The sequence below is a fragment of the Taudactylus pleione genome, unplaced genomic scaffold, assembly GCF_031769625.1.
Source record: "Taudactylus pleione unplaced genomic scaffold, aTauple2 ptg000114l, whole genome shotgun sequence".
NCBI lineage: Eukaryota > Metazoa > Chordata > Amphibia > Anura > Myobatrachidae > Taudactylus > Taudactylus pleione.
In genome coordinates, this window is record NW_028284516.1 from 14716208 (window position 1) to 15004565 (window position 288358).

Sequence of the window (288358 nt, forward strand, 5' to 3'; positions counted from 1 at the left end):
GCTGAAGTGGTATGTGAGTGCCATCCACAACCCTTATGATGTGTGGGAAGCCTGCTATTTGATAAAAATTAGCCTTCGCCACATTAAGGGAACCCATATCTAATGGCATTTTAATAAAATGATGGAGGTGTTTGAAAAGGGCCTCCATCACTGCCCTCGGGATCCTTGAAAAGGAGGATTGGGAAATTCCAGCAACTATTCCCACAGTGGTTTGAAAGGATCCTGAGGCACAAAAATGTAACACCGACATTAATTGCGTAAGTGGTGTTATTGCTGTAGGACTGTCAATTTGCCGTTCAAGATCACTCTCTATTATTGAGAGAGTGTCTATGATGAGTTGTGGCGGAAGACGGTAGCACCTTAACACCTCATCATCTGGCATTCCAAAAAGGGTGACATGTGTTCTATATATCTGGGCCCTTGCACGCCTACGAGGCCTACGCCTGGGACGCAGTTGAGGTTGGTCGGGTTCTGGAACCATGGCCAATATAATACGACCAACATCAACCTGAAATGTTAAGCAAGGTAGTTATAGGTTTAGACAAATGTGTTAAGAAAAATATACTTATCTTTTCCAAGAAAACCAAAGATGCTTACAGGCCTGGGACGTGTCATGGGAAAATCAACCTACATTTCAAAATTAGAAATTTTTGCAGATATTAATTTTCTAAAACTAGGATTTTAAAAAAAATTCGTATTCTAAAAAAAGGGAGCACACATTAGTTCTCAAAATAGTATGCTACATTTAGTGGGAAGACATGATTTTACACAGAAAAATTGAAAACACATTAGTTCGCTAAATAGTACGCTAATTTTACAGATGAATAAGGATACATTAGTTCGCTAAATAGTACGCTAATTTTACAGTTGAATAAGGATACATTAGTTCGCTAAATAGTACGCTAATTTTCCAGATGAATAAGGATACATTAGGTCGCTAAATAGTACGCTAATTTTACAGATGAATAAGGATACATTAGTTCGCAAAATAGTACGCTACATTTAGTGGTAAGACATGATTGTTCACAGAAAAAAAAACCTTACTTAGCGAAACATATGCTAAGACCAACAAATCGAATTTGTAAAATCATGAAACCAAAAACACTTACCAAAAACAGACAAATATCCCAAAGTTCAAAAACTTCACTCGGACACTGCCAAAATAACTGTAAAAAAAAAAATTAGAAACCAATGTAAACTATTTCCTTTTTTTTTTACGGTGGTTTTGTTAAATACTTACTCAAAAATGCAAATCAAAAAAGCCGAAAAAGATAATAAAATGCTAACGGAAAATAACGAAGAAAAAAAGCTAAAATATCAAAAGAAACCAGTCCTCCTTCTTCAAACCAATCGCAAAAAATCAACCACCACTAATCCTCCAACACTCCAAACATGCCACCTCGACTCAAGTCACACCAAGCCATAAATAGGCTTTATTTTCCCGCTCAAATTAAGGACAGACAATAGGAGCACACAAGGAATGATGCGGCCGAATAATGCTGACGCATGTATAAAAACATCACTGAAGGCCAAAATCATTCTGCTACATTGACCAAAAAAATTAGTACAGAGCAGCAAAGTACTAGCCAACAGGCATCATGTAAGTGTTTTTTATTTTTATGGGAAAATGAGTATGTTTAACATTACATTTTAAAACATTTTACTAAAAATCTTTTTAAACATTTAAAAAAAAAGGTGTGGAGGATGCCATGGAAGAGGCTGCTGGCCCTAGTAGGCAAACTAGGGCCAAAAAAAAAAGGCAGCCACAATTCACAAGGAAGGAGATGGAGGTTTTGGTGCAAATGTGCAATGACATAGCCAGTGGTGTCAATGGTGTGGTGAGTTTGAACATTCAACCCGGGAGGTCAAACGCCGGTACGTAAAAACTACATTTTATTAAAAAGTGTTTACAGGTCAAAATACTGCAGGAATAATGCCAAAATTTAAACCAACAGATGGAGCGACTTCAAATATCGGTTTAAACAAAAACTGGCTGATAGGGCTAGGCATGCAGGGGGGACAGGTGGGGGTCCCACCCCTGTGTCACTTGGGCTCACAGATTTGGAGGAGCTGGCCCAGGGGTGTGTGCAGGATGAGGAGGTGTTTGGCGTGTCGAACACGGATACCGACATGCCAGACTTTGCGGCTCCTCATGTTGCCCCAGGTAAATGTTGTAAGGTTACCAACTCCGAAATGTTTTTTTAACAATATCTAGATTATAATTTTACTCTTTTCTCTTTTTTCTCACAGAGACACAGGCGGATGAGTCTGCTCCAGAGGTGAGCTTTGGCCGCAGATTTTCTTCTGGCTCTGCAGGGGAGGAAGCAGTAGATCCGGCTGGGGACCCTGTGGCAGACGGTCCAGGGCATTCCCCCTCGCAGGCAGTGGCCTACCTCACTGTTCTCAATGGTAAAACGGATCAGCAGACCGAGATTCTGCTGAGGATGGACGCCAATCTGCTACGGGTGGCGGACGCCCTGGAGCAAAGTGCTGCGGCCAACGTGACCATTGCTAAGGCCCTTGCGGAAAATACTGGGGCCAAAGTGCGAATAGCAAATGCCCTGGAGCAGCTCGTTCGCCAGCACATGTTGGAGCCGGCCTCCCTGCCTGCCAGAACATCAGGACACTCCACCTCTGGCACAACAACAGCCATCCCTCCAAATGTGCCTAGCCCTATGCCTAGTCCAGAGGCCACAACATCTGCCTCTGGCCAGGCCAGCCGAAGGACTTCCCGGACCCGTTCAGGCTCCCTCCAACCCACGGCCAAACGGACTAAAAGGTGATGACAGCACTGGCTAATTTGCCCACAATCCATCTCTGTGTTTGCCCCATATTCCTGCATGGCAAAAACCTCCCTCTCCTTTCTTGTGAATTGTATTTATTTGTTTTAATTCTGTACAAATGCCACTTATTTTGTGGATGTGTGTGCAAAATTATTTTTAGATTTTGTCCCATGAAAAAAATTCTGTTTACTTTTAAAAAAACTTGACACAAAAATAAACAAAAAATTTTTACACTTTGGAAAAAAAATTGCAAAAATCTATTGTTGATTTATTCACAAACTGGTTAAAAGGTAATCCCTCTAACAAACTTACCAACAGTACAACGGAAATAGAAACATTTCATATTTTGCCTAAAAAATAAGGGTTTAAATCAATTTATGAGTGTTAATTAACAATTATCCCCAAAAAAAGGACGATTGGTTTCTTGGTCCCAAAAAAAAACAAAACATGCGTACAATATTGTTTGTCTACAAAATTAAAAAGCACTCAAAAAACCAAACATTTGTTAACTAATTGATTGTATGCCCCAGAAATTAGCAGCTGAGTAGTTCACCTACGTTCGGTTTTTAACTACTAAAAAAGGTCTATTTGCGAAACCCCTTAGAAGCTGTATAGCAATTAAAAGTTAATTGTTTTTGTTGCCTCACTTGATTAATTGCAATACCATCGATGAGTCCGGGGAAGGACGAGGAGACCATCGTCATTGTGGTAGACTATACCAGACCCAAAGCTGAGCGAGCAGTCTTAATGGAAATTGGATCACACAGTGACGTGTGCAAAATAGCGTCCACATTGGACGTTCGCACAAGATAATACATGTACGCCCAAAAAACGCCTTGCCACGCCTGCGTTTTCTCATCTCCAGCCCCGTTACCACCCATAAACGGAACATTCTGTCAATCAAATGACATAGGTCACTTCCTGTTCGCTGTGTATACGAGCGAACGAAAAATGACCGCAATGATCCGGCCGCACATGCGCAATGAGAACCGGACGCATGCGTGGTTTAAAACAATCGAATGCGTACGAGCGAACGGCTGATAGCGTCCGGCTCTGAATGAGGACCACAGTTCGCTGAGACCGCCCTTGCTTCTAGTAATTAACAATAGATGTAGCATCACCCTAACAGATTAATACGCTCTTTAAAGACTAGATTTCGGAGCAGATATGATATTAATGAAGAATTCTTTATTTACAAAAGGAGTACAATGCTTAAAAAAGAATGTTACAAAGAAAATAATGGTTACAAGGTACATACAAATTGTGATAGAAGCACTAGAGAAGTTTGGTATGGCTACTATGTGTGTCCTGGATTCCTGTCCTATGTGTTTTAAAACCCCCAGGAGAAGTCTGTTTGGGAAAAACAGTCTAGTATTGTCGGCTTTGGTGGAAAGCCGGAATGGGTCCTGGGGGTGTGGATGTGAGGAGAGGGAGGGCTCTTTCAGGTGTTGGGCCTTTCAGCCTGGTAGCAGGCTCATTAGGGCTTGCACCTGGAAATGGCTGTTATAAGCTGGGTTTTAGTTGTGGCTGAGTGTCTCACACCTGGAAGAGCAGAACTTATTAGTCTTCTGATAGTGAGGGAACCTACTGTCTAGTTAGAGCCCAGATGGGCTAGGATTTTGTTTATGTTTTGTTTTTTATATGTCCTGTACAATAAAGACTGTAGGCTGCTTCTACACTGCTGTTATACCTGTTATATCCCTGTGTCTTATGCTACTCATTGTTTTACCTGGTTCATTAAACATGAGAACTAGTTAAGTTGTACCATGTGTGCAGGGCTGCCGTCAGAAATGGTGGGGCCCGGGACTGACAAAATAGGCAGGGCCCCCGCCCCCCCCTTTAAAAAAACCTGCAATTATATGTGGTATTAGTATTTTAAATAGGGTATTAATAATTATACTGTGTATGTCCTTGATAATTGAGCAATAATTGGCTTACTTATACATTTTGACACCTCTGGCCCCCTTCAGTCTCTCCAGGCCAGCCCTGCTGTCCAACACTTGTCTCCAGTCCAGCCCCACAGCAAGTCCCAGCCCAAGACAATGAGCCCCAGCCCCAGACAGTGAGCCCCAGCTCAAGACAGTGAGCCCCAGCCAGTGAGCCCCAGCCCCAGGCAGTCAGCTTCAGCCCCAGACAGTGAGCCCAAGCCCCAGGCAGTCAGTCCCACAGCAAGTGTCAGCCCCAAGCAGTCAGACCCACAACAAGTGCCAGCCCCAGAAAGCCAGTGTCAGCCCAGCCCCAGAAAGCCAGCCAGCCAGTCAGTCCCAGCCCAGCCCCAGCTGCCCCACACTTACCTTCTACAGACAAGCAGTAATTCCTCTGTCCACTTCACTCTCTCTATCAGCGGTGCGGCACAGCGTAACGTCATGACGTCACGCACACTGGCCGCCGGGTCATCGCCCCACTTTTGCAGGCTAGGAAACAAAGTGGGCAGTGGCAGCAGCGGGTAGCAGGCAAGCAGTCACCCCTGATGGCAGTCCCAGCAGTTCCCCTGCTGATGGTGGCCCTAAGTGTGGTGGCAGGTTGGTAGGTGCAGGCGGGCCCCCTGTGTATCCGGGCCCGGGACTCCAGTCCCGGCAGTCCCCCCCGATGTCAGCCCTGCATGTGTGGACTAACTGCCCCTAAGTGTGGTGGCAGGTTGGTAGGTGCAGGCGGGCCCCCTGTGTATCCGGGCCCGGGACTCCAGTCCCGGCAGTCCCCCCCGATGGCAGCCCTGCATGTGTGGACTAACTGCCCCTAACACCACACAATTCCCAAACACATACTTTGGCCAAGTGTATTTCATCCTGGTTGAAAATCTGTCTGGATAATAAATATATCTAGCTTTACACCGTTACCCTCCACATTGCTAGGCTACTCTGCCAATAGGTTATGGTTCCTATACATCAACTATGGTCCCCATACATCGACTCTGCTAACAAAAACAACAAAGCCAATAATGGAAACAATGTAAATCTTGATTGAAAGAATCAATCTCATGAAAGGATGATCTCATATAAGAAACATTGTAGACCCAGGGTTTCATTCTGTCACGATCCCACGATGTGTGCGATTTCCCCTGAACACTCCCCCAGCAGCTCCTCGGCAGTCTTACACACGGTTTGGAGTAAAAAATGTCCAATCTGACTTAAGATCTATCGTGCATCCAGTGCATTGTGTCCAAGATTGGCAAATCTGCCCTACAGCACAGCAGATCTGAAGATGCGATGTACGACGAGCGGGGATGTGCATTGGCATCGTGATCATGAGTGGACACTCACAATTTGGGCATATTTTACACGATTTGTCATCACGATTCGTCGAAATCGGCCAAATGAGGTAAAATATCGCTATGTGTGTGGGCAGCTTAAGGGTATTTAGGGCCTGATTCAGACCCGGTCGCAAGCGCTGAGCGCTTGCGACCGGGTGGCCCAGAGCGCATGCGCACGACGGAGCCGGCTCCTTCGTGCGCATGTGCGAGACCCGGATAGCGATGGGCAATCCATCGCTCCGGGTCTCATACCAAAGGGGGCGTGCTGTCGATGTTGAGTGAGAGCACGCCCCCTTTGGTGGGTAGGCCAGGGGAGTGGCTGCCCAAACTGAGGCGTTCCCATGTGAATGCCTCCGTTTGGGGGCGGCCCCACTGACATCACGAGTGACGTCAGTGGGAGAGATTTCGACTCTGTTAGAGCCAAAATCCACCTGGGGCTTGCGGCAACGAGACCCTACCACAAGGGTCTCGTCGCAAGCCCGATGGTCGCGATGTACTTGACCGGCTCTGTCAGAGCGTCCGCCTCTGAATCAGGGCCTTAGTCAGTAAATCCAACTACATTCCAATATTAACAACTGTTTACATCTATAGCTGCCACTATGCATAGCTGGCACATGATCTATAATTTATACCTCAATGTAGCCAGACTATGCACAGTTTGGGCAAAGTGCTCACAAGGGCAAGAGATGAGATATGTAACAAATCATGTAGTACATGTCAGGTAATGATTGATTTAAATATTTTTCCTCAAAATGGGTGGCTAACAGTGTTACATGTGTTGAGGTACCTACAATTTGGGCACTTAAAACAACCATGAATTTTGCCTCCCCAAAAAATGTGTGGCTCAGGGTATAATAGTGCACAGGTCAGGACTGGCCATCTGGCGCACGTCAGAACTCAGAAGGGCTGATGGCTTAGTGGGACAATTGGGCCAGACAGTCCCTGACAGGGCATGAATTCAATATTTTTTATGTCTGTTAATTTACACTCAGGGCCTGATTTTGCAAGGATCGTAATTGCAAAGCTGCACGCAGGCTATAGATATATGATGTATGCATGCAGGTTATAGATATATGATGTATGCACGCAGGCTATAGATATATGATGTATGCACACAGGCAGATTTGCAATTGTTACCCTTGCAGATATGGTAATCCTATCCAGAAAGAAAAGAAAAAAAGATTCCTGATATGGGGCACTCATGGACTGATATTGATAAGAATGATATCATATAGTGACCCAATTAAGAGGCCGGGGCCGACCCGCCGGGAACCCCCGGATTGGTCTGTACTGATAAATGCACGTATCCCTGGGGGTCAGCGCTCCCCCAGGCATGCGTTCATTTATTAGTGCAAGACCAATCCGGAGATTCCCGGTGGGTCGGCCCCGGCCTCTTAATTTCTGACATTTGGTGAACTTACTTAGACAGGGCCTGTTTCAGAGATGTATGGAAAACCCAATGGTTAGTGTACATCTCCGTTGATTAGAGGTCAGCATTGGTGCAAGGACTGTTCTGTGCATGTGCATAAGGGGTCCTATGATCTCGCTCACAATCTCCCCTGACTACAACATGATTGACATGCTGCGTTTGGTGGGCGGAACGGGAGCATGGCTGGCCACCATTCCCGGAAACAGGGGGGTGTCGCCTTCGTTTTCCGAGGCGACGAGGCCAGGGTCTGTGCCAATGAATGCAGATTTCCTGGCCTTGCATGTGACCAGGCACCGGCCAGGCTAAGGTAAACTTCAGCTTAGGCAGCCTGGCCAATGGAAACCATCTTGACGGCGATCCGAAGCAGCATCTATGGACGCTGCACTCAGATCGCAAATGCAGCAAGAAGGTGTCTATTGCATACAGACACCTCCTGCTGCATTTACATTTTGGATGATATTGCACAGCTGCTTCTGTGCGGCTGTGCAATACTGTCCATCTCTAAAATATCCAGACTACGCCTGGTAAGTACCCTAACCCTCCCCCTCTCCCCCCTAACCTCCCTGGGGGGTGCCTAACCCTACCCCCCCCCCTCCCCGCAGCCTAACCCTAACCCTCCCGGGAGGTGCCTAACCCTAATTTCCCCCCCAGAGGCTGCCTGAACCTAACCCACCCATCTCCAGGCTAACACTACAGGTAAGCCGGATACCTACCTTCGGGGTGCCGGCGGCCTGTTCGGGATTCAGGTGTCGGGATATCGGTGAGCTGCACAGGGATAACGTGGCTCTCCAGACCACTTTTATCCCAACTTAGTTATCTTGTTTAATACTCTACTTACTGATGCTAACATTGCAGAGTGAGCATAATACTGATTCGCATAGGATCATTATTGTGCATTGGTGTCATTTTTGAGAAATACATGTTACATTATTGGGCTAATTGTTGTGGTGTTAACAGTAATGTAACAGCATGTATGGCCTGCACTACAAATATGGAAAGTTTATTACAGAAACACACACAATATTTGTATATCAAATATTTACTTTTGAAAAAAAAATATTTCCACACAAACATTTTCTTAGCAGCAGCAGAGATGATGCAATGTGTGTTTACTGCTCTACAGATTTGTGAGTGACCCTTAAAGTTTAAAAATAAATGTGTTATATGCAGTTAGAGTATGCTTCCCAAGAAAGTATCCTGCATTATTATGTTTTACACTTCAGTTAGTGCCTGTATAATAAGAGCAAGGCAGCAGTGACACTTCAGTTAGTGCCTGTATAATAAGAAGAAGGCTGCAGTGACACTTCAGTTAGTGCCTGTATAATAAGAACAAGGCAGCAGTGACACTTCAGTTAGTGCCTGTATAATAAGAACAAGGCAGAAGTGACACTTCAGTTAGTGCCTGTATAATAAGAGCAAGGCTGCAGTGACACTTCAGTTAGTGCCTGTATAATAAGAGCAAGGCTGCAGTGACACTTCAGTTAGTGCCTGTATAATAAGAACAAGGCAGAAGTTACACTTCAGTTAGTGCCTGTATAATAAGAACAAGGCAGCAGTGACACTTCAGTTAGTGCCTGTATAATAAGAGCAAGGAAGCAGTGACACTTCAGTTAGTGCCTGTATAATAAGAGCAAGGCAGCAGTGACACTTCAGTTAGTGCCTGTATAATAAGAGCAAGGCAGCAGTGACACTTCAGTTAGTGCCTGTATAATAAGAGCAAGGCTGCAGTGACACTTCAGTTAGTGCCTGTATAATAAGAGCAAGGAAGCAGTGACACTTCAGTTAGTGCCTGTATAATAAGAACAAGGCAGCAGTGACACTTCAGTTAGTGCCTGTATAATAAGAACAAGGCAGCAGTGACACTTCAGTTAGTGCCTGTATAATAAGAGCAAGGCTGCAGTGACACTTCAGTTAGTGCCTGTATAATAAGAGCAAGGCAGCAGTGACACTTCAGTTAGTGCCTGTATAATAAGAGCAAGGCTGCAGTGACACTTCAGTTAGTACCTGTATAATAAGAACAAGGCAGCAGTGACACTTCAGTTAGTGCCTGTATAATAAGAACAAGGCAGCAGTGACACTTCAGTTAGTGCCTGTATAATAAGAGCAAGGCTGCAGTGACACTTCAGTTAGTGCCTGTATAATAAGAGCAAGGCTGCAGTGACACTTCAGTTAGTGCCTGTATAATAAGAGCAAGGCTGCAGTGACACTTCAGTTAGTGCCTGTATAATAAGAACAAGGAAGCAGTGACACTTCAGTTACTGCCTGTATAATAAGAGCAAGGCAGCAGTGACACTTCAGTTAGTGCCTGTATAATAAGAGCAAGGCAGCAGTGACACTTCAGTTAGTGCCTGTATAATAAGAACAAGGCAGCAGTGACACTTCAGTTAGTGCCTGTATAATAAGAGCAAGGCAGCAGTGACACTTCAGTTAGTGCCTGTATAATAAGAACAAGGCTGCAGTGACACTTCAGTTAGTGCCTGTATAATAAGAACAAGGCAGCAGTGACACTTCAGTTAGTGCCTGTATAATAAGAGCAAGGCAACAGTGACACTTCAGTCAGTGCCTGTATAATAAGAGCAAGGCAGCAGTGACACTTCAGTTAGTGCCTGTATAATAACAATAAAGCAGCAGTGACACTTCAGTTAGTGCCTGTATAATAACAATAAAGCAGCAGTGTCAGTTCACCATCGTCTGCGCAGATGCAAGATATCTGAAAGATATATCTTTCACATCTGCTTGTGTGTACACAGAACCGACTGACCAACCGATATTTTGCAAAGTTTTGTAAACAAAATAGAAATACAATTAACCTCCATTGTGTGGGGCCCATCATCATGCTGATAGGCCTATGTTTATGTGGAGCCCTGGAGCTTTAGCTCCATCCGCCCCATTGTTAATCTGGTCCTGCCAGGCATTCTAGTCAGTTCTGTTACTGCCTGTGTAATAACAATAAGGCTCTGATAACAAATCAGTTAGTGCCTATGGGGCCTATTCATCAACTGATAAATCGCCCGGTAACCATGTAGCACATGTCATTTGGCCCCACCCCTGCCACAACAAAATGCCACAAGTCACGGGTCCATGGGGCAGGGCTAAAACAACGAGATTCACATTATTTTAGACCAGCCCCCTCCCATGCTTACCTCAGGGCTGTAACTAGGGTGGTGCGACCAGTGCCATGGCACAGGGCACAGCAGGGCAGGGTGCACTGTTTGAGCCTGTCAATTTTCCTGTTTATCATCATTCTCACTTCCTCTTCTTTTATCCGCAGGATCTCCTGCCCTCCCCTATCTCTTTCCTGGCCCTTCCACATGAGGCCATGGCCCCTCCCCACCCACAAATGGCAGCAGACTGTCAATCAGGTGCACTATCTTATGTCCCTATTTAAAAATGGGGGGGTGCGTAAATGCTCTCTCTGTCACAGGGCACCAAAAAGTCTATTTACGGCTCTGACTTGCCTACTTTTGAAAAAGCATTTCAGGGAGATTGTGAAAGCAACACCTATGAGCGCGCATTAAAGTGGGCGTGTACTGCTACATCTGAGAGGCGTGTCATAAAATTGACTATGTAAATGACACAAAAGCAGTTAGTAAGATCTACCTGTTGATGAAATCACACTAATACTTTTTAGAAAATGCATGTAGCCATAGGGATCATTGTGCCTTATAACCAATTCAGGGAAATTATACTAATGATCCCATTTGAATGTATATATACAGTATATCTGTTTTTTTAATATAACAACTTCATAATGGGGATAAGGTGCAATCAGGGAGATTGCTGGACTCTTCAGGGAGACAGGGAGATTACTGCTATTTCAGGGAGTCTCCCTGACAATGATAGAGAGTTGGCAAATATGCCCCCTCCCTACCTTTCTCGATTCCCTGTATTCCCTGTGGGGGGCTGCCCGAGTAAGGAAGTATGCAGCTATGTAAAAACACCAAGACTGATGACTCTTAAGTTAGTCCCCATATAATAAAACATATAATATAAAATGATACATATAATAAAACATGAAATCAGTTGTGATAGCTCCATTACCATTTAGCACTAGATCATAACAATGCAGTGATTACACTTATAGTCAACCACCATTTTATAAAGCACCATTCATTCATTGGACCACGTTGCTGACAATCTGCATATAACATAAAAGAGAGGTCAAAAGGTGATTGCTTAAAACAAGCTTCCACGCCTGTAGTGCACATATACATTAGCTACTTGAGGTAGATCTTGAACCAGGGGCGTATCTATGAAGAACTGGGGGGACCGGTGAGCAGCAAGCCCCCCCCCATTCTGCATGGCATGCGCTGGCTCCCTATACTTATCCCACTGCGACTTCTTTTAGGTGATAAATTCTAAAAGATGGCGCGTGCACAGAAGAGGGCAAAGTCTCTAGCACACCGTGAGGCTTTGCTAGCTCCTGTGTGGCGTCATCTCTCTCAATACATCATTAACAAGATGGTGCCACGCGAGAAGCATGGGAAACAGATGAACCGCAGGAGAGGCACTTCACACCCTGCACCCATGACAGACACATCACTGTCTAGGATGGCCTTATTATAGACCTATACTTCAAATGGGGGATGTACACCTATCAGCCATAACATTAAAACCACTGACAGGTGAAGTAAATAGTGTGTTACAATGGCACCTGCTATGGGGAGGGATATATTAGGCAGCAAGTGAAGAGTCAGTTTTTGAGGTTGATGTGTTGGAAGTAGGAAAAATGGGCAAGTGTAAGGATCTGAGCGACTTCAACAAGGGCAAAATCGCGCCGGCTAGATGACTTGGTCAGAGCTTCTCCAAAACGGCAAGGGTTCCCGGTAAGCAGTAGTTAGTTCCTACCGAAAGTGGTCCAAGGAAAGTCAACCAGTGAACCGGCTATAGGGTCATGGATACCCCTAGAGCCAGAATAAAATAAGGGGGGGCACAGTGGACAAGTACACCCAGGCCCCCTCTCTTAGTGGACTCCTCCCATCCATAGCTGTTCTGACCCAGCTCTGGCGCTGCTATCCAGGGACGATTCTGCTTTTCTCTAGCCCCTGCCATCAGCCACAGCTCTCCCAGCAGCAATGCAGCAGTTACCTCACTGCTGCTAGTGTCGAAGGCTGTAGACAGGGCCGGCCGGCCTACTACGCGAGGTACGCAGCCGCGTACGGTGCCAAGTTGTAAGGGCGTCATCTCTCCCGCTGCTGTCCCACACAGCCGCTGGAGTTACATTGACTCACACTGACTCGCATGCCGCTGCGCAGCGGCAGCCAGCCACAGCTGCTGCCTGAACACCGGCCCATACCTTGTTGATTGACAGCAGGCCAGGCACGGCTGGAGGGGGAGGAGTGGCCGCTCTCTTCTCCTCCCCTCTCCTGAGCTCCTCCCCCCCAGAGTGACACAGTCACCTTCCACCCGAGTCTGTGCCCGAGTGGAAGGGCCATGCTCTCCCCGCTCCTCCCCTCCAACCCCAGCTTCCTCTGGCTGTGCTGCTGCTTAGTCGCCGGGGATCTGACATCACAAACTCGTGACCATCCCCGGCGTTAAGTCCAAGGTTAGGAGGAACCATCCACGTGCTGCAGCCCCAGGTAAGACAATTTAATTACTTTGTATTTATCATGCACTGGCCGTCACCCTCTCCCTGTCATCACTGTCACCCACTGCTGTCACCGTCTCCTGGCGTCACCCTCTCCCTGTCACCTAGTGCTGTGAACCCTCTCCCTGTCGTCACCCTCTGTCACCCTCCCCGTCACCTAGTGCTGTCATCCTCTCCTTGTCGTCACCCTCTGTCACCTAGTGCTGTCACCCTCTCCCTGTTGTCACCTTGTCACCTAGTGCTGTCACCCTCTCCCTGTCGTCACCCTCCCCGTCACCTAGTGCTGTCACCCTCTCTCTGTCATCACCCTCCCCCTGTCACTTAGTGCTGTCGCCCTCACCCTCTCCCTGTCACCCACTGCTGTCACCCTCACCCTGTCATTACCCTCTGCTGTCACCCTCTCTCTGTCACCCACTGGCTGTCGCCCTTTTCCTATCACCCACTGGCTGTCTCCCTCTCCCTGAATATGTATCTTAGGGTGAATTTGTAACTTAACACCCAGGGTGGTCCTGCTGTATAGGGGCCCTATAACATTTTTATGTGGCGGTCTGTGTGTGTGTTTAATTATTTTCATGTAGGGGCCTATGTGTGTGTTTTTTTTCATGCAAATCCTATATGTTTTATTACTTTTATGTGGATGCTAATGTGTGTGTTTTTTTCTCATGTGGGGATCTATGTGCGTTTTTTATTCTCCAATGCGCTTTATGTTTTATTTTTACGTGGGGGCAGAATGTGTTTTGATTTTTTTTATGCGGAGCCTATGTGCTTTATTATTTTCATGTGGGGGCCTATGTATGTGTTTTTTTCATGCAAAGCCTATGTGTTTTTTTTTTCATGTTGTGGCCTATGTATGTGTTTTTTATTTATCACGTGGGGCCCCACACAGTGGAGGTTAATGTGTATGTTTTTTTTCCCTCTTTTGGGTCCATTGTATATTATTACTAAGGATTCTGTATTGTCTGATCCAGGAGAAGGTCCATGTGGGGTGACACCATTAGTTACTGCACTTGGTTACACCAATCCTAGTGACGCCACTGAGTATAGTATTAAATTATAACCATGTGTATATAAAGCTGGTATTTTGATCTACAGATTTCATTTTGTCATTGTTACATTATTACATGCACTCCGGATATTTCACACACCGAAATATGAGGCTTTATTTCAACAAGGGGCGCCAAAATCTATATCCGCTTAACAAAAATATTTGGCTTGGGCCGGCCCTGGCTGTAGATGAGCAGAATTGGTCCCCACGCTACCTGAGAGCAGGCTCCGGAGTCTGCCCCTGCTGCAGGAGTGCAGGTGGGAGGTAAGCACGCATGGCAGATGACTTAACCTGATACAGGTAGGATTTCCCAGTTGCAGCCAGGAGCTTTAGGATTATGCTGGACATTATGGTGCGCCAATGTAGTAACCTGTATATGCTGGCTTAGCTGCGATGACACAGTGTAGTTAGGGTCTCAGTGGGGCTTCTCGTTATATGGGATACTTAGGGGCACGTCCATTCATACAGGACGCCGAGGAGGAAAGCTGGAGCGGGGAATCTCACATGTGCATTACTGTATGTCGTAAATTGTTACTCTGGGAAGAGCTGCTGGGTCCCAGTACACGGCGGAGATTGTCGGCAACAGAGGCAACGCAGGGCTCGTCTCCAACTTTGACACGTACCACCTACCTAAACATTGTTGCAGACCAAGTACATCCCTTCATGGCAACGGTATTTCCTGATGACAGTGGCCTCTTTCATCAGGATACTGCGCCCTGCCACACTGCAAACATTGTCCAGGAATGGTTTGAGTAACATGACAAAGAGTTCAAGGTTTTGACTTGACCTCTAAATTCAATCCGATCGAGCATCTGTGGGATGTGCTGGAAAAACAAGTCTGAGCCATGGAGAACCCACCTCGCAGCTTACAGGAATTTAAGGATCTTCTGCTAACGTTTTGGTGCCAGATACCACAGGACACTTCCAGAGGTCTTGTGGAGTCCATGCCTTGACGGGTCAGAGCTGTTTTGGTGGCATGAGGGGAACCTGCACAATATTAGGCAGGTGGTTTTAATGTTATGGCTGATTGAGTGGATTGCTTCTGTATATGTGGCAAAGTGGGGAATTCATTTAGGTGAGATTATTATGCAAGGGGGGCGGATTGCCGCTGCGACGGTGTGTAAATGCTGGAATCAGCATCGGAACTCGCCGCCTTAGAAGCTTCTGTCTGGCTGCGAACAAAAATCTGAGGGCCTGATTCAGACCCGTTCGCTATCTGCGTAAGCTAAGTAGATGCGTATGCAAATTTGTGAAAGTGAAGCTACGGGAAGCGATCACTCGCCAAGGCATAAGCACGCCCAACATGTCTTAGCGAGCGGCCACTTTGTGCTTGCGTACGCCCAATCGCACAGGCAGAGCCGCCCACCGGCAACACGTCATCTCCAGGAAGTGTATTAAAACATTGGTACCTCGGACACCATCGGATTTTACCCTACCGCAAGCATTGCGAGGAAATCAGTGTAAAAAAATGGCAAGTGACATGTACTATGATGCTGCCTGTTATTTATGCACGCCTCTAAAGCAGTGTTGAAACACCCAGGCACGCCTGCGTTCGCATCTCCAACCCCCCGTTATTAGTGTCCTCCCCGTTACCACCCACAAATGGCCTCTCCTGTCACTCATTACCCTGGTCTGCCTTTGCTGGGCAAGCGAGAGGGTTGCGATCACAGTGTGTAGTTTGTGCACGCGCAGAACGAAGCGTGCGCATGCGCGTACGCAGAACATCGGGCAACTTGTGAACGCACAGCGCGAGCGAGCGGCTCTGAATCAGGCCCTGAGTCCGGAGGTACTGTAAGTGCGGCATATAGCCACACTTAATCGTGGGTGTGAGATAATCACACCTGAGTTTTCGCACTATATGTCAGTACTCTCATTAGGTAACATTATCAACAATGGAGCCATGAAATATATACTGTATCTGCTTTTATAATTATTTTTATAGCAGGTATCATATAACATGGCAGTGGTAAACATTTCGTTAGTCCCTATATAACTATAAAATTGTTCACATTAGTTAGTCCCTGACTACCTGTATAACATTGACACTTGATGAGCCACAGGTCAGCTGGTCCTATATAATAATTATCCATTAGTGACACTAAAGTAAGTCTTTCTATAAGTCAGTGATAACTCCTTTATTAGATGGCCACAAGCCCTCTCTGCCACATTTCTTGGGAGCTCTACTCCAGGACCCCATCTCCCCCCTGCCCAGCCCCATTGCATGGTTCCCCCTCCACCCGTCCTGCAGTTCCACTCCAAGTACCCCCCAATCCCCCCCCCCCCCCCCTACCATGTGCAGCACCAGTCCAGGGTCCGTTCGTCCCTGACCTGTGTGTGCAACACCACTCTACGGTCCCCTTCTGCCCTGTGCAACACCACTCCAGGAAACCCCCCACCCCCTGCCCTATTGATGAAAATATGGGGGCTTTGTGAGAAGGAGTTGTGTGGCGGGGGGAGATGGGTGTACACGGGGAGGTGCTGAAAATGACAGCTCCCAGGACCTGAGGGGGAGGAGACACAGGACAGTCCCGGGGAAGAACATGCAGCCTCGCCGCCTCAGCAGCAAGCGCTCCGTCCTTGGCAGCAAGGTTGGCACAGCAGCAGAGATTGCCCCGAAGTGTGGTATGCAATGGGCACGGGCAGCAGGACTGGGCATTGGGTCAGTGACTGCTGACGGACGTGGCGAAGAGGAGGAGGAGGAGGAAGAAGAGGAGGTAGAGGTGGTGGAGGAAGATACACAGAGGCTCCCATGTCCCAGATCTGTGAGGTGCCCCTCCAAGGTGGGTGCCAGCCTGGGGAATGCATGCCGGGGTGCAGCAGCTCGGAGTGGGCGTGCACGGGGTAGCCATGTGCTGCAGCATCCAGCTTGTTTCTCTCTGTACCATGGTGTAACAAAGGAAACTAGTTCACATGACACTGCTGCTCTCACTCCTCTTTCCAGTGTTTATATGTGTGCTCTCCAGCTAATGACTCTTTGTGCTGCTGGTGCCCATTCATCAGTGGGGCAACATAATAAGCTGTATATATAATACCTCTGATACCCAGCCATCCATGCATGCAGCAGAGAAACACTGGCACAATGCTCGCACACACCCCCTTCTGTGGATAGAATAACATGTGCCCCTCACTCCTGTCACTGGGGTTTTTATTCCACCTTCTGCCTCTATCCCCCTCTCTAAATATAGCATTTGGGGTCAGAGTGCCCATTCATTGTATGTGTACCCCCAATTTGTTGATCTTTGTGTGACAGCAGCACCCTTGGGAGCCACCTCTCTGGCATGGTGTTGCTGTAACAAAGGCTTGCAGCTCAGCTTGGATTCTATGGGAAATACTTTTTTTGTGCAATCTGATCATAGAAAGAGAAACAAGATGACACCAACCTCCCTCATTTCTCACATGCACTTCATGATCCTTATATATTCTTCCCCCCAGTGTGAAGAGATGTAATAATAGCAATAAGATGTGTACTGTGTGCACCGTAGCTGGGTATATACGGTGGGAGTGACACACTCATAGGAAAACAGCTTGTGTTACTGTTCTGTCAGTTACAGACCACATTGTTGGATGTGGTCGGTGCTTAAACAAAGAAATGGTGCAACATGTTTTTCTCTCTGCCACACAGTTTACTCAAAGGGACAGAGAGTCATAAACTGAGCTGAGGAATCACCCAGTGGGCAATTGTCCCAGTAACTTAAGACCCCTTGGGGACACTGTCTGGGTTGATAATGTTGGCTATCCACATACACTACAAAAACACCATTATATTACAGTATGCCCTGGCTGCACAGGTAGGTGATTTGTGATTCATTCCCCTGAGCTTGACATCAAAAAATAAATCTTTAATTCCTTTAATTTTTGTTAGTGTTAGATCATTTTACTTTGGAACCATTGTTTAGTGAGCTTTCACCGGATATGTGGTAGATCAGTGTTTGGGAATGATAAGTATGATGCAATGTTTTTTGTGCTAGCTGGAATTTCATTTCATTACTTGGACTACCCAGGTGCTTTTTACAGTTTTATTTATCTGTAATGGAGACATAATTCCTATCACAAACAGAGTGAAAACAAAGATAATACGCAGGATTTACATGAGCAGTTGAATTTTGGGGTTTAAAGTGTGTGAATATGTATGTTTTACACAATAATAGGGACCATAAGTAAAGGTTTATTCCTTTTCACATGTTATAGAAAGTATAGTGTAAATTTTAACTAATAGTGTTATAGGTTCTGATAGTGCTGCACCAGGTTGTTCCTGCTTTATTGTCTTCAGATGGAGATATCCATGGTGATGTCATTATTGAAAGCCTTTATGTTATGGATATGGTTCCTGGCCACAACTATGGACCTCCTAAATCTAAGGGTTTTCTTACAACCCGAGACTTCCGCGCGTGTTTATGCCCGATATTTAAAGGGACAGTGCTTTTACTATCAAGACACGGCTAGTAAAAGCGCTGCCCTTTTAAATATCGGGCATGAACACGAACAAAAGTGTTGGACTTATTAAATAAATCCCCCTATGTTCTAAAATACTGACCACGCGTTTTACAACACATAACTCTGACATATAGTAAATGTGCCTACAAGTTAATAGCGAAGATACAATGGACAGGCTTTATGTGATAGGTAGGATGAACTGGATGCAGAATATTTGGCAGTACGTCAGGTTATTTATCAATACTGCTCTAGTAAAATAAAGAATCTGCTCTTGATTTCATGCAATGTGGCAATACTTCATTACATTCTAGAATGGAATATCTTGATTAAATGGGCCGCATATTTGAGCCATCAAAGTACACCTGATCTGCCCATAAAATTCCAACGTTATGAGGTCACATACGTTTTGTGAGGTCAATCCCATTTACTAGTACATCCACCAGAAATTGACTTACAGTTAGGATCATTACTTCATTCCTGCTAATAATCTTCATTTTCATAGGACACTTTCAATTTCCAGATGGAAAAATGAGACCTCATCCTGGAACACTGCACATCACGTCATCAGGTCGGAGGTCATACCTCCAGGTGATTCCGGGTCTTAGTGCCCGGATGTATGCAGTAGACTGTGTCGGAGCGCACTGCACTCTAAAGCTGGGTACACACACTAAACGATGTGTACCCAGTACGATTTCATTCGCGATGGGACCCAGCGGGTGTGCTGGCATCGGTAAGTGTGTATGCCGGCAGCGATGGAGCAATAGCAGGGGCCATGCCCCCGCTGGTGATATCACCCGTTGGACTTGCATGCAGATCTGACGGGCGATGTCACTGACGACGAGCAGGAGCGCGTATCGGGCTGATGTGCCCGATGTGTCATCTGTTTCGGCAGATCGGACAACATATTGTCTATTGTGTACCCAGCATAACACTGTGGAAGGTAGCTCAATCTACATAGTATTAGAAGTAAACATCAGCAATAAAAATGCAGTGCAAATATGCAGTCTCGCACCGTGGCAGATGTAAATATAATAGTGAATTTATTCACATAATACACAATAAAAAATGGGTCTCATGCTGAAGAAACCATGATTAGAATAAAAAAAATAGTATACAATAGAAGAAAAAAAGGAACAAAATCCCGACAATAAAAAATAATAATAAAAAAATGGGTATTTCATTAATCAATTAGTCCAAGCGATAAAATATAAGGTGTACATGTATCCTGGGATTTGGTTGAATTGAAAAAAACACACTGGTTGCCGTATCCAATATGCTGCAGAGCCCTTTTCACAAGTGATATCCCTTTGTCATCATATCAGCAATATTATCCTCACGTGCAACAAAGATTACGCTGACAGACTTCTCCACCAGCTCGCGGATGAAGTGATGTCTAATACCTATAGCGGTCTATTCATCATCACTTAATTTTGACAAAAGCAGGTGAAAAAGCACATTGCTACTTAATTGTTAAAATTAAGTATTCAGGCCATTCATTAAGAAGGTGAAGCAGGAGATATCACAGATATCTCCTACTTACCTTCTGTTTTCGGAATGGCCTGCTGTCCCCATACACTAGTATGGGGACAGAATTCATCAAGCTCCGAAAATATTATATTTTCGGAGCTGGACTGCGGGGGCATTCGCCATCTTCAGATGGCTTGTTCTTCGCCGCCCGCTCTTCCCTATGGGAAGAGGGTCTGGCTTGCTAGAAGGGATCCTTACGGATCCCTCCGCCCCTGTCCGGCTCCTTCCGCCGGACGTCGGGGCCCTTGTGCGCATGCGTGACCCGTAGGTCACGCATGCGCACCGCGAGCAGTGAAAAGATTCACTGCTCCGAAAAGGAGCAGTGAAGCCGCCCGCGGGGGCAGCTGATTTCACATCGGCTGCCACTGTGCCGGAGCAATGATGAATTGATCCAGTGGCCGCGGCGAATTAGGGTGTTAATTATCGGGGGTCCGTTCGGACCCCGATAATTAACATCATGAATAGGCCCCATAGACCATTCATGGTGCTTTGTGCTGTAGGACAAGTCTATTGCACCTCTGTTGTCACACGCTATGGGCGTGATTTAGAGTGGAGCACTATTGCTGCCAAAGCTGGGGATGTGCAAAAATATGCTAATGGAATAGCCACCGGAACTTGTACCGAGGCGCCCACTGGAGCCATCACAGCATTCCACAATTGAGTACACATACACAGCATCAAACACAGCGAGTCTGTGGTCACTGAGATCGGCCATCGCAACTGAGACGCTGGAGCCATATTATCTGCCTACTGGATTGCAGACACAGCCAGAAACACATCCCAAAAAAGTTACGCAACATGCCTCCGTTCTCGCTGTCACTTTGCACTACCTTGCACTGTCACTGGGGTACCGCTGAGGCCGATTGCCTAAAGAGGCCGGCCAGTGTATTATTATTTTTTTGCATGGGTGGGTGGGGTTGTCGGCGGGGGTGGGGTTGTCACTGGCAAGCAATAGGCAGGGAATCCTGAGGCTGCTTGTTGCTGAATGGAGTCCTACAACGCAGTGCGTTGTGGGAGATCAGACAGGAAGTGTCTTAGCTGATCTGAGGAGCGATGCTGCAGAATGGCGTTGACAATTACAACTATGGGGACACATGGAGGGGGCAAAGGGAGAGACCTAGAGGGGGCAAAGGGAGAGACCTGGAGGGGCAAAGGGAGAGACCTGGGGGGGGGGCAAAGGGAGAGACCTGGAGAGGGCAAAGGGAGAAACACGGAGATGGCAAAGGGAGATGGACGAAGGGGCCAATGGGAGAGAGATGGAGGGGGCAAAGGGAGAATTTCTTGAGGTATTCCTTTTGAAACAGTCTCAATAATAAAAGAACATACAAGATTCCATAAGATGTTTTCTTTACTGTAAACCAGCCAATGTACAATTGTTGGAGTTTTGTAAAATGCATGAATCCAGGGTCATGCTTGTTAGCTTTAACAACATATGAGTGAGATGAAATACACTAATGGAAAGTTTTCAAGATCAGTTTCACTAGAACAATATGAAAAATTGAGTGAACTGTCATGGAAACTGAGAGCTCAGGTTGAAAAGCAAGTGGGCAGTCCTGTGCTGCGGTCCTATGAAGTTTTGACCCTCTTAGAAATAGGCATGTTTACTTTCAGATTTTGAGTACAGAGCAAAACTTAATTGGCAATCATCTTGCAAATGGCCTTGACAAACCTTGCAGCGGGTCAAAATGCGTTGGTGCTTGTTATGTTTGAAGAAGGTTGACTCTTTGTTCCAGAAATGTTCCGCTTGGGGACAGCATGTTTCTGGGTTCCTGGGACCCAAAAGACTGCATTTCACAAAGCCTGTTTACCATCATTATCTAGTAGCGTTATCCAACCTTCCCCATTTTGGGATTTTTACTTTGTACATTTTAGTGTTTTACTGGGTATACCTTGTACTATGTGTGTTCATCAATAAATGTGTTTTAGGATAATACACTGATACAAGGGTAGGCAACCTGTGGCACTCCAGCTGCTGTGGAACTAAACATCCCAGCATGCCCTGCCACAGATTTAGCATGCCCTCATAGCAAAAATGTGGAAATGCATGCTGCAGTATGTAGCTCCACAGCAGCTGAATGCAATGGGTTGCCTATCCTATAACCACTTGCCTGGCATGGTCACATCAGATGCGACCACAGCAGGCTGGGCTTTCCCTGACATGGTCGCTTCTGATGCGATCAGTCAGAAACGCCCTGTGGGTGGCTATTGGAAGAGAATCTTCATATAGCCAACAGTCTCAGAGGGACCTGCTGGCCTCTCTGCACCTTCCGATCCTCCCCCAGTGTCTGCTGATCACTGCTGGGCACAGTGATCAGCCAGCCCGGCGTCCCGACCCCTCCCTGCGACTGCAGGGAGATTCAGTCACCAGGGACTGTCAGCGTCCGACCCCTCGTTCTGTGATCACCCGGCGGCTGCAGAGAAAAGCGGCCACTGGGACCTTCAGTGCCGGTTCCCTTCCTATGTGTGATTACCCGGCGGCAGCTTCTCTCTGCAGCCGCCAGGACCTCAAGCACTGCCCTCCCCCTCCCTCCCCTGTGTGATGACCCGGTGGCTGCTCCTTTTCTCTGCAGCCGCTGGGACTGTCAGTGCCGCCCCCCCCCCCCCTGTTTAATTACCCAGCGGTCAGGACTATCAGCACCCACCACCACTCTAGGGATGGCCATCGATAGTTAAACATCGATAGTTTACTACCGCTGGTCAATGGTTTTGCCATCGATGGCAGATAACCCAATGTTTTTCGTTTTTACTGCTCCCGGTCCGCTAAGCTCCGCCCACTGTTTTTTATTGACCCACGGGCAGTGGTGACCATTGAGTGGTGCAAACCATCGATGCTTCACCGTAGATGGTTTTTGTGCCATCAGTGGTGACCTTTGATGGACACCCTAGCCAATGGCCATCCCAAGTCCCTCTTTCCCCCAGTCAGTCCCGATCATTGTTACTACCGATTTTCCCAATACATCAGAAAAATCGTCTTTATGTGGAACTCAACCATCGATGGTTTAAAGCAATCAGCCATTGATGGTCATCACTACAGTATTCCATAGAAATTACTATTTTTATGGTATACTCTGTTTTTAAAAAATATATATATATATATATTTTTTTTATTAAGAAGTATTTTATACGTTTTAAATAGATCTCCTTGACCTAATTCAGTCATAAAAAAACCCCGTCAATTTCTGAGCGGTTTTTGGAAAACATATTAGCCAGTTAAGTGGTTAACTACAGATATGTCCAGATACATCTTACCTCTGTGTGCTACAAGTCGCGTTAAACATAACACGTGAGCGCTATGCGACTCGGTAGCTGGACTTTGTTTCTCCTCCACACGCCGGAGTTATCAGCCGCTGGAGCGGCGCAACTTTGGGGCTCACACCAGTGCGGTGCACTACACCAGCAATCGGACTCTGGTTATCCCCACACGCCGAAGTCGGCAGCCGCTGGAGCGGCGCTACATTGGGGTCCAGAATACACAAAAACCCTTTCCATCTCAGTGGGGAGCCGCTGGAGTGGCGTTTAATTAGGGTTTCACGAGGATCCCTTTGCCAGGAGGGAAACAGGGGATCACGGATCACAGTAGGAGATCTCCTGTTACTCACTTTACATCAAGTGCTGTGTACATCATCAGCTTGGATATCGGGGACATCAGCCTATGAATTAGGGGTCTACATTGGTGACTATGCATTTCCCAGAAACCTATATACTACACATCTTCACCCTTCCAAGTTTTAGAGGGTTATACCATTTATTATATTTGGTTTAGGATGATATTTATAATTTATCATATTTAGTTATCAGATAGGTATACCCCAGAGATATATATTTTTATATGTGATGACACAATATGTTTTTATACTGAACTGCAGTTCATTTATATGTGTAATACATTTATTTGATTAATTATTCCAAAGCCTTGGTATTTGTGTATAGACCACTGCGCAAACACCTTTTCTCTTTTTATGCACACGTCAGTGAGGCTATTGGCAGAATACCCTCTGGTGTCAGCAGCAATTGTCTGTACTCAACAGTAGTTGAGCGGTCTTAGCGCACCCACTTCCTTTTTTATTTAGATTTGAGGACTCCATTTCCTTCCATATTGATGAGTCTGTTATATTTATATATATATATATATATAAATATATAATATATATATATATATATCTATATCACGTAAGTACGTCCGCTGTGGGGATGTCTCTCACAATCATTCTCCTTATATATGATTTGTAAGATAATGCACTAATTTTCCTTTTTCCTTCCCATTTATATGAGCATTTGGTAAGGTTTTAGGTCTAACACACAACTCACAACATAGAGGGTTTCCCAATTGTTGATATTCCTTTTGTCGAAGCTGGATAATTGGCTGAGACAGAATCAGTTTAAAATTACGTTGGATCTTAAAAAATTAGATCTGCACGACGCCATTTTGCGAATGGCCGCTCAGCGCCTTTTTAGAGAAACTCACACTTAAGTACATACGGCGATGCTATTATTAGCATCATGCGATCTCATATTTCACCATACCTCATACACACATTAAAAATACGCACATTAGTGAATGCATAATACCCCGCGTACGGACGCTGTTTATTAGCTTCATGCGTACGCATCTTCCCTAAGTTAAAAGTGCTCGCTACATAATTCTAACTAGCGTCTTTTCCCAAACCCCTAATACTTACACACTGCACACTCACATAAAAGGTTCCATAGCTTCAAAGTGTAATATTCAAGGTTTATTCATTTATTACTAATGTTGTGAAATAAAGACTATTTGATATCTAAGGTTTAGTACATAATAAGCAAACCGTGTTTGGTGTTGTACTGATCTACTCTGTCTCAACAGCTTTCCGGTGGCATTGGTGAGAAGATCGCAACATGCGTTCTCAACTTATGGACTGTAGAGAGTTAAAACACTAAAATGTACTATGTAATGTTAGCAGCTTAGATTTGCATGCGGTGGAAAAAAGGAGACAAAAGGCTGTTGGAGGCTGACCTCTGTCCATTTGAATTGACCTGTTAAATGTCCTGTAACAGAAGAACCGTGACGGAGAACCAATGGAATCATGCCAAACTTGCCTATTGTTTTGCCTATCCCTGTAAGAGTATATATGTGCGTTCTGCGTTCAGACCCCAATCTGGAGTCTTCTTGCTGATGCTGTTGACGGAGGTTTCTTGTTGATGCCGGTAACTGGTCCCAAAGCGTGTGCGTATGTAACTGTACCTTGGGTCTGAATGATTTCTTTGCGCTAAATTGTCTTTAGATCACAGCGTGTAACCTACTGTTTTTATGTTGAATAATAACCTTTGTGCGTTGGAAACACATTTCAAAGTCTGAAGGCATTTATTTACTGTATGACTGATTGCGCTAATAGCAACAATTTTAGAAGGTATAGGCAGGATTTAGAAGGTATAGACAGGAGCGTATAGAGGTTTAAATCCAGTATCGTTACTTTCTGTAACTATCCATAGTGAAATTTGATGAACATTTTAGGCGCCATTCAGGAGTTTGTACCCATCTAGTGCTTACCAATCACACTTCATTTTTGCATTGATGTTGAGATTTACACACTTTATTTTAAAATGTTAGATGCAAGTCTAGCTGGGGTTCAGGAAAGTTCTATCCATCCCATAATCTATTATGATGTCAGACAGTAATTTACAGTATTTGGGGCCTGTTCATCAACACTAAAATAATGTTTTTAAGGACATTTTCCTTAATTACCGTTTTTGTAGTATTCATTAACACACTTAGCACAGGAGATATCACTGATATCTCCTGGCTAAGTTTGTCTGCGTTAATTTCCACACTCCCCATACTTTAGCACTCTCAGGTGGCATACAGCGGGTTATACTTACCTGCTTTCACCGTGAGCAGGTCCTCCTCGGCTCCCTCCGTTGCTCCATGGTCCCTCCTCCGGCTCCGGCTGCGGCTCTGACTGTGTTTTCCCGGCAGAACAAAGTAAAGTTAAAAAAATAAATAAATCTTCAGACAGGAGGTCGGGATCCGCAGCTGCCAGGTAGGTGGAAGGGTGGGGGGGATTGGGGGGGACACAGAATTGCCGCAGCTGTAATAAGTTTTTGCGAATGTAACAGCGCATGCGCAGCACTGATTACAGCTGCGGTAAGTTAGAGCAAAATGACAGCTTTTCGGAATAGATACTTATGGAGAGGAGGAATGATGAATTCCTCCGGTATTTAGGTAGAACTCCATTACCTCCATTGATGTTTTTTGCGTAGATGAATAGGCCCCTTTGTCTTTAACAGGACTGTACATACTAAATCAACATGGAATCTGTGAGAACACTGCAATGCTTTGTCCCCACTCCATGCATGCTACCGTAATGGCTACAATCTTTGTTTTTCACATCACAATTTTATTCTGCAGTAGTCACTTGACAGGAAAAAATCATATGTGTGCAATGAATTCTTCTCTCCCATTTGGTAAATCTGTTCATTCATAGCTGACTGTTCATAGCTGACTGTTCATAGCTGACTGTTCATAGCTCACTGTTTATAGCTCACTGTTCATAACTTACTGCTCATAGCTCACTGTTCATAACTTACTGCTCATAGCTCCGTGTTCACTGTTCATAGCTGATTGTTCATAGCTCTCTGTTCATAGCTGACTGCTCATAGCTCCGTGTTCACTGTTCATAGCTGATTGTTCATAGCTCTCTGTTCATAGCTGACTGCTCTTAGCTCTCTGTTCATAGCTGACTGCTCATAGCTCCGTGTTCACTGTTCATAGCTGATTGTTCATAGCTCAATGTTCATAACTTACTGCTCATAGCTCCGTGTTCACTGTTCATAGCTGATTGTTCATAGCTCTCTGTTCATAGCTCTCTGTTCATAGCTCTCTGTTCATAGCTCACTGTTCATAGCTTACTGTTCATAGCTGACTGCTCTTAGCTCTCTGTTCATAGCTCACGGTTCATAGCTCACGGTTCATAGCTCTCGGTTCATAGCTCTGTTCATAGCTCTCTGTTCATAGCTCACTGTTTATAGCTTACTGTTCATAGCTCACTGTTTATAGCTTACTGTTCATAGCGCCGTGTTCACTGTTCATAGCTGATTGTTCATAGCTCACTGTTCATAGCTCACTGAATTCGGAATGAGTAGGAAAGTGTGATTCATTGGTTGTAAAGCAGAATTTCCTGCTCCTTAAGATTCCACTTGTTTTAACTTTTAGATATGTTTTTTTCATCTTGTTGAATACCATTAAAATGATCTCCCACCATGGGATCCCAATTTACTAAGGGCTCTTGAAATGACAGGAGAGAAAATTTGCTATCTACATGTTATCTTATTGGGCTGTTTTGTATAGCCCAGTTTTTTTCCTTGATTTTATACAAGAATTGCCCCATTACCTCAATCTACATGACTGCTCTGGAAAACAGTCATACCATCTTTGTCTAAAGCACCATATTCCATGTAGTATCCTGTGTTAATATGTACACAGGATAAAAAATATAAAACATTTTATGATTATGTAGATACACCATGCCAACCCCATAGTTAGACTTGGTGGACTGTTGGGGTAAGTGCAGCTTTGGACATCTGGGCAGTGCAATTTTTGTCAGTTCTTGTTTGAAATATTGCCCTCATTCCATCAGGAATGGTGACCTATTCCAAACCATACCACAGAATCTGGCATTTCAGTTCCTTCACTTAGGTTTTGTTTGCTTTAGGTGTTAGTAGTGCTGTTTTAGGTGTTTCTCTTGGCCACCCTCCCATAAAGTGCAGATTTCTTTAATGATATTAAGAAGGTATAGAACCATGCGCTCACTATGGTATTTATCAACGGTAGCTGCAGATGGAGCAGAAAGATCCCACTCGATTAGGGCAAAACAAAGGGGTCAATCTGCACTCATGTAAGTATAAGTTCTCTGGTAACACACAAAAAAACTGTGGCAGTAGTGCAAATGTTTTAACAATAAGAGAAACAATGCTCTTGTTTCAAATTTGAGAGTATTGTAAAGCAATGATGGGAAGGGGAAATAAAGAGTTGTAATCCCCATCAGCTGTGGGGTATGTCTTGCAGAGGAATGTTTTATAGGGGTCTAATCATCATCCTTTCATTTCTAAAATAAAATTTTTAACGTACTTTTGTAGAAATTAAGTTACAGACCCATTCATCATTCATGTAATGCAGGGAAGATTTCTCCTGGTTACAATTCTCCCCCGATAATATCCACAGTCCCCATACTTTAGCATGGCATTCATCAAGTTCTGAACTTGGTAGTGTTACTGTACGCCATCCTGAGATGGCATATAGCCCCTGAATATGTGACACAAGCTGCTGATATATAGATGGATGCAGAGCCGTAACTAGACTTTTTGGTGCCCTGTGCCAGAAAAAGCATTGGTGGCCCCCTTATTCTTCAAAGGGACATAATGCACCCAAAAAAGGGCCATGGTTTCATGGGGAAGGACCAGGGAAGAGATGGAGGAGGCCAGGGGATGCTGGGGATGAAATAAGAGGAAGCTACAAGTGAGAATGATAATAAACAGAAATTTGACAGGCCCAAACAGCGCCCCCTGACCTGTGGTGCCCTGTGCGATGGCACCGGCCGCACTACCCTAGCTACGGCCCTGGATGGATGCATTTATAAGGAAAGTATCATTTTAGATATATTGTAATACAAATTCCATAATTCATTATATGTTTGTATTGTGAAACACATAATGATTTCTGACACTGCTAACTATTATGCAGGCAAATGAGCTGTCATGGTTTTTACGCGCATGCTGAGCAACTGACACCCTCACAGATGCACAGCACATAGACGTGCGGCTTTTCAAAGCTGCTTCATTATACCGTGCGGCTTTTCTTTTTGTTTGTTCCAACGTGCTAGACACTTGTGATAAGAGGATGTACTGCTGGTGCCACGATCCTTCTAGTACTGTAATAACAGTATACAGGTGATCCATATTTCATGCCCAGCTTAATACATTTAAAATAAAAGTTGATAGAATATAATGAAATATTTTGTTACATTCACAAACCTATATGTAAGAGCTGAGTATCCTAGTGTTTTAGTGGTTGGTAAAGTTTCGGTTTCCAAGGAAAATATACAGAGACCATGTTAATTTGGCTGTAAGCGTCAACAAGTTTGTGATGCCAGGACAGTAATGGGCAACAGCTGGTCCTCCAAATCCTCACCTCAGGGCCCCAGCGCCTTCCTACTTTGTCATTTTGGAGGAGATGTCCTAAGCCTTGGAGAGCAATAATGTACCAACCAATCAGCTCCTAACTGTCACTTTACAGGCTATATTGATAAAATGACAGAAGCGTATTGGTTGGTTCTTTATCTCTCTCCATGGCTGAGTACATCTCCTCCTTTGTTTGTTATATCTTTTTAAGATTGTTTAAAAGACCCGCTGATATGTTATTACTGAGAGGTGTCTCTTTCATTAATTAAATATATTAATTTCACTTACTTTTGAGACTAAAAGTAATGTGTGGCCCTTTTGAAGCTTAGAGGGCCGCCCTAACCTCTCTAGAGGCTGTAAGCACCAAACTCTTGGTACCCTAACACCCACCTACTAAGTGACCACCCCTGCTGTGTTGTCATATACCGGCACATACTGTAAGATTAAAAAATCCTTCACATGAAGACGGTTCTATCGCACCTCTCTCAGGGCATCTCACAATCTCCAAATGTAATGCTGAAACTATGGGCCTGATTCACATGTGGACGCAATGGTGATATTTACGCAGATTGAGTGATTGTTAGCCATTGCGCCTGCATGTAAGCCGCACATCGCATGCGCAGCGATTGAATTGTGATTACGCTCACATAGAGAATTCATTCACAAGTCCATACAATATGTAGCGTTCTCATTAGGGACTGTTGTTTGCTTTATATTTTTATTGTTATCTGGCCTTTTATGATGTATGTGGAATGTAACCAAGTGGATCTAGTGGACATTTCCTGTTTAAACGGACCCTTGGGAGACCAAACTGAGTGTAATACGTGACCTGATCAGGGATGGAAACAAACTAATTTATTTTTTTTGCATTAATGTTTTTAATGCAGTTTATAATTAATGTTTTAATGCAGTGGTTCTCAAACTCTGTCCTCAGGACCCCACACAGTTCACGTTTTCCAGGTCACCCAGCAGGTGCACAGGTGTAGTCATTACTCATTGACACATTTTAAAAGATCCACAGGTGGAGCTAATTATCACTTGTGATTCTGTGATGACAGCTGGAAAACATGCACTGTTTGGGGTCCTGAGGACCGAATTTGAGAACCTATGCTCTAAGGAAACAAAATTTACTGCTTATTGTATTAAAGGTAGAGATGAACGGGTCCGGTTCTCAGAGAACCAGACCCACCTGAACTTTGGGGATCCGAGTACAGATCCGTGTTGGCTCGGGTTTTCCTGCCTGACTCGGATCTGAAAACGAGGCAAAACGTCATAATCCCGCTCTCGGATTCTCGCGGGTTTTGGATTCTAGAAAACTTCCGGCTGTGAAGAGGAAGGGAGCTGGGGTCTGTAGCTGACGCTTATGCTGGCCATAGGGGCTGGCTGGCTACTCTTGTCCATATAGGGGCTGGCTGGCATCTGTTGTCCATATAGGGGCTGGCTGTTATCCTGTCCATAAGGGTTGGCTGTTGTATATAAAGGGGCTGGCTGTTGTTGTCCTGTCCATAGGGGCTGGCTGGCTGTAGTGCTGTGTTGTCCAGGGGGTGCTCTGTCCTTCAGGGGTGCTCTTCACCCACCCCCAGTGTAAAGAAAAAAAAAATATGTTTTTTCTGTGTGCGTGTTAGCCACACCTGTCATCAGCGTAGGTGCGCAGGGGTGCTGTGTTGCTGTCTGTCAAGGGGCTGCTGGGCAAAAAATAAATAATTTTTTTTTTTGTGTGCGCGTTAGCCACACCTGTCAACAGCGTAGCTGCGCAGGGGTGCTGTGCTACTGCTGTCTGTCAAGGGGCTCCTGGACAAAAAATAAATAAACAATTTTTTTTGTGTGCGTGTTAGCCACACCTGTCATCGGCGTAGCTGCACAGGAGTTCTGTGTTCCTGTCTGTCAAGGGGCTGCTGCCCAAAAAATAAACAAATAAATAAACAACCTGTCATCTACCTGTCATCGGCGTAGCTGAGCAGGGGTGCTGTGCTCCTGTCTGTCAAGGGGCTGCTGCCCAAAAAATAAATAAATAAACACATTTTTTTGTGTGCTTATTAGCCACACCTGTCATCAGCGTAGGTGCGCAGGGGTGCTGTGCTGCCTGTGTCGTTTATCAAGAAGCTGCTGCCTCTTTCGGGTGCTCTCCCAAGTGCCCCCTAAAAAATTATTAATTAATCAATCAATGTGTTTATTTTTCTGTGTGTGTGTGCGTTAACCATGTCATCACAAACGCCTCTGCTGAGATTTGCATAAACATTTTCAAAGGTGAAAATAGAGAATATGGTTTAAAAAATTGAATAAAGCAGCTAAATCTGCGTTCTCTGATTATAGTGTCCCTACTCCCTACCCATGGCCCCTCTACCGGAATTTCAGTGAGTCAGAGGGCCAACTCCATGCAACCGGATTCCAGAGTGCAGCTGCTTCTCCTATAGCCCAGGTCAGAAGATGTGTAGGGGGTGAAGTGATGATATGGTCTAAAATGGAGCTCACATCCACTAAAGTGGACAATGAATGCCCAATCTAACTGGAAGCGCAGCTGTAATTTATACACAATACAGGATGGGATGACGATATAGGCTTGGGGGAGGGTATAATCTGGGGTGATGTATACATCATCTTCTTCACACAATATTATTTTCTACATCAGGGTCCATAGGGTATCCACAGGATACCTTGGGGTATAGATGATGACGTCAGGCACCGGGCACCATAGAGTTAAGTTTCAGCCTCCCAGGATGCACTAGGGTCCCCCTCCTATACCCCGCCCCCGAGCCAAGGCATCTCAGTTTCGTTTGGTGCCCGGCCGGAGTCGGATGCACCTGTTAGAGGGGGGCTAAGAATAGCCCCTGAAGTTTCTTCAATGCAGCTGTGGCTGCACATCTGGAAGTACAGCATGGACAGTCAGTGCTGACGTCCATGCTGTCTTCCCTACAACCCGCCGGTACCAGAACGCCGGTACCGATCCGGGGATGCTGGTAAGCATCTGGAGTCACAGCTAGCGGTGACCCCAGATGTTTGGGACCATGGCCGGATCTAATGGGGCAGCAGGTAAGCAGCGGGGTCCCGCGGTGGGACCCTGCTGAAACATGGTCCAGAGTCCCCAGGCAGGGGGCTCCCTGGGGACTGGCTGCAGCGTGGAGCCAGGTACCTAACCTGCGCTTCCACTACCCCCCTGGGCCAGCGGACCACGGCTGAGCGGTAGCACTGTGGCGTCCCAGGGGTTAATTGCATGCCAGGGGAGCGCGCCTTCCCTGTACACAGCCGGCGCGTCTCCCGCTGCACACAGCCCTCTCTGCACTGTGCTGACTGGTCCTGTGGCAGCGCTCCTCCCCCAGGCCGGCCTCCTCTATGCTCCTCGGTGGCCATCTTTACAAGACGCATGGTGAACGCTGCTGGAAGCTTGGAAGCGGTGGCATCGCGGTCTGGGTCACCCGGCATACCTCTCCTCCGTTTGGTTCAGGTCTGTGTATGCAGCGCTGTGTCCTACCAGGCCCTGTGTCTGCGTAGTTGATTATCAGCGCTGTTAGTGCAGGAATTGATTTTCTTTGCATTGTATGTGACTTCTGCTAGCGCTGCTGCCTGTACTTTCATTTTCTACTGTCAGCCTTTTCACTGTCCCTGATCTTTTTCTGCTAAAGCCCTTGCGGTGCGGTGATTGCAGGGTGGTCTGACACTATACTTCGAGTATCAGTGAGAGGGGTCACATACTTACCATCATGTCTGAGAGTGACTTTCCTCTCCAGCTTTTGTGTACTACGTGCAAGGTACCTATAGCGGAGGGGGAAGGTAGCGCGGAGGGGCTATGTTGGCAGTGTTATTTATTGGCGCGGCCAATTACTGTCACGGCCCCGGTACAGGAGCCGCCCTGGGCTTGTTTCGCCAAAGCGCTTACAACCCTCATGGGCCAGTTAGCTCCGCAGCCTGCGTTCTCACAGATGGGTTTGTCCCAGCAGTCGGTGGTGTCGTCACCCATGCAGGGTTTCCCGAGACAATTGATGGTACCACACAGTCTCCCTATTTCCCCTCCCCAAGTCTCAGGAGCCTGCGTGGGTTAATTCTCTGACAAGTTCTGTACAGCACTTGTCGGACGTGTTACAAAGGGAGTCTGTGTTGAGGCCGCATAAGCGGTCGGTGGCGTCTCTGTCCGCTCCTTATGAGGATGACGACGTGACGTCTGATTATGGGGAGATTCTGGATCTTTCGGACCAGGAACCTCTCCGTACTAAAGAGTCGGACGCTAGGTCCAAGGTTTATATTCCTGGACTTATTCGGGCAGTCCGCACAGCTTTAGTGATTGAGGATGAAAATCCTCCGGTGTCAAAATCTAAATATGCCTTTTTTAGGGATATTAAGGGTGACGCCACAGTGTTTCCTCTTTCGGGTCAGTTAGTGGACCATTTAGAGGAGGCGTGGAAACATCCGGGCAAACGGTATCAGCCTCAGAGGCGCTTGGAGGTGGCTTATCCGTTTGCGGATAATTATTTTTCTAAGTGGGAATCCCCTCCACAGGTGGATTCCCATGTGACACGCCTAGTCCGCAGTGCCACATTGCCCATGCCCTCCATGTCTTCCTTGAAGGATGCTGCGGACCGTAAGGTAGAGATTTGCCTAAAGTCTGTTTATTCCCTTGCAGGGGGGGGCAGCTAGGCCGGCTATGGCCAGTTGTTGGGTAGCCAGAGCTATGGAGCGCTGGGCTGATAATTTGGAGGCGTCTTTCGATTCTGACTGTTCGGCTGAACAGACCGAGTTGATAGGCAATCTCCGGGACTCGGCCACTTAATCAATGAGGCGGCCTTGGATATCAGTACCCTGGCGTCTTGGATTTCTTCGGCGGCTGTCGCTGCTCGTCGCACCTTATGGTTGCGATCTTGGAAGGCGGACGCTGATTCCAAGAAGGGCTTGGAAGCTTTGCCTTTCAATGGAGAAGTCCTCTTTGGTCCGTATCTGGACAAAATCGTAGCCACGCTGGCGGCAGCCAAATCGGCATGTCTTCCGTCTGCTGCGGTTTCTTCCGGTTCAGGTACGTCGGCCTTACAGGGCCCAGGGTAGGCCTAAGACGCAGTCTTTTCCCAGACAGGCTGGCCCCAAAAAATCGGCCAAGCCCCGGAAACAGGCCTGGAGTACCAGACGTCCGGCCCCTAAGCCCGATGACAAGCCTGCAGCCTGACAGTCCGGGCCTCCCTTTGGGGGATCCCAAAAGTGGGAGGCCGCCTGCTGCAGTTCGCCCAGTGTTGGTCGGTTACCACGACAGACACTTGGGTTCTCGAGGTGGTTTCTCACCGGTACGCCCTCTCCTTTCGGCACAGGCCCCCATCTCGATTCTTCACCACGGGTCTTCCATCAGACCGGAACAAAGCCGTGGAACTGCGGAAGGTTTTGCACACTATGCTCCAGGCTGGAGTTATAGTGCCTGTTCCTTTCTCCCAGAGGGGCCAAGGTTTCTATTCCAATCTGTTTTTGGTGCAGAAACCCAATGCGTCGTATCGTCCGATCCTCAACCTCAAAGCACTCAACAAGTCTTTGCGGGTGCCGAGGTTTCGGATGGAGACCCTACGGTCCATCATTCTGGCGCTGGAACCTGGGGATTACATGGTATCGTTGGACATACAGGACGCTTACCTGCATGTCCCTATTATTTTACACCATCAACAGTTCCTCAAGTTTGTAATCCGCAACGACCACTTTCAGTTCCGGGCGTTACCTTTTGGGCTGGCGACAGCACCACGTGTATTCACCAAGGTGATGGCGGTCATGGCGGCTTCCCTGCGGCAGCAGGGAGTCCGCATGTTACCGTACTTGGACGACCTTCTGTTGGTGGCAGGATCTCCAGAGCTCCTTCTACGCCACTTGGACCTGACCATTGCGGTACTGCAACGGCACGGCTGGTTGATAAACTGGCAGAAGTCCACCCTGATCCCGTCTCAGAGGATTCTGCACCTCGGAGCCTTATTGGACTCCGGACAGCAAAGGATCTTTGTGATGGGGGAAAAGATCTCTGCCTTGCAGTTGAGGGTGCGCAGTTGTCTGCAGAATCGCCGTGTGTCTCTGCACTCGGCGATGAGGTTACTGGGCTCCATGGTGTCGGTATTCGACATGGTGGAATATGCCCAGTTTCACTCCAGACTTCTGCAGCAATTGATCCTTTCCAAATGGAATGGACTGCCTCAGAGTCTAAAATCCCAGACGATGGTGCTCACTCCGGAGGTTCGCCTGTCCCTAGCCTGGTGGTTGCAGACGACCCGTTCTGGGTGGCGAATTGGGTCCTGTTGACAACGGACGCCAGTCTGCGAGGCTGGGGAGCAGTCATGGGTCCACACTTGTTCCAGGGCAGGTGGACTCGGGCGGAAACAGAGCTTCCAATAAACATCTTGGAGCTCCGTGCAGTATTCAATTCTCTCCAGCAGGCACATTGGGTTCTCCAAGGTCACCCAGTGCAAGTCCAGTCGGACAACGCTACCACCGTGGCCTACATAAATCGGCAAGGAGGAACCCGAAGTCGGGCGGCTCTCGTAGAGGTGTCCCGAATCCTTGCTTGGACGGAGCGCAATCTCCCGGCCATATCAGCAGTCTTCATCCCGGGAGCCCTAAACTGGGAGGCGGACTTTCTCAGTCGCCAGGACGTTCATCCGGGGGAATGGTCTCTGCACCAGGACGTCTTTCAACTTCTGGTGGACAGGTGGGGTCTTCCAGAGATCGACCTCATGGTGTCACGGCACAACAACAAGTTGCCGGTGTACGGGTCTCGCACAAGAGACGAAAAGGCGTCTCTGGTGGATGCTCTGTCCGTCCGGTGGACGTTCCGTTTGCTTATCTGTTTCCTCCGTTTTCCCTTCTTCCACGGGTATTCCGGAAATTCAAACAGGAAGGAGGGACGCTCCTGTTGATAGCTCCCGTGTGGCCCCGGAGGCACTGGTTCTCAGACCTCCAGGGACTGTCCGTGGACATTCATCTGTGGTTGACGTTACGTCCGGACCTCCTGTCACAGGGTCCTTGTCTTCACCCGGACCTGACTCGGCTGTCTTTGACGGCGTGGCTGTTGAGACGGCCATGTTAAGGTCCAGGGGGTTTTCCAGCTCTGTAGTGCAAACAATGCTAAGGGCTCAGAAACCATCCTCTGCAAGGATATACCATCGTGTGTGGCATACGTTCTTCCAGTGGTGTCGGCCGAGAGGTTATGCTCCTCGGGAGTTCTGTCTGTCTAGAGTATCAGCTTTCCTACAGGCGGGACTGGACCATGGGCTTCGCCTTGCTTCTCTGAAGGTGCAGGTGTCTGCCCTGTCCATCTGGTTCCATCGTAGGATTGCTGCAATCCCTGATGTGCGCACTTTTATGCAAGGTGTTCTCAGAATTCAGCCACCTTTTGTTCCACTGGTAGCGCCTTGGGATTTAGCTGTGGTCCTGAGGGCTCTCCAGGGACTGCCGTTTGAACCACTGGGCTCAGTGGACCTCAAATGGCTGACAGCTAAAACTATTTTCCTTCTGGCCATTGCTTCGGTCAGACGTGTTTCTGACTTAGGGGCTCTGTCTTGTAGACCCCCTTTTCTGATTTTTCATAGGAACAGGGCGGTGCTGCGCACTCGTCCTGGTTTCCTTCCTAAAGTTGTTTCCAGTTTTCACATCAATGAGGAAATCGTTGTGCCGGCTTTTAACTCGCCTGATCTTTCAGTGGGTGAGGCCACTTTGGATGTTGTGCGGGCCTTAAGGATTTATGTTGACCGCACTTCTTCATTTAGGAAGTCGGACACCTTGTTTGTCCTCTATGGCTTCCGTAAAATGGGTTGTCCTGCTTCAGAGCAGACTTTGGCAGGCTGGATTCGTATGGCCATTTCAGAAGCTTATCTTCATGAAGGCCTTCCGGTTCCTTCCTCTGTGAGGGCTCATTCCACTAGGTCTGTGGGTCCTTAGTGGGCTGCTCGACGTGGTGCTTCTGCTGTCCAGATCTGCAAGGCTGCCACATGGTCCTCGGTCCATACCTTTGTGAGGTATTACGCGTTTGACACCTTTGCCTCTCAGGATGCTTCCTTCGGGCGGCGGATTCTCCTTTCAGCACAGGAGCGTCCCCACCCTTAAAGGATACTGCTTTGGGACATCCCCAAGGTATCCTGTGGATACCCTATGGACCCTGATGTAGAAAATAGGAGATATGGCAAGAACTTACCTTTGTTATCTCTATTTCTACGAAGTCCATAGGGTTCCACAGGACTCCCGCCCTGTCGCACCTGTGCTGCAGATGGGCTTTACTCTGGTCACCAGTTTTTCCGTCTCCCTCTGGTGAGAATGTGATTCTTTTGTGTGTCCAGATCTTAACTCTATGGTGCCCGATGCCTGACGTCATCACCTATACCTCAAGGTATCCTGTGGAACCCTATGGACTTCGTAGAAATAGAGATAACAAAGGTAAGTTCTTACCATATCTCCTATTTTGTCCCCGCTGAAATCCACCATTGCAGGTGCCTGTGTAATTTTTTAACGTAATTGACAGTAAAGGTCTTTCTCATAGAGCTTGTAGTTCATTTTGATGGACATCATCTTTTCCACATTTTGGGGAAGTAGTCTCAGGCTGATCACTGACAAGGTTCCCGGGTGTGCTGAAAACTCTTTCTGAGCGAGTACACTGGAAGGTGGGTGGGCAGCTCAGGTAAAGCAAAGACAGTGAATGTTCTTCATGTTGCCCATAGCAAGTAGCAACATGAACACTTTTCATTTTTAGTTAGAACCTTAAATATATCCCCAAATTGCCTCTTTTTCCTGCCAGTAGTTATTTACATGTATCTCTTTCTCTTCAGATCTGTGGGCCTGATTCAGACCCGCTCGCGAGCGCAGGACGCTCGCAAGCAGGTCGATGGTGCCCTACTGCGCATGCGCACGACGGAGGGAGCTCCGTCGTGCGCATGCGCGAGGCCCGGCTAGCGATGGGGTAGCCGTCGCTCCGGGTCTCGCACCACAGGGGGCGTGCTGTCGATGTTGATTGACAGCACGCCCCCTTTGGTTCCCATGGGAACGCCTACCGTCTGAAGCCGGCCCCACTGACATCAGTAGTGATGTCAGTGGGAGTGATTTTGGCTCTGATAGAGCCTAAATCACTCCAGGGCTTGCGGCAGCAAGACCCTACCGCAGGGTCTCCGTCTCCGTCACCCACAGTTATGCGAGCGTCCAAGAGGCCGCTCCATTTTCATGTAGGAGGGCCCTGATTCAGAGCGAGCGCTCTGGTCAGAGCATCCGGCTCTGAATCAGGCCCTGTGTCCGTTGGGAAGAAAAAATAATCTCTTCATCCCTTCTGAGATGAAAATCCACTCCCAGCAAGCAGGCATGGCGCTCAAGAATTCCCAAGAAAGACACAACGTAAGACTTATGGTGCATATACACGGTCAGATTTTTCTTCAGATCTGAACGATAACGATTTAAAAAATCGTTCAATCGTTCACAACTGAAGGAAAATCTGACATATGTGACATGTCTGAACGATGAACGATGCGCGTTCCCGATGGTCAGATATCTGACATCTGATGTGTTTGCAGTCAGTTTTGGACGATTTCAGTCATTTTAATGTAGTCAAAAATCGTTCGTAGTTCAAATCGTTTGCAAAATCGTTCAAATTGTTGGTCAAATCGTTCATCTGACACATCTGACCGTGTGTATGCTCCATAAAACCTTAAATCTGAGATGTTGCATTTAATGCTCTGTTCCGCTTGTTCACATATCTGATCTGGTTAAGTGGACAGTGGGAACAACGGCAGTTTGAAGCCCACTAGGTGCATACACACGGTACGATCTGTACCACCAACGACTTGAAAGATATCTTTCAAAGATATCTTTCAGTGATTCATCCTGCCACATCTCTGAACAGGGAAAATTGATGATATCGTCCAAGTTGGCCTGCTTGCTGGACGATGAAAGATATCTTTATCGTCCATGTGGGAACGCGCATCGTTGGTCGATGGACGACCGTTCACTGCCTAAAAATGGACAATATATCGTTCAACGATATCATTATTGTTCATTTCGTTCAGGAAAATCGTCCCATGTGTATGCAGCATTACTCTGTTTTTTTTTAATGTCCCTGTACAGGTTGGGAAATGCCTTTACAGAAGGTTTGCAAAGGATTATTTAAGTCAATTGTTTTTGGAAAGCACTCTTCCTGGTCTCCTTCTGGAATGAAAATCCACTCCTAGCCACAGAAGCAGGCACAGGATTCTCAAGAAAGATACAACGTAAGGCCTTAAATCAGGGGTAGCCAACCTCGGTCCTCAAGAGCTAGTAACAGTTCACGTTTTCCAGACCACCTAGCAGGTGCACACGTGTATTCATTACTCAGTGCCACATTTGAAAAGATCCACAAGTGGAGTTAATTATATATTACAGTTGTGATTCTGTGAGGAGACCTGGAAAACATGCACTGTTGGTAGATCTTGAGGCCCAGGGTTGGCTAAGATATATGATTTTAGGCAGGGGACCTTAAATCATAGATCTTACGCTTGTCCACATATCTGTGCTGTTAAGTGGCACTTTGAGGCCACTAACTATGTTTTTTTTTATATCCCTGTACAGGTTGGGAAATGCCTTTACAGAAGGTTTGCAAAGGATTTTTTGAGTCAATTGTTTATTTGTTTTTGGAAAGCACTCTTCCTGGTCCCCTTCTGGGATAAAAATCCACTCCTAGCCGCAGAAGTAGGCGCAGGAATCTCAAGAAAGACACAACGTAAGGCCTTAAATCAGGGGTAGCCAACCTCGATCCTCGAGATCTCACGTTTTCCAGACGACCTAGCTGGTGCACAGGTGTATTCATAACTCGCGAACACATTTAGAAAGATCCACTGGTGGAGTTAATTATTACATTTGTGATTTTGTGAGGAGACCTGGAAAACATGCAGTGTTGGTAGCTCTCGAGAAACAGGGTTGACTACCCCTGCCTTAAATCATAGATCTTACGCTTGAGGCCACTAACTAAATATGTTTTTTTTAATGTCCCTGTACAGGTTGGGAAATGCTATTTCATGTGGAAAGCAGTACTAGAAGTTTTCCTGGTCCCCTTCTGGGATGAGAAAGTCAACTCCCAGCAGCAGCAGCAGCCATGCTCAAGGATTCTTCTGTGGCAAGGACTGATGTGAATGTATCACATTTTTTTTGTAAATGCCTCCTCCCCTCCCCTCCTCCCTCATAAATTTTTTTCGGTATCAAAAAACGAAATTACATTTACTACCAATCAACCTTTCCGGTCCCTGCCCTGCCTTCAACTACATACATACTCCAACTCCCTCAGGCCTCTCTTGAATAGTAAAAGTATTTCCTGATGTGCCATGTTTGAAGTTGAACTGCCATGTGTTTGTGCCACCCACTGCTGCAGCTTAGCTTAGTCAGCCAGCTAGCTTGGTGCATAGTTTGGGCCTAAACTGGATGAAAACAATATATTGAGCTGTGGGGTGGTCAAAATTAACTGGAAACGAGTGGAAATAAATGTTATTGAGGTTAATAATACTGTAGGAACAAAAAAGGCCCATTTTATGTGATCTTAGCTGTTTTTATGATTTTTTAAGAAAATATCCAGATCTAATCAAATGTAGACGCCTGTTATTTTACCGATGCTGGGAGACCGGCGCCCGGCATCCTGACCGAGCGGATGCCGGGCACCGCAGTGGACAGCCGCGGGGGGGAGGGTTAGGTTTAGGGCTCCCAGGGGGGACTTAGGGTTAGGCATCCCCCCGGGAGGTTAGGGTTAGGCTAGGGGGAGGGGGAGGGTTAGTCACCCCCGGGGGGAGGTTAGGGTTAGGCACCCCCCGGGGGATTTAGGTTTAGGCGGCGGGGAAGGGGGGGTTAGGTTTAGGCACTTAGAGGGGGGATTAGGGTTAGGCACAGGGGGGGAGGTTAGGGTTAGGCACCCTACAAGAGGGTTAGGGGGAAAAATAGGTTAGTTTATACCTACCTAGGGACGATCGGGATTTCCTCCTCTGTCGGCCAGCCGCTGTCGGGATTTGAACCGCCGGCCAGGGGTCCAGCGGTAATTCATACCGATTCCGTTTTGCAGATCTCCTTACATAATTACTAGTGAAATAGTTAGCTGCACCTGTAGATCTTTTAAAATGTGTCAGTGAGTAATGAATACACCTGTACACATGCTGGGTGACCTGCAAAAAGTGAACTGTATGGGGTCTTGAGGACAGAGTTTGAGAACCACTGCTTAGGCGATATACCGATGAAAGATATATCATTCAGTCCTTCTGGTAGTGTGTACACACAATATGTCTGTGAAAGACATCTTTCACAGATATACTACATTGGCCATACTACACGGAAGATGAAATTTATATGAAAGATATATCTTATATATTTATTCCATGGACTCCACTATCACAAGATGTAAACATCATTAAACCTCCTCTAAAAGCTTTATTCCATTGTATATTGTCTGATATCTACCTGTTCACAGTAGATTACAAATAAATAAAGTTGATCAGAATGCAAAGAGCAATTCATCTCATTGATGACTTCACAGCATAGCAGGGACGGACTGGGCCTGGCAGTCCCCCTGTGCATGTGCCTGCAAAAGGGGCGTGGCCTCACATCAAAAGGGGTGTGGCCTCGCTTCACGGGGCATGTCGTGAGTCACGGATTACCTACATAAAAATTATGCTCTACCAGGAAGAGGCAGCATGCACAAAGGGGGATTGGCTACACCATTTTGGGAGGCGGGACTATGTCACCCTGGTAATCTTGACCCCCAAAGAGAGGGCTGAGCCTGGGAACTTTGTACATGCCCACTCCCGTGTCAGCACCCCTTGTGATATCAACCCCCGCCCCCTTTATGTGAACTGTCATCATGAGTTCTGACTTTTACATCAAATTATATATATTATATACCATCAGTCTCAATGGCCTTATTTTTGGTGTGAATATTGCCTAACATTTTAGTACCTTTCAATGTGTGTTCTCGTATATGTATATTTTTTTATTGTTACTTTGTTATTTTATACTGATAATGAATTGTGAAACAGCCATTTAAGTGATATTCTTCTTGATTTGTTTATAATTGGAAATATTTACCCATTTCCCAGTTTAGTGCTACAGGTATGTTTTCTACTAGCTCTCAGTTTAAAAACACATGAATATATGACTCAGTAATGGGATTCTCATTGTTTAGAGTTAGGACCAGTCTTAGCACAAGCACCGTAAAGTGGTGAGCGGCTTATGTTATATTTGCAACTGTTTATAACTAATGGTGCATACACACGGTCAGATTTCTTATTAGATATGAACGATAACGATTGTAAAAATCGTTCAATCGTTGAAATCTTTGACATGTAGGGCATGCATCGACGAACGATGAGCGTTCCCACATGTCAGATAACGATCTCTGACATCGGCTGTGTTTGCAGTCAGATTTTGACGATTTAATTCATTTTAATAATGTCAGAAATAGTTTATCGTTGATTAAATCGTTCAAATTGTTGTAAAAATCGTTCGATCGTTCATCAAATCTGACCGTGTGTATGCTCCATAAGACTTCTGCATATTGCTCACCTATAGTGTGACAGCTTTTCTACTGGCTTACAGCAGTCTGTTGTGGGAATATTTTGTGCTTTCTAGATAACTCCTATCCTAGCACTTGTTTCCTCTTAGAAGTTTTAAATGGATTTGAGCAGCCTCCATTTTGGGAATCGTATTGTGTACTAGGATCACAGGGCCTGATTCAGCACGGAATTGCAATTATGGTAATGCCGCAGGAGGCATCATCCCTGCTACATGCATTACTTTCCCGAGCTCATCGGATAATCTGCAATAACATCAGCTGGCTAAGTGACCCATGGGGTGACGCAAGCCGGCTGCCGCAGAAACAACATAGAGGCCAGGAAATCTCCGTCAGCCAACGGCCTCTTCCCTCCCCCCAACGCCGGCGTCACTCTCTCCCGCCCACAAATGGCAGCAGAATGTTAATCACTGACATTCTGCTGCCGGACTGCGTGCGATTACACACATGCGCTGCACATGCGCAGTATGGGTCCAGCGCCTGCGCAGATTCCCAACCATCGGGAATCTGCGTTCAGCAGTGAACTAGCTGAATAAGGCCCTTTATCTCCGTTCACTTTATCTCCTTCCAGGGCTTAGTAAATAGTCCCCATAGTACTCTATTCATCTCTTTCCTTCACTTCCAGTCTTCTGGAGCTACAGTAACTTCTGCTCCTGAACATATGTATCATCTTGTAAACCTATGTGGGTTGTTGGGAATCTAGATACACCTGAGTAAATTGAGACTAATAGCCCATACAAGGCTGCTTTCCCACTGCGAAGCGCATCTGCTGGCACTTGTAGTTCCACAAGTGCCAAAGAGCAGGCATTCTTGCACCTGTAGTCCCATTATAAGATACAATAGTTTACTTAAATTTCCCACTTTATTACCCCCGTACCCAACGCTCCAGGGGTGCGGGGAAGAGCTCCAGGCTTCAGTCCAAGCCTGGGGTTAAGGGAGAGGGGGGACCAATTTTTTGGGGGGTCCCCACCTCCCCTGAGATCCCTGGCTTGGCCTGATTGGCTTGGACTGATAAAGCTTTGGCCCTGGAGACCTGGTAATAGGGTCTCCGGGCAATGGCAATACAGCCCGGGTGTTTTGGGTCCAGTGCTGGTTTTAAATATAGGGGGTACCCTACGCATTTTTTTTCCCCCTATATTTAAAACCAGGACTAGCCCCGCAGCCTGGTGTTGGTTTCTAATTTAAGGTGGAATCCTACACATTTTGTTCCCCGTAATTTTAGAAACCAGGACTGTCTGGCAAATTTGGGGCTGGTTAAGCTTTAGGGGGGAGCATATGTCGTTTTTTTTTTTACTTGTAACCTTTTTTTCTATTTACAGGCAGAAACATACATAGATCACAGTGATATGTGTATGTTTCTGCCAAACTCGCAGATCACAGGCAGGTGAATTTTTTTCACGAGTTTTTACAGGAGAGTTCTCCCTTCTCATGAAAGTTTTGAAACTCTCTGCTTGGTAAATTCCCGAATCCTATCTTCACTAGTGAAAAGGTTCTCGAGTTTTGCAGATGGTTAATTGATGAAAGTTTGCTAACTCTCCAGTATTTTCCCGTAGCAAAGGAGATCTCTCTACCGAGTTTTACATTAGTAAATTTGAGAGTGGGAAAAAATGACCATAAAGTAATGTGACAAGAATCTATGAGTGCATTCATCCCTTAATGGTTATATTAGATAAATACAAAAGTTAAAAAAATACATTGTTGAAGTCCCTATAAAATCTTGACCCTAGTTACAGGATCGGAGCCATTTACCACAGCCCAAAGTTATCACATCCCCCTGAGGTGTCAGTAATCCATGTGGGCTTCATACACATATTATATGTAATTCAGCATTTTATGAGCGCAAATAGATCATATTCCTAAATCTGTAGCAGCAGATCTACTTATCAGGAGTTTATCACCTGTACATGATGTTATTATTCACTTGCAATGATCTCTTACATACATACAAATATAATGTTTTCCTACCAATTCTTGATCACATACATTAGAAGCATCCATTTATTCTCATCATTTCTCCATAATCCCTCCTCATATGTATTATTATCTTCATCTCTAGGTTCTCAGGTTACAGAACTCTCAGATTTTCTTATGCTTTATCTAAGCTGAGCTTTCATCCTATCAGCCTCCCCACTTACTCCTGTCTCTTCACCTTTACAGGGAATTAATTAAGAAATAATGGCAACGACAAACAAAATATATTTAAAAAATACATTTATTTATAGTTTTTATTACAAGTAAAATGCAACTTTCTTTCTCTGTATTATAAAATAGGGAATTCTTACAAACTTGTCCTATAAGAGAAACAAGATGGTGGAAGCCTCATGACTCACAAAGAATCATCCTTCAGCACTCAGGAGAGGAAAAACCCCCTGTGGAGGAAACCTCTGGGGACCCATGGCTGAAGGACTGCCCATCCCTCTGGGCATTAGGAGACTGTATAGAGTTTGCCCAGGCCCCCCACTTAGTGTCCATCCATATCGTGGGGTAACATTGTCTGGTGCTCATTATTGATCCCCAGTGTGATTACCAGACATTAGCGTTTAGATGGGTAACCCCATCTGTCTACGTTATATAGTGGAGGAGATAAAGTTCGTCCCTTTACCATTTTCATTCATTTTTTTCCCAATAGAGCTGCTGGTGTGCATGTATGTGGTGCCGGAACTTCCAGATCCAGCATTGGCAGGGGGCATTATACCCAGCACTGAATAGGAGTGGGGCTAATCCTCCACATGGTGGCTGCATATGATAAGATGAGCCCCACTCCTCCACAACGAAGGGGTTAAATGGAGCCCAAAGTATGAGATATAGTTGTAACATTTATTAATGTAACTTTCCGGATCTTGGACCCTTTGGGCAATGTCATCTACAGATGGCCAATAAAAGCCTATGAACTTTTCAATCAGGTTCTCCCAGTGTCCCCTGTGGCTCGCGCACCATATGCTGTATGCATAGAAAGACTCCCAGGTCATAAACCTGAAAGTCCGATCATCGCAAAGGACAGATCTTTTCAAAAGAGCTTTTCTTTGTGATTTTGATTACATTCTAGGTAGAAACCGCATTACTAACACCGGTATGTACCCGATAAGTGGCGGGATGTACCGCATGCAATACAGCAGCTGTGTCTTTGGATGCAGCTGCTATGTGTAAATGTTAATGCTGTAGAAGGCGTCTTGTGTAAATACTTTGTCAATGAACGCAGCATTGGATCATCTACAAAAACATCGGCCATCTGAATAATCCTCAGGTTACATAGGATGGTCAGCGTTTTCACTTTGCCGGGGCCAGTGAAGTTACATTGGAAGATGCAGCCACTGGCCTCGACAAACCTTGAAAATGGGGCTGACACACCCTCGTGTTCAAGAACGCTGGCCATCACCACCCCGTCCCCAAACGACTGCAGCTTGTCACTCACGAAGCGGCTTAGTGGGGAGTGACTGCCGTTGCAATCAGTGATCGGCACATACAGATCCTGTGCATGCACCGATTGTTAAACCATCTGATTTATGTACAACTCTAAATAAGGACCTAAATTAGGAACATAGAGTCCCCTCAAAACAGCACTTACCAAAGCTTCCCAGTCAGAGTACCCAGGGCCTGATTCAGAGCCGAACTCTCTGACCATAGCGCTTGCTCTGAATCAGGGCCCTCCTCCCTCAACTTGGAGCGGCCTCATAGACGCTCGCATAGCTGTGGGTTACCACCCAGAGCTATAGCGAGCGTCCATGATGATGGTCGCGATGGTCAAGACCATCGCGACCATCGGGCTTGCGACGAGACCCTGCGGTAGGGTCTCAGTGACCGCAAGCCCTGGAGTGATTTTGGCTCTGTCAGAGCCAAAATCACTCCCACTGACATCACTACTGATGTCAGTGGGGCCGGACTCAGACGGTAGGCCTGGTAGCCATGCCCCCGGCACGCCCACCAAAGGGGGCGTGCTGTCACTCACCATCGACAGCACGACCCCTTTGGTGTGAGACCCATAACGACGGCTTGGCGGCGGCAGGGGGGGAGTGTCAGTGGTGGTTAGTGCAGTGTCAGCGGTGGTTGGGGAAGTGTTGACGGTGGGGGTACTGTCGGCTGGGTGGCAGCAGCAGGTGATGAGGGTAGCAGAACCGGGCAGCAGCAGGGGGTCTAGGGCAGGTAGTAGGGACAGGAGAGGAGGCAGACGGCTGCAGTGACAGGAGAGTCGGGGAAGATAGGCACCAGCTTCTGAAGCGTGCGGAGGAGATTCATATTCAGAGAGAGCTTTATTGCAAGCTCTGTGAGAATATAAATTATCACTATGCGATAATGATCTTTGTTTTCACTTGAAATCTGCAATTAAATTTTTTTGCAATTTTTTTCCTTTCTCAATTTAAACTCTTAGGAGTAATATGGTAGCCCAACAAGGCATACCATTTTTAAAAATACACAATCTACTGTACCACAGTAGGGGCGATGCAATGCATTCTACCAATCATATGCATGCTGGCGTTGTTAACGCCGGAATGCATGATGATCCTTGCAAAGGACCGCTCTGTCAGTAAGAGCGGCCCTTTGCGGCGGAGGGACTTCCGGATCTATGACCCAGGAGCTCCTCTGCGCATGCACAGAAGGACGCTTGTGCCGCAGTGGGTGGTGGGGGGATCTGATTGGATCCATCTCCGGGCTGCTTCTCGAGAGGTGTTTTCAAAAGTGGTAAGTATGAGTTTACCCCAATGTGTGTGTGGCCAGTATGGGTGAGATAGGGCACAATGTGCCCTTCACTCATTCATAGTGCTGGGTGATATTATCTGATGATTACAAGTGATCACCAGGCAATAGCTGCTAAGGGGGACACATAATTTGATAGAGTAACTCCCCTCTTTCATGTGTGGGGGGCTCCACATGTACAAAAAACTGAAAATTGCTATTTTCTGTACCGCAGAGTATTGTTGGCTGGTGATCACCAGCCTATAGGTACTAGTGGGCCACAGAGTTTGAAAGAGGGGACTCATCTCTTTCAAATATAGGTGCCCCATACAGTGCCCTACCCCCATATATGGAAAATGTTTATTTTCCATATTGTGGGGTAATATTGTCTGGTGGATCACAAGTGATACCCAGACAATAAGTAAAAAGGGGCCCAAATATTTGAAAGAACGGATCCTCTTCTTTCTAAAATAGGTGCCCTTTATTTATAGCCAGTGCATAATTAAGCCCTTGCGGCGGTGGACACACCCTGAGGTCTAGTTGCACACAGGAAGTCTCGCTATGTCTGCGGGAGGGTCAGGTCAACCACTATTGTGCGTATGGGTCAGATGGTTCTCGATGTTACCAATGTTTCCGCTGTCTTGCCAGGTATAGAGGACGCAAGTAAAGGGGAGTGGGTGGTATTGTGTAGTGCTGGGCGTCTGCTTATTCTGGTGCAACTATTCATTAGCATATTCTTGCAGCGGCCGATTGCGTGCGTCCGCATCCGTGCGTTCCTTGCTGAATCAGGCCCACTGTCCTGTCCTCAACGTCATAATGGTCATACATTATAGTTGTCATGCTCCAAGCCTGCAGAGGTGTCTAAGAGCGCTGTCCTTAGGGTATATTTATTCATTATCAGGTTTTAGACCCAATGAGTATAATTTCTTATTACAGCTTTTCGCATTAATAAGAAATTATGTTCTGCCCGGATGTATTAAGAAGCGCATCCAGGGACAGGGACTCTGATAGGAGCCCATCCTGGCAATGTGCAAAGTACAGTGATTGCTGATGTGATCACTTTACTTTCTGCTATGAACCCCCAGGGCGCTCTACTGTATATGTGCGGTCATCAATCTGCGCTTGTGTGAGCGGCTATTACCGGGGACAGACCCTACAGATCCCTCTCGTGGTAAATTGTGGGATATGTAGCCTATATGCTACAATGGCCATATGAAGATAGCGATAGCGACCAGGGTCAAACTATTCTCGAGCTTGATACATTTCACAATACAGCAGCCCAATGAAACCTTATGGGACCTCCTATTGCGATTGGAAACAGAGAAACCACTGCAGATACCTCTGACCGAGGGGCATATGTATCAAAGCTTGCTGTGAGATAAAATTGTGAAATATATATCACCAATCAATCAGCTCCAAACTATCATTTCTTAAAGACAGCCTGCAAAATGTAAGTTAGAAGCTGATTGGTTGGTGATATATATCTCACAATTTTATCTCACATCAAGCTTTGATACATACGCCCCTTAGTCTGAGGATACTTACATTTTGCTGGTAATGTCCGTTTTCAGGGGATTTCCTGCAAAATTTGTTTAATAAATACGCCCCCATGTCTTTGTGGCGTTACTAACCTTATGCCAGTATCTCTATCAGTGAGCTGTGCATTGTCAGTGTCCTGGGTGCGTATGAGAGAGGCAGCAACAGCAAAGCTCTGATACAGGCAGTTACCATTATGACATCACAGTACGGCCTCACTCACCTCACCAGACTGACCAAGACTGGTTATTTCTGGTCTGAAGTTGGTCATCTGCATGACTGACATAAGGGAAAAGTTGGAGCTATTTCAAATTATGTTCCACCCGAATGTATTAAGAAGCACATCCTGGGACAGGGGCTCTGATAAGTGCCCTCCCTGCAATGTGCAAAGTAAAGTGATCGCTGATGAAATCACTTTACTTTCAGCTACAGGACCCTCCGGCGAACTACTAAGCATGATCGGTCATCAGACTGCGCTTGTGCGAGTGTCTATTATTGGAGAAGGACCCTACAGATCCTTCTCCTGGTAAAGGGGCCCTGATGGAGTACCTCAGCTGGCAGGCTCTTTAGCAGCTACTAATCTTGTAGGAATACCCCTGTAACAAACTAACTTATCCAGCATAAAAAACCTACCATGAGGTTTATATAGGATTTTATATTATTAATATACATCAATAGTAAAGATTTAGCAAATATATTGATGTAAGTTACCAATGAAACTGGGGCAGCTGAGGAATGTTCAGCAGATGAAACCAACGATTACTAATGTGGAGAAATGCGTCAAAAATAAGCATGATTCTTTCTTTGGCTACTGTTTGCTGTATCAACAGGGGACTTCTGAAGTACTGTACTTGTAGGATCCTGGGGTGATCTCTATGTTTATTACACAAGAAATCTACAGTTTTCGGCTGCAACTAGAATGAATCTACATACGTTTATATAGGCCTATTACGCTGTCGTACTCTGCTGTATGGGGGCTGTGGGAGTTCCGTGCGGTGCTGTGCAGCCTATTGCTATAAAGCACAGCCCCTCCCTGCCTGCGGCCAGCGCTTAGGTAAAAGTGAGAGAGGGGAGGGGGGTGGCCGCTGGAACGATTTTAAGTTGCTCCCCCAACATAAAATCGTTCTGACACCCCTGTTTGTCAGCCACCCAGGTCGACACCCAAAGCTGCTTAGCACTATGAACATGCAGCAAAGGAAGACTTAATGTGCTCGATACATTCAGCAAAGCCATATAGAAATGTACTCTTCAGCTATAATAGATAGCACGGCACGAATGGCGCCATCCGTCCTGTCTACTCACAGTGAAATGCCAGCTTCAGGTACCACCAGGCCCCGCGGGGAGACTGAAGACTATTTACTACAAAAGGTTTAAAAGGGCAGATGAGAGAGATTGGTCGAATGTACAAACCACCATCACCTCCACATAAAAGCACTTTTGGAGCTACAAGTTCAATTTCTGTGTTAGACTGAACTGTGCAGCAATAGAGCCATATAAAAAAGAAATGCTGGCATGTTACTGACCAGGTCCTTACTGACCAGGCCTCGGGTGCCCCTGCAACCTGTGCACATCCCCCTTATCCTGCTCTGATTGTGTAATAACTTTGTACTGTCATTTTTGCGTTTGCTACATCTCGTTTAAACCAGGCGCACATACAAATGTGTCATTATACATCAAGCCTCAATACGCCACATGGCGCAAGTCATCTGGTGGAAGTGAACCGCCAGGTCCTGTGCGACTCTGCTAGCACCGGGCATCTTTTTCGAGTCTTGTTTTCGCCTGAAAATGCGCTTTAGTCTCAATGTGATGCGACTAGAATGCACCAGGAGACTGTGCTGATTAATCTAATATGTGATACTTGTATATTTGCGTGCGACCGAGTCTGTATATGAAGCAAAACTGAATTTGGAGTGGAAAAAAGACGTGGCTGTTGCATCGTATATAGATTCAGGGGTCTATTTACTAAGCAGTGTTAGGAGGCAGAGTGAAAAGTGATAAGAAAGTGATAAGGTGTCAGCCAATCAGCTCCCAACTGTCATCTCACAGGCTGTGTTTGAAAAATGACAGTTGGGAGCTGATTGGCTGGTACCTTATCACTTTTCACTCTGTTTCCTAACACTGCTTAGTAAATAGACCCCTCAGACTCTGTCGCACACTGATATACAAGTGTCGCATATCACACCAGCACAGTCTCCTGGTGCATCAGATTGTGACTAAGATGCATTTTCAGGTGAATAGCTGCGATAAGAGATGCTATTTAACAGGCCATACTTGTGATATATATTCAAATGTTAATATAAGTCTTGTTCAGCACCAATTATACTGTACATACATGGGGCGGGATGCATCAATGTTAAAAATGCCGTCAAACCTCCGCAAATGCAGTTTTTCAGGTTTGACCGCATTTTCCATATGCAGCATGCAGTTTGGACCCGATAGACAATGTCATATTTACATGGCGTTGACTAATAGAAGCCTATGATTTATCTTCAGGAGGCTTTCCTGAGAGAGTGATCCAATAAGATCCCTCCCAGGGTACCCAGAGGCTCATGCATGCGCTTGCGGACAGGCACGCATGTGCAGAGGGACTCCCGGGTCGTAAACCCATAAGTCCCCACACCGCAAAGGACAACTGTTAACGGAAGAGCTGGCCTTTGCTTAAATATTCATGCATATGGCGTTACTAAACGCCGGTAGGCATGCAACGATTGGCGGGATTCATCGCATCCAAAATGCGATGCTTGATGCATTCTGCCCATAATAATAATTATTCTAATTATCAAATCACAAATAAAACCACTTGACCTGTAGCAAAACCCACAACAGAATGTACCTGCACTTACTGTACATATAATCGCACTTAAGGGCTGACCAGCATTGTATGTAGTGTATGTGCAATGCTGAACGCAGAGTCCCGATTATCGGGAATCTGCGCATGTGCAGGACCCGTTCTGTGAATGTGCAGGACGGGTCCTGAGCGATCGAATGCAGCCAGGGCTGGATTATAGGGGAGGGCGACAGGGGCAGTCATCCCGGGGCCCCCACACCTCAGGGGTCCCCACACAACAGCAGCAGCTGCACAAAAGCAGGCACCGTTGTTAAGCCCCGCCCACCTCGTGCTGGAGGTGGAGCCAGCATGATTCAATTTCATTACAATTGTGTCATTTGGCTCCGCCCTTTTCCGATTGACCCACAAATTTGCCCGCGAGGGGGGCGGAGCTTAATACGGTGCCGTCCTGCCAGGTCCCCTCCGGAATGAGATAGATACCCTTCCGCCCTCCCCATCCACAACATGCAGTGCAGATGGTGCAAGATAAGTGTGTGTGTGACTTGTGTGTGTGAAATGTGTGTATATGTATGTTTGTGTGTAATGTATGTGACACATGCATGTGTGGTGTATATATGTGATTTTCTGTGTGAATGTATGTATGTGTGTGTAAGTATATAAATATGTGTGTAGTGTATGTGCATGTATATGTGTATATATAAATATATACAATTATATTGATAGTGGCCCCCACAAAGTAGTTGCCCCAGGGCCCCCACAAACCTTAACCCGTCCCTGCACGCAGCCCCTTCTATGTTTCTGCCTGATTGAGAGGCATTTAAGGGGTGGTGTGGGGACGGCCAGCGTTCCCGGAAACGGGGGGGCCAGCTGAGGCTTCGTCCACCACCGCAACCGTTGGTCTCGATGGTGATCCCAGCCTCGGTCGCAGTGCTGGAATCGCAAAAGCAGAAGAGGGTGTCATACATTTGCATATTACCAATGACGAAATTGCAGCTTTGCAATTCCTTCCTAAGCTGAATGAGGCCCATAGACAAGATAGCACATCTCTGCAGTACTGCTCACATACTTCACAGATATTCTGCAAATAAGCTTTTGTGAAAATGAACACTTGAGGATTGTGTAAAGCTGCACATCACCCCCTCAAATAATCATTTTACTTTGTTGCAAACACAGGTTATCTGGCAATAGAATTCAAGCAAAATTGCTTTAAAGTGCACTTAAATCCGATAGCACTTAAGGTGCATACACACATAACGATATTTTGAACGTTTTAACTATAACAACGTCGTTATCGTTCAGTTCCTGAGTTATAACTATGAACGGTTATCATTCATGCGCGTTCCCGTTTGTAGTTCATTCTGACTGACCAACTGAACGATTTTCATTAACGGAAGTTACAAAAATCGTTTGTAGTTCCAAAAAATCGTTCATTACACTTTAACAAATCTGACAGATAATCTGACACAAAATCGTTCATAAAATCATTGGTAACAAAATCGTTACGTGTGTATATGCACCTTGTGAAATACTAGCACTTCTGTATTTCTTGCCCACCTCACAGAGGTTACAATTAGGTAGTGAGCTTTGTGAAGCAACTGCACTTAAAACCTGAGTTTAAAAAGCCAACAAAACAGACCTTTCGCAAATAACTTTATTCCTCTTGACTCGGTTACAACCACAGTATAAGCCACACATTAACAATACCTGTAATTCAGACCAAAATTGCTTTAAACTGCACTTATGCCCAGTAGCACTTAGAAATGATTGCATGCTTCTAGCACTTGCCCACCTTGCACAAAGTTTGCAAACAAGTAATGGGCTTTGTGAAGATAATGATATCTGGCCACAAATGGAAACGATACTAATCCAGCCTTTCAGGCATTTGAGTGTAAAGGGGCCTATCCATTAGCAGATAAATTTGAACGATGAACAACATATCGTTCAGTCGTTCAATTTATCTGTCATGGATAGGCCCTGAACGATGATAGATGCGCACTCCCGCGGCCGACAAATTGTGTCTTTCGTCTCTCCAACATGTTGGTCAATTATCGCTTTTCGCTGACAGATATTAGAAATATTTGTCAGTTTATAAGCGGTAAACGACGAACAATATTTTTAATGAAAATTAATAGAAACATAAAAAAAAATGAACACCCTGAATGATGTCATGCAATATCGGTCGTCGTTTGCAAAAATCTGTCATGTACATGACAGATATCTGTCACCGCAGCCCCAGGAATTTTCAAGGGATAAATCTTTTGTCTTTCATTGTAGAGAAAGATCTGCTAATGGATAGGCCCCTTAAGACTCAGTTAATTACAGAAGCCCTTTCTTTGTCTTACAGTTGTACGGCGTGCACTATTGGGAATCATCAGCAAGCCAAATTTTCCATTCTGATTAATCAAATCTTATAAAGTCAGACTTTCATTTTATCATTCATATCTGAAACCACTATAAGCTGCTTTAAGGCATACTCGCTGACTTCTGGTCTGACCCCTCCTGGAGGGGGCAGCCAGGTTGGCGAGACGAATGGCATGGCGCGGTTGTGATTACTGGCAGTGTAAAGCAGTGGTGGACCCAAGATAAACTGATACAGTACAAATTGCGTCATTGGATGCCCAGACCGCCAACTTCACTCTGGCAGTGTGCAGCTGCGGGTACCCTCCGGGAGACTTGAAGTGGGCAAGATGGGGAGATAATACCTGAATTGCGAGTACGTAGGTAGGGTGCGGGGACGAAATTACACAAGTTGCGTTATTTTGGCTCTGCTCCCTCCCCACAGACTTGCGATTCGTAGCATTTCATTGAATTGGGGGCGTGGCCTAATGACCCACCCCTGGAGTGGTCATCTTCATCGCCTCTCTGGGCTTCTCCCGAAAAGGAGAATGAAAAATACGGGAGGTATGCTACTCTTCCGGGCGTCTGGCAAAGCCGCCCAAGATTCGGGTGAGTAGGCAAGTCTAGTTTACATACTGGCAATTTTTCTGAGCTTGGAATGGCTGTGAAAGAACACACAGACAGAAATTGTCCAATATCTCTAACAACCTCCGGAAGTGCCTCCGGCTATCACAGGGCAGAGTGGAAATGGAAGAATGGTGCAAAATCATTTCCTAAAAATAAAATAAAAAATCCATACTGAGAAGAAATATATTTTCTCAACATTTTACATTCTATCAGTTTGGCTTGGTATAGCAAGTCTGGCATGCACTAATCACACAAAAACAAACTGCAAGTAAAATTGTACAAGGATAATTAAAAGACACAAATCATCTTCATGTTACCCATTTCCCCTTTCAATACTTGAACTAAATAACCAAGTTGAGGCAACACATATAATATTTAGGGGTACACTAGAATGGGATGTAGTCAGCATCCCGACAGTCAGGATGCAGATGGTCATAATACCGACAGCGGCATCCTGACAGAGTACTGACAGATTGCGGAGGTAAGTATTAGGGATAGGGGGAGACTTAGGGGGAGGGTTAGGGCTAGGCACTAAGGGGAGGTTTAGGGCTAGGCTGCGGGAGGTGGGGTTAGGGTTAGGGGGAGGATTAGGGTAAGGTTTATAATACTTAAAGAAATCTGTCAGGAGTCTGACTTTAGGGATGCCGCTGTCAGTATGCTGACCATTGGCATCCTGACCGTCGGATCCCGTACCCAATACCACTAGAATACCCCCATTTTTCAAGTTTTTATTGAAATTTAGGCAAGTCCAGTGAGTAACCTGAAATGGCACAAAGGTAAATGGTAAACTGCTAGAGATTAAAAAAACAACAATTATATTAATGCATAATTTAGAATAGACAATTGACCGCTGTGTGTTTGTGAATGGTGATAGAAAATGTACCCTTTAAAAGTAAATACATTGTTAAAATTGCCTTTAATTGTGGCAAACGAAAAAAGATAAATAAAAACTCATCTTTGATGATGAGTAGATGCAACACAGTGCCGTATTGCCGCTGATTGTCGGAGGTGCGTGTCCCTGTGCTAACCCTATCTTACACAGCACAGGGACACGCAGATGTGTTTTTATCTTTTTTTCGTTTACCTCAATTAAAGGCAATTTTAACAATGTATTTACTTTTAAAGGGTACATGTGCAGTGTGTAATTAATAGCAACATTTTATATCACCATTCACAAACACACAGCGCTCAATTGTCTATTCCAGTGGTTCCCAAACTTTTTTGGATCACAGCTCCCTAGAGTATCAGCATTGTTTTTACGGCACCCCTAAGCCAAAAGTTTGTTGTTGAGAAATTCAGAAAAAATGTAGTAAAGTGAAGTAAATTGCGCTTACTTGTTATCCTTAGGTTCAGTTATATGGTGGTGGACAAGTTTGCCCTTCTTTTTGTCCACATATTTACATGACATTGACCATAAAGAATTTGATTTGATGTTGGAACGCCAACCTGAGGCACCCCTGCAGAGTGTCCCGAGGCACCCCAGGGTGCCACGGCGCACAGTTTGGGAACCACTGGTCTATTCTAATCTATGGTATCTTTTTCAAATTGAGCTGCTCTTGACTCCACAGCGTGAATCTTTCCCTGTGTATTTCCTTTTAGCCTTACAAATAAATAATCTAGGTTATCACAAACTGAAAAATAATGTACATTTCAGAATTGTCTATAAAAAAGAACTTTTGCAGGGAACACGTAATGAGTTAAGAATTTGCAGATGTTCTGCAGCATTATCTGGGCCATGAAGCACTGTCCTTGGACTTCTGAAGACTGGAAGAAGGCCTTATGGACCAATGAATCAATATTTGAAATCTTTGGTTCATCACGCAGAGTTTTTGAACTCCGTTGAGTGGGCAAAAGGATTGCTCTTCAGTGTTTGGGGTTTATTTGCTAACCGATAGTTTGTAAAAGCCACCGCTTCCCGAAGTGTTTAAACCCACAATTTAAAAGGACAATGCTTTTATTACAAACTGTCTTTATTTGTTTATGTAACAGAGAGTTGACAAGTTACAGGTGCATATATACAGAAAAAAGGATATACAAAGCAGCATCCACTAGGTAGCATAAATATAGAACCAAATAATAGAAACAAATAATAGGGCAAAAATATAGAAACAAATAATAGGGCAAAACGCCCCATGTTAAAAGAATTGCCCTTTTAAATTTAAGGCTTAAACACGCCAGGAAGTGCCATTTAGCAAACAAACCCCTGTGAAACAAACTGTCAAACATGGAGGAGAAAGCATGATGGTTTAGGGTGCGGAAAGAGGGGGTTACGGTTAGGCACCCCCCGGGGAGGGTTAGGGTTAGGCAGCCCACTGGGAGGGTTAGGTTTAGGGTGTGGAAAAAGGGGATAAGGGTTAGGCACCACCGGGGGGAGGTTAGGGTTAGGCACCACTAAGAGAGGGTTAGGATAGGCGATAAGAGGGGAGGGTTAGGGTACTTACCAACCTCTGTCGGGATTCTTCACGACCGGGATGCTGGCGTCTGTGTTTTGACCTTCGGCATCTCATCCATCGGTTTATCATACCGATTCCCCGACAGTGGCTCCGTAAGTATGCTAACCCTCCCCCCTTCACACCCTAACCCTCTCCATTAGTGCCTAAACCTAACCCTCCCCCTTGGAGCCTGAACCTAACCCTTCCCTTTTAGTGCCTAACCTCCCCCCAGTGGTGCCTAACCCTCCCCTGTCTTCAGCCTAACTCTGACCTCCCCCCCCCCTGCAGCCTAACTCTAACCCCCCCTGGGTGCCTAAACCTAACCCTCCTCCCCCACGGCTAACAGCTAACCCGGCCTGCTATACTTACGTTCGGGATGCCGGCCATCGGGATTCCGGCGCAGGTCTTCTGTCCGCAGGTTGGGATTCCGGCACCGGGATTTCAACAGCCGGCATCCCGTGTGGAGGTATAATAACTACATCCCGGACTGCACACCCAGCTGCAGAGAGCAGCAGGGTGTGGGGGAAATGTAAATTAACCACTCCCCCTCCAGCCCGCAGTGTGTACCTGCCAGCTGCTCAGAGGAGCAGCTGCCGGGGAAAGCAAAATCACGATGGTTGCAATGTTACAAACATCGATGGTCCGATATATCGATGACCAATATATTAAAAGTCGATGTTAATGTTAAATGTTTCAAAAAAAATTATATATATTTTTTTTTTATCAAATTGTGTTGGATAAATATTAAATAGATGTTCTTGACCTAATTCGATCATAAAAAAAATGTAGTAGTTTTTGAAAAAAAAAAATGTTAGTTAAATGATTAATACACAGGGAGTTGACTGCTTTTGTTAATTATGGTAAAATAGTAAATTATGGTGGTAATTTTATGACTACTTAACAGGTGTACATCACACTGTATTGTCCAGTAGTTTATTCTCAAGGTGCCTCTCTTGCTATTCAGACTGCTGGGCATTTGTGGGTATTATGGGGAGTGCCGGGCATCCTATGAAGGGGAATTGGCAGATTTGGCAACAAATACATACCAATTAGGTAACTTTAGTATAAATTGTTGCATTAACTTGTACTACAGTATATGACTGAATCAGAAAAAGTGAATTCACGGGGAGAAATTTGCTATTTAATGCACCAATACAGTATTAGCAAAATGTGTTTGCAAAGTTTGAAATAAATTGTTTATTATAGTAACCAAGCATGTATCCTGTCACATTCATAAGGGAGACATTTATCTGGTCTAATATTTCAAATGTATTTATTTTTAATAAAATTATGACCTTAGCCCAATACATTTGTGGAGTTTTGTATTGTACAGGTTAATTAATTCAAACGTTAGTGGGACTAGACAAATATCTCACAGGCATCAGTGAGTCCAGGTAACACATCAGAGCTTGCATCGTAGGAATGACTACATCAGGAACATCAGAAGAATCTCTGTTTATCGTCAACAATCTTAGGATGGAGCTGGCCGGTAGCTAAGCCTTGGGCTACCCACTCCCTGGGGATTGAGATCTAGAACTTGAGACGCACCCTACATTTATAAAATTTGCTTCTGCTGTTTAATGTTGGCACAGTACAAATACAAGAATGATATAACAGCTGATCCCTTCACTTACTCTCTTTGTATTTTTGTTTTGTAACTTTACCCCTAGCTGAAAGCTTATGTGATAAACTAGAATAATTCTGGCTATTGTGCAAGATAGTGTATTTTCTTTATTGTGCATAATTATTTTTCACAAGGGGATCTTTTTTTGGTGATGGATTATTTTTGGAACTGCACATATAGGAGGCACCAATTAAACAATATGGAGTCTGTATGAGTAATGCTGGTACTCACACAGACCAGAAGAAGGAATGTCCTATGTCAGTGGCCAGTCAGTCTCCAGGAAGTAGTCAGAGTCTCATACAGGGACAGCGACCCAGAGAGTGGTCCAACTCCAATGCAGAGGTCATGACGGGCAGTGATCCAAATAGTAGTCAAAGTTCAAAGTAGTGGTCAGGACAGACAGAGATCCAGTGACAGTAGTCAGAGTCAAAAGCATGTCAGAACCAGAATCAGTGACAAGACAGAGGGCCTGATTCAGAGCCGGACGCTCTGACCAGAACGCTCGCTCTGAATCAGGGCCCTCCATGAAAATGGAGCGTCCGCCTGGACGCTCGCATAGCTGTGGGTGACCACCCACAGCTTATACGAGCGTCCATGATGATGGTCGCGATGGTCAAGACCATCGCGACCATCGGGCTTGCGACGGAGACCCTGCGGTAGGGTCTCGCTGCCGCAAACCCTGGAGTGCTTTTGGCTCTATCAGAGCCAAAATCACTCCCACTGACATCACTAGTGATGTCAGTGGGGCCGGCTTCAGACGGTAGGCGTTCCCATGGGAACGCCTCCGTCTGGCAGCCACGCTCCCGGCACGCCCACCAAAGGGGGCGTGCTGTCAATCAACATCGACAGCACGCCCCCTTTGGTGCGAGACCCGGAGCGACGGAGAGCCCGTCGCTATCTGGGTCTCGCGCATGCACACGACGGAGCTCCCTCCTTCGTGCGCATGCGCAGTGGGGCAACATCGACCCGCTTGCGAGCATCCTGCGCTCGCGAGCGGGTCTGAATGACCCCCAGAATTTGCAGGGGTCTTGAATCAACTGATACCTTTTCAAAGCTGTGTTATCATCTATAGATGATTTGGTCACTCTGCTCCTCTGGCCCAGGGGCTGCTCTATATGACAATTTTTCCTGACTCTGTGTTTAGTCTCCCAGCCCAGGCCAAAGAGCAGGGCTGTGTGCTGCTGTGGAGGAGGAGGGTTAGCGGGCGTTGCAATCAGAAGCATCATAATCTGTGAGCACTCCTCCCACAGGGCATGACTCAGTGTCGATGTTTGTGCAGTTGAACGATTTTTGGCGACTGCACATGTGCGAGAAGTTTACAAAACCCATACTGCGCAAGTGTGAACCTAATTGCACGATAGCGGTCGCAGTTAGGTACGGGATCGGTATTATTAGAAAAGGAGACTGTGAATTATGAGCGTTTATGGGCAGTGACTGGGAGGTGACCTGAAGTGAACCCCAAAAAAGGCTATGGGAGTATCATGGGGGTGTAATAGCATGCGGCTGCATTTTCTTTTGCAGCAACGCAGCCACGGAGGACTTTTTTTGAGGGATGTGAGCTGGTGGGGTGTGAGCGATGGTGCACCATTGGCAGAGTGTTCCTAACCACCAGCAGATTTGCACTGTGCTCAGATAGTGGAGTGGGCATCTCAGGGCTTACTCAGTCGTCACACGCTATTACAGAAGTTGAATGCTGAAACTGGCATCTGCATAATTCCACAGATGGAAATCCATAAGAAATTGCTGTTGTGCATGAATAGCGTCAATCTCTGAATCACGATCACTCTCCCAAAGCAGCCATTTTTATGGGTCAACAATTATTTATCTTTATGTAGATTGTAGCCAGCTTGGCCTGACTAACACCATTGCTTAATTACTGTAAAATGTACTAGGTTTTTGGCTCAATATTCTGCTTGAAAATGTGAACTTACAGTGCTTGTAAAAAATGTCATTTGTGCAGGTAACACGTGTAAAATCAGAGAGGAAGACTAAAAAGCAACAGGTGAACGTCAGAGAAGTTAGTCACATGACGTCAGAGCCACAAAAGGGTCACCAGGCCACAGAAGTGAACGAGGCTCAATACATGGTCATGAGGAATACTGGCAGACCCATTGAACCTGACCAGGAACTGAACCAGGAATGCACAAGATCCATCTGTCTGCTAGAGCAGAAACGGAAAGTGGTCTCATCCAATATCGATGTCCCTCAAGCCAGGTATGTTATTTGTCGAAAGTTTAATTTAAGAAAACTCTATCCAACTAATTTACAAATTATATAAAAATATAACTCTTGTGACATAACAATTGCTCGGCGTATGGTTACTACTTTATACGTACCTTTGGGTTGCAAATACAGAAATATTGTTATTAAAAGCTGACAGTAAGAATTCTGGGAAAATCATTTTAATATAGTGATACTCATACCAACAGTTCAGGATTTCATGGTGGAGTCACAGCTTTTACGATGCATTGATCACTTTTCACATGTCGCTTGTTAGTGTGTTTTCAGTTTTAATGAATGAGGTATAGAACAACATGCATCCAATCAGAGCATTGGAGTGTTCACATCAGAACAGAGAACTTCATGATATGAGTAATGCTGATCCGTGGGAACCAGAGGCCTATCCACTGGTGATGATATAAGTAAGGTCAGGTCCGTATGTGACAGTGTAATTTCAAACAAGCGCTTCATTTCTTTTTAGTATTGTGACAGGATGAGTCTGAATTTGAGCCACCATACTTTGATGGAGAGGGTAGAGCCGTAATTTATTTTGAATAACATTACAATATACTGAGATTAAATATGTTTCCATAATATCGGTATGCTTTGTTCTTGACATTTATAGAGAGGCCAAACTCCCCTCATTAATTAGGAACTGAACAGGTCTACAGACAGAGGGCCTGATTCAGCTTAGGACGGAATTGCAAAGCTGCACGCAAGCTTGTAATTAATGTAATGCAGCAGGAGGCATCACTTATGCGAGCTGCGTTGTAGAACACAGCATCGGATAATCTGTGAGAACATCAGCCGGCCAAGAGACCCATGGGGTCATGCAAGCCGGCCACCAGAGATGAGAGAAAGAGGGTACGAAATCTCCATCAGCTGACGTAGATCCTGGCCTCTTCCCTGCCCCCCAACGGCGGCAATGCGCCTCCGTTTCAGGAAATGGAGGCCATCGCCACCCTCTCCTGCCCACAAACGGCAGCAGACTGTCAATCACTGACAGTCTGCTTCCGCTTTGCGGGTGAAAACGCAGGACCCGTACTGCACATGCGCAGTACGTGTCAGGTGCCTGTGCAGATTCCCGAATTTGCATTCAGCAGCGTGCACTGCTGAATCAGGCCAAGATAGTCATTTAGGGACACTCACATCCACATACGTCCCAGAGTGCCGTTCGCATGGGTAAATGTAATGTCACTTACCCAACCCACCATGCTAATGACACTTATCCTACCCACCAGGCTAATACATTTACCAACCAGGCTATTGACACTTGCCCTACCCACCAGGCTAATGACACTTACCCTACCCTCCAGGCTAATGACACTTACCTAACCGGGCTAATACACTTACCTTACCCACCAGGCTAATGATACAACCCCCATCAGTCTAATGACACTTACTCTACTCAACACGCTAATCACATTTACCCTAGCCACCAAGCTAATGACAGTTACACCCTCCACTAGACTAATGTCACTCACTCTACCCACCAGGCTAATTACACTTATCCTACCCACCAGGCTAATGACACTTACCTTACCCACCAGGCTAATTACATTTACCCTACCCTCCAGGGTAATGACACTTACCCATCCACCAGGCTAATGACACTTACCCTACCCACCAGGCTAATGACACTTACCCTACTCACCAGGCTAACACCTCTTACCAGGCTAATCACACTTATCCTATCCATAAGGGTTATGATGCTTACCTTACCCAACAGGCTAATAACACTTACCCTAGCCACCAGGCTAATTACACTTACACCACCCACCAGGCTAATGACACTTACCCTAGCCACCAGGCTAATGACACTCGCCACCCACCAGGCTAATAACACTTACCCTACCCCCCAGGCTAATGACACTTACACCTCCCGCCAGGCTAATGACATTTACCAAATCCACAAGGCTAATGATACACTACCCATCAGTCTAATGACACTTACCGTACCCATCACGCAAATGACACCCTACTCACCAAGTTAATGATACTTACACCCCCACCATGCTAATGACACTTACCCTATCCACCAGGCTAACACCACTTTCCAGGCTAATGACACTTACCCTACCCACTAGGCTAATGACATACCACCCATCAGGCTAATGATACTTACCCTACCCACCAGGCTAATGATGCTTACCTTACCCACCAGGGTAATGAAACTTGCCCTACCCACCATGCTAATAATGTTAATGCTTACCTTAGCCACCAGTATAATGACACTTACCCTACGCACCAGGTTAATGATCCACCACCCAAAAGGCTAATGACATTTACACCACCTACCAGGCAAGTCACAAGTATATTTTTAAAATGTACCATGAAGATACATGGTAATGTTGATATAGCTGCTGCTAGAAATATAATAATTAAAAAAAACTATGTTTATAACAAAGTAAAATATCATTGAAAAGGTACAGTATTTTTGTTAGAAATATTTACAGCCTGCTTTCTAACTTTCCAACACTAAATATGTGTATATCTTTAAGGTACAGTGACAGGGTCTTAATTACCACTTTAGGTATATCTAAGGTACAAGCTTTAAATAATTTTCATGATATGAGAGAGAATCGTCCTCAGAAAGAGGCATCTAATACATTTACTGGCATCTTTACAAATTGAGATTAAGAGCTTTGCTATATTAGGCCAAAGAACATGACTATAAAAAAGGACCTCTAAATTATTTTGTCTTAAGTGTTATTTAAAGTGTAATTTTCATTAATTAACAGATATGTATGTGATTTAGTGATATACCGTTACTCTCTTCATGAGGCTATTATCTGTGGTTTCTGTATCCCTACATTTAATATGTAATCTTCTGTATGAAATGTATTGCTGTGCATTACTTTATGATAAATCCTGAAAGTACATATACAGTAGGGCTGATATCAAGGAAATGGTGGAGACCTGCGCTAGGATAATTATTTGGCTGTATATGTCGCAGTGCTTGCTGCGGACCTCTCTGGGGATACCCACCCCAAATTTTATAGGATAAACAATTGTGGATAGGAGGTCGGCGCTACACTTTGTGTAATACGTAAAACTGACACAGTAGATGAAAGTGTAAAAGGGATTATTTTATTAATTAAAAAGATAGGGGGTCACAATGCCCCTTGCATGTGTAACTTATTGCAGAGTGGTGAATCTCAGTGGGAGAACTGGATTCGGGGCAGGGTATATGCAAGATGGTGATGAATCTCAGTATAGGAACTGGAATTCGGGGCAGGATATATATATAGGATGGTGGGGGTATGTATCAACTGGGATACAGGGCAGTCAGTGATACTACCTAGGGTAGTATACCATGGAAGGTGTAGCTGTGAGTCAATTCGAAGTCCTAAATGCGGGGTATCAAAGTCTGTGTCTGGCGGTGCGGCGTCCCGTTCCCCCAGGTGCACAAAACTTACCCTCGACGTGCTTGTCTCTTCACCTCCGGGGTTAGTGAGATCCTCTTCTCCCGTCTGTGGTCCTCCGGTCCTTGGCTCCGCTGTGTAGAGCAGCGCGTGTCAGGACGCGCTGCTGGACGAGCTGTGTCCCCACCGGCGGTCTGCGAGACTTCCGGGTGTATGCACTCTCGCGAGATTGTGCAACTCCTGGGCTCAGCAGGCACTGCACGGCGGCTCGACTCGTCGCCGCGAGGAGACTAAGGAGTGGGACTCCGCTGTGATGATGAGTCTCTGATAGAATCGGAGTGATCGGTGTGTAGTTCCCAACGCGTATCGGCTTGTGCCTTCCTCAGGGGTTAATGATTGACCTCTTAGTTGTGGTTTATATAGTCTGTTGCGGCCGCCATCTTTGTTATGGTATAATTAGTCATGTATGGGCAGCGGCCATTTGTGGGCATATAGATATGTATGGCATCAACTTTAGTTGTCCCATACATACACAGACCTCAGACCTAAATCTAAGTTCTATCCTCAACACTCGAAGGGTCATCTCATAAGCAGTTTTGAATCCTTAGTCACGAAAGACATAGATCATATACAAAGTCACCATAAGGGTAGAACCATGAACCTCACAAAAGCAGAAAAAGATGCATTACAGGCACTTAGCGACAACCAAGATCTTGTAATAAAACCTGCCGACAAAGGTGGCAGTATAGTCATACTCAACATCTCAGACTATAACCAGGAATCTCAGAGAATACTGAGCGATAGGACTTCGAATTGACTCACAGCTACACCTTCCATGGTATACTACCCTAGGTAGTATCACTGACTGCCCTGTATCCCAGTTGATACATACCCCCACCATCCTATATATATATTCCGCCCCGAATTCCAGTTCCTATACTGAGATTCATCACCATCTTGCATATACCCTGCCCCGAATCCAGTTCTCCCACTGAGATTCACCACTCTGCAATAAGTTACACACGCAAGGGGCATTGTGACCCCCTATCTTTTTAATTAATAAAATAATCTCTTTTACACTTTCATCTACTGTGTCAGTTTTACGTATTACACCAAGTGTAGCGCCGACCTCCTATCCACAATTGTTTACATATACAGTAGAACAAATTGTATACTGAGGGGCTGGTGCAGAGTTGCATGTAAGTGTTTGCAATTCTTTACTGGCTCCAGTATATTAGTGATGTATAGAAGAAGTAAGATTCATAATAAAATGATAACATTTATTTGTTCTTATATATGGGGTCTTATTGTTTTTGCGATAAGAGGTTATTGCCATATACAGATGTGTCCACATAATCCATCCTCCATGCATCTTACTGCTTACCTTTGTACCATTTAAGGCTATTTATTGGACTTGAGTTACTTACATTTCTAATAAAACTGGAAAAATCAGTGTGTGCTCCATTTGCATCTCAAGCGTGGAAATATCTTTCTTTGTACATTCATTTTTTTTATTATTGTGAACATATGAGTACTTGGTGTCCATTTGTTTGGATTTTTTCGTTCACAAAGCACATAAAAAATCCTCATTGTGATAAGTGAGTGTTAAGTGGAGATTTGTGTTTGTGAAAAAAGGGAGTTAAATTATATCAGGGCTGGCAACAAGTCTTGGGGCTCAGCACATTAATGGTGTTGGGGCCCCACCATCCCTCCCCGGTAGGTATAGGCCGGTTGGCTACTAGCTGTGCCTCTCCTGCCTCATCCACCGTGTCTCCAACCTCATCCCCGCTTGTACCTTTTTGCCTTATCCCCACTGTGTCTCTCAGCCTCATTAACCACCTGTTTCTCTCCAGCCTCATCGTCACTTGTCTCTCCAGCCTCATCCCCCCTGTGTCTATCCAGCATAATTTTCTTCGTGTCTCATCAGCACCATCCCGCTGTGTCACTCCTTCCCCGTGTCTTCAGCACCATCCCTGCTATATTTCTCCAGCCTCACACCCTCTGTGTCTTTCTATCTCCAGCCATTAGCTCATCCCTGTCCATGTCCCTCAACTTTATTTCCACTTTCTCATACAGACTCATCCCTTTCTGTGTCTCTCAGCTTTATCAACCCCGTGTCTCTCAGCCTCACGCCCCTGTGTCACTCAGCCTCATCCACCCATATGCCTGTCATTCTTCCACCTGTGCCTCTCAGAAATATCCCATGTTTCTACAGCCTCACTCTTGCTTATGTTTTTCCATTATCCCACCTGTGTCTCTCCAGCCTCATTCTTTGTGTCTGTCAGCTTCTTCCCATCATGTGTCTCTAAATCTCATTAACTCTATGTGTCTCTCAGCTTTATACTCCCCCATGTCTCTCAGCCTCATCCTCCTGTGTCCCTCCAGCACACCCCCTCTGTTTTTTTCAGAAAATACCCCTGTGGCTCTCCAGCTCTGTGTCTTCAGCATCAACCCCCCTGTGTCTCTGCATCTCCTAAAAACAGATATCTAGTTTAGGATTTCACCATTTGTGTCTCCTATGCACTGAGCAGCAGCTCACTAATAGTATATCACTGTGACACTTATATGCATATTTATAGACAGCGTCGTAACTAGGGTGGTGCGTCCGGTAGGTGTTTGGGCTTGGCATTGATGAGTAAGTGAGTCAGTCAGGACATTTGATTTTATATATATATAGATAGGGCTTAAAGTGAGCCGGTATACAGTGGTATGCCATACCGCCACTTCAGCCAGCAACCACTGTGGCAGTCGGCGGTGGCACAGAGAGCAAAAGAGAAACTGCAGTATTATGTGGAGATGTGTCCCGCTGGGGACACATCTCTGAGCAGAGCTGGCTTGACCGAGGATCGGGTGATGGGTCCCAGTGGGCCGACACTAGGACATATGCGACGGCAGTACACAACCCCGGCACTGGTCGTGAACCAATCCCAGACCGACGGGCAATTAAAAAGAATCATCAGTGGTGGCCTTTTAAATTTGGCGCAGGGCGCTAGCCAATCACGGCTTGTGGACTGGCAGACAATCAGAAGCAGCCACGTAACTGCATCTGATTGGCTGCCGGTCCTTGCCATGATTGGTTCACAGGCGGCACCAGGTCCAAAACGCCACCACACCTGCCCCGGCACTCCAAGCATCCCAGCGCTAAACAAAGCAATAGCAGTGTCCCTGCTTGATGCTGAGCCCGCGAGAGCCCACTGACAGCCAAGGGACAGGGAAGAGGAGAAGCCGGACTCGGCCAGTGCCGATTCCGGACATAGAATTAGAGGTAGAGGCAGGGGATGTAGTGTGAGGTGCAGAGGGCGAGAGAGGGAAGCAGGTCGGGTTGAGATGGAAGCAGAGGCTTAGGGGTCTATTTACTAAGCAGTGTTAGGAGACAGAGTGAAAAGTGATAAGAAAGTGATAAAGTGCCAGCCAATCAGCTCCCAACTGTCAATTTTCAAACACAGCCTGTGAGATGACAGTTGGGAGCTGATTGGCTGGCACCTTATCACTTTCTTATCACTTTTCATTCTGTCTCCTAAAACTGCTTTTAGTAAATAGACCCCTTAATCTTATTATCAAAATCCCTAAAGCTTGGGGAGGGGGGTTCAATTATAATTTCCGTACCCCCACTTCAAAATTCCCACTTTGAGCAATGTATAGAGGTTGTGATTTGCAATCAGATTGCATTTACAGTTTAATATGCCTGTTGGTTTTTACTGTAGCCCTCCCTGACATATTTTGTGTGACCCAAATGGGAGATGAATAAGCAGGGAATACAAAATGTGCCGGTAGCATTAGATCTGCCTTAATTTACAGTCACAAACTTTTCTCTTCATGACAAATAGTAAGTTACATTAAACACACGGCTAGGCTACATTGTCCTGTAAAAGCTAATTTTGTAATAATTTGTTGATATAAATCAGATGAAAAAAGCTAAAAGGAATTTAAAAAAAATGTCGGAAAGTATTTTTTTCTTTTCTGCACTAGGTCTTAATAAACACAGATCTGTACTGTACAGACAATTATACATTTATTTCTAAATATTCCACTTTAGAGCCTTTGTATCACCTGTTTGTAAACCAGCCATATGAATGCACCCTGTTATATTGTCTTGCCTTAGATGTAACATCCTTGGCCCAGTCTATTCTTGAATGTACTCGTAACAACATAATAAACAATAAGCTATGGTATGGCTCTGGGTTAATTGGTACTTTTGCATTATATCACGTGCTTGTTGCTATGGGATTTTTAGAACGATGCATATTACAATTGAGTACTTGCACTTGTGTACAATGCTGGGGACATAAAAAGTGCAAAGCATTGTTTGTAATTTTTTTTTTTTAAAGGACTCTCACAGTCCGACACCAGAAAAGGATAAACCCTTTCTGTCTACCACCCGCTGTTACTTATAAATTGATTGGGTAACTTTGATTATTTTGTAACACTGTCTGGACGGGATGCACTATGGGCAAAACTGCGGTCAAACCCCCGAATATGCTATTTTTTAGATGGCGTTACCCAATAAAATCCTATGGGCTTCTATTTGCATTTCTGGGAGGGATCGAATCGGATCCCTCCCAGTGTGCTTCACAGCGGCTGGCGCCGTTCTGCTCAATTGCGGAGGGACTTCTGGGTAATAAACCCAGAAGTCCTTGTATTGTAAAGGACAGATCTTATCGGCAGAGCTGTCCTTTGTGTTTTTGATCGCATTTCTAGGTACATACCGGCGTAATTATACCGGCATGTACCCGATAAGTGGCGGGCTGTAACCGCCTTCTATGACGCAGTTATAGTAGTGGCATTTTTAAAGCTTTTGTGTTACTTCCTGATACAGCTCTCAACTGACAAACACACCAATATGTGGAATATAGGGACTATCTAATACCCCTTTTACACCGGAGCTAAAACCCGGGTTTTTGAAGGGTTAACCCGGGCAGCTCCCTGGTGTAAAAGGGGAGAGAGTTGGATCGCCAGGTCGAGTGACCCGGCAATCCAACCCAGGTAACTAGCAGGGTTTAACACGGGCGCAGCCCGTGAAACCCTGCTGTGAGAACAGCGCACTCCGGGTCACGATGACCTGGAGTGCGCTGCTAGCCGGCCGATTGGTCCGGCTTCAGTGGCGCTTGGAGATGACGTCATCTCCAAGCGACCACTTTCACTCCGCAAAAGCCGGGTCTATGCAGACCCGACTGCGGTGTGAGTGGCGCTGACTCGGGAATATCCCGAGTCGGCGCCGGCAACATTCCGGGTCTGATCCGGATAGGAACTTTGTTCCAACTCCGGGTCAGACCCGGAATTTAGGTGGAAAAGGGGTATTAGTTTAGTTTAGGGCTGCCCAGTAGCAGAAGTGGCGTGTAGCTTATCATATAAAAGAAGGCAGTTTTACTGATTGACCACAGTGTCCTGGGAAATGTTTGTGTCTGTGATAGCGATCTTACATAGAAGTTTATTTATTTCTTTATATAGCAAGTTAAGCACCTTTTAAGCATACATCTATTTTATTGCATCTGTCATATTTCTTAGCTATCCGGTCACAAATCATTATCTCTTTATCAGTACATCTCTGGAGAGCGCCAAATATGGCTTCCATAGCTTTTAGCATGTCATATGATGGGAGAAGGAGTAGAAGGATGTCACATTGCACCTGATGCAGAGTGAGCATCTTGCGTAAAATATCTCTGTGCATGCATGTTCTATAAGGACATATTCGTATAATTGCAAATACTTGTAGAACAGCCTCCAAACATATAAAGTATATGTCTTAGAAATCCTTATTAATTGCAGGTGGTCATGGACAGGTACAGTGGCACTGACGATGGTGATGATGGTCTCTATCACTTGAAAACCGATTGTGATTCGATACAGTAATTGCAAATTTGCTTTCTGGGCATGCATAAAGATTACCTCCTATTACCAGAGTGACAGCATCAGTGAACTGGGGCTTAGAACTTTATAGCAGGATGCGCAGTGGATGTGCGAGTGGCGGTTAGTCCACACATGAAGTAATTTGACCAGGTGGAAGGTTTATTAACCATGTATAAACAGGTGGTGTTAGACACAGGGTTATCTCAGGTACAGGTTGCAGATATGGCGCCATATACAGCCTGGAGTGTATAGGGTATAGTTGGCATTGAAGTGTGCTGGCTAGTATTAGCGTGTATGCCCTGGTGATGTGTAGTGGTATGCTCCCAATGGTAAGGCCAGGGCAGTAGAGAGCTCTGCCGGGCTCAGGTACAGAGGGGGCGTGGCCTAATTGCGGAAGGCGTGGCCATGCCCTCTTGAAAAAATAATTAAAATAAACACTTTTCCAGCGCCGGGGAGGGGGGCGCTGTGAGCCCCTCAGCCCGGCGCAAAGCCAGGGGGGGGCGCGATCAGTGTGATCTCCCCCCCCCCACAGACATAGAAGACTCATGCTGACACACATGCTGTGTGCTGGGCTGCTGTGAGGGAGAGAGAAGGGAGGGTGGGCGGCGCCGGACCCGGGCCCCTCAGGAACCCCGGGCCCGGGTAAACAGTATCCGCTCCCCTCCCTCTCTGCGCCCCTGGGTAAGACACAGGAGATTAGGGCACACCAGAGGGCATCTATGGTTCTGTGGAGAGTCTCAGGTGCGCCTCTATACAGCATGGATGCCATTGGAGAAAGACGCACGGCAAAGGTCAGACCTCCGGGAAAGAGCCTCGGCAGGTCCTAGGGCATGAACAGAGGTGGTGCTGACCGCTCCTCGTTTCAAGATGTGTGCTTTTACCTTAACTATCTTCCGACAAAATATTAGCCCCTTTTCAGAATCTCTCTAGAGGGAAAACAATTGCGGCCTATGTGCTGGGGCGTGGCAAGCGGAGGGAGGGCTGCTATACCCTTGCATTGTGTAGATAACCATAAGGTGTGGTCGTGGCATTATTGGGGGTACTTCAGAAGCCCAGACCTGGGTAATTTGTATACAATCTTCACTCTCTGCGATCCTGTTTGGTACTTATCATTTGATAATGAGAAGTGATTCTCTTTAGCCATTATACTGAATGTGATGGAAACTTTTGCACTGTTATGCCCCTGTTATTTCTTCTTTAGAAATTGTAAATGTTTTAACTATCCAACCACTGTGGAACGTTCCTCCCCTAGATCCTAATCCTTCTCACCTTCTGCTAAATTATGGCTTCACAAAGCTGGACCATGCAGAATTTGCTACAGCTGAGCATAATACTGGGCTAGGAATGGCCATTGGAGGGTTAACATTCGACCATCGGTGCTTAGCAGTGATAGCATGAAGCCATCGATGGGAAATTATTGATGATTTTACAGATCGATAGACATCCCTGCTTATGCTGAGCAGCCGGCAGCGGGTCAGTCAGGGAAGGGGGCAGGCTTAGTCATGCATCAAGGGTCGGACTGAGCTCTGTGCCCCTGTGCCAGATACATCGACAGAGAAGAACCACCAAATCTCCGCTAAGGATGGCAAAACTATTGATCATCGGTGGCAAACCATCGATGGCTGCTAACCATTGATAGCCATTCCCATGATGGGTCTTCCCACAAACACATTATATAACTGTAGTTTCAGTGCCGATAGTTACGGCGTGTCTAAGAAAGTACCCCACCCCCATCCCAAACACACATACACTCTACAGAAACAGGCAGTGAGTGATTAATTGGACTTGTATGTTTCAAACTGTAAACAATTCAAACCCTAATTAGAATATATGTTTACTTTATAAAAATAGTTTTTTTGTGTACTGGGTTAACGGTGTAAGGCACAATGCAGGCACTCGGTGCATGCCTAGGTTACAAATGTATCATAGCCAGGCTAGGTTTTCTTATCTAGAAATAACTTCAATGTTTATGGTCCTTATAATAAATATTAAACATTGCTCTGTGTTCATAGAACTCAAAAATTAACAGCTAGTATTTCTTCTATGCTTTGAAATATGCTCATGTCAGCTCTGGAGGATTCAATTTGCTTGATAAATAATTCATGAGGAGCATTATGTTTAGAAGAAGAGGTTAATAAAGCCGAAAGTTATTGGGATGGAAATGTGTATGCTAATGATCGATGGGGCGGCTTTGCCTCATTCTCACTAAGCACTTTCACAAGGGTTATTAATTGGTAATGCCTAATGCTCTGCTGGTCGCCACTTTCAAGGCAATCATTTAGGATCAGCCACCTAATCTGCCATCACTACAGCTGTTGGGAACATACTCACTGGTATTTTTTAAATAAGCTTTACATGCAGTTGTATGGCATGTAAAACCCATGTAAATGGTCATGACACCATTATTCCTGGTATTTCCATACACGTTGGTGTTTTACTTGTTTGTATTAATGGGAACTCTAAAGCAGGGGTCTTCAAACTTGGCCCTCCAGATGCTGTGAAACTACACATCCCAGCATGCACTGCCACCTTTTTGATATAACAGCATGCTAAAACTATGTGCAGTGCATGCTGGGATGTGTAGTTCCACAGCATCTGGAGGGCCAAGTTTGAAGACCCCTGCTCTAAAGTGAGCTGTAGAAAGCTAGGAATGCTGCCATTGGCTCGCGAGCAGTGCCATATTTAAAATGCCGCTGCTGTCTCTTCATCATGACAGCGGAGGTGATTCCAAACTTTATGGTGCATACACACTTACACACGGTCAGATATGAACGATTGAACGACTTTTAAAACCGTTATCGTTCAGATTTGAAGAAAAATCTGACCGTGTGTATGCACCATTAGTCTGCAGTCCCAGAGCAGTGGCAGGAGAACTGCAAGCAGCATAGGAGCTTCCATAAGGGCCGGGTAGGACACAGGAGCATTTGTGTGGTTGGAGGATAACATGAAAGTGCTTAATTAGTGGCACAGCTGCAGGAGTTCAAGCAGAGTGCTTTCCTTCCACTCCAGCTACCAGCCAGGCCACACCCCCGTAGAGCTCCCACCTTTATGCTCTGTGGCTTATTGGATCATTGCTGGGCTATTGTATATAGTTTAATCTCTTATGGTGCATACACACGGTCAGATTTTTGTCAGATATGAACAATAAAGATTTTAAAAATCGTTCATATCTGAAAGAAAATCTGACATGTGGGCCTGCAACAATGAACGATGCGCGTTCCCGCACGTCAGATAACGATATCTGACATCGTCTGTGTTTGCAGTCAAATTTTGATGATTTCATATATTTTAATATTGTCTAAAATCATTAAATCGTTAAAATCGTTGGTAAAATCATTCAATTGTTCATCTGACAGATCTGACCGTGTGTATGCACCATTAGTGGTGGATTAACAGATGTATTTTGTTACATACATGTGGTTATCAATTTGATATACCAGTAAACATATGCTCTAATATTTATATAGTCATGTTATTTTTATAAAATATTCTCTGTGATACTTATGAGATTAAAATTATTCATTTTTTTCCAAGCCCCTGTGTTTTCTTGTGTTCTATTTGGATTGGTTTTTGGGAGTTGCAGGCTCCTATCACGGCTGTTGTAAAGCTTGGAGACTCAGCGCCTCAGTGTATCTTTGATGTGACTTTCCCTATATATTTATTATGGATTCTGGTTTTCTGTTAATGTGTGGGAATTTACAGCATTTTTCTTTCCTTTATTTCTGTATTTGTAGGTGTATATATCTATATGATAGATTGACTAGTTATAATAACACCCACCCCCACAGCTCAAACACAGACAATTGTTTTTTTAAATTGCTTATGTACTAATGATGCCCCACCACCACTGAAGCTTCATCCACATTGCCCACAGCTCTGCCCACCTCTGATCCACCAAGGGTTCCTGAACCTATTTTTCTACAAAAAAAGCACTGCAGGAATTAATCAACAATGAGGATCTAATTATCCAACCGGCAGATAAGGTGAAACAAAACAAACTATATTAGAATGCAACAGAATTCTACGAGATAGGAAAACATACGAGACACTGGACAAAGACCCCACCAATTACCAATTGGAACTGAGACAATTACTTACTGAACAAATCAGAACACCATTTCATAGACAACTAGCATCCCGTAATACCGGTTTTCTACTATCTGCCTAAAATACATAGAGAAGCCACCAGGCAGACCAATAATCTCGGGCATCGACTCATTGATAGCAAATTTGTCACAATATATACACAGGTTTCTTCAGCCATATGTGAAGAAACAAAAATCATACCTGCAGGACACGACTGACATATTGAGAATATTGCAATCAACGGATTGGGAGGATGACCACTGGTTATGTACCAGTGACGTCACCTCCCTCTACACAATAATAAATCATGATCAGGGATTACAAGCCAGCAAAAACACACATCATTAGACAAAGAACTCAAGGAGGAACAGAATGAATTCCTGGTTGAGGGGGTTAGATTTATCCTCCAGCACAATTTTATTTGGTTCGGTAATCAGTTTTTCCTCCAGACAAAAGGCACAGTTATGGGGACCAGATTTGCACCGAGTTATGCATATTTGAGAATGTGGGAAGATAGTACCACAGCACGAGCTCGGTGCAATTCTGGTCCTATCGCGCTGGTACATAGATGATATCTTTTTCTGGAAGGGGGATGAGAAGTCATTAAACAAACTTATAAAAAACGTATTAACGATAATGATAGAAATCTGTTATTCACCACAGACTATAGCCAACAGCAAGTCAATTTCCTAGACCTCACTATCTTTATACAGGACAACATTATTCACACCAAAACTTATTATAAAATCTGTCGATGTCAACAGTTACATCGTATCAACTAAGCGGACACCACCCTAACTGGCTGAAAAGCATACCCACAGGCCAGTTTAGAGGTGAGATGCAATTGCACGCAAGATACAGATTATATACAGTGCCTTGCAAAAGTACTCACCCCTTTGCATTTTTCATGTTTTGTTGCCTCACAACCTGGAATTAAAATGGATTGTTTGAAGGTGTGCATCATTTCATTCACAGAACATGCCTAAATAACATTTAGGGCAACATAACAGAAAACTTCAGTGTGCATAACTATTCACCCCCCTAAAGTCAGTACTTTGTCGAGCTACCTTTTGCGGCAATTACAGCTTTGGATAAGTCCCTATGAGCTTGCCACATCATAACCCTGGGATGTTTGGCCATTCCTCAAGGCAAAACTGCTCCAGCTCCTTCATGTTGGATGGTTTCCGCTTGTGAACAGCAATCTTCAAGTCTGACCACAGATTCTCAATTGGATTGAGATCTGGGCTTTGACTACGCCATTCCAACACATTTAAATGTTTCCCCTTAAACCACTCGAGTGTTGCTTTAGCGGTATGCTTCGGTTCATTGTCCTGCTGGAAGGTGAACCTCCGTCCCAGTCTCAAATCACAGGCAGACTGAAACAGGTTTTGCTCAAGAATATCCCTGTATTTAGCACCATCCATCTTTCCCTCGACTCGAATCAGTTTCTCAGTCCTGCTGCTGAAAAACATCCCCACAGCATGATGCTGCCACCACCATGTTTCACTGTGGGTATGGTGTTCTTGGGGTGATGGGATGTGTTGGGTTTGCGCCAGACATAGCGTTTTCCTTGCTGGCCGAAAGGTTCAATTTTAGTCTTATCTGACTAGAGCACCTTCCGCCATACATTTGGGGAGTTGCCCACATGCCTTTTGGCAAACTCAAATTGTGTCTTCTTATTTTTATCACTAAGTAATGGCTTTTTTCTGCCCACTCTTCCATAAAGCCCAGCACTATGGAGTGTACGGCTTATTGTGGTCACATGCACAGATACACCAGTCTCTGCTGTGGAACTCTGCAGCTCCTTCAGGGTTACCTTTGGTCTCTGTGCTGCCTCTCTGATTAATTCCCTCCTTGCCCGGTCTGTGAGTTTTGGTGGGCGGCCCTCTCTTGGTAGGTTTGTCGTTGTACAATGTTCTTTCCATTTGATGATGATGGATTTGATGGTGCTCCGGGGGATCATCAAAAATTTGGATATTTTTTTACAACCCAACCCAGAATTGTACTTCTCAACAACTTTGTCCCTGACTTGTGTGGAGAGCTCCTTGGTCTTCGTGGTGTGATGCCTCTTGCTTAGTGGTGTTGCAGTCTCTGGGGCCTTTCAGAAAAGGTGTGTTTATACTGAGAGATCATGTGACACTTAGATTTCACACAGGTGGACTTCATTTCACTAATTATGTCACTTCTGAAAGTAATTGGTTGTACCAGAACATTTGAGGGGCTTCATAGCAAAGGGGGTGATTACATATGCACATGCCAATTTTCAGAATTTTATTTTAAATATTCTTTTTTCATATATATTTTATATATATTTTTCACATTTCACTTCACCAAATTAGACTATTTTGTGCAGATCCATCACATGGTGGTGAATACTTTTGCAAGGCACTGTACAATAAGGGCTGGAAACGTAAAAGCAGTTTACAGCAAGGAAATACAATCAGAGTGACATAGATGAAGCTTACCAGAAAGCATACGAATTAGATAGAGGCCCTTTACTGAATTATAAACAAAAACATCAAATTAGAAATGAGAAATACAAAACGTTTCATAACACAGTACAGTAAGGGTGCAAATACGTTCTGTAAAATCCTGAACAAACACTGGCACATCTTATTACAAGATGAAAAACTAGCAGTTCTTTACCAACAAGATCTCAAATCAGCTTCAAAAAAGCTCCAGATCGTAACAGAAAACTAAACAAAAATCACATCCCACCAATAAGGCACATACAAATATCACTGACAACACAGACCTACCACGATTTTATTTCACTGTGGAATGTGTTCCACATGCCAGACATGTGGGATTACGATGAAGAAAATTCAATCCTTCAAATCCAACCCTGAAGGAATACCACATTAGGGAACACATCACAATGAAAGCTCAGGGGTCATATACTTGGCCGAATGCCCTTGTGGACTACAAAATGTTGTCAGAACAGTGAGGAAACTGAAGACAAGATCTGCCGTGCACGTTAGAAACATTCGTACGGGTCTGAAAACCCACAGCCTATACCACCACTTCAAACAAAAACATAACAAATACCCTACAAATAATGAACAACTGGAGGGGAAAGAGAGGATTTCAACAAAAAAATGGAAAATGGTTGGACTTCACATGTGGATGTAGTGACATCATCAGCTTCCTCCAGAGATCCTGTTCTGTGATTAGACAGCAAGTTCCAGGAATCCTCTGTGGTGGAGCGTGACCCGGAGACGCTATACCTATTGGAGACCTGGACCCTGGTAGCCTCAAGCTGATTGTATTTTATCTCAATGTATGTAAGCATATATTTCAAGTAGGGTTGCATTTGGATATTACCTCACTATTGTGCACTTTCCATTTTTCTAGCAATATATACAGGATATATATGTACAGTATGTGTATGTGTATATATATATATATATACCTACATATATATCTATATATATATATATATACATATATACTGTACATAAATATCAACACACTTTATTATAAGTAACAAACAAACAAAAACACAAACAAACAGTCAGAGTGTATACTCAACTTTTGTCTATGTATTCAGCCAACACCGGTTACTCATCTTCATAAGATGTAGTTCATCCTGTTGGCCTTTGTTTCTCAGCACCCAGATCTTTCAATTTACAAGCAAGCACCATGTACTGTAGTTACCAGGTCTTGACACAAGCTGAGGGCTATTGTTTAGGGACCCTGCATATATACTAGAATCTGGGTGTTGGCTGCTGGACGTTAACACCATTTTAGTTAGATGCTGGGTACCAAGCACTGGCTGGCACTTCATAGCCTAGATTAGAATGTCTACAGTTACACTTTCTTCCAAAGCCCCTTTGACTAGAGAATATTGGACACCACTGTCAGTAACCCATAATGCTTAGCGTCTCTACATCATTTCCCATTCTTATGTAATCTGGCTGCTCACACCATATAAGGTTTTAGGGGCTCATTATACATATAATGCCAGGGTTCGGTATAAGCAGACGTTGTTCTTGTCTGACCCTAAAGGCTCAGCTGACCATACTCTGAAAATATGCATAGACTAGACTAGAACTGCATAAATACAATTTCTTTTCTAAACCTCAATGGGGCCTAACACAGGTTCTAATACTTGTATGTTATGTAGAAATTAAATCATTAACCCTATGATGACATATATATATATGAAACGCCTACCGTCTGGGGCCGGCCCCACTGACATCAAAAGTGATGTCAGTGGGAGTGCTTTCGGCTCTGTTTGAGCCGAAAGCACTCCAGGGTTTGCAGCAACGAGACCCTACCACAAGGGTCTCGTCGGAAGCTAGATGGTCTCGATGGTCTTGACCATCGCGACCATCTTCCTGGCCGCTCTCTATAGCTGTGGGTGGTCACCCACAGCTATACGAGCGGCCCGGAGGCGGCTCTAAAAATCAAGAAGGACGGCCCTGATTCAGAGCGAGTGCTCTGTCAGAGCGTCCGGCTCTGAATCAGGGCCTCTGTTCCAACTCCGGGTCAGACCCGGAATTTTGGTGGAAAAGGGGTATTACTGTAGGTGCGAGTTGCCGTTTTCTCAGCAAATTCACATTGCAATCCATTTAGAAACTCGCGTTATACCAGTCAGAGTAAACTCGCATTTTTCCCATTTGCACCTCCCTGAGGGGTAAATTTACTAAGATGGGAGTTCTATTAAGAAGTGATGTTGCTATGGGCAATATCACTTCTTAAATAGAACTCCCATCTTAGAAAATTTACCCGAGGGTAGGGAAAATCTTTATTTTAAGGTTAAAACATCGGGAAGCTGTGCAGAACCCCTTGGACACCACACACACACACACACACCAATGACTAATTAGGCAATTTGAAGTTTCCATTTAGCTTAATTAGTCTACTAATTTACAAGTAATTTTTTAGGGGTTAAAAAATGGCCTCAAATTACCACAAAATCAACTTTTTCATTGCTTTATTCACCCCAAATTTAGAGTATTTTTTTTTAAATGTAGCTGTTTATTTATTTTTTTCATATTTTTTTAATGTTACCTCAAAGTATCCCGAAAATATTTTTTTTCCTTCTTTTTTTAATTTAGTTTTTTTGTCATTTTTTTTACTTTTTTAAAATAAATACACAAATCAGCCATTTAACACCATTTATAAAGCTCCAGTACTTTCCTTATGCCCACTAACAGCTTTCTATATGATTCTGCAAACAAAATTGTCAGTTTTTTGGGGTCCAGGAAGCTCACCCCACTATTTCATGCACTTCTCTCACATCGCATTTGGCTGACAATTTGCAGCCCCTCGCTGCGAGTACCGTGAATTGGTATTTTTAATTGAATTGGAGAATTCTCGGGAGCACGGATTTGTGCGAAGTGTGCGAGTTTCATTAAACCAACTCGCACCTAATTGAACTGACCCCTTAGTGTTGGTTATATTTTTCGGTGTTTGCCTTGTCTGTCTTCTTTATGTTATTTGTTTAGATAGAGGGGGAGAGGAGAAGGAGCAGAGAGGACCACACACACAAACTCTGAGGACCCATCCCCAGCCTCACTTCCTAATAGGAAATGATAATGTGCAATTATTTGCTGACATTAAGTTCATATTTCAGCATACTTACCATTAAAAAGTTTAATTGTTTATTTATTGATTCTGTGAAAAAAATGTTAACTTGACACATATATTTTGTAGATCTACAGTACACAATGGGGGGAATTTAATTTCTGGGGTGTTCAAAATGTGCAGTCGAACAGGGGCACCACCCCACCCCATAGAGGGTGCACCCCTCCCCAACATCCCGATTTCAGCTGGATAGTACTGTCCCACTGTTCCACCTGTGGGCCGAAGTGGCCTGCGGGTGGTCAAATCGGCAGCTTGGGGACCTCCACTGCCGCAGCTGTACGGCGGTGCCAGATCCCGGAGTAGCTGAACAGGTGCTGCACGCATGCACGTGGCATCCATTCAGTGGCGGGAGAGGGCTGGGGAAAGCCCAGCTATTGACGGAGTGCTGTGCTTACCCCCAGCCTGACGTTATTTGGAGGCGTGTCATGCGGGCAGACCTCCAAATAACGTCACTTAGGGACGTGGTCTATGGTAATTAGGCCACGTCCCCATTTACGAGCGAGTATTGGGCGCTGTTAACTGAGCGGGCACAGGGTGCTCTGACCCCTGGAGTCGGCCCTGGAATAGACCGACTTGCACCTTTAGCCCGGCCGACTGAATGCCTGATTCATACAAAAGTGCTTGCTACCCTATAGGGTAGCGAACAATTTTGTGCAAGATCACGCCGCTGTAAAGCGCAACAGCTGCCACGCAGATTCGGCTGGGTGAACGTATTCACCCTTAATTGAATTCCTTCCCAAATGTGGGATCCTGGCTTTGTGCAATGTTTCACACAATATAATGTTTCAACAGGAAAAAGTATTGTATTGTGGGGCACACACAGCGACTGGCGATATAATTCAAATATGACTTTTATTATTTTATTAAAATCAAATTGTGATGTGAATGAATCCAATGGTCATTACAGAGTCAGGAAGGAATCCCTCACCTCATTGAGGTTAAATGGTCGGCTGTCTCAGGGGGTTTATGTTAAGCCTTTTCGGAATCAATATAAATAGAGTCAATATACATAGAATCAATATAAATAGAATTTAGAAAAGGCTGAAAGATGTGCTTGTGTCATTTCACCCTCATGATCTATGTGACTTTATTGTACTCAATATTTCTGGAATGTTAAGATTACTTTTGACATTGTGAGTTCTTGTTTTTAGAAAGTAAATCCTTTTTTCATTAATTGCCACAACATAAGAAGGATTGCAGGGTACTTTTTCCACAGGGATCCTTGTTAAATAAGCTTACCCATGGTTTGCATGTGGGGACGCTTCCACTGGCAGCAGCCATTTTCACAGGAGATAGAGCTTTTTGCCCTTTAATAAATAGAGTGCTATTTATGTGTCAGTTGATATTAATTTGTTACATCTCACACCTGTCTTTGGTTCATTCACCTATGTGTATTAGTAGGGAGTGCGTATTATTTAAGTAATTTGCCATGTTTCCTGACTATTATTTTCTCTAAAGACCATCAGGAATACATCCACAACTATTGGAAGGTCTGTCTTCATGTTGTTTGTCAGACCGTACACCGTGCTTGCCGACATTCTGGCTGTCCTGTCCGGGAGGGGCAGCCAGGTCGCCATAGCGGTGGGACGTGCAGCGGCATAAGGAGGAAGTGTGACAGGGACATGATGTTTTATTGGGGGTGGGGTGAGGTGTGACCACGCAATTACCTCATCATAACCCCGCCCCCCCGCTACACACCAAGTTTACTGGCATTAGAAGCATGGAGCAGGATCACAATGATGCAATTCAGTGCAGGACCACAATGATGCAATTCACCCTGCTGCGGGGGTGTTTGTGTGAAGATGCGGGGAGCGCCGGGGGCGCCACTTGACTCTTGGGAGCCTCGCAGCCATTCCGGGAGAGTAAGCGAGTTTGCTGTACTCACTGGGTCCTGATTCAGAGGCGCACGTTATTTGCACGCAGTGCCGATGTTCATGTGGCGGTGAGATTATTTGCTACTGCGTATGCACAAAATATTCTGAAAACCCTTATGACGTATGTGTTACCCAGAGTGTATGCACAAATGTGCTGCTGCGTAAGGCAGGGGTTCCCAAACTTTCTCAGTGTGAGGCACCCTTAGGGTCACCATAATTTTTTTAAGGCAGCTCTAAGCTAAAATAATAAGTATTTAAAAAATAGAATAAAGCTAGAGGAAACCTGTGCTATTCTTACCCATTGCCCCCTGTCTCTCTACTCTTGCCCCCTCTGTCTCTCTACTCTTGCCCCCTCCGTCTCTCTACTATTGCCCCCTCTGTCTCTTTACTATTGCCCCCTCTGTCTCTCTAATATTGCCCCCTCCATCTCTCTACTATTGCCCCCACCGTCTCTTTACTATTGCCCCATATTGCCCCCTCCGTCTCTCTACTATTGCTCCCTTCATGTTTCTTCATTTGCCCCCTCCATGTCTCTCCATTTACCCGTCTCCTTTTGCCCCTCTCGATGTCTCTCCCTTTGCCCCCTCCATATCTCTCAGTTTACCCCTCTACATGACCCTCCTTTACATACCTTTAGTTGTGATTGTCAGCGCCGTTCCGCAGCATCGCTCCTCAGATCAGACACGCACTGCGTTGTAGCAACAAGCAGCCTCATGATTCACTGCCTGTTGCTTTACAGTGATAGTTCTCGCCTCACTCTTTGCAACCCCCCATCTCCTCGATGTTGCCAACCCCTTTACCACCCATGCAACCTCTCTCCCAACCCAGGGAGCAGCGGCGCACAGTTTGGGAACCACTGGCATAAGGAAATGCTGGTATCAGAAATGGCAAGGACAGGCCATGGGTGTTCCAGGGTGGTGACTGGGAGGTGGCCTGAAATGAATGCAAAAAAATCAGGTGTATTACGAGAGCCCTAAACAACATCACCACTTCATATATCTCCAATCCCAGCCACACTTGCTCCTCTTGTTTCAGCTCTGCCCTCTTAATATTATAATGTAAGCACTGCAGGAGCATATTAAGAGAGAAGGGGGTTCTTATGCAGCCTCTCATCTCTCTTGTTGACTCATGCTCTGCGTAGACTCTGGCACTGAGTCTAATCTCCAGGAACATGGGGCCTGCCCCATTTTCCTGGTGATCGATCTACTGCTCATAACCAGATATCCGGGAATATGACACCAGCGCTATTTTCCCGGTGATCTCTGGAGCACTGACAGACAGGTGAATATTGTCTATGGGTGCAAGGTGTGTAGTGTGAGACCCTCCCGGACCCAGGGACCACTGTACCCATTATAGATCTGCTCAGCAGTATGCACAGCAGCTTGCTGTCTACACTTTGAATTCATGTCTGCATTTATTTTGTCTGCCATGTATGTTTGGTACTTCTCACGCTTTATCCTACACCAGTGGTGTCAAACTCGGGCCCTCCAGCTGTAGTGGAACTACACATCCCAGCATGCAGTGCCACAGGTTTACTATTAGGACATGCTAAAACTGTGGCAGGGCGTGCTGGGATATGTAGTCCCACAAAAGCCGAAGGGCCTGAGTTTGACACCACTGGCCTACACTGTTGAGACATGTAAGAAATAAATGATGATGATGATGATGATGATAATAATAATAAAAATTATACACCATGCAAATAATTCACATTCTGATGTATTCTAGGAAATATGAAGATGAATTGGACATGGATAAAGTAACAGCTGCCATGGTGCTAACTAGTCTGTCTACAAGTCCTTTGGTTCGCAGTCCTCCAGTTCGACTTACTGGTAAAAGTGTATTACTCTTTTGAAAAATTTATTGTTATTACACACTAACAATATGTCACTGTTCATACGCTTGGTTTCATAGCCATCATCAACATCAGTGCTTACTTGTACATACTGTATATACGCTTGTGCAAGGGATATGTCTGAAAACAGGCGGCCCCCGATAATTGAGTATCCTACTCGCTGCAAGTAGCATAGGTGGGTACATATTCACTGGATCAATTCAACATTGCTCCGGTGCAGAGACAGCTTATCCGAAAATCAGTTGTATCGCGATCTTTTTCATTGCTACCTCTGTAGCAGTGAAAGTCAGCACTGTCAAATCTGACTCGGCAGCGCTAGTGTGCCTGCTGGGCCTCATGCAGGCACTCAAAGCCCGGGGCCCAGCAGAAGGAGCCGGACAAGCGCGGAGGCAACCCGGATGATGCCCGATCAAACGCCTTCTGAAGATGATGAATGCCCCCAAAGTAAAGCTCCGAAAAGATTATATTTTCAGACCTTGGTGAATTTAGGTCCTCATACTAGTCCTACTAGTGTATGGGGACGGATCGGGACTGAAACGTAAGTAGGAGAAATCAGTGATATCTCATGCATTTCCTTTATAATAAATAGCCCCGACCCTTAGAGGCCCATTCATCAAAACATATTAATCACTTGTGATAATTATGGTTTGCACTTGCTGCGAGTTCATACAAAGTTTGGGAGGCATTCATCATGCCTCCTGCCCTAAACTATCACTTCTGAAATACTGTTGGTTCTATGAAGTCAGTTTTTCGGAAGTGAGACACTTTTCTCCTAAAAAGAGAGAGGGACCGGCTGATCGCTGACACCCAGCACCAGCATGAAGCCTCCTTTCATGCAGTGGTGAGTGCAGTGGAGCCGGGAGGAGGGACGGGAGGAGCTGGCAGGCACAGGCAGCCAGCACACAGCAGAGAAGGATCTGAAAAGATTCCTCTGCTGCAAAAGCTGCCATGTAAACAGCAGCTTTTGAATACTATCAGGAGCTGTACGCCATCTGAGGATGGCATACAGTTACATATGCAATTTCTGAAAATCTACCATTTTTGGATGTTGATGAATACACTCATTTTTACATGCCCATACTAAAGTATGGGAAGTGTGGAATTTAACACAGATGGATTGTTGTAACCAGGAGATATCAGTGAAATCGCATGTGTTACAGGTTAAATGAATAGTAGTGATACTTTAAATTGAGATAAATAAGTGAAAAGTGTGCTAAAAACCTAAGTTTAGTTATAACTTATCCAAAAGTAGGTGGAAATAGAGGACAGTGAACTTCATTGCCCTCCCCCATCCCCCCATAGAGGTACTTTTTCAGGAGATTACACAACTCTCAGATGGCAAAATTACAGAGACAAGACATTTCCGCTCTTCACTGATCAGTTTACCCCATATCAGTGTATGGGGAACAATAATTGCAGCACTACAGACAACTGCTGGGGAAATTGGAGATTTCTCAGTGATAAGCTTTATATTGATCAAAGCCATTAACAGCCCTTTTTACGCTGCTTTATTAATAGAGACCACAGGGAGATGGCCTTTCAATGATGGAAATAGCCATTTCCGCCAGAGATATAGCTTTTCTTATCTTAATAAACAGAGCCCCTAATCTTTTCCTATATAGTCTTTTCATCTTGCATCATGTTCATCCTTTGCATATTATACCCTTACTGAGAGCCTAAGTTGCCCGCACACATGCAGATGCTGTTATTTGGCATGATCAAAAATTGGATCTGCTCAGGTATCATAGAGTTGCATGGTAAATACATATAACGTTCCACTTTTGCTGACAGATGTAAATGGTTCTTGGAAAGAAGCCGGCTGTGTATCTTCTAGTGCCAGCAGCAGCGGTTGTTGGAGCTGGAACACAACCAGTGACTGCTCCAATCCATCAACTCCATCCCCACCCTTGTTTGTGGACAGTTTCAAGCACTTCCGATGCCCGGTACGTCCAGATGACAGCACCGATGATACAGACACTAGCAACATCTTATTCGAAGACCCTGTCCCAAGGAAAAGAAAGGTTTGTTAACATTATAATCTATAATATTTTTCAATTTTCCTACAGGATTATTTTTGTCATTCATGCCTCCTGCTCTTGCAGCGTAATCATTTATACTTAGGTTTAGGTGTTGCATGGTTTTACAGTACATGTGTGGGGGGAGGAAAGCTCAGGCTAGCATGCAAGCACCAAAGATCTCTAAAAAATTAAGGGGTCTATTATAAGGATTTTTGATATTTATCAAGGGTCTACATAGACGGCAGCTATGCCAAGTGTCGCTTATACAGTGCATCATCACTTTTGCTCCAGCACTGGTACCATGGGTGTAACTGCCATAGGTGCAAGGGGTGCAGCTGCTATAGGGTCCAGAGCCAGGGCCGTAGCTAGGGTAGTGCAGCCGGTGCCATCGCACAGGACACCACAGGTCAGGGGGCGCTGTTTGTGCCTGTCAAATTTCTGTTTATTATCATTCTCACTTGTAGCTTCCTCTAATTTCATCCCCAGCATCTCCTGGCCTCCTCCATCTCTTCCCTGGCCCTTCCCCATGAATCCATTGCCCTTTTATGGGTGCATTATGTCCCTTTGAAAAATGAGTGGGGCGCCAATGCTCTTTCTGGCACAGGGCACCAAAAAGTCTAGTTACGGCTCTGTCCAGAGCTGAGGGGAGCCCATCTTCCTTGTCAAAGTTATATATATTTTTCACCATTGGGTGGTACATAGAGGTCCTTACAAACTTTTGCTATGGGGCCTTCAGATACCTAGTTATGCCCCTGACTGGTACAGTTCCCACAATATAACTTGTATGCCATTTTAGTAAATTTACATGTAGAGTTAGTGGAATTGTATCTACCGAAGAATGTGATCTTTATAAAGTAGGCTGGGTGCATGGTCATTTATTTATGTGTGTGTTTCTTTGTATATAAATGACCTGTCGTCCAATCAAGTCCACCTGGTCTTTTCATAGGTTTCAGTTTACAAGCAGGTATTTCAAACATGCTATAACATTTCTAAAAGAAATCCATTTATCTTAATTGACCTATTTGTTACCATGAATAGACCTGTATACCCACCGGCTATGCAGTAAGACTCAAACCTATAACTGAGCCCATACAGCTGTCTAAGAAACAAAACCAGATTATATAATTTTATACTGCAGTCACGCTGATGTCTGTTTGATCCTTCATGCAAGGCTAGAGATAGCTGACTTATTGATAAAGTCTGTTGTGTATGGTTTTGTGCTGCCATGTCATCTAATGTTAGTCACATGCTAGACATGAATATAGTCCCTTGTGTCTGATGTCTCAGCTGGTTATGCCAACATAAAGTTCATTGTTGCTGCCCCACATTCGACCTAATGCAATTGTGAAGAGATCCCTAAAGGAAGACCCATGTTCGCCATATTCTGTAGATGGGTTATATTTAATTATTTTAGATTTATAGCAATATATGACAAAAATTCCACACAATACAATATTTGAATGTTGTAAACACAATTTCTTATAGCAGATAACATGCAGGTTAATAATTAATCATGATAATTACCAATAGAGGGCCTGATTCAGAGCCGGTCGCTATTTGCGCTCGCTCGTCCAGAAAATAGGGGTGGCTATTCAAATGAACCGTTCGCTGTTTGCGGTCTGTTCACGCCTCTAGGTCTGAATGAGCGAACAAAACTTGCGGTCGTTTTTTGGGAAACTACGCCCCCTGTCTGCTCGCATCCTACGTCATGTCCGCTATTTATTAGATTAATCGAGTACATCGAACAGGGTATGAGCTGCTCGCTATTCTTGTGGTTGGTTTTTGCTACCACAATTTTGCGAGCAGTTCTGGCTATAAAATAACCCAGTGACGTGGTCAATGACGCTGCTGTTTTAAATATGCACACCCATAAAACGCCCGTTTTGACCTTTAAGCACGCCTGCGATCGGATCTCCACTCCCCGTTTTCAAGCACCTTCCCCTGTTACCACCCACATACGCCTCATCCTGTCACTCAAATTAGCAGGCATTCGCTATTTTGCGAGCACATGAATTTCGGCAGCACTGACTGGTTCGCGCATGCGTATAACGATCCGTACGCTTGCGCAGTTGGGCAAACATCGCTCGGAGCGAACGAGCTGCCACTTACGAGTGGCTCTGAATCAGGCCCATAGTGCAGCAAGTAATGTTGATGAGTTAAAATTAAATAATGCTTAGAATGACAAAACCGAAATAATAATAACTTTTTAACTGTATTCACCTAATGCAGAGCTTTCTGCTTATACTGTAATTAGTATCTTTTTTCTGTTATACTACATTTAAATGATAAATGTAACTTATAGGGGGGAATCCAATTCAACGCGCTATTGAATAGCGACGGGAGGGACTCCCGAAGCTATTCAATACACCGCACTTTTTGGGCGCGCTAAGGATTTCTTCTCACACCCCCCTGGGGATGCGAAGAGAAATCCGACCAAAGTGCCGGGTGCGCTGCTGTTTTTCTGCATAGCGCGGCGCTAACAGCCGCGCGCCCGGCACTTTGGTCAGAGAATGCCGGTTACCGCGCCTTACCACCCTTTTTAAGGCGCGATGACCGTGATAACCGGCATTCTCCGACCACACAGCACACTGAATTGAATAGCTCCGTGAGGTGGGAGAGTCATCCCGTCTATCTGATTGTATTGTTTTCTGAGTTTGTGCACTATTTATCTCTAGAACTCCATGAAAGTAATGTTCAAATGTCTCTGGAAGAAATGTGGGAAAATTCTGAGCACTGCAGCAGGAATCAAGAAGCACATCAGGACAATTCACCTCGGGTAAGTCACTGTGACTTTCTCTTTAATTAGTAAAGTAAACAGTTTGGGGTATATTTACTAAAGTGCAGGTTTTTAGAAGTAGAGCTGTGGCCCATAACAGCCAATCAGATTCTACTTACCATTCATCTAGCAGCTTCTAGAAGATAATAGATAGAATCTGATAGGTTGCTATGGGCAACATCTCCACTTCTAAAAACCCGCACTTATACCCCTTGGAATTAAGATTTCAAATGACAAATACTAAAGATTAGTCAAATTATTTGGCTGAATCTTAACTTTGAACACATTTTTCAGATTTGTCACTAGTGGAAACATTTGAGTGAGCCAGGGGCGTATTTAGAGAGGAGGGGGCCAATGTTCACTCACCATCCGCGGCCCCCTCCTCTCTCTCCGGCGGCAGCGGCGTACTGACATATTCAGTAGATTCTGGGCACTAGTCTGTGCCCAGAGTCTACTGTGCATGCGCAGTACACCAGAAAAATGGCGCGGCAGCCATTTTCCCTGTGATTTTCCTACTGCAATGCGCACAACGCCGGGAAAGCAGCCGCTGCGCCAACTTTAAAAGAGTTCTGTGTAGCGCCTCTCCAGCCAACGTGGGACATCGGAGAGGTGGGTATTTGGAAGTATGGGTGAAGGGTGTGCGGTGTGGGCCCTCATGGACCTAGGGGCCCGTGTGCCGGGCACACCCTGCACCCATTATTTATATGCCCCTGGAGTGAGCCCTAATTTGTGCATAATGTTAAAACTGTATGTCATGAAATGTTGAGCTGTAAGAAAAGAAATGAAAGATGACCACTGCAGGGTGCAGCCAACAATGTAGATAGATAGATGACATTAGAAACCTCTCTTAAATCTCTTATTAGTCTTTTTTACTCTACAAAGCTTTACTTAAAATTCTATTTGTACAGTAATATTTTAATAGGTCTTTAATAAGTATATTGAGTAGTAATAGCTTTGAAGGTTCCATTGATCACAATTCTGTTCTGCAGTTCATACAGAATTTCAAGCATTTCCCTTACAAAATGCCACAGTAGGTCATTCAGACTAGTGTATATTTTATATCAGTTGTGACTGAAATTGCCACCCTGATAGAATCATAAAAACATTTTTTAAAGTCTAAATATTGCAATATGCTTAAAGCTAAATGTGGCCAAGTCTTAAGCTGGCCACACACTAGACCAACTTACATCCAACCAGCCAACTAGTTGATTGGTTGCAATGAAAACCTGGTAAGGGATGAAAGTAAATGACAATCAGCAATTTGCTCCCAAACACCGGAAAATGGACTAAAAACTGTTGTTTGAACAAATTGTTTTGCTCAAACATTTAACAAACTTGTCTGACCGACCATTTTCATCTGTTTTCTGGCATTTAGCAGCAAATATAATGATCATCATTTACTCCCATACGTTACCAGATTTTCATTCCAACCAATCAACTAGTTGGTTGGTTGGATGAAAATTGGTCTAGTGTGTGGCCAGCTTAACAAATCACTTCTTTTCAGGCTAATACCAAAGTATCTATAGGTGGTCCAAATTGTTGTAATATGCTCTAATGCTACAGAGATTGGGCTGTTGAGGAAGCTTTAAATGGCCTTCTTTCAGCTTATTACATGCAACAAAATGTGATTGTTGATTGTAATTTACATTCTACCATCTGTAATGCAAATGTATCTATTTTCCAGGACAGATATATATATATATATATATATATATATATATATATATATATATATATATATATATATATATATATATACACAGTGCATCCGGAAAGTATTCACAGCGCATCACTTTTTCCACATTTTGTTATGCTACAGCCTTATTCCAAAATGGAATAAATTAATTTTTCTCCTCAAAATTCTACACACAATACCCTATAATGACAACGTGTAAAAAGTTTCTTTGTGATTTTTGCAAATTTAATTAAAAAAAAAACCTAAGAAATCACATGTACATAAGTATTCTCAGTCTTTGCTCAATACTTTGTTGATGCACTTTTGGCAGCAATTACAGCCTCAATTCTTTTTGAATATGATGCCACAAGCTTGGCACACCTATCTTTTAGCAGTGTCGCCCATTCCTCTTTGCAGCTCCATCAGGTTGGATGGGAAGCATCGGTGCATAGCCATTTTCAGATCTCCCCAGAGATGTTCAATCGGATTCAAGTCTGGGCTCTGGCTGGGCCACTCAAGGACATTCACAGAGTTGTCCTGAAGCCACTCCTTTGATATCTTGGCTGTGTGCTTAGAGTCGTTGTCCTGCTGAAAGATTAACCGTTGCCCCATTCTGAGGTCAAGAGCGCTCTGGAGCAAGTTTTCATCCAGGATGTCTATATACATTGCTGCATTCATCTTTCCCTCTGTCCTGACTAGTCTCCCAGTTCCTGCTGCTGAAAAACATCCCCACAGCAAGATGCTGCCACCACCATGCTTCACTGTAGGGATGGTATTGGCCTGGTGATGAGCGCTGCCTGGTTTCCTCCAAACAGAACGCCTGACATTCACACCAAAGAGTTCAATCTTTGTCTCTCATGGTCTGAGAATCCTTCAGGTGCATTTTGGCAAACTCCAGGCGGGCTGTCATGTGCCAGGTTCTCATATCTCCACAGAGGAATGCTGTAGCTCTGACAGAGTGACCATCGGGTTCTCGGTCACCTCCGTGACTAGGGCCCTTCTCCCCCGATCACTCAGTTTAGAAGGACAGCGAACTCTAGGAAGAGTCCTGGTGGTTCTGAACTTCTTTCATTTACAGATGATGGAGGCCACTGTGCTCATTGGGACCTTCAAAGCAGCAGATATTTTTCTGTACCCTTCCCCAGATTTGTGCCTTGAGACAATCCTGTCTCGGAGGCCTACAGACAATTCCTTGGACTTCATGCTTGGTTTGTGCTCTGACATGCACTGTCAAGTGTGGGACCTTATATAGACAGGTGTAAGCCTTTCAAAATCATGTCCATTCAACTGAATTTACCACAGATGGAATCCAATTAAGCTGTAGCAACATCTCAAGGATAAGCTTCATGGTAAAGGCCATGAATACTTATTTACATGTGATTTCTTCATTGTTTTTTTTTTTTATTAAATTTGCAAAAATCTCAAAATAACTTCTTACACATTGTCATTATGGGTATTGTGTGTAGAATTTTGAGGACAAAAATGAATTTATTCTATTTTGAAATAAGGCTGTAACATAACAAAATGTGGAAAAAGTGATGCGCTGTGAATACTTTCTGGATGCACTATATATATATATACATATATATATGTATATATATATATATAAGTCTAGGGGGGTGTACTAAGTACTGGAAAGTAATAAATCGAAGAGTGATAAACTACCAGCCACTCAGCCCCTGTCATCTTACGTGCTGTGTTTGAAAAATGACAGTTAGGAGCTGATTGGTTGGTAGTTTATAACTCTCCACTTTAACACTTTACAGAGCTTAATTCATCTGCCCCTAATTAACAAGAATCATCACTGGCAGAAATTCTAACTGTCCTTGGACAACCATGGCACAGGAGATTTGTTAGCTTTGGGGTGTACTACATTTTGCGGAACATGTCCTTCATATGGTTTACATCCATATTGAGAAATGTTATACATCATGAGCAAGAACAAGATTTTAGATGCCGGATTCCAACTTTGCCCCACACAAAAATTTTCATATTCTCTCTATGAAGTCTACAAATGATAATATGCTTAAAATTTTACACTCATGTGCCATTAAGGCTGAGACAGTCGCTTCCATTCCCAGTACATGCCGCCACACACCTGCATTAATTGGTATCTTCTGCAATTGAAGTGCTATATCTATGCAGATATCGCTCCCTACCCGTTGTATAATTTGCTGTGAAGATGGCAGTGTATCGTGATTTAAGCGGCTTTGAATGAGGCTAGATAGTAGGTGCCAGAGAGATGGGTCACTCCACCTCCCAAATCAACATCTTATTTGGATTTTCTTGTACTACAATTTGACCGCGACTACACAACAACAGGGAAGACAACCAGTGTGTGATACAATGTTCCCTTTCTTCTACGGGGCATTGGAGCTGACAGTCCACCAGGGTCCCATTGCTGACTCCACTGCACAAGGCTATGTGCAAGTGTGCATTGCCTGGGCTCGTGAACAATGCTACTAAACCCAAGATAACTGGAAATATGTAACCTGGTCCGATGAGTCGAGGTTCAAACTGTTTCAGGCAGATGGACGATTATGTATGTGTTGAAAACTCCACAAAAATGCTGCATGACAACAAGGGACAGTCCAGGGCGGTGGTGACTCTGTTATGGTGTGGGCTGCTCTCAACTGGCACGTATTAGGACCCCTGATACATCTGCAGACATCACTGGCCAGCGACGCTAAGTAAACTATCCTTGCCGATCATTTTCACCCATTCATGTCAGGCACAACAATACGCCACCATACAGGTCCAAAGCCACCAGAGTTCAGCTGGAGGAGCATACCTCTGAGTTTGGCATCATCAGTTGGCCTTCTCGTTCGTCGGATCTGAACCCAATAGGACACATGTAGGATGCAATTCAATGTGCCATCAATGGCAGGGTTCCACGACCAGCCAACATCACAGAATTGTGGACCATTCCTCAGGAGGCTTGGTGCCCTCTTTCTACATGGTACTCTCAGAGCTCATGGAATCCACGATTGGTCATGTTGCTGCTGTAATCTTATAGAAGCTAAGACCTGTGCCTTACTAGGCAGGTGTCTTAGTATTTCTGGCACATGAGTGTATATAGGTACTGATGTGTAAAAGTCTGTAAATCACACTGCAGTGCAAATAGAATTGAGGGCTTGTACAGTGCTACACATAGCTGTTCTAGCTTATTCCTTCATAATTTACATAGTGCTGCTCATTTAGAGGGAGTATTCCTGACACCTATATTCTCACCTGCACTTGTATGTATCTGCCAGTCTTTTCATTGATTATTTAGCATCTGGTCAGCAGGCTGTTCTTTTATAGATGTCATTTTGACATTCACCTTTCTCTCCCAAGACGACCTGGAGAATCTGACGACTATGAGGGAGAAGAGGACTTCTACTATACTGAGATCAGGCTGAACAATGACTGTGGCACTGAAGGCTTATATAACCTCTCATCTGTATCTCCATCTTATGCATCAGTTCCCTCTACAATACTTCTTCCAAATGCTGGAAATTGTGAAACTGTATGTTGCAAGACAGAGAGCAAGCTGATTGGCCGTCTCAGCAGATCAGCCCCTAACTCCTTCTATCTCGTACAGTCTGACCATGCCTACCAGGTAAACCACAGCATTCACGCAATGTTATGTATGTTTACATGTAATAATCTGAAATCCAGCATTCAATTTGGGATTCTGTGGAATGCTAAGGATTTAAGGGGCCTATTTATTAACCCTATTTGCCGCACTATAATTACCATGAAACTCAGGGCCTGATTCACTACGGATTGCTATTGCGATTACGCATGCTGTTCTGCTGCGAAAATATTAATGTCTGCAATCGCAAAGCCAGCATAAAGACACCCACTACCGTTATCTCACATCCGTAAGACATCGCAGACCTGCGTATACATCGGTAACATTGAGTAACATCGGCCCCTCACGCACAATTACAGCAGCCCTGACCTGTCTCAGAAATTACAACTCTCATGGCGCGCAGTGAGTACACAAGCTGCGTATGCCATCGCAGTGGATAATTTAAGCACGCCAAAGTAACGGCGTTCAAACGGTCTGGCACGCCTGTGTTTCTCCAACCACTCCCAAGTCACCACTCTCAAACGCTGACGTCCCGTCACTCGCTCTGCGATGCCTTTCTTTCTGCGTGCGTGATCGCAGAGCGATCGCAATGCTAACTCACACACGCGCACTGCGACGCATAAGCATGCGCACTATCGACCGATCTACATACGCGGTTGCAATTGTGATCCATGCTGAATCAGGCCCTGAGTAAAGAGACTATTTTTTAGGCCACTAACAGAGCTCAGCACAGTTCCCATGCAATGTATGGGCATGTTATGGTTGTTCTATATACTATTCTTGACTGTGGGACGTAACACCATCCTCAGGTGGCGCTTGCCCACTACTAGCTATGGGGAGAGAGTCCAGAGAGGGATCCATTTGGATCTGTCCATCTCCTACGGCCCTCACAGTGAGCATATGCGGTAACACTGCCGGGACAGAGGTCTAAAGCCCAGAACACACTATACAATGTATCGTATGATATATTGTCCTGATGCAGATCGGAACAATTTATTGTACACATTGTTTAGTGTGCACGCCCGATCCGTGGTTCATCACATAGTCCCTCCTGCTGTTCTGCACGACGCAGCACGTAACGACACATCGTGCCATCCTACACCAGATCATGCAGTGCGTACGGCGCGTGCGATGAATCATTACATAATATCGCACTGATGCTGGGTCGTACCATCTCATGGTGTGTACTCAGCTTAAGTGTTAGGCTTAGCCAGGACAGCTGCTTCTAGGAGCAGCTGTCCCAGAATGGGGGCAATGATAAATAGCTCCAAAACCTGTTCCTGACTCACCATGAATATTAGGTTTCAGGACATTTATCACTATTTTGGTAAATACACCCCATAATGCGGTGCATGTTTGGTCAAATCTTCAGGTTTAGGTCAAGTGAATCCAATTTCTTCCATTGTTTAGCACCCAGAGTTATAATTTCCATGGACTAAAATTACAGCTAAAAATGTATCACTTAAGGCCCTCACATACAATTGTATTATTACAATAATAGGATTTTTATTCTGTATTTCACTGATTATTTTGTCAAAGGATTTGGTTGGATCTTAAAACTTAATTTATTGCCTCCCCATATATAACTTGTACACTACTTTATAGTATGTGTTACAGTGATACATAGAAGGATAGTCAATTTATTGGTCCCTCACAGGTGCATGTAACGAAGGAGTTAATATAGACTACAAACAAAAAACAAACCAATCACCCCCAGCACGCCATAATGGTGTATGTGTTTACAGAAATAAGGCATAATGTAAATATAAATATACAGTAACTTCTATTATATAACCACCATTTAGAGCAAATACGGGCGATTCAGAATCATACATATCTCTGATAAACTCCTCTTGTGACAAAGTGGGAGTGACTGTGCGGCAATGGGGCATTTGCATGTGGTATAAGTATACCTTGGGCTTGTTGCAGGCTCTTCAGAGGCTATCATCGAATGGTTCTCCTGCACCAAGGGTAGGGCTTGTGCAAATGGCTATTAAATGATGATGATGATTATGGCTGCTTTCACCAGCGCATAAATGGGGCAGCTCAGTCACAACTGACTCAGACTACAGGTGGAGATACACAATTATTTCCGAACATTAGGCTGTAGAAAACCCGCGGCACACCTCAAATTATAAGGGCTTGAGGGCCAGGTACCAACCAGATTGGCGTGTAGTGTAGCCTTTTCAGAGGTGTCCAATTTGTGTTAACCCTGAAATGGACGCCCCAAGAGCCCATTTTTTGGCAAAGCATTGCAGTGTAAGTAGCTTTGAAATTGTAAAAGTTACAGTACAAGATTAGATGTTCCAGCTGCTCCAAGTCCTCACACAGGACTGCCCAAGCTCTGCATCTAAGGCATCAGTAGGGAGGGAATCGGTATGAAATACTGACAGCTGAATAGCCGGCGGTTCTCATACTGACGACGAAAGCCCGATCAGCTACAATTCCGACTGGGGCTGGTAAGTAACTTAACCCTCCCCTGTCCCCCCCTTAACCCTAACCTTCCCTTGGTGGTGCCTAATCCTAAACCTCCCGGGGTGGTGCCTAACCCTAAGTCTCCCCTGGGGTGCATAAACCTAACCCCCCCTCCCCGCACCCTACCCCTTCTGGGGGGTGCCTAACCCTAACCTCCCCCCGAATGAAGGTAAGCGGGGACAGGTTAGCATTAGCCGGGGGAGGGAGGGTTAGATTTAGACACCCTCGGGGGGACTTAGGGATAGGGTTAGGCACCCCCCTACCCGCAGTCTAGCCCTAACACTTCCGGGTGGGTATCTAACCCTAAGTCCCCCCGGGGGTGCCTAAATTTAAATCAACCCCCCCCCCCAGTGGCAAACGCAGGATTTTGAAAGGGGGTTTCCAAACAATGACAAAAAAAATAGAAACACATACAGGTACCACTCCTTGGGTTCTAAATAATCCAAGATTGCTAATACATTACTGTGCAAAATTTCAGATGCATTTATTACATATTTCGTCAATGCCTTAATGAAGGAAAATGCATCTGAAATGTTTCACAGTAATGGATTAACGAGCCTGGATTATTGAGTACCTGAGGAGTGCTGCCTGTATCCGACTGTATATATATATATATATTTATATATATATTTATATATATTGTTGCATAGTCCCATAGTCCAGCACTCAGTATGAATTGAATAAAGTTTGGTTTAATTCAATTATAGAGAAAATCCCATGTGGAGCTTTTCAGCCCCTCCAAGAAATTAAAAGGCGACACCGAGTCCTCCATTGGAAACATAGACACGCTCACTGGCACAGACACACATACACACACCAACAAAGACTATACAGACACACACTTACACAGACACACTGACACACAGACAGACTACACAAACACACACACACTGACACAAACATTGACACACACACACACACTGACAGACTACACAGACACACACACTGACACAAACATTGACACACAGTCCACGCAGACACACACACTGACACAAAGATTGACACAGACACACACACTGACACAAACATTGACATACACACAAAGACAGACTACACAGACACACACTGACACAAACATTGACATAAACACACAGACTACACATACACACACACTGACACAAACATTGATTTACACAGACTACACAGACACACACACTGACACAAACATTGACACACAGTCCACGCAGACTCACACACTGACACACAGACTACACAGACACACACACTGACACAAACATTGACAAACTCACAGGGGCCCATTTATTAATGATCGCATTTTGCAATGCGATCAGGGCATGCAGTGCCGCCCCTGATCGCATTGCAAAATGCAATCCTATCTGCCGGATGTATTATCCGGGACATGCAGGGCATGCAGTACCGCCCCTGATCGCATTGCAAAATGCGATCCTATCTGCCGGATGTATTATCCGGGACATGCAGGGGGACTTCGCATTCCCGATATTGATACATTTGGCGGCATTGCATCCCCCATAGAAACCTCAAATTCACTTTGATAAATGGGCCCCATAGACAGACTACACAGACACACACACTGACACACACACACAGACTACACAGACACACACTCACTTCAAAACACAAATAAATACAGCTCTGGCTTCATTTATTAAAGAACACCTCCCACGCTGCCGATACACAGACCTGCGGTGCGGCTCCAGGAGAGAATGCCGGCAGCAACTCTCAGCCTCTCACAACGCTGGTGCTCTCATGTGAACTGCCTGGGAGGGCTGCGTACTGCCGATGCAGCTCCCCCTACAGCCAGCACAGTATAACAGCAGGCACAGTTGCCGGAGCTTCAGCAGGAGAGTGTGGAGACTCTCTTTATTAAAAAAAAAAAATGTTCAGCTGCACGGCGATGGAGCAGCTAGCAGGGGGGGTTTCTAGGTACTCAGTAACCCCCCCTGCATGCGCGTGTGCCCCCCGGCTAACACTAACCTGTCCCCGCTTACCTTAGATCGGGTTGCTGGCTGTTGATATTTCAGCGTGGGGCTAAAGATAGGCGTCGGATTTTGACGCCTATTTTTAGTCCCAGGTCGAGCTTCTCTTGTCGGGATTCCGACGGCCGGCATCCTGGCCGCCGGTAATCTAACTGCATCCCATTTGGAGACAGTCCAGGCCGGTGGTTTGGGGTGCTCTCAGCTGGCACGTATTAGGACCCCGATACATCTGTAGACAACACTGACCGGTGAAGCTACAAAAACCATCCTTGCCGATCATTTTCACCCATTCATGTCAGGCACATCAATATGCCACCGTACAGGTCCATAGCCACCATAGTTTGGCTGGAGTAGCATTCCTCTGAGTTCGGCATCATGAGTTGGCATGCTCATTTGCTGGATTTGAACCCAGTAGAACACATGTAGGATGCATTTCAATGTGTCATCAATGGCAGGGTTCCACCAACAGCCAATATTACGGAATTGCATACGATTCCTCAGGAGCCATGGTGTACTCTATCTACACGGTACTCTCAGAGCTTGTGGAGTCCTTGCTTGGTCATGTTGCTGCTCTAATCTGATGGAAGCTAAGACCTGTGCCTTACTAGACAGGTATTTCAGTATTTCTGGCACATGAGTGTATATACTTGCTGATGTGTAAAAGTCTGTAAATCACACTGCAGTGCAAATAGAATTGAGTGTGTGTACAGTGCTACAAATAACTGCCCAAGCTCTGCATTTAAGGCCTCAGTTTGGAGAAGTCTGGGAACCTCAGGGCAACACTTATAGGTATAGATCTCATGTAATAGCCAAACCCAAGATGACGCAAACCTCCTTTTTCACTTAAGACATAGAGGTGTCATTCCTCATTTGGGGAGATTTACTAAAGCTTCTAAAACAGACATGTGGTGATGTTACCCATATCCTACCTATCATTTCTCTATTGCATTCTAAAAAATGATATAAAAAATCTGATGTGGTCAGCCACAAGTGCTGCGTATGGGTTCGATATTACCGATTGTTGTATACACTTCCTGGAGATGACGTGTATTACTAAGGGAAAGTGTGCATCTTAAGACAGGCTGGTGGGCATCTAAATACACACCGCGATCGCACGCCAAGACATAGTGGGCGTGCTAATGTCTGGCCATGTGATCGCCAGATTTGCATACTTTGGCAGCTGACGGCTGCGAGCGAACGCATCTAGCGAGCGGGTCTGAATCGGGCCCCGAGCTTACAGGTTTTTAGCAAACTGAGCCTTGGTCGCTTCTCACTGGGTTTCTAAAGGGAAATTTTCATGTCTATATTTCCATAGAAACATTAGCAAATAGGTAATTGTAAAGCACTTTGAGTCCCTATATACAGCTATAAATCAGTTAAACTAGTATGATCATATATATAATTTTATAATCTTAAATGTTTATTTGTCTATTTAGCAGTTGCTCACTAGAGAGGTGAGTGAAAGTCGAAAGGAGAAATGTGTCCCCGTTCCCTCACAGCTCTCACTGGCTGCCTGACACACGGACAAAACCTCTCTTCTCCCAATGCTATATGGATGTACAGGGGACATATAAGAGATGAGAGAGACAGTAGAGTGTTTTTGTGGGGGGACGACATAGAGACAGTAATAACAGAGAAAGATAGAGGGTGGGGGACAGGAAGGAAAGAAATGAGAAACAGATGAGGGAAAGGGACACATTGATGAGAGACAGAGGAGGTTGCTAAATCAGAGAGAAAGAAAAGGTACAGGAACAGAAAAGAGAGACAGAAGGTTAAGGAGGGACAGTATGGACAGAGATGAGTGAGAGATAGACTTGGGATGGGGACAGAGATGAGAAAGAGACAGGGAGAGATGTATACATATGTATACATTTTGCATTCCGGAGCTTGGTAAATTCAGCAGTAAAGCAGCCATTAGTTTGTATTTGCCTTTTGATCATCACAAAGCAAGGTTACCTGGGATCTTCCATACTAGGTAATGGTTTAATATTTATCAAACATGATATATGGGAGAGGTGCAAATGGAAAGTTCAACACATCTCTATTAATGTCAGTCAATTCAACATTCTCATTAACATTTCACGGCCTTCTCAACTCTTAAACTTCACACAAGAGTACATTCAATCCCAGAGCAGAAAAAAAATCAGGATATGGCATAGTATAATGAGGGGAACCCTTGCAATGAGGTAAGACCAGACATCTCATATATGAACCTAATTAAAAAAAAAAGGTTTCTGGGAGAACCTTCTTGGCTAGCAGCAATCTATGTTGTTTCCCGCACCAGAGCCCTCTGACTACTTTTCTGTGGATCTGATCCAGCACCTGTAATAACGGTGGTAGGTCTACAGTACCTGTATGAAGACCTCCAAAGGGGAGCAGTCCATATGTGAGTAGCTCAATTCATAGTGTCCCTTTTTTCACATACTGAACATGTGTGGTGTCGATTCTGCTTTCTGCTGATGGAGGAGTAGCGCTGAGCTTGCGAGATTGTGGCACAAGGAAGCTCCCTGGGTTCCTGATTGGGAATCATGTCAGTCAGGTAAACTAGAGTGACCATGATGGGTCCTGTCTCAAGCAGATGCTTCTAGGCCTAGGTCACCAGCCGAATGGGGATACTACCATTGATTGGTTGGGCTCCTCATCTGCATCCATTTTGTTCTCCATGAGATGTAGAGCCGACATAATTGAATCAATGTGGTAAGGTCAGACCCATTGAATCAGATATGAAGGAAGTTAATTGACAATATGGGCCTGATTCTGAGTTAGTGCTCACTGCAAATGTTGGACACAGTGGAGTGTCATTTTTATACTGCATGTTAGTCACACCGTGCATATGGCAAGAAGGAGGTAGCTAATCAGACACATGCAGATGCTGTGTCTTGTGGTAATGTTATGGGAGTGTCGCTGAAGTGCAAAGACTCTTCATCGCTCACACGGAGGCCATAGTCAGTTGAAGAATCTGAACACAGTTTCAATGGTGTGACTGATGGTGGCATCTAAAGATGTATCAAGCGGTATTTGATCATCAAGTGGGCGTCTCAGTCCTTGCACATTCGGACACATGGCTGTACACCAGGAAAGGGCTTTGAAGCAGCAGTAGCATAAAGTCGCAGACGATGCAGTGGCAACAGACATAGACATGGCTGTGTCCGACTCAGAATCAACCCCTATGTGCCATGACTATAATTTTCATAATCTTGGTGTTAGTGTGTGCTCATGGCTGTTGCCAGCAGCTAAAGCTGGTACTCACAGAAATAACTAATGCCCAGCTGGTAGGGGTGCTGGTAGGCTTCTGAAGTCTGAGAAAGTCACTCTTAGGTAGTGACTTTCATCTTACTATAATTTCATCCTCAGCTGCCGAGAAAGATTCCCCCATTTACAGCTGTACCAGACGAATTGCAGGTGAAGCCACGGGCCAGGTCTGAACTCTTTCCAACATTGCGATAAAGTTATTTCCATCTTTTTTTTGGGAAGTCAGAGCAATGACAGGCACCTGGGAGAGCAAAGCACTATTTCTACTTTCTGATTTGGGCCCATCTCCTGATACCAGGTTCTATTCTACTGAGTGTGTTTGTAATATACTCTGTCTGGGTCTGCTTGAACTTTTTGGTCTGTGGAATGATAGTCTACATATTGCCACTCTGGCATCTCCTGGGTCAATCCCACTTCTTACACCAATGTGTAGAGGGTATTATGGACGAGCATGTGTTGTGAATGGGTCTTTATTAGTTCAAGTACAGGTAAAAAGCATCACTGCAAGCACTTAGCCTACCTTAGTATAGTACATATATTTACAAGCAGAACTCATTAAATATCACTAATGAGATAGCTGAACATTAGCCAAGTATGTGGATAGGTTTTATGTATCTATTTCATCCTCTTTTGAGAAATAAACATCTTCCTAACTTGTGACAGACCTTCACTTACTGAAGTCTCCTTCTCTAAACATAATGGACAAAATTATAATTAACTGTACTTCCCCTGCATTTTTATACATGACTCAAATATGATGGGACATTAAATTCTTAATTAACTCAGGATCCACAATTCATGGAAGCACCTGCACATTCCTATTTCATATCCTATTTGTTCTTAAGCCTTTCATTTATTTGGATAAGTACCTGTACCTGATTTAGGCCAAATGCAGTAGCAATGCTGACATGTGGATAATGCATATTTGGTGTGTCTCATATATGATTGCTATAATGTTCCTCTTTACTTTTGTGGCAGACAAGGTTTTGCATTACAGCAGCTTAATGCTCTAAAAATATCGGTAAAATGGATCATATTATAAAAACTTGTATGTTTAATGAAATGAGCTGCTGGATATATTAGTAACTTTTATTTTATCTATACTTCCTTATCAATAAGCATTCAAATGAATCCAGCAAACTTATTAATAGTTAACATGTTTTGGTAAGTAGGTGGCCTGGTTTACAGTTTTATGCATGTTTCCTTAATTGTCTTGTTATTGCTATTATATCTAGCTCATGCCTGTACATATTTGTCTATAATACATAAGTGGTGTGAATATTTGTATAAACAATTAGTATATTTATCATAGCAGTAGATGCTGTCACTCTTATGCTGAAATATAGCAGCTGCATCCGGTGCCCTCCTAATTACCTCTCACGAATAAGGGAAAATGCATATAGTTTGATAGGCGGCAAATGTGACGACTTGTCCACAAAAACACTCAAAATATATACAGTCAGGTGCATAAATATTGGGACATTGATAGAATTTTCATATTTTGGCCTCTATTCACCACCACAATGGCTTTGAAATGAAACAAACAAGATGTGCTTTAACTGCAGACTTTCAGATTTAATTTGAGGGTAATTACATCCAAATCAGGTGAACGGTGTAGGAATTACAACGGTTTCTATATGTGCCTCCCACTTTTTAAGGGGCTAAAAGTAATGGGACAAACTAAACAATCCTAAATCTAACTTTCACTTTTTAATACTTTGTTGCAAATCCTTTGCAGGCAATTACAGCCTGAAGTTTGGAACGCATAAACATCACCACACGCTGGGTTTCATCCCTGGTGATGCTCTGCCAGGCCTCTACTGCAAATGTCTTCAGTTCCTGCTTGTTCTTGGGCCATTTTCCCTTCAGTTTTGTCTTCATCAAGTGAAATGCATGCTCAATTGGATTCAGGTCAGGGGATTGACTTGGCCATTGCATAACATTCCACTTTTTAGCCTTGAAAAACTCTTTGGTTGCTTTTGCAGTATGCTTCGGGTCATTGTCCATCTGCACTGTGAAGCGCCGTCCAATGAGTTCTGAAGCATTTGACTGAATGTGAGCATATAATATTGCCCGAAACACTTCAGAATTCATTCTGCTGCTTTTGTCAGCAGTCACATCATCAATAAATACAAGGGAACCAGTTCCATTGGCAGCCATACATGCCCACGCCATGACACTACCACCACCATGCTTCACTGATGAGGTGGTATGTTTTGGATCATGAGCAGTTCCTTTTCTTCTCCATTCTCTTCTGTTCCCATCACTCTGGTACAAGTTGATCTTTGTCTCATCTGTCCATAGGATGTTGTTCAAGAACTGTAATGGCTTTTTTAGATGTTGTTTGGCAAACTCTAATCTGGTCTTCCTGTTTTTGTGGCTCACCAATGGTTTACATCTTGTGGTGAACCCTCTATATTCACTCTTGTGAAGTCTTCTCTTGATTGTTGACTTTGACACATATACACCTACCTCCTGGAGAGTGTTCTTGATTTGGCCAACTGTTGTGAAGGGGTTTTTCTTCACCAGGGAAATAATTCTTCTGTCATCCACCACAGTTGTTTTCCATGGTCTTCCGGGTCTTTTGGTGTTGCTGAGCTCTCCGGTGCGTTCTTTCTTTTTAAGAATGTTCCAAACAGTTGATTTGGCCACACCTAATGTTTTTGCTATCTCTCTGATGGGTTTGTTTTGATTTTTCAGCCTAATGATGGCTTGCTTCACTGATAGTGACAGCTCTTTGGATATCATATTGAGAGTCGACAGCAACTGATTCCAAATGCAAATGTCACACCTAGAATCAACTCGAGACCTGTTACCTGCTTAATTGATAATGAAATAACGAGGGAATAGCCCACACCTGTCCATGAAATAGCTTTTGAGTTGATAGTCCCATTACTTTTGGCCCCTTAAAAAGTGGGAGGCACATATAGAAACCCTTGTAATTCCTACACCGTTCACCTGATTTGGATGTAATTTAGATGTAATTAACCTCAAATTAAATCTGAAAGTCTGCAGTTAAAGCACATCTTGTTTGTTTCATTTCAAAGCCATTGTGGTGGGGAATAGAGGCCAAAATATGAAAATTCTGTCAATGTCCCAATATTTATGCACTGTATCTGTATATATATATATATATATATATATATATATATAATTATATATATATATATATATATATATATATAATTATATATATATATATATATATATATATAGGGTAATCTTTGGTGACTAGTGGTTGTCAGTTCATATATGGGGGAGCTATATCAAGCAGTGAAGAGAGTGTAGAAGTGACCCATTAGGGAGGTTGCCCAGGGCAACCAATGAGCTTCTATCTAGCTTGTGCTGCCTCAAAGCTGATTGGTTGCTATGGTCAACTTCTCCACAGGTCCACCTCTCTACCCTTTACACTGCTTGATATATATTCCCCTTGTTTCTTAGTGTTGGTTCAGAGTTCATGCAATAAGTGTATCAATTCACTTCTTCATTTCTCTATCCTGAAACAACAACACCACCACAAAATTCACCCATACTTGAGTACTATCCCAGAATGTCTAGAGAACTCCCAAATTTTGGGGCGCTCTCATTAACTCCCGAAACAATACCCAGCCTCCACTGGCTTGATAGCGTGACTTGTGGTGAATTGTGCCATCATGGCCACCATATTTCTCAATGGCACAAGTGTGCCATTCAGCAGCCAGGTGCAGGGCTGCAACTGACAGTGCCACACCTGCAGCATTTCCCACTCAGAATGTCGGCAAGTATGATTCACCCCTTCCTCAGCTCCATTCTTCATGTCACAGAGAGCCAAAAACCTTTCACAGCTTTTCTCAGTAAAATTAAATCCATAAACCAAAAGTATAGTATACCATTATTTTATAAAACAGGAAACATCATAATAAGGTGTAAGGGTATGAAGGAGTGGTGTATTTGGTGGTTATCCAGCTGCTGCACATCAACATCAATTCTCACCTCCAAACTGCCAGATGTGTTATCTTGTGGTTTCAATGGTCAAAACTCAAGTAGTTGGTTATGTTAAGTGGTTTTAAAATTCTTAAACCGCATACAGTTTCGCCTAAACCACCTGCAGTTTAGTTTAGAGAAAACAGCCATTAGTAATGTAAAACAAAACTCCCTGCCCTTCATTAATGGGTCATTGGTCCTCCAGGTCAGTGATTCTCAACTAGAGTCTTCAAGTACTCCAACAGGTCTAGGTTTATAGGATTTCACTCTGTGGAAACAGGTGGGATAATTACTGATCCAGCAAAATGGATAACCTCAACTGTGCATGATTAAATACATCCAAGACACATGATCTATTGGGGGTACTTGAGGATTTCAGTTGAGAACCACTGCTCAAGATGGTCCTCCCACCTAGGGATGCTGGAACCAATGAAAAAATAGGTTCCTCTGTATAAACCCAAAGTGAAACTTATAAAAGGTTGAGCATGACGGACTTGTGTCTGTTTATCAACCTTTTCAACTATGTAAATTATGATCTATTTTCTTAGTTATTTTTACTTTATACTCAGTAAACCATACTTGTACAAGGAATCAACAGAAACTTCATGTCATAAGAGGTACAACACCTCCAAATGATCCATGGCATAGTTATCTATTTTATGGATTTCAGATATATGATGTTGAACTTATGGTTGACCTTACCTAAATTTGAGCCAATATCGCATTCAAATTGCTTGTCAAGGCATCAATTTGGTAATGTTTATATTTACTAGCCCTGGGATGTCCACTGTCCATAATTCATTTTTAATCCCCAGTCTTGGAAGACAGGCTTAACCACTTTGCACTGAATTCGGGACAGGCAAGTTCATCATCACAAGGAAAGGGCCCATCTCTTCATAACAAGAAAAGGGCTTCAACGTCCAGGGGAGGACCCAGTGTCCTCTCTTCATTTTGACTTGAAGTCGAAGATCACTCTGGGAACTGGAATTCCATGGAGAAGCTCATCTGCTCAATCTGAAGGTCAGGAGTTGTGAGATAATTAGTAAGGGAAGGAAATTAGATCATCTTATAATATTTTCATAGCTGTCAGTCCGTTGCACATTGTGTAGATTTTTCATTTTTCAGAATTGGTCTGTAGTTTGGTTTTATTGGGTGGGACTAGCATGACACAGGACTACATATTTATGTAAGTAGAAGATACTGATCTACTGACTTGGAGGTAAGTTCTAGGCAATGGGTGCTTTCTGATAGTAAGATATAGCTGGTGCTCAAAAATGTTACTTTGGTCATGAAAACATTTTTACTATCCAGTAATTCTACATATTATTCCATATGGCTTCTAGCAGTAAGAACGTACTGACATTTTCACTGTTGTGGTCACAAATGAATGGTCTGATATTATTCTCCTTTTGTTGCTCAGTGTCCAAGCAAATCAAGAAGAGCATAGTGTTTGGTCATCATCAGTAATATTTCCATAGCTGACATGATGGCTCATCCACAACTCATTGGGCCTCACATTAGCAATACTGTTATACTAACAAACTTTTTAAGACACATATTTTCAACAATTAGAATGTGCCCTATTACCATAAGCATCATACGCATTCTTATAAACATCATGCTGAATATATGATATTACTGCAACTATTAGTACTTGTCTCCACCAATTATCTTATTACAATATATCAGTGTCGGACTGGAGCATGAAGGACCCACCAGGGAAATGCAGTGGTAGGGGCACATGCTAAAGGGCTGTGGCTAGCCACCAGATTGATAGCAGCAATGCACTATAGTGAATACACCATAGTCCTATAATGTATCATTTATGTAATAATTATGGACATGATGATACCATACTAATGCAATGTACATGTGATAGGGAACCCGATACTGACCAACTGATGTCTAAAACTTAATGAGAACTGCATTAGGTCTAGTAAAGGCAAAATATTTGCCACTGTAAACAAAATTAAATTATCTAAGCACTTACCACGGGGATGACTTAATTGTAGGTTAGTGAAGGAATTCAGAGCTACAGTCCCATTCCAATCACTATCAGGAGCTGTGTTCATTATGTTAAAGCCCACAGCCAACAAGAGGAGGGGACAGGATTGTGCCGTGACCACCCACTTTGATTGGCAGGAGGGCGAATGTTGGTGAAGTGTCTATGCAAGTGCTCCAGACACCCCATGTCTATCAGCACTTATTTGACCCTCTAATAACTTTACCAATAATTCTAGTTCACAGACTGTAACCTGACATCTAGAGGAGAAAGCGCGCCTTCAGGGAGTGAGGCCCACCAGGGATTTCTCCAATACCCCTGTGGGCCAGTCCAACCCTGGTATTAATACTAGTTTTTACTAAACCACCGTAAGAAGTATAACCAGGTAGTGCCCGTGGACGTAATTCTAGATTGTATTATTTATAATAGAAGCAAAATAACTGATTGGAGGGATGAGTTTGCAGTTTCTTCAATTGAAATACTTTTTTAGGTAGTGGAGCTTTCCCACTGTATGTATGGCAGAGGGATGGGATGGCATAACGGGTCTTACTTTTAGTCACTGATGGGTCAACAACTCCTCATTGCTATCATTATCAAAATACATTTAATATTTTAATTTAACATAACTATTAAAGTTGGAATTGAGTGCTCAGGTAATTCTCCCCCACCCATCCCGAAATTGCAAACAATGCTAAATTATTTTATTATTATTATTATTTAAATAGTATTAATGGTACAGGTACAATAAGATGAACATTTTTATTTGCATACAAATATACAAAAATTGTTTTTTTTGTCTTTTAGGCTACTGCTCCTGTAAACATTCCACGAAGACTTAATGTCAACAACTTCAGTGTCTCCCGGCTGCTGCCTCATACTACAATTAGTGGAGCTTCGGTGAGTGATGTAAATGCTCAAAATAAGAAAGGAGGCTACAATACGTTTTGTATCCCTAGATAAAATAAGCCACGTTTCTCTACATTTATTAGACAATGGTGTATGATGTCATGTGAAAGAATTCTGGGAAATTCTAGTAAGATTCTGGTAGATATACAACAGGTTGTTCCCCCTTTGCTTACACAGGGAAGTACAGAAAGGGTCTGAGTGCCTGACAATATTACATTAGTATTGTCATGATTAGGGTTTTTAGATCCGAGTCAGGACCCGTGGACTGGCTGATGGGCTGTAGCAGAATAATGGTGCTATAATCAGTGGGCTACTCATGGGTGAGACCCATGTGGTAAATCCCTGGAACCTTCAGAGAGGTCAGTGACACCTGCAAAACTCCCAGTCTGCCCCTGGAACCATTTCAGTGGAACTCAACCCCTTGCCCTGATTATAGGGATAAGGGTCTCTGTAACCAGTGTATGAGAACTCAGGGCAGAGCACAGTAATTCAGGTAATCAGTAGCCCATCTGGAATCTGATAACATATGCTCCAGACCATTTATCAGAACTGGGTCACTGGAGCCTAAGGGCCTGATTCAGACTTGGGAATAGAGAGAGATCTCTCTCAACTGATCATCTTGGTGAAACCATGCTGCACTGCAGGTGAGGCAGATTTAAAATGTGCAGAGAGATTTAGATATGGGAGGAGTGTTTCCAAACTGACATCTAAATTGTAGAGTAATAATAAAGCTGTGCAGTGTTTGTGGGCTACATGCAAAAGCAGCCAGTATTTACTCCACATGTAAATTTTTTTAAATGTATTTACACCCCTTGCATTGCAATATGGTTTGTTCAGGTTTACAGTTGAGAGACATATCTCACTCTATTTCCAAGTCTGAATCAGGCCCTAAATCCTCAAAGAGGAACTTAGGCCCTGATTCAGACCCACTCGCGAGCGGCTGTCCGCTCGCAAGTGGGTCGATGTTCTGCACTGAGCATGCGCACGACGGAGGGAGCTCCGTCGTGCGCATGCGCCAGACGCGACGAGCGAAGGACTTTCCTTCGCTCGTTGTGTCTGATCAAAGGGGGCGTGCTGTCGATGTTGATTGACAGCACGCCCCCTTTGGTGGGCGTGCCGGGGCGTGCCTCCCTGACGGGGGCGTTCCTAAGGGAACGCCTCCCGTCAGAAGCCGGCCCACTGACATCACTAGGCCGCAGGCTCCGGCTCGCAGTTTCGATGGTCGCGACCATCGCGGCCATCAAACTGCACGCTCGTATAGGCTGTGGGTTGTGACCCACAGCTATACGAGCATCCAGGAGGACGCTCCATAGTTATGGAGGCCGGCCCTCATTCAGAGCGTGCGCTCTGAATGAGGGCCTTAGATCCAATACCCAGTCGCCAACAACCGGAATGAATGTTTGTAGCAGAAACACAGCACTATCCCCAGAGGACCCACAGGTCAACAACCACCATCGATAGGAGTACCGATGGCATGGTGATTAGTGAGTCCCGGAGTAGGTCAGCAGCTGCAGTGCTGAGTAAAAGCACTATAATGCAGGTCAGAAGTAAACTAAAGTACAGTAAGGATAAAGTCCACTTGAACCTGCAATGAGCAGGAGAGATATATTTAGAGGACTTGCTAGTAGATGAGATCATTGTGCACCAGACTGGAACTGGAGGTAACAGTTTAGTAGCCAGAGTGGAAGATGCAGTAACTCAGAGGAAGCAGCTAGCAGGAGCCCAGCAGCGCAGTTTCAGGCAGTGGACCGAAGGCAGCGCTTATTCACTAGTGAGTGAGATCACTGGGAGGAAAAGAACCACATTGTTCCAACCAGGTGCTTGAGTCAGGTGCAGGCTTAAATAGGGTGTTAAATAGGGTGCTCTTGTCAGAGATAGGCTGAAGTGGTCATGTGAGCGCAGGTAACAGATACGGATACTAGATACTGGTGCTCACGTGATCAGAGACAACATGGCTGATCACGTGAAAATGGAATGACAGCGCTCTGGGACAGGATAGTCCACATTGGTAAACAAGGCCGGACAAGGTAAGGGTGACTTTTGTTAAAAGTATCTGTGACGTTAAAGTGGAAAAAATGCCATTGGCTGCTGTATAATTGGTTGTTTGATAATACTTCTCTCTTACTCCGCTCTTAATAATACTGTATGTTGGCCCTTTATAAATGAAGAATGATAATAAAAAATAGAAAAGTGAATATCAGAAACGGATGTTTGAAGACCTTTGAATTGGGCCAAGAGTTGTGCAGTTCTGACCATAGCAGCTGCTCCCATGTTTACGCAGCTGAGCAGTAATCAGCAATACGTGCATGCGTCTGAGTCACACGGCACATGCGTTAAGGTACGTTACCGTAGACACTCGCAGCTATTATTTATTCACTCGCAGTGTGAGTCACAATCAGGGAGCATTTATGGGAGGTAACGGGGAGTGGCAGAAAAAAACGCAGGCAAGTCAAGACCTTTTCGGGGGTATGTCACATTCTGTGTCTGCAATGAACGTTTGCGTAAAAGGAAAATCAAGAATATATATGACCTCGTGGGGAACAAATATATAATATAGCATATATGAATAAAAGCATAAAATAAAAACATAAATAAAATAGAGCAAGCAGCTGACAACACCTAAGGAAAGACCCACACATGTATACAGTGTCAGATTGGGGAATAATGGGCCCAATGATAGGGGCCCATACTTAGGGGTGTGGCCAGCCTCCAGAGGGGGTGTGGTCAGCCTCCACAGAGGCTTGGCTAACCATTAGAGAGTGCATGGTCTATGCCCCTTTAAATATATGTATATAACTATATATAGAAAATACTGCTAGTGCATGCATGCATGATAATGTACCAGATTAATAACAGCAATGCACTGTAGAAAATACACCATAGCCTTGTGTAGTATAATGTAACATATGTATAATGTATAATTGAAGTGCACAGTCTGGAACCTGATCCCTAGAGGAGGGGGTGGGCCCTCAGACAGTGGGGCCCACCAGGGTTTTCCCCTGTACCCCTGTGGGCCAGTCCGACCCTGCATGTATACACACTGTGGCCACAGGTTTAAATAATATATGTTAATGTAGTACAGCTACAAAACAGTCGTTTAGTTAGTTTGTAAATAAGCAGCAGCTATGGGTTAGTGGAAATAAAGTATCAATCCGTTGCAAAGTCAGCAGGCTCTCATAGATACAATGTTAATGTCATCCAAAAATAAAGTGAGACAATACCGAAGAATTGAATACAGTGTGGAATTGAATAACAGCGCTGGTGGTGTCTCACCACAATGAGCGTGCACGCTGTGGTGTACCTGTGCTCCAGTGGAGCTGGTAGACGGAACCGTGGTAGCTGGATCCTACTACTGACCGATGATCACAGTCAGGGTCCGTGTCAGATGGCACGCCGCTGTGAATGGAGAGGCCTCTCCTGTGTCCGGGTGGTGTTGCTTGTGCTCCCAATACGCCGTGGACACTCCAATATGGTTCCACTTGTTAGTGGCTGTAGCATAGAGCAGCAGCAGCAGCTTTCAACCAAACAGATGAGTGCACTGCCTTCCCGCTACCTATCGCGCCAGTGCCCCGCCCACCGGAACAATCCCTCCAGGCTGTTGGTTATTGGAAGAGTATAAAAGACCTTCAGTAGCTGTACCTGGAAGTGACGTGAGTGAGGGCGGAAGTGGATGTTTCTGCCCACACTTGCCAGGAAAATAAGAAAGTCGGCCCCTTGCAAGCTCGCTTCGCTCACCACGCTTCACTCGCCACACGAATATATTCCCCCTCTATGCCCATTTGGATGGTAGGGAATGATGTTGGACACTGGCTGATGACGTCACCGTACAGAAACTGAAGGGAATCTATCTCATTCCGTTGGGTTATTTCTGAGTCCTGCACTCCGGGTCAGTAATTGTCACTGTCTTTGGAAGAATGAGGCAGAAAAATATGTGAGCTGTGTAATATAGGATTAGAGATGTGTGGAGACATGGAGTGGTGGATTGGGTGGATGTGGTGCTAGGTCAGGGATATCTCTGTCATACTCTTCTCTCCCTGACCATCTGAAACATACATATGAATTTTAAAGTCAATCCTTAAACTAAAGCAAATCGTTTAGTGTCCAGCACATAGGGCCTGATTCTCAATAGCAATTACGCACGCAGTTCCATTGCGATAGTGTGCTAATAATTGCAATCACAATCTAGTTTCAGCATTACATAAGGACGCCCACTTCCCTTTACTCACATCTGTAATACTTAGCAAAACTGCAAAATCATCGGTAACATCGAGTACAGTCGCAGCCTCACGCACACTTGCACAAGGTCTGACCTTACTCAGGAATTGTTAACCTCATCGCACGCTGTGAGTACACAAGCTGCGTATGGCATCGCAGTGGCTAATTTATGCACTCCCCTGGTATCGGCGTTGAAATGCACTGGCACGCCTGCATTTCGCCGCCCACCCCCCAAACGGTACTTCCTGTCAATCACTCTGCGATGGGTCTGCGTAGTCACTGCAATCGCAGTCCCGATCACAGTGTAGTGTTCACGCACCCACACTGCGATGCATGCACAGTACACAACAATCGTCCGATTGCGTGCTTAATCGCAGTTGCGATCGGTAATGAATTGGGCCCATACTGCCTTATATAATCCAATGTTATGTAACATGGCTGATATATAGATTGAATTTTTAAATATTTACAAATGTAGAAAATACATTTGTATTAAAAATATTTCCTCAATAACATATTTTATGTGGCCCTGGTTTTTACCCAGATACAATGGTATTTGTGTCTTACTGGCAGTCTTAAGCTAAAAACAATGTCATTGTACCCGGTTCAAAAATTCAGTAGGACAATGAAAGCACATCTGCGATGCTACAGTGGTTATTAACTAGTCACATGGTTGAATCTGAATTGTTCATTGTTGCTGTTGATAGTTCATGAGTGTAATTGTTGTGGCACAGACAATGGAATAGCAGGAATTCCCTCTTCATTCTTCTGCATTTGTTGCTACAGTAGATATCGTCTGTGGAGACCTATGCTGAGAATGAGAGCAGCCTAAACAAAGGGTTTGACAATTGAAAAATGTATATGTGTAAAAGATTCAAATTCACTAGCTGGACCTATATTTTGAAACAATGCCCCGAAATAATTATGTTTACATGGATGTGCTCTTTATGTGTTGAGTGAATGTAAATGTACACTCCATTGTTAGTTTGTAATAAATCTTTTTCAGGTCTTCACACATTTATGCTCCTATAATGCATTTGATTGAAATATTAATTTAAATCTTTTAGTTAAAATAAAGAACTTCTAAATGTAATTCTTATGCTGGAATTCCAGCTGACTGTTATCCAGTGAATAAGGAAAGAAATATGTGGGAAAATATATATCACATTATCACATTGCTGAGATGGGTCATATTATTGGCTCTAGAACTATTATTGCTCAGTCTGCTCTAACGACATGTTGTACGGATACTTTGCATAGTACGGGCTATTGTTTTTTTTCCTAAGACTTGGATTGCCCAAAGAAGTATCTAACATGTTTAATTTTAATGCAAAATTCATATGGGATTCAACCATTCGTGCTAGTAATGTCAGCTGGTAATTATACAATGTATACAAGCAGTTGGTACTTTATCCGGTGACAATTCTAGTATTAAAGCAAACTAGTGCCTTTTTTCTCTAATTACATACTCTAGTCGGGACAATCACAATGTACTCTTCTGGAAGAAATGCAATTGAAGGTATTGTGCAGCAGGCCGTGCGCGCGCACGTGCGTGTGTGTGTTCGGGGGACGGGGTTGGGGCAGGACCGTGATGATGCAATTTGCATCACTGTTCCCTTCAACACTGGCCAACTACATTTCCCCTATTGGCTACTAACCGCAAAAGTTACTGTAATGGCCACTTGTGCGTGTATGATCTGCTGACCGCACATGTGCAGGAGGCCGCCAGGGTTCCGAGCAAGAAACTAAAGTGATGACATCAGCAAATAACTTTACTTTTACACATGGCAGGAATCGGCCTCCTTTTCAGAGACCCTGTCCCTGGATGCCTTTAAAGATACATTCGGATGATTGTTAATTTCCTATTGCCGTGATAAGCCATAATAAGAAATTACAGCTATCTGGTAACATCGGACCCATACGCACAGTTAAGGCAGGTCAGACCTCACTCAGGAACTGCTAACAGTGCACGCTATGAGGCCTCAGGCTGCATATGGTATTGCAGTAGATAATTTATGCACGCACCTACGCCATCCCAACGCACTGGCACGCCTGACCGCCCCACCGTCACCACCCACAAATTTCACTTCCTGTCAATCACTCTGCCATGGTTCTGCGTAGCCTGTGCAATATCAGTCCCAATCGCAGTGGCTAGTTCGCACACGCACATTGCGATGCATGCACAGTATGCAACAATCGGTCGATTGCGTGCGTATAAGCTACTGCGTTCCTTGCTGAGTCATGGCTTTGTACATTGGGGGCAGGGCCATGATGACACAATATGCAGCAAATATTATGATCATGTTCATTGTCCCAATTATTTCATTATTAAAACGGACGGGTTGCAGCAGGGATTCAGTCAGAAAGTTCTGGGCCCCATAGCAACATTTTTAAGGGGTTTCAGCCCCAATGCTGCTAGAGAGACACCTCTCTCTGCAGTGGTTGTTCAGTTTTATGCCCCATAGCAGTACCATAGTTAATTTTATGGCCATAATAGTGCCTTAGTTCACATTATACCACACAGTGCACCCAGTTCATATTATGTCACATTGTAGTGCTGTAAGTACACATTATGACACACAGTACTCTCATTTTACAATATGCCTTGCAGTGTCCTCAGTACATTTAATGCCACATAGTAGTGCCCCCAGTTCATATTATTCCAGATTGTAGTGCCCACAGTTCATATTATGCCACACTATAGTTCCCCCAGTTCATGCTGTGAAACATTACAGTGCCCAATGTCATGTTATGCTACATTACAGTGCCTCCCAGCTAATATTATGGCCCATTACAGTGCCCCCAGTTCATATTATGGCACACTATAATGCCTTAAATACATTATGTGCAATGTTACAATGTCCTCCATTTTTCATTATGCCGCATACAAATCTCCCTGTTCACATTGAATGCCTCCAGTTTGTATTGTGCCACTTTACAATGCCCCACTTCATATTATATAACATTACAGTGCCCTGAAGTTCATATTATGCCAAATTACAGTGCCCCAGTTCAATTTATGCAACATTACAGTGCCCCCAGTACATTATAACATCCACTATGCACAACCTAGATGTCAACTTCATAGGTCTTTCCCTCATGTGGGTTAGTATTTGATTCTCCCCCTATATGCAACACTCACATTAATTATCTCTTGCGTCAAGCACATAAAGGTATCTTTTCCGGCTGTGAATGAAAACAGATGACCTTCACAAATGAAGCCATCAATAACAACTTACATTAGTGAGACTTGTTTCATTCACATAACTGTATCTTTAAACTTCTTTCTAGCCTATTTATAAAGGTGTTCTCAAAAGAAGGAAAGGCACGCTTTAAGTTCCTGTTATTCTCCAGCTGTAACATTTCGATAGGTTTAAGTCACGTGCAATTATCCATATGTATTACACATGATTCATTTTAACAGCATCTGTTCTTTGATGTTTTATATTTTCCTGCCCGCAGGGAGACCCGGGAGAAGGTAGGTCCAGATAGCGTTTTCAACTATTGTACAGAGAGGGAGAGTAAATGAGAATTTCTACGCCACAAACTGCTCCGCACTCTATACGGACCTACCTTCTCCGGGGTCTCTCTGGGAGCTGCTCTTGTGCGCCAATATCCAGAGTCCTCCCATTGTTTTCAACTATGCCGACCCTGCTTACTAGTGTAACATCCACTATACACAAACCTTACTATTATAACATTCACTGCACTCACCACTCACTGAAAATGGAATGTCATTCATAGAAGTCTGGTAACAGATTACGGGGGGGATGTACGAAGGGGTGGTATAAGCAACACTATTTGACACTTGCTTTGAATAGACACATGTATGAAAGCATATAATGTAGAGAAAATCACTTTTCTCTACGACATCTGCAAACATGTAATGATACAACAGAAGCCATGCTGATGTTAGCGAAAAAAAAAAGTGCACTTTTATGACCTATAATTGTTAACATATCGTCAGCCTTACCTGCCCATATGTGTACTGTCCAACAGCGGAGGCTGTGGCAGTCCGTCTCCTGATGTCTGTGAGATCACGTACGGGTGCATTGGGGCGGCCATGAGGCAAGACACTGTGCATTATCACTATGCTGATGCACTGTGGGACTTGCAGGGATCACCAGAGGGGGAAGTTATCTCTCCCCTACTCTACATCTCAGCGCTATTGCTTCAATAAGAGGCAAAACAGCAAAAGCTACCGCAGCATGATAGGTGCCACAATAATACATCTCCCCCATATTTCTCATTGACCTCTTATCTTATCTCATCTTATTTGTTGAGGCTTCAAGTGCTCCAACCCTATTTGCAGCTTTTGAATCTTACATGGCAGTCCCATGTTTGCAGAGGCCTGAGGAGATTCCAGTGAGTGTAAAGATAGGGCAGAATTTGGCAGGGACCAACCAGCTCCTACCTGAAGGGGATACTTTCCAATGGAGGAAATTCCATTTTGGGCGGACATCTTCTTAATTTTGGCACACTGTACCTTATTGGGACAGTCCTATTATCAGAACTCAATGCCCACCATCCAGCTCACTGTAGAAAGGCTGTAGTCAATAGAAGTCTACTCTCTGACAATGCCGGACCTGAGAGGAAGAGACAGAGGCCGCCACGTATATGAGCGCTGACGAGCCTCCCTTTTCTTGCCTGGCAATTGGCCGGACCCATTTCTTGATGGGCAATTGTAGGCACTTGATAGACAGCTACAGTATATGACATGAGTCTTGGGCCCCAAAGTCCCTGGCCCCAAAGTAGCAGCATTCCCTGCACCTATTATTGCTATGCCCATGGATTGCAGCAGGGTCCCTTTCTCTTACAAGAAGTCCGGGAGACCTTCACAAAATTTTGGAGTCTCCCGGATGTTCCGGAATAATAGGCAAGTCAGGCATGGCCATACATTATCCTGACAACATCTCGTTTAAAAAGTCAAAAGTCATTTAACAAACCAATTTAAGCCCAATAACTGGCTTATTATGACAATACAGAGGCTTATTTTAGTGAAGCATTTTCAATCTTATTGCTTTGTGTTATGTTCCCTTATTGACGCTAGTATATAACTATAAATAATCATTACATCAAGAATCTATTATTATTTTTTTAAGCATTGGTTTTTATTGCGAGAGACAAAACATACACACAAGTATAAAGATACATGTCCAAAAAGCACCAAAATGAGATGAACAAAGGGATCGCAGTCCAGGGCATAAGAATATAGACATAGGCGCATGGAAAATGCATATAACACAATTTCAAATAAAAACCCTAAAACTATAGAAAGGAGTAAGACCAAAGGGGAAGAAAAAGATAAAACAAGAGGAAGGCAGACTGTAGAGGTGGGGAGACCATACCTCGGGGCGAGAGCACTGAAATTATATTCAATAAGAGAAAAAGGTTACACACCTCACATATAACTGAGAATATGATGAAGCTAAAAGCCCATATTATTAGTATAAATACACAGGCCAAAATGTAATAGACTGAGCTAAACAGACCCATAAAAGATAGAGGGCCTGATTCAGATCCGGTCGCAAGCGCTGAGCGCTCGCAACTGGGTCAATGGTGGCCCAGAGCGCATGCGCACGACGGAGCCTGCGCATGCGCGAGACCCGGATAGCGACTGGCAATCCGTCGCTCCGGGTCTCGCACCAAAGGGGGCGGCCCCACTGACATCACGAGTGATGTCAGTGGAGAGATTCCGGCTCTGTTAGAGCCGAAATCTCTCTGGGGCTTGCGGCCATGAGACCCTACCACAAGGGTCTCGTCGCAAGCCCGATGACCATCGCGACCATCATCCTGGCCGCTCGCAATAGCTGTGGGTGGTCACCCACAGCTATGCGAGCGGCTATGAGGCCGCACAAAGAAAACAAAAAACGCCCTGATTCAGAGCGAGCGCTCTTTCAGAGCGTCCGGCTCTGAATCAGAGCCAGAGAGAAAGAACCTTAAGAGATGGTAGTATTTCCAAATCTGATCAAACTTATCCACTTTATCACAGAGGGTGGAGGTAATCCTTCCCATATTAGCAATGAACCAAAGCTTAGATAATTCATCTGTTTTTTTCCTTTTTTTTCAGGTTCGCCTTCCCTGCATTACTAATTCTGAGGAATATAGACGATCAGATCACCCAGCGTTATCTTCCCCTTCCAGAGCCGGCTTGGTGTCAAGGTGAGGAACTTACTGCATTTCTTTATTACTCAGCGTTTATAGGTAATCAGACTACAACTGAACACAGAAATAGAAAATAACTTTGTAGTGGACTAGAAAAAAACCTATTTAACAGAAGAAATAGAAAAGCAGTGTCTCAGGTTTCATGAATAATATTGTAAAGTACTAGAGTGAAATTAGTAGGTGTTTGTGAATTGACACCCTAGATTCTCACAATCACTGGTTTAGCCCACAAAATGTCCGCCTTCATACTGCTCCAGGCCCAGATGCCACATCAGCTCGCCCTACTATGATGTTGATATTACTTGCCAAGGAAAGAGGAAATGAATGTTTATTGAAACATAAAGCAACTGATGTTTACCCGGTTGCATATATCTACCCAGCCTGCTGCCCTAACTTTTATGTTCCTGCTACCTGTCACAGCCTGCATCATGATCCATGAGATGTAGGGGGCGCGCAGGAGAGGACAGTGAATGTCCAGATGGCGGCTCTTCTCTTGCATTCATGTATGATGAGGGATCCAGTGAGGGCAGAAATGTACTGGAAAGGCTTCCATAGTACTTAAAGATGTGTCCTCATACACCAAGGGGTATATTTATTAAACTGCGGGTTTTTAGAAGTGGAGTTATTGCCCATAGCAACCAATCAGATTCTACTTATCACTTATCTAGCACCTTCTAGAAGAGAATAGCTGGAATCTGATTGGTTGCTATGGGCAACATCTCCACTTCTAAGAACCCGCACATTAGTAAATATATCCCCTAGTCTCAATGCACGAGACGCCTGGTGCGTATGAGCCGCCAGGTCCCGTGCGACTATGCTAGTGCTGAGTGTCTGTTTCACCCAAAAATGCATCTTAGTCGCAATGCGATGTGCCTAACACGCAACAGGAGACTGCACTGATTAGTTTTATATGTGACACTTATGTGTGTGACTGAGTCTGTATACGAAACGGAATTGGCGTGGAAAAAAGCTGCATCTTATCACTTTGTATACAAATGCAGACTCAGTCGCACACAGATATACAATTGTCACATATCAAATAAATCAGTGCAGTCTCGTGGCGTGGCGTGCAATGCGACTAAGACTCATTTTTGGACGAAAAAGACGCTGGTCAGTAGCACGTGGGACCTGGCATGCCGAGAGTGGGCTGTTTGGTGCAACTGCAGCAATAGTGTATGAGGACACATCTGTATGTTTCCACCTTAGCAGTGCGATCATAAATCAGTGCTAGAGACGGTGAGTGGTGATGCAACCATTCCCTGACCTGTTGCTGGAGCTCTCCAGGTGTAATGATCTGGGAGGTAAGCACTGTCAGCTGCAGGTCGATTCAAATGGACATGATCTGACGAGAAATGTAAGTTTTACTTCTTTAGTTTTTAATGAAAAAAAAAATTGGAAAAATGTCCCTGTCTTTTTTTTGCTTTATATCTTGGGCAGTTTGTGCCTTAATTTGTTTATTTTGTTTGTGTACCTATGTTCAACTACCTTAGGCCCTGATTTAGAGCCGGACGCTTTTTGTGAGCGCTCGCTCTGAATTTGGGCGGCCTGGTTTTTATTTTCAATCCGGCCTCCTGGCCGGTTGCTGAGGTGTGGGTGACCACCCACAGCTTTTGCGAACGGCCAGGTGATGGTCGCGATGGTCGCGACCATCGGGCTTGCGACGAGACCCTTGTGGTAGGGTCTCGTTCCCGCAAGCCCCAGTGAGCTTCCTGCTCAACTACTGTCATCACGAGTGATGTCAGTAGGGCCGCCCTCAAACTGCAGGCATTCCTTCGGGAATGCCTCCGTTTGGCCAGCCACCCCCCTCCCCGCCTGCAAAACGGGGCGAGCTGTCAATCAACATTGACAGCCGCCCCGTTTTGTTGCGAGCCCTGGAGTGAGTGATTACTCACTCGCTCCGGGGCTCGCGCACTGTCCGGCCATCGACCCGTTTGCGAGCGCCTGATTCAGACCCGGTCGCTATGAGCGTACGCTCGCTCGATTCGTATGCAAATATTTGAAAGTGGCGGGGAGCGATCGCTCGCCAAGGAATAAGCATGCCCATCTTACCTGTACGAGCGTTCGCTTTGTGTATGCAGACTCCCCTTAGCGTATGCAGAGACGCCCACTGCCCCACGTCATCTCCTGGAAGTTTGTGAAAACATTGGTACATCGACCACTATCGGATGTGAACGCAGTGCTTGTGGTAGCTTTTTTCTACCGCAAGCATTGCGAGGAAAACAGAGTAAAAAAAATGGCTGGTGACGTGTACTATGACGCTGCCTGTTAATTATGCACGCCTCTAAAACGGCGTTGAAACACTCAGGCACACCTGCGTTCGCACCTCCACTCCCCCGTTTTACTGGACTGCCCCTGTTACCACCCACAAACGGCCTCTCCTGTCACTCGCTCTGCTGGGCTGGTTTTGCTGGGCGAGCAAGGGATCTGCGAACGCACTGTGTAGTTTGCGCATGCGCACTGCGATGCAAGCGCATGCGCAGATTAGCAACCATCGACAATACCGAGCACACTGCGGATAGCGTCCGTGTCTGAATCAGGCCCTTAGTCCCATTTCACTATTTTCATTTAAATTATTTGTGGATGTGGAAAACTATTCTTCTTTGTGAATTTAAATGCATTCTTTCTTACTTCTCACACCTGTCCTTTGGGAAGAGAGGTATGAAAACAGGTGGCCGTTACATGAAGATGCGAATCGCAGGGTGCAATATATATTGCTGACTGTAAAATCATCCCACACCTGCCTTCTTACTGCTCATTGAAGTGGGTGTGGCTTGCTGACACAATTTGCATGAACCTGCCACGTCTCAGCCCACCTTGTGGGAAAATTGCCAACTCTTCCTGGAGGTCTCCCTCTAATTCTCGAGCCTCTTGGACACTTTTGCAAAAACAGAGGAATAACAAATATCCCGTCTTTTCTTTATCAGAAAGCCTCGCGGCGAAGGCAAAAAGTGCCGCAAAGTATATGGAATGGAGAACCGGGACAAGTGGTGCACCGCCTGCCGCTGGAAGAAAGCCTGCCAGAGGTTTCCTGACTGATTGAGCGCTGCCGCTCCTCCTGTATCAGACGCTGCCTGGGAGAGTGAACTGCACAAGACATGACGCTCACAGTCTTGTGGTCAAGTTCACCATACTCAGGATTTTCACTCTGTGAAGAAATGGGTTCTTACAGAAGTGACAACTTGATTAAGCTAAGGGGGTGTTCGGTCTATGTTTGCATGGTGACGTATGAGCACTACAATGCTCAGATTTTCTACGAATTTCCTTCACGTATTTCTAGACTTTTTAAGTGAACACCACTGACATTAACAAAAAGACTGAAAGCAGATGCACTTCTTTATATAAAGAAAAATCATTGCCTAAGTTCCCTTCTATAAGGGTAGATAGTACCTGGCCTATTTACTGTGCTGCTAGATGAGGGGCACTCTTAGTGCAGAGGATACCTGCAGACTTATCCTTGATATTTTCTCATTATATCCTGTTGAGCTGCAGGTATGCCGCACAGTGCTTCACAGAAATAAGTTTTGTATGATTTTAGTTTCTACAAATGGACCCTACACACAAGGAAGGCGGCCATGTTGACTGCTGGAGCAATTTCAGCCTATCAATTCACTTGGAACTCGTCTGTAGTGAATTGATTGGCTACATTCTAATGACTGTTAGTTCAGTCACAAAATGGCTGCCTCACCTGTGTGTAGGTGACATGCATACTCTCAGTTGTCTTTTTATACTGTAAATAAAATGTGAGTTGTTCAGGATGCACACAAACCAGAGCTGTGCACCTACAAATAAGGGGACAGTTAACCTTTCTTTTTATTTTGTACTTCAAAGATTCAACAGATAAACAGCACCTACAACACAACTGTGATTTGTCAAAAAATAACGTGGATTTCATACGAACGACATCCGGTACAATAAGCAATCAATGGATGTTCACTCTATTTATTGTTATTGGGCTTAAGTATAAAAAGTATTAGTGTTGTGTGTTGAACTGTGTAAATCACTTAACCAGTTTCATTAGGTGAAGTATTTGACGTGAAATAATTTTTAGGTTGTACAGGGGATTCCGAAAATGACATTATTCAATCACCCCTTTCACTTTGAATCTTTTTGCTGACCTATGCACAAATATACTGGTCTCACTCTTAATGCAAACTTGTTGCATCCCTGCAAGAGGACTGTTAACTATAAAAGAAAAAAAAAATTAGCATTTAATATTCTGAAAGGTTAGACATTTGCAATTGTAAATTAAAGATGTTTTAGACACCATGTGAAACCTGTTGGAGAAATACAGACTCTTGGCAAAGTCTTGTAATGTATCCTATAACATCTAAACATTCAGAGAATGGAGACATTGGATAGGCCTGGGTACTGGGATGGAACTGGGTACTGGAAGGGGTGCGGCTATGCAAACATCTTGTGTACATTCTTATGGTGCATACGGGGGGGTGCGTTTGTAGCATCACGTATGAGTTGGCGTTGTGGCGTAGTTACACCACCCCTTCACTCCAGCGGCTCGGGCATGGGTAATGTGTACCCGCCCCCTTTCACTGCACCTGACTGTCAGTTGCTCTTGTACTCACAAGTCATGTATTTAAATAAAAGAGCACCCTTCTCCCTATTAACCTGGAGCATCTCCTGCTGTTCGCTACAACAGCCTGGTGATCTGAGTTTCATGTTGTCCTGTTATATTATAATGATTCTGTGCAAATGTAATAAATGTATGCTCAATAGGGCTATACTCACTCCAATATAGATGCTTCTATCAGGAAATGTGCTGTATATATTGATGCTGGAGGTTCCATATAATCAGCAATACCCTGAATCATCTGATTGAAAGGATCGGTCAATTTCCAGATATATTAATAATCCTGCTAGTAGATGACCGAGCCGGTCAAGCTGTGTGAATGGTCATCTACGACCACACTTGCGCTCAGTATTTGAGCTAAGTAATAGGACCAGTCCATATGTGGCCGATGTTATTTAATAAAATGGGCAAGCAAAGTGCAAACCTGAAGTTTTGCTCATAGAAGCTGCCTCCATTCAATAACGGCCATTTTAGCTGCTACGTAAATTAATTAAATATACTTGAGCACTTGTGCTGTCTTTTCTATACCATTTTCAGGGGCATCACTGAACTGCGTATAACATTATCCAGATGGGTAATTTCTACTTTTTGCTGCTTTCACTAACAATGCAAGTCGCATTGGGGCTCATTCAGTTAGTTCTACGTTCAAATACCGCAATTACGGTAATGAAAACATCTAAGAGGTGTGGGCAAAGGTGAGAGGTTATTGCCTAGATCACTGTGCGGTAAAACAACTACAAGGTTTCTACAGAACCAAGAGGCTAATTGAAAGGGCCCCTATATAGCCAAAATGTAATTTTAGCACTTTAAAATATTTTATCCCTGTTCACATTTCAGCAATGTATGTCAGAAAGACCTTGCACACAAATTGTTCTTGTAGCCTGCAGTAATCAGACTTAATTGAATTATTCAAACTTGCACTAGACTGATCAACACTAATGTCTGGTTGCTATGGATAAGTGTGTGTAAGTGTTTCTGCCACTTGTAAGTATATTATTAAGTCCACGTATACCTTGGTCTTTAAATACAACAGCTCCAAATAAATAAAAAGTTAAAATTAATTGAATTTATCTATGCAAATGCAAATTTAGTCCCACAAGGACAAATTAAACTTTTGCTTGCCATAGATTGTTTACTTAAGACTTTATGGTCATGTATCATATTACCTTCTTAAGATCAGCAGTGTGTCTAAGGCCGGTTACACATCAGAACGATGCAATGGTCGTTCCAATTCCTCTACATCCCAGAACAAACGATATTAATCGTACACACTGTGCAATCCTTCAAGCGACAGAACGATTTACGGTGATGATCGTATACGATTTATCGTTGGTCCTGTATACACAAGAACAACCATCTTTTAAGAGGTGACGTCTTTAGAGGCCAAAATTGGAACGTCATATCGCCCGGTCATCCGGTTAGCCGTACACACTACACGATGTGCACCACATCGTTCACGATATCTTTTGATTGACCGTGTAGCACGGCCAACCAGAAGATATAGTAAACGACTCACGGGAGCAGGCAATTGAGCGTACACACTGTGCAATCCGCACGATATGTTGTTCCAATTTGCCTCAAAACCATATTGTGCCAATATCGCTCTAGTGTGTAACCGGCCTAACAGTTATTGGAATTTTAGTGTCTATTGTTATTTATCAAAAGACCATATTATAATTAGCTCTGAGGCATGAGATTGTGCACTATATAGATTTTTTTCCTTTAGAGGATAATCTAGATTAACTACCACTCAGCAACCCTGTGTATACTGCTATACTTTTTCATTGCAAGTCTTACTTAAGATAAACCTTTTGCTTTATAGAATTTAGAGTATTGTAACGTCTTACATGCCTGTTTGTAATGTAATTATCATTTCTCTGGATCATTTGTCACTGAGTAAGTACATTCATTATAACATCAAACAAACACCAGTAACAGTTACAAAGACACCCAGAGTAGTCATTAAAGGACCACTAAACATAAATACACGTTGGTTTATATGAACAGGCCACTAATATTCACAAATATATTTATATATGTGTCATATATATATATATATATATATATATATATATATATATACTGTGTGTATATATATATATATATATATATATATATATATATACACACACACACACACACACACGCAAACATAGTGTTGGAGACTGTATAGTATGGCTTCTGTTCTCTGGGCTTAATTCACTTGTTCAATGATCAGAATCTACATTGTATTCTGTTTTAGATTGCTAGGTTTGATATTACTGAGTGCCTTTTCAGCCGACGTGTTCTATATCTGACACCGATATTGAGCTTCCCTTCAACTTTCTTTGCTGTATCTCCCTACTCCTTGAAACAATGGACAACATCTCACTTACACAATAACCACATGGAAATACCAAGATGCATTCCAGTTTATAAGATTTACTTTCTATTGTATGAAAATATTCTACTAACCTACCTCTGTGTTGTGCACCGAGAAATAGATTTCATATACAATCAATTCAAAGTGTCAAAATGCCAAACACTGAAATGAATGTAAAGTAAACAAAATCTAAAATTACATTGACAAATATAGGACACATTTGCTTTAAAGTAATTGCTAGGTAAAGCTAGCAGTCCCTGCCACAATAATTCCACCACTAGGGGCAGTGTCCTACTAGAAACAAAAGTTTATATAATCTATGCAGAGAAAGATTAATAACCAACATGGAATCATGATGCCTATGAACTCAGATAGATAGAGAAATATAGTTGCATGTGCACAGTATACCTAGCACAGTCAATTTATATGTTGTATAGTAATGGAGAATCACATATGTTGTTTAAGCAAACAAAGACAGAACGGAATGAATACTTATAAACAGAACATATCAATACACCTTAAAAGCAAATACGTTTAATAGCCCTGAAATTGGGGAGACAATTGCTGCCGTTATATATATCACTTCGCTCAGGAAACCATGCTGACGTTTGAGTCACTGGTATACCAGTAATATAATCTGCCAGTCACAGGCTTCCACTGGCACTTCTCATGGGAGATGGAAATTGACTTTTGTCATTAATTATTTTAATTGAATTTTAAAATATCTATGGGAGTAGGGGAGCCTCATACTGTACATTCACTATCGTGTCACCCCAGAGACTCCTACATTTCCATAAATAAATTATTGTGGGTTTTTATTTGATAATTTTTTATTATTATTATTATTTATTTTTTTACATTTTGAAAATGCCATTGTGTGTATTTCTTTTAATTTTTTTTTTCAATTGATCTTTAAATAAACACATTTCAATTTTATTATTATTTGCTAAATAGTTTTCCCCCTAGAATTACAGAAGAACCGAGAAAAGATTGTACTGTCATTGTTAAATATTAATGTTTATGAATATATATTCAGGTTTATTTTCATCGCGCCACTACGTATATATATATCTCTCTTCCTTCGTCAATAAGAAAATGCAGCCTATCAGCATACTAGGATGTATTAGCGATGCACACAAAGGGCTTTGTTTTTACGAAGTAGCGGCTTTTTTCCCTGGCGTTCTTTACACTGACCGAGCGAGCCATTTAAAGTTTTCACTTGCATCCCGCTGGGAATCAGCGCCTTTTGCTTTGTAAATAAAGCCTTTAAGTGTTGCTCTCCACTCTGTGTAGAGAACAGGTCCAGTTCTAAGTATCGATAAGCTTCTTCCATGTTGGTTTATTCACTGTGAAAGATCATTTTTTTCCAAATTAGTCCCTGGTCAGCAGACTCCCTCTAAACTGCAGTGCTGGCAGCATAAGACACTTTCAATCACACTTTTCTGCAGATATCCACTTTCGTATTAGAACGCTACATTGAGCTCCATAAACAAAATGTACCCCTCTTCCCAAAGCCTGTGAGTGATCTATGTCAGAATACACGTGGTCTGCGAGATGCCACTGTCAGTGCCTTGGAACGGATCTGTTGTGATGGAAAGCTCTTTGGACAAGTTTCCAGGCAACAACTCTCCCACAGCTAATTATATATCAACTCAGGCTGTGAGCCTGGAGCATCATGGGAGCAGAAATGCCAGTATGCCCAAAACATGGTGGTCTGGGGCACTACTTGGGACCAAGGTAGGAATACATTTTTTTCATGGAGTACTCGTTAGTAAATACATGACATCAGAAAGCAACTATAAAATGTTTATGTGTGATACACTCTAGTATGAATTTATATGGGATTGATATGCCCACTTTAAAATTATAATATCATAGTATCCTGGTGGTAAATATATTTATATGCCATTATATATATTTATGTCTTTTCTTTTCTTGGGCGTTTTTCACTAAGTGTTTCACAGCCAAAACTATGTTCTTTATACTGTAAAAGTACATGTCTCTTGTTGCTGTTTTCCTTGAGGAAAAATGTTAGTCAACCAATTGTTGACATGTAATTTCTATGTATCTGTGGTTTTTAATAAACTTTAATGCGTTTATTACTTTAGTGTTATTCTTGTTCTGTCATCATTAACCGGAGTGTTGGCTGACATTAAAATTTGTACCTGACAACCTGAAAGAGGTACCAGCTAATATGTCATAAGTTTCAGGTGATGGGAGGTAGGCACAGTACTCGGCTGTATATTTGTCAGGGTTGAGTTGACATCAAAGGGATATTCCCGCTAAATTACAGCTTGCTAATATATGAAAGTGTGTTTAGTCAGCAATGATTCTGCAAAAGTGATTTTGTACCGAATGTGTACCTGTCACCTGGGTATGCAATCGGGAAGCCAGCGGACGTAAGCCCGACAGCCGGCTTCCCGACTGCTTTATCCCGGCGAGGGTTAAATGACAGGTCTCTAATTCTAGACGCCTGTCATTTTAACGATGCCGGGAGACCGGCGCCCGCATCCCAATCGAAGTGATGCCGGGCGCTGCTGTGGACAGCCGCGCAGGGGGGGGGGGGCTTAGTTTTAGAGCTCCCGGGGGTGACTTAGGGTTAGGCATCCCCCCAGGAGGTTAGGGTTAGGCTAGCGGGAGGGTTAGGGTTAGGCACCCCCGGGGGGATTTAGGGTTAGGCACCCCCCGGGGGGCTTAGGTTTCGGCGGTGGGGAATGGGGGATTAGGTTTAGGCACTTAGAGGAGGGATTAGGGTTAGGCACTGGGGGGGAAGGTTGGGGTTAGGGGGGTTAGGTTAGTTGATACTTACCTGGGGACGATCGGGATTTTCAGCCGTGTCGGCCTGCCGCTGTCGGGATTTGAACCGTCCGGTGGTAATTCGGATGTATTCTGTCACCTGCACACAGTGGGGTAGGCTTTATTCTAGTCATGAATATTCATGAGTACACAGCGAATTAATTCACTAGTAATCAGTGATATGACTGGGTACTGCCTGACCAATATGTACGAGGCCCTGAGTTCATTATACTTTCATTGCTTCATAATACTACCATCTGTTACACAAATATTGACACTGTATAGCAACTTTATTTTATATTCTATTTCCTTGATAAATTGCAAAAAGTAAAATAAAATGTAGAACAATAAATAATATTCTGGAAATGAGGTTTTGATAACCTGTGGGTATTGGCTTCTGTATGATTACTCGTACTTTAGTCTAATCAGGAGGCTGCTGTCAGTCTGATTGATGATGCACAACCCAAGTCCTGAGTATAGGCTGCTTATATCTTCTAAAACCCAATTACAAATGTTGGCCATGTAATATTGAGGCCTCTATGACAGCAAACTTCCTACATCCGTCAACTTTCTGCAGATTGAGTGATTACAAATGCAAGCACTGTTCCTTATTGAATTACAATGTGAGAGGACATGAAAACTCGTCTCTAAATATTTGATGCCTGCAGAATCTTGCATAGGTTTTAATAACCAGGGCTACTCACATATCAGTGTGACGGTGGATTAAGATGATCAGTGGCCCTGGTCTTTTTTGATCTTATTATTACCCAGTACAGAACATTGCAGGACATGGTCAAGGTTTATAAACATTGCTGCATCGGCAGTCGTAATAACCCAGTAAGCAGCAGTATGGCAGAACCCAAGGGTTAGGTGGTAAGCAGTGGGGAGAAGATGATGGTACAAGTCTGGGAAAGAAGAACACATGAGGGAAGGGTGCCCTGCTCATGAGAGCTTACAGCCAACAGAGAAGTAGCAGACAGATGGGGGGGACGCAGAGGGGAGAGACTGTGAGCTAGGAGCATGGAGAACTGGGTTAGGATGAGAGCTGGAAAGTTATGATAAAGAAGAGGGTTCTGAGTGCCTGTTTGAGGTTTTGTAGAGAGGTGGAGAGTCTGATAAGGAGAGGGAGAAAGTTCCTTTGGTAGGTTGCAGCCAGGGCAAAAGCTTAGAGGTAGGAGTGGGAGGAAGTAATCATTTGGTAGGAGAAGCGGCGATTCATTTGTGGAGTGAAGCTGGTGGGTGGGAGTGTGAAGGGAGATAAGGTCAGAGATATAAGAGAGGATTGGGAGAACTTTGTAAGTGATTGCGAGAAGTTTGAATTGGGTTCTGAAGGGAAAGTGAAGCCAGTGTAGAGCTTGTAGGAGTGGGGAGGCAGATGTAGTATGTTAGTATGTTAGGAGAGGAAGATGAGTGGAGTAAAAAGAGGTGGGAGACAGGGAAGCCAAATAGGGGGGAAGATGTATTATAGCGGCGAGGTTTACCGAGGCGAAGCAGGAGGCACTAACGATGAGATCTCATTGGCCGGAGCGTGGGAGTGATAACTCCCCCTCTGGTGATCCCTGCTAGAGACCACAGCGCATCAGTCTAGTGCTGAAGTGCTGTGTCTCAGTCCTGGCCCGCTCCACTGAGCATGAGCAAGATCTCACAAGGATAGTGATGGTATTACTACATTTATGGGGGCATCGAGGAAACCATGTGTAGAACTCAGTCACTATCCCTGCAATGTATGTCTATTAGTTAGATCAAAGAGGGATACAATGGGAAGATTTAAAGAAATAGGTTAGAGATAAAGCCAGGACTTACGGTAATTCACAAGAGCAGCAATCTTTCTTGGAGAGAGAAATATGGTGAATCTGGTTTGAAATATAAAAAAGAGACACTGCAGACATTAAAAGACAGTTAATAAATGAAATACCATGGTTCCATATGATGCCCATGGAGAAATGGTGTGACCTAATAAAGGGTCAGCAATATAGGGATGTAAGTAATGTGAATGTAGGAGGTTCTTAGCTTTAGAGGACTAGTGTGTGGTCAGTCACACACAAGTACACTTATCATCATGCTCATCTTTATACATATGGTGGAGTGCTGATTGGAGTGGCTTGGTGAGCGATTACTAAGGATGCTATATGCATTGTTGAGGTAACACCTGTGGTGGTGGGCAGCAGGTCTAAGGGGGAGAACCTGGTGTTAGCAGAAAAACAGTGGCCAGCAGTCATGGGTGCTGCAAAAGGCGGCCAAGGGAACACTCCCCCTCACATTGTAGATGAAGTACACAATACCTCCCTAATTGAGAGTCCTGATAAAGAAAAGGGCTGGTGAGATCTCTATGGCCAATGTGTTGGAGGTGGTAAGGAGCCATCAATGTTCCTGGTTATGGCTGGGGCTGGCATTTTGCTATACTGGTCTTTATCACCATTTCAAATTTCTAATCAAAATGTAATAAAAGCTGTGAACTTCTTCTTCCACATGTACGTTGAGTTGGATGCATCTCGAAATGGGTCCAGCTCAAAAACCAGTAGCATGCCAGATGTATGTCAGACATACTAGTGTGTATACTTATGCCCCATAGCATCCAGAGGCATCGTAATGATTTTATGTTGGGGGGGGGCATCATAAAGTCTTTCCGGTGCCCACCCCCCCCAACATCTCTCCTTCCCCCTCCCTTTTCCCCCTTCCCCTCTCTCCCTTTCTCTTACCTGTGCCGCTGAGCGGCGGCCACGGACGGTCAGACTCAGGCCGGGGCTGTGCTTTATAGTAATAGACTGCACAGCCCCTGCACCGCACAGTGTTTTAACTTAAAGAGCGCACATTACACCTCCTTCTCCATGCGGTGCAGGGGCCGTGCAGCCTATTGCTATACAGCAGAGCCCCTGACCGTCCCCGCGGCCGCTGCTCCTTTAACATGTTGCTCCTTTAAGGCTGCTCCCTTGCCCCCCCACCTCTTTTCTGGCGCCCATGATAGTAGCGTAGAGTTGGCTTGAAAGTTTTTGTAGTAATTGCTAACATCGGATTACTCTATTTGTACACAATATAATAATTGATGAAGTGTCATATAAACAAGATTACTATTGTCTTTACAGTTATTGATAAATGGAAAAGTCAGTTAAGGGGTTTATGTATCAAACAGTGAAAAACGTGGAGAAGTTGACCATAACAACCAATCAGCTTTGAGCATTTATTAAGTACAGTCTATAAAATAGTAGGTAGGAGCTGATTAGTTGCTAGGGGCAACTTCTCCACTGGTCCATCCCTCCACGCTTTCACTACTTGATACATAAACCCCATAATATGTAATTATATATTAACACTTCCACAGCTGTTGCTTTAAAAATGAAATGAGTCTTCTTTCCTGCAAGGAATGGGAAGAGATGGCAGTAACTTTATATACTATATCTGCCACACTATCAGTTGGACAGGTCACTACCCAATTAGAAGCAGCTTGGTGGTGCAGGTAATATTCATTATCATCATTGCATATCATTGCACCAGTCTACATCCCAAAAAGTGTATATGTGGTTACTTCACTATTACAGGAAGACATTCTTACTAGCACAACCCCATTCTCCATCTCCAGGTGTAAGGGGACGAAGTCAATGATATGCAAAACATACAAACAAATTAGTAGTAAAGAAATTAATATCTTGCACAAAATAAAATAATCAACAATTATCCACCTTTAAAATGAGTCCGATTGTGTTTTATTAAGCAGTTAGCTTCATGATATGTAATTGTCAAGACAGAAAATCACTCCTGTAACTGTGCCCTGAGGGTAACACTAAAACTAACCACAGTTACATTTTAAACTGGATAAAGTAAACTATATAGACGTAAAATCTTTAGTACCCTTTATGCAATTCAATTTAATGTCTATAGCTGAAAACTCCATTGCCCCCTTGTGGAATATATGTGTTTTGCAGACATCTCAAAGCACTAAAGATGTGATAGTGTGCAAAGCAGGTGAGAAGAGCTTTTCTGTTTGTATAAATAAACATAAATAGGTGCATACCCCCATTGCTGTGTTTGGAACCACCCTTAGACAATCAATCTGCCCATTTTTAGGAATTGCGGATGGTGGAATGAAAACATCATCAAGAGTCCATCGGACAGTCATCAGCCGTCATCAGAGTGTATTTTCACTTGCCCTATAGCACAAAATAGTTCTGCCTCCTAGCATGCATATGTGTGTGTTTCTGGATTGTTGTATATGAGAGACTCTCGTGCACAGGGAATACACAGGGGGTGCGAAATACAAAAAAAACATGGGGCATTCAAGTAACAAAAGCTAGCTTGAGGTGACCCCATAAAATAACCCTCGAAACTAAGGGCCTCATTTACTAACGAGTTTTATCACCAAAACGAGTGATAAATGTCACTGTGTATGATAAATGGTGCTCCAGCCAATCAGCTCCCAACTGTCAACTGTTAGAAAAATGACAGTTGGGAGCTGATTGGCTGGAGCATCATTTATCATACACAGTGACAATTATTATTCGTTTGGGTGATAAAACTCGTTAGTAAATGGGGGCCTAAGAGTGACTGACGGCTATCCCCTTCATTTTTCATTTTTTTATTTACCAATTTTCTTCTAGAACACTGCTTGTTGAAGCCTCCTTTATATTGATGCATCTTAATATTGTAATTATATTGTTACTTGTATACATAGATTTGCATTTTGGTGGAAGGGGTGTACCATTGACAACATTTCCCTGAGATGTTCCATATATGTATATTTATATATAGTTTGGTGCCAAATGACCATGGGCTTGTGTCACCTGACCACACAGGAGCATCCTACTCTTCCTGATTCTGCTCTCACAGGGCTCGATTCTATTCAGCGCGATGTAAATAGGTCCGGGAGTTAGCTCCCGGAGCTATTCAATACACCGCGCTGACAAGTCCGACTAATGATTTCTTCTCCGACAAAAGTCCCGGCGCGAGGCTGTTTTCTGCCCTTAGCGCCGGGAAAACAGCCTTGCGCCGGGAAGTTAGGTCGGGGAATGCCCGTTATTGCGCCTAAACACCCTGTTTAAGGCGCGATAACGAGCCTTCCCCGACCTAACAGCGCGATGAATTGAATAGCTCCGGGAGCTATCTCCCGGCGCTATTTACATCGCGCTGAATTGAATCGTGCCCACAGACAGCGGCCGAAATTCAAGGTAAAAGACCAAGGGCATGTACATCACCTTTTAGGTTTGAGACTTTTACAAGACTTGAGTGAAGGAACTGTCAAACTTGATCAACAGAGATATAGTGAAGCAGTACTTAATAAGTATGCAATATTAGATGCAAAACCAATTAGTACTCCTATTGACATAGGCACTAAACTCATAAAAGCCATGTCACCAATATGAAAAAGTTCCTATTCAGTGAGCTGTTGGAAGTTTAATGCATGTAAGTATAGGAACTTGTTCAGGCATCATACATTACTGTGAGCCTGGCAGTGTCGGGCTATAGCCCACCGGGAAAATGCAGAGATAGGGCCAATATTTAGGGGTGTGGTCAGCCTCTAGAGGGGGTGTGGCCAGCCTTCACAGATGCTTGGCTAACCATTAGAGAGTGCATGGTCTGGGCCCCTTTTAAAAAAAAAATACAGTATAGTAAATACTGCTAGTGCGTGCATGATAATGTACCAGAATAATGCAATGAATTGTAGAAAATGCACAATAGTCCTGCACAGTATAATGTAACATATGTATAATGTACAATTCAAGTGCTCAGTCTGGAATCTGATCCCTGGAGAAGGTGGAGGGCCCTAAGGCGGTGGGGCCCACCGGAGATTTCCCCTGTACCCCTGTGGCAGGCTTGCCTACCCTCCCGATTTGGCCGGGAGCCTCCCGATTTTCGGGTGCCGCTCCTGGCCCCCCGGAAAGGCAGGCAAGCCTCCCGGAAGTCTCTGACCCTCCCTACTTCCCCCCTGTAACAACTAGAAACCCCCGCAGCGGGGGTGCCGGTGACGCGATTCGTGCAGAATCGCGTCATCGTGGCCCCGCCCCCTGCTTCACAACACCGAAAATAACGGCATTGTGAAGAGGGGGCGGAGCCACGATGACGCAAAGGTGCGGTCCGCCCCCGGCTCCACCCCCAATGAGAAACAACCTGACTGGCCCCGCCCCTGGCTCCGCCCCCAATAGACGGCCCCGTCCCCTGCTGCTAGCCGACAATCAGCTCCCTCCCGGAAAGCTGGAGCTGATTGTCGGCAAGTATGCCCCTGTGGGCCAGTCCGACCCTGGAGTCGGTTGAGCCAGTTTGCCATTAATGCTGGGAGACAACACTGGAGTGAAGTTATAAGAATTCTAAAATATTTCAAGGTTTCATCTCCTAAAATTTAGAGTTTTCAAAGTTTGGGAATTCAGAACTGAAGTCTTTCTGTGATGCTGACTGGGGATCAGATGAGAATGACCGTCGGCGTGGATCATGAATGGGATACCTGTTTATACTGGCAGGTGCAGCCATCAGCTGGGCAAGCATAAAACAACCCACTGAAGTTCCATCAACCACTGAGGTGGATATGGCACTTACTGAAACTGCCAAGGAAGCTTAATATTTATTAGAGACTTTGGGGTTTATTGAAGTGTTGGGTTGTAAAGGCCAATGGTTATGCCCGATATTTAAAAGGGCAGTGCTTTTACTATCAAGAAATGGTTAGTAAATGAACTGCCTTTTTAAATATTGGGCATCAGCATGAACAGAAGTGTCGTGTTTTACAAACCAACACTTCGTAAATAAACTCCTTTGTGTGAGTTAAATCTTCTAAGTCAGGATGAGACTATCAACACTGAGTGTGACAACAGAGGTGCAACTGACTTGTCCTATAACACCAAGCACCATGGACAGTCTAAGCACATTGCTATTAGACATCATTTGTGAGCTAGTGGAGAAACCTGTCAATGTAACGTGTGTGGCACATGAAGTCTCTGATATGTTGATAAAGGGACTGACATCACAACTCTTACATTTGTTCCTAAAGAAATGCGGTCTGGAATATACAGTGCATCCGGAAAGTATTCACAGCGCTTCACTTTTTCCACATTTTGTTATGTTACAGCCTTATTCCAAAATGGAATAAATTCATTTTTGTCCTCAAAATTCTACACACAATACCCCATAATGACAACGTGTAAAAAGTTTTGAGATTTTTGCAAATTTAATTAAAAAAAACCCCAAAGAAATCACATGTACATAAGTATTCACAGCCTTTGCCATGAAGCACAAAATTGAGCTCAGGTGCATCCTGTTTCCACTGATCATCCTTTAGATGTACCTACAGCTTAATTGGAGTCCACCTGTGATAAATTCAGTTGATTGGACATGATTTTGAGAGGCATACACCTGTCTATATAATGTCCCACACTTGACAGTGCATGTCAGAGCACAAACCAAGCATGAAGTCCAAGGAATTGTCTGTAGACCTCCGAGACAGGATTGTCTTGAGGCACAAATCTGAGGAAGGGTACAGAAAATATCTGCTGCTTTGAAGGTCCCAATGAGCACAGTGGCCTCCATCATCCGTAAATGGAAGAAGTTTGGAACTACCAGGACTCTTCCTAGAGTTGGCAGGCCATCTAAACTGAGCGATCGGGGGAGAAGGTTCTAGTCAGGGAGGTGACCAAGAAACCGATGGTCACTCTGTCAGAGCTACAGCATTCCTCTGTGGAGAGAGGAGAACCTTCCAGAAGGACAATCATCTCTGCAAGAATCCACCAATCAGGCCTGTATGGTAGAATGGTCAGATGGAAGCCACTCCTTAGTAAAAAGTACATGACAGCCCGTCTGGAGTTTGCCAAAATGCACCTGAAGGACTCTCAGACCATGAGAAACAAAATTCTCTGGTCTGACGAGACAAAGATTGAACTCTCTGGCGTGAATGCCTGGTGTTATGTTTGGAGGTAACCAGGCACCGCTCATCACCAGGCCAATATCATCCCTACAGTGAAGCATGGTGGCGGCAGCATCATGCTGTGGGGATGTTTTCAGCAGCAGGAACTGAGAGACTAGTCAGGATAGAGGGAAAGATGAATGCATGCCATTATGGGGTATTGTGTGTAGAATTTTGAGGACAAAAATTAATTTATTTAATTTTTGAATAAGGCTGCAACATAACAAAATGTGGAAAAAGTGAAGAGCTGGGAATACTTTCCAGATGCACTGTATTTGATATGTTTTTGATGTTTGATTTATCATATAACATCATGTTTCTGGTTACAGGTGGACTGTGCGAAAATGTATTTGAGTGACCTGTAATGTGTTTTATTTAACCTGGGTGAGCCTAAAGGGTGTGTGTGGGGAGGGTGTGAAGTGGGTGTTTTAGAGTAATGTGCTCCAGCACTGTCTCTCTGCTGTACACTCTGGGAACTAGGAACCGATGATGACATGGCGCATGCACCACCTGACGTGCCACTGAGTAGGGTGCCATAGTGCTGTGTGGACACTTAGCTCCACGTGAGACCCTATACTGCTGTGATAGCCACTGCAGTGACTACTGTGTGTTTACCTGCTGTTACCATTAACCCTGCAAGCCTGATTAAGGACATTCTGTGTGACCTAACATCCACATACCCATTCCGCTGACACCTATTATCATGCAGGGGGGCTGTACATTCTAATTAAAACATAATAAGAGATGCTACCATGCTGAGATCTGTAGTTCTAACAGAAAATAGGGGGAAAATGCAGATGCACACTCTAAGCACTAAGAATACGCACCTGCTACACAGGAGTGTATTAAGAGAGGAGGGGGCCCGTGTTCACTACCCGTCCGGGGCCCCCTCTTCTCTCTCCAGTGGCCGCCGCGCACTGACAGCCAGGGCTGCCGACAGCTTTGCCGGCCCAGGTACAGGGAGGGGGAGCGGCCAACCTGTGGAGGTGTGGCCAGACTCCCTCCTTCAATATTTAAAAAAAAAAAGAAACATCACCGTGCCGCACGGGGGGAGGGGGACGACACCAATGACCGGGGGTGGGGGCATAATCGCTCCCATCCCCATGTATATCACCGGAAGAGAGAGGACTGACTGCTTCTGCAGCCTCTCTCCCTAGCCCAGCACACAGGCGTGCTATGTGAGCCATTGTGCACCGCACATCCTGCACCCGTTATAGATACACCCCTGCTGCACTATTAATTGGCACTGTGCATGCATGATCTGTAGCTCTCACATGCACACAATAATCACCAGATACTTTAGATGGCAGATCTCACAGTAAAATACATGACACCTTTCTGAAAATGGGTTATGTTTTTTTTGTACTTAAATGGCTATAAGATTATCTAATCACAAATTAATTCATTGGGTCCCCATCACGGTCCTCATAGCAGGCTGTGGGGCAATGATGCAATGCACAAATAGAGGGACCGCAGATCTTCCTCTTCTTAAATAGGGAGAGGCACTGATTATGATTACCCTTATTCAGAGTTGCCTACCTTTTCAGATCTCTTCTCGGGAGAAGCCCGGGTAAGAGAAGCAGGAGGGGGGTGATGGGGGCGGGGCCTGACGGTTCGCGTCATTAAGCCCCGCCCCCTCGTGGTAAAATTGCCACGTAGGCTAGAATTTGCATAGGGGGCTGGGCTAAATTACATGATTCATGTAGAATCATGTTTTAAACCCCGCCCCCTACACGGAGACCCGCGATTGCCGCGGGTATTCTCCTCATTCTGCCCACTTCACTAGGAAGTGGGCAGAATGTGGGAGAAATGCCTACCCTTCCGGGGGTGCGGGGGGTTACCCGAAAAATCGGGAGCCTCCCGCGAAAACCGGGAGGGTAGGCATGTATGCCCTTATTATATACAAACATGCCACCAATGCTTTATAAATAAAGTCTTTAATATCTGCTGCTGAAAAATTATAAAAGTTTAATGAGTTATTTTTTACATGAAACCCACCAATGAATGAAACGTTTGAAATAAAAATTTTACATTTCAAAACTTGTCCATCTAAAAGAAATATCCCCATTGTAAAGAAAATTATTAGACTGGTTTACAATTTTTAAACAGGGAAGAAAATAAATAAAACAAAAGAAAATAACACTAGAGTAGAGTGAAAGAAAATTATGCAGGACGGGTCCAGAACTAAAAAACAAAACAAAGCACTTGGAGTAGACTCCAGAAAAATGGCTCCTAGTCCTAACATGAAGACATATTAGAGCTACACGGGTCTCGTTGTGTTTTAACATGGTCACACACACCCTCACATTCCATAGTAAAACACTTGTATACTGTTGCTGTGGTGACGGCTGGGTCAGTGCTTTAACTATTGCCAGTTCTCACAGCTGACTGGGCTCTCGGAGGGGGAATGGCTGGTAAGTGAGGCTGCTGCTCAGACACTACATCCCCCAGGGCGATGAATAAAGGAAGGGAAAAGCTATTACTTTTGTATATGTACATTTGTGCAGCTTTGTTTGTTATTTCGCTTCTGTGAACAATCTGCAGTGGCACTTGCTATAGGCAGATGAATGTTATTGTGAAGTCTATTTGTAACATCTCAGAGCTTCTTGTAGCCATTCAAACTGCTCTTAGGGGGAGACTTAATAAAGCTTGGAGAGAGATAAAATTGGAGATAAATAGCACCAACCAATCAGCTCCTAACTGACACTTTACAGACTGTGGGGTCTATTTACTAAGCAGTGTTAGGAGACAGAGTGAAAAGTGATAAGAAAGTGATAAGGTGCCAGCCAATCAGCTCCCAACTGTCATCTCACAGGCTGTGTTTGAAAAATGACAGTTAAGAGCTGATTGGTTGTTGCTATTTATCTCCAATTTTATCTCTCTCCAAACTTTATTAAATCTCCCCCTTAGTACTTTCTGTAAGAAGCCATCTCAGAACATCAAACCTGTATCTCCCTAAAAAAACAAACAAAAAAACAAGGGTATTATGATTGAGTCATTTTTTATGGTGTCAGTTGGAGATTCTTGGATTCATTTCTTTACTTGATCTGTAAGCAGCGGCACACTGAATGCATCATTTATAGCTGGGGTTGATCACTTGTGGAACTACAGCTCCCAGCTGTGCTTAAAGTGGTGGAGCTCACCCCCCCCTGCACTTATTTAATAAAGGGACTGTGCGCGTGTCACAATAAAGGGGCGTGGACTCAAAAAGAAAGGGGCGTAGTCACACAGTATCCCCAATTCAAATTACGACACACAGTACCACAATCTTATTTACATTACACCGCACATTGTGCCCGATTCACATTACACCACATAGTACTGTCCCTTATTCATGTTATGAAACACAGTAGTGCCCATTTTACACAATGCCCACTTTAGTGCCCCTTATACGCAATGCACACAGTAGTAGTGCCCCTAATAAACATAATGTCTACAGTATTAGTGCCCCTTATACAATGCCCACAGCAGTAGTAGTGCCCATTACACAATACCCACAGCAGTAGAGCCCCTTATGCAATGTCCACTGTAGTGGTAGTGCCCCTTATGCAGAGTCCACAGTAGTGGTGCCCCTTATGCAGTGCCCCCAGTAGTAATGCCCCATGTAGTAATGCCCCCAGTGGTAGTGCCCCCTGTGGTAGTTCCCCTTACACAAAAAGAACCCACAATACTTACCTTAAGCCTCGCTCCTGTATCCGCTGCCGTCCGTCTGGGCGACCGCTCCTCGAAACTATGGGAGATACGTCATGACGTCTCTCCCATAGTGCACACTGCGGGTGCCGGAGCTCAGTAGTGATCTCCAGCCTCCTGCTGCCGCTGTGGAGAAGGAGTCGGGCGCCCGCTGGTAACAAAATCTCAGCGGACGCCCGGCATCTCCCTGTTGCGCCAGGATGACATCCTGGGTTAGTTGGGCCGGAAAAGGTGGAACTGGTTCTGTCTAAAAATTAAACTGACGAACCGCAGTTCTGCCTCTTTCCGGACCACTTTAACCCCTGCCTCCCAGCATGTCCAGCCACACATTTTGCATGGCCTAACAGCTAGACTGTGGCACAGGATGCTGGCATGTGTGGTACCACAGCTGCTGGAGTGCTATAGGTTTCCTACCCCTGTTGTTCAGCTTGTGGATTAGGTATAATTGGCAGTCATGGTTGACAGCAGCTGACTGTTTCTATTTTTATAGATTTCTATGACTAGTTCTTCTTTCATGTGTCCACCTTCCACACCACCGATAGTGGCACAAAAATTCCAGTCTTCAATGAAGACACAATGACTGCTATTTGTGTAGCTTCTATGGGTAATGGTCCATTTACTGTTTACTATGAGTATTTTGTGCTGCATTCACATGTGGTTGAACGCAGATTAGAGTAATGTCACATGGGGTGTGGGTTACGAGTTTGACATTCAGGATGTCGACACAAGAAAATCAACATGGTGTGAAGTCCAACGTTTAACTAACCCTAACTGTAATGCTCATATGTTCATAATCTAGACATGCCTAATGTCGACATTTTGAACATGGCAAAGTTTTGACAATATCGACTTTAGGAACATGGTAACATTCTAACCGAATATGTCGACATTACGACTCATTCTACATATCGCCACACAAACTCTTTTTCAGTCACAGAAATGCACAAGTCACATTTTATATTTTCTCATCGAGTTTGTAGCTCCGGAGGTGCTGTATCCGGAAACCCCTTCCCAACAGTACATGACTGTTGATTGATCAAATACAGATACTAGGTGGAAAGGAGCAAGCCATGGCATGTTTATTAATTGCCTGGCAAATGGAATGCTAGGAATGCAATGGATAACAAATAGAAAAAAAGGAACATGAGTTAATGGAAAGTGGCCAGGGATGATTGGCCTGGAGGCCACTGATGTCCCAGATTCCTGATGGCTGGCCTTCTACAGGCACAAGTCACCTTCTTTCTTTGTGCCCTGGATTCGCCTTTGGCTGATCCATCTCCCTCTTCCCCCACCCCGCTCCGCTGTACACTGGAGGGTCATGAAAAGGTGCTGGCCTTTCACTCCGGTTTCTCCATAGTGTAGCTTGGGCAGTACATGCACTTCACTGACCCTGTATTCACTGTGTTCTCTATGCTCCACCATTAGGGGCTTTATACACAACAGTGATGCATGAGGGAAGACGGAGAACAGAACAGGATATAGAATGATCAAAAAGAGTAAAGGTCCAGTCCAGAATAGAGAAGGTTGAAATAGGGAAAAGAAGGTGGAGGATAGAGATGGATGAAGAAGGGAAAAGAAGGAGGATAGAGACAAATGAGGGAGGAAAAAGGAGGAGAATAGAGATGGAAGGAGGAGCAGTATAGATAAGAATGAAGGAGGAGGCTAAAGAAGGATGAAGGAGAGAAGAGGGTATCTCTATTCCGCGGCTCTTGGTTCCCATTGTATGGTTGGACCTCAGTGACTGCCGTCCATGACACAAATTAATCAGCACAGTCTGACTTAGACATCTTTTGCATAAAAAAAAAGACAGGGAGAGTGGTCTAATGTAAGGAGACTAGTCCACGCCTCCTGCAAAAAAGAAATAAAAATGAAAGTATTATCTGCAGAGTCACATAGCGATGCTGTGCGGTCCACAGGGGGACGCCATCAGTACAATCGCTCTCCCCCCTCCTACCTGGTCCTTGCAGAGGAGGCTGCTGCTGTTGCTGAGCCCGCTGCATCCCAGTGCTGCTGCCACTGACAGTAGGGGGGAGCAGCGGATCCGGGCCCCTTCAGCAAGCCCTGCCGAACCGTACCCGCCCCACCACTCTTCCTCTCGGCACCCCTGATGATCAGGTACACAGCTCAGGGGGGCCTGGTGTGTACACCTTATGCAGGATAGAAGGGAATTAGGATTATGTTATGTTAGGGAGACATAAGAGCCTATCATAGGCGAAATGTACTAAATAGGAAAATGCTGAAAAACCCCCGAAAATGCTTTTCCCATATGTACAAAGCACTTCGTCCCGATGGGTAACACCACCTTCATGGGCTTCTTTTTGGGACGCTCCTCCTTGGACGAGATCCGATAGGATCCCTCACATGAGCGATCGCGGCCCGCCAGAGGGACTTCTGGGTGTTAAAACCGGAAGCCCCTCTGCCCGGCAGCATCGCAAAGGACATCCCTTATCGGGAGAGCTGTCCTTTGCGATATTCTTGGTACATACAGCGGTAATGAACCACGGGAAGTATTGCACCGCTGATGTGATGCTTAGTACATCCCGCCCCAAGATGAGTCTCCAGGGGCCTCCAGAGACACCAGGTAACAAATATTGCGGAATGCAGGAATAGGGAAAACCAGCCAGACAAAAACCTGTGGGAGATAACGTTAAACAAGAGAAAAACAACATGCAATTAATAACGATTAATAGTATTAGGTATTGTATAGAAATAGAATATGTATCATCTTTAAAAGTGATGCCATGAGTCCAACCTAGCAATTGCCAACAAGAGGACCAGCAGTAATTGGTAATAGTGTTCAAGAACAAGTATATCAGTCACACCGTAAAAGATAAGGATGAAGTCGTCTGCAAAACAGGGGTGGTGAGTTTCAGTGGGCATCGGCAGCTGGATGGGAAGAGAGTCCCAATTCTTCAAGACGGGTCAGGAGGTCCTTGCCCTCCCTGGGATCTCTAATGATGATAGTTTCCCCCTAACAATAGCGAAATCCACAGTCACGTAATGCTCTGGTCAAGTCCAGGATTTCTCTTTGCTTAACAAACTTGACAGGTCCAAGATCTTGCTAGAATTGAAGTTTAGTATTTTTGTAGAGTATGTGAGATTTGCCTCAGGTTGGGGCCAAGACAAGTTCATTATCATTATTGCTAAGAAACCGCATAATGACATCCCTTTGAGGTTCACCACCATCGCAAGATTTGGGTCTGAGGGCCCGATAGGTACGCTCCAAAGGTAGCTGACGAAAGCCCAGGTCAGGAAGAAGAAAAGAGAACACGTTGCATAGATAGGATTCCAGATTATCTGAAGTGATCGATTCCGGCACATTAGGAATACGAGGATTATTTGTCCTTAATTCTCAAGAACTTCGTTTTTTGTACGGAGATCTGAGAGTTCCTAAACTACTGTATGTGATCCAAGTCCCTATGGGTCTCGTTCTGGGCTTTTTGAACATTGTCCTGACGAGATTCGAGTTTAGAGGTTCTTGAAGCCAGGAAAGAGATGCCAGACTTGATAGAGGAGACAACTTTGTCAAGTTTGGTCTCTCTGCCCCAAGGTGGTCCCTTTAAAAATTAATCTGTTTTAAAATTGTGTTGTTTTATTTATTTTTTGCAGAAATGTTAAAAAAATCCCTTAGTTCAAAAGTAATGAAGTTGAATATGGAAACGACAAACTCCAGGTTAGTATGTACTAAACAAATCTCCAATATGTGTGTTTATAACGTTTCCCAAGAAGTACATTGCTGCAAACTAATTAAGCTTATTAAGATCATTATTGTGACCATTTTGACTATACATATTTTTTCCAGAAATTTGGAATCATTTTTACTAATTGAATCGGAGTACATAAAGAATCTTCAGAAACAAGTGTATCTCCTAGAACTGGAGATATCCTTCTTATATCCTTTCTGGCTGCCAGGTGCAAAATAATGGATGCTTTATATTAAGGGGTGTTGGTAATGAATATTTAATTACAAGTGACAAAATATTTAAATAAGAATTTTTTTTTTCACAAACAATTTTTATTGGTATCATATAGATCAGAAAAAAAACAGTTGATACAAATATACGTTTGTATAGCAAATTATAATCACTTCAATACAGTACAAATAAAAAACAAGAGTAACATAATACAATGCACATATAGATTGAAAAGGTTGATGGTAACTGTCTCAACTAGCAGTGCAACTACATAACTAATAAAGTAGAGATATCAAAATCAAATGTCAATACCAACATAAAAAGAAAAAGAGGGTAGAGAGCAAAGGAGAAAAAACATTTTGGGCAACCCCCTGAAATGTCATGGGAAATTGCATGTCTTTGAGTCTGCGACATATAGGGGTAAATTTACTAATATGGGAGTTCTATTAGGAAGTGATGTTGCCCACAGCAATCAATCAGATTCTACTTCTCATTTATCTAGCACCTTCTAGAAGATAATACCTGGAATCTGATTGGTTGCTATGGGCAACATCACTTCTTAATAGAACTCCCATCTTAGTAAATTTACCCCATAGGCTCAGTTCAGAAATTTAAAATGAACTTCTTGTAATTTGGCAGAGCCAAGTGAGCTCATAGTGTGTGGCATTGTGGAAAGTAAGGTGCCAATAGAATCAAAATCGGGAAAATCAATTGACCAAGCCTTCCACACATCCGCCCACAGACGGTCAATACTAGAGGACAATAGATCAGCATAGAGATAACGTAGTTTAATTTGGTTGAAGAAGAAATTGTAAGGAAGGAGCGAAATGTACAGTCTGTCAGAGGTAAACATTTGGAGCCAGGGGGTAATCTGCTAAAAATAAAATGCCTAACTGGTAAGTATAGAAAAAAATAATTGTATTTTTATCAAATAAAGGGCTCGATTCAATTCACCGCGAATTGAATAGCTCCAGGAATGATCTCCTGGAGCTATTCAATTCAGTCGCTGCTAAGCCCGACTAAGGATTTCTTCTCTCATCCATCCTGGCATGCGAGCAGAAATCCGACAAAAGTACAGACACGATGCTGTTTTCTGCCCTTAGCGCGGCGGAAACAGTATCACGCCGGGAAGTTTAGTCGGAGAATGCCCATTCTCGCAGCTAAACACCCTGTTTAAGGCGCGAGGGGCGGGAGAACGGGCATTCCCTGACCTGACAGCGCCCAGAATAGAATAGCTCCGGGAGCTCATTCCCAGCGTTATTCAATTCGCGTTGAATTGAATCGAGCCCAAAGACTCACTGTTAAGCTTCCTCACATCCCTCCCCATATCTCTCTTGTTCTACTCATTAGCACTAGGTGGCGCTAATGCTGTTATTTTCGTGTGAAACTGCATTGCAGGTCCCTTTAATATCAGTAAAGCAAACACGCCAGATCACATCACTTGTCCTGATGATATTTCTATAACAAATTATGGCGATAAGGATATTTGTTATCACTGCTCGTTGTAGTGATAAAAAGAATCTTACAACTCGCTCAAAGGGCCAAATGTAATAGGATGAGAGTTTTTGAGTCTGAAAAACATGCGAGTTTGCTCTGTTGCTTAGTTCTCGGACTCTATTACATTGGCCGAGTTTAAAAAGTGTGAGAAAACGCTCATATTTTCTAGACTCTCACCCTATTACATTAGCCCATAGGGTCTGTTCATGATCTATAAGCCCCACAGTCTGTTTGTTAAGGGACAGGATGTCCATCAGTTAATGTCACTGTTGCTTATAATGTGGAAATGGTAATACGTACATGGGGCCTGATTCAGCATGGATCGCAATTGCGATCGCAGCTCTGTAATCGCCTGCAATGCTAATGTCTGCCAGCATAGAGACCCCACTACTGCTTTCTCCGTAATATCTCACAGTCCTGCGTATACATCAGTAACATCAAAGCACATCGGCCCCTCTCACACAATTACAGCAGATTTTCTGGACTTCATTCCTAGTGCATTTATATGATAAAATGGTTTGTGGTCTGTTTTTGGTGCAACTGAATATTACCAGACTCCCTATGCACATACACTTTGCACACTTTAGATGTATTCAGTTATTATTTTTCTTCATATTCTTTTCGTATTTCTTTGTATACCTATGTATTTTATATTTCAACTCGTCGTCCAGTGATTCCTACATTTTAAATATATGAATTATAGGTTATGTTTTAAGGTTATTATAAGGTGTGCCCCATCAATTAGCAGTTCTGTTTGACTGTGTATCTGCTCCTAGGGTGCTTATTACGACATTTTGTTCTAATTATTACCAATTACCTGTTTTAGGAATCACTCTAGTCTTAGAACCCACTCAATATGCCAATTTGATTTTGCGTTATTACCATCATTTTTTTAACCTGTTTGCTACTTTGGTGCGATGTACCATTTTCCTGTCACCCCTACTCCTATCCCCGCGCACCCGTAGTATGTATCCGAAGAAATGAGGGATGCACCGCATCGCGGATGTGGCGCTTAGTACATTCCGCCCCAAAGGACCAACCAGTCAGCTCCTAACTGTCATTTTTCAAACACAGCCTGTAACATGACATTTGGGAGCTGATTGGTTGGTACTTTATCTCCACTTTATCTCTCTCCAAGGCTTAGTAGTACATCTCCCCCTTAGTGAATTACTGTTATTGGCTTGTGAAAAATTAATGAATTGAAGTTGTGGAGTGCGAGTCCAACATGACATTACAGGTTTCACTTCATCAGTGAGGGGTGCAGGTGGCTCCACTATTCGTGTATGGGGGTGGGTATGTAGTGTGCGTCCAACATTATAGGTCTTGCTTCATCAGTGAGGGGTGCAGGGAGCTCCACTATCCGCGTATGGGGGTGGGTATTCAGTGTGCGTCCAACATTACAGGCCTTACTTCATCAGTTAGGGGCGCAGGGAGCTCTACTATCCGAGTATGGGGGTGGGTATGTTGTGTGCGTCAAACATTACAGATCGTACTTCATCAGTTAGGGGCGCAGGGAGCTCTACTATACGAGTATGGGGGTGGGTATGCAGTGTGCGTCCACCATTACAGATCGTACTTCATCAGTTAGGGGCGCAGGGAGCTCTACTATCCGAGTATGGGGGTGGGTATGTATGTGCGTCCAACATCACAGATCTTACTTCATCAGTGAGGGACGCAGGGGGCTCCACTATCCGCGTATGGGAGTGGGTATGCAGTGTGCGTCCAACATTACAGATTTTACTTCATCAGTAAGGGGTGCAGGGAGCTCCTCTATCCGCGTATGGGGGTGGGTATGCAGTGTGCGTCCAACATTACAGATTTTACTTCATCAGTAAGGGGTGCAGGGAACTCCTCTATCCGAGTATGGGGGTGGGTATGCAGTGTGCGTCCAACATTACAGGTCTCACTTCATCAGTTAGGGGCGCAGGGAGCTCTACTATCCGAGTATGGGGGTGGGTATGTTGTGTGCGTCAAACATTACAGATCGTACTTCATCAGTTAGGGGCGCAGGGAGCTCTACTATACGAGTATGGGGGTGGGTATGCAGTGTGCGTCCACCATTACAGATCGTACTTCATCAGTTAGGGGCGCAGGGAGCTCTACTATCCGAGTATGGGGGTGGGTATGTAGTGTGCGTCCAACATCACAGATCTTACTTCATCAGTGAGGGGCGCGGGGAGCTCCACAATCCACATATGGGGGTGGGTATGCAGTGTGCGTCCAACATTACAGGTCTTACTTCATCAGTGAGGGGCGCAGGGAGCTCCACTATTCGTGTAGGGGGTGGGTTTGCAGTTTGTGTCCAACATTACAGGTCTCACTTCATCAGTGAGGGGCGTAGGAAGCTCCACTATCCGCGTATGGCGGTGGGTATGCAATTTTTTTAAAAAAAAATTCTTATTGAGGTATTGTTCTTTTTGTAACTGTGACATAAAGGGCCTGCTTCTAAGTTGGACGCAGCGGCGACTGTCTTTTACCACTTTCGCTTCTGCGACTTTCTACTAATGACGCTACAAAGCTGTTCCCTGGTGCAGTGTGCGCCCAAATGTGTAAGGACTGAGATGCCCACTTTCCGTAGATGCTCAAATATTGCATGGTGCATCCTTAGATGCACCAAGCAGAGAGCTGGCTATCAATGACTGACCAACTAGCCCACCCCCCCTCCGTGATGGGTCATTTATGAAAATGTAAATTGTGCTTTCTGTAATTCAGATGCCATCTGCACTTGCTTTGGTACAAAAATGCCAGATTTTATGCAGCGCGCATGAATTTTACAAATGAAAATGTGGACGTTGAGGTGCTGGGTTGACTGTGACTAGTTAGGTGCCCACATACGAAAACATTTTGTGAGAAAAGATTATTTCTTAATAAATATTTTATCAAGGGGTCACTAAGGTGCATGTGGGAGGGTTGGTTGTGGTTTAGTGAGAGAGCATTTTTATCCCTACTAAAGGACTGAGGGCCTGATTCAGAGCCGGACACACTGACAAGAGCGCTCGCTCTGAATCAGGGCCCTCCTACCTAAAATTGGAGCGGCCTCCTGGCCGCTCGCATAGCTGTGGGTGACCACCCACAGCTTATGCGAGCGGCCAAAAAGATGGTAGCGATGGTCAAGACCATCGCGACCATCGGGCTTGCGACGAGACCCTGCGGTAGGGTCTCGCTGCCGCAAGCCCAGGAGTGCTTTTGGCTTTATCAGAGCCAAAAGCACTCCCACTGACATCACTAGTGGCAAGTGGAAAGTGGCCTGGCAAGTGGAAATTGGCAGTCTGACAAAATTCTGTGTGAAAGCTACAAAAGGATCCTTTTAACCTCACAGTCTTTATGACTCATGCAAGTTCATATTAAATCCAGAGTAATGCTGGGAACACACTGAACATTGTGTGTACCCAGCGATGCGACATATGACCGCACGGGCGACGGGCTGAAATATTGAGCGGCCGGTACACATCCGGTGCCCGACCGCCCAATATGTCAGAACCAGTCGCATTCCGCAGCATGGGGTCATCAGCCGCATTGGCAGATTGAGCTACATGTAGGGCCAACCAGAAGATGCGACTGACGACCAAACAGGGCCGTGCATGGCCCAACATAGTGCGTGCACATTAGCTGATTTTGACAATATATCGGAATGATCTGTCGGACGAAATATCATCTAACGTGTACCCACCTTTAGTCCCTTTTTAAATTGACCATATATATTAGTCAGCCCTCTGTGTTTGCATGCAAGGGCGTAACTAGAACTTTGGAGGCCACATAGCAAGATTTTAAAAGGCCCCTCCCCAGAGGTAAAATAAAAAACCCACATACATATGCCCCCGCACAGAGCCCATTTGTGTTATGCCACACAGAACCCATTCAGGTTATGCCACACAGTAGTATCCCTTATACACATTATGCCACGTAGTAGTAGTGCCCCTTATACATTATGCCATACAGTAATGCCGCTTATACTACACAGTAATTCCCCTTACACATTATACCACACAGTAATGCCCTTTACAGATTATGGTACGCAACGCCGGGTACCCCAGCTAGTTGAGAATAATGAACGCTGATGATTGTAGTAATATTTGGCCTAATGCTGGAGATATATAATATATCTCCTGCATTAGGCTCTTCTTAAATAGTCCCGATACCTACATGCTAAATTTTAAGGTATAAAAATTGATGCATGATTTTAAGGTAAAAGTGATATGAATTAATTGGGTGGACGGACGGTGGACCTAAAGTTGTAGTGGATTAACCTTGTAGTGACCGGTAAAGCTATAGTACACAGCACAATGCCGAAAACCAGAATAAAAGGCTGCTGCGATCATGTTAGGGCAGTGGTTCCCAAACTGTGTGCCTAGGCACCCTGGGGTGCCTCGGGACACTTGCAGGGGTACCTCAGGTTGGTGGTCCAGCACCAAATCAAATTATTTATGGTCAATGTAATGTAAATATGTGGATAATCAGAAGTGCAAACCTGCCCTTCACAACATAACTGAACATAAGGATGACAGGTAACACAGTTTACTTCACTTTACTACTTTATTACATTGCGAGATGCCTGACGCAAATGAGACGATCCAAAAGGAGTAGCGTATTGTATTTTTCTTTAAACTTGGTGTGTTATATTAGCATCGCAGACACAGTGAAACACCACTCAAAGTAGACCAGAGATGCCGGCTGCGACTTTAACCGCACAGGAATTCATTTTGAATACGTAAAAGTCACAGATGAAGCACAATGGAACTTGTCAGGCGAAAAAGCCGTGGCCACGTCATCATTCAGACTCTGTCACACACAGTTGTACATATGTCGCGCATCAAATTGATCAGTGTAATCTAACAGAGTAGTTTTGTTGCTCCCATTTGTTTTATTTATACTAATAAGACGCACATTTTCAGAAAGAAAGACTCTCGGCATGGTCAAGTCGACCGGATCTGGCGTACTGAAAGGGGCTATTTGCCATGACTTCAGCAACAATGTACAAGGACACATATATGTAAATGAGAAAACACAGGTGTTACGTACACGTTGCACTAGTCACGGTATGTGAATATAAACTGGTAGTGCGGCCCTTATTTCAAAACATAGGAAAAGATTATTATTATTTGGAATCTATGCATATTTGCATTTGTAAATAAGAATGAGCAATGTCATATCTAATAAAAGGAGTGATTTCTAGCACCTTATGTAATAATAAGAGTTATATAATATTGGCTGTTATTATTCTGACATGGGTATTCCCACTGGAGAAATGTATTTTACTTTCACTGGAGAAATGTATTGAATAACAGAAATACAATCATATTACTTAACAAGATTGCACAAGGAACCAGGCAAGAAAAGCTACAAGCAACCAGCCAAGACTGACTGCTGAAGCTGCCCAGATGATTACAGAAATAAAAGTAGGTTTTCTCTTTGTTTGACCTGTTTTTTTTTGTTTGTTTTTTATTGAATGTTTTTTGAATTTTAGAAATATAACATGAATTCACATACAAAGACACAATACCAAAGAAACAACGATCAGTGGCGGCTCCAGAGGTGGGGTTGGTCCAAAATTCATAGAAGGGAGCCGCACCAACTGCCAGTGAGTCGCGGTTGGCGATGTTTGCCAACGTTTGAGGTGGCAGTTGGTGTAGCTCTCCTATTTGAATTTTGAACTGTGCTGCAGCCTCACCTCTGGAGCCACCACTGATGAGAATCAAATGTAGTATTACATAATCTCTGCTGTGTAAACTGGGAAGCCATGGAAAAGTATAATATTATAGGCAGAGATTAGAGACTCCTTATATTCTTCTTTACATACAGAGAGGTTCCAAGTGTGAATATAAGCATGTAGAAGCTGCTAGGTAGTTCTGCCGTAATCATCATCATTGCGTATGGTTGCACCATTACACACAACAGATACACCCCCTACCTTGTGTACCTATTTGAGTTGTAATTGACATGAAAACGCCATTACTATACCTGCTTCCCCCTGTTCCATCACTTCAATTGTTAGGCGTCTGAATTGTAAGTTATGCAAATATCTGCATACAAAGGAAGGAGTATACAAAGGAAGGAGTATACAAAGGAAGGAGTACCTTCTTTGGTAGGTGTGCGCAGCACAAAAAGGCATATCTGGCGCAGCTAAAACACCCGTACATCCAACAGCCCCATAAACTGCAGGTGGCTTGTGGACCATGTCATGCTGCCTACATGTATGATGTTACAAGTACATAGCACTAACAGGAACAGTAGAAAAGTATTTTGATTGAACTGTAGCCGGCAGTATTGCAGAAGCAATTTTATTGTGCTCTCAGCAGCCCAAATGAGTGGTGAAAATGGACCCTTGGAGCTTGCTCTGTGGTATTTGTCAGAATAAATTAAGAAGGAAGCATAAATATGCAATGTATTTCAATAGTAAAATACAATCTGTAGTAATGTACATTAAGGTTTCAGAATTCCCATGAGTAGAATATAATAGCTGCCGCCCGGGCAGTGGTTGTGGGTAAGTATATCACACACCTCCCATGCTCTCTGTGCCATGCAGCTACAGGTACAATCTGTAGCCTTTGGCAAACCACGTAGGTAAAACACTGAACTTTGCTAATTGTCTAACCATAGGCGTTTCGTCAATAGTGTGATTTCCTCAGGGGACTAGGTCTGCAGTCATACACAAGGATGGAGTCTGATGTTGTTACTTAATTGATCCATTAAGAGATCAATATTTGATCAGTATGAATTAGAAAGCATAATGGGCCTGTATGTCAGGGTGATTCTTTGTAACAGCCAAGTGTTTAAATCTAATAATATATAATAAGATGGATATTACGAAACATTGAAAGAAAGAGTAAAACATATGTAATAAAGAAATAAATAATATACGTGTAGGTCCAGCCTTGGATCTATTTATTTGATACTTAACAACATTTGTGTTCTAAAGCTTTATATAAAGTAGAGAGATATCAAGTAAATTATTTTGGTTAAATTAATACGGATATACGTTTAATACGCATATATCGTATATGTATAATGTGTATAGTTGTATTAATATAGCAATACAATAAAAATAATAATAAAAAATAGTTGTTGTTTTTTTTAGATAATAGGTGATTCAACAAAGAAAGACAAATTTAAAACGTCTTAAGGATAGACTATGTTTGATCTAGAGCAGTGAAACATTATTTAGTATAATTGGGTATGGCGAGGGCAGTTCTGAAGATGCTGGTGTGCATCCAATGGCAGCTGATAAATTTATTTTTTTTCAATAAATTTTTATTGAGACAATATGTATTCATAACATGAGACATATTTTGTACCATACAACATCCAACATAAAATCACATTGATCACATATAATACCAAAATAATTCAATTTGTATGATTTACAATTACATATTTTGAGATATATCTTTCAAATCTATAAACAAGTCTTCAATTTAATCCTTTACATTTATATTTCTATTTTGATAAACCATTGATAATTTTATTTAAAAAAAAAGTATTTCAAAGATGCTATTTAGTCACTTTGGTACTTACGTTTTTAGTTTACATATAGTATCTATTGGGACTTCTAGTTATTCATGTTTTCAATGTTACCACCTTGGCAGTTATTGTTGACTTCTTGTGTATCTAAAATTTGGAGACTGAGGGGATTGCAGTTGTTTTGCATCTTGTAATGGTTGCAAAGACTGTGTGGTTGTATTTCTAACCTGCTATCTCTGATAGATTCAGAGATGTGCGACTTTAATTTGAGAAAAAGTTCTGCCAATATACTGTAGTCAACAAGGTCAAGCAAATCGATAACATCAGTTGTATACAACTAATTATATTTTTCATATCAAAATGATCATCTGGTGGTGTTCATTGTGAATGTTGCTGTTAGTGTTGTGTTTGTGTGGGTGGTGGTGTCCAGCTTATGCAGTGACCGAGTCCACTGTGTTTTGTTACTTGCCAGATGGTATTTATTTATGTGGAAGGGAGAAAAAAACTACTATTTTGTGTTTCAAATTCAGTTTTGGGTTTTTTTTATATGGCTTTTAGTTACATTGGGGAGAAATGCGTTTTGTCTGTACTGAAGACATTCCAGTGTTTGTGAATTTTGGGCCTGATTCAGACCCGCTCGCGAGTGCACAACGCTCACATGCGAGTCGATGGTCCCCCACTGCGCATGCACACGCTGGAGCCGGCTCCAGTGTGTGCATGCGCGAGACCCGGCCTGCAACAGGCACTCCGTCGTTACGGGACTCGCACAAAAACGGGGCAGCTGTCGATTGTGATTTACAGCTCTCCCCGTTTTGGAGGCGGGCAGGGGGGATGGCTGGCCAAACTGAGGCGTTCCCGAAGGAACGCCTGCCGTTTGGTGGTGGCCTCAGTAGTGAGCTTTCGGCTCTATCACTGGGGCTTGCGATGGACGAGACCCTACCACAAGGGTCTCGTCGCAAGCCCGATGGTCGCGACCATCGCGACTATCACCTGGCCGCTCGCAAAAGCTGTGGGTGGTCACCCACAGCTTAGCGAGCCACCAGGAGGCCGGTTCTCAAAAAAAAAAAAAAATGCCGCCCTGATTCAGAGCGAGCGCTCTGAAAGAGCGTCCGGCTCTGAATCAGGCTCTTTGTCTTGATGACACAAAAATGTCTTGTGTTTTGATGTTACAATATTTGGTTGGAACAAGTATATAATTGGCTACCTGCTAGTGTATTGGTGTAAATTGACTGCTTGTTGGTGCGTTTTATTAGTTTTGTTTGTGGTTTTATAATCTAGGAGATATTCCCTGTTGATAATTTGATTTACAAGATTGAGGAGAAACTGCTCAAGCTTTAAATCAAATCCAAAGCATGTAGCCGCTCAGGGAAGCTGAAGTCTAGCACAGGTAAGCTGGAGAGGCAGGGGGCCAGGGCATAGCTAGACATATGGGGGCTCCATAGCAAAATTTATACAGGCCACAGCTTAGAATCAGTAAGGCATAGAGATCAAATTCTGGTTCCATGTATTCAGTTATATGATGTTTTTCATTTACCTATATAAATCTCGTTGATAAATGAGGCCCTATCACTCAAAACGAATGATAAAACTTGTTGCATATGATAATGGTGCTCCAGCCAATCAGCTCCCAGCTGTCATGTGTTTGAAAAATGACAGTTGGGAGCTGATTGGCTGGAGCACCATTTATTATACACAGTGAGTTTTGGGTGATAAAACTTGTTGATAAATGAGGCTGATAGTACTTACAGAGGGCAAACTTGTCATAACCCTGACAGCTCCTTGATGGACTCGGATGTACAGTGATATGCTGATGAAAGACACTGACACTGACAGCCATTGATTCCTATGTAACTTGTTATGGTTCCCAGCCATTATCTCACACCTACACAGCAGCATTCTATATAGGAAGCTATAATATGCAGTAGAATAAGGGCTTCCCTTCCTCCCTTCACAACTGCCAGGGGAGATCATAACTGGGGCCCCATAGAGGAGGGAGAGCTCCTGAGTCTAGTGAGTGTAAGAACCAGAGAAGCTCTCTGGACATTACCCTAGTGTTGGAGTATATGTTAAATGGATTAAAGCAATGACTTCCCATTGTAAATATTTACTATTAAACCACCCATCCTCTAGTAGCAGAATAGCAGGGGAACAGCGTCCAAGACGCCTGAGGTTAGGGAAGTACTGACAGCCCTCCGGTTCCTCTGTAAAAAGTAATTAATTTGCTGCAGGAAAATTTTGCATTTAAATGACTCCAACATATTACTGATGTCGCAGCTTATGTGGCTGAGGCAGCCCTCCAGTATCCTACACAGGAGGCTTCCATACCTTATGAATTGTGATTACAGAGAAGCCTCTTTCAGCACCACTAATATACTTAGCTGTTAGTTGGCTGTCTGTAGGCTGTATATCATTCTGCCCAAGTCTTATCTGTCTTTATCTGTGTCTTGCAGTCTTGCTCTGCATGATACACTCAAACCATGCGCCTGGAGCTCACTACTAAACGTAGCTCCCTTAAATCTTTGTCTTGTCTATTCTTACTCTCAAATACACATCCGCTATCCACTGGTGCCTGCTTATCTGCTTTAGATCGCATTGTCACATAAGATAGGGTTTGTACACGCTGCAGTGTGCATGTCTGGAGGATGCTGCGGGGGGGGGCACTGGAGCAGTGATTCTGGCTGCAGGGTGCAATTCCAGGCACCCTGCTAGTCAGATACAGGGACTGTGGGCAGTTACAGTACCACCTATAGGGCTCTGCGCGGCGGCACAACTCGCACACCCCTAGTTACAGCCCTGCTGTTGGTAGGTGTCAGCGGTGGAGGTCAGTCCACACGGCAGATAACTTAACCAGGCTTATTGATTTATTAACCAGCTAATAAAAGGAGGCAAGGTAACACTGGGTTAATGCAGGTATGCACATGCATCAGGTACAAACAAATCCAGCCAGAAACTTATGGGGTTAATGCAAGTAGTGTGCATATTGGAGTAGCACACCCCTATATATACAGTCAATGATGGATGTGGCCCTTTAGCGGTGAACGGTAGTGACATGGTGGTACTTGTGCCTCCGCTGTATTATCTAAGCTCCATCATAGTGAGATGCTCAGGGGCACATACTGTCTCAATGGAGGACGGAGAGAGAAAACGCACGGATAGGCAGTAGCGCATTAGGGTCAGAGGTTGCACTGTGACATCAGCGGACCTCTGTCTAAGGTACGGAGTCCTAGGTCTGGCAGTAGAAGAAGAGACAGCACAGAGTGCAGTTCCCTCTTAACAATATAAGGGCAAAATGGATAGTGACATCCGTAAGATACCAACAGTCGTAAGATGCCCAGTAATATGCCCTGTCGCGGTGCTAATGTGCCCATTTGTTATGTTCCTGTTGTGGCAGTAGTACAGAGCTATCTTGTTGTGCCCAGTTTTATGCAGCTCCCCTGCTGTGCTTGGTCAGTACCCAGTGGTACATAGCAACCACACCATTCCTTCTTTGTACCTACATCCCATGTTGCACCCACTAGTGCCCAGTTCCACTGTTGTACATAGCTTCCTTGTTGTGCCCAGAAGTATATTTCTCCCCTTTAGTACATAGCTTATGAGTGTATACACCTCATTGCTCACCTCTTCTGGCTACCGCAGGCAATGGCTGTGGTCACATTAGTCAATAGGAAGCAGACTGTAAATGATCAATATAGCTGGCTGATTTATATTGGATAAAGCAGCAATCTCACATGGGGCGGGATCGCATTTGGGATGTGATGCATCCCGCCGCTCTTCGCATGCATGCGTTGGTAACGCCGGTATGCATTACGAACAACGTAAAAGGACCGCTCTCTTGATAAGAGCGGCCTGATGGAGGGACTTCCGGGTCTATGACCCAGAAGCCCGTCTGGCTTCCAATTGGATCCCTCTCACAGCACTCTCCTGATAGAAGCCCATAGGCATAGACAGATGGCGTTACCCACCGCAATCAAGCCCCGGAGTGCATCTGAGAAGTATGGTCAAACCCGCATTTTCGGGATTTGACCGCATTTCTACCTTGCTGCATCCCCATGGCCTTTTTAAGGGAACTACTTCCTAAGTATGCATTTCACAATGTAATTTTCAGTGTAAATAATGACAGCAAATAAATTCTTCAGATGGTCCCTGAATATAGGTGATGTAGGCATTCGCCTAGTGCAGTGGTCGCTAACCTGTAGCTCGCGGAATTAATTTTGGTAGCTCACCTAGCTGCAGTACTGCAGAGTCAACTAGGAGAAAGTGACCTCTGACGTGTGCTCCCCCATGGCGTCGACGCCATGGGTGGAGCCACAGGGAAGCACATCAGGTGATTACCGCAGCCTCTACAGCAATCACCTGATGTGCTTCCGCGTGGTTCCACCCACGGCGTCTATGCTATGGCGGAACGAGTGACTCCCGCCCAGCCCTGCCGGAAAATCACACAGCAGCCCTGTCTACATATCTTTTGCTCCTCTACTGCACGTACCTCCTTAGAGCCGGTAAATAACAGTGAAATGTGCCTGTGCTTAAATTTTATTTACAAACTACAACAATATCACTGTAATAATTAATTGTATTGTTATTTTCTATGAAACATATTTTTTTTTCATTAAATGACCTTCAATTGTACTGTAATTATACTGTAAGCTGTAAAGCATGCAGAAATGTCAGACATTTTAAGAATTTATGATTTGTATGATATTATATATTATAGTCCTGTACAACAGATGCCATGAAGTTGTGTTTTACAACCGTGGCTCAATTTAGGCCATAAATAAAGAGCAGAACTGCACCAAGATAAATAAATCTTCTCAGTGCCACAAAAACATGTGACATTTGTTCTGTCTGTGCCATATATTATTCTCTTTTATAACTAGGATATACTATACCTTGTATACGATATCTCCATTTCGGATGTTGCTCTTTGGCCTGAAACCCAAGCTTGTCCCACACGACAACCAGTTTATGGTAATGTCTGGCTAATGGAGGGATGAATTCCTCTGTGTATACAACACTCATGGATGGAACTCCCAGCTGCATAGATTGCCTGTTCCCTTCCATGAGCAGATAAAACATCCTGCACTTAGTAGAAGGAGACCTGGATGGACTATGATTCTTATCTACCATATAATTCTGATTTTCTACAGTCAGTGTGTATGTGGTTTCTCACACTTATCTATGAGGCCAAATAACCTTTTGAGTACACGGGTCTGGTTAATTTTTTCTGGTTTTCTCTGTTTAATGTGGTATTTAGGTGCAAATTTGCACTAACCTATTGCAATTCCATAATAATGTGGACAGCACAGTAAAATAGTGGTTAGCATTGCTGCCTCACAATGATAAGACTGTGTGTTCAACTCCGACCAGGAACTAGTTCTCTCTGTGTTTGCATAGATTTCCTTCCCTAATTTAGTAACATATTAGTAAGCTAATTGGCTGTTGCCAAGCAACGGACTTAGGGCCTGATTTATAGCCGCACGCAAGCTGCATTCAGTGCTGATTTTTTGCAGCTGGGCAGATCTAAAAGCTCATATGGCACATGTGTTACAGAGTGTACGCACAAAGGCCCTGATTCAGAGCCGGACGCTCTGAAAGAGCGCTTGCTCTGAATAAGGGCGTTTTTTTTTTTTTGTGCGGCCTCCTGGCCGCTCGCATAGCTGTGGGTAACCACCCACAGCTATAGCGAGCGGCCAGGTTGATGGTTGCGATGGTCAAGACCATCGAGCATGCGACGAGACCCTTGTGGTAGGGTCTTGTGGCTGCAAGCCCCAGAGAGATTTCGGCTCTAACAGAGCCAGAATCTCTCCACTGACATCACGTCAGTGGGGCCGCCCCCAAACGGCAAGCGTTCTCATGGGAACGCCTCCATTTGGGCAGCCACCCCCCCGGCCCGCCCACCAAAGGGCACACAAAAATGGTCTATTCAGTGGGCGTTTTATGGGAGTGCCACGGGTTAGCAGCAGGCATAAGAGGCCGTGGTCAGATGGAGACACTGCAACTGCCATCAGTGGCGTAACTTCATCCCAGGTGCCCGGAGGCAAGATAAATGTTGGTGCCCCCCCCCCAAACTAAAATGTACCACCCCCCAGCACCTATGCCAGCCTCAGCTGCCGCCGCCCCCCTTATGCAGTTCCTTTTATATAATGCCCCCAGTAGTGGTCCGCCTATGTAGTGCTCCCCAGTAATGGTCCCCCCTATGCAGTACATCCAGTAGTGAGCCCCCGATAATTGCCCCCAGTAGTGAGGCCCCTTGTAGTTGCCCCCAGTAGTGAGCCCCTGGTAGTTGTCCCCAGTAGTGAGGCCCCTTGTAGTTGCCCCCAGTAGTGAGCTCCCTGTAGTTGCCCCCAGTAGTGAGGCCCCTGTAGTTGCCCCCAGTAGTGAGGCCCCTGTAGTTGCCCCCAGTAGTGAGTCCCCTGTAGTTACCCCCAGTAGTGAGGCCCCAGTAGTTTCCCCCAGTAGTGAGGCCCCAGTAGTTTCCCCCAGTAGTGAGGCCCCTGTAGTTGCCCCAGTAGTGAGCACCCTGTAGTTGCCCCCAGTAGTGAGGCCCCTGTAGTTACCCCCAGTAGTGAGGCCCCTGTAGTTACCCCCAGTAGTGAGCCCCTGTAGTGAGCCCCTGTAGTTGCCCCCAGTAGTGAGCCCCTGTAGTTGCCCCCAGTAGTAGGCCCCTGTAGTGAGCCCCTGTAGTTGCCCCCAGTAGTGAGCCCCTGTAGTTGCCCCCAGTAGTAGGCCCCTGTAGTTGCCCCCAGTAGTGAGCCCCTGTAGTTGCCCCCAGTAGACGGCCCCTGTAGTTGCCCCCAGTAGCAGGCCCCTGTAGTTGCCCCCAGTAGCAGGCCCCTGTAGTTGCCCCCAGTAGCAGGCCCCTGTAGTTGCCCCCAGCAGTAGGCCCCTGTAGTTGCCCCCAGTAGCAGGCCTCTGTAGTTGCCCCCAGTAGTAGGCCCCTGTAGTTGCCCCCAGTAGTAGGCCCCTGTAGTTGCCCCCAGTAGTGATGGCCCCCACCGCGCGCGCACACAAAAAAAAAAAACACTTACCTTTATCCATTGCTGCTGCCGTCCATCCCTGGTGTCTGCTCCTTGGCACTATGGGAGTGACGTCATTACGTCACTCCCATAGTGCACTGCGGGACCCGGAAGACGAGCTCACTCCTGAGCTCCGTCCCCGGCGTCCGCTCCTCGGCACTATGGGAGTGACGTTATGACGTCACTCCCATAGTACACTGCAGGACCCGGAAGACGGAGGGAGCTCCGTCCTCCGGCTACCGCCAGGAGGATAGGAGCCGGGCGCCCGCTGGAAACACACTCAGCGGGCGCCCGGCAAATGGAGGGTGCAGGGGGTGCGACCGCACCCCTTCCACCCTCCGTAGTTACGCCAATGGAGGTGGAGCGCCGATCAGCGGCGCTCCTTCTCCATGCAGCTCCCGGGGACAATGGAGCCAGGTGCCCCCTTCAGGGCTGACGCCCGGCGGCAAATGACTCCATTGTCTCCGGGAGTTCCGCCACTGACTGCCATAGGGCTGGTGCAAGTTTCAATAGTGCTACCAATGGTATCATATAATCGATGGCTACTGCATCTATGGACGCTGAAAGTGAGCGTCCCGGTTGTACAGAAGGGAAGGAGTTTATAGAGGCAGACGGACGACCGCCAATAGACGCTGCTGCGTGCGATTTAGAATCAGGCCCGCAGTGTGTTTGTATGGTAGAGAATTGTAGACTGGGACCTCCAGTGGGGCAGGGACTGATGTGAATGATTTCATGCTCACTGTAAAGCTTTATGTAATATATAATAAACAATTATAATAATAATAGACATGTCTAGTGCTCAGGTTATGTTGTGCAGACGTAGTGCCCATGTCTGTATAGTGAGTGAGTGTCATAAAACTGCATTACTTATGGTCATGTAGATGAGCAAGTACAGGTGTCAGTACACAGGCTGGGGGAGGGGGGCTGGGGTTTAAAAAAAATTGGTTTTGCATGAGATTAAAGCAAAAAAAGTTCCCGTTGTTATAAGCCAATCAGTGATTTTGTCTAGATAACCAGCATGTACATATTAGAACACATTCAGTATATTACATTTGTATCTGTAGTATTATAGTCTCACCAGGTGAAGATCATTTATGCATAGTTTGAATGCGAATACATACACCTACAGTACATTATACAGGCACGATAATCAGTAAAGCACTGACCCATCCTGCATTAAATAAATACACATTATTGATAGGTATTACACACAAGTACCTACACATACAGCAATATTTACATGCTCACACCATTTGATGTGAGAGGACAGCCGGTATCACTATAGATGACTCTAGGCCTGATTCACTACCGTACGCAACTGCGAATACGCACGCAATCGGCCGATTGTTTCGCACTGTGCATGCATACGCATCGCAGTGCGTGACCCAGCCGATGTGGTGGGGACTGCGATCGCAGTAACTACAAAGACCCATCGCTGAGTGATTGACAGGAAGCGTCATTTGTGGGTGGTGACGGGTGGGGTGGTTGGCCCAACGCAGGCGTGCCAGTGCATTCACACGCCATTGCAGGGGCGTGCATAAATTAGCCACTGCGATGCCATATGCAGTCTTAGGTCTCATAGCATGCGTGGTTGATAGCAATTTCTGAGTAAGGTCAGAGCTTGTGCAACTGAGCGTGAGGCTGCGATGGTACTCTATTGTACCGATGGTTTTGCTATTCTGCTAAGTATTATGGATTTGTGCAATGTAAAGTGGGCGTCCTTATGTAGTGCTGAGTTTGCATAGTGATCGCCATGGATTAGTATACTATCACAGTTGAACTGCGTGCATATGCAATATTGCCATCCGTAATGAATCAGGCCCTATGTCTATCCTCTTCTCTGTCCAAGTTAACAGGACACAAAGCTTTGTGCCCCCTTTTTCCTCTGATAAACTTTTGTACAGATGGAGCCAACTTGGTTATTATTACTATCTCCCATACTCCTTGTAGTGTTCACTATTCTGTATGGAACTCTGGACAAGTCTTTGCATGCTTATTTTATTCTTTGCTGAAATGATCTCACTGATTTATTGAAACTAGTTATAAGAATTAAAATGTATACCCCTTCCCCAAAGTGCTGCAACTATATGCCACTTCATTTTGCCTACTCTCCCGAAAGGTGCAGGAGACTCAAGTTTTCAGATAGTCCTCAGCACCCCCGTAAGAGTTGCCGGATCTCCTGCAGAATGGGGAGTTAATCAACAGTCCATAATGATCGAGTCATTTCAGATCTGCCACCTTTCCACAGACCCACGATTTGCAGCATAATGATGTGAGAGTCCACTCCGCCCCTTAAAGTGGTATGCTGCATCTCTTCTCCAGGGCTTCTACCAGAAAGGAGACTTTAAAAGTAACACGTATATACCATTGAGAACCATCAGAACAAAAGCACTAAATATAACTAAAATATCAAAGTATATATATATATAAAGTGTTCATTCTAGCACCCTGCACCTATCACAACCCGTTCAGTTCCTCTTTCCTGCCTGGGGTGTCGCTCTCTGCTCTGGTGCTTCTAGCACACTTAGCGGATGCAATAAACTGCTGCGATACAGCCCAGAGTGTGCTGGAAGCACCAGAGCAGAGCCTGACACCCCAGGCATGAAAGAGGAACTGCACACGTTGTGACAGGTACAGGGTGCTAGAATGAACACTAATATTGTGGCAGGGACAGCAGGATTTCACTGGTTTAAATGTGGAACAGCAGTTGAACATCGCTCCAGTCCAGGTTTCCTTTAAGGTCAGAGATGAACTGCAGCTAGGCTGATTAGTAGCACCTGTTAGCTAGCTTTATAAATGTTGTTTGTGCACAGGGATGATGATCCTGACGGTGAAGCAGTCGTCCAGGTTATAGGCCCGGGGATGACTAGTGCTAGAGATCCTGGACCTGTGAGTCCAGTGGTGGATCTAGACTTTTCTTTTAGGGGGGGATGGGGCAGTTTACCGTTTAGCATGACTCCTCTCCTCTCCAGTACTGACTCCTCCTCTCTCCAGTCCAGACTCCTCCCCTCTCCAATTCATTTAATTAACACCTTGCCTTGCCAGCCACGAAGGAGAGCTGGGAGGAGGAGGGACGGACCTGTGACTCTGTAAGTCTCTGCACTAAGCAGCAGGGATCTCAGGTCAGCAGGGGTACATATGGATGGAGGAGAAAGGGCCCGGGAAGTGGGAGCAGGACTGCCGGGAGTTGGACAGGGCGTGTGCGTTCCTGTCACAGTGAACACTCAAATTTTCTCTAAATATCCTAATTCTTTAGAGGCAAAGCTACCGTCTATGTATATATATATATATATATATATATATATATATATAAATATAATGTATGAGGACAGGTGTTATAGGAAGCACACACATATATGAAATATGACCATGTAGATGGCACCCTGAGAGCCTGTACTAACGCATGTCCTATGTCTCTCCGTGACCACTCCTCATGTGCTATTCCTACCTGCTATGCTGCTCTGCCCGATCACTGCCTGGAGTCTGCTCTCCTTGTGGGACACACATCTCACTGCCCCATCCAGCCTGATCATCCACAGGCAGCAGCATAGACTGAGCACAGCAGTGGCCCCATTAACTACTGTGACTGGTGATGCATCCGCCACCAGAATATCAGGGATCACACTGGGGAGCCCACCATGCTGCCATAGTACTTTCTAATGGGGTCTGGTCCTCGGGAAAATGGCCGCCGCTCCTCATCTCTTGCACACAGACACAGTCAGGGGACACCTGCTACTGCTATATGTCAACCTCTAGTGCACGGATCTCTACCCCTTGATGCCTGCAGCAGCGTGACATGACCGGCTGCTGGTTGCTTTGGGGACAGAGAGCGCTGTCCTGCGGCAGCCGGGTCTGTGCTGCTCTGTCTGCTAGGGAGGCGATCGCCTCAATCGCCCACCCCCCCCCCCCCCCCGGATCTGCCAGTGTGTGAGTCCACTAAAGAACTGTGTTGCTGTTTGGAAGATTCTGTGTACCAGCCTGTAACACCTTGCCTGTGAACATGTGGTGCAACAGTGGGCCCTACAGGTTAGAGGTGGTGACTGAACGGTACCTGACTCTTGGAAAGTTGAATAAAGCCAAGCAGAGGCTCCAGCCAGTATACCCAAGCCTAGAACCCAGGTCTCAGTTGTTAAAGCCAACAACCCACCACCAGCTGTGTATTTTGACTGGGGCGAGCCCGGTCATTTGCGCAGGGACTGCCCAATGCAAGGCCAGCTGATGGACTGTAGTGCTGGAAAAACAACTCGACCAATGGTCGGCATGGCTGCTGGAAGCACTTCTCCAGCTCAAACCGCCTTGTTTCGTTTGATTGTGCGAGTGGAAGGCCGGGAGATCTGGGCCTTAGTGGATACTGGCAGCGAATTAACCATCATCTCTGCCAACCTGGTTCCACCTGGGGCAGATCAGGTGCTACCCCCGGTAAAGATCATGGACCTCATTCAGACCTGCTTGCAAGCGCCTATGCGCTCGCAAGCGGGTCAATGGTGAGGCCCTGCGCCCGCGCAGCGGCCACAGTGCGCGAGCCGCGGAGCGAGTGACAAATTAACTCGCTCCGGGGTTCGCTACAAAAGGGGCGGCTGTCGATGTTGATTGACAGCTCGACCCGTTTTGTAGTCGGGGAGGGGGGTGGCCGGACAAACGGAGGCGCTCCTGAAGGAACGCCTGCCATTTGTAGGTGGCCCTACTGACATCAGCAGTGATGTCAGTAGGTAGCTTCCTGCTCTGTTAGAGTAGGAAGCTACCTGGTGCTTGCGGGAGACGAGACCTGACCCAAAGGGTGTCGTCGCAAGCCCCGATGTAGCGATGGTCTCGACCATCACCTGGTCACTCGCTAAAGCTGTGGATGGTCACCCACAGCTTAGCGAGCGGCCAGGAGGTTGGACTTTAAAGAAGAAGCGGCCTCCCTCATTCAGAGCGAGCGCTCGCATTTTGTGAGCGGCTCTGAATGAGGTCCTATATGTGTACATGGAGATATAGAAGAATGCCCCCGAGCGCACCTCCCGATAGTGATAAGAGGGCAATCACTGAAGGTAGTAGCCGCCAGACCACCCTACCCATTGATCCTAGGTCGGGACTTTCCATTATTACAAAAGGTGGTTATTTGACATGATGACAGCAGACGGGTCCACGTCAGAGGTGTCCCAAGAGCCAAACTCTGCTGTGTCCCAAAGTTTGGTGGCTATAACACCCTCCTTGGCCAGTGAGCAGCAGGAGAGGAGTGAGACAGAGGCACAGTGGGTTCCCATTGGCAAGGAATTGTCTTTGCAGGACTTTGGGCAAGACCAACAGAATGATGGGAACTTGATACATGCATTTTAAAATGTTGTAGAGATAAATGGTAGAGTACTCACGGCTTTATCAGCAGAAGGTGTACCATACTTTGCATTGAAATATGATTTGTTATATCGTGTAACATATTTGCAGGGTAAGAGAGTAGACCAATTGTTGGTTCCCCAGAAACACGAGCAGTTAGTGTTGAGGGCGGTTCATACACACCTGTGGGGTGGCCATTTGGGGGAGGAGAAAACTCTCCAGCGTATTCAGTTAAGATTCTTCTGGCCTGGCATTCATGCAGCAGTAAAAAAGTATTGTCAGGAATGTCCATTGTGTCAAGAAAGCACCAGTGCCAGATTAATGTCCACATGGGCCTGGAGCTGAAGTATATGAAGGGCCTATTCTGTGCCACTGCAGGGGGTGTGATTAGTGATGTGGGGGCGTGACCAGAATGGTGTGGTCTATGTAGGGGGTGTGTCCTGTGCCACAGACATGTCTATCTCCATGGAGGGCATAGCTAGCGCCTACCTTCAACCCCTTTATAGTGGAGCTATGGGTGTCATTCAGAGTTGTAAGCAATGCCAAGTTTTTGGCATTTGAGATTGTCAGTAAACCGTGTATGCATCTAAGTCACATCATGGTACATTACCGTAGACGCTTGCAGTGACTTTTTACCCACATTGTGATTAACAGTTGGGGAGTGCTTGGGGGAAGTGACGGAGTGGAGGCAAATAACACAGGAGCGCCGCAACCATTTTGGGGGCGTGTCAAGTCCTGCACTTGTGATCCCATACACAAGAAAACTGGCTCTTGCTTATAATTTCCCGCATCCATTCTGCATGACCAACACTCCAGCACATGTACTATATGCAATTCTAATATTTGTCACAGCATTTAGTGGTGCAAGTAAGGTGGTATGGCGCACAATTAAGAAATAAGCAGCCGGTACGTGGTACCCCTTACAACCTTACTGCCTGCACTATTAGCTGCGCTGCTGAGTGAGTCACATCACTCTGCGGGGAGGCAGACCCCAGGCAATCAGTGACAAGGAGCAGCCCACCAGCTGCCGGAGTGTTGGTCATGCCCCCAGAGTGACGAGTAAAAGGGGCATATTGAGCAGACTCCGTTTTGAGTGACTACACCACTCATGATGTGTAGCCTAGTCTATTTATCCATCCGTCTAAATATTGTTTATCCTATTTACAGTATTTATCTTTCCAAAAGTTCTGCATTCCCATCTCAGTTCTGGGACAAACGCTGGGGCTACCTCCAAGGTGTATTCAAAGATAACCCATACATATAGTAATAGTTCCAAAATGAGTATGGAAAGCCCTAACCAGACCTGAAATAAATCAGTATGTCAGCATTTATTAGACCCAATCCATAACATCTCTGGTCGTTGACGTTTCTGGCCTTCAAGAACCTTTGTCAAGACTCTGTAGGTGCAGTATGACAACAAATACACAGCATATCAGGCAGAGATTACATCACTATCTCCACGTGTCCCTTATTTATATACCCATGAAGATGTAGTCAAAAATAGAACCAAACAAATTGCGTTCTATCGTGAAACACATACCAGAAGTGACATCACAAGCTTTGTTTTATTCGTATAAAGTCTGCAAATAAGCTATCAAATATGACAGTGTGTTAACATATGAATGTATGCATAACACCATTAGATACTAAAGATGTGCACATGCCCGATGTGCATTTCACTGTGAGTGAGCAAGCCCAGCCTTGTATTACAAGATGGAACGCAAGGGCCTGTGCAGGTGCAGCCATTTGTGTAAATTTTGTCTATTGTGGCTTGTTGTTTGATCTATAGTGACCTTTAATAACTAATGGTATTATGCATACATTGACATGTTAGAATGCTGCTATGTTTGATAGTCTATTTGCAGACTATACTAAAAAAACGGAGGAATAAAACCTTACTTCTGCTATGCATTCTATGCTGGAACGAAACTTTGGTGCTCTATTTTTTAATACTTTCTTTTAAATATTTTTTTACTACTTCTTCATAGGTATAAATATGGTGCCATGGGATATAGTGATGTTTTCGTGCTGACATTGAAATATATATATATTAGGGATGTGCAGGCTCGGATAGGTTCGAGTTTGCACGTGGAGTTCGGATTTTTCCATCCAAAAAAACAGAACTCAGAAAGAGGCTAAACGTCATCTTACATGGACGAACATCATCATTCCTGGACTTTTGTCCAGGAATGATGATGTTCGTCCATGTCAGATGACGTTTTGCCTCTTTTTGAGTTCCGTTTTTTTGGAGGGAAAAATCCGAACTCAACGTGCAAACTCGAACCTATCCGAGCCTGCGCATCCCTAATATATATATATATATATATATATATATATATATATATATATACATATACAGTGTATGTGTGTGTATATATATGTATATATATATATATACATACACACACAGTATATACATATGTATGTACTGTATACACACAGGGACCAGACATGATTGACACCTACCTGTGGGAAAGTCCTCTGGTCATGCATGCTGGTTTCTCCTAACAACCAATGACAGCTCTTTTCCTAGGCTGTTCAGTCTCTGCACTCACAGCACTGGCTCGTCTTTGATTTCAGTGCCCACACTGATCGCGCTGAGCGAAAAAAAATTGGGGGTCCCAGGGACCCCTCACTTTAAAAAAGTGGGGTCCTACTCCACTTTTTCTGGGTCCCATCATATTATGAGAGCAGGCAGCAGTTGGGACAGTGCTGAAGGCAGGTAGAAGGTTGTGTAGAGGGTGCTAAAGGCAGAAAGAAGTTGGGGTAGAGGGGAGTAATGGCAGGCAGTGCTGAGGATAGGGGTAAGTGCTGACAGCAGTTGCAACAGTCCTGGTATTCTGCCAATGAAGTCCTAGTGGTCATGCATGGAATGGGATTGAAATGCCGGCGGCTAAATGCCAGTTCAGATCCGTTCAAATACCGACAGCGGATGCCCGACAGGATCAAGATCCCAACAGAGGCAGGTAAGTACCATAACCTCCCCTGTCCCCGCTTAACCCTTCCTAGTGGTGCCTAAACCTATCCTCCCCCCCTAGTGCCTAACCTTAACCTACCCCCGGGGGTGCCTAACCCTAACCACCCCTTACCGCTCCCTAAGCCTAACCCTCCCTGTGGGGTGCCTAACCCTAACTTCTCCCTGGGGTGCCCAACCTTAACCCTCCCCCCCTTAGGGCTGCCTAACCCTAATCCCCCCCCCACCCAAACCTAACCCTGCTGGACTCCCTAATCCCAACCATCCCCCCACTGCGGCTAACGCTAAGGGTGCCCCGGACTTACCTTTGTTTGGGATGGCGTCCTCAGCGCCGGGGTTATGATAGGCATCGGTATTTCGACGCCTATCATAAATACCTAGCCAGCATTCCGCTTTCGGGATTGTGACCGGAGGCATCCCGTCATGCATGTGGAACATCAAAAAGACAGTTGCATGCAAACCTAAAACTCGCATTCTACAGGTTCTAGGCCTAAACCGCTTCATACCCAAAATTTACAGCTCCATGACAGCAAAGCAATAATCCCAAAAATCAGGTACTATAGCAGATAATATATAGTACATAACATTGTATAATAGCAAATTTTAATCCCCACAGACATCTGTCAAGCAATATGCATACAATATACAAAAGAATAATATGCTAAGCAATACATAAACAGTGCAACTTGCCAAATAGTGTAACATGCCAATTAAAATGCCCAGTAAGATACCCCTGTGCTGTGCCCAGACAGATGCCTAGGATGTGCATAGCAGGATGCACCATGATATCCTTAGCTGTTACTAAGTTAGTAACTAACAGTACATAAAGCTTCTGTTGCTTCCTAAGACACAGACACTTATCCCATATACCCAGCAAGCAGCAGAACAAAAAAAAAACCAGAAAAACAAATGTTATACAAATAGTTATTTCCACACATGATCGTGGAAGCCCCACACAGAGGAAAAGAGAGGACTCACTAGAAGGATGTGTGGCACGAAGGATTGCGGCCATCCCATGGTAGGGCTGTCAGCTACCACTGCTTACTACCAGGGTCTAGGAGGGGTTTCCCCTCTGTGCAGAACGCTTTGGTGGAACTACAAGTCCCAATATGCCCTGCAGATTGCAAGTCACCGGCTGCCCACTGCCGAGTCCCCGCCATGCTCACCTCTCCTCCCTTCAGATCCCGGATCTGCAGCGCAGCAGATAATACTTCTTGCTGTCCTGTGATCACTGGCTCCGCTTTTGACTGCTCTCCCTGCATCTCGGTGGCGGCGCTGCCATTCCCCTTCTTGGGCGGCATCATGAGACCGGGTTGCTCAGTCTAATATCTGGCATCCCATTACTAAGCAGTGAGGAGGAGGCGGCTCCACTGACACCCACTGAACAGAACCGCGTAGTACATCTGGCCATGTTTGTTGTGTCTAGCGGGCGGCAAACTTGGGATGGGGCGGGCTTCCTCCTCACTGGTCGAGGAGACGCTGCCGCCCATGCTGATAGGTTGGGGAGATGCTGAGGAAGTTACTGGCCGGCTGCTGCTGCGAGCACACAGTGCGTCCTTCCGGACCCACTCGTTTTTAAAAATTGAGTCCCACTGTGCCTATAGCGCGTATTTTGCGAACACTGGCCCAGCAGCAAACTCAGTAGCTAAGAGCGGGATGATTAATTGGTGAATGTGCGTACTGCGTTGGCCAGGTCGGGGGGCTTCAGAGGATAACCCAGGAGGCAGAGCTTTGGATGACACAGGGACAGCTGTAGGTGATGATCCAGGGGGAGAGCTTAACAGGACCAGAGATGGAGCTTTGATCAGAATGTCGGCGGGGCTTCAGACCAGAGGGGCGGGTCTTCAGACGGGAGGGGGAGGGGCTTCCGCCGGCTCCGCGGTCGGCACCGTTTCAGCTATTCAGTTGGGGCTAGACATAGGGAGAGTGAAAGGAAGGACAATACTTCAGGGGATGAATGAGCTGGGCTGTTGTGATGGTATTTACAGGAAATAAATATATTTCCTGTCAACACTGCACTGCAATGGATCTATGGGCCTATTTTAATGGGTGGCCTGGAGCTGAAGCTCCATCCACCCCATTGTTAATCCAGCCCTGGAAAGCACCCCGGCCAGGGTTTTGGGCACCCTTGGTTCTCCTCCCTGTCATTTCTATACCTTTTGAGAGAATTGGTATGGATCTGATAGGGCCGGTGGAAAAATCTGCTTGTGGGCATCAATACATATTAGTGGTAGTAGATTATGCCACAAAGTACCCGGAGACCATTCCGCTACGTAACATGAAATATGCCTGGGAGTTATTGATGCTATATACCCATCTGGGAATACCAAAAGAGGTTTGTATCTAAATTGATTAAAGATTTGTGCCAACTGTTAAGGGTAGATAGGATTACCATCTCAGTTTATCACCCGCAAAAGGATGGCCTAGTGGAACGCTTTAACCAGACCCTTAAACAGATGATAAAGAGGGCGGTGTCACAAGAAAAGCGAGATTGGGATCTACTCCTGCCTTATTTGATGTTTGCAGTTCTTGAAGTGCCCCAATCCTCCACGGGGTTCAGTCCCTTCGAACTCCTCTATGGGAAGCAACCTAGAGGGATTTTGGTTGTGTTTAAAAGAAGGGTGGGAGCAACCAGGGCCGCCAGTTGGCATCATGGGGCCCAGTACAAATGGATCATACAGGGCCCCCCCTCCCTTCCAAAGCCTGGAGGGTGCAAAGGTGTAGTGTAGAGTGCTGAGTGAGAATTGTACTTACCTGTCATCCTTAGATTCAATTATGTGGCATTGAACTTGGTTGCGCTTCCCTTCATCCATGCGTCTTCTGATCGCCAGCCAACGGCCATGGTTCTATGTAGTATATTCAAAAGATCAGGATGGAAAGACAAAGAGTGGAGAAGTGGAAGATGAGGGGGTAGAAAGGTGTGGCATACGAGGAAAGTGAATAGTGAGGGAAGAAAGTAGGAGAACAGATGGGATGGGGAGAAAGATGGGATAATGCAGGCCTGAACAACCTGCGACTTTCCAGCTGTTGTGAAACTACAAGTCCCAGCATGCTTTGTCAGCTGATCAGTGGGAGGTTATGCTTGTAGTTTCACAACAGCTGGAGAGCCACAAATTGGCCAGGCCTGGAATGTGACACAGAGGAGAAAAACAAGTGACGGGGGTCAGTGGCACATAAGTGGAGTGGATGAGGGACAGAGGCACTTAAAAGGGATGGAAAGAGTGCATAGGCACACATGGGGAGGGGAGTGTAGTGTCCGGCAGAGCACATGGGGTAGAAGGGGCAGAGGCACATATGGGGATTGTAGTGTCAGGCAGAGACACACAGAGCCGTAACTAGACTTTTTGGTGCCCTGTGCCAGAAAGAGCAGTGGCGCCTCCCTCATTTTTCAAAGGGACAAAATGCACCCAAAATAGGGCCATGGCTTCATGGGGAAGGGCCAGTCAAGAGATAGGAGAGGCCAGGAGATGCTGGGGATGAAATAAGAGGAAGCTACAAGCAAGAATGATAATAAACAGAAAATTCACAGGCCCAAACAGCGCCCCCTGACCTGTGGTGCCCTGTGCGATGGCACCGGCCGCACTACCCTAGCTACGGCCCTGGAGACACATAGGGGTAGAAGGGGACAGAGGCACATATGGGGAGTGTAGTGTCAGGCAGAGACACATGGGGGTAGAAGGGGAAAAGGCACATATAGGAAGTGTGAAAGGGGCAATGGCACACATGGGATGTGGAATGTGAGGCATAAGCACTCATGGAGTGGGATGGGAATGGGAAGAGGGGACGGGCAGAAGCACACATACTAAGCTACATCGTGTAGAGAAAAATACTGAGTACAGACGTGAGAGAGACGGTCAGACAGACATCAAGGTGGTAGGGAGGGAACATAAAGCTACAAACACAAGAAATGAGAAGGGAGTACTTACCATGGTGTGTCTGCAACATTCTTCTTCCTGGGCTGTGTGTTCCTGACAAGACACCTGACCTCCAGGGAGTCCAGGCTCCAGCGTCGATCACAGGTCTGCAGTGCTGGGGAATCCATCACCTAACTAACAGCACTAGTTGGTGCGCTGCTAGCGCTGCCTGAGTTAATTAATGAATGACTCAGCTTAGCTCTGTGATGAGTCATTCATATAACTTCGGCCAGCACTACTAGCAGCTTGCTCTGCTTTGTATTAGTGCAAAGAATCAGTGGCGTAACTACTGCCCCCGCAGCCCCCGCGGTGGCTTGGAGGCGCTGGGTAGCTTGGGGGAGACGGGGGTAGTAGTTACGCCACTCGGTGGCGGAACTCCCATAACTACGGAGGGTGCAGGGGGCGAGGGAGCAACTACAGGGGGTTAACTACTGGGGCCAACTACAGGGGGCTCACTACTGGGGGCTCACTACTGGGGGCTCACTATTGGGATCAACTAGGTGCAACTACAGGGGGCTCACTACTGGGGGCAACTACAGGGGGCTCACTACTGGGGGCAACTACAGGGGGCTCACTACTGGGGGCAACCACAGGGGGCAACTACAGGGGGCTCACTACTGGGTGCAACTACAGGGGGCTCACTACTGAGGGCAACTACTGGGCACAACTACAGGGGGCACTACTAAAATGGGCACAACTACAGGGGGCACTACTAGAAGGGGCACAACTACAAAGGGCACTGCAAATGGGCACAACTACAGGGGGCACTACTTTAATGGGCACAATTACAAGAGGCATTGCATAAGGGGCACTAGTATAGGGGGCATTGCATATGGGGCACAACTACATGGGGCACTACTTTAATGGGCACAACTACAGGGGGCCCTGCATAATGGGCACTACTACAGGGGACATTACATAAGGGGCACTATTACAGGGGGCATTACATAAGGGGCACTAGTATAGGGGCATTGCATTTTGGGGCACAACTACAGGGGGCACTGTATAAGGGGCACTAACTTGATACACACAGTTTACAGGTTATAAACTGTTCCCAATAATCTGGTTCTACACGGACATAAAAACTGTGCAACCTGTCTTGAGCTGAGGTGACAGACTGGCAGGAGCAGAGAGGAGGGTTGGTGAAGTAGATCTGTCAGGGTGGGATGTAATGGGCATTACTGTTTGGCATAATGTGTATTTGGCATTACTGTGTGCACAATGTGCTTTTAGGGGCCTTACTGTGTGGCATAATGTGTAAGGGGCATTACTGTGTGACATAATGTGTTGTATGTGGCGTTACAGTGTGGCATAATGTGAAATAGGGGCATTACAGCATGGCATAAATTTGTTATAAGAGCTTTACTGTATGTCATTATGTGTTATACGTGGCATTATTGTGTGGCATGTGTAAGGGGCATTGCTGTGGCATAATGTGTTGTAAGGGGCATTCCGGTGTGGCATAATGTGTTGTAAGGGGCATTCCGGTGTGGCACACTGTGTTATAAGTGGCATTACTTAGTGTGTCATAATGTGTAAGGCACGTTGCTGTATCATGTAACCACACACCTTAAACGTCGTCTTTGGGTGTGTTTGATCTTTGGGGGGGGGGGGGCGCCTGAAACTTTTTTGGCATGGGGGAGCAAAATTTATAGTTACGCCACTGCAAAGAATTATACTGCTGCCGGGCCCCCTCAACAGTCGGACCCGGTACAGGAGTACTGGCTGTCCCCCCCCCTGATGTCAGCCCTGGGAGCAACAGCCATGTCAAGATCCTAATATCGTTCAGTTTGTGTTCTAATTGTATGGCCGGTTAAGGCAGATTGCGCCACTGCTGAACGAACATATGGACAGAGCTCAACAGCGTCAGAAATGCAATTATGACGTTACCACAGTCGACTGGTCTTTCAAACCGGGAGACAAGGTACTCGTGCTTGTGCCTACTACAGAAAACAAATTGTATGCTCAATGGCGAGGCCCTTATGAGATCATAGAGGCGGTGGGACCTGTAAACTTCAGGGTACGACAGGAAGGTAGAAGGAAGGAGGCACAAATTCAGACATGTAAATCTATTAAAGCCTTGGAAAGAAAGTGCCAGTCAATCCTCTTTAGTGGCAAAGAAAACCCCAGACTGTCAGGTACCCATGGAGGCCACCCTCAGTCTTAGCCAAAAAGAGGAAGTGATGAGCTAAGTAGCACAAAACCAAGATGTATTCTCTGCTATTCCCGGGAAAGACCCAAATCATACAGCATGATATTGTTACTTCTCCTGGGGTGATAATAAATCAGAGACCCTACCATATACCCGAGGCAAAACGGGCAGCAGTAAACCGAGAGGTGGAGGAGATGCTGCACTTAGGGGTCATAGAGAAGTCAAACAATGAATGGAATAACCCCATTGTCTTAGTGCCTAAGCCTTCGGAGGCTTTAAGATTCTGTAATGACTTTCACAAGGAAAATAAAGTTTCTCATTTTGATTCCTACCCTGTGCCCCGGGTTGACGAGCTGGTGGAGAATCTAGCAAATAGCCAGTATGTCACCACTCTCGATTTGACAAAAGGGTATTGGCAGTCTCCTTTGACTGAAGCTGCTAAGGTAAACACAGCCTTCTCTACCCCAGAGGGTTTGTTCCAGTACAAAATGCTGCCTTTTGGTTTGAATGGAGCCCCAGCAACTTTCCAGAGGGCTATGAATAAGTTGCTTGAGCCCCATAGGGAGTATGCAGCTGCATATTTAGATGACATCATCATCTTTAGCTCTGACTGGGAGTCACACCTTCCAAGGGTAGAGGCAGTGTTACAGTCTTTACGGGCGCATGGGTTTACCGATAACCCTGAGAAATGTGCTATTGGAATGGTGGAGGCAAAATACTTGGGATATATTGTAGGCAGAGGGCAGGTTAAAACTCAGCCCAGTAAGGTGGAAGCAGTCCTCACATGTAAATCACAACTCAGAACATTCCTTGGTCTGGTGGGTTATTACTGCAGATTCATATGTGATTTTGCCACTAGGGCGGCTCCACTGACTGAGTGCCTTAAGAAACAATCTCCAGATCAGATAATGTGGTCTAGAACAGCAGAGGCTGCTTGGCAGGATTTAAGACGAGCCTTGTGTGTAGAACCTGTTTTGCAAGCTCCTGACTTTAAGAAGCAGTTTGTGTTGCAGACTGATGCCTCTGGGACAGGCTTAGGAGCCGTCCATTCCCAGGAGCTAGACGGGGAGGAGAAACCCATACTCTATCTTAGCCGGAAATCACTGCCCAGAGAACACAAGTACTCAACTGTGGAACAGGAGTGCTTGGCGATTAAGTGGGCAGTGGAGTCGCTGAAATACTATCTGTTGGGGCGAGAATTTCGGCTAGTCACAGACCATGCACCCTTAAAATGGATGCACATGAACAAGGAAGTAAATGCTTGTGTGACCCGATGGTTTTTGGCTTTACAGCCATTTAAATTTGTTGTGCAGCATCACCCTGGGAAACAACACATAAACGCTGATGCTCTGTCCAGAAGGTTTGTGGGTCCCGAGCTTCCTCACAACCCTGTGGTGAAGCTTGAGGAGGAGGAAGAGGGGGAAGAAGGGGAACTCTGGAGGGTGGTGGAGGGGTGTTTTTCCGGGCGAATAGTAGTAGCCGAGGCAAGTAGCTCGCCTGGAAATTCTTAACTTCACCAAGGTGGTTGAAGCTAAGGGGAGAGGAGTTTTCCAGGGACAGCAGGATTTCACTGGTTTAAATGTGGAACAGCAATTGAACATCGATCCAGTCCAGGTTTTTCTTAAAGGTCAGAGATGAACTGCAGCTAGGCTGATTAGTAGCACCTGTTAGCTAGCTTTAAAAATATTGTTTGTGCACAGGGATGATGATCCTGACAGTGAAGTAGTCGCCCAGGTTATAGGCCCGGGGGTGACTAGTGTTAGGGATCCTGGACCTATGAGTCCACTAAAGAACTGTATTGCTGTTTGGAAGATTCTGTGTACCAGCCTGTAACATATTATTGCCTGTGAACATTGCACTGTCCTGTATTCCTGCCTGTGGTGAGAAAATAAACATCTGTTGGATTTTACCCGGTCTATGTGATTCCTGTCACATTATATATTACATTTATTCTTTTTTTCTATACTCAAACAACCTACAGACCCAAGACCAGTAGGACCAGTATGGAACCTCTGCATCTAACTTCATTTATGAAGTTCCTATTTCTTATAGATTGCAACCTTGCGACAAGGACCCTCTTACCTCTTTGCCTGTTTGTAAATGCCAAGTCTTGATTTATAACTGTGTGTGTTCCCTATTGCAAAGTCATTTATTCATTCTCTTCATTAACCTCCCCTCCTAATGCCCAGCCACAGCACTCCTCAATTTTGTTACCCTCACCCTGTTTGTCCACCCATAACCCTTCTAGATTGTAAGCGCTCACGAGCAGGACCCCTTCCCCTCTGTCATATCTACATAATTAGGTAATCTATGCACGCTAATCATGTATATATGTAAAGTTATGTTTTTGTCTGTATCACTGTGTACTCGTGCACTTCGTTGTATGTTTTACCATTATATACAGCATTATGTACCCTGTGTGATGTCATATAAATAAAATCTAAAAATAATAATAATAATCACTGCAGGTTATGGTTTGTGCTTTCCCTCTACAAATAATTGAAAATACATATTTAATTTATTCCTTATGAATATTAGTCAGGTAGTGTCTATGTGCTGTCACTGGTTCCTAGCATATATATATATGTTGCAATACTGTTTCTGCCCATAAAATGGACTGTGTGCAAGGGACAGGTGCACTTTCAAATAAACAAACCTAAGTTTTATATAGTATAGAGCAGTGGTTCCAACAATTTTTTGAATCACGGCACCCTAGAGTATCATCATTGTCTTCATGCCACCCCTAAGCCAAAAGTTTGTTATTGAGAAATTCAGAAAAAAATGTAGCAAAATAGTAAAGTGAAATGTGCTCCCCTGTCATCCTTAGGGTCAGTTATGTGGTGGTTGATAGGTTTGCATTTCTGTTTGTCCACATATTCACATTACATTGACCATAAATAATTTGATTTGGTGCTGGACCACTAACCTCAAGCACCCCTGCAAGTGTCCTGAGGCACCCCAGGGAGCCAAGGCGCACAGTTTGGAAACCACTGATACAGGGTATTCTAATTAACACTTTAATTAATATATATTTCAGAGCACAACGATTAAAACAATTATTTGACTTTATAACATTCATCCTGGAGCCAAAATAATTTCAGTTTGCCACAAACCATTACTGGCTGCTGATTGTTGAGAACCGATGTATTCAGCAAAATCTATTATTGAAACTCTTTGGTTTTCCTTCTTTTAATTGGCATAGTGTTTTTCTTATTTCAGCAGTTAAAGTTGGTATTATAGTGTAAAGTGTTTTCTCTGATACAGCTGTAAGAATATCTGTACTGCAGTACGCTTGTCTAATTATTTCAGTGCCATGGGGGAAAGCTATGGGAAATGCTGCTATCCATGGTACTTACACTAAATTGTTCTATGATATCTGGGTCATCACATTCAGTCTGTTTACCTCTCTAGGAAATGCCAAAATAAGCCAACATTATGGCAGCAATGACTATATTGTGTGTTTTTAGAACTAAAACATATATCCTGCACGTACCTGTAAACCTTTATTATGTTTACAAATAATTTCTTTATTAAAAGCAAGGGAAAGGTCTACATATATCCCAACATTTCAGATGGGATAAATATAGTATTCACAATGGAGCTCAAATATGTAAAAATAACCTTCCTATTATTAAGGACATACAAATATTATCCTCAACTATAAGAACTTCATGTATTACAAATAATGCTAGACTTCAGCTATCCAAACAATGCACAGATGATCAAATGGCATGCATAATTTTGCATAGATCAATAAATTGCATCTATTAGATATATACTTATATGCAGCATCCTACAAATGGCTATATAGGCAGTATTGTAATCACTCAGACATGGAAGTGATTCAAAATTCGAAAGTTCAGAGGTCATGTGAAGCCATCAATATCAAAATCTTTATCGGAGTACCAATGATATATGTTCCCCTTTTGGTGATTGCACTCACTTGTAATGTATAGGTGTTTTCATAAAACAATTCCTTTATTGTGGTGCCTCAAATTTTTCTAATCTCTCCTCCTCCTTACAGATGAGAATCCAAGACTGTTGACACAAGCATTGGTTCTCACAAAGTTTGCTGCTTCAGTGTTTTTAGACCTTTTTGTCAGATGTTACTATGGTATACTGAAGTAAAATTAAAAGGATTTCATAAGTATCAAAGGCTTTTATTGACAATTACATTAAGTTAATGCAAAGAGTCAAAATTTACGGTTTTGACCCTTCTTTTTCAAGACCTCTGCAGTTCGCCCTGGCATACTGTCAATCAACTTCTGGGCCACATACTGACTGATGGCTGCCCATTCTTGCCTAATCAATGCTTGGAGTTTGTCAGAATTTGTGGATTTTTGTTTGTCCACCCGCATCTTGACGATTGACCAGAACTTCTCAATGGGATTAAGGTCTGGGGAGTTTCCCGGCCATGGACTCAAAATGTAGATGTTTTGTTCTCCGATCCACTTAGTTATCACTTTTGCCTTATGGCAAGGTGCTCCATCATGCTGGAAAAGGCATTGTTCATCAACAAACTGTTCTTGAATGGTTGGGAGAAGTTGCTCTTGGAGGATGTTTTGGTACCATGTTTTGGTTATTCATGGCTGTGTTCTTAGGCAAAATTGTGAGTGAGCCAACTCTCTTAGCTGAGTAGCAACCCCACACATGAATGGTCTCAGGATGCTTTACTGTTGGCATGACACAGGACTGATGGTAGCCCTCACCTTTCCTTCTCCGGACAAGCGTTTTTCCAGATGCCCCAAACAGTCTTAAAGGGGATTCATCAAAGAAAATAACTTTACCCCAGTCCTCAGCAGTCCAATCCCTGCACCTTTTGCAGAATATCAGTCTGTCCCTGATGTTTTTCCTGGATTGTAGTGGCTTCTTTGCTGCCCTTCTTGACACCAGTCCATCCTACAAAAGTCTTCGCCTCACTGTGCCTGAAGATGCACTCACACCTGCCTGCTGCCATTCCTGAGCAAGCTCTGCACTGGTGGTGCCCCGATCCCACAGCTAAATCAACTTTAGGAGACGGTCCTTGCATTTGGCTGGACTTTCTTGGGCGCCCTGAAGCCTTCTTCACAACTATTGAACCTCTCTCCTTGAAGTTCTTGATGATCCGATAAATGGCTGATTTAGGTGCAATCTTACTAGCAGAAATATCCTTGCCTGTGAAGCCCTTTTTGTGCACAGCAATGATGACTGCACGTGTTTCCTTGCAGTTTTAATGTTGTCTTTGAGATTAAGGCCCTGATTCAGAGCCGGACGCTCTGACAAAGCGCTCGCTCTGAATCAGGGCCGTCCCTCCTACTTTTTGGAGCGGCCTCCTGGCCGCTCGCATAGCTGTGGGTGACCACCCACAGCTATAGCGAGCGGCCAAAATGATGGTCACGTTGGTCAAGACCATCGCGACCATCGGGCTTGCGATGAGACCCTTGCGGTAGGGTCTCACTGCTGCAAGCCCTGGAGTGCTTTTGGCTCTATCAGAGCCAATAGCACTCCCACTGACATCACTAGTGATGTCAGTGGGGCCGGCCCCAGACGGTAGGCATCCCCATGGGAACGCCTCCGTCTGGGCAGGCACGCCCACCAAAGGGGGCGTGCTGTCAATCACCATCGAGAGCACGCCCCCTTTGGTGCGAGACCCATAACGACGGCTTGGCAGTCGTTATTCGGGTCTTGCGCATGCACAGGACGGAGCCGCCTCCGTCGTGCGCATGCACACTTGGGCAACATCGACCTGCTTGCGAGCGCTCAGCGCTCGCGAGCGGGTCTGAATCAGGCCCTAAATTCATTGTCATGGCAAAGAGGGACTTTGCAAGTAATTGCAATTCATCTGATCACTCTTCAAGACATTCTGGAGTATATGCATATTTCCATCATAAAAACTGAAGCAGCAAACTTTGTGAAAACCACTACTTGTGTCATTCTCAAAACTTTTGGCCATGGCTGTACATGCCCCTCTCTTAATAATAGTTACTTCCAACCAAGAAAAGGACATAGATTCTGTCATTTTACCTTTTATTTGACAAATTCTAAAATATATAAACTCAGTTATAAAATGTTGAAAAATACACAACTAAAATATCCCCTTCAGAAGTTCTGCAAATAATCCTGCCAGACACTGCCAGAAATGTGTGCATCAAATACAATTATTGCCTCCAGTTAAGGTACCTACGTGTTTCAATTAAGACTCATTCTCAAGGAGGTAGGGACCACACAAGTAAAATCACATTTCTTATTGCCAAAAGGTAGATGACTTCTTCATTTGATTCATAAAAATAACAATATTGCATCAAAAAGGTATAAAAGGTATCTTATGTTTCAAAAGTAAAAACATATAAGGTAGATACACATTAATTATAATTCAAAGACTAATGGGCTAACTTGGATGCTGCTGTGATCGCGTTAGTATCTTTTGCATCTGTGACTTCAAGCTAATGCAATCATTGGAAGCACCAGTCCCATGCTAGGTGAAGAATCTCCACAAGAGTATGGCTAATGTACGCGACAAAGCATCGGAGTCCGAAACCACTTTCTCTCACGGCCATCTCCAAGACTAATCCTGCTCCGTCCCCTCCACTGGAACTAATTTCAGTGAGTCACCAGTTTCAAACATGCACCCAAAATACACCTTTTCAATGAACCCTACCTGCCCCCCTCTTAATCTCTACTTACGTCTCTGCCCTTGACCTGTTGTTCTACCCAGTTCACCCTCCCATTGTTCACCCTTCCTCTTAGTATGTAAACTCTTGCTGGCAGGGCCCTCTTTCCTTTTGTTTGCTCATTAGCACTATCTATGCATACCACTTGTGTTTCTTGTCTTACAGTATGTCTCAAGTCTGTTCAGCTACTCTTATGCTGTGTGCTTGCCCTTAACTTGTGTACAGGCTTGTTGAATCCCGAACTACCTTTCCTCCTTGTGACTCACTACTGCTTGTCCTACCCATGCTCAGAGTCCTGTGTCCTTGTGTAACACTAGGCATATACACTGATCAGCTATAATATTAAAACCACCAGCCTAATATTGTCTTAGTCCCCATTGTGCCACCAAAACAGCTCTGATTCATTGAGGCATGGACGCTACAACAGCTCTGTTGGTGTCCTGTGGTATCTGGCAACAAGACCTTAGCTGCATATCCATTAAGTCCTGTAAGTTGCGAGGTGGGTCCTCCATGGCTCGGCTCTGACCTGCTTTTTTAGATTCAGATTGAGATCTGGAGAATTTGGAGGCCGTCAACGCATTGAACTCTTTGACACGTTCCTCAAACCATTCCTGAACAATTTTTGCAGTGTGGCAGGGGACATTATCCTGCTGAAAGAGGCCACTGCCATCCAGGAAATACCATTACCATGAAGGGGTGTACTTGGTCTGCAACAATATATAGGTAGGTGATACATGTCAAAGTGTCATCCACAAGAATGGCAGAACCGAAGGTTTCCCAGCAGAACATTGCCCAAAGCCTAACATACGCCAGCTTGCCTTTTTCACATAGTGCATCCTGGTGCCATCTCTTCCCCATGTAAACGAGGCACACGTACCCGGCCCTCCACATGATGCAAAAAACAATGCGATTCATCAGACCAGGTCACCTTCTTCCTGTACTCCATGGTCCAGTTCTGATGCTCATGTGCCCATTGTAGGCACTTTTGGCGATGAACACAGGTCAGCATAGGCACTCTGACTGACCTGTGGCTGCGCAGCGCCATATTCTGCAAACTGCAATGCACTGTGTGTTCGAACACCTTTTTATCATAGCCAGCATTAACTTTTCAGCAGTTTATTCTGTGGGATAGGATCAGAGGGGCTAGCCTTCGCTCTCCACTCACATCAATGAGCTTTGGGCACCCATGACCCTGTCGCCAGTTCACCGGTTGTCCTTCCGTGGAATACTTTTGGTGGGTACTAACTAGAAATTAATGTTTTGGAATCCGAACACACCTGAACTTCCGGGATCAGAAGCAATCCGAGCCACAGCTCGCTACTCCCTGTCTGCCTTGGATCTCTACCCGAGCCAAAACCTTGAGATTCCGCTGTCGAATCTTGCGGTTTTGGCTTGGGCACCAATTCAAAAGTCCCATTGAAATCAATGGGCTGACCGCTGATTGGCTGAGAGAGCCATCTGTCACGGCTCTCAGCCAATCAGCGCTTCCCCTTAGGCTTCAATTGGGCAAATGGCCGCAAGATGGTGGCCTCCGCCGCACCGAGTACACCGCCATTTACAGTGCCCACACTGCCGCAACCCCCGCAGTGCCGACATCGATAGCAACCCTGCACTGACGACAACACCGGCATACCTGCACTGCTGGCACCCCCGCACTGAGAACACTGCCGGCACTCCTTCACTGCCAACACCGCCAGCACTCCTGCACTGAGGATGTCACCCCGCGCAGCCGACACTACTGGCACACCCACACTGCCAACACCCCCGCAGTGAGGACAACGCCGGCACTCTCTGTCACAGTAAGGGCACCATTGGTGTATCCGACCTGCACTGTATCCGACCCACACTGTGGGCCTGATTCAGAGCCGGACGCTATTTGCGCTCGCTTGTTCAGAAAAAGGGGCCGGCTATTTAAATTGAGCGCTTGCTCTTTGCAGTCTGTTGACGCCTGTATGTCTGAGCGAGCGAACGAAATATGCGCTCGCTATTTTGTAAAGACGCCCCCTGGCCGCTCGCATCCTATGTCATCTCCGCTATTTATTTGATTAATCGAGTACATCGAAAGGCATCTGAACTGCTCGCAGTGCTTGTGGTAGGATTTTCCTACCGCAATCATGCGAACAGTTCAGGCTAAGAAACAACCAAGTGACGTGGTCGATGATGCTGCTTTGTTAATTATGCACACCCTTAAAACGCCCGTTTTGACCTTTTGGCACGCCTGCGTTCGGATCACCACTCCCCGTTTTCAAGCACCTTCCCCTGTTACCACCCACAAACGCCTCATCCTGTCACTCAAATTAGCAGGCACTCGCTATTTTGCGAGCGCTCGATTTCCGACCGCAATGACTGGTTGGCGCATGCGCATTATGACCCATACGCATGCGCAGATGTGTGAACATCACTCGGAGCGAACGAGCGGCCGCTTGCGAGCGGCTCTGAATAAGGCCCTGTATCCATCCCACACAGTATTCCACACTGTATGCGACCAGGAATGCATTCGACCTGCGCTGTATGCAGCTCATGCTGTATCCGACCCGCACTGTGGACCTGATTCAAAGCCGTTCGCTAAGGCACGATCGCTCGCTGCCGGGCAATTGTTGCTCAGTGCGCATGCATATAATTTGCAGTGTGAGTGCGCAAGCCAGTCTTAGCGATGGGGAATCGTGTGCTCGTAGAGTGCCCGCTACTTTGAGTGACAGTGCCGTTTGTGGGTGGTAACAGGGGAAGGTGCTTGTAAACGGGGGAGTGGTATTGTGGACACAGGCGTGTTAGGCCGACAAAACGCCGTTTAAAGGGTGTGCATAATTAGCAAAGAAGCGTTCCAGCAGCACTTGGACCTCAAAGAAATCAGAATTAGAAACTTCCCATAGGGTTAAACAATTTATCATTTATTGCACATAGATGAACATATAAAACATAAAAATCGGTTCCACCAATAAGAATGACTGCGTACCAGAAAGGGCCTTAGTTAAGGCATGTAAAAAGCATGAAGGTAAATCCCGGGTTACAGTACCACCAAGCCTCAGATGGTTAACCTTCCAGGGTCCCCAATGGTCGCAGTCCTCCCGTTCCACCAACGCATTTATCAAGGTGTGAGAATTAATCGTGGAGAAACCTTATTTATTCCTCCTGTAGCCAATCAGAGGCTTCTAAGGGTGGATCCTTAATTTCATATGAAATACTATATATCACTTACAATAATACATCAATTTACATATATCCATATAGTTCAGAATTTATTTCCTTTACAGGTAGCGCTTCAATAAACGAACATAAATCAACAAAATAATAATAAGAGGTGACTCACATCACTTCCAGTTCCGGGTAGTCTGTCCACCAAACACCGTCCCCAGTGAGATTATAAAGTGATCTTCCGTTTCACTTTATACAAGCCTGAATCGGTCCCACTTTACCCTTAATGGGGAGTAGTTAATAGTGACCTTTCCGACTTTAGCAGTAAAACACCACCATACTTCTTAGCCGCTAAACCGGAAGTTGGAGTCCGTCCCTTCCGATTTCGGCACTCTGTACTCTGTGGAACGCAAATGCGTTCCAAGGTGAAACGCTAAATCCCACAACCGGAAGAGAAGATCAGTCACTTCCGGCTATGGCACATTGATCCGTGGAACGCATTCTGCATTCCAACTCACAGCTGAGTTTGGACAGAGCATGCTTCTAATAATAAATAAATGATGACCTCTTAGGATAACAATTCATAAGAATAAACAAATATATAATACAAAACACCATGTACTTCATATTAGGAGAATAATAATACAACCCTATTATAAATATATAAAATTCTAAGAGTAAAAAACCACATAAAATAAAATATCATAGACTTCATAAACATTACAATAATGGCTAATAATTGCACAAATTCACCCATCGGGACCGATTAACTGAATATAGTGTAAAACTACCCACTTCAATGTATTCGTAACTACTGTAAACAGAATTCAAAAAAAGGGGGGCTTAGAAAAAGCTTAAAAAGATTTAATAAATACATTAAAAATATCTATAAAAATCATTTCAATTCGAATTCATTATTAAGCCCCTTTGGTTCCAATGTTTGCATATCATAAATTAATTTAATTTTGGCTTTGGCTAAAAATACTTCAGTTCCCTTTGTGCACCAGTGCCCCTCCACTTTCTTAAGGCCCACCATCTGTTTAATATTCTTCGTATTACTATTCTGGTGTTCCAGAAAGTGCTTAGAGACTGAGGGCCTCATTCAGAGGCGGTCGTAGGATGCAAGCGGTCGTTCTGAAACAGGGCGGCCGCTTGCATCCTGAACGGCCTCCTCCATGTCGGTCGTTAGGCTGCGGGTTAACACCCACAGCTCTAGCAACCGCTAAGGGTGATGGTCGCGATGGTCTTGACCATCGGGGCTAACGACGAGACCCTAAGGTAGGGTCTTGTCAACCTTAAGCCCCAGGGAGCTTCCTGCTCTGTTTGAGCAAGAAGCTCCCCACTGACATCACTGATGATGTCAGTGGGGCCACCCCCAAATGGCAAGCGTTCCGCCCAGCAAACGGAGTGAGCTGTCACTCAACATCGACAGCTCACCCGGTCTGCTACAAGACCCCTAACGTCAGATCACCCGTCATTAGCCGCGTCTCGCGTATGCGCACGATGGAGCCGGCTCCATTGTGCGCATGCGCAGTGGAGCAACATCGACCCGGTTGCGAGCTCATAGAGCTAACGACCGGGTCTGAATAAGCTCCTGAGTGTTTATCAAACCCTTTCTTTATATTTCGTAAATGTTCTGCCCAGCATGTTTTTAAGGGTCTTGATGTTCGGCCGATATACTCTAATCCACAATCACGTTGTATTAATTATATGCAGTTATGACTATTACAGGTTATGTCTTTTATTTAATAAACCTCCTGTGCCTTAAACTTCACACTATTAATTGTAGATGTTTTGTTTAGGATGTGCTTTACATACACTGCATGTTCCACATTTATTCGTTTTTATTCGGTCAGATTTCTTTTCTGGAATCGCACTTTTAACTAATTTGAGTTTGATATTTGTTGCTTTTCTATATGTAAAGCGTGGTTTCTGTGGAATAATGTATTTTACAATTGGATCCTGTTTTAGCACGAACCAATGTTTGCGAACTATGGCCCTCATTCAGAGCCGTACGCTCTGAGCAGAGTGCACGCTCTGAATGAGGGCCGTGCTCCATTTTCATGGAGCGTCCTCCCGGACGCTCGTATAGCTGTGGGTCACCACCCACAGGCTATACGAGCGTGCTTTGTGATGGCCGCGATGGTCGAGACCATTGCGACCATCGAAATTGCGAGCCGGAGCCTGCGGTTGAGGTTTTCAACCGCAAGCTCCGGAGTGATTTTGGCTCTATCAGAGCCAAAATCACTCCCACTGACATCACTAGTGATGTCAGTGGGCCGGCTTCTGACGGGAGGCGTTCCCGTGGGAACGCCCCCGTCAGGGAGGCACGCCCCCGGCACGCCCACCAAAGGGGGCGTGCTGTCAATCAACATTGACAGCACGCCCCCTTTGATCGGACACAACGAGCGAAGGACTTTCCTTCGCTCGTCGCGTCTGGCGCATGCGCACGACGGAGCTCCCTCCGTCGTGCGCATGCTCAGTGCATAACATCGACCCACTTGCGAGCGGACAGCCACTCGCGAGTGGGTCTGAATCAGGCCCTATATCTTATATTTGTTTATATTGATAATTAAAAGTAGAGATGAATGGAAGTACCGGATGTTTATTCTCTTCCTTATTCTTATATTCTAGAAGATCCTCGTTTATATTTTTCCATCTCATTAATCATTACATTTATCTGCAGATCATTATAACCCTTTTCAACAAATCTGTTCTTTAAATCATTTGCTTGTAGTCTAAATATTCTGTCATCTGTGCAGTTCCTATGCATTCTCTGAAATTGACCTTTTGGAACATTAGATAACCACTTGGGGTGGGAATCGGTATGGAATCCCGGCTGCCGCATGGCCAGCAGTTCGATTCCCGGCAGCCCGACAGATCAGCAGAGCCCGTCAGCGTAAGCCCTACAGCGCTGGAAATCCCGATCGTCCCTAAGGTAAGTATAAACTAACCTAACCTAACCCCCTAACACTAACCTTCCTTAGGGGTGCCTAATCCTAACCTCCCCCCAAGTGCCTAACCCTGATCCCCCCTCTAAGTGCCTAACCCTAACCCCTCCCTTCCCCGTTGCCTAAACCTAAGTCCCCCGGGGGGTGCCTAACCCTAACCTCCCCCCGGGGGTGCCTAAACCCCCCTTCCCCTAGCCTAACCCTCCCGGGGGGGTGCCTAACCCTAAGTCCCCCCCGGGTGCCCTAAACCTAACCCTCCCCCCCGCAGCTGTCCGCTCGCAGCGCCCGGCATCCCTTCGATTGGGATGCCGGGAGCCGGTGTCGGGTAAATGACAGGCGTCTAGATATAGACGCCGGTCATTTATCCCACGCCGGGATAAAGCAGCTGGGAAGCCGGCTGTTGGTATTAAGGCAGCCGGTTTCCCGACTGCATACCCTTGGGGTGATGTGGCTATTAACATTTATATATGAATTGCTATCCGTAGGTTTAAAGTGGTTTCTCGTGGATAAATGTTCCCCATCTTTGTATATCCAGAGATCTAATGAATTGAATTCCTGTTTACTTTTATTAAACGTTAGTTGGATATTTAAATCATTCTTATTTAATATGTCACAGAAGGTTAGTAAATCTTCCTCTTCTCCCTTCCAAACAAATAAAATATCATCAATAAAACTTAAACATATTAAAATATTCTCCTTATATGCATTATTGTTCCACAATACCTTTTCTTCCCACCACACCATAAATAAGTTGGCATATGAGGGTACGAAACAGCTGTACCCTGTTTCTGGATGTAGAACTTCCTGTTAAACAAAAAAAAAATATTATTTTAATATAAAACTTATCCTCTCTTTAATAAAATAATTTTTTTCACAATTCGGTTCTACTTAAATTTTTAAAGAACTCCACTGCTTCAATCCCTGAAATATGTTTGATAATGGTGTACAGTGAGCCCACATCGGCTGTGACCAGGAAGCACTCTTAATCTATTGCCAATGGTTTCAACCTTTTAATCTCATCAATGGTGTCTTTAACGTATGGTTTAAGCATTTTTACTTCAGGTTGTAGAAAATAGTCTACAAAATGTGATAAATTTGCTGTTACTGGCTTTTCACTGTCTTTATGTATTTTTGGCAAAACATACATTACAGGTAGGACTGGATGGTCCTCTATAATATATTTTGCCTCCTATTCTGATATAACTCCCTTCTCTTTTTACTTGGTCACCAAACTTTTTAAATTATTTTCAATTTTATCGTTCGGATTATTCCTTGGAACGCTGTAGGTTTCTTTATCATTTAGCTGGTGCATAATTTCATTGTTGTAATCATCCATATTCATAATAACCACCCTGCCCCCCTTGTCCGCGGGTTTAATCATGATGTCAATATTCTTCTGTAATTTTTCTAATGCTAATTTCTCCTTTAGAGTCATATTCGGTTTCTTATCGTGTTTTAATGGTGATTTCTCAATTTCAGCACATACCAATTTATTAAAGCTGTCTCTAAAACAGCCGCTATTAAAAATGGGATTAAAAGTCGATTTAGGCCTGAAATAATTAGTTCCTTCTTTTGTGTCAATTCTCTATCCTATAAAATACTTTTTTAAGGAAAGATTTCAAATATATTTCTGTATGTCTATGTAGGTATCGAATTTATTTAGTCAATTCTTGGGAGCGAATTTTAGTCCCTTCTTGAGTACTTTTGTTTCATCTTCATTTATTTGCTACTTACTCAGATTGAAAATCTTTGTATTACAATAACTGTCATTCATCGGGGGGGGTTCTATTTTTTTTATTCAGTTTATGTTTTTTCTTACTTAAACATTTTCCTCTTTTCCTTCTTTGTTTTCTCTTATATTACCAGCTACCAATATCTCTTTTTCCATTTCCTGTCTGATCCAGGACATCGAACCTATTCTTGATGAAAGTCTCACTCTTATTATTCCTGGTAGTGAAGGGTGTTCTGTAGTGGTTGGGGGATTTCAGCGGGGCCTTTGAGGAGTATAGTATTCCTTTTGTCTCTCATTGAACCTCCAGTTGGTAGATCTCTCTCTCCTCCCTTCATAGGGCGTGATGTATTCTCTATTTTTAGGTTGTTTGTCATTGTACCAGTGTCTATGTTCTCTATTCGTATGAAAAGGTACAGTTCCATAGGGTTTGGAATTCCTATATGTATTTTTCTTTCGATGTATTATTACGATCATCATCAAACAATTTGTGCATAAAATCACTGTCTGGTGATCTGTGCACAGCTGTCATCTTTGGCACTACACTGCATACTGCCGCTGAGCCCCCTGGGAATCACCCGACCACCAGTTCCTTTATGCATGGCTGGTTGGGTGATTCCCAGGGGGCTCAGTGGCAGTATACAGGGGCGTGCGTGGTGGGCACTGAGGTACATAGACAAACATTTCAATGCTCAATAAAGTTTATTCAAAGCAAAACAAAAAAAACAGTATGGAGACTGCCAGCGCCGGCCCAGCCTGGCAAAATCGATAAAAGTATTTTTCCTTACGGTCTGTTCTAAAGAATGTTCATACATAGTTTCACCTATCTGCGCTTCTATCTGGTGTTAGAAGCACCGATAAACAGAGGAGCCCTTAGCGCCTCTGCTATGCCGCTCACACCTCGTCCTTCATACAACTGGGGATGCGGTGTCAGCGGCACATAATGTCTGCATTTACCGCATATCCCCTTAATGTCCTTTAATACATCTGCCCCAATATTTGTGAGCTGTGAGGTGGTCAAAATTGAGTGAAAGTGAATGGAAATGAATGTTATTGAGGTTAATAATACTCAAAGTATGTGATTTTAGCTTTTTTGTAAATTTTTAGAAAAAACTCCAAAACCAAAACCAATCACGGCGTTTTGGCAAAACCAAAACTGGATGATGAAATAAAATCATAACCAGGAAAAATGGCCCGGTGCACATCTCTTGTACTAACCACTCCATACTGGGGAAACCCCATAAAATCTGCTGTTTTGGAGACCCAGTCGATTATCCATCACAATTTGGCCCCTGTCACTCAGGGCCTGATTCAGCAAGGAATGCACAGATGCAGACGCACGCAATCGTCCAATGTTCGCAGTCTGCGAATGCGTCTGGGTCGCAGTGTGCATGCACAAACCGCTCACTGCGTCCGCAAAAGCGAGCCAGTGTGTTCGCACCCTGTTACTGGGGCGTGTATAAATTGGCCACTGAGATGACGGACGCAGCATGGCGTCCCTCTCTGTGCAAGAAGTCTCTCAACTCCTGCGGCAGGGTCAGGTCTACCTTTACTCTGCGTGCTACTCCAATGTTACTCGATGTTCCCAATGTTTTCTCAGCCTTGCGCATCAGTACGGATGAGAGCGGACGGTAAAGGAGGCGGCATTATATAGTGCTGGGCGTCTGCATGTTTGTGCTGCGATTGCCGTGCGTATGCATTCATTAGTATATTCTCGCAGCTGCCGGGTGCGTGTGTCTGCATCCGTTCCTTGCTTAATCAGGTCCTCAGATCCCTACACTTGCCCATTTTTACTGCTTCCAACACATATATATGTATGTGTGTGTGTGTGTGTATATATATATATATGTACCAGCATACAACAGCATTCCATGCAAGAAAAATAGACCATGCTCGCCCTACCGATGTGTCCTGGTGTAACACAGGCACATATACTACCGATGTGTTCTGGTGTATCACAGGCACACGTACTACCGATGTGTTCTGGTGTATCACAGGCACACGTACTACCGATGTGTTCTGGTGTATCACAGGCACACGTACTACCGATGTGTCCAGGTGTATCACAGGCACACGTACTACCGATGTGTCCAGGTGTATCACAGGCACACGTACTACCGATGTGTCCAGGTGTATCACAGGCACACGTACTACCGATGTGTCCTGGTGTATCACAGGCACATGTACTACCGATGTGTCCTGGTGTATCACAGGCACATGTACTACCGATGTGTCCTGGTGTATCACAGGCACATGTACTACCGATGTGTCCTGGTGTATCACAGGCACATGTACTACCGATGTGTCCTGGTGTATCACAGGCACATGTACTACCGATGTGTCCTGGTGTATCACAGGCACATGTACTACCGATGTGTCCTGGTGTATCACAGGCACATGTACTACCGATGTGTACTGGTGTATCACAGGCACATGTACTACCGATGTGTCCTGGTGTAACACAGGCACATGTACTGATGTTTCCTGGCGTATCACAGGCACATGTACTACCGGTGTGTCCTGGTGTAACACAGGCACATGTACTGATGTTTCCTGGCGTATCACAGGCACATGTACTACCGATGTGTCCTGGTGTAAGTAACACAGGCACATGTACTGATGTTTCCTAGTGTATCACAGGCACATATACTACCGGTGTGTCCTGGTGTATCACAGGCGCATGTACTGATGTTTCCTAGCGTGCGTATGCTACCCATGAAGAGCTGACTACGGCCCTGATTCAGACCCACTCGCGAGTGGCTGTCCGCTCGCAAGTGGGTCGATGTTCTGCACTGAGCATGCGCACGACGGAGGGAGCTCCGTCGTGCTCATGCGCCAGACGCGACGAGCGAAGGAAAGTCCTTCGCTCGTTGTGTCTGATCAAAGGGGGCGTGCTGTCGATGTTGATTGACAGCACGCCCCCTTTGGTGGGCGTGCCGGGGGCGTGCCTCCCTGACGGGGGCGTACCCACGGGAACGCCTCCCGTCAGAAGCCGGCCCACTGACATCACTAGTGATGTCAGTGGGAGTGATTTTGGCTCTGATAGAGCCAAAATCACTCCGGAGCTTGCGGTTGAAAACCTCAACCGCAGGCTCCGGCTCGCAGTTTCGATGGTCGCGATGGTCACGACCATTGCGGCCATCAAACTGCACGCTCGTATAGGCTGTGGGTGGTGACCCACAGCTATACGAGCGTCCAGGAGGACGCTCCATTTTTATGGAGGGCGGCCCTCATTCAGAGCGTACGGCTCTGAATGAGGGCCAACATCTTGTGATTTTGCCAACTCCTCATGGCTCGTAAATTGCTACATGAAACCCTATGGGAGTTATGTAAGGACTGCGATTTCAGAGGCAGCAGGATTCTGGTGATCTTGGCTGAAGACGTAAAGCGGCAATAATATAACTGGCAAAGCCATTCTGGTTTTAATTTTTAAATGATAGCCACTATAAATCTGCAGCCGATGTTGCTGGAATCCTGCTGCTTCTTAAAACTCAGGGCCTATTACATAAACCCTTATATGTCTATATCATACCACTCACTGAGAAATATGTCAAAACACTGTGACTAAGAATATGTTACAGTACAGCAACACAATAGCAGGATTATAAGGTTTTCTTGATTTTTTTGGTGTATGCTATGGCTTTATATATAGCATGCATTTCTGTGCTCTGTTCATTTGTACTCCACGCCATGTACAGTATTTCTGTCTTACAACTTAAACAGAGTTGTATAAACACTGGACGCTTCTCGTAGGAGTGTAAGGCTAATAACCAGCAACATGGAACACTAGTTACACAAGTGCAGCCTAACCATAAATGGGGTGTTTTATAGCTCCACACTGCTGAATAGTAAGTGCTACACACTCCTGGACAATGTTGCTAGTGGCACTGCCTTGTGTGAATAATAATGGAACATTGTCCATGTCACACAAACATGCTTTTTACCATTCAGAAATCCACCTCTTTAGAAGTGCAGTAAGTAAATGGGCATTGCACTCTTCTACAAACACGCAAAGCATATGCCAGTCGGGGCGGCCACAGTCGCTCACTGTTTATCCGTCGGCAACAGTCATCATTAGTGTCGACATTTACACCTACCCCATATGCTGGGTGTGCAAGAGATCTGTCTGAATAGGCATGCCTACGCCATATGCGCAACTCAAAGCAGGACGCAACACTGACTACATGACTATAACACACCCACAAACACCCAATTCTCAGATGGAGAGAGGCGGGTGAGATCCATTCAACTCAAAATCGCCCAGAGATACGCAAAGATGTATAAATTCACTACTGTGCTGTTTGCTAACATTCGCTAAGAGCGGCCATATACAAAACCGAGTGTGACTCGGGCCGCCTGTGTGCAGCTTTATAGTATTTCTATAAGCACCTTGCACCTTGCACAGTGCAGCCACATTATTTCCCCATCTTCCAGGCACTGAGGGTCTGAAGCTCCTGCATTGCATGTACAGAACAAAGTGATTGACAGGCAAGTACGGTTTCTGGGCCGTAACGGGGGTGAAGACTTAAATGCGGGTGTGCCGCCACCATTTCGGAGGCATGTCTCAGGCTGCAACTGCGATCCCGTACACAGTTGAGAGTGCTCCGGCATCTTACTTCTGATGGGCATTCTGCCTGGCCGTAGCGTTACTCAGGAGATAGATTATCTATTGATGGGCGTCCAAAGATTGCGCCTTTGTACACAAACGGCGAACTTGAGACTCCTCATGTGGGCAACTCAATACCAGGGCCATAATTAGGGATGTGCGACCACACAGAGCATAGGGTTCTGTGGGCAGTACCATTGCTTACCCATGGCCCTTGCTTCTGGCTAGCAGGGTGCCAGTATTTTTGTGGCAGTGCTGCCTGTAGCTTCCTTTAGACGCCATATGCAGACACCCTGCCGTAATTACAGCTGCACAGAGTGTCTTCGAGACTCTCAAAGCACTGCAGCAGTTCCAAACGCAATAAGCTCATAGCCCTCTTTATGGCTCTGCTCAACACAAATCCCGGTGGCTGAGACATTCGCAGATTTTCGCACTTCCTTACTGTGTATGGGAATGCAGCTGCGACAGCATTTGTAACCGTCGCTGAATCAGACCCTAAACGCGTATATTTGCCCACATGTTGAATTGTATGCATCTTTACAGTACATAGGCGCCTATCCGTACGCTTGGTTTTATTGTCGTCATATTCATCAGGGTGCACTTACATCAGAGTGAAGGGAGATTCAATTAGCCACACCGGCAGATTTAACTAGCAGGGCTTACCCCGCACGTAAAGACCCAGAGGTGGACTTTTCCTCACAACTCCTGAAGCTGAAAGTCTCTGTGATAAAAGGCACCCTGACTTTAACGTGCGGGGTAACCCATTGAGTACGCATCGTATACGGAATCAATGGGTTAGTGCGCACTAACCCAGTGTTTAGCGTGTGGGGAAAAGACTCACTTATTGAATAGCTATTGCCCTCGTGGTGCAATTAATTAACTCTGGGTCATATCCTGCAACAACTTGAATTTCCCCTTAGTGCAAACGATCCACTTGAAAACAGTTGTAATTACGCTTCCATCCAACTCTGCATAGCAGTTGCATCGGCATAGCCTACATATGGACGGGTGTGATATGTATGCGGCCGGCGGTTCAATTCCCGACAAAGGAGGAAATCCCAATCGTCCTAAAGGAAATCCCGATAGTTACTAACCTAACCTAACCCTCCTAACCCTAACCCTCACGTAGGGGTGCCTAACCCGAACCCTAATCCCCCCTCTAAGTGCCTAAACCTAACCCCCTTTCCCCGCTGCCTAAACCTGTCCCCCGGGGGGGTGACTAACCCTAACCCTCCCTCCCCCTAGCCTAACCCTGACCTCCCAGGGGGTGCCTAACCCTAAGTCCCCCCCGGGAGCCCTAAACCTAACCCTCCCCCCCGCGGCTGTCCACTGCGGCGCCCGGCATCCGCTCGATCGGGATGCCGGGCGCCGGTCTCCAGACGTCGGGGAAATGACAGGCGTCTAGATTTAGACGCCTGTCATAAAGCAGTCTGGAAGCCGGCGGTCGGCATTTAGACCGTCGGGTTCCAGACTACATCCCCATTAGAACACCCTGTTACAGACCAGTTACACCCCACAGTCACAAATGGAGATACAAATAGGATGCGTGTGACACTGCGTTGCCTGTACTTGGTTCCAGAGCAAGCGCAGTGCGCAAAACACGCACGATACACTCCACAAACAGCTGTGTGGTCAGAGTTGAGTTGCAGGTGTACATGGCATGTACGTGTCCACACAGAACTTTTGTACCATATACAGGGCTGGTGCTAGTACGCACTCACTGATGACAATGGCGGCCATGAAACAGGAAGGGGCTTTCCTATTACAGAGATACGTACAACTCTGCATAGAGGTGAATATATACATTTAGATCCATGCATTACAATGCAGGAGCAATTACAGCCCACTTGCGTTCAACTTTCCATCAGGCCCTAAGTTCATGTCATAAATGAGGTCCCCAGAGTGCCCTCATTCCCCCATGTCACTAGATACCCAGACTGTCCTCTGCAGCCATTGCACATGCACAGTGAACATGTACTGCACATCACGGAATATACAGCCACAGAGCTCCTGCAGTCACTGCCCCTGTACAAATAAAAAGGCCCCCTTCCACCTACACGCCACTGCACACAGTAACCTCTGTCACCTCCGGTCACAGAATGCTGGCCTCCCCCCAACCCCCACCACACCCAAGTGACTGAACACACAGCTTATCCCCTGGAATCATTGCTCACATATCCTCTCCCCCATGTATCACTGAGCACATTGCTTTACACATTTTTATAGCTTCAGCTTGTCTGGGCATGTCATGCTATAGAGAACAGCGCAGGTCATAGTGGGATTTGCAGTTCACCTGAAGAGCTAGGTGTTGCATAGGTGCTTCTTAGTAATGATATAAATATAATTGATCTGCTATGTCTGTCTTCTAGAGCTTGCAGCCTCAGATAAACATCATGCAGGTTGAACTGAGTATGAAAGAGACCAGTATCGCTGCTGTCAAGGGAGAGGTGGAGGCTCTGCACAGGCACCTGCAGGATGTCTCAGGTATTCTCATTATGCAGATGGAGCTTCCTTTGTTTATCCTCCTATGTCTTTCTCCTAAATGATGGGTGTGACCTGAACATAAAGGAATTAAAACACGGAATGTCTGGGGGGGAGGGGGGAAGGAGACACACGAACCACCTGCCCTGTCTCAGCTATTTATGTGATGTTCACAGACATTTAGCAAAATGCAATGTGATAAGGGCAGATCACTGCAGGGACTCACTAGAGTGTTTTCAGCTTTGTGATTATTATTATTATCATTTATTTATATGGTGCCACAAGTGTTCCGCAGCGCCTTACACAGTACATAAACAAATTGTAGACAAGCGACTTACAGAACAATACACTACAGGACCAGGACATGGATAAAATATATTGCAACATTAGTGACCATAACACCCAGATAAGCAGCAGAGGATAAGCAACCAAGTGTTAGGTGCCCTAGTGGTGAGTAAGAAGTAGATGAAACTAAAGTAGGGAGAAGCACAAGAGGGTAGAGGGCCCTGCTCGTAAGAGCTTATGAACTAACGACCATTTCAGTATGTTCACACATCATGGGCACAATCACCTTTTTATGGAGCATAGAACTCACACATTTTTTTTTATTGTTCTTGTTTATTTGAATAAGGAGTCGAAATATAAACTAGAGAAATAAAAGAAGTCATAAAATAGAGTATAAAAATGAAAAGAGATGTAGGGGTAAATTTCTTAAAGTGAGAGTTTTTATTAGTGAGTTTTAAAAGTGATGTTGCCCATAGCAACCTATCAGATTCTACTTAACTTTTAACTAGCACCTTCTAGAAGACAATAGCTAGAGTCTGATTGGTTGCTATGGGCAACATCACTTTTAAAACTCACTAATAAAAAATCTCACTTTAAGAAATTTACCCCGTAAAGTAAACACTAGAGAATACTGAAAATGTGGTGCTGATAAATGTGTGATTGTGGCCCTGCCCCACATGACATAACACCAGTGCCGTAGCTAGACGGCAGTGTGCCCAGTGCAGCACTGCCGCCCTCTCACTCCCTCTCCGCCCCCCCCCCCTGAGCGCTAACCCTACCTTCCAGCAGCAGGAGGGCGGGCGGGATCTTCCTGCCAATTTTTCAATGTCCGGCGCGCACCAGCCGGAGGTCTCTATCTGCAGACCTCCGGCACAGAAAATTGTGTGGCCGGTGCCGCTGCAGGATGGCGCCCGGTGCACATGACCCCTCAGCCCCCCCCTAGTTGCGGCCATGATAACACAGCGATCGCAGCACTAGGTGGCAGAGCCGTGATTACGCAATTCATAGGCAATTGCATTAGCAACGTCCTGTCCACTTCCTGGAAGATATCTGCTGCAGTCCCTCCTTCATACATTGTGGTGATACTTAATATCTGCAGTATGCCCCAAAAACGGTTGTTTTTGGGGTATATACTGCACATATTGTGCCCCATTGAACAATGATCCTAAATACCAGCAACATATTTTGTTTAGTACATCAGGGATACAAACGAATATGCCAATGGTATTCATCATATCTTACGGCAGGGTCCAGCGACGTCCTCCTCATCGGTGGGGTCCTCTGCTTACCAGTTGGCGGCTTATCGCTGGCAGCGACGGCCTACTCTGTCATGCACATGCGCGATGGTCAGTCTGCACATGTGCATGACTGATTAACCCGTCGCGGGAATGGGGAACGCATCGCTCTCGCCATCTAAAGATGCCACTAAAGATGGCAACAGCGATGCAGTTACAAACAGCAGTAATCTTAGATTACCACTGTTTGTTAAATACAGAAAGGATGACAGCACCCCTTTAGTTAGTGCTAAAGGGGTTATTATGATTGTTGTTAAATGGTGCCCTCAGAATGATAAATAGGCCCCTTGAACTGTTAAAAAGCATTGTTTCTGGAATCTTACAAAGTAAAAGAGGTTCTGTCTATTTGCAACCTGATAATGTTCTGAGTAAATGAATTAAAAAACGAGCATGGGGATTTGTAGACTCAGAAAATAATAAACATGTCAGGTAAATAAATGTTCGTATTCTTTTTAATGCTCAGATTCCAATATGCGTGAGAAGGTGGTCTTGGTGGAGGATGCGATACAGCTAAAGAAGTTGGCAGATGTTTCTACACAAGATCTCGCACATAAAGAGGAGGAACAGAAGAGCATTCTTCCTGAGCTGCACAGTACCATCCACAGTATAAAGGAGAAGGACCGAGACCTCCTCCGCCTGCAGCAAGAAGTAATAACGTCTGCCTCCTTACATTAGCACAGTGATTTGTTCTAGGTCAGGGAAGGACACTTCTAAGCTTGTTTGAGACTTATGGCCTATAGAGCTGTACGGCGATTCCTATTTTAGGCCCCAAAAAAAAAGGATTTGGGAAACCAGGACAACGCTTGTAATAAGTGCTCACATACGATTAATAGTATGTTTTGATCACTTTAGAGAAGGGGTGCACAACACTTGGAGGTGACAATATATTGGAGTGCCACATCACATGCTCTCCCCCATCTGACTTGTGTCCCCCCTCGTTCCTTTTCCTGATTCTGGGTGATATCCCCTATTGCCCCTATAACCTCTGTCATTGTAATTATATTGTGACACTCTAGATATGCAGCACGCCCTCGCTGGACATTATAAGAGTTGAACCCATTTAGGTGTACAGCATATAAGAACCAACTCCTTTGTAAATTAGCTGCCAGATTTAATATATAATGAAGCACTGTACATTGAGGGGATCATGATACAAGCAAATTATGTACATTGATTTGAAATGAAAGGTAAAGATGGATGAGTATTGGGGAACACAAATATAACATGAAGTAGCTAATAACTATTAGATTAGAGGGATAGCTGGGGGTGGAAAAACTGTGTGTGGCTAATGTAAGACACAGAAGCCTTGTCAGTCACCAATATTAAAGCGATTGGCATTTCTATACAGGTGATGTGGTATGGTTGGTATGTGGCAAGACTGTGGAAGGTTGATACAGGATAGTGCCGTAACTAGCCAGCACTATGCCAACTTCCGGCCACGCCCCCTGACCTGCTGGCATCAGGCGTAATTTCAGAGATTTACATGCTAGGTTTAAAGCTTTAAAGGCAAAACCAACCTGGTCTGCCATTTAACTATTGTCCACTTTAAATCTAGTGGCTAAATCGCCTAAATCACATAATACCCATGAATCTTCTTTAACACTGGTCACACCCAAACAGGCCAAGCCATACCTTTGGTCAGATGGGCAAGTAAGCTTGTTAGGTGCCTGAGTGATTATGGTGACAAACACCATTGTATAGTACACAGGTTGTCATACTCGTCCTCTGGACCCCAAACAGTGCATGTTTTTCAGGTCTCCTCACAGAATCACAAGGGAAATAATTAGCTCCACCTGTGTCAGTGAGTAATGACTACACCTGTGCACCTGCTGGGAGACCTGGAAAACGTGAACTGTGTGTTGTCCTGAGGACCGAGTTTGAGAACCATTGGTATAGAACATAAGCTGCAAAACCCTGCATTAGACACTCTCCGTAAACAATGCAAAGGTGGAGGAGTCCTTCAATGTGCCAGACATGACCCCTGAAGCCACCCTTCTGCTCTACAGAAGATGGACAGGCAAACTAGTTTGATCAACCTAGGGTGCACGCACACACCCAGCTGTCCAACTGACAATAATGGGCCCACTGTTTTTATGCAGAACCATTACGCCAGGTCTTATAATCTTAGCGCTCGCCTAGGTTTAAATCTTACTTTGCTGTATACTGAAGGCTTTATTTAAAATTACAGTTATTAAGAGATGAAAAAAATAAACATATATATTTATATATATATATATATATATATATTATTTTTTTTTAATCTGTATTTTGCAAGGGCGGAAATCCCGAAACAGTTTCGTATCTGCAATAAGTTACCGTCATCTATTTGCATCTTTTGGAAAGTTCTCTGAGTACCGCCTCTGTGAGTTATCTATGGTGGGGCTGCCGTTCCCTGTAGTGAGGGCATCGGAGCAAGGATTTGTGTATTTACACAGTGAGTGCCGGATCACTTGTGCATCGTATATATATATATATATATATATATATATATATATAGAGCTAGTTGATCGGCAGCACTCCGGTCAGTCAATAAATAGTCACAACAGCGTTGGTATTACTTCAACATTTCAGAATTTTACTGCTCCTTCGTCAGGAAACCGCATCATGATGCTGTTTCCTGAGTGCCGCCGATCAACTAGCTATATATTGTTTCAGCTGTATAGCTGTTTCTAAGGAGGGCACCTGGGGAAGTAATATATGGAAACCATTTGAGTGCCGGAACTTGTGTTGCTATATATATATATCTATATCTATGTTTATATATATATATATATATATATTGCCCAGGGACTGACTATATGCACTGTAATACTCAAACACAATTATAGGACGTGGGGGAATATTTGTTCTAATCAAAATTGTCGTGTAATTCTTGATCTGGAACTGACTAAAAAAAATCTCTGGAGAAGCGGTCTTAGGCCTGGAGTGATAGTCCTCCCTATGCTTGAGCACCGTTGCACCCTGGGGGGAAATGTTGGGTAGCTGCCATTCACAAGAATAAACATTGACAAGTCATGTAATATAGGTTTTGTGCCTGCATAGAAATAGAGTATGTATAATATTGTGTGGGCAATATTGTTCCTCAATCTGTATGTTTCATGGTTTAGCTCTGCAGGGCTCCACTTTCAAAGTGTTGTGCAATAACAGATTTGAAGATGTATATATTATATGCCAGTAGTACCCAGTTGTACTTTCCAGTTATGAGACAATACAGTAAACCATTAAGTATAAAGCTATGTTGAGCCTGTGGACCTTCTTTACTAATCACAGTGGATGCGCAGTGCAAAACGCCTTTGCGCCTAGATGGTTGCTAAAGATGCACTCTTACATATGGTCTCCTGCCTACAGAGATGCAGCTGCAAACTAGAAGGGTGTCTAGGTGTGTAGAGAGAGTCCAGGCAGGAATATGTAATATGTAAAGAGTCACTCTGTCCAGTACTCTGATTGTCACATCTGACCCTCTACCATTTTGCAGACACCTTTTAAATCAAATACACAATTCTCCTTTTCTGGTAAGAAGACAGCAGACTTGCCTTTATTACAAGTGACAGCTTTGTGCTTTTGACTTTTGCTTCATATTCGGCACAGGGAACCTAGAAATGTGCTAGAGAAACATTTGGGGTACACAAAATGTGACCCAAGAAATACACTTGATCTTCACTAGCTCAGAGCTGGTGCAAAATTCAAGTCCTACAGAGTAAAACTGGCTGTGCCCCTCTCTACGCACAGTAAGTAACGTTACTATAAATCCTCCTCTATACTTCCTTATCTCAAATTGCAATCTTATATTTTCACTGTTCTGCAAATCTTGCTGCACCGTTGTGTCTACTCTGTACTGTGCAAGAAATAATCTCACTACGTCCAACTCCTCCCATCACCACCATCTGGCTCCACAAACCCAGGCACTTTAAAAGAAGTCTAGGTGAATCCACATATATCAAGGCTAAGAGGAGCTTGTGCTGCCCCTCTGTCATTTTGTGTATTGTAAATAATATATATTTTTTAATTTGTTTACCCACTTAACTGGCTAAATTTTTTCCCAAAATTCGCTCAAAAATTGTTGATTTATTTAAGATTGAATTTGGTCAAGAACATATACATACATTAATATTGATTTTTAATATCGATCAGAAAATATAACATCGATGATCGGACCATCACAAGGTTGCCTTTCCCCGGCAGCTGCTTCTCTGAGGGCCTGATTCAGAGGTGGACGCTCTTCCGATGTTCCCTCAGTTGAGCGATCTTTTGCTGGTGCGCATGTGCAAAAAGTCCAGAAATCCCTTACTATGCATTCACGAACCCGTTTCCTATGCCATTAGCAATTGCGTACAGTATTGCTACTTTAGGCTGAGATTCGCATTTGCATATTCCCCTCTCATTTCCCTATTATCTCTGTCACCCCTTCAAATCCCTCTGTTTCTGATCTCTGTCCCCCCTCCGCCCATCGGCACTGACAGCGCCGGCTGGAGTAGAAGTGTCTAGCAGGCAGCCAGTGAGAGCTGTAAGTGGATGGAGGGAGTGGGGCCTTCCTGCAGTTCTCTACTGAGTCTATGCAAGACTGACAATAGCAGCATTATATAATAGATCCTCAGTCTATAGCCTGTAGACAAAATTAAGCAAAACCATTTTTAATTAACCTTTGTTAGTGGCCCTTTAATGTCATACTACTGAAGTCTGTGATACAATTATAATAAACAATAGCTGTGTTTAGATGTGTCAGTGTGCTCTGTATTTATAGTTCCTATTATTTTATGACCAGCTTCAGACACAAAAGAAGCAACATGAAGCTGTGGAGACACAACTGGCAGAGAAGCGGTCGGAATGCCTAATGATACAAACCGCGATACATCAGCTAGAGGAACAATATGTCGCCACTGCACAGTCTGTTCAGGAGCGGATTGTGACCGAGCTTCGGTATGTACATTGCAAATGGGACCTTATAATGATGCTAAATAGGCTCCGTCTTGATCCTGATACTGTGTATTATAGTGTGGCTGGAAGCACTAATGACCGAAATTGCAGCTACTGTCAAAGTACACACTTCAGATTGTGTACATGAATATACTGCCTTGTTTTTCACCTTTTTTTTTCTTTCTTTGTTTTTTTTGGCATCCCAGATAAGCAAGCCCCAGTTTTCACTGAGCGATAACCTCAATGTCCAATAAATGGCCAAACTGGATGAGTACCAGCTGTTCGCCACTTGGGCCAAGTAACTAAATATTTTCTGTCTACACTGAGGCTTGTTAGTGCGCACCAATAGGCCAATAGCGATCATCTTCTGTCCACATTTGCCAACATGATAAATAATGATCCTGTCTCTTTAGGTTGTATTATTAATTATCCAGCATAATGGTTGCTTTAAGGCCAAGCTATACTAGTTTTTAATAGATTTAATACAGTTAAATAAAAAATAATTAAAAAAAAAAAACCCTTAATGATGGTGTAAAAATTCCATAAAATTTCCCGATTGGGGGGGTCGTAGGTCATGACCATTAAGCATTTATATGTGCAGAATTGTGCCACATTTTATTGTGAACAATCATTGCAATAAATGTCACAACTTAGCACATTTGGCTCTACCCCTCTTACTACTAGTATATAGCTTATTTGGTCATTATTTATGTTCTTTTCTGACAGTATTAAGACATTTTTGGCTTTTTTTTCTCCAATTCCATACATGTGTTTATGAGCATTGATGTCTATATGTCCGTGTATTAGTACCATATATAGAGATGCAAAGGGACAGTTTAAAATATGAGGCAATGTAAGTTTCACCTTAATTTACTCAGCTATCAACCCTGTGGCCACCTGGAAAAACTGCCTGCAAAATGTGTTCAATATTATTGATATATAGTTTAAGTTTATAATTTTTTTAAAGATAAATGCTCACATTATTAATGGTATGGTGCATCATCTGTCTTATCCCTTAGATCCACTCAGTCTGCATAGTTTTCTCACTTGTCATTTTGGTGTGCGTAAATTAGAGATGAGCGGAACAGGGCAAAACATCCTCTTTCACGCACAAAGATGACGTTTTACCTCGAACCGCTCATCTTAGCGTAAATATAGTTGCACATTTCCGTAATTACAGGTCTGTAATTAATCTCTAGTTTTTTACTTTGTTGTCATTTTACTGTGTTGATGATGAAAAGCAAAGAGATCCCCAGAGATCCAGGCAGTGTGATTGAAAGGCTTTTGTGGGAGGTAACGGGAAGTGGCAGGAAAGAACGCAGAAGTGTCGCAACCGTTTTTGGGGGGCGTGTTACAGCCTGCATCTGCGATCCTGCATGCAGTGAAAATGGCTCTGGTGTCTCAGTTCCTGCGCCCATTTTGAGTAGCCATAGGGTTACTTAGAACTAGGGATGTGCAGGCTTGGATTATTTCGGATTTTCCCGCCAAATTCAGATTTTTTTCCCGCCAAAAATCGGGTCTCAGAAAGGGGCAAAACGTCATCTTTCATGGACAAACATCATAATTCCAGGACAAAAGTCCATGAAAGATGACGTTTTGCTTCTTTCTGAGACCCGATTGTTGGCGGGAAAAACTGAACTAATCCGAGCTTGCACATCCCTACTTAGAACGGCAATAATCAAATGACCTGCGACAGATGGTGCGTCTTTGTACGCATGGATTTGCAAAGCCGCAGTTGAGCATCTTTATACATTCCTCAGCATCTGCGACATTTGCATATTTGTGCACAGAAGCTGCGATGGCGTTAGCGTAATCTCTGAATTTACTACTATAGCTGCTTCACTTTTTTTTTTCTTTTGCTTATAGCAAAGAGGCAGAAAAGTTGAGATATCAACTGAAAGAAAAACAGCTGTCAGCAGATGAAGATAATTATATGAGGAACAAACTGGCGGAAGACAGTGGACGCCTCACCAAAGAAAATGGCCACTTGCAGAGCCATGTACTGGAAGCCACTAAACAGCTGGAAGAGGTGACAACAAAAGGCTTTCCTTTATATGGGTTCCATAAAAACACAAATTAACAAGGAAGTTTAAAAAAAAAAAAAAAAAAAAGCTAGCGTATTTTGGGATTGAAAAGCATAATACAACTTTTAAAGGCAGCTGGTTCTACAAAAAAAAAGGGCCTGATTTAGAGATAGACGGAATTACAGAGCCACACACAAGCGACCGAGGTCACAGCTGGGAACACCTTTGACCCTTTGACCAAGCTGCGGTAGCTTGCAAGGTCAGGAAATCTGCGTCCCCCGGCGCAGACCCTGGCCTCTTCCCTCCCACAAAACGGGAACGACACCCCCCGTTTTTTCGGGAACGCTGCCCAGGAACTCCCCCGCTCCACCACCCAAACGCCGCACATCTCTGAATCAGGCCCAATATCCTAGTTACTCTAAGCACCTCATGGACAGAACTGTCTCCGCACTACAGTCCAAATCATGTCAGGTTTATTGAATTTGTTTGTTACATACAATTTTTCTGCATTTTGAGACTTCTCTTCAATAATTATTAATTTACAAAGTAAGAAAATTAGAATGTAGATGTGTTTTCAGATGTTTTGTCATTAAATGTTTTGTGAATTTTTCCTTCCAGAAAAAAGTTGAACTCTAAACATAAAAGTTTGTTGCCAGCTAGAAAATAATGAATTGTTTACATGGTTTTGTGCCTTTCCTTTACAGTTGGTGGTTCACGTTTTGATGGCCGTGATTTACTTATCTTGTTTTGGGTGTTCCACTAATCAGGCTAGGTATCCTATACTATTGCTAATTAACTCCACCCTAGAGATTGTCCTTCACATTCCACTCACTACAACTACAAGACACGTCTATTTACATAAGAACCAGCTAGAGTCCACTCTGCCTCCCAGGGATGTGAAGATTGGACAATGCAGTTTTAAATCTATTAATGAAAATGTTAGTTTACAGCTTTTGTGTTAATTACTAAACAGAAGGAATCAGTGGTGATTGGTGAAAATTAATATATAAATGTACATAATCAATATAAATACATATGATAGCTGATGTCTTTTCTTTTTCACCTGTTTTATGTATCTTACACCAAAAGTGATCTGCATTCATAATGGTTCTTTAGACTGCAGGTAACTGCACCAACCTAAATAACAATTATATTTGTATTAAACAATTCCTATTTATCGTTGTTTTAGGCTTACCCACTTTGGCAAAAGTAACTATTGCCCGCTTCTGGTGTGCTCCAGATCCTCCCGAATTACACAAGTGGCGGGCCCTGGTCAATGATACCATTAACCATGAACGTTATGTTTATACTAGTCGTTAGGCCCTTTCTAAATTCCACAAGTTATGGGGATATGATATTTTGTAATTTAATTATGTAAATTTTTTTATTGGCAACACTTGTGTTTTTTTTTTTCTTTGCAAATTTATCTGTATTTATTTATTTTTTGTGTTTGTTTTTGTTTATAACATGTAAATGTTCAATCTAAAATGACGTGATTAAAAATAATTTTACAAATATATGATACAAGGGTATGCAGTCATAATGCAGACATTTAGAATGTAGACATGGACAAAATGATGACAGTAAAATTAGACATTGTGAACGTTGACAGGCACAGTGTTGACAGTTCATTTTAGTGTTAGGGCTAAGCTGAGTTAGGGCTCAAATCAGCTGAAGTGTTACCCCAAGTAGCGGGAGCTGTGTGCGTCATTAAAGGGTGTATTTAAGAGAAAATAAATCTATACTAAAAAACTAGATATTTGTGAAGTCACATTTTTGTACCAGGCTTCGTGAGCATTGCCTGTGGGTCGCTGCTTGGTCATCTATGCTCAAAACAGTACACCAGTGATTCCCAAGTAGTGTATCAAAGAAATATGTGTTTACTATAATAAATACTACTACTAATAATAATGATGATGTTAGTGATATAGCATCATTCTCCCAATAGGATTAAAAGGGGGGAATTCAATTAGCCCCAATAAATCAGGGGAGAAAGAGGGAGGTATCCTCGGGCTTAATTGCCTGAGGCTTTTCAATCAGGCTCCCTTTATCTCCCGAAACCTTCATTCCCTTTAAATGTACGGGTTAACGTTAAAAGTTCACAGATTCAGGCGTTAAGTGGCTGTTTAACAGCACACTTATTGGGGGTTTCCTTTCGGGTCTCATGAGAGACCCGAAAAGAGATCCCCGTTAAGTGGGGCTAATTAAATAGCCCCCGATGATCAATTAGCCGCCGTAAATTACCATGGCTAATTAAATCTCCCCCAAAGTGCTTTATATTTGCATTTAAAATACAAAATAATAAACCACTGGAAAAAGATTTTTATATATACTTATAATGGTGCATGACTCTAGTTTTTTATGGTGCTTGTGCATGACTCTGAATAACTAACTAATTCAGAGATGTATACAAACCACGATGGTTTCTGTACATCTCCGATGTTTGTCAATCTGTGCAAGTGCAGATCACTGTCTGCAATGACTGTTGCAGTGCCTTTCAAGCCACCTGGGGCTGGGAAGGGGCGGCGATAACCAGTGTCGCAAAAAATGGGGCTGTCTGCCCTGTTTTCTGGGCGTGGTTCGACCAGTGGCTGCATCCTTGGACACACATATTTACTGGCCCAGGCATGGGAAAACACCGGCCATCCCGAGTAACATAAACATAAGGGTCGCTCAAATTACTGATGGTCTCACGGATGATCCGATGCTGCATCTTCGGAAGCAACAGCAAATCAGATAAGCCAGCATTAGGCATCTATTTACACTAGACGCCTCTGGCAGCATTAGCATATTTTAGCACTGTAGCTACTGTGTCCTCTGAATCAGGCCCTAAAAGGTTCATTAAACGCTGTGTTACAACGCCGCAAAGTTTGGAGGCCATTACTGTATGGGATGCGGTTAATATCCCGATAATTGGGATGCCGACTGCCGGAATCCCGATGGCCGGGAGAACACCCGGCGCCGGAATCCCAACATAACTCTGGATGCCGACACCGGAATCCCGACAGCCGGCATCCCGATCGTAAGGAGACCAGGGCAAGGTAAATATTAGCCATGGGAGGGGGAGGGAAGGGGTATTGTATTGACCTCTGTAATTTTCAGATTTTGTTTTCCAACTGTCCTATTTGAACAAATTCATATAACGTGTACAAATATACACAGAAAAAAATAATAATTGAGTCTGTTATGTATCCAAAACAGTCTTTCTGTATAGATTTAATTCAATGTGTTTATATCTAGATTCCACCATTAAATTCAGGGGCAGTGTCATGATGTGATAAGGGGAATGGAGACAAGCAGAAAGTCATAGGGGTGTGATCCAATTAGCCGCGAAGGGTGCGAGTTGCCGTTGAAATGGCAGCAACGGACCGGCACCTCTCACCCTTTGCAGCCCGCTCTGAGCACTAATTTGTGGAATTTTGCTCGCAGCCCGAACAAAATTCTGCGAATCCAGGCTGCCGTAAAGTGCGGCCATTGCTACGATGACTCTCGCCGGCGAGCTTGCGGCTAATAGGATCGACCCCATAGACTGAGGGTTAGTCAGTAGAAGGAACAGGGTCCCCCAGCAGCAGAGAGTATATCAGGAGATGAGTGATGTGTTAGTGAGGAAAGGCCTGCATGTGACAGGGGCTGTGACATGATGTGATGAAGGCAATAGAGACAAGAAGAAAGTCATAGACTGAGGGTCAGTTAGTGGGAGGAGCAGGGTCCCCCAGCAGCACAGAGTATAACAGGAGATGACAGATGTGTGATTTAGTACAGGCCTGCATGTGACAGTGGCAGTGGTATGATGTAATAAAGGGAATGGAGACAAGTAGGAAGTCATAGACTGAGAGAAAAGTTGGCACGAGCAGTGTCCCCAGAGGTGCCTGTTAAATTGATGTGGGAAGATTATGGTGTCACACACCCTTATATGAAAAAAACTCTGACATCAAACTTGCTGTTGCATAACCAGCACAAGGACTGTGCATCCTAGGTATGAGAGTAACTTGCTATAGTTGTTTAACCCACAAAAACACACTTGTACATATACTGTAGATGCTGTACATACAACCAACATGGAACACATCTGAAAAAAATCTGGAAAACCCAAGTTAATAAGGAATGTATGTGAGAGATATATAGCTGCTGTATAGGGAAGTCTTTGCCAGAGAGACAAGACTATATCTAATACCAGCTGGGATTGGGGAAGCTTTAATAGTTAATAGTCTTCCTCCATTTAGTAAATAGAGCACTTTGTGTCTTATTACATGCTGTTATGTATACTCCTGCTTTGATAGACATTGTAACATTTACATTTGACATCCATGTGTATGTATTCCTACAGGAGCAGTGGCTGAGAGACAAGGAGAGCTTAAACCGAGCAAAAAGAGTTTCTGAGCTAACATCGGGGACAGAAAAGAAGAGACACCTAGAACTGACATTGTCGCACTGGAGACGGCTTGTGCAGGATGAGAAGGAGAAAGTTGCTGCAGCACAGGAAATGGTGGAGTTGTTCTACCTCCACTAAAATGCATAACTGTCAGCATTTTAAAATAGTTTCCAGGGCCACCAGCTGCCCATGATGCCATGTGTACTAAATTAGAGTATATCCAATTTATTTGCATTTTTATTTATCCTCTGCAATAAATATGAGCTTTTAAAGCCCAGAGAATAATGAATAAATTGTAACAGGGCAGTTTGTTAATACAGAAAAATAGAGACACTTCCAGGGACAAATCTTTTAAGACTCTGGGCCTGATTCAGAGTTGGGAATAGAGAGAGATCTCTCTCAACTGATCATCTTGGTGAAACCATGCTGCACTGCAGGTGGGGCAGATTTATAATGTGCAGGGAGATTTAGATTTGGGAGGGAGGTGTCCAAACTGACATCTAAATGGTAGAGTAATAATAAAGCTGTGCAGTATTTGTGGGCTACATGTAAAAGCAGTCAGAAAATTATCGATTTACACCCCTTGCATTGCAATATGGTTTGTCCAGGTATACAGCTAAGTGCTATTTCTCACTCTATTCCCAACTCTGTATCAGGCCCTGAGACTGTTCCTGGAAATTAGGGGCAGTTGGCAGCTATGAAAATGTTTATGTATTAGACTAAGGACTACAAAATACAGGACGAGAATTGCAGAGCACCCTAAAGAAACACTAGTGTGCAGGAATCTATGACCTGCAAATTCTCTTTGTTCTTGGGAATAGGATTGCCACCTAGCAACAGCTGGTGTGTTAGGTGCAAGCCTCCGGACGAGCGCAGAGAAGGTCAAGTGAAATAAATCTTTCACTTACCTTCTCCACAGCCGGTGGGGGAGCAGGGCTCAGGAGACCCGCGAGTCGGGGGTGATAGGCGCCGATGAGTGCGTTTCACGCGCGCTCAGTATAAAAGGCTGAGCCACGTCCCCCCTGCTAGATTTTACGAAAAGCTTACAGATGGCAATCCCGACTAGAACAAGAGAGAGGTAGGAAAGGGTGAAAGCACCCTAATTCTTGTAACTTAAGAACAAAGGAGAGTATGTTGATGCAGAAACAAATTTACGTTTACTAGAAACAAGCAAACTGTAGTATAAGGTAATCAGGAAAGTAACTGGGAATGGTGGAAGAACGATCTCCTATGTTGCCTTGAAACTGGAACATAGTCTTAAACTCCTGCAAACTTGCGGTGACTGTAAACTATTCCTGATCCTTAGGTAGCTGTGACTGCTGCTGTTTCTTCTGGACTTTTGGAGCACCTGAAAGTAAAGGAGCGGTCAGGTATAACTAATAACTGACAGAGAGCTTAAAACCAGCAGACCTAGCAAGGTATAGGGTGGGTTGGGTAAGAACTGTTGCTAGGTGGCAATCCTATTCCCTAGAACAAGAGAGTTTGCAAGACATAGATTCCTGCAAACTTTTGTTTGTTAGTCTGGAGGCTTGCCACCTAGCAACAGCTGGTGGGTAGACTACCACATACCTGGTGGTTGCTCTAAGGAAGTCTATCCTTTGCGTATCGGAAGGCCTCCAATAGTGTTTAACGAAGGTACGAGTGGAAGACCAACAAGTGGTTTGTATTATGGACTGTAATGGCAAGCCCCTAGCCGTTGCCAAAGTGACAGCAGCACCACGAAGTGAGTGACCCTTAAAGTGGGAGGTGTCTATCCCTGAACTATCAAAGCTAGCAGAAACTATCCAAGCCCTGATTGTGGAAGGTCTGGTGGGACGAAAGGACTTACAGAAAGTGATAAAGTGGTTCGAAATGTTGTCTCTCAGTGGGGTTGTGAGTGTTGGGTAGGTAGATAAGCAGTCGACTTTGCAAAGATCCGGGTCAGACTGGTCTCTGAGTAGATCGAACTCCAGCAGAGGGGACTGAATGGAACTGGTCTCTGTGTGTCCTCTCAAAACAATATGGAAACCCAGTGGAGTGGGTGTCATCCTGGGTTTGGATGTGTGTATTAAAGAAAGCTCAGCTCCTCTGGCTGGGAATGCCAGTGCTAGGAGTGAAGCCAGCTTTCTCGAAAGATTAGAGATGTCAACCATTGAAGGAATAGTGGCTAGGAAATTTAGAAATGGATTAATGTCCCACGTGGTAGAGTATCATGGATACGGAGGTCTGGACAAGAAAATACCTTTAAGTAGTCTAAGGTATCGTTTATTTTCTGTGAGGCCTGGAATAAGGAGAGCCAGTGCCGAGCCATATGAACGTATTGTGGTAGAAGCAAGGCCTGACTCGAACTTAGTAGCCAGGAAATCTAGGGCTAAGTTGGGCTTGGAAAGAGAGCCCGAGGGGGGAGCCTGAGCAGCCTGCCAGGCCATAAACTCATCAAATATGGATTGGTATCTGGATCTTGTTCTGGGTCTAAGAGAGGCATTTATCAAGGCCATAGATGAGGCTGAGAGGTTAGTAGAAGTCAACAACCGAATAATGTCACTATCCACATGCAATGGGGAAGATCCTTTAGGAGGACTGGAATCCCCTGGAAGCAGTCTCTGGACATGCCTAGGGGAAGTTTGGGACCTTTGTGGAGAGGGGTGATCAAGGGGAACCAATTTCTGGAGGGCCGGACGGGGTATACTAGAAAGAGTTGCGATACCCTATCCGCTTTGATCTTGTGGAGTACCTTCAGTAGCATGGCAGGAGGGGGAAAGGCATAAGGAAAAGGAAGATATATCCATGGGAAGGACATTGCGTCCATATCCATGACCCCTTGAGTCCAGATTCTGGAGACAACAGTTGGAACCTGAGTGACGGAGTTGCAAACAGGTCCACCTCTGGTTCACCAAACGTCTTCACAATGTTGAGAAATACCTCCGGTTTCAGAGTTGCATGATCCAATGTGAGTTTTTTCCTGGATAAGGAATTGGCTAACTTGTTTAGCTCTCCTGGAACAAATATTGCGCAGAGGAGTATATATCACTCCACCGCCCAGTTCCAGATCTCTATTGCCTCTTGGCAGAAAATGAGGGATCGAGTGCCTCCCATTCTGTTGAGATAAGAGACCATAGTCCTGTTGTCAAGGCAGAGCTGGACTGATATCTCCCGGGAATTTGCTGAGACTAGTGCAGAAAGAGCTCATCTGGCAGCCCTCAATTCCAAGAGATTGATTGCGCTAACTCTTGAGCGGATCACCTTCCCCTTGCTGCTTTGTGTTTTGTATATGCTCCCCAGCCCGAAAGACGCATCTGACGTGATGACTATGTCAGATGGAGGAGGAAAATATAAACAAAAAATAGTTTTTAATTTGTGCAAAAAATTTGGCACGGGCGGGTAGAATTGTTGCTAGGTGCTGCATGCCAAATTTCAGGGAAAAAAACATTAAAAACAGAGGATTTGGGAGTGATCTAAAGCTCCAACTGTCACTTTTTTCTGACATCAGTTAGGACCACTTTTCTGCTGTTCTCCATGGAGGATTTTTGGGAAGGCATAACTAAGGGTAGGGGGTGAATTTAGACTTGGAGTTTGTTTTATTAGATAGCTATTGTGCCAGGGTACGTGCTTTTGGGGGTTCAGGTAAATTAGAAAGTTACACTTTTTAAACTATTACCTCAAGAATGCTCCATTGAATAGATAGGAAATTTCAACTTGTTGCGCAGCCTCAGTAGGAGCCTCCAGCAGGTGTATTCACTGTGGCTCCACTTGGGTGCACAAAGATGGCCATCGTTTGCGGGCTTTAGCGGTGGTGGGCTTGGGGAAAAGAAGCGGGGGGAAGAGGGCGTTAGCTGCGGCCAGGACCCGTGGATGGTAGCAGGCCTCAGCGATGGCGGTGCGGGCGGCAGTGCGGATGGCAGTGGTGCAGGCATTAGGACCCGAGGGAGGTAGCAGCACACAGATGCAGGCTCGGATCTAGAAGATCCGTGATACCTGCTTCTGTGTTTAAAAAAAAAAATGGCGTGGCCTCGCCCGCCCCCCCCCCAAAGACAAACAGTACCGGGCTTTGAAGGCCCTGTACTGGTTGTGCTAAATACAGGGGACAAATTACGAAGCACAACCAGCTCCAGGCTAGTCAGAAGCAGCCCTTGTTGTCAAAATACGGGGTACAAATGATGTAGGGGTCCCCCGTATTCAGCGCAACCAGCACTGGGCTCTGAGCCGGTCCTGGTTTTGGAAATACATGGGAAAAATGTGTAGGGTCCCCCTGTATTTAGCAGAACCAGCACTGGACTCTTTCTAACGGGGGGGTGATGCCACATCCAGGGGAGCCCTTTCACCCGGCCCCCAGCCGAAGCATCACCCCTGGCCGCTGGGTCAGCCCAGGCCTGGGATCCCTGGGGAGCTTAGGACCTCCACAATAAAGGGGTCCCCCTCTCCAGGGCACCCCAGGCTGATAGCCCCTGGAGCAGTGGGTGCCGGGTTGATTGTGTTGTGTGGTGCATATGAAAATATTAATATTGTCTTTTGCAGTAGTACTCCCAGTACGGGGTACTCCTATGTTGTTTATCCCCTGTATTTTGGCAACCAGGCCTGGTTTTCACTGGCCCGGTGCTGGTGGTGCTTAAGTACAGGGGACCCCTACGTCATTTGTCCCCTGTATTTAAGCACAACCAGGAACTGGCTGTTAAAAGCACGGTGCTGGTTGTATTTTTTTTGGGGGGGGGAGGGGCACCTTTTTGTTATTTTACACATTCAATTTTTAACATAGATGCATAGATGGCTCTCACTGCTGCGTTCATGCATCTGTGACTTATTGATTTTATTTTCTCAGGTGCAAGCGCACTACCAGTGAGCCCTCTGTAACCCGCTGATGGCACTGCTTTGCGCAACCGCTGCTGCTGCTACCCCGCATGCCTACCGCCTTCCCCTGCAGCCGTCTCGCACTCTGGGTTGAAAACAGTGGTGCACATGTGGGGGAGACAGAGTGGCACGGTTTGGGGGAGCAGAGCAACATGAATGGGAAATACAGAGTAGCATAGAGCAGCGCAGATGGGTAAAGACAGATTGGTGTGGATGAGGACTACAGACTAGCACAATGGGAGAACACACAACAATAGGGACTGGGGAAGACAGAGTGGTGCGGGTGAGAGGGGAAAGACAGAGTGGCACGGTTGGGGGGACAGAGTGGTGCAGATGGAGGAAGAAAGTGGCAGAGATGAGCGGGAGAAAAAGTGACGTTGCTGGGTCAAATGTAGTGGTGCAGATGGAAGGAAACACAGTGGCACGGATGCAGGAAGACAGGGCGGTGCACATGGGGAAAGACATATTGGTGTGGATGAGGGCATGCAGACTAGCACAGTTGGGAGAACACACAGCTGTAGGGATTGGGGAAGTTATAGCAGCATGGAGGTGAAGTTAGTGTACATGTATAGACAGAGTATGATAGTTTTAGCAATTAGGAAGCTGAATGTGTATAATAAATGAGAAAGAAGTATTGAGTTAGAAGGATGTTGAAACCCAATGGGATTATTGCGGTGACTGAATGGGAAGATTGTGGGCACTGAATGAGATGTGTGTGCCACATTACTGCTCAGACCTCAGTTGCATAGACTGCATGTGTGTATTCCAATGAGCACACAATTCTGTGAACTAGCAGCTCCACCATTTTGTGAGTGACAGTAATCTCACTCTGTGAGAGTGCTCAATCTGCAGTTAACCACATGGTGTCATGGCATACCATATCTATATTATACAAGGAACACGTCCATTAAGGCATCAGCCTTAATGATTGTAATTTCATTGCTTTTTGGAGTTTGAGTGACAGAAATTCAATAGGTTTTGTGAACTTTCAGATCATGTCTAAGAAGCCTTAATGGGACATGTGAAACCACAAGGTTTTTTGTCTATGGAATATATATATATATATATATATAATTATACACATACATACATATAGAGTTGGTTGGCCGTGTTGAAGCGGTTTACGGAATACTGTGCCCCAAGCTTATAACCGCTTATAGCAATGCTTTACTTTGATTAATAGGTGCTGCAATTACAACAAGGCAGGAAATCAGTGGAGATGAGTGGAAGTTCACTGCACAAGCAATTGACAGATTTACAGAACAAACACTCCAAGGTTCAGCAGGAAAACTCCCTCTTGCATGTAGAGAAGAACCATTTGGTTGAACACATCTCTCAGCTACATAAGCAGGTTTGTGACTAAAGATTGCAAAATGGCTGATATTCAGTATGCACAGGAAGGGGGGGATGTGTTGCTTAGTATGTGCGACCTGTCAAAAAAAGAAAAAAGGCCAACTGGGACAAATTTGAGGTCAATGGCAAAGTAGGAATTTTGTTTATGTCACTCCCCCTGTCAAAGAAACAAAGAGCTTCTTGGATTCCAAACAAACAGAAGTGTCATTTATAATCATATCTAGTGTTACATTTAATTAACATACCGTAGAGCCGGTATGTTTATTTTGTCCAGATAACTTTGAGAAAGCAAATAGAGGGGATGCATTGGTCTAAATATGTCTGTTCTTTCCGGTCTAATTAAAGCGGCAAACCTATGAGAAAATATATATATTTTCTTTAACATAAATCACTATAGCAGGCTACAAGAAGTATGTTGATATTTACAATTAATCCTTGTTATTTATTTATTTTTTTTCCCCAGTCCGCTATTACTTATACCCCTTTTCCACTGCCGCAAAAGCCTGGGTTATTACCGTGTCAAACCAGGTCGCGGCTCAGTAGAAAAGGGTCCTAGGAAAATATCCTAGGCTTTTCTTCCCAGGTCGCGAACAGGGCTCTACACGGGTAAAACCCGGGTCTTGCTCAGTGTAAACGGGTAACCCGGGTCATCCAACTCGGGACCCGTTTACAGCATGCTGATTGACTGAAACCGGAAGGTGTCTGTTACTGCAGTAAACGCGGAGGGAGAGATTACAGCCTCCCCGTATGGTCCGCACCGTTCAGGTTTTTACCCCAACCCCACGTCATACGGCGAGGCTGTAATCTCTCCCTGCTAGTGTCCCCGGTGGCAGCTGTAACATCAGACAGCCTCCCGTAAGGACACCCTCCCTGCCGAAAGACACTCTCCCCTCTTCGCCGATCCGCTCAAGGGAGAGCGGGAGTTTCCGGCGCCTGGTGATGACATCATCTCCAAGCGCCGGCACTGCACTCATGTGCAGTGTGAAAGGCACTGACCCGGGATATTTACAGGTCGGCGCCATAGTGGGAACAGGGTAAATCCCCGGTCTGACCCAGCTTGGAGCCGTGTTCCAAATCCCGGGTCAGATTCGGGGTTTTGGTGGAAAGGGGTATGATTTACGGTTTACACAGTGTCATGTAACTACAATGGTAACCACAGTTTTGTGGCTTGTGAGGTAATGAGCAGAGATGCTTTGGATTGTCCCTCTCAGCTCTATCCTTACTTTGGCATCCGTCAGAGGAAGGGCGGGAAACAGAGAGAGACAGGGAAAAAGAAAGAGAGACAGGTGAAAAACACGGTAAAAGAGAGGGGCAGAGAGAAAGAGACAGGGAAAGCGGGTGAGGATGGTGGGGGGAAAATATGACAAAAAAACACTGGCAACAGCTTGCACAATAACTAGAAACCTGTTGATTGGCAGGTCCAGAATACTACTATTACTGTTATTTTGCTTCCTTGCTACCTGCAGTTTGTCTGATGACACCCCAAAATAGCAAATAGTATGTGATTGACTTTTTGGACCGCTGTCTGCCTCTCCTTCTATTTGTGAGAGCTCTGAACCAGTAAGCACTTTGGGATTATTGACTTAGAGGCTGGGCCCCAATACTGAAAAGACAGAGCTGGAAATAGTCAGGATAATTATTGACTCCAGCAAACAAAATTACACTGAAGTGCTAATAGTCATGGGATAGATGCCTAGTATCATGTAGGATCCCCTCTAGCATGGCGAAGTGCAGCAACTCGACGTGGCATTGATTCAACAAGTGGAAGGAAGACCTCTGGAGAGATGTTGACCCATGCCGTCTGGATAGCTTCCCACAGCTCCCTGATATTTGTAGGTGCAGGATCTTGTGTGCAAATGGACGTCCCATAAATGCTCTATTGGGTTCATATCGGGTGAATGTGGTGACCACACCATGTGACAGAACTCTCCACTTTTCTACTGCCCATGGCAAAGCATATGCTCTCCTTTCATAGGGTAAATGATTGAGCCCTACCACAAAGGTCAATACATTTGGGGAGTGGTTAGGTGGATTATGCATGGGCACTTGTGTGGCTCAGTGGGGAAGTGGGTATTGCACTGCTGCACTGGCGTGTGTCTCCAAATAAAAATGCCCGCCGAGTCATGGCCATATACAAGAGACGTGTAATCATGCCTCCAATGGACGGTGCTCCTCTCCACATTGTGTAGACCTCTATTGTTGGGAGGTATGCATTGCTTTATGTTTATACTATTTGTAAATGTCTCTTATATCTCTTGAATCCTTAAAATAAATATTCTATTTGTACAATTTTTGGCTTTTAAACAATTTTTTAATAAGTCTTTATAATATCTCCTTTAAAAGAATTTGATTTTTTCAATTATCTCTGTCTGCTATTACAGCGGTGGCTATCAATATGGACACAGGGGATCTATAGTCTATGAGTTAAACTTGGGGAACAGATGTCAGTGCACAGCCTCAGGGTCTAACCACCAGATATGGCATAGGAAATGTGCGGTCTGCAAACCTGAATTTCTTGTTTCCCATCCAGTGTATTCATGGGCAGCTGGTGAGCAAGGCAGATGGGGGAGGTGGATTACCAGCAGCCCTCTGGACCTCAGTCTCGCCTGGCCTCAGTTTCTGCCTCACTCCTCTTTTCTAGGTTCATGTTTGAGATAAATTAGAAGATCTCTATATTAAGGGAACCTTATACTGAAAATTTACTGATTCTGAGACAATAATAATTAGTTACTTTTATTTACAGAGGTAACCACGTAGATTAGCAATATTTATACACAAGGTCTTCTGTTATATTAAGACTAAATTATTATTGCATCTTCTTTTACTTTATTATGTATATTAACTAATATTACAGATGTGTGTGTGTGTATATATATATATATATATATACATATATATGATCCACATGAAACACGCAGCTGCACTCGTTGTTGATCAATCAAATGGAAAATCTGTATTAAATCATAGCCGATGTTTCGGGGTTCACACACTCCTTTGTCAAGGTAAACACATACAAAAGTGCATAAACAGGTAAGTGATTATTTATGCACTTTTATATGTGTTTACCTTGACAAAGGGGTGTGCGAACCCCGAAACGTCGGCTATGATTTAATTCAGTTTTTCTATTTGATCAACAACGAGAGTGCAGCTGTGTGTTTCATGTGGATTATACAACTTCCTTTTCCAGAGGGCACCGTTGGCTGTTGTATCCATTGTGGGAGTGCCGGGCTATTTGGCATATATATATATATATATATATATATATATATATATATATATAGAGCATGTCATCTGTGATCAAATGGGCCTTTAGAGATTGATATAATGCTGGCCACATGTGCTGAAGTCTAGTTGAGTTGGCCCGTTTAGTGGGATGAAAGGGAATATTATAAATATATAGGTTGCAGTCCTCATAATCGTCCTTGGTATAAGACTAAATCAGAATGAATCAATCCATTATTTAAAATAAATGGGCACACTAGAGGGACTAAGTCCCTCATTCAGAGCGGCAGTACGCTCGTTCCGAGCGATGTTTGCACATCTGCGCATGCGTACGGTTTTTAGTACGCATGCGCTAACCAGTCAGTGCGGCCGCAAATCGTTTGTACGCTATTTAGAGAGTGCCTGCTATTTTGAGTGACAGAATGAGGCGTATGTGGGTGGTAACAGGGGAAGATGCTTGAAAACGGGGGAGTGGAATTCGAACGCAGGCGTGCTTAAAGTTCAAAACGGGCGTTTTAAGGGAGTGCATAATTAATACAGCAGCGTCATTGACCACGTCACTTGGTTTTTTTTAACTCAGAACTGCTCGCAAAATAGCGGTTGAAAAAACCAACCACAAGAATAGCGAGCAGTTCATACGCTGTAAGATGTACTCGATTAATCTAATAAATAGCGGACATGACGTATGGTGCGAGCGGCCAGGGGGCGTTTTGATCAAATAAACGAGCGTATGTTTTGCTCGCTCGTTCAGACTTAGAGGTGTGAACAGACTGCAATTTGCGAACGGATCATTTGAATAGCCACCCCTTGTTTTTGAACGAACGACCGCAAATAGCGAACGGCTCTGAATCAGACCCTAAGGCCCTCATTCAGAGCCACTCGCTATTTGCGGTCGTTCGTTCTAAAACAAGGGGTGGCTATTCAAATGAACCGTTCGCTGTTTGCGGTCTGTTCACGCCTCTATGTCTGAACGAGCGAACAAAACTTGCGTTTGTTTTTTGGAAAAATACGCCCCCTGGCCGCTCGCATCCTACGTCATGTCCGCTATTTATTAGATTAATCGAGTACATCGACAAGGGTATGAACTGCTTGCTATTCTTGGGGTTGGTGTTTGCTACCACAATTTTGCGAGCAGTTCTGACTATAAAATAACCAAGTGACGTGGTCAATGACGCTGCTGTTTTAAATATGCACACCCATAAAACGCCCGTTTTGACCTTTAAGCACGCCTGCGTTCTGATTTCCACTCCCCATTTTCAAGCACCTTCCCCTGTTACCACCCACATACGCCTCTTTCTGTCACTCAAAATAGCAGGCATTCGCTGTTTTGCGAGCACATGAATTTCGGCCGCACTGACTGGTTAGCGCATGCGTATAACGATCCGTACGCATGCGCAGTTGGGCTAACAACGCTCGGAACGAACGAGCGGCCGCTTACGAGCGGCTCTGAATCAGGCCCTAAGTGGTTATTATAAAAGCTGCATACACACACAACGATTTTGTTACCAACGATTTTATGAACGATTTTCTGTCAGATTATCTGTCAGATTTTTTAAAGTGTAATGAACGATTTTTTTGAACTACAAACGATTTTTGCATATTCCCTTAATGAAAATCGTTGAGTTGACAAGTCTGACTGAACTACAAACTACAAACGTGAACGCGCATGAACGATAATCGTTCATCGTTTGACTCAGAAAGTATCGTTAAACGATATAGTTTGACGATAATTGTTCAAAAAATCATTGTGTGTTTACGCAGCTTTATTGTTAATATTATGTTTCACAGAGAGAACCAAAAATGATTTAGGAAAATGGTGATCAGCTATTTTGCCTTCCAACTCCAGTTTCTTATATTTAAACTTTAAAGTGGGCCTGTTACCAAGTCTGCTCACGTTATTTTACCATGCTGTGCTCTCCTCCATTCAGGCTTCCTCCAGCACACACAGCATTAGGACGTAACATGTAGAGAATGTAGACATGGGAGCAGTCATACAGCAGTTTGGCAGCTCGACTTGGAAGCCATATTGGGCTGTCAGACTACAGTGATTGCTCCCAGGCCGGCTTCCCCCACCTGTCAACGCTCTACTGTTATGCAGTCTTAGGTAATACCATAGCACTCTGCATACAGTGTAAGTCCCAACTCTACTAATTTATATGTAATAGTCCCACCAGTGGACACATTTGTCCCTGAAAGTTTAGAGATATATCCAACAGATGCCATGCACTCCTGGCACTTGTGCACATGGAAGTTAGAGTGTGTTTGTAGAGCAGGGGCTTGCTGGTGCTCCTAGAGGATCCCTATGGCAGGACCAAGGCAAGCCCCAACATACCTTGCAAACACTTGTCCTGATTTCCAGGGAGGCATGTGTGCTGGATAAAAGGCTCTCTCCTGGGTGAAAGAGGTCCTGAGTATGAATACTGCACCAGACTCCTGAGTATGAATACTGCACCAGACTCCTGAGTATGAATACTGCACCAGACACAACGTAGCAATATATTAATACTGCTAGAGAATTCTGGGGAAAAGTCTGTTTAATAATTTAATGTTACAATGAAGCCTAATAAAATAAATGTTTATTAATTTAAACTACGCAAAGATAGCCATAGTTAGTATAGAGCGTGATTCCTTCCACAGCCCAATGCCTCTGCAATTCTAAGGCATTATGGGCCTGATACACTACGGATCGCTATTGCGATTGCAGCTGCGATTACTTATGCAGGTCTGTAGCGAAATTATGCTAATGACTGCAATTGCAAAGCTATTATAGAGACGCCGAAAGCCCACTACCGCTTTTCCCACATCTGTAATACCTTGCAATCCTGCATATACATCCGGAACATCGAGTAACATCGGCCCCTCACGCACAGTTACAACAGGTCTGACCTTACTCTGAAATTGCTATCCTTGTCGTACACAGTGAGTATGCCATCGCAGTGGCTAATTTATGCATGCCCATGCAACGGCGTTCAAACGGACAGGCACGCCTGCTTTTCTCCGACCTCTCCCCTGTCACCACCCTCAAACACTGGCGTCCTGTCCCTCTGTATGCGATGGCTTTGTATTTGCGTAGGTGAACGTAGAGCGATCTCAATGCTAACTCATGCACGGTGACTGCGATGCATTCGCATGCGCAGTACGCAACAGTCGTCCATCTGCGTACGCTATCGCAATAGCGATCCATGCTGAATTAGGCCCTATGATCGGAACACTAATCACTGTATATGTAGAAACAACAAATGAATACATTGCTGTACATATTTCTATGATATACAGTATTTTCTGTACATTCCCATTACTTTCTGTGCAGGACACAAGCCCCTGGAATAACCTCTTGTAAATAGCAGGCAGTAATATTGTTCTTATAGCTGCTACTGTCATGGTGTACATTGCTTCAGATAGAATCAGGTCTGGCCACTATTATTACATTTACACCAGAGCTCAGCCTGGGAACAGATGGCCAGGGGATGAAGACTAAAGCATTAATGTCCTGATAAGGGACTAGTGGGGATGTGCATGGCTGCATTGTGAGCCCTGTCTTTTGTAAAAATAATGCACTAACTCAGTGGTTCTCAAACTCGGTCCTCAGGACCCCACACAGGTCACATTTTCCAGGTCACCCAGCAGGTGCACAGGTGTATTCATTACTCACTGACACATTTTAAAAGATCCACAGGTGAATCTAATTATTTCACTTGCGATTCTGTGAGAGGAGACCTGGAAAACTTGCACTGTTTGGGGTCCTGAGGACCGAGTTTGAGAACCTGTACGTGACTAACTGATAATACTTAATAAAAGCTTCCTAGACATATTATAGGTACAGATTATGATTTGTGTTATCCACAGTGACTTTTTGTAGCGAATCTGAAGACATGTTACATAATTACAGTAAATAAGTCTGTTCTATTTATGACTACAGACTTTGCATGTTTATCATACGTTTTTTCGTACATTTTGAATATGCGTTGGAGCAGCCATATAACCAGCTATCTGCAGAGCCCAACACTGGGTGAATCACAAAGAAGATGATACTGAAAAAAAAATATTTGTATATAAAGTGAAATGAGTGGTCCTGACACTGTTTTTAATGTTTGTTATTGCTGGTGAACCCTAGATAGAATCCACAATAGGACACAGTGCGCATGCGCACAACGGACCCGGCTCCGTCGTGCGCATGCGCGAGACCTGGTTAGCGATGGGCAAGCCGTTTCTATGGTTCTCGCTACAAAGGGGGTGTGCTATCGATGGTGAGTGACAGCACGCCCCCTTTGGTGGGCGTGCCGGGGGCGTGGCTGGCCAGACGGAGGCGTTCCCATGAGAACGCCTACCGTCTGGGGCCGGCCCCACTGACATCACAAGTGATGTCAGTGGGAGTGCTTTCGGCTCTGATAGAGCCAAAAGCACTCCAGGGCTTGCGGCAACGAGACCCTACCACAAGGGTCTCGTCGCAAGCCTGATGGTCGCGATGGTCTTGACCATCGTGACCATCTTTTTGGCCGCTCGCTATAGCTGTGGGTGGTCACCCACAGCTATACGAGCGGCCAGGAGGCCGCTCTAAAAATGAAGAAGGCTGGCCCTGATTCAGAGCGAGCGCTCTGTCAGAGTGTCCGACTCTGAATCAGGGCCACTGTGTGTACTGCTCCCACATCACGCCTGAAACTTCAGCAGTTTACCGCAATGGCATAAAAGTGTTACTGCGTTACCAGGATAAGTGGCATTATGGGGACCTGAAGTGCTTGGGCCTCTGTTGTGTCCCAGATTTTTCAGGACATTCCCCTTGTTTTCCCACCCAAACACCAGGATAGGTTGTAATGGAATCAGTATGGCCGGCGGTTCTAATCCCAACAGCGGCAGCCCCAAAGAGGAGGAAATCCCGATCGTCCTTAGGGTAAGTATAACTAACCTAATTCCCCCCCCCATCCCTCCTTTAGGGGTACCGAAACCCTAACCTCCCCCCCAAGTGCCTAAACCTAACCCCCCCTCTTCCCCGCAGCCTTAGCCCTAAATCTCCCAGGGGGGTGCCTAACCCTAACCTCCCCCTGGGGGTGCCTAACCCTAACCCCCCCTTTCCCTAGCCTAACCCTAACCTCCCAGGGGGGAGCCCCTAACCTAACCCTCCCCCCTGTGGCTGTCCGCTCCCGGCTTACCTTCGATCGGTAAGCTGGGTGTCGGGCTCCCGGCGTACGTCTAATGACAGGCGGCGAGATTTCAACGCCTGTCATTTGTACCTTGCCAGGATTAAGCAGTCGGGAAGCCGGCAGTCGGCATTGTGACCGCCGGCTTCCCAACTGCTTCCAGATTCTAATAGCTACATATAAATGTTTTTCATTATTTGGAACCAAGAAGGTAAAAGTGTGGTGAAAGTTTTCAAGTCTGAGCCAACTTCCGATCAGGTGTAGATGTTATTATTTTAAAATGATGGGAGCCCAGACACACTGAACATTATGGGGCAGATCTCCTTGGTGGAAGACCGTTTTATCCAAGGTCCACAGGTGTCATTATGGCCCATTACATCTGGGTGATATTGATCTATTCCCAAACTTAAGGTCCCCATACATCTGCGTCGGATCGTTGTGATCGGATACGCCGATACGCCAGTCGGAAATGCCAACCGGCGGCGATCAGTGTTCCGCGATCTGTCACAGGATCTGTGAAATTCTACATGTTAAATTTCACCGATCTGCCAATCACGATCATTTTTTGATCGTGATCCGCATATCTATGAAATCCAACATGTTGGATTTCACCGACCTTGTGATGCCAGGTTGCAGGATCACTACATCACGGCGATCCGTTGCAGAAGTATTGGGGCCTTTAGCCCTGTTTCTTTATTGTAACTTGACCTGGTCTACATTAAATTATTGTTGTAAAAAGAGTGTTTTGTATCCACTAATTAATTGAGCTCAGGTTGACCCAGAAAAAAGTCAGTGCTAAATAACGAAGCAGACACATATCTCCTAGATCAGTTTCCCAGACTCTGCCATTACAGTCCAAGTTTTAAGGCTATCCATGCTTGAGCACAGGTGAGTTAATTAGTCAGTTTGCTTTAACAACCTGGACCATCCTTGCCTACTGTCCCAGAAGTTGCGGGAGGCTCCCGATTTCTCTGGTAGCCCCCTGCAACCCCATAAGAGTAGCCCAATCTCCCACATCCTGCCCACTTCCTAGTGAAGTGGGCAAAATGGGGGAGAAAAAAACAAGAATCACCAGCCCATATGGAGAAGACAGGGCTATAATGACGTGAAGAAGCATCATTAGCTCCACCCCCCTCCAAAGACTAGCTAGTAGTGGCAAAATGGGCGGGTCCTAATGATGTCAGAACACCCACCCCCACCCTCCTTCCCCCGCAGTAGCAAGCTGCATCTCCTGTATGGGCTTCTCCTGGAGAGAAGGTGAAGAAAGTAGGTAAGTATGACCTGGACTGTAATTGCGGAGTTTGGGAAACCTTCAGCTCAGGGGCGTAACTATACCTACAGGGGCCCCATAGCAAAATTTTTTATGGGCCCCCCTCTCAGCCCGTGGCCCCCAATCTCGTCCCGCTCTTGCCCCCCCCCCGGTCTGAGGCCCCCCCGCCAGTGGCGTAACTTCATCCCAGGTGCCTGGAGGCAAGATAAATGTTGGTGCCCCCCAAACTAAAATGTACCACCCCCCAGCACCTATGCCAGCCCCAGCTGCCGCCGCCCCCCTTATGCAGTTCCTTTTATTTAATGTAGTGCTCCCCAGTAATGGTCCCCCTATGCAGTACATCCAGTAGTGAGGCCCCTTGTAGTTGCCCCCAGTAGTGAGTCCCCTGTATTTGCCCCCAGTAGTGAGTCCCCTGTAGATGCCCCCAGTAGTGAGGCCCCTGTAGTTGCCCCAGTAGTGAGCAACCTTGTAGTTGCCTCCAGTAGTGAGGCCCCTGTAGTTACCCCCAGTAGTGAGCACCCTGTAGTTGCCCCCAGTAGTGAGGCCCCTGTAGTTACCCCCAGTAGTGAGGCCCCTGTAGTTACCCCCAGTAGTGAGGCCCCTGTAGTTACCCCCAGTAGTAGGCCCCTGTAGTTACCCCCAGTAGTAGGCCCCTGTAGTTGCCCCCAGTAGTGAGGCCCCTGTAGTTGCCCCCAGTAGTGAGCCCCTGTAGTTACCCCCAGTAGTGAGGTCCCTGTAGTTACCCCCAGTAGTAGGCCCCTGTAGTTGCCCCCAGTAGTGAGGCCCCTGTAGTTGCCCCCAGTAGTGAGCCCCTGTAGTTGCCCCCAGTAGTGAGCCCCTGTAGTTGCCCCCAGTAGTAGGCCCCTGTAGTTGCCCCCAGTAGTGAGCCCCTGTAGTTACCCCCAGTAGTGAGGCCCCCTGTAGTTACCCCTAGTAGTAGGCCCCTGTAGTTGCCCCCAGTAGTGAGCCCCTGTAGTTGCCCCCAGTAGTGAGGCCCCTGTAGTTAGCCCCTGTAGTTGCCCCCAGTAGTGAGCCCCTGTAGTTGCTCCCAGTAGTGAGGCCCCTGTAGTTACCCCCAGTAGTAGGCCCCTGTAGTTAGCCCCTGTAGTTGCCCCCAGTAGTAGGCCCCTGTAGTTGCCCCTGGTAGTGAGCCCCTGTAGTTGCCCCCAGTAGTGATGGCCCCCACCGCGCGCGCACACACACAAAAGAAACAACTTACCTTATCCCCGCTCCAGTGCTACTGCCGTCCATCCCCGGCGTCCGCTCCTCGGCACTATGGGAGTGACGTCATTACGTCACTCCCATAGTGCACTGCGGGACCCGGAAGACGGAGGGAGCTCCGTCCTCCGGCTACCGCCAGGAGGATAGGAGCCAGGCGCCCGCTGGTAACGCACTCAGCGGGCGCCCGGCAAATGGAGGGTGCAGGGGTGCGACCGCACCCCTTGCACCCTCCGTAGTTACGCCAATGGAGGTGGAGCGCCGATCAGCGGCGCTCCTTCTCCATGCAGCTCCCGGAGCAGGTAAGTGCAGTAGAGGGGTTTGAGGAGGGTGCGGAGGGAAGGGCAGTGGACAGCGGCCTGGCACCATAGGTGCAGGGGGAAGGCCGGGCCCCGGGTTGGTCCGGGCCCCATAGCAGCCGCACCCCCTGCACCCACGGTAGTTACGCCACTGCTTCAGCTTGACCTCTCTGTGGGTTTTACAGCACAAAGGAAAGAGGCCTCAAGAGAGGAAATTACACTGAAAACCTAAGAAAGTGTTTAATAATATTTTGAAAATGTCATTTTGCATTGGAAAAAAATAATAATAATAATTTTGGTCAGCTTGCAGCTTTTCCTTACTACTTTGCTTTTTCTTTCTTGCTTCATTCTGTGGTGGGCAATTTTTTTTATTATTTTCTGTGTTCTGCTGTGCTTACTTACAATTGGATTCAGTTGTATCCAGGAAGCAGCTTTGTGTCATAAACAAATCTTCCTAATCTTATAAAGACAAGGCTGACGAGCACAGAAGGAAGTCTTAAGGGGCCTATCCATTTGCCGACTTTCTGCACGATGCGACCAAAACCAGGAGGTTTTGGTTGGAACGTGCAGAAAGTCTGTTAGTGGATAGCCGGCAAGGACCAGCGATGCGCATGCACGCTGGGTCCTTGCCGATCCCGACTATCTATCGAACATGCCGGTCAACTTGGCGTCGGTCGTCAGGTTCGGCATGTTAATAATAGGGAGGTTGGGCTCCTGCACTGAAGACGTTGCCGCACCTCAGTGACATGAGAGTCTGAACGCTGGACGTTCAGACTTTCGTATCGTTAAATGGATAGGCCCCTTAACTGAGAATGACATAAAGGATATAAAATAATTAAAAAAAAAAGATTATACTGAACATATACAGAGATTTGCATACGTGCCCAGGAAGTGGTTCTGTGTATCTCGGACCACTGCAAATGATCACATTATGCTTTTGCAAAACACGAGGGGTTACTTTAAGCTGCATCCCAAAACAAGATCAGAGGGAGAAGTCACAAGAGACCAGTGGTTTCCACTGGTGCAAATTATATTGTGTGAGATTTTTTTTCTTTATCACAAGCTGAGAGTAGCACCTGCGCCTGTCTAATTAGCAATTAACAAACCCATTTCCACATAGAATAACATTTCTAGCACCTTTTAGTAAACAGAATATAGATAATAGAGGTATGGTTTAGTACTGACATGCACACTGATCCCAAAATTCTGTCCAATAGGGATGAGGTAACACTTAAGGCATTTTTGTGTGACCACCGCGAAACCTGTGCTTAAAACCGTCATGTGTGTTAAAAATGTGCCCATTGTGAGGTTAAAATGACTCTTTCCGCAAATCGGATCCCATGGAACCCATCTGCTTACATTTTCCACATATGCATCAAACTCTCTGTATGTACTGTACTCATTAATGAACTTCCTTAACCACATCACACAGCTCTTGAACAGGCCAATAGTTCTGTCAGCCAGAAAACAAATGTTTTCATTCTTCCTAGATTGCAGAGAAAAATGATGAAATCCGGCGCATGCAGGGTCATGTGGACAGCTTGTGCTGCGATATGGATACCCTGAAGCTTCGCAGAGATCTGGGCGACTCTTCTGAGGACAGAACCTGGCAGCGGCTCTCCGGAATCACACAGAATGCACATAGACTTGCAGCAGATACGATGCTGGATTAGTCACTTCAGTGCACTACTGAAATATGCTTTATTTTCTAATTACTATACCAGGCCTGGCCAACCCGTGGCTCTTCAGCTGTTGTGAAACAACTAGTCCCAGCATGCTTTACCATCTGTTTAAGTGGGAGGGTATGTTGAGACTAGTAGTTTCACTACAGCTGGAGAGCCACAGGATGGCCAGGCCTGTTCTATACGAATGATGTCTGGAATCTGAGAGAAGGGTATTTAGGGTTGCTTGAGAGACAAAAATGTAAGGTTTTCTATTGATTATTTAGTTTACTGGACATATTTTTTTTTATCTATCTATGTACTATTTTAAATATTGTTGATTAGTAATCATTGTTGTTGCATGTGTTAGAAAATCTGGCTGTATAAAAATTCAAGATACACCAAATTCATTTATTAGGATCTTGTTGACAACTGTATAACAAATGATTGTGGTGAAGGATGTAGTCGGCATCCAAGTGGTCTGAATGCTGGTGGTCAGAATCCCATCGCCAGAATCCCGACAGCAGTTAGAATCCCAGCACCATGATCCCGACCGATGACATCCTGACAGTAAGTGTTAGGGTTGGCATTAGGGGTTAGGCTGAGGGGGATGGGGGTTAGGGTTAGGCTGCAGGAGGGCAGGGTTACTGTTAGGGGGAGGTTAGGGTACTTACCTGCATGCATCGGGATACTGACCGCCGGGATCCTGTACCCAACCTGTGGTGAATAATGAATCCTAGCTGTAGTTTGCATGTAAATGTGAAGTAGGAGCTGCTCTATTTATAGCATCTTACTTAAACCCCAGAGGATATTGCTGAGCCTTGAGCTGAAACCTGTACACAGTACATAATAATGCAATGATGACTGCTATTCTAGATGTGCTCTACTGGCCAAAATGGCTGCTTAAACTTAGGAATATATGTATCTGGAAACAGCGCTTGTAAGTATTTCTAGATCGTTTTGTCAATCAAGTAATTAGCTCAGAAACGGATGTGTAAAAAGTCAAATAAAACACATTTATCACATACCATAGATAGATATAATATAAATCAATAATATCATGTAGGAGCACAATGTCTATTAAAATAGTACTTAAATAGATATTTGTATCCCACTGCTAGGACTCACAAATCCATGCTAGTCTGTCCTGGTACCTAAAATTCCGGGGAACAAAACGAGTAGGGTTCCACCGTAAATTAGGTACCAGCACCAGGCTGCAGGGCCAGTCCTGGTTTTAATTATAGGGGGAAAACAATTTCGTAGGGGTCCCCCTATAATTAAAGCCAGCACCGGACCCTTTCTAGAGGGGGGCTGATGCCACAGCCAGGGGAGCCTTTTCACCGGGCCCCCCAGCCGCAGCATTAGTCCTGACCGCTGGTCAGCCCAGGCCAGGGATCCCTGGGAAGTGCCGCAGGTTACTAAAGTTTATTCTGCAGTTCCCACCATTAACTTCAATGGAGGAGTCGTTCATTGGCTGAGAGAGGCGGGGGCTCACCTCTCAGCCAATGAAGGCTCAGATATGCTCAGAAGCCGCGTCTGAGCTTTTCATTCAGGAGATATCAACCATCCTGGTTGGTATCTGTTGTGTGGATCGCGATTTTCATTTTTTTGTTTTAAGAAGACCTTGGATGCCTACTTTGGACAAGGGGACCACTCCTGGTAATGTAGGTGAGTATGTGTGTATGTATGAAATTATTATTATCAGTTATTTATATAGCGCACACATATTCCGCAGCGCTTTACAGAGAATATCTTACCATTCCCATCAGTCCCTGCCCCAGTGGAGCTTACAATCTATGTTCCCTATCACATGCACACACACATACACACTAGGGTTAATTTGTGTTGGGAGCCAATTAACCTACCAGTATATTTTTGGAGTGTGGGAGGAAACCGGAGTACCCGGAAGAAACCCACACAAGCACAGGGAGAATATACAAACTCTGCACAGGTAGGGCCGTGGTGGGAATGTAACCCATGACCTCAGAGCTGTGAGGCAGTAATGCTAACCATTACACCGTCTGTGCTGCCCAGAAATAAAACTGTAATATCATGGTGTGTGTTGTGGTTTTTTTACACATTTCTTTACAGGTGAACTACAGGTACCAGTGGGCCCTTAATGACCTGCATGCTGGTACTTGTGGTTCTCCAAGTACCAGCATGCGGGGGAGGCTTGCTGGGACCTGTAGTTCCACTGTAAAGACAATGTTGTGAATTATTTTTTTTACACACTACATACACTATCTACCTGCCACCCACTGCCCTAGGGTGGTGGGGATAGCCCCAGGCTATCAGCCTAGGCCAGGGGCTCCCTGGAGGGGGGATCTCTTTATTGGGGGGGTCCCCAGGGATCCCTGGCCTAGGCAAACTAGCGGTCAGGACTGATGCTGCTGCTGGGGGGCCCGGTGAAAGGGCTCCCCTGGCTGTGGCATTAGCCCCCACCCACCCCGCTAGAAAGGGTCTGGTGCTGGTTTTAATTATAGGGGGACCCCTACGCAATTTTTTTCCCCCTATAATTTAAACCAGGACCTGCCCTGCAGCCTGGTAGCTGGTACCTAATTTACGGTGGAACCCTACTCGTTTTGTTCCCCGTAATTTTAGGTACCAGGACAGCCTAGCATGTCCGGGGCTGTTTAGCCTTTTGGGGTGGGACCTCACGTCATTTATTTTTTTTTAAATTAACCCTTAGAACACACTTGCCATTCAGAAACATACACAAATCACACTGATTTGTGTATGTTAGATGGCAACTTGCAGCTCAGAAGGTGGTGCATGTAAAACTTCTATTGAGTCCCCAATTTAAGTGTAAAACGGGTGACTTTAGCAAAACGAATAATAGTAAATTCTCGATTTGTATTAAAAAAGTGAAAAGTACTTCCGCATTGAGCCGATGGTAATATCATTTCTGTTGTTCAAAACGGCCGAATTTGCGGCATTAAACCACCCTATTTTAACCTGAAAAAATTAAGAAATCACCCGACTTTAATGATAGTAAATTCCCGATCTGGAAAAAAGTGATAATATCATCCAAAAATGCAAATCGGGACCAACACGGATCTTAGTAAATTTACCCCTAGCTCTATGGACCTTTTTTCAAAGGTAGTTCCATAGAAATCGTAGACAGCGAACATTTACCAAGTGGTTTAGTCTTGTGTCACAGTCCTATTAGCGATGATCGCAGATGGAAAAGACCGGATCGATAATCCACTTGTCGATAATCCATCTTAGTCGAATGTAAGTGGAAATGCGCACGGATCTCGTGGATATCTGTATATTGCGCGTGCGCTCTTGAAAGAAATCAGCAATTGCGCATGTGACGGACAAAGCATACGCATGTGGATGGAAATCACAGGTGCGGATGTACTGATCCAGCCACAGAGTAGGACAGTAACTGAGCAGCGACCATGGAGACGCCCTGAACTGTTCCATCATCTGGCAACGTCATGGGCTTGTAAGCCGTGCTGGATCCTAGCATGCGGATGGTGATGGGACGGTTGTTTATGAAGTTTATGCGCCCAGCATGGAGTGGATGCAAGACCAGATACTAATGATGACCCTCCCACAGTGCCACATGCAGACACACGGATCTTGGAATCTCACATTAGCTTAAGGACGTAAGTAGGCTACTGCTCTGTACTGCAATAGAGGCTTCGGATGCCTGCAACTCGGATCAGGCCCAATATTGTTACATTTAATAATTTCTAAAGTGGCAGGTCCTATGGCTACAGGAATCACAATAAGAGCTGGCAATGGTCTGCAGATAGAAAGTGACTGGTATTTACTAACTGGCACCAGTGGAGGAGAGGGCCCAGCCTGTACATGTAGGCAGGAAATGGTCACATATGTACTTTTTGCCTGCAGTGTACACATTCACCTCATTCATGTCTTAATGGATATTGAAGTTCAGCCTGCTGAATATAGAAAATGTTCTGTTTTCAGCTCAATGAACTTTAATGCATGTTATAGCAGCCTGGTGTATGGAAGAATGTGACTTGTGACTACTGTATTTCCCCATTAAATGTTGTATGCCCCCAGGTAACACACTGCGGGAATCCATTTATTATTTGCAGTTGTGAAATCTGCTCCTCGCAAATCAGTACCTAACATCTTGTGGACTTTGCACACATATACTAGATTGCAGACACCTCATACTTATAACATCTTATAACTAGAGGGGCGGAACAGGTAGGGAAGGGGCAGACTAAGGTAGGCAAAGTTTAGAGTTGACGTGTACCCTGATGTGCGTCTCATACAAACCTGCAGTTATACGGCACATACCCGTTTGGGGGCATATCTTTTGCATATGCTATAACGGCAGGTGTAAATGCATGCGGGTGATGACGACTGAGGGGCGCTCTTAAGGCTCCTGGAAATTATACAGCCATTGGGAATAAAAGACTTTCTCCCGAGTTATTGCCCATAAGAAAATAATATCTGATTTTTACAGCTTGTTTCCACCCATTATATTAAAGAGGTGGTAGCATGTTAGGACCCTATCGATGTACAATAAAGAATAATTTGTTTGAAAAGATACAAAACCTTTGTTTTTATTATTTATTATCACATGCATCCTTAGCATCAGTGCTCTTTATGTTTTATAGCTAAAGAGTTTACACACTTTATGACCAGATCTACTTTTGGGATCGGTATGAAATGTACATAGGTCCGGCGGTTCAAATCCCGACGTCGGAAGACTGCCAGCAGTGAAGATCCCGTCAGCTCCAAAGGTAAGTATTTACTAACCCTACTCCCCCGCCAGAGATAAAGATTTAGGATTCCAGTAATTAACTTCTTAGTGATAATTGATTGTTAATGTATTTTTAAACTCAGGATGGTGTCTAGGTTGGAGGTTGTTGGGCGTAAGGTCGACCAGTGCTTCCATCTGTCACACGTTTACTCCCAGGACAGATTCTTCCTACACTGTAATATTGTACATTTAGTTATGTTTTCTGGTATCAATAATAATAATAATAATAATAATAATAATAATTATGATAATAGGACATGGTTGTCACTTTAGAATTTATATGTAGTATGCTTATTGACATCACATATTATGTACTTATCTGTAGTTATTCTACAACTAATTCTTTATAGGCTGAAACATTAATAATGCAGGCATGGGTACTAGAGCTGTATGTGATGGCGAACGCTGGGTTTAGCTAATGTGCTACTTATTGTATATTATCTAAAGCTGTTTCTATTGTGTCAGTGCATGCTACTCGGCATTGGTACGCAGGCCAGGCTGGCAACGCAGGAGGCCCTGTCCCAGTGGCAAAATATACTCTAAAGTACAAACGTTATACTGTATGCCTTCATAGCAAACGTATCCGGGCAGTTATATGAGCTGGAATAATAAGAAGTATAAAATTACTATATGTAACTCAGACCAATGTGCCAGATTGCTACTAACACAATTAGGGGTAAATTTACTAAAGTGAGAGTCTTTAGAAGTGAGTTTTAGAAGAGATGTTGCCCATAGCAACCAATCAGATTCTACTTAACCTTTAACTAGCACCTTCTAGAAGATAATAGCTAGAATCTGATTGGTTGCTATGGGCAACAGCTCTTCTAAAACTCACTTCTAAAAACACTCCCTTTAGTAAATTTACCCCACAGACCAGTATCTGTCCTTTTGGATACTGACTAAGGATGAAGACCACATCGTGGTGAGTTTGACTTTATAGGCTCCATCACAATGTTTGTAACGGGGACCATTATTTATAATGAGGCCCCTACTGCTGCTGAGTGTTATCACTGTATACTGCTCTGTGTACTTGTACGGGCTTTGTGCAAAACACTTTAGCAATTACACCCCACCTCTCCGGTACCAGAATATAATCATATTGCCTTTAATGAGCATTCTAGTCCGGTTTACTCAAATTCTCTCATACTAAAATATACATAAAAGTTACTGGAGCTTATCAGAACTGACGGTAAAGCCACTTTACTGCCTATTACTCCACATATACGTATATGCACATGGGGTAATCACATGGCCCCTGCATGGTTATGCTGTTACCTACATCTTATCCTAGTCTGTATTCTGATCACCACAAATGCAGTGACGTGTGGTGAAGCCAATGGCTGAACACAGGGCCTGATTCAGAGCCGGACGCTATTTGCGCTCGCTCGTTTAGAAAAAGGGGCCGGCTATTTAAATTGAGCGCTCGCTCTTTGCGGTCTATTGATGCCTCTATGTCTGAGCGAGCAAACTAAATATGCGTTCGCTATTTTGTAAAGACGCCCCCCTGGCCGCTCGCATCCTACGTCATCTCCGCTATTTATTTGATTAATCGAGTACATCGAAAGGCATCCGAACTGCTCGCAGTGCTTGTGGTTGGATTTTCCTACCGCAATCATGCGACCAGTTCAGGCTAAGAGACAACCAAGTGACGTGGTCGATGACGCTGCTTTGTTAATTATGCACACCCTTAAAATGCCCGTTTTGACCGTTTGGCACACCTGCGTTCGGATCTCCACTCCCCGTTTTCAAGCACCCTCCCCTGTTACCACCCACAAACGCCTCATTCTGTCACTCAAATTAGCAGGCATTCGCTATTTTGCGAGCACACAATTTCCGACCGCAATGACTGGTTCGCGCATGCGTATTACAACCCATACGCATGCGCAGTTGTGCGAACATCGCTCGGAGCGAACGAGCGGCCGCTTACTAGCGGCTCTGAATCAGGCCCTCAGTTCTTATTTCAAAAACCTGGTGCATGACAGGGAGTATGATAGGGGAGGGAGTATGACAGGGGAGTATGATAGGGGAGGGAGTATGACAGGGAGTATGATAGGGGAGGGAGTATGACAGGGGAGTATGATAGGGGAGGGAGTATGATAGGGGAGGGAGTATGACAGGGGAGTATGATATGGGAGGGAGTATGACAGGGAGTATGATAGGGGAGGGAGGGGAGGGAGTATGACAGGGAGTATGATAGGGGAGGGAGTATGACAGGGAGTATGTTAGGGGAGGGAGTATGACAGGGGAGGCTCCGCCTCTCCTGACTACCCTGACTGCATGTCTTTGCATAAATTAATCAAGCAATTTAAGGGATGATATTACAGCTGTGGCACAAACATATTTTTCCTGGAATCTCTACACAGAAAAAATATCCTGTGTTCAGTGTGTTGGACCTGCACAACCAGGCTTAGCGTTGCCCACCTAGATCACACATATGATAATGTGATCCTACTCCCTTACATTTGGTCTAAATGAGATACAGTCAGTGTATTTCTATATCCACCTCATGACCCTTGCGTGTTCTGTCCTAAAATATTCCCATTGGTAGTTCATTACTAGCATGCTACCCAGTCTGTTCTTACCCTTCATTGGCCAAGTGGAAAGAAAGAGACGACTGGATCGGTATTTGCAGCAGGAAGCTATGATATATAAGTTATGTCAGCAACCTGTCTCAGGTCTGTACAGTGGAGTCAAAAGAGGTGCAATTTAAACGCTGTATTTTATGACTTGGCTGCAGTTCAAGATCTCAAACACAAAGACAATTATAACCAATCATATGTAACCTCCCTTGGAAGATTGGGAAAACTATTTTCAAGTCTAGTCTTGATTCCTGTGCTGCCACAGGGCCTATTCACAAGCGACAAATAAACGGCTTTATGCTAGAAATAAGGCAATTTTTTTTCTTTTGCGCTAATGTTTAAAACATCTTTCTTTATTTAAAAGAAAAAAAATTAAACTTCGGTAATTTTTTTTTTTTTTTAAAGCTGTATAATATATTATAATAAATAATGTATTGAATATAGGCTACCAAAAAGCAAAAAAATAAAACTAGCAGGAAAAAATCGAAAGAAAACAAATTCTTTTCGACCAACTGAACGGTGCAGCCGTAAGCTGGGTATTCACTTTGCGATATATCGCCCGCGGTGGATTGGAACGACCATCGTATAATGAGTATCCTGAAAACCACCCAATTTATCGTATGATGAATTGGGTAGTCACATGTTCTCATCAGATGTACTGCACATCAGATGGGAAGATGCCACGGATGATGCTGTATATTAGACATGTAAGATGTAACTATATATAACGCCATTGTACAGCAGTTCGTGCGGTGTGTACAGCGGTGCAACATGTCCTTAAATCGCATCGCCGCACCGCTGGCTCGCCTGGTCGTCCAGCTGTGTACTTACCTTCGGACATATCTAGTTTGCCTGCATCAGTGGGATGCAACATCTTAGTAGCTGGATAGATATATCACTAAACTATCCAGATTCTGTATGTATGGGACACGGCCAATTTGAGGAGACTACACAGCAAGCTAGGATTTTTGTCCCAACTGTCGGCCGGGAATGTTCTTTGATATATTCTGCTCAACACTCTGATGGTTTGAATGTTTTAAGGAATGAGTTAGAGATGGCCTCCAAAAGTACTAGGCATGCTACCTCAACACGACAAGACCGCACCACCCATGTAGTGTGATCACACCTGCTTTTCACACACACAACATCCCAGTTATTAATACAATGTATTGCTTATCTGGCAATCAGGGACCCCAGAAGCAGATAATAGTAGTCCACTTGGGATTCAGACCCACCAATTGCACTCCTCTTGTCTATATGGTACAGTATATAAAGCCTTCATTTCAGCACATGGCTGCCTAAAACGTCTAAATGATGCATTAGGACGGCCTCCAAGTTCTTACACAATATTAATTTAGTTTAGCATGAGCACAAATGTGCCACAGGTTTAATGTGCATTGCCCCTGATGAAATGCAGACGACAAATATGGAAAGTGCTCATTCCCTGGTTTCAGCAGTTATAAAAGCAAACTAGACCACCTTATCCATAATCAGTTCAACTTGAAACAAGGCGAGAGGTTATATTAGATGTAACATTAGCTCACACAACTTGTTCTTCTACAAGTTCAAATTCAAAATATTTCAAGATATTAAAGATATCTTATATTTAAAGAATCACATTGGATATAGTGAAAGCAACATATTCATGATGCGTTGTTACACTTATGACTTGCATGCAGCAAAGTCACACTGGGAGTAAAAGTTCACCAGCAACATAAATCTCTCCAAGTTCAGTGTTAAAGTCACATCCCTTGTCTGTTTCCTGTTCTTGGTGACATGTTGTGTTTAGAATGAAGACCCAGGCAGTGCTCTTTTTTTTTTTTTTACGGACCAGCTGCCTCATTACCAGTTGTAGGTAAGTGCATTTACATTGGAATTGTGGCCCACACTTGCTGGCCTTTGCGACCTCTCCACCGGGAGAACCAGAGTGGCAAGCGCAGCGGGCATGGTGACAGAGAATCGCATTATCAAGCCCCTGACACATCCACTTCCCTAGTGCAGTGGTTAGGTTGGGGGCTTGAAGATGCAATTTGCTGATCCTGAAGTAGGGATGTCCAGTTGGTGATACCATATAGATATTTTGGCAGTTAGCAAGTTAGGTTATGTTAGGTCATGCAGAAAAGTGGAGCGGAGAAAGAAAGAGAACAGGTAAAAACATCGTTGCCAGCATCGTGATTTTTGTATCAACCCTATTGCTACATCATGCCTCCTATATCGATATGAAGATAGGTCCTTCCAATGGGTCGATCTTCGATGGACATCCCTATCCGGGAGGGTTCCCTGCTCTCCCAGAAATCAGGGAGTCTCCTGGACACTCCAGAAGAGTAAGCTAGTATGTGTTCAAAAAGCCTCTTTGGCTCATATTTACATTCAACTCCAAACCAGCCCTAATATTACTGCATAGATATGAGAAGAACATAACAAAGTTAGTAGATTAGAGATGCTCATCCTGAGATGGGACGAAGCCACTATTTTGTATTTCCCTAATGGGCGTTAATTCTCTGGATTGCTGACACTATCCTGTTGTCATAAGTTTTCTTTTAAAAAAGCATGGCTCTTTGACCTGGCGAAGGTGCTAAAGAGGTTTAACTATAAATACTCTTAGAAAATAGCTGATACACTCTCTCTGGCTTTACAAACAGGAACAAACACATATTGCGACCATTTTACAATATCAATGACAATTTTATTGCAGATTGTAGCAACTTTCTTGCATTGTCCTCACAGTTTGTACATGTACTGATTGTTTGGGAACTCTGGGCCTGATTCAGACCAGCTCGCTAGGCTGCGTTCGCAGGCAGCCAACCGATTTTTGCAATCTGCGCATGTGTACGCATCGCAGTGCGTGTGCGCGAACCAGACCGAGCGATCTGTAAGCGTTCGCTTGCAGCGCATAGACAGCCCGGCTGATTGAGTGACAGGAGAAGCCGTTTGTGGGTGGTAACGGGCTGGCCGCTAGAAACGGGGGAGTGAAGGTGTGAACGCAGGCGTGCCTGAGCATCTTAACACCATTTAAGAGGCGTGCATAATTAAGAGGCAGTGTCATAGTACACTTCACTTGGCTGAAATTTACACTGAAGTGCTCGCAGTGCTTGCGGTACGGTATGGTTAACCACAAGTGCTGCGATTGCATCCGATGGTACTCGATGTTAACGATGGTTGCATACACTTCCTGGAGATGTCGTGCATTAGTGGACGTCTTAAGACAGGCTGGTGGGCGTCTGCATACACAGAGCGATCGCACGCTAAGACATAGTGGGCGTGCTAATGCCTTGTCGCATGATCGCTTGCCTTTGCCAGATTTGCATACACTGGGTGTGTGCAAACTCATCTAGCGATCGGGTCTGAATCGAGCCCTCTGATCAAAGGATAATGAGTTTGCAATTGCATTGCAATAAAATATATTTTCCATTTTTGTACCTTCGCAGAACATTTCATTGAAGTGTGGTACAACTACAGCACACACACCAAAATGTCATTTAAAAACTACAATTGATCAAGTATGTATAGATTTGCTTGTATATTTCCCACATGTACAATAGGTCCTGCCCAATGCATTGGACAGGGAGACGAGGGGTAAATCTCATGTTTAGGGTCCTCTCACCTTTTCTTTTAACAATTCAAGTTACTTTACAACTGCAATTTAGATTTGAGTGTAGACATCTCTCTGCCCCCCCACCCTCCCCCCCGCAGTGCAACATGGTTTAAGGTGCCTATGTGCTAATATACATAGAAAGGAGAGCACGACTACGACACTGTAATCATGCTGTCGTTTCTATCTCTAGTAGTGTGCCTACACTGAACGTTCACTCATTCAGTCTAGGGGGTAAATTTACTAAAGTGAGAGTTTTTAGAAGTGAGTTTTAGAAGAGATGTTGCCCATAGCAACCAATCAAATTCTACTTAACATTTAACTAGTACCTCCTAGAAGATAATAGCTAGAATCTGATTGGTTGCTATGGGCAACATTTCTTCTAAAACTCACTTCTTAAAACTCTCACTCTAAATTTACCCCTAGGCATGAGATCACATGTGAGTGTCCAGCGTCAGGCTGTGACTGTGTTGTTTTGTTTCCCTTCGGCAGAGTTGTGAATGTCAGCAGCAGCAGCAGCACAGGCACACGGGAGGTTATTATCACTGGAGACTTTTGCCATTCATTCCTATCCAGAGGTGCTAAGGACACAGCGGTTCCCTGAGAGTGCGGCCACAAGTGGGACTTCACTTCATCCTTCTCTCTCCTGTACTCAGCAAGTGTGTCCCTTCCAGCGGGGCTGACAGTGATGTGTGAGCTACAGTATATGCTAGGTCAGGGCCGCAACTAGGGGGGGGCTAGAGGTGCACGTGCACCGGGTGCCGGAATCAGGGGCTGGCAACTTTTAGCCTGGGGGGCAAATGCATGCAGGCGGCCCTGGCAGAGGAGTAGCGTGTAGCCAGGGTGCCCGAAGAACGTGCGTGCAACGGCGCCCCCCTCCCCTCCCCTCAAACGTTTCAGGGAGGAGGCGGGTCCATATGGGATTAATGTAAGGTAAAAATAAAGATTAGGGGCAGCCCCCTGTCGTAGTGCCCATATGCAGTGCCCCCGTGTGCCACAGGAGAGAACACCCTTATGCAGGCCTCCAGTAGTGCCCCCAGTAGTGATCCCCCCTATGCAGTGCCCCTTGCGCCCCCAGTAGTAAGCCCCTTATATAGTGCCCCCAGTAGTGGTCCCTCCTGTGCAGTGCCTCTTGTGCCCCCAGTAGTAAGCCCCTTATATAGTGCCCCCAATAGTGGTACCCCCTATGCAGTGCCCCTTATATAGTGCCCCCAGTAGCAGTCCACCCCCCATGCAGTGCCCCCAATAGTGGTAACCCTTATGCAATGCCCCTTAAATAGTGGCCCCAGTTGTAGTCCCCCCTATGCAGTACCCCCAGTATTGCCCTTTATATAGAGCCCCCAGCAGTGGTCCCTTGATGCAGTGCCCCCAGTGCTAGTCCCCTCCCCCTATGTAGTGCCCCTAGTAGTAGTCCCCTCCCCCCTATGCAGTGCCCCTAGTAGTAGTCCCCTCCCCTTGTAGTGCCCCTAGTAGTAGTCCCCCTCTTGTAGTGCCCCCAGTAGTAGTAGTACCCCCTTGTAGTGCCCCCAGTAGTAGCCCCCCTTGTAGTGCCCCCATTAGTAGTAGTCCCCCCCTTGTAGTGCCCCCAGTAGTAGTAGTCCCCCCCTTTGTAGTGCCCCCAGTAGTAGTAGTCCCCCCCTTTGTAGTGCCCCCAGTAGTAGTAGCCCCCCCTTTGTAGTGCCCCCAGTAGTAGTAGCCCCCCCCTTTGTAGTGCCCCCAGTAGTAGCCCCCCCTTTGTAGTGCCCCCAGTAGTAATAGTCCCCCCCTTGTAATTCCCCCAGTAGTAGTAGTCCCCCCCCTTGTAGTGCCCCCAGTAGTAATCCACCCCCCTGGTAGTGCCCCCAGTAGTAATCCCCCCCTGGTAGTGCCCCCATAGTAATCCCCCCCTGGTAGTCCCCCCCCCAGTAGAGAGAGACTTAATTAAAAAAAAAAATCACTTACCTGAAACTCCCGCTCCTGGTCCCGCCGCTAACAGCTCCTCCGGCCGCTTTGCATGGGAGAGACATCAATACTCATGACGTCTCTCCCATTACCCACTGCGGGAGCTGGAAGATGGCTCCCGCAGTGGAAGCAGCAGCAGCCGATGAGAGTCTGACAGACTCTCAGCGGCTGCTGATTACAGCAAACACACAGCTGCCGGCTCCGGCGGCTGTGTGTTTGTGCTGCGTAGCGCTGACCAGACTCCGTCCGGTCAGCGCTACACATGCGGTGCAGTCTGTGTCACAGTGACACAGGCGGCCCGCGGCCCGTATGACGCTGCCCCCCGGCCCAGTCAGAAAATGGCCATCCAAAAATGGTCGCCGCCAAGGAGGAGACAGATGCTAGAGGTCCTTACTGGACATCTAGTGTCTGTCTCCTCCTTGGCGGTGGCCATTTTTGGATGGTCATTTTCAGCCTATTCCATGTGGACTAGCCATCCGCATAGACTATGCAGAAAATGGCCATTCAAAAATGGCCGCCGCCAAGGAGGAGACAGACACTAGAGGTCCTACTGGACCTCTAGTGTCTGTTAGGCCAGCGCAAGTGCCGGGAGAAGATGCTGAAAGCTGCATCTTCTCCCGTGAAACCCTCTGACAACGAGCATAAACCCCATGGCAGCGAGCATAAACCCCATGGCAACGAGCATGAATCCCCCTGGCAATGAGCATGAAACCCCCTGGCAACGAGCATGGAACCCCCTGGCAATGAGCATAAGACCCCTGACAATGAGCAGGTGATTTTAAAGTAATTAGAAGCCTTACTGTGGGGCATAAAATGGTGTCGGGCAAATATGTAAGTGGCACTTTGGTAATAGGCATTACCGTGTGTGGCATAATGTGTAATGGCCATTATTGTGTGTGGAATAATGTAAGTCACTATACCAGGGATGTTTGACTAGTGCACTGCCTTATGGAGGAGCAAGGACAAAATCCAGGTACAGGAAGGGAGGGGGCGCAAAATTGCTACCTTGCACCGGGTGACAAATATCCTAGTTTCGGCCCTGGCTAGGTGCTCTCTTCTTGTCATCCATTGCTGTCTCTCTCCATACATGCTGGACCTGATGGGATCGTCAGGTTGACCAGCATGTACGGGCGTACAGCATGTGCGGCCACGTTGACCAGCATGTACAGCATGTGCGGCCACGTGCATCACTGGTCGTTTTTGACATTTACCTGCCCGATTTGCGGGCGATTAACAAGCGATTGTAGGATAACGACGTTGTTATCGTGCAATCGCCTGCCAATATCGCCTAGTGGATAGGGGTCTTTAGCCTAGGTATTAAGGGAATGCTTTAGAGATATATGCAATGCCGATATTTACGCAGATCGAGCGATTGTTAGCCATTGCGTATGTGTGAAAGCTGCACTGCGCACGCTCTGCAATTGCATTGTGATTATTCTTGCCCAGAGGATTTACTCGCACTTTGAGTGTCAGGTAGTCAGCGTTTGGTGGAGGTAATGGGGGGGGGGGTGGAGTGGTTACAGAAATGCAGGCGTGTCTGACCATTTACACACCGTTTCATGGGCGTGTATAAATTAGCCATTGCAATCTCCTTCGCAGCATGAGAGCTCTCTGCGTGTCAGGAGAGCCCCAGGGTTTGAGGCTGGTCGGACGTGACTTCCAAGCTGCGTGGCTGGGCGATCTGTGTTGATGTTACCAATGTTTATGCTGTCTTTGGATGGATGTGAGAAGGCAGCAGTGGGCATCCCTATGCTGGGCTATGCTTTGGAAGGCATTAGCATATTTTAGCAACTGCGATCCACAAGAGATTGCAGTCACGATTGCATTAGTGTAAATCTCAGAATCAGTACCTAAGTTACTACCTTTTTTTTTTTACTTTAAACCCAAGTCAGAATAAGCTCAGTGGGCCTGATTCATAGGTGGATGCTAACACTGTAGCGGTTGCGACTTTAGTCGCAGCCGCTACTGTGAAATTATGCTAATGGCACAGCCGATGGGCTGTCTACAGAGACACCCACCTGTTGCAGCTCTAATCCGCTGTGGTGCGCAAACAGTCACACCATCTAACGGACAATGGTCACACCATCAGAAATCAGGGCAACCCTATGGCTGCTTATAATGTCTGACAGTACATGGCCACCAATGCCAATGGAGCCCTGACACTGGCACTCCCACGACATGCCTGCTGACGAGAGGTACCACTCAGGAATGCCTATTGGAACTGCAATAGCAATCTGCATGCCCCAGCGTTAACCATTGGGACGCGTGGCCAGTGCCCATCAGACACATGCATAGAATTAAAACATCGAGCACTTGCGTCTGATGTTTTATTTCCATCCAAACATGAATCAGGCCCAGTGTCTCCATATGAGTCACATTCTCTTCAGGTTGTGCTCCCTGTTAGGATACACCAGTAGATGCACTGAAAGGAGGATAGGTATACGTGCGCTCCTGTGCAGGGGAAAGGAGTGTGGTAGTGAGTGTAGGATGTGCAATGGAGGGGTCTGGGTGTAGGGGGGGGAAAGATAGTGGAGGGGATGCGCTAATGTGTAGGTGGGTGAGCGGAATGAAGACTGATGAGTGAATTCGGATCCAACCTATTTTTATTGGGTAGACACATTGCTCCCAAAGGTGGTTCAGTGGGTGAGTATCCAGTGATTTGTACTAATTTTGCCCCACGGTTGGGGGGGTGATAAGACCCTTTTAGGGGGCTACTTTGGCGTGCGGTCCTCACTCCTGCACGTCCCCCTGCTGGACCTTTGGTAGACAGACTTGTGGCAACCGGGGTGTAAGGAAGGTTGTTAGCCGGGATGTCTAATGAAATGACGGCGTCCCGCTCTGCTACAAGGTGGACTTACCTACCGGTAGGTGGGGAGGGGTCCATGGTGGGTAGCAGTGGTGTTTATTGTCCTGATGCCGAGCTCAGTGGTGTTCCTGGCCTCCACGATCCCGCAGGATGTTCAGGTGGACGGGCAGCGAGATCCGCGTGCTTCAGGTGATCCCACGATCCCGTGGGATCAGTGTCGTGTCCCAGGAGGGGACAGGTGCAGCAGTGCAGCTGGTGGGAGTATGAGTGTAGCTTGTGGTAGGGTCTCCATCGCGTTTCGGCTTATTGCCTTTTTCCAGTAGATGACTCGGAAAACTGTCGCTTGACTCCCTAAAGGCCAGTGACCTGCAGCAAAGTCAATGGCTGGAGAGGCATAAGGGAGTATGATAGGGAAGGGAGTATGACAGTGGAGGCTCTGCCTCCCCTGCCTACCCTGACTGCACACCCCTGCTGAATGCATACTTGCCAATCTCTATGGGAGAAGCCCGGAGAGGAGACACTATGTGGGGGAGGGATCCTAAGTCATTATGCATTTGTGCGTCATTTTTTCCCCAAACCCTCTTTATGGAGCCACGATTCCCAGCAATTATATCCCCACCCTGCCCTCTTCACTAGGAAGTGGGTGGAATGTGGGAGATCCGGACACTCTTCTGGGGGTGTGGGGGGGGGGATCTACCTGAAAATTCGGAAGCCTTCAAATTCTGGGAGAGTAGGTAAGAAAGCCTAAAGGTAACTTGTGGAAACTCACACACACATGCACTGACAGCGGAAGCGAATAGCCACTTGTCACTGTTGTGGTTAATAAAAATGTTGCGTAATGTAACTAAAAGATAATAAATGCATAATAACAAGATAAATGAATACATTAAAAGAATAACATTATATGAATGATAATGTACAACTTGAAGCTATAGGGCAATATCAGTTTAAGCACTTTAAACAGCTCTTAAGCAAGGTAATATACTTGGCTCTCAATAAGACGGATGAAGCATTATATACTGTAATAATACATATATAGATATATATCAATATATCTTTGATCTTAAATCACAGATTAGCAAAGTAGTAAATAGGGATAGAACTCTTTATTTACCTGCAGGCACACACCCTGATACCGAGATTGAATACAAACAATATCTATAAAATGGGGAAACTAATGCTGGGTACACACTGGCTGATATATTGGCCGATCAATTGATCGGCAAATATATCTGCTGGCCGTTGGCCAGTGTCTACAGACGATATGTCTGTGAACCACGTCATTCACAGACATATCACATTGACTGTGCTGTACAGCTGATGGACAGATATGTCTGCAGACATGTCTGTCCATCGGCAAGTGTGTACGGGCGGTCTGCACGTACACACACAGCAGCAGCTGCCCGAAGGGGGTGGCCCCACCAACAGGACCCGCGGCTGCCGGATAGATAATGGCCATTCAGTATGTATGAACGACCACCATCTAAAGATATATCTGCAGATCACTCGATTTGCAGATATATCTTTAAGGTGTGTACCCACCTTACGATGACTGAGTGCTTTTCAAATAATCTGGAGGACACATAAGCCACAGTCTTGGGATAGAAGGATACAGTATTAGGATACTGTGGGATAAGTTTTGGGCATTCCGCTGACTGACAGGTCATGTTTATAATGCAGCCTGTCAGGTTGTAGAATTCTTATTAGAGAAGAGCGGTTCGGTTTTGCTGAATGATTGGAGGTAGTCCTCTGGCATCTTGTTTGCAAAGGCAAACTGACTCCTCCCTATAAAAAAAAGAATTCTTGCATGCTAGGACTGCTGAAGAGCGTGGATCTTCATCACAGAAGGGGACAAAGAAGACAACAATTGACTGTGAAACAATTATTTGCTAGAGGAACCAAGTATGACAGCTGCCATGTTGGACAGCGGATCAGTGAAGCCATAATGGCTATATTAGCATTAGATCTTCATTCAATATCTGCCATCAATGCATATGGTTTAAGATGATTAGTTGAGGTCATGTGTCTACACTACCAAATTCCATCTCAATTCTATTTTACCAGAACAACAATTCCTCACCTGTACATTAATAAAAAAGTTATTATTTGCCTAGAAAATGCCACTGTACAGACTATCCACTTAACTAAAGATATGTGGACAAGCCGTACTGGTCAAACTAAAGATCACATGACTGTGACTGTCCACTGTGTGGATGTATCACCTTCAGCAGCAATACTAACTCATTCACAGGCAGGCTACTCTCTGTATTACTGGCTTCACTAAGCAGCATACTAGTCTGAATCTCAGGGATCTGTTAGCAAAATAAGACTCTTATCAGAATGTCATTTCTGATAGCGCAAGTAACTAGCATTACAACTGGGTCAATTTGCACACATACCATGTTTTGCACACGCTATAAACTTGATTCAGAATGTCTTTTAAAAATTACCAGAGTGCGCAGGACATGCTGATTGTGACCCATAAAGTTTCTGGGCATTTTCGCCATTCAGCAACCACATGTAGAAGATTACAGCAGTTGCAAGAATAGTATAATTTGCCATGCCACCAACTGAAGCAAGAGTTAGTAACCATGAAATAGGGAGGGAGGGACAAGTTACCACCTTACTGCAGCACACTGGCGAATACTTTTGGTTTTATGCAAGCTACTGAAACCATTTAAAATTGTAGCCAATGAAGTGAGTTCAGACACTGCCAGCCTGAGTCAGGTCATGCCCATAATTAAACTACTGGAAAAACAGCTAGAGAAGATGAAGGAGGAGATTAAATAAAGTGATTCCGCTAAGTATGTTGGATTTGTAGATTAAGTTCTTTATTGCTTTGCCAGTACTCAAGGGATTACAACATTTGCAATCTGATCACATTTTATGCTTGATCCTAGGTTTAAGTTCTTTCTTTCCAACTGACACAGATCTTAAGAGATCCAAAGAGCTCCTTGCGTGCAAGTTGTCAGCTCAAGTGGCACATGACACAACAACGTATCCTGATTCAGTTTCTCCTGCAAAGGCTGCTGCCAGGAAAAAAAGCTGACCTTTTCCAAGAAACTCTGTGTTGATGATGATGAGTCAACTCAGTACACCAGAGTAAAACATTATGACATCTAGTCAGGCTTAAAATAATTGCCCACATATATTGACACCTCTACCAAAACTTTTTCTGATACAGTAAGCATCAATAGAATTGTGGAGGATTACTTCAATGATAATGTTCAAAATAGCATCTCACACAGTCCCTTTGAATACTATGAGGAAAAAAGGCAATTTGGAGCACCTTGTACAAACTAGCTATGGTGTACTTAAGCTGCCCACCCTCCAGTGTGTACTCGGAATAAGTATTTAGCACAGCCAGGAACCTTGTGAACAATCAGTGTAGGAGGCTACTTCCAAATAATTTGGAAAAACCGATGTTCATCAAAGTGAACTACAAATTCTATGAAGGAGACCTTTACCGCCAGTTACAACAAACAGAGACTTCTGTAAAGGGTGGACTCCAGTGGGGATGAGTTAATATTGTGTGATGAAGAAGATATTAACAATAGTGATGATGGTGCTGATGAGGACAATGATATTTTGTGCGGGCCCAAACAAACCAAGCACTTCAGTCACAAAAGTCGCAGTCCCTGTTTTAATATACAACATAAGTGTGGGTGCGAGCAACCACGGACATTTCCATCATGCTCCACTTTTTATTATGGGCTTTGCCAAGATTGTGTGTTTGACAGGTGTCTCTCGCAAGACCATCTTTTTTTTCCCGGTCTCTGAATAGTTTGTTAGAAATAAAGTAGACAATTTAAAATAAACCCCACCAATTTCAATACAGCTAAGAATTTTCTCCCCTGATGAAAGAAGAATAAAACAAACAATACAGAATAGTGTATTTAAAATAGTTATTCTTTCCTTTTTATACTGTGACAGTGCAAATACAATAAGTCTAAATGTACAGACTGATGAGAAAAACAATGTACAGCTGTCTACACTCTTCCAAAAGGTAGATGCAAATGGTCAAACATGACCAATTGTACAGGACTCCCAGGGTTAGGAATTGAATAGTCTCATTAATTAAAGGTCTAATAATCAATGTGTTCACAATTTACAGGTTACTGCATAGAAAATTTGATCAGCAACAATTATTTTCAGGTCACTCATTTTAGATGGTACAGTCCTAGTAATCCCTATTTTCTATCTACAAACACTAAATCATCCATTACAGCAGTTCATCCTAATTTTGGTTACCTTTTACTGTGGATTAGATCTAATTTACTGCTAGCAGAGGCAGACAATGCAGCATTATAGAATGTAATACATCTAACAAACCTTTACAGTGCTAAATATTATACTTATCTAATAGAAAGTATCAAAATGACCAAAGCTATCCATACAAACAAGTTCTTTCTATTTTCTAAAATTAGCAGTTTCTATTGTCCTAAATCCTGTCATATGCTGGTTGTATTCAGTGTATTTGTAAACTCATATTTGGCTGCTTGTTTTTTAACATTGTTTCCATGTCTCTGATGTACATTTATTTATAGCTACAACTACTAATCAATCAATGTTTTACCTGACTTCCAGTATATAAATTATCCACCTCCATTTACCTGTACTGGCTTGAGGCCTGTGATGTGCATTTGGATTAAGTGTTTTTGTAAACTCACATTTGGATGCTTGTTTTTTTCATTCTTTTCCATGTCTCTGATGTACTTTTATTTATAGTTACAACTAATAATAAATTAATGCATTATCTTCCACCAAATAGTACTCCACCTCCAATCACCTGCACTGGCCTCAGGCATGTCATTTGCTGTTTGGAGTAAGTGTGATGGTGATCTAGTTTTCTATTAGATGTTACTCTGGCAGCAATCACCTGTACTGGCCTGAGGTTTGTGATTTGCTGTTTGGAGAACTGTGTTTGTAAACTCACATTTGGCTCCTTTTTTTATAACATTTTTTCCATGTCTCTAATGTACTTTTCTTTATAATTGCAACTAATAATCAATCAAAGCTTTACCTAGCCTTCACTATATAAATACTAGAGATGTGCGGGTTCGGTTTTACTCGTTTTTTTTTCGACAAAATGATCGCAAGTTCGGATTTTTTTTATTGGCTATACAAAACTCGTGGTAGCCGATAGCCAATGAGATGCCGTTTTTGATATCTGAACATATCCGAGTAAAACCGAACCTGCACATCTGTAACAAATACTAGACCTTCATTTACCTGTACTGGCTTGAGGTCTTTGATGTGCGGTTGGATTCAATGTGTTTGTAAACTCACATTTGGATGCTTGTTTTTTAATATTTTCTCCCATGTCTCTGATGTACAGTACTTTTATTTATAGTTACAACTATTAATCAATCAATGCTTTACCTTCCACTAAATAGAATTCCACCTCCAATCACCCATATTGACCTTGGGCCTGCGATTTGCTGTTTGGAGTAAGTTTGATGGTGATCTAGTTTCCTACTAGAAGTTACTACGGCAGCAATCACCTGTATTGGCTTGAGGGCTGTGATTTGCTGTTTGGAGAAGTGTTTTGGTGATAACCAAAACACTTTTAGGGAAAATTTTTGATTAATGAAAACATTCTATAGGGTCCTATAGTTTATTAAAGTGCCATCCTATGTGCTCTGTCGCTTAGTTTAGCCAGACAGCTCGCTGCAGCCTTTGGCCAATATTGGTGAAAACAATATTGTGAGCTTTGGAGTGGTCAAAATTGACTGAAAATGAATGGAAGTCAACATTGATAGAAAAAAACAGGTCCAAATTACATGATTTTAGCTGTTTTTATCAATTGTGAAGAAATCCAAAACCAAAACATCTGAGGGTAGTTTTACCAAAACATAAACACGATGAATATTTACACCCGAATTTAAAACACAGGGGTCTGCGCACATCTCATATATATATATATATATATATATATATATATATAATGTATGTATGTATGTGTGCGTGAAAATATATATGTACAATATATATATACTGTGTACATATATATATATATACATATATGTGTGTGTGTATATATATATATATATATATATATATCCAGGAGGAGAACACTATAAAATACCACAGATGACTGGCAGGGACGGGAAAGGAACCCGGCAGTCAGAATTCCGATGCCGGCATCCCGGCTGGGTTAGGATACCGACACCCACCAGTAAGTACCCTAACTCTACCCTTACCCCTAAATCTAACCTCCTCGCAGCCTAAACCTAACCCTCCCCCTCACGGCCTAAGCCTAACCTCCCCCTCACACAGCCTAAACCTAACCTTTTCCCCCATAGCCTAACCTTTCCTTACCAATGCTTCATTTGTGTAAACATTTTTCTCAGGGTGCATACATAATATACAAGTGATGACATCACAGGTCTCGCGAGACACAGCACCATGAAAATCACACTGTGTGCACTGCAAAAAAAAAAAAGAGTGATTGGCAAAGAGGTGGACATGGAAACCAAACAAGGAAGAGTATCAAAAATGAGGATTGACCATACTGTGGTACATGGCAGCAATCAAAGGACAAAATTAGAAAAAAAAGGAAAAATGGACTATGTGTGCCACAACAAATACACAATAGCAGTATACAATGTAGATAGGTATTATCAAAGTACAAGGCCATAAAGTGGGCAATATAGATTAAGATATAATAGTGCCATGTATATACAATTAGGCGCAGGAGATATGGGAAGGGGGGGGCAATCTATGACCGTTGGGATACAAAGTTTATATTGGGATCTATGGCCACTGGGGAGTGGGTGGGGGATAAGGTATAAAGCTTCGGTTTCACTTATGCTCCTCGCCCCTTATGGCCAGAAACTCCATCATCTCTTCATCACTCTAAATGGACATGGCTGTAGTGGTGTTAATGGTATGACACCCGTTTACTGCAGTGTGCTGCACGTGTGTCCAGGGCTCTGGATGCTGACATCATCAAGGGAGACACAGGAACATCCAATCAGCGGTGTTTGCTGAATCCCGGGTAGGGCACGTTCACACTGCACTTCAACCCTGCTCTATTGTCGGTATATTTTTTGGTGGCGCGTTCACACTACACCTGTCCTGGGTTGTTTTTGCGATGTGAAAGGGGTATTACTTTACTTGTTTATTTGTTAATTCCCTGAGGCATAGTATTGCCATTCTTGCTTGGTACTGATATTTGCCTATATGGTTACAGTAGCTATATATTCTGTTTACTTTGTATGCATGCTTCCAATAAGTGACAGTTTGTTGCTGGATGCATATAATTTATAAGCATCACAATGCATGCAATGTCCAACACCAGTCTGAAGATGGGGATGGGACATCCGAGAAACGTGTAGCTGTTTTACCTGGTATTATCTTTAACTTAATATTTTTAGCACTAAGGGCCTGATTCAGAGCCGGACGCTATTTGCGCTCGCTCGTTCAGAAAAAAGGGGTGGCTATTCAAATGAACCGTTCGCTCTTTGCGGTCTGTTCACGCCTCTAGGTCTGAACGAGCGTACAAAACTTGCGGTCGTTTTTTGGAAAACTACGCCCCCTGGCCGCTCGCATCCTACGTCATGTCCGCTATTTATTAGCTTAATCGAGTACATCGACCAGCGTCTGAACTGCTCGCTATTCTTGTGGTTGGTTTTTCCTACCGCAATCTTGCAAGCAGTTCTGACTATAAAATAACCCAGTGACGTGGTCAATGATGCTGCTGTATTAATTATGCACACCCATAAAACGCCAGTTTTGACCTTTAAGCACGCCTGCGTTCGGATCTCCACTCCCCGTTTTCAAGCACCTTCCCCTGTTACCACCCACATACGCCTCATTCTGTCACTCAAAATATCAGGCATTCGCTATTTTGCGAACAAACGATTTTCAGCCGCACTGACTGGTTTGCGCATGCGTATTACGATCCGTACGCATGCGCAGTTGCGCAAACATCGCTCGGAACGAACGAGCGGCCGCTTACGAGCGGCTCTGAATCAGGCCCTATATCAGCAGTACAAAATTCATTATTATATTAATATAAATTAATCCAAATTTGTCAAATATAATACAGACGGACATCGGGTTACATAAATAACTGTCCAAAGCGCCAGTTTAATATACAAAAGATGAGTATTGTAACCTACTCAAGTCCAAAATACCCATCAGGACAAACCTTTTATACAATTTGCACTACATTCTGAACTTTGTCTCCCCTGCATATGAGATATGAAAACATCTAAAAATATTGACACAATACCCTCATACTTCGTAGGAGGAAAACTCTTCCATACAGATTCCTTGAAACACAGGGATTCCCCCATTAGGGACCTCATTCAGAGTCAGTCGAAGCGGCCGCACGGTCGTACGTGAAAAGCGGCCAGATATGCAAATGATTCCCTCGCAAGTTGAGTCCCTAAGTTCGGATCGGTAGCTGGCCGACCAAGGGGAGGAAGCGGCCGGAATTCAAAAAAATACGCCCCCTTCTCGTAAGCATTGCCCGTCATCTCCGGGCATATAAGGATTAATAGAGACCATCGGAACTGGTCGTAGAGCTTAAGGTTGACCATACCCTCTCTTAAGCTCTACGATCATGTCAGTGTAAAAACCTCCCATGTCACATGTGCCATGACGCTACTTTGTTAATTATGCACTCCCGTAAACCGTATGCACTCCCATAAAACGCCGTTCGCATAATTAGGCACGCCTGCATTCGGATCTCCACTCCTCCGTTTTCAAGCACCTTCCCGTTACCACCCACAAACGCCTCAATCTATCACTCAAACAACCGACCTGGCTGTGTTTAAGGAGAGAGAAATTTCTGATCGTAGCGGCTAGTTTGCGCACGCGCATTGCCAACTTTACGCATGCGCAGTATAGCGAACATCGGTGGCGTACGACCGTGCGGCCGCTTCGACCGACTCTGAATGAGGTCCTAGATCCCTTGTTGCTTATGCAACAACTGTAGGACATCAGTGTAAATCAGGGGCATAGCTAGAACTTTGTGGGCCCCATAGCAATATTTTGAATGGGCCCCCATCCTAATGCTTCTAGAGAGACCCCTCTCCCTGCAGCAATTGTTCATTTTTATGCCCCATAGAAGTGCCCTAGTTACTTTTATGGCCAACAGTAGTGCCCTAGTTCATTTTATGGCCAAAAGTAGTGCCCTAGTTCATTTTATGGCCAAAAGTAGTGCCCTAGTGCCTAGCATTTAGTGCACCATACCAGTGCTGTAGTTCACTTGATACCACATAGTGGCCCCAATTCATCTTAGCCACATTGTAGTGCCTCCAGTACATATTATGCCACATTGTAGTTCCCTCAGTTCATACACTATGTAGACAAAAGTGATCTAGATTTTATTGATGTCAGTACTTTGCAGTAATCTCTGCACATGGTGGACCTACAGACACCCTTCTTCGCAAACTGTCCACAAGTTCCTGGACAACAGCAGGTGGTATGTTTTGCCATTCCGCAACTGTGACAATGAAGAAGGTCGAGACGATCTAAAATGCACCCATCGCTCCAGTTCATTCCCATCTGGATTACCGGATTTTCTGTATACCAGTCCAACATTGCCCTGGAAACATGACAGGTGGCATTGTCGCCCTGATAAAAACATTTGTTGTTTCCATAGAACTGTCACAATGTAGAGAGCACAGAACTATAAAAGAACAACTCTATACTTCTCATTTTATAGCTTCACAAACACGTGTCTGCCGCAGAAGCACACCATTTCGCTTGCGCGGGGTTGTCCAATCACTTTTGTCTACAAATGGGCACATTGTAGTGCCTCCAGTTTATTGTGCCACATTATAGTGCTCTCAGTTCATATTATGCCACATTACAGTGCCCCAATTCAGATTATGCCACCGTACATTATAAAATCTACTACATGAACTCTGCTTAACATTATAACATCCACTACGCACAATACTCACTAAAAATGGAAAGTCACTAGATAATGTCTTACCTTGCGCTCCATCCCTATCTGCAGCCTTTAAATCTTAATTTGGGTACACACCATGCAATGGTGCGATGCAATGTACATCGCGCGAGCTGTAGACACACTGTATGATCCAGTGTACAGTGGCGCAGAGTGTCATTACATGCTGCATGTAACAACACCACATCACTCATTGCACCATCCTATCTGCTGTGACATGGGACAATGCGATTAACGGTAGGCGTTAACGACAGATCGGACGTGCACACTATACGATGTGTACTGTGTACCCAGTTTAACAAGACCACTCCAGGTCTACAGGGCCTTCATGACTGAGATTTAAGTTGACAGTGTAAAGACAGGGGTGAAGGAGTGGAGTACAGCCAGCTACTACCTGAGGGGGATACTTGTTAATGATGGAAATTCCATTTTGAGTGAAGATTTTCTTAATTTCCACACACTGTTCATTTTTGGGACAGTTCTAATCTCAAAGGTCAACCCACGCCCCCACCAGCTCACTTCACAAAGGCTGTAATGAAAGAGAAGTCCTTCTCGCCAACAGTGCTCGGCTCACCGAGTAACTCAGCTGTATCTGTACGTGTGAAATGGGAGTGTTAGAGATGGATCAGATCAGTGTGGAGCTTTACTGAGAGGGAGAGACTGCTATCTGTATGTGTGCTGATGAGTCTCACTTTTCAGGCCAGGCAATAGGCCAGACCCAATTGCTTAGTGAGCATTTACGGGAACCTGATAGACAAGTAATAACCCTGAAACCATAAGTTTTATATAAAACTGCTGGTTATTGTAGTGCCACGACTGCTGATTCATTAAGAGTTGGGTGTGCTTATAAAAAAAATAATAATAATAATTTCTATTTGCCTGTGTTGGATGCTAAAGCACCCGTTTGTTTTGCACAGAAAGGAAACGTTTTTACATGTGCTGGCTGGTGATACACGTTGCGAGTTGGATAATGTCCAAAAAAAAGAAAAAAACTTGCAAGGAAGTTTTGATATTTGCCTGTGTGAATGCTAAGGGAAGCCAAATTCTGCTGCCCAGCCCAAACTTCTGTGGAAATGGAAGATGTAATAAGAAGCTTGGTGAAGATGGCAGCACTACAGGAGGAGAATACCAGTCTTCTCTAGGAGGAGATTACTCAGGGGAGCCGAGACAGGGAGGCTTCAGCTACACTCATGCTGTAGAAATGAACTTCTGATGATGTACAAGCATATCTGGTTGCATTTGAATGTGCTGCCACCCGAGCCAAATGATGTAGATGTTCAGCCCAACTTGAGAGTCGGGCTGAACATCTAGCTCCCCATCTTTCAAAGGGAAGCTCAGTGTACAAATATAGAGCTGGACGAGGACCAGGCAGGAAACCTGCCTGACTGCTGATGCCAAATGCCAATGAGGGGCACTACTATGGTATAATGTCGCTAGTATCAAGAGTGATTCCAAAGGACTGGAAAAGAGCAAATGTTATACCTCTGTACAAAAGTGGCAGCAAAGAAGAAGCAAGTAACTACAGACCAGTAAGTCTTACATCAGTAGAGGGAAAAATTATGGAAACACTATTAAAAGAAAGTGGTGGAATATCTTAAATCAAACAATTTACAGGATCCCAAACAGCATGGATTTACTCAGGGAAGATCATGCCAAACAAATCTTATTGACTTTTTAGACTGGGTGACCAAAGAAATAGATCAAGGGTGGTCTGTAGATGTAGCCTATCTAGACTTTAGTAAGGCTTTTGACACGGTCCCACATCGCAGAATGATAAACAAACAGGAAAGCTTGGGATTGGATTCTATGACTGTTGAACGGATAAGATTTTGGTTGCAGGATAGGAAACAGAGAGTTGTAGTAAATGGAGTGTATTCATAGGAGGGAAAGGTAACCAGTGGAGCACCCCAGGGATCAGTACTTGGGCCAATGCTTTTTAATATCCATGTTGGTGATATTGCAAATAATATTAAAGGTAAAGTATGCCTTTTTACAGATGACACAAAAATATGCAACTGGGTAGACACACCAGGAGGGGGTAACACAAATGACTGAGGATCTGGGTAGACTAGAGGAATGGGGAAGAACATGGCAACTACAGTTTAAATTAAAAAAATGCAAAATCATGCACTTGGGTCCCAATAACCCTAAAGGCTAAATATATTATCATGGACACTATAATAGAAAATCCAGAGGAGGAAAGGGATTTAGGAGTCACCATTTCAGAAAACTTGAAGGCAGGCAAGCAATGCACCAAAGCAATGAGCAAGGCAAGTCAGATGCTTGGTTGCATAGGGAGAGTAATCAGTAGCAGGAAAAAAGAAGTGCTAACGCCACTGTATAGGTCCTTGGTACGGCCTCATCTAGAATACTGTGCTCAGTTCTGGAGGCCATACCTCCAGAAGGATATAGACACATTAGAGACGGTACAAAGAAGGGCAACTAAAATGGTGCATGGCCTACAGCACAGAACTTACCTAGAAAGACTAAAATATCTTAATATGTATAGTTTGGCACAGAGAAGGGAAAGGGGGGACATGATAGAAACTTTAAAATACATGAAGGGTTTTAACAAGGTAGAGGAGGGAAGCATTCTTCAAAGGAAGAGATGTACAAGAACACGAGGACATGCACTGACACTGGAGGGAGGTAGGCTCAGAGGAAATTTGAGGAAAAATTACTGCACAGAAAGGGTAGTGGATAAGTGGAATAGCCTCACATCAGATATGGCTGGAGCTAAAACAGTGTAACAATTTAAACACGCTTGGGTTAGGCATAAGAATATCCTTGAGACGTAAGGAGTAAATAGGGTTGAAGTTGCCTAAAGGATACATGAAAAGGGGCAGACTAGATGGGCCAAGTGGTTCTTATCTGCCGTCAAATTCTATGTTTCTAATGTGTAAAAGGGACATTACTGTGGCATAACTTAAATAAGAGGCACTATAGTTAGGCATTATGTGAATAAGGGGTACTACTGTGGCATAATGTGAACTATGGACATTACTGTGGCATAATATGAACTGTGGGCACTACTGTGTAGCATAATATGAAAAAATTGCCAAAACTGTGGCATAACAGGAATTAATAAGCACTAATGTGTGGTATACCGTGCACTGTGGTCATTATTTTGTAACATAATGTGAATAAGGGGCACTACAGTGGCGTAACATGAATAAAATACACTACTGTGTGGCGTAATGTGAATAAGGGGCACTAACGAGTGGTTTATTTTTAATTTGTGGAATTACTTTAGTGGGTTGGAATATATCTAGCCCTCCATGTCTCACTTTGATACTGCCCATAATGTTTATTTTTAGATCCCTTTAATTTGCCCATAAATGCTGAGCACGCCCCCTACCTGGGGGTGGAGGGCACGTTAGCACACACATGCTCCGGGCGCCATGGCTACACGCTACACTCCTGGGTACAGGTGACGTAATTAGTACCTTATACCCCTTTTCCACCAAAATCCCGGGTCCGCCCAGGATTTTTTATCTGGGATTTTGCTCGGTCGTACCCATCTTAGACTCCGTTTCCACAGCACCCTCGTCCCGGGTTTTTCCTGGGTCACCCCAGTTTCCACTGAACTTGGGTAAGCCCAGCAAAACCTGTGGGCATCCCATTTAATGACATCCTTTATTATATATTATTATTATTTATTTAATTTCATTATTATTTATTTTATTTAATTGTTATTATATATTTAATGTAATGACATTTTTAATTACATCCTTTATTCAGGCGTCCCCTCTAGTCTCTGGATGATTACATCAGCAGCCAGCACCCTGGAATGACCAATCAGTGGCTTTTGCAATTACCTGGGTCAAAAAATCCGGATAAGAGCTGTTTCCACTGCAGTGTTACCGGGTTTTACCTGTTAAAAACCCTGCTCGATACCCGGGAAGAAATCCTGGGTCAGTAGACCTGGGATTTTTTCCTTGGAGCCATTTCCACGTAGCCGAGTCCCGGGTAGACACGGCAATTACCCGGGTTTTTAGGCAGTGGAAAAGGAGTATTAGTCAATTTGAATTAACCATCTGTGCTCAACCACAGATATCCTTTAAAACCTGGACTGAGTTTGGGAACCACTGCCATACAATACATACTGCATTGTGATGCAGCTTCTCAGCCCTAAACACAATATGAAGCAGAGCATGGAGATCTCACGGAAAGCACCTAAACAGAGAGAAAGCAGAATATACAATACACATCTTACTCATGCACTAATAGGAAACATATCAAAGTGAAAATCAGTAAAAAGATTAACAGTTGCAATTGTACTGTTAGCTCTGTGTGGGACTGGTCACTTACTGTATGTACAATCATGAACACAGATGTTAATAGATTGTAACAAACTGAACATCTACTTCAGGAAACAAACTGAACATCTACTTCAGGAATTCTGTACATGAAGACACCAATATACATACAGGTAATTTGTACCCGAAAACACCATTATACAGACAGGTTACCTGTACTCGAAGACACCATCATACAGGTTAATCTGTACCCAAAGACATCATTATACATACAGGTAATCTGTACCAGGAAACAATTATACAGGCAGGTAACATGTACCTGAAAATACCATTATACAGGCAGGTAACATGTACCTGAAAATACCATTATACAGGCAGGTAACATGTACCTGAAAATACCATTATACAGGCAGTTAACCGTATCTGGAGACACCGATATATGGGCAGGTAACATGTTCCTAGAAAGTTGGAAACGCCATTATACAGGCAGGTAAATGTACCCTAAGACACCATTATACGGGCAGGCAACCTGTACCCGTAAACACCATTATACGGGCAGGTAACCTGTACCCGTAAACACCATTATACGGGCAGGTAACCTATACCTGTAAACACCATTATACGGGCAGGTAACCTGTACCCGTAAACACCATTATACAGGCAGGTAACTTGTAAATACCATTATACAGGCAGGTAACCTGTACACGGAGCCACCATTATACAATCAGGTGACATGTAAATGAAAATACAATCATACAGACAGTTAACCGTATCTGGAAACACAAATATACGGGCAGGTAACATGTTCCTGGAAAGTTGTAAAACGCCATTATACACGCAGGTAACTGTACCCTAAGACACCATTATACAGGCAGGTAACCTGTACTCTGAGACACCATTATACAGGTGGGTAACCTGTACTGAGACACCATTATACAGGCAGGTAACCTGTACCGGGAAACACTATACAGGCAGGTAACCTGTACTCTGAGACACCATTATATGGGCAGGTAACCTGTACCGGGAAACACTATTATACAGGCAGGTAACCTGTACCCGTAAACACCATTATACAGGCAGGTAACCTGTACTCTGAGACACCATTATACAGGCAGGTAACCTGTACCGGGAAACACTATTATACAGGCAGGGATAACTTCTACCCGGAAAAACACCTTTATACAGGAAGGTAACCTGTACTCTGAGGCACCATTACATAAGGGTAACCTGTGCCTGGTGCCACCATTATACAGGCAGGTAACCTGTACCCGGAGACACCATTATACGGGCAGGTAATCTTTACCCAAAGACAGGCAGGTAATCTGTATTATATGGGCAGGTAACCTATATTATAAGGACAGATAATCTATATAATACAGATAATCTGTATTATATAGACATGTAGTATTATAGGGGCATGTGATCTGTATTATATAGGCAGGTTAGATAGTCTGCACCATAGGGGCAGGTAATTTATATTATATAGGCAGGTAGTCTGTATTATAGGGGCAGGTAATATGTAGGGAGTCCCCCATCCCCCGCCAATGGGGAGGTAATGGGGGTGCGTGGTGCCTGCTGACCCTGGCATTGGTTGCCGGATGAGAGGCTGCCCTCAGGCAGGGTGCAGCGCTGCTGACAGTGGGGTGAGGCTGCTGTGCAGAGAGAGGAGGCCTCCCCCACCCCCACCTCACCCGCCCCCCTGACTCCCCCTCTCCGGACAGCGCCCCGGTGCATTGTGGGTGCAGTCCGTTGTTCATTTGCCATTCGACCTCAGCCGTGCAGGAAAGACGCGTCTGTGGCGCCATCTCTTCCACGGTGTTCGGCTCGGGGCTGGACGAGGTGCCGCTGGGGGAAGGAGGCCGGCTGCGTACGATACGTCGGCCGCCGTGTGAGCGGTTCAGTGAGGCGGCTCCCGGTTGGCAGACACATCACGTCTCACGCAGCGGCGGAGGCACGAGGAAGGGCGCGTGGCTGCCCCCCCCCTCGCCCGGCGGGAGCTCGCGGTCTCCGGTTGGGACTGCCCGGGAGACGCAGACATGGCGGAGATGAACCGCAGGACCTTGGCCTTCCGGGGAGGTGGCGGCCTGCCCGTCGCGGGACCCCCTGTGAACAATAACAACAATGGCGTCGGCTCCGGGGTGCTCTCAGTGGAGGAGGCCTCGGCCTGGGCCCTGGGCCGGCAGCTGAATGGGGGAGGCGGCCGCGGCGGCCCAGACGAGGAGGAGGTGGAAGTGGAGCTGGAGGCCGAAGGCCTGCTGGATGACGATGAGGAGGAGACCGAGGCCTACCCCGGGGTGGTGCTGGGCGCCCGGGGGGAGCACCGGCAGAGTGCGGCGGGCAGCGCGGTGACCGGGGCCTCTGTGAGCGGGGACAGCAGCGACGACGAGGAGGAGGATGACGAAGAGGAGGAGGAAGACGAGGAAGCGGCGGCCGGTCAGGGCGGGACGGGAGAACCGGCGGCCGCGGAGGAGGGAGACGGACACCGGCGCTTCGGCCTGATCCCCGCCGCCCGCTCCCAGTCCCTGCTGCCCAGCCTGCACTGCTCCTTCCATGGCTCCTGGCTGCAGGAGTTCCCCTGGCTGCGCTTCTGCCAGGAGACCGGCCTGATGTCCTGCGCCTGGTGCCACAAGGAGCCCGGCCAGGGCGGCCACGACGAGCTGGCCAAGGGCACCCGCAACTACAAGAGGGTCCTGCTGGTCCGGCACTGCCAGTCCGCGGAGCACCGACTTGGCGACCCCGCAGCCCAGGTAAGGACGCGGCCGCCACTGCTCTCACTCCTTGACCGCTGGGCACCATTATTATATACTGTGTACACCCTTATTATTATTATACAGTACTATCATGCCTGCCTTGCCCCGTGTTTATTATACCGTGTGTCCAGCCCTGTCATGTCTGCCATGCCCCTGGATTATTATACATTGCACACCGGGTGGGTGACTCCCAGGCAGATCTGTGTCTCACACGGGACACATTCATGGGCTGCCTGCAGGGACTGGCTATACAGGGGTTAATTAACCTGATCACGTGCATAGGAGGAGACGGGGACCCGAAAACATGAATGTAGTGGAGGAGAGGGGGACGCGATCCCATGCATAGTGAGGGGGGTACGCGATCGTGGGTATAGTAGAAAAGAAAGGGGGACGCGATCACATGCAAGGTAAAAGCGGGGGGGGGGGGGTGTACGCGATCACGGGGTTAGGGGGACGTCATTGTTGGGTAGATAGGTAGAGTGTCCTTGCAGATATCACTGCGCCTCCCCCCCTGTGTAAGCTGATTACTGTATCTGCCTTTCCCCGGGAGGGGTGGGGTGAGGAAGGGGTGACCTACATACACTAAGAGGGGCCTTGGCTGGCTGGTGAGGGACCCAGGCCGGAAGCTGCTCCCCGCCCTTCTGCCAGTCCCCCATCTCCCCTTCCTGTCAACCCCCCTCTATCCCCAGGTGGGCGCCGGGTCAGGGACGTGTCACTACGTGGCTGCTCCCCAATGGGTATTTATGACAGCCCCGGCAGGGTGGTTCCCGGTCAAGCTCTCTGTGCATGTCCCTGTGTGTTATTGCCAGTGTCCATGTGTGATGATGTCATGCTGCTGGCTGCAGATGCTGCCTCTTTCCGTGCTCTGAGAGTGCTGCACAGATATCACAGCCTCAATGTAGTGTGTAGTCACAATGTTTGTCCTGCAAACCAACATGTAACTTGGACCATTTTGATGTTCACATCAGCTCCCAGGGCAGTTTATGTCCATCTTTATAACTGCTATGAGCTTTATGTCTTGTAGTCTTACTTTATATCCAATTTAGCTGCAGAATGTATAACGTAAAATCAGAAGGTATCTGCTTTCAGCAGGTGTTTAATATTATAGCATTGTGTTGTAATATCCATGCAAATGGCAGCCTATAGGACAGGAACATAATAAATTAGATATTGTATATAAAGAACTATCTGTACTTGTGTATTTACAAATTTATGTACTCACCTTTTATAAAGTCTATATATTTTGGGAACTTAAGCTTATGTTGTACATATATATTTGTTTTTAAGGAAGTACAGTTGGGGGCATGAACCTGACTTTATAATTATGATCTGCATACATGTAAAAGCTTTGATGTGATATAACTGGTTGTTTTTCTTACATTGGAGAATTAGTACCTGAACATGTGTGTGCTATGTATTTTAACTATAGAATACATTGAGTTTTATTTTGCTAACCGTTTGATTGTTCTTTACAGGAGCCTGAAATAAAACGGGAAGTGCCAGAAAGCTACAGTGACTATAGTACTAAGCCAAATGAGAATTCCTACTGTTATCAGCTTCTTCAAGAACTCAATGACCAGAGAAAGAAAGGCATTCTTTGCGATGTCAATATAGTGGTAAATGGCAAGGTGTTCAGAGCCCACAAGAATATCCTGGTTGCAGGCAGCCGCTTTTTTAAAACCTTATACTGTTTCACAAACAAAGAAAGCCGTGACCAAACCACTGTTACGTACTTGGACGTTGTTGCTATCCATGGTTTTTCAGTCATCTTGGACTTCATGTACTCTGGTAACCTTGTACTTACCAGCCAAAATGCCATTGAAGTGATGACCGTGGCCAGCTATCTACAGATGACTGAGGTTGTCCAGTCATGTCGTAATTTCATCAAAGAGGCCTTGAACATAAGTATAAAATCTGAAGCTCCCGAGACCGTTGTTGTAAACTATAACAAGAGAAAGAATAAAGATGGGGTTGCTTCCCGGGATCCGAAAACCGCCAGCTTCTGGGCCACCCGTAATCTTACTAGTTTGGCTACCAACGTAAAGCTGGAAACAGATGGGTTCAATTTAGATGAAACGCCTACTGATAACTTCCAAGCCAATGATTCTACATGGATTCAGGACAGCTCCCCAGAAGTGACAGAAATTGAGCCCCCAGCTCAGGGAAAGGTGTTTGTGTGGAATGATATGGGTTCTAATTCAGTCAATGTACAGGAGGCCAGCAAGCCAAGGAGGAAAAACCAAACTACGAAAAGATTTGTTTATAACATCCCTCCGAACAGTGAACTTCAGGTAGATGGTAATACCATGCTACAGCAACCTGTTCCTTACCAAGAAGATGATGTGCAGTGCTTCCAGGATGGAGCAGGTAGGTTGCCGTTCTCAATGTGCTCAAGTCATGGAAAAGTTTACCCTTTATCTCTGTAGGTTTCTTTTATGTCACCATATTCTCCATTTTTTTTCAGTTTTATGTTCTGTCTAGTATTTGCATTGCTAAATGTTTATGTAGAGCTGTACATTTTGTTTTTTCTTTGCCTTTCATATGCTTGCAGAGTTATTTTTGCATGTCAAACGACGTCACTTGCTATGCCTTTCAAACCCCGTTGCAGAAGATTATTGTAGTACATGTATTTTTAACACGAGGACAAAAAATTACTTTAAACAGTTGCATTCGGTTTGTATCATTGGTAGGATGATTGAACATAGCGATTTAAGGCCTATTGTCACTCAAACTTTTGGATGAGTTGATAGTCCATAAAGTAAAGCATTTAGAGAACATGCACTTGGTATGGCCGTGTTTTTTTGTTTTGTTTTTGTGTGTTGAAAACAATTATACTGCAGAGATTTGCTTTTTTTATATGATACCGTTAAAGCCATATTAAGTACATATAACTAGGTGAAATTCAGTATACTGGCTACCTGTTTGTGAGGGTCAACTAATGTTAAAAGTAGTTCAGGTTATTAAGATACCTGTCATTTGTAATGCAAATGATTGCTGCAGTCAATTAGATGCAAACTTTGCACTCAGCCCATCACTCATTGGCCTATATGTATCTAGTACAAGTTATATGAAACAAAGTGGTTGCTACTGCTCAGTGGAAACTTTACACCAAAATGCAGTGTTATGGCCGGTACACAGTAGATGATATGTCGTCCGATCTGGCCGGTTCGGACAACATGTCGGCAACATCATCTAGTGTGTACACTGAACTTCACTGACTATGCGCGCTCCCGCGCATCGCCAGCTACATCGCCCCTCATGCAGGTCCGACGGGTGACATCGCCAGCGAGGGCCATGCTGCCGAATGCAGTATGACCGTAGCGATGAATCTGCTAGTGTGTATGCACTCATCAATGCCAGGACACCTGCCGGGTCCCCTGGCACGACAGCTTGGCTGGGTACACATCGTTAAATGTGTACCCAGCTTTACAGAGCCCTGGGGGATACGCAGTTGGGGAGTCTGGAGAGGTGGTTCCTTAGTAAGAAAACGCTTGTGTCTTGACATATAGCTATTCTGCTAGGTAACAAAAATCCGCATGTGTGGTTTGCCACCAGTAACCTAGCATGCACTTTCTCACCTTCATTGTGACATAGCATTATTGCAGGAAATGATATATAAATCTGCAAAAAGTATGCATGTTTAACCTTCACATGAAGCCTGGAAAGTTCCCGTTTAATGTTTAAAGACATATTTAGATCATAAGTTAAATTGAGAGCTTTATAAACTTGTGAATTTAACAGGACTCCAAGAGCTCAATTTAATTGAACGCGGATTAAATAGCGCCGGTAGGGAGCTCCTGGAGCAATTCAATTCAGTGCGCTGTTATGTCAGAGAATGCCCGTTCTCCTGCCCCTCGCACCTTAAACGGTGTTTAGTTGCAAGAGGAAATCCTTAACAGCGCGCTGAATTGAATAGCTCCGGGAGCTCCCTCACGGTGCTATTTAATTTGCGTTCAATTGAATCGAGCCCCAACATTTAAATTCCATTTTACGGATATCTACCAAACATTAAAGTGAGGGGTGTCTTAAGAGAGGAGGGGACCAGTGTGCATTCCCCAACCGGGGCCCCCTCCTCTCTCCCTGGCGGCCAACTGACGCAGCTGGCCGGCCACCGCCACGTCAGTAGACTCTGGGCACTAGAGTGTCCCCAGAGTCTACTGCTCAAGTGCAGATCGCAGTGGAAATAGCGCGGCCGGCGATTTCCTCACTGTTCAAAACATTGGAAAACGGCCGACGCAGCACTGAGACACTTGACGTGGGACCTCGGAGAGGTAAGTTTTAGATGATATGGGTGCACGGTATGCGGGGCCCCCTGAACCCGGGGGCCCATGTGCACCGCACGCCCTGCACCCATTATTGATACGCCCTTGATTAAACTATTCAAAAAGTTCAGCTATACTGTCTTATTTATCCCTAATCATCTGCTTTTCTGTAATGGGTAAAACCACCTTTGCTGAGGTGATACTTGTGTTTGCTATTATAGGACATGAGCCCCCGGATGTCAGGAATTTATAGCACATCAGAATGGAGACTTTTACTTAACATAAGGATGTGTTCTATATGTTCTTAGTAGATTATGCAACATATAATTCTAAATGCTTTTCCTGTAGACATGGTTCCATTATAAAGATGTCAGTCCTACATGGCATATCTTTCCCATTCAATCCTAATAAATCACATTTGAATATTTGGGAAGATGTGTATCTAATCATTTTTTGTTGTTGCAAACCAATAGTTAGAAGTGATAATTGCGCTGGTGCATTGGGAGTACCATGCTATAGCCTACAATTAAGGAGACGTTTAAGTTGGATTTCAGACTGCCTGCATTTTGCTTTGGGCCTTGGCAATCCAGGCTTAACCATGCAAAATGAAGCCTTATTAAAGAAAAGAAAGCACCTCATTGGTGCCCTTGTGTCATTATAAATAAAGGATAATGATAATATTTGGTTCTCTTTGATTATCCTGCTGAAGTGTTTGTAGATGTGTTTTTGGAGGCATTGGTTTTTACTTAGCATCAAATTGCTTCTGATATCCTGATGGTAGTCACCTGTATTTCTGACAGACTGAGAATCTCTAGAAGTATAGTGGGCGGAGGTAACCATTGCTTAGCCTCATGCTCTTCCTTTGATCTATGAAGGAGTTATGTTTGTATATAAATAGTTTTGTCTATGGTATGTTTTGGCGAATGTTAAATTACCTACAGGTTCAAATGTGCAATGTCTGCAATAGTTTATTAAAGTCATTCTTCTGTAAGCATTTTTTTTTTTTTTTTACCTTGAAATTGACTAAAAGGGTAGTGTCATTTGATATATACAATATCATTTTTTTCATAGACCTGTAAATCCATATCTTTTTATTTATTTTTTTAATTTTAGACAACGTTTAAACTTTATTCATGTTGTCACTTGCTGGTCTGTTGGATGCAGCAAGTGCATTGTCTGATTACTTTTGTTGCATTGCTTACAGTTGGTTGGTATAATTAGGTTGTGTGAAGAACCACACCTAGGGGCTCAATTACATGATGGTTTACTGCTGAGGTGACGCCTGGTCTTGCTATGAAGTCACACCCTCCTCTATGTCTGTAACATGAGATGTACTCAAGACAAAGACCACATACATACAAAGGCTGGGGGTGAAATTACTCGGTTTTGTTTTCAAGAATATTTAAACTCCCTCCCCAGCCCGCACTAGCATTAAGTTGCCTGGATGCAAATCATAGGCCAAATTCTCATGAACATGCTTATTTGTCCTCTATGGGCTCGATTCTATTGAATAGTTCTCTGCGCTAGTCAATTCAGCGCGCTGTTAACGATTTCTTCTCGCACCCCACTAGGGGTGCGAGCAGAAATCTGACAAAAGTACAGGCGCGATGCGAGAGAATGGGCATTCCCCGACCTAACAGCACGCAGAATTGAAAAGGGCCGGGAGCTTCCTCCCTGCGCTATTTACTTCATGATCAATTGAATCGAGCCCTATGACATGTATAAGCTCTTCACATGTCTGTACAAGAGATTATGGGCGGAATTCAATTGACTCCAGCCTCTATCGCGCCCGACGGAGCTATTCAATTCTTGCTCCTGTCGGGCACGATCAGCTGCCAGCGCTACATTTCAGCTCGCAGCCCCTGAGGGATGAGAGCTGAAATGTGCGAAAAGTGACCAGTTTGGGCGCACAAACATCACTTTTCACAATCGCGCCCAGCACTTTGGTCGGGTTTAGCTGCTTTACGCGGCTAAACCCGACCACTTTGGGCGCGATCAGCACGAAAATCTAGAATAATTGCATAGCGGCCCGCGATCTCCTGTCACTTTAGACGGGAGATGCGGGCTGCGAAAACAATTGAATTCCGCTCTATATGTGTGTATCCTGCATATTTGCAAAAGGATCAATGATCCCCATTTTTTTTAAACAAAATATTCCATCCAGCTTCTGTGCATGGCACTCAGTGAACCACACCTTGACCAAATGCACACGTTGGCAATATCTTGTATAATGTTATTAATTACTATATATTTATACATGTTGCTTTCCTCGCAACTTTCCAATTGTGTGAAAAATAAATATTTTTGGGCCTATTTGATCAGTGATGGTGCTTATTCACATGGGCATTTTGCATCTGTTTGGTAGGTCCCCCAAGCCCATTAACCCCCTCCCGTGTTTTCCAAAATCTTTTTTTATCCCTATTCATCATTGAGAAATCATGGTCTGTTTTCTCTGTTCAATACAAAAGCCAGCAGGAATATAGATGTACTGTAAACATTTTTTTCGTTATATAGCACACATTGCAGGGCTTTACAAACATGGGGCCGTATTCAATTCAGAGCAAAAAGCAGTTCTCGCCCGTTTTTTGGAGATAATTTCGCCTGAAAATTTATCTCCGTATTCAATTCCAGTCAGTTTTCGCCTAAGGTACTGCAAACCTTTGAGTTTTTGGGTTTTTTTGTGTGTGCAACTCAATAGTGTTTATGTGAAAACCTGAGATATTGGTGGATCTGATGTGCCATTCCGAAATGGTACATCACGCTGAATTGAACTACTTCCCAATGTATGCTGTTCCCTGACCCTCCCCCTTTTTTGTTTGCTCTCCACTGCGGGGCTAGAATAATATTTAGGGGGTAACTAAATTATTTTCGCCTGCAACTTTAATTAAAGGACGCCCAACAAAGCATTTAAATTTTGCTTCGTCCAGACGTGATATCATTCGGCATCAGCATTCAACACCGGCATTTTTGCGGTGGCGAGCAGAAATGTGCGATAAGTTCATGGTTAGGGCGCCCAAACTGGTGTTTGGATGCCCTAACTGGGACTTTAGATGGGGTCTATTCGGCTAAACTTCATCTGATTGGTCATGACAAGCGTGATAATTAATGGGTGACAAAAACAATTGAATTGCTACACTGGCAGCTCATTAGTTTGTGCGCCACAAAAAAACGATTGAATAACAATTTATTCATTGATTCTCCTCTTATGAAAAATCTGCAAAGTCTGTAGGATCTGGTCCTTTTTATACAGCTGTCAGATACAGTCCCCACTTGCAGGCTCCCAAAGTGCCATGTGGTAAGCTGTTTGTTGCCGGGTGGTGCACACGCAAACAGCCTGGGGAGAACACTGATGCGGTATTGGGCAGGAGGTCTGCGTGATTTTTTTTGCAGAGAAAACCTCGCTCCCAATTGTATATTCCCCTATGTGTCTATCTGAAAGCTTAAATCCTATTCATAAGAGCATGTTTGTTCACTGTGAGGCCAGCCTATTACCCACACATCGGTAACACACACACTGCCATTGTTATGTTTGTACTTGGATTTGACCCCACACCCCTTCTGAATGTGACTTTATAATCTAGATACATTTATGTTCAGGTAGTGCAGTGTATCAAATTTAAGTTCCAAATGATCAGGGTGTTAACAGTGAGACAATAACTGAAAACTATGGGGGGAATTCCATTCAACGCAATGTTGAATATCCGCGGGAGGGAGCTCCCGCAGCTATTCAACACACCGCGCTGTTTGGGCACGCTAAGGATTTCTTCTCGCACCCCCCTGGGAATGCGAGGAGAAATCCGACCAAAGTGCCGGGCGCGCAGCTATTATTCTGCTTTGCGCGGTGCTAACAGCCACACGCCCGGCACTTTGGTCAGAGAATGTCGGTTAACGCGCCTTGACACCCTTGTTAAGGCGCGATAACCGGCATCCTCCGACCACACAGCGCACTGAATTGAATAGCTCCTGGCGCTATTCAATTCGCGTTGAATTGTATCGCCCCCTTTATGAGTCCCATATTAACTTCATTTGGAGTCTACCTAGTATCCAGACTATTCTCCCTGTTTTGATGGGGCTGGTACTTCCCATAAGCCTTACCCCCTGCTGTGGAGGGGAGATGTACAAGCACTTGTAATCTTTTGTTGCATGTGTATTACTTCTGCTCGGTTGTATTGCTTGAATAAAAACTAGAAACATTTCCTGTACAGTGTACTTTTACCAAATTTCATGTTCCTATCATTTCAGTAGTTAACTTCTTGGCAGGAATATGGTTTATCATGGCACCAAACATATGCAATTTGTCTCAACTGAGAGTGAATTATAAAAGTATAACCACAGAGATTTAATGGAGTAATATGAAGGCAGCAGCAGAAGTATACTATTTACCAATAAAGGAAGCTATTCAATTCTTATGTGAGAATTTAGCTCCCAGCTTAAGTGCCCAGGAACTATTCAATTACTTTCCGCAATGGCCATTATTTCCTGGGGTTAGCTGGGTCGATGCAGCTGTCAGATCGCGACTAGCCCCATAGCCCTACGTGACGCGGATTTCTACTCTCACCTCGAGAGTACGAGCAGAAAACCAAGATAAGTGCAGCCTCACAGGGCTAGACGGCTTCAGCGCACTTAGCCCAGGAGCTAAATTCTCGTGTATTAATTGAATTGCCCCTAAGTGTGCTTTGTCATTTTACATGAACAGCTTCTTATTGCTGGAGCTTGTGAACATTTATAACTATACATGAAATGTGCTTGTTTTAATCCATTGTAGCGCATGGGGTCACTTATGTCTCATCCAGATTCAATTAATTTTGAATTTGTTTTACATATAACTTGTTTTAGGGTCAGATACCACCTGATATTTTACACACAACACCGATCAGCCATAACATTAAAATCACTGACAGGTGATGTAAATAACACTGATTATTTCATTACAATGGTACCTGTTAAGGGGTGGGATTTAGTAGGCAGCTAGTGAATACTCCGTTCTTGTAGTTAATGTGTTGGAAGCAGGAATAATAAGCATCTGAGCTTGACAAAGGCCACATTGTGATGGCTAGACAACTGGGTCAGAGCATCTCCAAAACGGCAGGTCTTGTGGGGTGTTCCCAATATGCAGTAGTTAGTTTCTACCAGTAGTGGTCCAAGCAAATACAGTCAGTAAACTGGGTGCCCAATGTTCATTGATGCTTGTGGGGAGCAAAGGTTAGCTGTCTAGTCTGATCCCCGTAGAAGAGCTTCTGTAGCACAAATTGCTGAAAAAGTAAATTCTGGCTATGGGGACGATTCAATGCGAATTGAATAGCGCCGGGAGCTATTCAATTCAGTGCGCTGTGTGGTCGGAGAATGCTGGTTATTGCGGTCATCGCGCCTTAACACCCTTGTTAAGGCGCGGTAACCGGCATTCTCTGACCAAAGTGCCGGGCGCGCAGCTGTTAGCGCCGCGCTATGTAGAAAAACAGCCGCACGCACTGCTCTTTTGTCGGATTTCTCTTCGCATCACCAGGGGGTGCGAGAATAAATCCTTAGCGCGCCCAAACAGCGCGGTGTATTGAATACCTTAGGGAATCTTTCCCGTCACTACTCAATAGCACATTGAATTGCATTCCCCCCCCCCTATATTAGAAAGGTGTCAGAATACACAGTACATTGCAGCTTGCTGCTTATGGGACTGACCCCTATCCACCGCTGAAAGCACCTATAATGGTAGTGTTCTTTCTAGCACACTGCATCGTTCACAAGCCGTGCAGCTCCTGTTTTTCTGCCTGGGGTGTGTCTCTCTGCTCTGGTGCTTCTAGCAAACACTTGTATGTTTCTTAGCTGATGCAACAAACTGCTGAGATACATACCTGGGTATACTAGAAACACCAAACCAGAGAGCAACATCCCAGGCAGGAAAGAGGAACTGCACAGGTTGTGACAACTGCAGGGTGCTATAGTGAACACTACAATGGGCATGTGAGCATCAGAACTGGACTGTGGAGCAATGGAAGAAGGTGGCCTGGTCTGATAAATAAAATTTTCTTTAGCATCATGTGGATGGCTGGGTGCGTGTGTGTCATTTACCTGGAGAGCTAGCAAATCTTGGGTCCTGGCATTCATGTGGATGTTGCTTTGATATGAACCACCTACCTATACTTTGTTGTAGACCAAGTACATCCCTGATGGCAGTGACCTCATTCAGCAGGATAATGTGCTCTGCCACACTGCAAATATTTTTCGGGAATCTTTGAGGAACATGGCAAAGAGCTCAAGGTGTCGACTTGGCCTCTAAATTCCCTAGATCTCAATCCGATTGAACACCTGTGGGTTCTACTGGTAAAACTGAGCCATGGTGGGCGATTCAATTCAACACGAATTGAATAGCGCCGGGAGCGAGCTCTCCTAGAAAATTACAGGTCTTAAAGCAGGGATGGGGAACCTCAGGCCCCCGGAATCATTTGGTCTGGCCCTCTGTGCTTTATTCTACTGGCCTCATCTGGCTAGCAGGGTGCCTAAAAGGGCAACCTACAGCCTGAATCTATGCAGCAGTGCCGCCTGGCGCTTCCTTAGGACGCTTCAGACGGTCACACTGCTGTCCTAACAGCTCCCCGGAGCATCCTCAGGATTCTCCGGATATTGCTGTAATCACCGGTGATTGTGGCCCCGCCCTGTGTGACATCACACGTAGGGGGCGTGGCCTGCACGGGCCCGCAAATAATATATATATCAAAATGGCCCTCGGCAGAAAAAAGGCTCCCCACCACTGTCTTAAAGGATCTTTTGCTAACGTCTTGATTACAGATACCACGGGACACCTTCAGAGATCCATTCCTCGATGGGTCAGAGCTGTTTGGCGGCATGAGGGAGACCTACACAATATTAGGCAGGTGGTTTTAATGTTATGGCTGATCGGTGTATATGCTTTCACTGTGCTGGCTAAACCCACATAGCAGAATCTTATGAGGCACCAAGGAAGATTTGCATTTGTTGACATAACACTTATAGTTTACTGATGCATTGTAATTGCTCTCAAAATGTGTTAAGGGGGGTATCCACTAGACGATAAAGTTGAACGATTGAACGATAATGATAAAATCGTTCGATAATCGTTCAAACATCGTTTGAACATCGTTTGCAAATCGTGCAGTAATTGTTTCTAACGATGTACGATGCGCGCTCCCGCTGGTCGTTTGATCGTCTCCTCCATCGACTGAACATGCAGGTCAATTTCACTTGATTGCTTACAAATCGTTTACACATCGTTTACACATCGTTCATGCTGAACGATCAAACGATGAACCACTGTCTGCCCACTATAGCTGAAAGCTCTCAATCACAGATTAAAACAACATAGTTTATTGTTAGATCTTTTGCAAATCGTTTGCAAATCTTTTGCAAATCCTTTGCAAATCCTTTGCAAATTGTTCAGAGTGGAAGATCATATTTCAAGGGAAACTTCAAGGGAAAATCGTTAAGAGGTTGGACAGGGATAAAATCGTCTAGTGGATGCCCCCCATTAGGCACATTGGTTACAGGGCTCCTGGAATTTGTCTAGCCCTGTTCATGTATATGGATACCTCGTTTAAGGAGAAATGTATCAAACCTTCAAAAATAAAAACCGATGTAGATGAACCAATCAGCTTCTAGTTATAATTTCTTGAGTACAATTCATAATATAATAAACTCTGAAGGGAATCGGTTCCCAGCACAGGGATATAGCTACCAGGTTAAGTGCCCAGAGCTTTTCAATAACCGCATCACGCCCGGCACTTCAGTCAGGAGATTATGATTACTGCGACTAATGGCTGGGGCATAGTCGCCATAACCCACATTTCCTGACTACCAGATGCAATTGTGTTAGCGCACGTGGTAGCCCTGAGGCACAAATGAAGTCAGATTTCTGCTGTCATCCTCAGGAGTGAGCAGAAATTGCTAGTCATAGGTTTACCGTGCCTGCAATTGAATAGGTCTTCCTACTTCACCGGAAGCTACATCACCACGCTGGGAATTCAATCCCCCCATTATTTGTAATGGGCAACTTCTACATCTGTCTTTTTTTAATATTTTTAGAAGGTTTGTTACCTCTGCGCCTTACTGACCTTTATTTAAGTTTAGCATGTTTCTGACTTTTATGTTTTTGTGTTTGTTTTTTAGGGCCCTCCAGTGAGTTTAAGTTTGGTATGTTCCCAGAATCGTGGCCAAGAGAAACGTGGGAAAACGGTAACTTATTACTTCTACTAGGTGTTGTTTTTGTCCCCCCCCTCCCTCCTCCATTTGCATGTGTTACATTTTCTCTTAGAAATGCTTTAGATTTCTTCCTTGTAGTAAGTTTGTTAGGATTAAGTCATCTCCTATGTATAGGAAATGTATAAAAAAAAAAAATTCATAAAGTTTCAAGTTACAGTGCTGACAGGTGAAGAAGCTTATGTTATATAGCTCAGTGCTGTCCTAATATTTACCTGAAGAATGCTGCATATATGTCGTTATCTGCTCACATGCCCTATATTGCTAAAATAACCCCTATAGTACAATACTAACGCCAGCACTTAATAAGAACAGCTGGTGAAGACTGGATGTCCTTGGTGCTACATAAAGGCCCTGAATCTTTGGTCCTTGTTAGTGTGACACAGCAAGGAGAGAATGCTATTGGTGCTCGCCTTTTATCTCACCGATAGGTATCTAGGTGGAAGGAATTCAATTGTTTTTTACAGTCACAGATGTAAATGGTATAGATTGACGAGCCATCATTGTGGGGTAGGATATAGGAAGAGGCTTGAGGTATGGGGATTTTGATTACAAGGAGAGGGGTTCTTCACATCCAGATGGATCCGCGTGTGTGTGTGTGTGTGCGCGCGCGCGACAAGGGTGTCATCTGTTAATCGCCTTGAGGATTGATCAGGTCGCATATAATAGTTGTGTGATTTAAAAAGACTGGTGCAGTAATTGTGCCTGAGCAAAAGTGTTGCCACTTAACTAGTAAGGGACTATTAACACTGTATGGGATCAATCCAATTACTTGCAAAGTGCTTAAGCTCACAGCGCTTAAGCGTCGGCAACGCACTGTATCTCACACCCCTCTCGGCCCACTCCGAGCTTGAATTGGCATCATTTTGCTTGGAGCCCTATGGGGCTGCGAGCACTTCATGCAAATCGAGCTGCCGTAAAGTGTGGCTATTGCCGCGATGACTCGCACCTGCGAGTACATCGTGTGTAATTGTATTGACCCCTATATTTTTTCTTTTCCCTTTTATCTAATGTAAATATTTATGGATTAATGTGTGAATATTTAATTTTGGGGTTTGCCTAACATTTATGATAGTACTATTAAGTCTAATTTCTATGAAAAATACAGGGTTGTTTCAAAAAGAAGCAGAATTTTATAAATTGTTAAAACTGTAACTATACAAGATAACGACACTCCCCATACATAGTTTCAAAGACATACTGTGGAAGCTTTAACTACGGAAAGCCGTGGTGATGTAAGCAACCGGAAGTGCGTCACGTGACCAGCCAGGCAAGATGGCTGCAAATGCTGTGGAGAAGGTGTTGTGTACTCTAAGTAAAACTGATCCTATTACAGTTGTGCAACAACATTTTAGTACGCGTTTCAGGAAATAACAACCGACTGGACAATCCATCTACAACTGGCGCAAGAAATTTTAAACAACTGGAAATTCGTGTAAAGGTTAAAACCCTAGGCAACCAGGTGTATCTGATGAATAAGTGGAGCATGCTCGCGCAGCCCAAAGAACCACATCGAGGGCAAGTCTGGAGTAAAAATTTCCACAACCGACTATTTAGGAAATTTTGCGACAGCAGCTGCAAATGACTCCCTACAAACTGCAGTTATTGCAGGGTGTAAGTCACCAGGAGAAAAATCACACGTCGTGATTTCTGTGCAGGAATGATAGAGCGTTGTGAAGAAGAGGATTTTATTGAGCGTCTCATTTTCAGCGGTGAGTCGACCTTCCACACTAGCAGGAAAGTTAACAAACAGAATGTTTCCACATGGCGGACTGAGCATCCGAGATCAACAGTGGACCATGGGAGGGATTCCTACGAAGGTTAATGACTTCTGTGCTATATCCTGTAAAAAAAAAAAAGTGTATGGCCCTTTTCCAAGAAAAAAATGTAACTGGAACGTCTTATCCTGATATGCTTATTAATTGGTTAATGACTCAACTGCACGAAGACAGTGACCACTTAATTTTTTTCTACAAGATGGAGACTGCAACACTGGCAGCATGAAGTTTGAAACTCCTTCCACAGCGCTGGATTGGCCATGCAACAGATGGCCGCAACAAAGTCCCGATCTATCAACCTCTAACTTTTTATTATTTATTTTTAATGGGGGATCTGTCAAGGACAAGGTCTTCGTCCCTCTTTGGCCCTCATTCAGAGCTGTACGCTCTGAGCAGAGCGCACGCTCTGAATGAGGGCCGCCCTCCATAATTATGGAGCGTCCTCCTGGACGCTCGTATAGCTGTGGGTCACCACCCACAGCCTATACGAGCGTGCAGTTTGATGGCCGCGATGGTCTTGACCATCGCGACCATCGCCACTGCGAGCCGGAGCCTGCGGTTGAGGTTTTCAACCGCAAGGCCCGGAGTGATTTTGGCTCTATCAGAGCCAAAATCACTCCCACTGACATCACTAGTGATGTCAATGGGCCGGCTTCTGAAGGTAGGCGTTCCCTTGGGAACGCCCCCGTCAGGGAGGCATGCCCACCAAAGGGGGCGTGCTGTCATTCAACATCGACAGCACGCCCCCTTTGATCAGACACAACGAGCGAAGGAAAGTCCTTCGCTCGTCGCGTCTGGCGCATGCGCAAGACGGAGCTCCTGCCGTCGTGCGCATGCGCAGTGCACAACATCGACCCACTTGCGAGCGGACAGCCGCTCGCGAGTGGGTCTGAATCAGGCCCTTTGTCTGTTTAATCTCGATCTGAAGCAACATATCACAACACCTATTGCTGGAGTTGATGCAGACATGTTAACGTGTGTTTGGCAAGAATTCTACTACCCTGTTGATATCTGCCATGTGTATCAAGGTACACACATGGAATATCTGTGAGTTGCTGTAATATATTTCCCTGGTATCTTTACACATCTGTGTATGGTGAGTGTCGTTATCATAGAGTTTATTAATTATTGAAAATATCAACTATTTCTTTTATAAAAAAAACTCTATAAATATTATTGCATTCATCTTATTTGTGAATTTTTGTTTTTAACTTCTGGTGGGATATGTATGCTGTGAGAATAATACCCCTTTCACACTGCCATAAAATAACCCGGGTTTACTGCATATGAACGCGCTGCTGTGCAGTGTGAAAGGGCCCAGTTGAAATAACCCAGGTTGAGCGACCTGGCATTTCAACCTGGGTTAACGAGCAGGGCTCAACCCGGCTCGCAGTGCGGTGTGAACGGGTAACCCGGGTCAAGGTGCCCGGGTCCTGTTCACTGCATAGGGAGAGCCTCCAAGCGCCGGCTCAGCAGCGATGGCGGGGACGTCATCGATCTGGCATTAGTGCCAGGTCAGGCCGCCAATCTGAAATGGGTATCAGGCGGGTTGTACCCAGGATCGACGCTTGTACACATCCCGAGTGTGACCCGCCAATTGCGATGTGAAGGAGGTATAGGTGATCAGCTCTTAATTTGAGTTTACTAACTTTTAGTAATTGGGAAATGTTCTGTCTGATGCTGTTTGTGCATCTAACAGGTGCCCGCGGGTAAGCGTTGGACTTGTGGACATGCGTATACAGCCACAGAGGCGAGTTCAGCTGCTATTGCCTGTGATTGTACGCCGTTGCAATGGCAACTTGCCCCTAATTGAATTGACCCCTTAGGGCGGTATCCAATTAGCTCCGAACATTGTATGAGCGCTAATGGATATCCTGGGGCTATCCAATAACCCCGATGTCCGACCCGACGCCAGCCCTTATCAGAGATTTTTACGGAACCTGATGTGTTCTGAACAATTGCAGTTTTTTTGTTTCCTTTAGCACAATGGCGAAAACACTTGTTTATGGGCGAATTATGCTATTTGTACGCCCGAAACAACAGAGGGTGAAAAAAAAATCGGCTAAAAAAATGGGATTGCCGGTGTAAAATTCTTGTTTCTGGCCCCTGAAAAAATATTGGGGCTAATTGGAGCTGGGTACACACGTAAAGATTTTCTGTCCATCTAGTTGATTGGTTGGAATGAAAATCTGGTAACGTATGGGAGTAACTGATCAGCAATTTGCTCCTAAATGCCAGAAAACAGATGAAAATGGTCGTTGAGACAAGTTTGTTAAATGTTTGATCTAAACAATTTGTTCAAACAGTTTTTGTCCATTTTCCGGCGTTTGGGAGCAAATTGCTGATTGTCATTTACTTTCATACCTTACCAGGTTTTCATTCCAACCAATCAACTAGTTGGATGGTTGGACAGAAAATCTTTAGGTGTGTGCACTCTTATGGAGCGTACACACGGTCAGATTTGTCAGACTTGTCAGATGAACGACTGAACGATTAAACGATTTGAAAGATTTGAACGATTTTACCAAAGTTTTGAACGATTTGAACGATTGAACGATTTTTGACTGCATTAAAATGAATGGAATCGTCCAAGTCTGACTGCAAACCCATCAGATGTCAGATATCGTTATCTGACAAACGGGAACGCGCATCGTTGATCGTCCGTCGTTCAGGCATGTCAGATATGAACGATTTTCCTTCAGATATGAACGACTGAACGATTTTTAAATCGTTATCGTTCATATCTGAAGGAAAAATCTGATCGTGTGTATGCACCATTATGGTGCATACACACGATCAGATTTTTCCTTCAGATATGAACGATAACGATTTTAAAATCGTTCAGTCGTTCATATCTGAAGGAAAATCGTTCATATCTGACATGCCTGAACGATGGACGATCAACGATGCGCGTTCCCGTTTGTCAGATAACGATATCTGACATCTGATGGGTTTGCAGTCAGACTTGGACGATTCCATTCATTTTAATGCAGTCAAAAATCGTTCAAATCGTTCAAAACTTTGGTAAAATCGTTCAAATCGTTTAATCGTTCAATCGTTAATCTGACAAGTCTGACAAATCTGACCGTGTGTACGCTCCATTATGGTGCATACACACGATCAGATTTTTCCTTCAGATATGAACGATAACTATTTAAAAATCGTTCAGTCGTTCATATCTGAAGGAAAATCGTTCATATCTGACATGCCTGAACGATGGACGATCAACGATGCGCGTTCCCGATGGTCAGATAACGATTTCTGACATCTGATGTGTTTGCAGTCAGACTTGGACGATTCCATTCATTTTAATGCAGTCAAAAATCGTTCAAATCGTTCAAATCGTTCAAACTTTGGTAAAATCGTTCAAATCGTTCAGTCGTTCATCTGACAAATCTGACAAGTCTGACAAATCTGACCGTGTGTATGCTCCATAATGCTGCATACACACACAACGATTTTGTTACCAATGATTTTATTAACTATTTTCTGTCAGGTTATCTGTCAGATTTTTTTAAAGTGTAATGAATGATTTTTTGAACTTCCCTTAATGAAAATTGTTCAGTTGGTCAGTCAGAATAAACTACAAACGGGAACGCGCATGAACAATCATTGTTCATCATTATAACTCAGAAACTGAACGATTTTTTTCAGCGATTGAACGATAACGACGTCGTTATAGTTAAATCGTTCAAAAAATTGTTACGTGTGTATGCACCTATTTAATGTGTTAATTCAAAATATATATATATTTTTTTATCCTTTAGGAGATGCTTCAGCTGGGCTTATGAATAAGTTAAAATGTCCTCACTGCAACTATGTAGCAAAATACAGAAGAACGCTTAAGAGACACTTACTAATTCACACTGGGGTGAGATCTTTTAGCTGTGACATCTGTGGAAAGCTGTTTACTCGCCGAGAACACGTCAAGAGACATTCCTTGGTAAGTTGTACTGCTCCTGGCTTGTCATTAAATGACACTATGGGTAAATTACAGCTTGTTCCTCTATGAAAGAGCAGTTTGGATTATTTATAACTGAGTTTCCCTACTCTATTAATTGGCCCAAGAAGGAATTTCACAGTTGCATGCTTCCTTTCCTGCATTATGTCACACGTCAGGTGTGCAATAGTCTGTAACTATGTACGATTTAGAGGGTTAAGGTTTTTGGTGTTTTTTGAGGGGAGGGGGGGGGGGGGAGTTTCCTCATGTTTTTTTAGTTTTGTATTTTGCAATTTACAATACCTAGAAACTTGATGCAAAAAAACCCTCCTCCTCTCCATGCTTCTGTTGAAGCTGTAGAGGATACGTACTGGATCGTGCCCCGTGTGCAAATCGCTCACTGGGCGGCAATTGTTCCATCTCGCTGACTCCACTAGCCCCACCCAGACTATGGTATTGACGTCTCTCTTAAGCGGCCCATACACTGTGCAATTTTTTCTTTTTTTTTGCACGATATGGCAGACTTAGATCAATCGTATGCTTAAGGGAAGAAACTCAAGATAAATCATACAACACATCTTAACGTTAGGATATCGAACCGTGTGTGGCCAGCTTAAGGGGCCCATATATCAACGAGTTCTATTATACACAACAAGTTCTAAAACTTGTTGCATATGATAAATGTTTCTCAAGCCATTCGGCTCCCAACTGTTATTTTTCAAAGGGATGACAGTTGAGAGCTGATTGGCTGGAGCACCATTATCATGCGCAACAAGTTTTAAAACTTGTTTGAAATATTTCTGTGTTTGAAAAAGTCTGTTTCATGTTCTTTAAATAAGCCAATATGAGCTGCAACTTGCATTTGGATTTTGTTATTTAATGTGATGGGCAATCGTTCTAACTAAGGTGATCAGTGAATAAATAATGTATGGATACATTTTTAATTTTTTTAGGAGGTAGTGTGTTTGAGCTGGGATTGTCCTAACTTTCCACTCCCCTCTGAATTACACTCTATACACTTCCCCCTGTGTGGCAGGAGGGGGGAAGTGTATAGATGTGGGAGATGGTCTTCTCTAAAAAGACAGCAGAAAATACCCTAAGGTGGTGCTTCAGATGGGCTGATTGTATTGAAATGCTATTACCGTAGTCCTTCTGTTTTTTTTTTTTTACTTCTTCTACTCTGGTGACTAAACCTGTTTTTGTTACCCCCCCCCCCCCCCCCCCCCCAATTCAGGTGCACAAGAAAGACAAGAAATACAAGTGCATGGTGTGTAAAAAGATATTCATGCTGGCAGCAAGTGTAGGAATCAGACATGGCTCTCGGCGCTATGGTGTGTGCGTAGACTGTGTGGATAAATCCCAACCAGGGCTTCAAGAGTCTGGAGTAGAACAGGTGACGGACCCAGACTTTCCGAGGGATGAAGAATATGATGATAATGACCCTGTGGAGACAGTTGATGCAGATGATGATCTAGTGGATGAAGGAGAAGATCAGAATGACCATTCCCGTTGGTCAGAGCAAAATGACCCCTCGCGCTGGGGAGAACAGAACAATTCCTCACAGTGGGAGCGACAGAAACCCCAACCTCGGTGGGACGAGTCAGGAGACGTTTGTATGACAATAGATGACTGACTGCCAATTGGCATTTAAACTCAAGGGTGCTGCAGCTGGATGGAGATGGAAAAGCTGATTGTTGAAACGTTATTGGACTGAAGGCTTACTAATTATGGTACTCTGCTGGACAATAGTTGTTGCTGTGAAAACTGTAGGGTCAAAGCCTTATAGCAAAAAAAAAAGTTTTATTTTATTTTTTATTTGCACAGGACTGTACAGAATACAACCATTTGGTTGAAATTTACAGAGTCCTAACATCTCCAATCAGTTATCAAAGAATTGTATTTTTATTTATAGGATATAGCTATGTTGGTCCTATCAAAGCCTAAAAAACTACTATTGTAATGTTAATTATGTGTATCAGTTAAGTTTTGTTAGAATGAGGAGAGGTTATGTTGAATCAAGGTGTGAATGTGATGTCCCTTACACTACTAGAGGAGTGAATTAACATTCATTTTAAATGCGTTGCTAACCCCTTTCCCCCTGTAAGGATGCAACTGCTTTAAGCTCAACTGCCAGCCCTTCTCTAATGGGTTGTGGGTGAGGTTAAAAATTTGTGTTAGCAAGTTTGTGATGGAGATTGGTTGAAAGACGAAGGAAAAAAAAAGAAATCCTTGCTTGTGTTAGATCACATTTTTCCCACCTGTAGACATTTAGGTTTTTTGAATGATTCACTGTAATTGTATTCACATTTTGTTAAGTTATTTTTATTGTCTGTCGACTTTGTGACCCCCTATGTGTTCACCGCTCTGTCCCTGAAAGTCAGGTCATGCCGAGTGTTTCAGTCACGTGTTTGTGATATCACGAGCTATGATGGGATCATGTCTACATTTCGCATCATATAAAGGGATTACTGAACAGGAGTGATCAGCACGTTTTTCTAGACTGCAAATTTCTCTTTCTAGTTCGGTGACTTACTCATGAATTGCTGCTTTTTAATATTCTCAATATTTTTCATAGAATATGGGTGAATGTAATCTATAATAGTCTGGCAATGTAGACTCCTCCATTGGATGCTCAAGGCTGTTATTTCATCTCCTTAGGTTAAAAGCTGGGTATACATTATACCATTTTATCCCAGATTCCTGACTTTAGCACTTGGCTAGTTATGCATAATTTCTTTTACAGTTGTTTTTTTTTTTTTTTTAATCATGTGTTTTAACAACTGGCCTCTGTTAGAGCAGACACTTTTGTCCTCTTTACCTCGTTAGAAATCCCAGTTGGTAATGCCTATTACCAGGTTGGTCGGATTCAGTTAATTATGCATTAATAAATAGCTCCTTAATTTATGGGCTATTTCAGTGTACGAGAAGAGTCATGTAAGAAATTGGAGTTCCTATTGCTCCTATCTGCCCTATTAATTAAAACATACAATATATTACTACATTTGTTTCTTGAAGTATAACACATTCTGGGTCTGTTGGTCTGTAGGGTTGCACAGGTTTTTCTGTGGGATGTTTCAGGCACTTTCCACAGAAGGAAACCAAGTAGGCGTTCTGTGATGTCGTCCGGACCTGGTGTAAGATCACTGTGTAGTAATGAGCAGCGTTTGTTGGTGGCACGGAGCTTAAGCTATCCTGAACGTACTGTATGTTGTCCTATGTTTTGCTTTGTATCACTTTTTCTTGTTTTTATAATAGATTGAAACTGAATTGTGATAGCTTTGGAGTTTTTATGTAGACTGCCAGGCAATTCTGAGTGCTCAAACAACTTTTCTTATTTTTAAATAAATACTTTGATCGCCCCTTCTGTTAATAGGATTATCCTGTCAGGTTGAGTATTTCAAATGTGTATAAACTGCAATTGTCTTTACAGTTCTATTTATTTTATATATATATTTTTATTTTGGGGGGGTGGGAGCAATATTGCAATGACTATCTATTTAGACAAACCATGAAGTCATAGATTAGCTATTTCTAATGTCTCACCCCCACCTTTTTTTCCTTTTGCTTACACCAGTGCACATGGCCCAGCGTACGACGAGGGCAGTCTGTCTCTCTGGATATATCCCTGGTACTGTTTTATACTAAACTGCTTTTTCAGGAGGTTGATTTATAAGACCTGATCAGCTAAGAAAAAGTGAAAAAAGAAATTCAGAGCAGCAAGAGGCATTTAATAAGTGGCCACTCTATTATCTGGAATGCGCCGCTGCTTTTTTTCAACAGAGTCTGTTTAGTATACGAAATAAAGACTTTTTTTCTCCCAATATTTTTGCTTGAGAAAGCCTTTAATTTCATTTGTCACAATCTAGAAAAAAAGAAAAGTCTGGAGAAATCACCGATTTCTCCGCCTGAGGCACAGGAATGGCGGTATGTGAGCCCTAAGAGGAGATAAGCAGGAAGAGACCGCTCTCTACCCATACTGCATTGCGGGCTCCTTTGGCCAGGATGCTCATGCGTACAGGGCACATGCCGATTTTTTGCAAAGGTGAAAGACTGCACTGGACTCCTTTTTATCTCCTCGCCGGGACATACCTTTGCTGCTGGGCCTGTCCTGGCACCCCAGAAAATATAAATATGGGCATAAAAGGAAAGCGAAAAATGGCAATGTTCTAATACTGCATTTCCCTTTTTACTTTTTAAAAACTCTAAACATCTTTTCTGCCTAACTGATGACACATTCAGTAACCGTTTCCCATTATGATAAAGGAATGCATTTCTACAGTCCAAAAAAATCTCTCCTTTACATCACTGAAAGCATACATAATACAGGTTGAGTCTCCTATATCCGAATATTCCGAAATACGGAATCTTTTTGGCTTGACTGAGAAAATTAAACCTTTGATTTTTGATGGTTCAATGTACACAAACTTTGTCTAAGGCACAAATTATTAAAAATATTGTATAAAATTACCTTCAGGCTGTGTGTATATGAAACATAAATGAATTTCATGTATGTACACAAACTTTGAGCCACAAAATTATTGAAAATATTGTATAAAATTACCTGCAGGCTGTGTGTATAAGGTGTATATATAACATAAATGCATCCTGAGTGTATATTTGGGTCCCAATCCCAAAATATTTCATTATGATATGCAAATATTCCAAAATACGGAATATTCCGTTATCCAAAATACCCCTGGTCCCAAGCATTTTGGATATCGGAGACTCAACCTGTATCTCCTAAACTTCTAAATATTGTAACATTTTTCCTCTTGGTATTTGATTTTTTTTTTTCCAGTGGGGTCCAAAATAAATTTTGTTTTAAAAGTTTAAAAAGAGTGTATTTTAATCATGCTTTTGTGAATATGTAAGTAGTGTATGTCTAAATTTTTTTTTTCTATCCCTCCATTTCTCATCTAGCCTATAAATAGTTTAAATAATTTGCTCCTTGTAGAACTGTCAATATATACATATATATATAAATATATAAATATTATAATATATATACATTTCACAAAAATCTTTCTTAGGAGCAAACTCATTCAGAGCTTAGAACCTCGGACCTGGCTTTAAATTCTGTTGTGCATTTTTTTTTTTTTTTTTTTTTTCCACAAGATCTTATTCTATTGAAACAGAGTTGTTTTCCTACTTCAATCATTTATGTATATTCGATTAAATTATGACCAAATGTGATGTTAGATTGCATACAGTAAATTTAAATATACACTTGGTACACTACATTACTTGTTGTGGCTTTTATTTGGCTTGTCTGTTTTAATGAAATCTGTTACATAACCACTTTTAAAAAAAAAAATTTACTACAACATACTGGGTATGTTGCATGGCAGTGAAAGGTGTGTGCGCGGGCATTCAAGCATTTTTACCATAGTCCAGCGGTTCCTAAACTCCGCCAATACAGTCCCGGTTTTAAGTATAACCATGCTTGAGCCGATATGGTTAAATCGAAATGACTGAGGTACTATTTAAGTCACCATTGCTCAAGCATGGATATTCTTAAAACCTGGACTGCAATAGCATAGTTTGGGAACCTCTACCCCAGACAGAACAAAAGTACGAGGTTCATTCTTTATTCCAGTTGGTCATTCGTTATTGCAGAGGGTCATATATTATTGTTTAACACCCCCCCCCCCCCTTCCCCCTAAATTTTTATTTATAGAAAACTGTTTGCAATATCCAAAAGCCCCCTCACCCCCTTCCGACAAAGTTACATTAAAGGGGACGATTCAATTCAGTGTGAATTGAATAGCGATGTTCAGTCGGACGGGATGTAGTTAAGTCGGAAAATACCGGTTTCTGCGACTTAACCTGGGTGTTTAGTTGCGAGAACCAGAGTTCTCCGACTAAAGGGCCGTCACTAGGGAGGCCAATCCCGGGATTCGGGATTGAAAAATCGCCAACCCGGGATTGGCTTAGTTTTGAAAAAAATGCCCCCTTCCGCCCAGCCCCCACAGTCGTTTACCAGGCAGCGGGGCTTTACGCGGCTGACTGGGCTTCAGAACTGGGTGGGTAGCTGGTCGGGCGCTCCAGCCGGCACAGGGCTGAGCAGACCTGCGTACACAGCCGGAGCCTGCGGATCAGAGAGCCGGGCAGTGGTGACTAGGGAGGGAGCTGGGCAGTAGTGAGTCACCGCTGCCCGGCTCCCTCCCCAGGCACCGCTGCCCGGCTCCCTCCCCAGGCACCGCTGCCCGGCTCCCTCCCCAGGCACCGCTGCCCGGCTCCCTCCCCAGGCACCGCTGCCCGGCTCCCTCCCCAGGCACCGCTGCCCGGCTCCCTCCCCAGTCACTGCTAGGGAGGCCAATCCAGAATCCCTGGATTGGAAGCTTTCAATCCCGGCCATTTTTAACTGTGAGAAGAAATCATTAGACCAATTAAACAGCGCTCTGAATTGCATCACCCCCAGAGTTAGCAAACCTCCCAATAAATACTTTACACAAAGTCAATAATATTTTATGTATGTAGTAGATCAAAATATGATAGATATGAAAGGTTTCCTTTTTCCACAGTCAATACATTCTAATTTCACATTGTTGAATGGATCTTCCCTAAGATCAAGAACATATAGTAACTCTCAATCTCAGTCCCAAAGGATCAGTAATTTTACTTTGAAATCTTTAAATTAATCGGAAATATAAATAATCAAAACTTTGATGTTGCTGTTGGGAATATGCTGTGCATTTATAGGGGCATGCCAGTGAGTAATTAACAGCGCTATAGCAAAGGCCATTTGGGAAGTGAACGCCTGGTCCTTGTAGTCACACCTGACTGTTCTAGTAACAACCACGCATTTAGTGTCTGTGACTATGCGGCTGTTTTATTGTTATACATTTATATCTCATACAGTAATTTAGCTGAGAGGTGTGTGTGTGTATGTATGTGTGTGTATATATATATGTATGTGTGTGTATATATATATATATATATATATATATAGACACACACACACACACACACACACACACGTATGTACCCATGCTGTGTAAGCAGGTCCTGCTTTTGGATAGAGCAAACTAGTTTGTAATCTTTATAACTCTACATTGTTCGAGGGCTGCTGAGTTTTTCATTTGTTTCCCATGAATTAATAAAAATGTTTTGGTCTATTTTAGCCTTCTGGTTGTACGGATCATTTCACTATTAAGATATTTTTGGAATTTTTGTTTCTCCTTCATCCACTAGGGGACACTGGAGGACTTCAAGACAGTGGGGTATAGACGGTGCTGAGTGGAGCTGGCACTTTAAATTTAAATTAAGTGTGACTAGCTCCTCCCCTCTATACCCCCCTATAGGCCAGTATTAGTTTGTGCCCGAGTGGGAGCAGGTCACAAAAAAGACTTCTACTCTAAGGGCTAGGATAGTTTTTAATAAATAGAATCTGAGGACAGACGGGCAGTAGCTGCAACTGCCTGTCTGCTACGTGGGACGCTGCCGGAGGGGACCCACTCGCAAGTGCATGCATTTCGCATGGGGTCCCCGACACCTGAGACCTTAGTCTTCAGGGGGGGCCACATGCCGCTGCATGCAGCGCGCATTGCGGACCCCCCAGTCAGAGCTAGCCGCTGGCAGCAGCAGCAGGAAGCCTCATCGTCTCCCTGTGAGTACAGCTGACTCCCTGATTAGCAGGGCAGCCAGCTTATTACATTAGGCGGCCCCACACAGTCAGATCCGCGCCGGCGACACAGCCACCAGCGCGTTATTTATAAGTACAGCTGATTAGCAGGGCAGCCAGCTTAGGGCTGACAGAGGCGGGCTCACATACCAGACGGCAGTAAAGCCAGCGCGTCTCTCTGTCAGTACAGCTGACTCCCTGATTAGCACTGCAGCCAGCTTATTACATTAGGCGGCCCCACATAGTCAGATCCGCGCCGGCGGCACAGCCACCAGCGCGTTATTTATAAGTTTACACGGCGCTAGAATGTGGGGGGCGGAGCTTAGTTCCGACTTCCCTCTCCTGCCTCCCATCAGCCCCAGCGTTTCTCTGCAGACTGCTGGACAGCCTACGGACCTGTATGTATCACAGCAGGGGTTTAGGCTGATGTAAAGTGAGCATTTGGAGCATAATAATAATTAATCCTTTGCCTGGCGTTCTGGCACTGCTAGGAGCGCCGTTGTGGGCAAGTGTGACTGTCTCCAATCTCTCTGTACCCCAGTATACTGTTTTTCTTACCCTGTCACTTAACCTCTTGTGGTTTGTGTGGGGTCTGTATGTAGCATGACTGGCAGGTCTAAGGCTTCGCAAAAGTTATTTACCTGCAAAAAGTGTGGAGTAAAATTTACACAGGGACAGTCATCTACCTCCAGATTGTGTGATGGTTGTTATACGGATCAGGAATCTGCAGAGATGTCAGAACCACCGCCTTGGACGCAGGTTACATCTGTTATATCCTCTCTCTCGGCTGAACTGGAGGCTTCTCGCAGAGAAAGAGAGGCTTATAGGTCTGCTGCTACAGAGGAACCAGCATGGGCGAGATCCCTAGCTGTTTCTATGAAGGGGATTTCCAAAGCCATGACAATGGCGTCCCCTCCGCAGGTCTCTAAAAAGAGACTGTTACCCTCAGTCCTCCATTGGGATGACCCAGAGGAGGAGGATATGCCCGAATTAGAAGAGTGTGAATATGCCCCAGATTCGCCTAAAGAGCCTCTGGAGTCTGATCCTGAACAGGTATCAGAGGGAATAGAAGCCTTGATTGCTGCAATACGACAGGTATTGCACATACAGGAAGAGGACTCAGATCCTGCAAAACAGTCTTTCTTTCTTAAGAAACAAAGACAAGCTACGGCTTTCCCTATATCGGAAGAACTGGATTCTCTTCTAACGACAGCCTGGGTACATCCAGATAAAAAATTTCAGATGTCCCGGTGTTTATTATCTTTTTACCCTTTTCCAGCAGATAATAGAAAGGCTTGTGAAACTCCTCCTACGGTAGATTCATCTGTATCGCGATTGTCAAAAAAGACTACGCTCCCTGTTCCAGGAGTCACGTCTTTAAAGGACATGTCCGATCGGAGACTGGAGAACACTCTTAAGTCCATTTACACCGCTGCAGGGGTGACTCTTTGTCCAGCGATCGTTAGCTGCTGGACTAACAAGGCTATTGAAATTTGGGCTAAGCAATTGGCGGACGGAATGAAAGATCAACTACCAATGGAGGAAATCATTCTATTAGCAGAACATATAGGTGAAGCGGCAGCTTACCTTGGAGAGGCGTCTAAGGATGTTTGTTCTATTGCCTCCAGAATTTCAGCTCTGGCAATTTCAGCACGGCGGGCGCTGTGGCTCAACTTGGCAGTCTGACGCGGAATCCAAAAAGGCTGTGGAAGCACTTCCTTTCACTGGACATGTACTATTCGGGGCAGAACTAGATAAATGGATATCTCGGGCTACTGGAGGTAAATCCACTTTTCTACCATCTGCAGCTCCTCCACCTAGACGATCTTACTCAGGACCTTCATTTCGGTCCTTTCGGGCCCCGGGTCGTTCACGTGGTCGTTTCAGAGGATCATCAACGTCCCGTGGTACCAGAAGTCAGGGTAGAACCGCAGCCAGCAGAGGCTCGAGTCTACAGGAAGTTAAGTCCACTTCTAAACCCAGTGCATGACGGGCTTCCCTCTCACCTGGGGGACCCCAGAGTGGGAGCGCGTCTTCGGGACTTCAGCGAGGTCTGGACGGAAACCTGTGCGGACGCTTGGGTCCGAGATCTAATAATTTGGGGCTACAAGCTAGATTTTCAACTGCAACCCCCAAATCATTTTTTTACAAAAGGTTTGCCAGTTTCCAACGACAGAAGTGTGGTCTTACAGAAAGCAATAGACAGGCTTCTGTCCATGAAAGTGGTAATCCAAGTCCCCAGTCATCAGAAGGGAAAAGGATTTTACTACAGTCTTTTTGTCGTTCCGAAGCCGGACGGTTCGGTCAGACCCATTCTAAACTTAAAGGATCTCAATCCATACTTACGGATCTTCAGGTTCAAGATGGAGTCTCTTCAGTCGGTAATTGCAGGCTTGGAGGAGGGCGAGTTCATGGT

At 44.7% G+C, this 288358-nt stretch overlaps 3 protein-coding genes and 1 long non-coding RNA gene across 6 annotated transcripts; 3 read left to right on the plus strand and 1 right to left on the minus strand.

Moving 5' to 3' along the window:
* The first annotated feature begins 16634 nt into the window (after positions 1 to 16634).
* ZNF704 (zinc finger protein 704) lies at positions 16635 to 121584 on the plus strand. 2 transcript variants are annotated; one of them, XM_088471551.1, is made up of 9 exons: positions 16635 to 16874; positions 60688 to 60941; positions 83440 to 83543; positions 85358 to 85587; positions 88260 to 88360; positions 93372 to 93636; positions 108067 to 108159; positions 118454 to 118545; positions 121473 to 121584. In XM_088471551.1, the coding sequence occupies exons 1-9, from the start codon at positions 16635 to 16637 to the stop codon at positions 121582 to 121584; spliced, it is 1491 nt and encodes a 496-aa protein (XP_088327677.1). The 2 variants fall into 2 exon arrangements, with proteins under 2 accessions (XP_088327677.1, XP_088327678.1); XM_088471552.1 differs by lacking the exon at positions 108067 to 108159.
* Positions 85209 to 198983, minus strand: LOC148524971 (uncharacterized). Of its 2 annotated transcripts, none has more exons than XR_015878329.1 (3): positions 198857 to 198983; positions 187552 to 187632; positions 85209 to 85567 (listed from the first exon to the last, which is right to left on the minus strand). It is a non-coding gene; the product is annotated as an uncharacterized LOC148524971 (long non-coding RNA). The 2 variants fall into 2 exon arrangements; XR_015878328.1 differs by lacking the exon at positions 85209 to 85567 and adding an exon at positions 106013 to 106274.
* LOC148524972 (uncharacterized) lies at positions 138556 to 227578 on the plus strand. The gene is made up of 11 exons (XM_088471554.1): positions 138556 to 138584; positions 143470 to 143533; positions 143663 to 143752; positions 150589 to 150667; positions 195533 to 195647; positions 197688 to 197872; positions 201987 to 202141; positions 204005 to 204167; positions 208490 to 208648; positions 214542 to 214709; positions 227346 to 227578. Exons 1-11 carry the CDS (start codon positions 138578 to 138580, stop codon positions 227526 to 227528), a joined length of 1368 nt encoding a protein of 455 aa, XP_088327680.1. The 5' UTR covers positions 138556 to 138577; the 3' UTR covers positions 227529 to 227578.
* A 31480-nt stretch (positions 227579 to 259058) lies between these two features.
* Positions 259059 to 284403, plus strand: ZBTB10 (zinc finger and BTB domain containing 10). The gene is made up of 5 exons (XM_088471421.1): positions 259059 to 260112; positions 261591 to 262482; positions 272511 to 272576; positions 278146 to 278321; positions 279553 to 284403. The coding sequence occupies exons 1-5, from the start codon at positions 259402 to 259404 to the stop codon at positions 279949 to 279951; spliced, it is 2244 nt and encodes a 747-aa protein (XP_088327547.1). The 5' UTR covers positions 259059 to 259401; the 3' UTR covers positions 279952 to 284403.
* Positions 284404 to 288358: the final 3955 nt, after the last annotated feature.

Bases quoted from the DNA above. Each gene is read 5' to 3' on its own strand.
- ZBTB10 (XM_088471421.1), top strand. From the start codon at position 259,402: ATGGCGGAGATGAACCGCAGGACCTTGGCCTTCCGGGGAGGTGGCGGC. The intron at 260,113-261,590 runs GTAAGGACGCGG...TGTTCTTTACAG, and splicing joins TTGGCGACCCCGCAGCCCAG to GAGCCTGAAATAAAACGGGA. The intron at 262,483-272,510 runs GTAGGTTGCCGT...TTTGTTTTTTAG, and splicing joins GTGCTTCCAGGATGGAGCAG to GGCCCTCCAGTGAGTTTAAG.
- ZNF704 (XM_088471551.1), top strand. From the start codon at position 16,635: ATGCAGCCTCGCCGCCTCAGCAGCAAGCGCTCCGTCCTTGGCAGCAAG. The intron at 93,637-108,066 runs GTAAACCACAGC...TTTGTCTTTTAG, and splicing joins AGTCTGACCATGCCTACCAG to GCTACTGCTCCTGTAAACAT. The intron at 108,160-118,453 runs GTGAGTGATGTA...CTTTTTTTTCAG, and splicing joins CTACAATTAGTGGAGCTTCG to GTTCGCCTTCCCTGCATTAC.
- LOC148524972 (XM_088471554.1), top strand. The intron at 150,668-195,532 runs GTAGGTTTTCTC...TCTGTCTTCTAG, and splicing joins AGATGATTACAGAAATAAAA to AGCTTGCAGCCTCAGATAAA. The intron at 202,142-204,004 runs GTATGTACATTG...TTTTGCTTATAG, and splicing joins CGGATTGTGACCGAGCTTCG to CAAAGAGGCAGAAAAGTTGA.